Source organism: Cyrtonyx montezumae, unplaced genomic scaffold (genome assembly GCF_038088225.1).
Source record: "Cyrtonyx montezumae isolate F1298 unplaced genomic scaffold, pur_monq_1.0 scaffold_4, whole genome shotgun sequence".
Taxonomy (NCBI): Eukaryota; Metazoa; Chordata; class Aves; order Galliformes; family Odontophoridae; genus Cyrtonyx; species Cyrtonyx montezumae.
The window spans coordinates 7,511,612-7,799,969 of record NW_027072045.1 but is presented as its reverse complement, the minus strand read 5'-3'; the positions used below and the strand labels follow the sequence as shown (position 1 = coordinate 7,799,969).

The window sequence follows — 288,358 nt, the reverse complement described above, 5'->3', positions numbered from 1 at the left end:
GCTCAACATGAGCCGGCAGTGTGCCCAGGTGGCTAAGAAGGCCAACAGCATCCTGGCCTGTATTAGAAATAGTGTAGCCAGCAGGAGCAGGGAGGTGATCATCCCCCTGTACTCAGCTCTGGTACGGCCGCACCTCGAGTACTGTGTTCAGTTTTGGGCCCCTCACTACAAGAAGGACATTGAGGCCCTGGAGCGTGTTCAGAGAAGGGCAACAAAACTGGTGAGGGGCCTGGAGCACAAGTCTTATGAGGAGCGGCTGAGGGAGCTGGGATTGTTTAGTCTGGAAAAGAGGAGGCTCAGAGGAGACCTTATTGCACTCTACCACTTCCTGAAGGGGGGTTGTGGTGAGGAGGGGGTAGGCCTCTTCTCCCTGATAAGTAATGACAGGACGAGAGGGAATGGCCACAAGTTGCGCCAGGGAAGATTTAGATTAGACCTCAGGAAGCATTTCTTTTCTGAAAGAGTGGTCAGGCACTGGAATGGCCTGCCTAGGGAGGTGGTTGAGGCACCATCCCTAGCGCTGTTCAAGAAGCGTTTAGATGAGGTGCTAAAGGACTTAATTTAGTAGTTGGGTAGAGATAGTGATAGGAGGATGGTTGGACTAGATGATCTTATAGGTCCTTTCCAACCTTATGAACTTATGAACTTATGAACTTATGAGGTTGTAGTGAGGTGGGGGTTGGCCTCTTCTCCTTGATAATTAGTAACAGGATGAGAGGGAATGGCTTCAAGTTGCGCCAGGGAGGTTCAGGTTGGATATTAGGAAAAACTTCTCAGAAAGAGCAGTGAGGCACTGGTACAGGCTGCCCAGGGAGGTGGTAGAGTCACTGTCCCTGGAGGTGTTCAAGAAACCTCAAGACATGGCACATATGGGCCTTAAGGACATGGTTTAGTGGTATGGTCTGATGGGTTGATGGTAGGACAAGGTGATCTTAGTTGTCTTTTCCAACCTAAATGGTTCTAAGATTCTAAGGTGGTTTCATAGACTAGACCTTCTCCATCCTGGTTCTAGGCATTTCTACAGGAAAACAAGGAAGTGAATGCTTCAGTTGCAAAAACTCAGCATTCCACCTAACCCAGAAGCCACTGCTCCAGCTGGGCCTCTATGGGCTCCCTGAAGCCAGGCAGAAGCCCAAAGTCCTCGAATTACAGCCAGATACAACTACCAGCTGGAAAAAAGAGTACATGCCAAGAATATAGAGAAGTGTAGAAGCTGCTAAAGAAGGGGAAAAAAAGGATCAAAAAGGAAAAAAGTTCTCTTTCTGAATAAAACAAGCAAGAGGTTTCATTTGAACAATGCCAGCTCATTCTGCGTGCTGCAAACGTATCTCCTGACTTCCTGAGAGTCCTGCATGTGGCCTAGAACAAATTCCCTGCATCCAATCCAATCAAGTTCCAAACAGGTCAGGCTGAAATCTGCTTAAAATTTCCCTTTTCTCATTTCCTCTGACTCTATAAGAGTCTGTTCTCATAATTCCAGTCCCTCCTGCCCAACCCGTGCACGCTTTGCTCAAATTAATGCGAACATCGGGGGAGGTAGTGAGAGAAGAGATTTTCCTTCAGTATTCTTCCATCTCCTTTCTAGCCAAGTGAAACACTAATGATAATCCCTTACATTTCATTTATAAAACAAGTTTCCATGGCTATGGAAAGCTGAAGTTGCTGTTGTTGTTGCTGCTTTTCATTTGATTTTCATATGGTCTTCAATCTCTCCCTGCTGACTTGACACCCCAAAATGAATGCGTAATTTGATTTGAGTCAGGCTAGTCATGGATAAAAACTTCCTCCTAGTGATAAGATTTCTTTGCATTTATGTTCCTAACGTCTATTTGCCAATTTTTTATTCAGCGCCCTGTTCTATGGCAACTACTGTTAGTTTACTGCCTATTATCACTCCTAAACTTCTTTTATCTCTCTTGGCTTCTTCTTTCCATTAAATATTACTAGCACTGGAATATTCTTCTTTCAGATCTTGCATTTCTTCTACTTGAATCTAATTGTGATGTGGTTTTAATATTTGGCTTGACAGGAACACAATTTCCTCAGTTCGCAAGATGAAATTGGCTTTGTTTTATTGATAACTCAGTTCTTTTCTACTATCAAATAATTGTTACGCTTCCTCATTTGGTACAACTGCTCAACCACTTTGCATTGGCAATGACTAACAGTGAGAAAATATTGGTAATAAATTGGTAAGTAGTGGTAAAAAGATTCCCTTTGCCAATCAGTTCTTAAAAAAAAAACATTGTTTTTTAAATTTGAATCTAAACTTCACATTAATTAAGATGTGCTAAAGACAAAATTCATATATGTAATGGTTTAATTATTTTATTTTATTTTTTAAATGTGCTGTTTCTTAATGTAAGTTTTTCTGGCCTTTGTATTTTTGGTCAAAAACTTAAGTTTTCAGGAGACAGAAGAAAGATCTTTTGGTTAGAAACACTTCTCTGTACACAAGTGCATAGCTATACCCATACACACATGTATTTATTCTGGGAACAGTTTTCTGAGCATATGTTCCAGTGCAGTAGGACAAATTACACTCCAGTTCTGCCCAGGCAAGGAGGTCTGCACACAGTATGTTTTTCCAGAGGCTGTGCCAATTAGCATGCAGGATTCCTCTGCCTTTCTCCTACCTCTGTTTGTTTTTTATCAAGTTGAACAACAATGGTATTCAGCTGCTGTTTTGCACGTCAAATAATCTTTGCACAACTGACTGCAGGTCAGATGTTTCCCTTTGCCATCATTTCAATGTTACGTGCTAAGTGTGCATTCTGCTCTCTGAAATACTTCCCATGCACCCTGGGTGGAGGAGACAAGTTTCGCTGCCTCTGGAGCCCATGTTTAGGATGTTATCTCTTTACAAACTGCCTTTGTTTTGTGGGTTGGATTCGGGTAGACTTGCTATGGCCACTGGCTGCTGTTCAGGCAGCAGATGTCCATATGTTGGGATGCAACATCTGTAAGCAACCACCCCAGGCCTGATCCCTATCCTGAAGACATGAGTTTTGTACAGTTTCACAAGCAGTGGAAAGGAAGTCACAGATCTAGGAATTCTGGGTGGAGGGCAATACAGCAACATGTTTGGTGTGTGTCTGCCCCTTTCTGGGGGAGGTTCAGGTTTGATATTAGGAATTTTTTTTCCTCAGAAACTGTGGTGAGGCACTGGCACAGGCTGCCCAGGCAGGTGGTGGAGTCACTGTTCCAGGAGGTGTTCAAGAAACCTCAAGACATACTTATGGACCTTAGGGATATGGTTTAGTGGTATGGTGGTGATGGGTTGATGGTAGGACAAAGTGATCTTAGTCATCTTTTCCAACCTAAACAGTTCTACAGTCCTATGTGTGTGTGTGTGTCCAAATCTGTAGAGACAGATTGCAAGGAAAGGCTGAGTGATACAACAAATGAAAATGGGCATTCTCAGGTAGGAAACCATTCCTCAGTGGCTTCACTGCTTACAGCAGCTCCAGATCTGGCTGAGGAAAACATGAAGCCAGGCATTGCTAACTCTGGTTCTGGTGGAGGGTCATTGAGCCACAGTGATGATGCCACTCATGCCAGGACTCTGCTTGTCCTCAGGCAGAGGAGGAAACTCATGTGAGAACAGCAAAGTTCTGTGAAAAATGTCAAGGGCAGTGGAAACCTCTTAATTCCTGTGTTAGTGTGAGTAATCAGCTGTGCTTTCCGCTCGCTCCCCATGCAGCTCCATTTATATTATTTAGTTTTCATATGACTGCATTTAAATTCTAGTGCAGAAGAGAGGAATATGAGCACTTTCATTTGTTCAGCATATTTATAAAAGGCACGGGAATGAACATGTGGCATCCAATGAACACCTGGCAGTCAAAGCAAGGAGAGCCAGCTGTTACCTTTGCAATCAGAATTACAAATTCACACCATCCATCCTCTTCCTACCATGAAAGCGGTGAAATTAGCTCTGGGTATATATGCTTGAGGAGAATCAGTCAAAGACAGCGCTGGTGCTGCCTGCTAAAAAAGGAAACTTTCCTCTCCTTTTCCTGTAAGAAGTGGTTGTTTTTAGACCAGCTGTGTCTGAACTCCCGGTTGCCACAGAATTCTGTCTGTGCTGGATGAGTCTTTTCTGTAGGGCATGCGACTTTTGACAACTTTGCAACTTCCAAGTTGAACCCACTTAGTTCCTGACTTCCCTCCAGCTGATTTGTGCAGTACCCTTCTTGCTCAAGTTCATAGGTCTCTCTTCTTCTCCTCTGGCTTGTTTAGCTGCTGAGTTATTGAAGACCATGGGTAATAAAGGATGCCTGTGTTGCTTTCCCTTTGCACAAGCAGTACTTGAAGGCATCGGCCAGGAATCCTATATGTTAAAAAAAAACCAGGGAAGCAAAAGATCAAAGGCATTTTGAACATACATATTGTACCTAAATGAAAACAAAGAGTCAGAGACACCATTTGAGAATGTGTGAGTCAATAAAGTTTTATAAAAGAAGCTCATAAAGCTGCCTTGGAAGTTTTACCATTGCAGATAGCTGGGTGAGTGCAACTCAGTGGTGCCAGAGGAGGACTTTGAGTAGTGTTCCTTTTATCTCCCATGCCAGGATCCTTTATTCAAAACATATGGATGAGGGTAAGGTTTGTGCCGAGTGACTACAGCCCAAATTAAAATTAAAAATAAAAAAATAATGCTCATGTGCACGCATGCGTATGAACCCAAATAGACGTGAAGAAATTAAGACGTACTGACAGATGGTGCTTCACTTGCAGTAAACCTGATTTCAAGAAGGAGAGGACAGAGGGACTGGCTTCTCCAGTGGCAGTCGATGGACACAAGCACTCGAGCAGCTCACAGCTGCTCTGCTGTCCCTGCCACGAGATTTGCAGAGCCATTGGACTGAGGGTCAGGGGTCATGACCTAGTGATTTACCGAAGGATGATCACCTCACACAAATTATCAGTGTAAAGGAGTCCTGACAGCTTCAATATGACAAGCAATAAGAGCAATTGTCTGTGACATGTGAGGCTGGGGACAGCACTGCTCTGTGCTGTAGGGCTGGTGGCAGTGGCAGTGTCTCCCTGGCCAGGATCACCCCGTGGCTGGGGACAAACCAGACCCAGGGCACGCAGGACAAGCGCAAACCAGAGCATTAGAACGTGTTACAAGGGATGGATTATTTTATTTCTTCCTTCTCTCTGCCATTGTACTGAGGCTTTGTGCAAGGGAATATTGAGGAATGGTGGACTGAACTGTGATGGAATGTGCTGGGAAATTCAGAGCTAGGAAAGTCATGGAGCCTTTGGTGTCTGTGTGCTTTGATCTAACGGGCGAGGCAGCTTCTGCAAGTCATCTGAGTCATCTTTGGGGGCCATTGTCAAAACCTTTATTATTTTATTTTATTTCTCATTTACTGTGAATGTGGGAGACACCGCAGTGTAGAACAGGTGCACAGCAGGAGCATCACAGCCACTTCCCCGGATGTTGTATTCACACCGGGTGTACTTCCCCCAAACTGTTGCAGTGTTTATTCGAGTTCATTTGTTCTGCTTTTGGGAAAGAGAGACTCAAAATACCAGTATTAATTTCTTACCACATAACTTCAGGACATTAATTTCACAGCCACTGAATTGACCCCAGTGTATGAGCTAGCAGAGATGAAAACTCAGGATTTTTTCATCTGTCTTTACCATAATAACCTTTTTAATATATTTTCTGTATACATATAAAAGGCAGAGAGGGGTGATGCTTTAAAATATATATGTCTAACCTTGGGTTTAAACCAAACAAAACAGTATTTAAAGAAACACTGAATAAATTATTTATTACCCTGGTCAATGGTTGCAGAAGTACGGTTTATATAAACACATTACAATCCCAGCCATTCTAAGTACTGGGTTTAGAAAAAAAACAAACCCCTTAATACAATTTTAATAAACCTAAAAAATAAAAATAAAAATAAAAGTCATGCTCTTGTTTCAAACTGAATAGTTTGCTGTTTCTGAATAATAATCATTCAAGTCCTAAATTGAACCACAAGAGTTTCGTGCACAGTTGAAGCATAGTTGCTGGAAAACCCTTAAGAAATAAACGTTTGATTCAGGATCTGAGTCAGTGAAACAAGAAGTGATGGTTTAGTGGAACTGGTGCTAAATAATGGAAAATGAGGACAACCAATCTAGAAATAAGAGGTGTGACGTTAGGAGGATTAATTAATAAATTAATAGCTGTGTGTGTGGATGGAGTGCAAACGAGCCAACAGCAGATCATCCTTCCCTGAAATGAATGTGATGGGCAGAGCTCTGAACGGAAGCTGAGTTCCTTGTGCCTTAGCAATGACAGTGTGTAACTGGATGGATGGACATATGGATGGATGGATTAAGAGACAGATACATACTGGGGGCATTCAGGCACATACACATGCATGCACACACATATTTCTATAAAGCAGGTTCTTCAAGTGCATCTTTTATTGCTCTCCAAGGGTCGGGCTGTAATACTTCAGCATTTAATCTTATTTTTGCTTCGAAAAAAATCTTACTGTGTTTTACTGGGTGAGTCACAGTATATGAAATTGTACTGGATTCGGCTATGCTACATCAAGAATAGTTAAAGATCACTCTTCCACACAACATTTTTATTGCTAGAGATAGTAATGGCTTGCTCTAAAAAAATTAAACAACTCTTTTTGTCAAAAAAGTGCTAATTTCTCTCCATCAAGGCTTTCTATGGAAAATGTTTCTGTTTTTGCATTTTTAATTAAATAGTTCCATTTAATTGTTGGAACATAAGTTTCAAAACAAAAAAAAATCTATTTTTTCAGTTCAAAACAAGATTGTTTGAAATGTATGTTAATTAGCATACAAAAATAACAATCTGAGTACTAAAATGAAACGCCTCGAAATGATCAAAACATAAACAGGTTTTCACAGCCCTGAAGTGATATCTTTTGTGTGTGTGTGTGTGTTTTGGTTGGTTGGTTGTGATTTTTTTTTTTTAAGAAGTTTTCAGTCTTTTCATTTGTCAAAATGAGCAATTTTTTTTTTTTTTTTTATGTACAGAAGAGATTAAGAGAATGATATTTTGCCCAGTTTGAGAGTACTGCTCAGAATGAGTATCAGAGTCTGGCCAGAATAAATGAATAAATACATTAAAAATAATAGATCAAAGCAATCAGTTGTGAGCAAGAAAGCACTTCCAATTTAAGGGTCAGCTGCTTTGACACAGATACACAAATATTCATAGGCATATTAAAATAACACTGGCAAGATATATAGATCCACATACATACCCACCCACCCTAATCACTTTATTTGGTTTTGTATCTGGCTTCATCTTTTCCATGCCCATGTGCTGCACAAATTTCATGTTGAAACTTTATAGGAAAAACAATCACCACAAAAAAACCTGGATTAATTATTAACTCTGAATCAGGAGTCATAAGCACTCATCAACGTAATAGAAGATACAACTTAGCCATTTCCTTTCTCTTTTCAGTTTTTCAAAAGGGGCAAGGGAGCATGAAGAATAAAGCCAGGCATCCTTATTTGGTTGAAATAATAGCCAGTATACCAGAACTTCAGACAAATCCTTCTTGCTTTCTTTCAGTGGCCTTAACCATTTTGATCTCATTTCATCATTGAATGGACCCCTTAACAGAGAGTGACCCCATATTTTAGGACTGAAAACATACACCTTGTTAGTGTGAGTTTATTTTTTTGTTGTTTGAAAAGTGGGCAAATGTAGTCAAAGCTCTCACAAAACATCACAAGAAGCTCTTTATTCTTTCATGGCACATTGAACATGTAAAGTAATCATTGTTTACAATACAGAGGCAGATAGCAAAGACGTGTTTGTTGTCTCATGCTGTATCTAATTATGCATTAGATTTTGATTTTGGTTGCTTTGCCTTTCCGTGTTATTTTAATTTTGAATGATGATCACTGAAGGGAAAGAAAAAAAAAAAAAAAAAAAGGAAGAGAGGGGGATGTGTCAGTGAGGCAGAATTCCCTGCGTGGAGCTGGGCTGGACCTGAGTGCTGTGCTAGTTGCTGTGCACCTCATTACTGACAGCAAATTGGAGTAGTCAGGAATGGCTGTGAGAGCAATGAAGGGGCTGCTGGGGCTGCTTGGGGAGGGAGATTAAAAGGCTGGAAAATGGATGGAGTGGGCAAGTGAGGAGGCAGCCCCCTCTTGTGCACCTTGAGGGGGGTCCTTTACCACAAGCCTGAAGGATTCACAATGGAGGTTTCTGAGCAGAAGTATGATCTGAGGAGCTTCTGCTTTTGGCCACAAGACATCAGTGAGCCTGGAATGGCCTCCACAGTGAAGCTACAGAAGGTCCTTCACTTGGGATGTTGAAACAGGGCTGGGCTGAGCACAGTATTTCCACTGGGAGCAGTCCTGTAATGTACAGAGTGCCATTTCCACTCCTACTTTTCGTTTTTCTCTCCCTTCTTATCAACTCATTGCTGCACATTCAGAACGTTCACATAATTTGAAGCTTGTGAATGCTCTAATCCTGACACCTTTCATCTGCTCTGAAGGGGCTTCACCCCTGGCCAAACAGGTCTCAGCCTCCCAGCCCTACCAGTTCTGCTCTCCATGCTAAGATGAGGATCACAGCAGCAGAGGAAACTGCTGAAATCCATCATGATGAAATTGGTGCTAACTCACCCTCTGCTTTCTCATCTTGTCCAGGCAATATTTAACTCTAGAAATGATGAAATTTGAAGATGGGTTCCCATCTTCATCTCTCACACTGACTTTTTGACCCATAGGAAACTTGGAAGCACGACACTCACCATTCTGCCAAGGATATTACCAGACACAGTCAACAGCAACCATAATGTGTTTAATACTGCAGTGACATGTGTACATTTGGGATACACTCTGAGACTGGAACTGGGATCTGCTGGGCAAGAAAAGGGTAAAAACAGATCCCTTGAATGAAAACGTTTCCTGAAAAGAGTTGGAATGTTACAGAAGTTTTTTCTCTAAAAAATTTTCCTCATTTTTCAGCCATCTTTAGTGAGCATATTAAATGAAGAAGATTAGCATAAGAAATCCTACTCAATGCAAAACTTGTAAATATTGAACAAAAACTGACAATTAACCAGGAAAGAAAAGGCAAAATATAACTACAGAGAAAAAAAACAGTTAAAAATTAATTAAAATTACCCCTAAAATAAGGACATTCACTGATGTAAAACCCAAATATTTTGAGACAGTGGAGAGATCAGACATCTGTGTACAGACATTAATAAGTAGAAGGAAAAATAAATGAGAGTCGTGTTTGAGTACACCAAGGGCCTTGATTTGAAAAACGTCAGAGGAAAGAAAGACACACACAGATACCAGCAGACGGTGGATCAGGCCCCAAGCTCTAAGTGAACAATAAGGAATATTACAAATCACTCCTGGGATCAAGTTGCATTCACGTCATCTAATTATGGATAAAACTACTTAACATCTAATTAATTTAAATACCTGGAGCCATATCATTACATCAGTTTTTAAGCGGATGTCCCTACTGATATCAAAGAAGAGTTCACACAGTATGGCCCGTGTAGCTGAACCTTAAGAGATGACAGACAGAGAGAAGGAGAGAAAATAACAAAATATTCCTCTTCCTTCCACTTCCTTTTTCAAGTTCCTTCTTGTCTGTTATTAGTTTGACTGTTGGCATATTTTGTCAGTTGATCCCTGAGTGTGAATTCCGTGCTACCAGGGATGATGCTGAACCGTGGGCATCAAGTTCAATTTTGTGCTCCCATACCAAAAGGAGGTCTTAAGTTACAGGGGAGGATATTACATTTCCCTTTCAAGCTGTCAGATGCTGTCAGAAAGATTACAGATTTTAACATTAGTTCCATTCTGTTTGTTTTTTTTCTTAATTCCGACTAGAAAAATGAGAGAGAACACGAATACTGACATAAGATGTCAGAACAATTTCCAGTTTTCTTGACAAAAAAGAGGATGCTTTCTGAAAAAATAAATTTTAATCACTTTTTAAATATTTTAAAATATTTTATTTCTTTTTTTTCCTTCAAAAAACCTGAAATTTAACACAACAAAAATAATACTGATTTTTGTTGATTTTTAGTTGGAATATTTCAAAGAACTGGGATTTTGATTTTTGCTATTTTGCTTTTCTTGGTGGCTACAAGGAAGAATGGATCTATCTACTATCACAATAATGATTACAGTTTTCCCCTCATCTCCTAAATTTGTACTAGTTTCAGTTTTGTGCACCCAGAAAAGAATTACCTGGGAGAAAGTTATGAAAGCATCTAGATAAGGAAAATTAAAGAATGGCAAAATGTGTCTTTTTGAAAGTTTAGATTCCTCTTCCTAACAAAACTTTAAAAGATGAGAGAAACTTCAACCGATTTTGGAGGAGTTATATTATTTTTGGATTTTTTGTCCAACTTCTGCTAGTAATGACATGATAGGGCAGGTGATCTGCCAATCTCATACGCTGGATTTCAGAGGGGCTTTCTGCAGTTCTACCAGTGGAGAAGTTCTTATTTATTGTAACAGTGATACTGCCTGCTGTACTTGAGCCACCATTTCAAAACTCTGAGATGGTTGCTCTTTCCTTTGCCTTTAAAAATACTCATGAATACACATGAGATTGCAACCCTGAGTTCCATGGCTGAGTTTAATGACTGTTCAAAGACATAAAATGAAACCCAGGTTGGAGCACCTGCTAATCAAACCTTAAAATCAACATGAACACGTATATTTGATTCCACTCAAGCTAGAATCAGACACTGAAATGTGCTGTGAAAGGCTCAGACTCCTATAAAAGATGGAATTTGGTCTTTGTTAGGAAATACAAAAAAACTTTTTTGTTATTTAGTTCTACACTTTAGGAGGACAAAACGAAGAAAGTTCAGTTAGGTGTACTGCACCTATTCTTGAAGAATCTCAACCTGAGTTCTTCAGCAGGTTATGATACTTCATGCTGAAACATCCTTTCTCTCCAAATTGGAATTTATTCCAGGGCCTTCATTAAAGTTTGAGGATTCATTTCTTATCGTATAATAATAGAGGTGTCACTAACAAAGTAGTCAATGTAGAAGATGGTGACAGAAAGGCCACACTGCAAGAAGATGACATTTCTTTTGGTTCTCCAGACCTCTGCTTTGCAAGTAAAATTTCCACAGTAACTCAGATGCTACACTCTTTTTCTTTTTCTATATAAACTATGTTTCTCTATTATTATGATAAAACTCACTGCCTCTACCAGGTAGTTAGCAGGAAAAAGCCTCCTGTTGCTATTTCAGAAGAGCTTCAGGCTCCCAAACTGCTCTGCTTCATCATTGTGAGACTTTTGCTTTCCACAGAGGGCAAAACAAGGGACCAGAAGCAAAGTCACTGCAAGGATGAACCAGAACTTCTGGGCTGCAATGAAGTGTCAAGTGACTTCATCACCCCAAGCTGAAGCATTTCTGAACTTCTGAAATATTTCTAGAGCTGTTTTGGGAACATTAATCGCAAAACTAGTTTTTGCTTTTGTAATACCATCACTAATTTTGAACTAAGGAACAAAGTGGCAATTAGTGGTTTAGTGCTTTTATGCTGGGGCTAAGATGCACAGCATGCGTTAGGAGTTTGAAGAAGTGCTGAGCACCTGCAGAAAGCATAGTTTATGGATATCACCAGAGACACTTCTAAATGTGTTAGGAAAAATAGATGAATGACGATATTACATTGGGAAGAGAAAATACCCAAGGGCAGAAACTTCCATCAGGAAGCCGAATTGTCCTCTGGGACATGGATGCCTACCAAAAAAGTGAAATTATTTGTTAATAATCCTATCCTTTTTTTAGTTCAGATCTTATTTTTGATTCTAAAATAATCTCTCCTCCCCCCCCTTCATTTTTCATTTTCATATTTCTCGAAGGTTGCAAGAACCAAGTCCCAAATATTTTGCAGTGTGAGATCCACAGTTTATAAATAGCAACTGTGAGCATGTGCACAAGGAAGCATCAGAAAGTTGTGTAAATCAGACCAAATCCTTGGAAGCTGATGGAGTCTTTCCATTGACTTCATCAGCATTGGATTGGGACCTAACGTAGGAGGTTTTTGCTTTTATGGGACATTGAGGGCTTACTTTGGAACGTGTCAGTGAGAGGTAGGATGGAATCAATTTGAACAGAAAGAAAACCGATGTACCACCAGAAGCAGCTCCACAGAGAAAATGAAGTGTTTAAAGAAATGGGCAGAAGGATGAGGCCACGTTTTCTATTTAGAAGGGGCAGAGACCACAGGAGAGGAAGAGGTTGCTGAAGTAAATACTTGGACAACAGAGAAAAAGTCTTAAGTGTTGATACAGATAATGCGAGATTCACAGAGAAGAAAAAAGAGCAGACAGAACATTAAGTGAAAAACTCAGGAAACAGAACAAAGGAAGAAAGGCGGACGTTCAAAGGTCACCTAGGAAAGTTTCTGAGTTGTCTGTATACAAATGCAAGGAGTGTAACAAAGGAAACAGAGAGACTGAGAGGTAACTCAGATAGGATTCAACTGATCACTTCTTCCATGAACTTTTCTAAGCATTTATAGTGTGACACTTAAGCACATGAGTAGCTGCAGATGCATAAAAAAGTATCAGGTGTTCTAAAATTATACATGAGTTCACAACATCTGCTGAGTGTCCCTTCACTGCAGCGATAGCAGGGGTGGAAAAAGACCCCCTAGAACCTGAAACTGGAAAAAACTGCAGGACCTTATTATTCATAGAATTGTTTGAACTGGAAGGGACCATAAGAGATCATCTAGTCCAACTCCCCTGCAATGAACAGGGACAGATCAGGTGCTCGGAGCCTGGTCCAGCCTGACCTTGAGGGTCTCCAAATTGGAGATGTGCTTAGGAGAAATTTCTTTCTGAGTCATTTATCACCCCCAAATAGCCCCACATCTTTCATAGAAACACTTCCTTCTACCCCTCTGTACAGTAATGAGTTTTGAAATAGTAGTGCAAGTGGAGAGAACGAAGTCCAGACATTAGGAACTTTCCATCAAAGTTCTCACTACTCTTTCCTTTCTAGATGTCATTAATGATAAAATCGAGGTAATTAGGCACAGCTGGGCTGGTGGTGGTGGGTGTGGCTCCTGTATATAAAGAGAGACAAGCCCTCAGCAGGGAGGTTTGAAGGCCTTTGGGAAAAGTCATCTCTCGGCTCCACTTGAATAAGATGGCAGCCAGCAATGAGCCTTGAAAGACAGGTACTGGAGTGCTGTGTGCCAGAGTGCCCTTTGCCAGCTATAGTTATGCAGCTTCCCTGTCTAGAAAAAGAGCTTTATCACAGGAAACTTATGGCTTACTCTTCCTCCATGGAGCAGCAAAACCTGAGCCCAGGTATTTCTCTGAATTTTATTTTATTCCTTTGTTTCTTTCTGCACAGACTCTTCTCTCAGCACAAGTACTGCATTAGGTTGAACTTTCACAAAAATACAGATGTGGACTCGATTACTTTGCCCTGAGGTGGGCTTTGTGTTGCAGAATGGAGCTTGTGGGCTGGTGAGGAGCTGAGAATTTTCTGTATTCAAACTGCTGTTCAGTGGTGCATCTCTAACAGCTGCTGACCTCCTCTATTCCCATCAGCAGGGGTCTCAGCCATCCTCAGAGTTTGACTTTAAGTATTTTCCTATCCAAGCCTGAGGAGTTTACTGAACAAATCTTAAATGAGCCAGTACAGTGCCATTTAGGATAATCTCTAACTCTCTGTGTATTGATAGGTGCTTAAATACCAGTGTTCTATGCCTTCCCGTTTCTAAGGAGAACTGTTTATCATGTGGGCATTTTGAGCAGGGTATCTCTGTCTTTTTTGAGATAAGCTGCATTTTGAGCTCATAGCAGTACAGTGGTTGTGTGGCACACCCCCTAACTAGCAGGATTGTCTTAGTTACATTGCTTTTCATGGTTTCTCTGCTGCCTCTTTCTTTCCTGGAAGACATTAGTATAAAATCCTAGAAAACTATGCCCTAATGCAAATAGGTTGCATCGTGTACTTAAGTGCTCATTTCCTAAGTTCATTTCTAGAACTGTGGAATTTTAGAGGGGAAAGTTGATGTGTGGAAGTAGGACAGATAACTTTGTACCTGGAATAAAAACCTGGGAGCGTTGTCCACTTAACTTCAGATACTGATATGCCTGGTTCTTGTGAAGACTGGATTCCCAATAGAAATATTGTTTGGGTCAAGAGATGCCTCATCTTAAGTAATACTTGTTATTGAAGGAACTGTTCAGGAGCTGTACTTGCCTAACCAGGCTATTTCAATTTGAAGCATAATAATATGTTGTGGATATGGTCATTGTCTCTTCTCAGCCCTACTCATGCATCTTGGTTGAAGTCTCATCATACTGAGCCCCTGTTCTCAGCAGCACAGCTGAGCACAGGAGTTGGTGAAACACTGCCAATGGGCTTCAGCAAGTGAGTGCATTAATTCAGGGGTGGTGTATTCCCTTTGTTTCAATACAGTGTGTCTGCCTTTGCTTAAAGGGGGAAGAATTTGTGCTGGAGGCATCCTTTGATTGACATACAAACCAAAATCTTATTGTTTCACCTGGGAGTTTCAGAACTGCTTACAGATGACTTCTCTTTAGTTACCTTTCCTGTTAATGGGAGCAGATGTAGGTTAATATACAGGACTTTGAAAATGTTAGGGAGGGGGAAAAAAAAAACCCAGCATCCAGTTCTGAAATATTTGAAATTTTTTTGCCACTTTCTGCAAAACTGAAGGTACAGTGACCAAAGTATTGCTTTAAGATATTATATTTTACTCTTTTAATAATATGGTGTATTAACCTCCTGGAAAGATGCACACCATTAAGACACTGTTAACTGTATCTGAAAAAGACACAGTTCAGGTAAAGAATAAACACCCCTTACTACAACAATGGAGATATGGGGCTCTGCATGGCTCTGAGCTTCTTGTTGCAACTTCCTGTCTTCCTGCAGTTAGTAGGATAGTAAGGATGAACTGCCTGTGGTATGCTGCAGGTATCCATCTTTCCTGCTGGAAACTCAGCCCATGCTTTTGCATCTGTGTTAAAGACCTGTAGCCTTGGTACCTAAATGTCAGCATGGCAAAAGCAGCACCAAGTTCCTGAAGCACTGGGAGCTCTTAGTACTGCAAATTTTAATCCAAATTCTTCCTTCCTAGATAGAGTGAAGGAAACTTCCTGCTGAAGAATGAATTTTAGCTCTTCCCAAGCTGCTTTACCTTTTTAAATCTCAGGAAGAGAAAGGACCCAGTCTGCTTCAGATAACTGCCTCCCTTTCCCAGCAGGAGTTAAATATTTACAGCAAAGCTTTGCTTTTTTTGCTTTGTCCAAGATGGTGTATATGCTCCTTAACTTAGTCATTGTTAATTTTGGAGCAAAATTTGTTGCTGACCTGCAGACTGCTCATTCTGAGTAAGGTAGTCACCTCTAATTTGAAAAAGCCTCCTCTGCAGCTAATGCTTTTCATCCTGACTATCTGTAGTTCATGAAAAGTAATTGGGGTCCAAGCAACTGATTATTTTTTGTTTTGGTCCTGAACCCTGCTGGACCTTCATAAAATGGACTGTACTTTCAACATTTCTCAGGGCATCCAGAACTTGGGGTAGCTTTCATACTACATGACAATTTTGGAATATGCAAATATAGAATGATTCTCCTAATTCTGAAACATAATGTCTTTTAAATCAGGAAGTGAGAAATGATGCTGACGTGAATGTGAGTGTGTGAGCTCTCTCCACTAACATAATTAAGAGTTCTTGGTAAATGTGCTGCACATGGTAGTTCAGTGTTCAAAACATAGATTTAAAAGGCCCTATCTCCTTTCTGTACAATATCTTTTTTGAGAGCAACAATGAATGTATTTGGGGATAGAGGTTTGGCAGTGGTCCACATTGATCTGTGGAAAATCATGCCTTGATTTTTTTTTTTTCCTAACGGGTCCTGGAAGCAGAAAAAGTAAAATCTTTTAAATGAGTCAAATACAAGAGAAGCAAGACTCAGCCAGCGGCCCACCCCAAGGAAAAGAAAAACATCAGAATAACTGAGATGAGGTGATTCTGACTCCTTGATGTTGGGATATTAACTATAGGTAGACTCTACTAGCGTATGAGGTATTTGAAACAACACCAAAGCTGTTCAAATTTATGATGATTCAGACACATCAATACACTCTGATTATATTCACCAACTGCTGAAACCCACCAGCCATCATCTAATGTGTCCCATGCCTTGCCTGCAAAAAGCTGCAGCACAAAGAAGGGAAGCTGCTAATATTTTAATGAGTCCAGCTGAACATACATTGCATTCAAGTGAGAGAGGGGAGCTGGAATGATCCATTTGATTCAGGTTCTTTTTCCCCCCCCTACGGTGTATTTTTTCTTAAAAAGGAATCTTTCTAAAAGAGGAATGAGGAAGTAAAGGTTTATACACATTTAAAAAACAGGGTATTGCCCAGTACTGGAGAGGGTGCTGTTTTGTGCTTTAAATCCTATCAGCTTCTTGCTCCTGACAGGATAGTGTCCTGCAACTGAAGCCAGTTGTGAGCACATAACTTCCTTTCCTTAAGCAATCTATTCCTACTGAGTTGGAATGAATGCTGTTTCTGTTTTCCTTGATGTGTGCTTGGCAGGTGATGCTCTCAAGTGCTCCCAGAAAGCTGCTTTGTTGTCCTAGTGCTGCAGCTCTTCTGGCCTGCTTCCCTTGGCCATTGGCATTCCTAAACCCAACAACAGCAAGGGAAAAAGAACCCTCCTGGAGGGAGCACAGTTTCTCCCAGTGAGGGAGATAAGCTGCAGGGGAAGATAGGGCAGCACATCTGTCTCAACCCACAAAAGAAGCAAGTAGGGGGAGGAAAGGACAGTTTTAGCAGTGCCAGTATCTTACATTGTGGCATCTTGCTTTGAACCAATTTGATGCACTTTCCGTGAGGTTCTGTAGTGCTTTTTTTCTAGTGATACTTCAAATCCAAGGGAAAATGAAATAAGCTCCATAATAGTTTTCTTCCTAATAGAGGGGAAAAGAAATTAAGAATAACACAAGAAATTGCAGGGAGCGCAGGAATGCGATGGGGTTTTTACTGCTGTTTCTGGCAGCCACTTTTCCTTCTGCCACAGCATATAGCACCAAGCTTCATGATAGCTCCACACTGGCAGTGACAGAACTTCCCAGAATGGCTCAACCTCAAGGTCCTTCGTTGCTGCTTGAGCATCCACATACCTGTGTTGCTGTCACAGAGCGCTGTAGCTCCTTTTCACCCTGCACAAGTGCAGGAACGTTTCTCAGCCCATCACCATTCTTTGTATAAAATCCTCTTATAAACCTGGAAATTGATCTTTTCGTCCACATACACGAGTTTGGTAGGGTACAAAATTTCTGTGAAAGTTCATTTGCTTTTGGTTTTTGCTATTGTGTTTGTTTCAAAAATCCCATTGTCATCATTTTCCCATTCTGTTTCCATTCAAACAAAGAGCAGCTTTACATGAGGAAAGAAAAGGTCAGAGGTTATTTAGAGCATGCCAAAGAAAATAAAAGAGTAGCACATATACAAATGTTTTCATCATTCTGGCCTGATTTTGCAATCTGGGACTCTGCTCAGCTTTCACTAACATCACATCTTAGGGCATGTGTCCCACTTGCAATTGCTTCCAATATAAGATGAGGGCAGGGTGTCTCCCTGAGACACTCGATCCTTTACAGATGCTTTGTAGGACCACAATAACCGCAACAAGTCCATATCCAAGCTGCAGATCAGAACAGACTTCTTACCAACTTCAACAGGAACTGTGTGAATAATACAAGGAGTGGTTAAATCTGCAGGATGTGGCAGCACGTTGCTGCTAAGCCTCTTGCTGGGGCAGAGCCCTGTACTGGGGATCTGCTGGTGCATCTTAACCCCAGTGAACTGGCAGAGATTCCCAAGTGCTCAGCACCATGTTTTAGTATGAATCACAATGCTTCAGCTAAACCCAAGAACTATGCTTTCAAGCACTGTTAATTTTCACAAGCAGTACAGCTGAAAGTATTTAAACAATAACTACATACAAGGTCATATATGTTCAATATCCTCTTTGGCAGTGACTGAATGGCATATGTCTGTGTTTAGGGACTGAAAAAGGCCCTTGGAAAGATTTGGATAGGTTTCTTTATTTAGAAGAAGGGAAGAGTTGTTCTCCATGAAGCTGGAGTTGTTGAATTCTCTTTTCTGGCTAAAGTGTTTTGTTTGCTTTTTTTTTTTTCTTCCTCATTTCTTGAGGTATGATTGCCTGTAGAGGTGCAGGATCGTGGCAGGATGCTGGGAAACACTTGCTCTTTTCCCTAAACCTGGAGACATTCTCAGTTCATAAGCTGACCCAGAAAGACCCTCTTTTGGAAGTTGTCATAATAGCATACCTGAACCCCAGGGCTCAGTAAATTCCTTTAAAATGCTTCTTATTAGATACCATGGTATTAAACGCAAGATCCAGAACAAAGAATTCTTGCATATGGCCTAAGAAATTATATTCTTGAAAGCTGTACAAAGTCCTACATCTGTATTAAATTCCTCCTAAGGCTTAACATCCAGTCCTCGTGAAATCCAATCTAAAAGAGTTCATATGTCCTGTGAGTGGCTACCGTACATAATCACTCATGGTGAATTGCTCACCGTGCAAATGTATGTAAATGCATTCCCTCCAGTTAATCCAGGGCCACAGATATGGCTGAGAGTGTGCTTCACTGAAAAAAAAAAAAAAAGAGTAGGAAGGAAAGGTAGTTATCTTGCTTAGATTAACTGCACATGCCAGGCATAGTTTGTTTTTTGGATTAATATTGTTTTGTGGCACAGAAATAAGTGGGTTGTGGAGCATCTGTGATCTTTATTTTTTTTCCAAGGTCCCATCATTTCTGCTACTTTCATTTGCTGGTATTTTTAGTGTGGTGAGGAATTATTTGGTAAGATATTCAACATTTCTAGTGGGATTTCTTGATAATGGACAGATTCTTTCTCTTCATAATGATAGCTGAGCTTCTTGAGAGCAAAGAGACACTTTGTTCTTTGTTCTCAAGGAGACAAACTGTTATTTCCTTCCCTGAAGAAGCTTCTAATATGATGGGTGAAATTTCAGGAATAATTAGACCAAATGGTGATGTAAATCCCACTAGAAATAATGCATCCGTTCTTTCATTTTATGCCTATTGCTCTAGTTTCTTCCTGATTCAAGTCCATGTGAGGAAAGCTGTGGGTATTCCCTTTATAAGAACTACAATAAATTTCTTCATTGAATATTTACTAGTCTTGAGTTGCTCCTTTTTATTTTTTTTTTTGGCCCACCATTACACAATTAAAAATATGAAGGTAATATAGCTGTTCCAAGGGTTGGTATTGCTTAATTTCAGGGGAGAGGGGCTGACAGTTGAAAGGTTAATATATTCCACTGATTGGGCCCCTGGGTTCGTTTTCTGGAGGGGAAAACAACAACAACAAGAACACACCAATCTCTTTCAGTCTTGATTAAGAAACCTATGTAATGAAAAGGGGAAAAGCATTTCTGACTTGGCATAGGCAAGAGAGCACATGTGGGATCTTGTTCCTCTCTTCACTGCCCCATTTTCCTCTCTCCCCTGTACTGGGGACAGTGGGAATTCCAGTGGGGGTGAGTGTGCAGTCTGTGCTTTGATGTGCCCTGCTTCCTGCTGAGGGACAAAATCTTGTTGGGTTTTCTTGTCACAGCTCCCAGGGTGTTAGGAGAGAGGGCTCCTGAGTTGTAGACATGGTATGGTTTGTTGCCGTAGAGGTGACATGGATGCAGAATAGTGACTAATGACACAAATCCCATCTCTTCTGGCCTGAGGAGAGCAGCCCCACAGGTGGCAACTCATAGCCTTGTGCTCTGCACCCCTGCCACGCGTTGCTCATGTGTGCTTGGGCTACATCCCCCACGGGGACTGGCTCCTTCATGGAGAGGGACTTGGATGAGTAGTTCAGTCTCAAGTTAGCCAAATTTGAGTCAACAAGCAGGAGGATCCCTCCTTCCCACCAGCAGCTCCAAGGCTTGTCTGGCCTCAGGCCTCAGATCTGCAAAGCAGAGATCAGCACGCTTCGGGAAACGAGAAATTAAACTACAAGAAAACATCGTCAGCATTTTTCCTAAAGTTGTACCGTTGAACCAACCCAACCCCCAGATCTCTTCCCAGCTATATTTCCCTTTTGTGCTCCTGCTTGCTGCTTGTTCCCCACTATGATCTTGACAGACAATCGACAAGCGAGGGGCTGTTTTCTGAAGGTTTGCTGGGAAATACCCTCTTCATGCAATTAGATACATTCATGCTAACACAGCTTTACGATTCACACGCTCGCTGAAAAGGCTGATAGCTCTGCAGCATGTTAGGAGACAGCAGCACTTCGCACCATCCTGGTATACGCATGCTAATGATTAGCAGAGAAAAGAGAGAGCGGTAATATAAATTACTCGCGTGGGTTATTTCTCGCTGCCGTTAGCGAGTGAAGTTTCTCGAGCTGAAATGTTTTTTGTCAGAGTGCACTAAGTCTTTCCCATTAGATGAGCTAGCACGCAAGTGATATTGCTGAATGTAATTTCAATTGCTAGATTTTAGTGTCTGCATCAGAAGATTTTAATCCATTATTAGAAGAATTTTGTAAAACTTCCACAGTGCTGATGTCTCTGACTGATATTTTTATTATTATGAAATCCCTGGAACTCAACATTTATAACGAGGCAGTAAAAATATAAAATAGAAATCAAATTGTTTTCTCGGGCTGGAAAATATGTTGGAGGAAAGGCTAACAAAATGAAACAAAAGTGACTCAGTCCTCAAGTATCGAAAAGAATTGTAAGAATGTTGATTCCTTTATTGTCTTTTTTTTTCTTCACCCCCTGTAAAAATTGCTTCCCCTCCAACCCTTTAACGAGATGCTTTTAGCAGCGCTTGCCTGTCCCAAACTGCCATCTGAGAGGAGCGTTAGGAGCAGTGTGGTTTTGTTCTGAGGAGCTGTGCTCGGGATGAAGGCTCTGTGCTCGCAGCACAGCGGGGCCGGAGTGCCGCGTTCCTCTGCAGGCACCGTCCGCTGCTGCCCATGGCTCAGCACTGCGGGGCTCACCATGGCTCAAGGGAAAGGGGAAAACTTCTGTCCCTTCCCATAATAAAGAATTTGTGCTTCTTTATTTTAACAAAATTAAGCTGCTTAGAAATCAAGGGGGAAAAAAACAACAACACTAAACAACCCTATTACGGAGAGCAAAAATGATGAGTGAAATATAATGCTAAGCAAGAAAATAAGAGAATAGACATTTCTATACATTTGGTTGAAAATCATGCTCAGAATTCATGCAGGTATTTAGAAGAAAAATACCTTTCTGAGTCCTGGTCTGGCTGCACTAGATTTGTGGAAATAAAATGCCTTTGTTTTCTGCAGCCCGAGCTTCAGAACAGGATTGCAGCGACAAGGAGAGATTCCCTACTCTGCTTATCTCCTTTCCCTTCCATGTGATGGCCTGCTAAAAATAAATACATACAATTCAACATAACTGTGATCCTGGAAAAAACTGGTTGTAACTCGCAGATAATGATGGCTTTGGTAATTAATGGAGAACCAGGAGGAAGCTGTGGTAAATTTTGGTAATGAGACGCATTCAAGGAAACCAGATGCCTGGATGCGCAGTGTAATTGAAGGGAGTGGTGTGTTGGTTTTTATTTATATATATATTTTTAACAGTTGTTGGTGTTAATTTTAGGAACTGAAAAATGCAGCGCATTGGGTGAGGAGGGCAGAGCTGCTTGCTTCCAGCGGGCGCAGCCATCTCTGCTCCCAGTGATCAGAACGTAGGATTAAACTCTGCTTTAGAACGAAGCCAAAGGTATCCCCCCTTCTGCAGAGATCCACTTATGGTCTCAGCGTAGCAGTTTTCTCACACAGCTGTAGGAAAGCTTGGTTTGTGAATACCGGGAAACCATTCTTCTTACAAATAATTTGATTTCTTTCTTTGTTAAAAAAAAAAAAGAAAAAGAAAAAGAAAGACACACTCTGCTTTCAGGATTTTGAAATGAATGCACAGCGAAAATATCACTTTCATTCATATTTTTAAATGCAGCCTAAATGATGTCTGAGAGAATAGTTAAGCTTGAACTACCGGTTGCCGAATGGTAATTATATTGCTTAGTTTTAAGCCACGCGATAGAATTCTACTGCCTGACACTTGTTATCATCAGGGGATGGTACTCTAAAACACACAAAAGCATCTTTAAGAGCAAGGCAAAAACCTGTTTGTCCTGGGAATGTGAACTTCCCCTGTCTCCCTTTCCAACTAAAGACACTGCGCTCTGGGTAGCGCTGCCAGCTCATTACAGACAATGAACTCTGTATTTAGCTCTGTGTTGTACAATACACTCACATAAACATTTTGCTCAGTTGACACAAGCCTAATTTCTTTTTTCTTTTATGTATTTGTCCTTAAATCTATCACTTCCCTTGCAGGGAACTCTGGTAGGAGAGGAGCTTCACCAGCAGCACGCTTTCTGCACAGCCAGCAATTAGGTAAGGCGATGTTACCTGAGAACGGTGAACGTTTGCTTAAAATAAAATGAAAATCCCCAGTAATCGGAAAGGCTGGCATGCTAACAGTGCTTGAAATAGTTGATAATTTGAGACGTGGATGTTCATAATTCTGCCCTTCCCTCCTGGTTACGGAGCTGTTGTTTACGGAGTGCCAAGGGCATTTCTGTCTCATTATCAAATACATAAATAGAAGAATATGCATTTAGTGTGGGATGTGTGTTACTGTCAGGCTGCCCACCCCCCCCTCCCGTGCACACTTGTGATATTTCTTGATGTTTTCTCCTCCCTTCTGCTGCATGATATTTCCAAGAAACTCTGTGAAAAAGCCTAAAACAAATAACATCTCCAGCCAAGGGGTGCGATTCCTCAAGCAAATGCAATTCACGTTAAGCTTTAGGAGAAACATCCACACTTTAAGACCTTTCTCTTTTTTGTTTCATTCCTGGCAAACCGTTATTATGTAAGATTATAATTAACTTTAAAAACTACATGTAATACTTTCCCTTTTTATTTCTATACCTTCTGTGTATGCTCATGCTGAGGGTACCCCCATGCTTAGCTGCGTGTTTGTAGGAACTCAGCCCTGAGTGCTCAATGTTAAGGCAGTGGAGATGTGAGTCTGCTCCTTCTCTCGAAGTGCCACCAGTGTGGCACTGACAATGCCACCTCCACGTCTCCACTGGGAGCACAGAACCGTCCCCTGGCCAAAATCTGCCCCCTGGTCAGGGAAAATTGTGCTGAACAGCGTTTCTCTGCGGGAAGATTGTTGGGATCAGGCCCTAAATTTATAATTCTCATGGTATCTCATAGAACAAATAATGCAGAATGTGGAAAGATAATTACACTATATATATATAGTGTGTGTGTGTGTATGTATGTATGTGTGTATATATATATATACACTTTTTAAGTTTAGGAAGTTAATGGTCTCTGTTTTCTTTTAAACTGCTTTTATGAATATGGAATGCTGTAAACTGAATACCAAGTGAAAGTCTGGTTTTCTTTTTTGTTGGGGAATAAGCCTTTCTTTTTTTAAATCACCGTGGCTATTTTAGATTTAGGAAGTTAAAAACTAATGACAGATTGTTCTCTTTCTGGTGGGTCGCCTGTGTAATTGGCTCACGGTGGGCAGCAAACGGAGCCAGAAGTGTTTTCCATTATTACTCTGAATATGCACTGTCCCTTATCTGTGAAAGAAAAGGTGAGGATGCTGCAACATGGTACTCTGTGGGGAAAAAACCAGAACGAGCTTTGTAAATACAGGCAGACATGGAAGGAACGCAGCAGTGTGAAAGCAGCCCGTGGAAATTTCTGATTCCTATGTTTCAAGTGATATTTAGTTCAGATACAACTGAAAAAACAGGCGAACAAAGATGACAATGTGTGGGAATTCGTGCGTCTTCAGCTCGGGCCGATGAAACGTGTTTGTTTAGGTTTCGAGTGTGCATAAAGCAGACCACGGCTCTGTTTGTATTTCTTGCTGCCGTCTTCTTAAATATTTTGCCTCCTTTCCCCTTAATTTTAGCTTGATCTATTAATATATGTGTAGTAAGAAAAAAAAGAAAAAGAAAAAAATATAAAAAAGGCGTTTTCACACTGTTAAACTTGTTAGCCCAGACCTCAGGAACCGCAAACAAACACGAAGTGCGGGGCTTCATCCAGGCGGACCCCGTGCTCTCCCCGGCGCTGCCGCTGCCTGGTGCTGCACTGCCACCTTCCGTCGCTCCGCACCGCTCCGCGCGCACCTGCACCGCCGCCCGCCCGCTCCGCGCATCTCCGCGCAGCGCAGAAGGGCTCCGGAGGGGGGGAGGTGATGGTGATTGCGTCGGGAAGGGGATGCCGCGGGGTTATTTCATTGGGAAGGCAGTGTTGCTCCTCGCCAGGTGCCGGCTGCTGGGTGGAAGCCAGATCTCGTCGTTGTTAATAAGGGGGAATGAAGAGCTGTGAGGTTTGTAGTGAACGTGGGGCTTTTTGGGTGCTCGTCCTTGGAGATGTTTGGGGTCGGGCTGCACCAGGCTCCGAGCTCCCTGATGGAGCTGTTGATGTCCCTGTTCACGGCAGAGTGGTTGGATTGCATGACCTTCAAGGCACCCTTCCAACTCAAACCATTCTATGAGTCTGAAAATTCTGCCAACCATGGGCACAAGTGGGAGACCCCATCTACCAGCAGATCCCGAGCTGCCTCACAGCATGGGGCAAACTGGGGAGTGGATCTAAATTTCTCCTCTTGACATTGTTTCTGTAATTCAGCATCCGTGTGACAGCCCCTTTATATAAACCGTTCGTTAGCAAAACCTCTGTGTCAGGTGCACCCTGTTGTTAATTTTATTTTTCTTAAAGTGTTTTTTATGTGCAGGGTTTTTAGAAGGTTTGGCCTGAAGCTATTTATTCCCCTTAGATTGCAACACAGAAATTTTGATCAGCGCTGTCTGTAATCTATAAGAATTAACTGATATTGGGTCGTTCCTTTTCTCTAAATCCAAACTCCAGACTGAAGCAACAACATCTGGCACAATGGGAACTGTCACAGCGTGACTGCGGCTGCAGCTGGTGAGAGCCCCTTGCCATTTTGCTCATCGACCCCCCACGTCAGCTCGCTGCTTTCAGGAGGGCGAGCAAAGAGGGATAGCAAGGGATGGGAAGTTCTGCACAGGAGGTGGATGATATTTCTTTCATCTTTACCAAAGGGGAAGGAAAAAGCCTCAGGAGGGCATTCCGGGGAGGAAGGAATTCCTTTTTCTTCCACCCAGCAGGAGGATGCCTCCAGCCTTCACCGTGATGTTCCCTAGGCCTCAGTGACAGGATTTAAAGGCCCTCACAGCTCCTCTGTGCCATCTCTGCCTGCAGGCCCCTGCGGGATGGGGATGCTCACCTCCAGTCTGGATGGGCTCAATTTCAGGGCAGGGCAAAAGAAGCTCAATGGTCCAGTGCCCACACACAGTGTGCCATCAGTGGTCTGCCTCCCTCTGTCCCCCTTTTTTTGTTGTGTTCCTCATGCAGCTCACTTCCAGCATCCTACATGTGTAGGATGGAAAGGATAACAGAGGGAGTGCTGTGGGGACAATGGGGTGAGCCACCCCTCCATGCAGCACATATCCCATCCGTAACAGGTGTCAGTGGGGCTGGGGCTCCCACACAAGGCATCTCTCTGCAGTTTGGAAAAACATAACTGCAAGTACTAATCTCACATGAAAGAGCTCATGCCTGGGCAGGCATTTCCCCCAGCACCAGAAAAACCTTAAAAATAACCCCAGCCACCGAGGGATGGCTCCTTTGCCTGTTAGATGTCTACAACCTTGCTTTGGCTACTACTGTTGGGAACTTTAGGATTTTTTTAACACCCAATTAAATTAGTGTAATTGGGATAGAGTTGCAATTTCTTTGCCTCCAGCTGTGAGTCATAATCTGTTTAGCACCTGAGTGTTATTTTACTTTATTTTTAGTACCAAGCCTATAGTTTGGAAAAGGGGGAAGCAAACCAGTCTGTCAGTCAGGATTTTTTGAAGGTGTAGATTACTTATTGTTAATTTAAAAGAGGCGTTTAAATGACTGTTCACAGGTGGTTTTAATGCTGTTATTAACTTTTTTTTTGGATGGTGTAAAGGATACATTTGGAAACAAAAGAAAAAAATGCCAGTGACCTCAAGCTACAGTCCATACCAATAGTACATTACCATGGCTACATTGTGAGGAAAGCTGTAAAATAAGAGAGGGGAAAGGAGCTTTATTATAAAACAAACCAAGCAAACAAAAAAGAATAATAACAAAGAAGAAGGGAAAAAATGATCAAAACTTAGGACTGTTTGGGCTACCAGTTCAGCCTAAAGTACACTTTGAAATGATGAATCAGCTGGAGAGAAAAACATATTCCAGATGTTCTGTGTTTGTCTCCAGTATTTACTTCATCGTGTTTTATCCAGAGGGGTTATTCCGTGGAAATAAGTGATATATCAAGTGTGATCGGTGAGGAAAAAATATTGATTGTAGAGAGTTTAAAAGGGAAGCTAGCATTGGGCAAACAGCTCAGAACGAAACACAGACCCAAACTTTGTCTGCAGTGCAGACCCTGGGTTATAACTCAAGTCAACCTTCCACCAGTCTCAGAAAAATCCCTCTGAGCTGTGGATGATGAAAACTGTGGACACAGATAAATGCAATGAATGAGCAAAGTGTGTCCTTGTTACTGCTGGGCTTTGGTGGGGATAGCCTGGGCTGAACCTCAGGGGCACTGATTTCTCCCACTGGTACAGTAAGGCCAGCGGTGCCAGTGTGTCTTAGTGACACAGCCATAGACACATACGTGTTCACAGCTGGGTGCTGGCTGCTTTCGGGCATTGCTGTCTGTCACTTCTGGCCATCCCTGTCCCTCTTCTGCACTTCTTTTTTGGGTCCCTACCTCACAGTTTGTGATCAGAGAGATTTGTGCCAGACCCTCTGCCTCAATCCCAGCCTAAAGGGCGTCACTGCAATGATAAAAGATGTACAGCCATCAGAGGTTCCCTAAATCATTACAGTTACCAAAAGCTGGAATATGAGTCTAACAGTGTCCCCGCTGGCCATGCTCCTCTCAATGGTCTGTCCTAAGCAAATAACAAAATTCACTCCTTTTAAGGCAGAATAAGTACCTCTAAAGGGACATTTAATTTGCAAAGCAAGACTGGATATCTGAAAAAGGAAACCCACCTCATCTTATCCATCTATCTGCGCTCTCTGTGTTGATGTTTTCTTTAAAAACAAAATAGCCAACAGCTAATTGCAAGTAAGTTTAGACTTGAGATATTTTTGTGACATTCAGAAGGTGGGGAACAAAAACCCTGTCACCAAATTGATGTCTCTAAAATATCTGCCAAAACAGCTCCTTAAAAAGATATTTGCACCTTTATTTAGTTCCTTCTTGTGAAGAATGTTTACTGCCGTCCGTAGATGTGGTTATGTCATGTTTCCACTGTGTTTTCATTCAGTGCTGCTCTGTATTTGTGGTTTTCTCATTTGTGACAGTCTAGTAACTGGAGCCATTTGTACCTGAGCAAATAATATCAAATCTGAATACTTTATAAATATTTACAATATTTGGTGTGTCTCCCACTCACATCAAATGCAAAGTATAAAAAGCAAAAACAAACAGAAACAAACAGAACCTGTGTTACGTTATAATAAATATTTACTGTATGTACTATTGACTAAAGAGTCCCATACAGCTATTTAGGAGGCATTGTTTCAGTCAGGCTGTTCCGTATTAAAACACTCTACATGAAGTTGCTCGAGAATAAAAATGTGCATGTTACAGAGTGATTGATGCCTATGACTTATTTAACTTTTTGGCATTGGGAGGTTGTTTTTTTCAGCATGCGTGGGCAGTGAATTAGGTGGGGGCTGGGGACTTGCTGGCACTGCTGCAGAAGTCATTGGACAGTGGTTCTGGTGCAAGACACGGAGGAGAGGTGACCCTTTGGACCCTCTACTTTTCAACTACAAATCCTGTTTGCAACCAGTTGCCATTCCCTTAGCAGGGCAGCAGCGTGTTTCCCTACCTAAAGAAGGGAGGAAAATATGGAAAGCTGAAGGTGGCAGAGGAGCGCTGCAGAGCAGGATGCCCTCTGACCCATTGGGTTTCTCACTGGGCTTTGAGGAGCAGCCTGGACACTGTGCTCCCAGCAGGCACACAGGGTCTCCCCACAGCATCACCAGGTCCCCATGGACAGGGAGCTACCAAGGACCTCTTGAATCCTCAGTGGAGCCTCCCTCCCCTTTCTGTCTGCTTCTACTGCCTCCACTGTCCATTACCCCCTCTTGTTGCTCTCCCTTGCAGGAGCTTTTGTCGTTTCTTCCAACCTAGTATCGTTTTTTCTAGGTTACTTGTCCCCGTGTTCCTCTAGCCTTTCACTTATTTATTCCTACAAGTTTTTTATTTATTCCTGCAATATCCCCTTTTCACCCAAACTGATGCATTACAGATCACTTTAAGCTTGTGATGTCTGCTCCTTTCCATCACACACAAGCTGAGCTGTATTCTCAGCCCCACATCTGCAGAGGCTTACTTAAATAGGTTTATTGAACATGATGGCACCATTTCAACCCATAGTCTGCCCTGATTCAGCTCCAAGGCCCAGTGTTCTTTCACTGGTAAGGATCTGATTCTGCACAGAGGCTGTAAGCAGAAGTGCACAAGCCTCTCCTAAGATGACACAAGTTGTCAGCATTGAGAGTTTTTCCCCCATTGTCCATCATGGTGGGTACGTGGGCATGTCTGCATCTTATAGAAATGACCTTAGAAGTTCTGTTATTTGCTTAAGTTATGTTGCATTTAATCACAGACACAGCTTTCTAAGGAGGATCTTCCAATCTGCCAGATCTGCTCCTTTGCCCATCACCTCAAACCCTTCATGCTGAATGAAATCCCAATTCACAGAATCAATCATAGAATCATTTGAGTTGGAAGGGACCTTTAAAGGCCATCTGTTTCAACTTCCCAGCAATGATCAGGGACACCTACAGTTCGATCAGGTGTCCAGAGCCCTGTCCATCCTGACCCTGAGTGACCCCAAGGACAGGGAATTCACCACCTCTATGGGCAAACCTGCTCCAGTGCGTCACCACCCTTAGTGGAAAAAAACCTTTTTTTTTAATATCCAATCTAAATTTCCCCTCTTTTATTTCGAAACAATTTTCCCTTGTCCTGTCACAACAGTCCCTGCTAAAGAGATCTGTCTCTTTCTTATAGTCCCCATTTAGATACTGATGCAGTTCTTCCAGCACAGGCTGTTTACCAGGTACCCTGTGTGGGACTGCATTAAAATCCGTGCTTGAGTGAAAGAGAAGCAGTTTAGAAAAATAAATAGATTTGGTCCGAGCAAAGCCTTGTAAAAACATTAAGATTTGGCTTGCCCTGTTTGTAAAATATACGGCAGATCCCCTGCCTGAGAACAACTTAAATCGACAATATAGAAGTTAAAAAGCTCATTTCAATTGGAAATTCCAGCTAAATTGTTCCCAGTTAGCACCAGAAAGGAATGCTTTAGACTAAGGCAAAACAGATGCAGACTGTTAGGTTCCCATTGTGCAGAAGGCTTCCCTTGCTGGGAGGTAGGTAGCTCGGCACAAAGCCCCCTCCACTTGTGAACAGAGATAGGGCTGTGCACACCAACACTGCAGTGCCTTCCTGGGACTTTTCCAAAGCAACCATGGCAGGGAAGGAAAAAAACAACCTCCCAAGCGCCAGCATCCAGGAGCAGATGAACTCAGCATGCCTCAGAGGCTGGAAAATCTCTCCCTGTAACGACTGGCTCGTTGCTTAGCCAGGCACAGGATTCAGTGGCCACTTTGAGAAATGCGTGCCTGAGCACCTGCACTCAGAAAACCAACGCTGGGCCCCTCCAGGTTGCACTTCTGGCAGCAGAATGAGGCCTCCGAGCATGCCCCTGGCCAGTTCTGCCCTCCAACCTGCAACTGTAGGACCTCCATGTTAGCCCTTCTCCCCATCCCCAAATTGCCAGGTCTTTTTGCTGAGCATGGGGTGCTGGAGGAAGCAGTTGTTCCACTCGCTTTCGTTTGAATTGAAGGTAGATCTGCAGTAAAAGACAGGGAATAAGGGAAAAAGAAATTAAAGACCCTTCGTGGTGCCCCTTTCTCCCCTAATATTTGTCACATTCCCAGGCAGGGGAGTTGCCTGCCCGTGGCATCGCTCCAGATTAACTACTAATGAATTAATTCCTTGTGTGCATGCTCATATATGCCAGAAAAAGAGTGTGTTGTTCCAGCTCTCTCACCCCTAGATCTTGTAGTTCTGGAGTGAGGGGTTTTAGAGTCAGCACTATGAGAATTAACACTAATTGTAGCATGAGGCAAAATGTGTTTAATCTGGATTAAGCTGTGCAACACATGAGGCATAATGCAGCTTGCCTTATACCAACTCCCCGTGTGGATGCTGTCATTCCCAGGTGGGATATAGCCAAGAGAAGTAGCAGCTGTTATACCCCCCACCTTCTTCAGATCATTTCCCACCTCAGGTGGAAATAATTACTGAGCTTCTTGTTAGCAGCTTTAGTTGGCTACCACACTACATCACTGTGTTTACTCTGAGTATGAGATTGGCCTCTGCTCTGCTGCTCTCAATAGTCCTACACTCAGGATATCAAGGTAGGAAATGCTGCCTGTTTAATACAATGGATTTGGTAGAGGGGGGAGAAAAGGAGATGCTAGTGAGCATAGTGACCTAGCTGCTCTTAGCAAGATGATTGTAGTGTCCATGCAGGAGGAAACATGAAAGCAACAAAAGTATACAAGTGTATGCTAGTTAATAGTTGATTTCATTCTGTGTTTGTTTGATTGCTTGTTTGTTTTTAAATATTATCCAAAGTGTGTGGTGGTTTGTAGGGGTCTAAATGCTTCTGGAGGTCTCTGTATGAAGTAGGGTGACCGTGGTGACTAGGGAGGTGTTGCCTTTGTTATTGTAAAATAAAGTAGTTCTTAAGCTAAGGAGGTTACCTGTATGACTGCACCAGTCTGATCTCTGTGAAGGGATTGTGTGTGGACTGCAGGTGTGCAGTGGCTCTGGCCCTTATGCTTGGGCCCTCTTAGTAGGGAATGGAATCCATACCTGATATATTTGTATTGCATCTGTAGGGAACAGTGCAAACAACATAGACAGTATAAATTCTAAACAGCACGTGGTACGTTTAGGTGTATTTTGGGTGTGCAATGTTAGAAGAGTCTTATGAGGATGCAGCTGAGGGAGCTCAGCTTGTTTAGTTTGAGGAAGAGGGGACTCAGGGGAGACCTTAACATTCTGTGTAACTGCCTGAAAGGACCTTGTGGTGAGATAGGGGTCAGACTCTTCTCCTAGGTAACAGTGATAGGATGAGAAGTAATGGGCTCAAGTTGTACTAGGGGAGGTTCAGCTTGGGTTTTAGGAGAAGCTTATTCTCTAAAAGAGTGGTGAGGTACTAGAACAGGGCTCCAAGGGAGGTGGTGAAGAAATGTATAGGTATGGCACTAAGGGACATGGCTTACTGAGCACAGTGGTGATGGTAGGACTACGTGATCTTAGCAGTCTTTTCCAACCTAGGTGATTCTATAAGGGCATTCTATAAAATCTTAAAGCCCTACCAAAAAGAAAATGTCTATTGTTTGAGATGTGTTGAGCTATCTCCTGCTCCTTCTCCCTACTGTTTTTGCAAATGAAGTGATTTCAAAAGCTAAAAATATGTGTTAATCTTGTTAGATGGACTGCTTTCTATCTTGTGACACAAGAACTGACTGACCCCACGAGCTAGTAGAACGCATTCACAATAGCAGCGAGTGACTGACCACAAAAGCTATCCAGCACAGCTTGGGTTAGGTCACAGCTGGTGAGCAAGGAGTGTTGCCTAGCCTGCAGAGCTTCATGCAAGTGGAACCTGCGTTTGTAAAGTGAGACCAGAAATCCTCAGGAACAGAAAGAATATTTTGAATATTTAAAATCTTTGCTACTACTTCCAGATACTCTTGTCATCCTCCTCTTGCTGACTGTGGTCATTGCACGCTTTCAATCTGTCACTTTGAAATGCATTAGGTAGGAAAAGTCAGTTGGAATGAGCCCCGTGGAGTTATTTGAGCTGCAGAAAAGACAAGTAAGAGAGCATTTATTTGCTTTATAAGCAGGAAATTAATCACGCATGCGTGGGGAGGTGGTAAATTCTTTTAGCCCTGTCTTTGTGTAATGCTGTTGCAGAGGCTGTGTTTAAAGTATGTGTGAGTTCTATGCTACTGATACAAATGAGAAATGCCAGAAAAATCCCATACCTAGGAACCTTGTTTGGTAAACTTTCTCATAATGCATTCTCAATGGCAGATATGAATGCACTCTTTTGAAGGCGTATGTTTTAAAAGACGCCTTTAAATGGGTAGTAAAACTGCTGAAAATCTCTTGTTTTAAATGACAGTTTTCAAAGACTTGGGGTTCCATAAGATCCAAAGCCTTTTTGGTGCCTGAAGTTAATAGAAACAAATAAAGTTGGGTCACCCTCTCCTTTCCTTCCCCGTTCTTCAATTCTTCTGTTTTCTGTAAAGGAATGTGTCAAAATACAGAATATACTGAGTAATATACAAAGGGCATCACCAGAGCAGGATGATCGTTGCTCTTTGCTGTTTCTGTTGAGAGAATTGGGAATTTCTTCCATCCAGGGCATGGTTTCAGAGGAAAAGCAGGTTTCAGAGGTTCTGCAAGTATTTTCTCTTCTTTGGGGGATGTGCCCTTTTTCTCAGATCGTTCTCAGAGCTGTTTGTTGATTAAGCCATTAATCTAATCCATCTTTAACTAACAGTTGTGTAACTGCCAAATCTTAAGCGATTAACTTGTGTTGTGGAGCTCTGACATGGAAATACATACCATCCTGTTCCGTGGTTGGCTGGAAGATGGAGGATATTTCTCCCCAGCAACACACTGCGGAGTCCCACCACTTCAAGAGTACCTTGTTTTAGGGACACTGTGTAGGAGCTGTGCTCAGTTTTTCACCGCTCTATGCTGAAAGACATGAAAAACTAGATCAGGGATGTTGTCCTGTGGGCAGCATCTGGCTCTTCCTGAGGGAATCAGGCTGCTATAAACGTTTGCACACTCATTTCCATTGCCAGCTCAGAGCAGAGAGTAACCAAAATGAACAGCTACGCTTCAGATGTCTCTCTTACTGCTTAACAGCTCTTTTCTCTCTCTCTCTGCTGTTTCTACAGAACTGTATTTCCCAGCCCTTTTTCCCTTGAGACGCCCAGCTGAGCTCCCCCTATAAGTGCTTAAATCCCCTGCTGTCAAGCCTGAGCCCTGCTGATTATGTGGGTCGGAGAGAGCCTGCAAAAACTCAGTGCTCTGAGAGTCTTGTTCCCTTTCCACCTTCCTTTCCCTCCTTCTCATTTCCCACTGCATCTTGCCCATTTTGTCTCCATTTAACCCAGATGCCTCCCATGAGGGGCACTGCCATTGCATTTCAGGGTGTGCAGGGGGAACTTGTTGCACCAACTGGTTGCAGACCCGTTTAGCACAAAGTTGTCTTGCCTCACCTTCCTCCCATCTGCTTTCTTGCATTCTCTTCTCTCCCATCCTCTCTTCTTTCTTTTTTTCCCTCCTTAGGTGGCTCCTGGCTGCTGGAGCCATGTGTGCTCGTGAAGCCCTGTGCACAGCTGTGGCCCTGACATACTTTTGCACAGCATCTGACAGCATGCAAGAGGTTAGCTTACAGTGGCACGTACAGTATGTGGCCCAGATGTTCCTGCCATCCCCCCAGCTTTCTCATGCAATTTGTTCCATTGCTGGTAAAGGTTATGGTCTTGAGATAGGAGCGAAGTGAAGTAATGGATGGGAGGTGAAACAAAGGCTAGCTCTGACTCTTCTGAGTTCTTCTTACATGTTTCTGTTTGGGAACAGGGGGTGTTTGAGTGGTTGACATTGCAGAGATGGGAGCATCCCTGTTAACACAATGGAGCATGTTCTGCAGCAGTAAGGGGAGGGAAGGGAGGGCTAACAACAATTTTGAAAGCGGCATGTCTCTAGAACAGAAACCATCCCTATGAATACCAAAGCAATAATGTAGGAAAGAGTTTTTCAATAAAATCCTTGTAAGGTTTCACAGGAGCAAAAAATAATGCATTTTCCTGTAAACTTACTCTAAAAAAAACCAAACAAACACAATTCTGTCTTGGCAGAAATTTCCGATACATATTCTTCCTAAAGCAAGTACTCTGCATGGAAGAAAAAGGTCAGTTCAAACTGATTGATCAAATGATCTAATCAAACAGGTTATTAGCAACTGAACCAGGTCTTGCTCGGGAAAGTATTATGCAAGCTTAGCAATAGGTGTTGTTAACAGTGCTAGCTTTAATACACACGAATAGCATTCAGCATGTATTTCCAGGAAGATTTTGAGGCTGATCAAATATACCTTCCTCAGTAATCTCCCTTCCAAGTCATGTGCTATTGCTGTGCAATCCATAGAAATCTCATCATGCCTTGCTGTATTCAGAAGTCAGTGCTAACAGTGTGAGCCACGTTTATCCCAAGGATGCCACGATGTACGCAAGGAAGCTGGGTGTGCTGTACAGTGTCAGACACGTTTCATGGGGTCCATTTTTCAAAACACCACAGGCAGAAAGAGGGAGCATTATCTGTTAAATATTCCAGGGAGGGCATTTATGGATTTCTCAAGGGGGTTCAGAAAGCGCTGATCTGAAAAGATAATCACATTCTATTGTGGGGTTTGCATTGCTTGTTTTGCATGGCTTAAAAGAGGGTGTAAGAAAATGGACTCTGTGTCAGAACCTGAGATATTAGGCAATGACAAGAAACAGCATGAGTTTTGCAGGAAAAAAAAATCTTCCCTCAATTAGGTATTCGTCAAGATATAGTTCGCAAGCCAAACTCAGTTTACTTCTGAGAGTCATGCCAAGAGGTTTCTACCTTTTGATCTTCTGGATGATGCCACTGTATCCAGAACATATTACGTGGAGTAGAAAAGCTTGCTTCAAAATCAGTGGGTTTCAGGCATGTGCGAAAGTTCTGACAAACCTCCTCAGGAGGTTATTTTCATTTGTAGCTTCATTTGGAATACCTAAAAGAAAGAAAGTTGATGTTTCTTGGCTCAGTGTTGGATGCTGCCATGCATCAGTTCAGGGGAGACAACACAAGGTTTCCCCTTGTCCTGTCCTATGTGCTCATGTAAAAGTCAGTCTCTTTCCCAATTATGAGCTTCCTTTAAATGTATGAAGGTTGCTACCAGGTCTACCCTGTGCCTTTTCTTCTCTAGGCTTCAGTCCCCCTTTGGAGGAGAGGCATTCTCTGATCATCTTCATGGCCCTCCTCTGCATTTTTCTTATGCTGCTGAATGGCTGTTGAATGTACAACCAATTAGGAAGGTATTTGGGGTGATGTCTACTGGTGTGCGCTACCAGTTAGTAATCAGGATTGGGTCCCTTTGGTATCACATTGACTTCTTCTCTCAAGAACCTCCTTCTGCTACTTAACTACTTGTGAAGTCTTGCCTGGTTTTACTTGAGCTTATGATGAACGAACAGGTATATAAGTTTTGGAAAGATTAGTGAAGGGTACCTGCAAATGGCAAGACTTCATACTAAGCAGATAGCCAAAGAGATGCTAGTGATAGAAAATATATGAGCAAAAGAACTGAGTAGAAATCAGGACTGGGGTGAGGGAAAGTGGATCTCTTTTTCTTAAGTGTCTTCACAGTTCTGTTTCCTTGCATATGAAATGGAAAGTAATGATATGTCATTATTAGGCTGACTGCTTGGAGACCATGAATAAAATACAGTGATGGGTCCATTACAGGGGAGGTTATAAACATTAGCAGTAGGTTTTGCAAAGGCATCTGAGGATAATTAGGCACACAGACTTCAATGGGATTTGGGCAGCTGTCAAGCTTTCCATACTCAAGGAAAGAATTGTTTTCCTTAGAAGATGGAGAAAAATGAAACAGCCCTCAATTTGTAGCAGTAATTAAATAAATCAGTTGAGGGATAATAATAAACCATACATAGACAGAAACTATGAGACTGAAAAGTCCAAGAAGGAACATAATATGTTAGAAAGGCACATAAGCAATTGCATTGCTTCAGTGATCTTAATATTTAAGTACACTTTTAGTCGTTATTAATTGGTTAATTGATGGTTAAACTTGAATCGCTGGAGGAGGACTCCTGGGCAGAGGAAGAACATGGATTTAGTTCCTGGGTGAGCATTGCAACTATTGGTTGCTGTGAATTGGACTCAATGGCATGCATGCACACACTGAGCTTTACTTACTCTGAATGAACCTGAATCGTTTTTTCCCCCAAATGCTTTTGTGGTTTTACCGAATCAAATATTCAGTTCTCTGAGAACTTCAAGTGGGGTGGAAATGGTCCAGGTACCGCAGCCTGGATCTGACTGAAAAATAATCCTTTGGATACCACCAAATTTTCTTCAGCCAAGATGAGGGATGTGAGAGAAGTGTTTGGTAGCAGAGGAACTGCTGCTGTCCCAGCAGCTTTCCCATGGAGCTGGAGTGACACCTACACTTTCACACTTGGAGCTGGAGGTCACCTTTGCAGGGACAACACAACCAAGAGGAGTACTTAAAGGGAAATCCAGCCCTTGTGAGTGTGTGGGTTGGACAAACCTGCAGGATCCCTTCTAGCTTCAGGACAAGCAGTTTGGAGCTCTGTGAGAACATCCAAATTTCACGTGACTTCCCTGTACTGTGAATCCCACATGCTATTTTTTTTGTGAAGCTTGCACTTTGCTGATTTAAACCTGCCCACCTGCTGGTGCTCTGAACCTCTTTCTGTAAAGAGGAATGAAAGGTACCATTTCACTTAAGTCTGCTTCCATGAAGGCAAAATAGGAATTGTTTCATCTTCAGCATTTCATTAAGTCTCATAAGAATTACATAAAACTCCCTCTTGCTGACTTTCCGAGGAGAAATCCTTTGCCCTTGTGTATTTGTACTTGCGGTGGATGCAGTCCTAAAAAATGAGCTTGGATTTATTATTCATTATGTTTATAATGGCATAGATGTGTGAAGAACTGAGCAATGGGGAGCAGCAAATCAGCCAAAACTCTTCTTATTCCTGCTCTTTCTCTCTATATAGCATTTTCTGCCTCATTGGGGAATTTAAGCTGTTACAGAATCTCTGCCCAAGAACTGGCAGACCAGAGAAGCAAGCAGCAAAGTTAGGTTGTGAGATGACTACTTAGGTTGTTACCTTCTTTGAGAGAAATACTGGAATAAGAGGTTTTAAAATTTAATTTACATTTGACTATTATATAAAGAGTAGATTATACCAGAATCTTAAACTTATTTTGGCTTCTGGATTTCTGTAGCCAAAAAAAATTTCCACAAAAGTCTTCTCATTTTTCCTCAGAACACAAAGGCATCAGACATGAAGTACAGCTTTCTTGTTTTTGTTTTTTACAGTTTTATGGTAAAATCCTCTGTTTTCAGCATGCTGATTATAATTTGCTCAGGATTTTTGCTATTCCTTCTGAGTAGTAAGAGAGCACTACGCTGAGACCAACACTTCATTTTTAAAAACAGAACCCAGATATGTTTAAACCCTTCCTCCTCCCTGGGAGCCAAGAACATGCCTGACTGTGGAGCAGGAGATATTTTATTTCAGCAATTCGTAAATGGAGAAACACCCAATTGATTCAGTAGCAGAAGTGTGAAATCATTTACACGGAGGACAGCCAACTGAGGCCATAATTCCATGCTCCTGGAGTGTCCATGCCTGAAAACAAACCCAGTTTGTCATTTATAATAATTTTCTACCCTCTCAGTAGACAAACAATGCATTTGTCAAAATCTTATGCTGATGCTTTCAGATTTAGTTCATTAGCTCTCATTGCGTCGGTGGGGATGGATCACTTCGAACAAACACCAAACAACCTCCTTATTTTATATTAATTGTGTGTCAGCAGTAGCAGGGAGAACGTGACTTTTCCTCTCATGTCATTATTTAGTTTGAAGGCATATCCTCAATTCCAGGGATAAGAGGTAAATGGTCTCTCCCAACCACTCTTGTGGGTGTACACTGGGATCCAGTAGGTTTGTGTGTTTTTAAAGTCAATTCCTGCCTCCATTTCTAAATATTCCTCCTTGGCTAATTGCTAGAAAAGCTAAAGATCCAAACTTCATGGACTAGACACAACCAATGCACTCGCTCCAGGTGGAAAAGTGTCCTGAATTGCTTGACCAATCTCTTCCCCTCATGAATGATTTTCTGTTGACTTGGAACTTGTCAACACTTGGGAGTTTAATGTTGAGTTTAGCTGTAAAATTCTAGTGTAGACACAATTCCATCAGTCCCACTGTGTTCCCAGAAACACACTGTTAGCTTTGGAAACTAGGAGGACAAAATCCGTACCAGCCTGCTCTGTGCTGACCCAAACAGGAGTGTGTTTCAGCCTCAGGAGTGATGTGTTGTTTGCACACTCTGAAAGGCTTAAAATGAAGATGTGAGTGGGGAAGGAGGTGTGATATTTACCCACAAAAAAAGAAAGCAGAATGCATTTTCCAGAGCCTTTTTAATTTCTTCAGCTTCTGACAAGCTTTTAACTCTTTCTGAATTGTGTTCATCCTTTTCCCAGGATACTTCTCTTGGGTTAGTTCGGAGCTGTCCTAATAAACTGGCATGTTGAGTCCCACAGACCCCTCTCCCATAACAGCTAGAGTTGGGAGCAGAGGCGGTGTTTGTGAGTTGCCACTATCATCCAGAAGAGGGCTGTGGACAGAACATCCTCCTCCCAGAGGGCACAGTATTACAGAAAATAATTTTGTACGACTGGCGTGCAGACAAAAGTTATTTCACCTTTCTAAGCCTTGAAAAATAAATAAATAAAAAGGACTCTAGTGATAGATAGCTTGAGGTCTCTGAGCCTAACATGTTTAACAAGGTCTATTAAAAAAATCACTTAGCATATCAACTACCATATTTCTAATGCATGCACCGCTGAAGGCAATATTAGCTTGTGTGACATGTTGCTGTAACGTGGTACTATTTGAGGATGTAACATCTCTGCACACTCCATGGGGAGGTGCACAATTGTCAGGCAGAGATCTGTTTGACAGCCTCAGATCTAACTGAACAAAGCCTCTGGTCAGCGTGTGCCACAGCCCTCCCTCTCCATACACAAATGGAGAAGGCTGAAAAACATTGAGGCATATTGCCCTGTTTTTGGCTTTTTAGGGTGGTTATAACTATTTGGAGTAGCTACAAAGGGCGATTTGGTTGGCCAGCCTCCTGCCAAAGATTGCCTTGCCTCTTCTAGACAGGTGGATCCCATCCCTTTCCAACAGATTATGGTCTTCATAGAAAGTTCGATTTGTCATAAAAATACAAGATCTTCATGTCAACACCAGCCACGTAGCCAGGAGTTGATGTGCATTATACATCTATCTTTGGTTTCTGTCTTTCCTCCAACTGGCAAAAGAGCAGATAAATTGGGCTCCACTGTTCTTCATTTGCACACTCAAGGCTTCATAGTATTCTTTGATTCTTCCCATGTTTCAGCTTCCAGTGTCATTCATGCCCACATGAAAGAGTGATAGTGGATCTGTGCTCTTGACAAGCTTCAGCACCCTTTCAGCAACGTCCTGGATCTTGGCTCCCGGGAGACAGCAGACTTCTCAAGACTCCCTGTCAGGCTGGCAAAGGAAAGCTGTGGTGCCTTTTAACAGGGAGTTACCTACTACTGACACGCAGTGTTTAGTTTCACTATGTCCGCTACAGGGTGCTGGTATGGCCACTTCTTGCAGATTTTGGTCATGGGGGTCTGTAGCCACAAAAGTTTCATATTTGTTTTCAGTAGCAAAGCCAGAGGGTGGAGGCTGAAGTGGAGCCCTGCTTTTGTGCATCACCAAGGATCAAGGTTCCTCCTTGGTGTTGTCTGCTGCTGAAATTTAATTAAAGAACCTATTTATCCATCTCTCAGCACCTTTAATACTACAGAGCTTTTCAACTGCTTCCTGCAACTCAGTCACTTGTTGAAGGTCATCGTCCTGCACATAACTTTATCAGTAGGAGAAAGTTCAAGGTGCTGGGTGCAACTGGCCTCCTGAGCCAAGATCTCCTTTCTTATTGGTGTGTCTGTGTGAGAGAAAGAGGGAAGCCTGGTATTCTCATAGCTTTCCCTATTTATAATGCTGGTAGCAAGAAGTTTCAGAGGCTGACAAAAAGGGATTTCTCAGCTTCCTTTTTCTTATTTGTTTCCTGAACCCTTCTCTTAAAGGGACCAGGATTTCAAAAGTTATTTGAAACTTTCAGTCCTTCCACCTCTCAAAGCAAACATCGTTGGGATCTTTGCTTGGCATCCAGGTAGAACACAACAAAAAGGACATGCCAATGGTGAGAACTACAGCTAGAATCTGCAATACAGGAACAGGCATCCTGGAAAAATGGATCCAACTTTGCAGTTCTCATGTAAGCCAAGATTCAACTGACTGTCACTGATCTTCTTGCTACAGTTTTTGGCTTTAGAAGAAATTCTGCTTTGGAAAAGACATCACTGTCAGTCCTTGAAAGTAAAGGAAATCTCATGGATCCTGTTTTACAGTTTGTGTTTAACATTGTCACATTAAGTGTGAGAAAAATCTCTCCAATTGCCTAGTCGGTATACACATAGGATCCTCTCACTACAGTCCTGGAAGATTTATGATTAGACAAAAGAGACATTTTCTTGGTGGAAATGAGCTAAGGCAATAAACAAATATAAAAGCTTTTATTAGAGAAGGATACATCTAGCAGGAAGTCTGGGAAATACTGATTTAATCTCTGTTCTAGGCAGCTCTTGCCAAATTCATGGTTGGAGTGAAATTCATGCTGTTTTAATTTGCTATTAAAAAAAATGCACGTTCAGTAACAGGAGCAGGGCAATTATTCCATCTAGCCAAAAGCCAGGTTCATTCAGAGTTCTTGGTTTGTCCACATCAAATAGTCAAAAATATCATAAACTCATCAGAAAGTGTAGCTGAGGACACACATCTCTTCAAACTGCCTCCTCCCCCCCCCCTTTTTTTTTTCCTTGAATCCAGGCTTTTCTTACAATATTTGATCTGCATCCTACTTCTGTGTTAGCAAGATGGTAGAGAAGTGATTTGCTTGGGTTGTAGCAGTGTTCCTGATCTCCACAGAGATGTTCCAAATATTTTACGCAGTATTACAAGTGTCCAAAACTTGTGTGCTGAGCATCCTATAGCACTTTTATGATAGGAGCAGAAGGCGATGAGGTGCTCAGGTGCTGAGAACTACAGACTCTAGGCCCTAGAACAACGTTATTTATTTACCATGGTGCTACAATTTTATCTTTACTGCTTGAAATCTTCAAATCTCCCACCCCCTCAAAAAAAAAAAAAAGAAATTATGAACTGCTCAAAATAAAACTCATTTAGAACAGATGGTAAAAGTTGCTACTTCTGATCTCGTTGATTAGAAATTACTAGTAACTAAAATGAAGGAGTAACCTTGAGTTTTCTCGCTACTTAAAATTTGCACCTGGCTTTAACCTGCAATCATCTAACTATGAGTGCTGTTCTCCCATGCTGTACATCTCCCTGGCCCAGCAATCTCAAGCAAGAGCAGTGAGGAAGGGGAGTTCTTAAAATAAAGTTCATTACAATTTTTGTCACCTTAAAAGATACTGAGATCAGCAGGGGCGTGAGGTGGCTGGTTGTTTTGTTTTGTTTTCTTTTCTTTTTTTCTTTTTTGTCTTAAAACCAATCTCTTCATTCTACAGTTATCCAAACAACAGCCCATTATGCACTGAGTGCTCAATGGTCCTTATGAGAGATAGACAAAAGGCTGATCTTTTCTAAGGCTTGTAAGAATTTATCTTCACTGTCATCCTTAAATTTACTCTTCTATTGGAATTTCCTTCTTGTTTGACAACTGCTTTTTCCTTCCATCTATCACAATTTAGGGTGACTAATCAGGTTAGTCACAAATCCTTCAGAAATACACCCTCCAGGGCACTTTTTATTTTAGCTTGGGGAGGAAAGCATTTCAATTTATAACATAACAGAACACTCTATGCCATAGCCACGAGAGTTTCTGTATAGTTCAGATTTGCATATGCAAATTATCCAACCATCAGTTTAATTCTCCCTTTTTGCAGAATGATGAGATTTAAGGAAAGGAGAATGATTTAAGGTCTGGAGGAGGAGAAAGCAATTCAGGAGATATCTCTCTCTGATACTACAGCATCATTGCATGACCTGCAAGGACTACCAGGTAGATGTAATGCACTAGACATTAACAGCCACTGACTAATTATTCTATGAAGTGGACAAAAGAAGACAATGTGTTTTTTTTAACGTACAGTCATTTCAGAGCTGCTGTTCAGTGAAAGGAAGCAGTGAAACTTCAGCGAAGCATGTTCGTTTCACTTCTGAGTTATTACAAATTTAGAGGACCTAGCTCCTGTGTCTGGGAATCTGGGGATGACAGAATTATAGCAGATCAGCCAGATATAACCCTGTGACCCAGTTCCTGACAAATGTTTGTCTAATCCAGGGATTTCCAACCAACAGACTTGGGTGATTCTGTGGAATGAGTTTGGAGGGCAAACCTAAACTGCAGTAGTCTTATTAGCATTAGGCTAAACCAGGTGTATGTGGAGCCCTGCTAGGAGCAATGCTAGTTCACAGACTGGAGAAGACTGAAACTTAGCTGTGCAACCTGTACTTAAAGGCTGCCAATCATGTAATATTTTACAGACTTTCAAGATAATGCATTTCTGTTCTTTGCTGATTTAACAGCTAAAATACTTCTAATGTCTAACCTTCTCTTGAAGCTCGTTATTTCTTATCCTGCCCTTGGTGGCAGTGAGGAATAGCATGTGCAAAGAGAAAAGGAACATCTTTTACATATACGAAGAGTGAGCGCCAAGAAATTGTTCTACAAATACATTTATCAGAAGATGAAAGGAGAAAGGTAGCACCAGATGATACCAAAGAGGTGAAGTGTTTAAAGCCTTTTTTTTTTTTTTTGTATCAGTGTTCATTTAAAAGATCAGTTGAGAGCAGGAGGCTAAAAGGATGGAAGTTGAATTGAAAAAAGGATGGGAGTTCAGCACAGAATAAGGGAATAAGCAGTTAGAAAATTAGATAAGCTTCATGTTTTATAATTGGCTCAACCTGATGAACTTCATCCTAGGGTATTTTGATAGTGGACTGGAATGATTTCAGATACCTGCAGTTATCTTTGAGAAGGCAGGTAAGATACCAGGAAACTGGAAAAGGGCAAATGTGGTACCTCTCTTTGTGAAGGAGAAGGGAAAATAGAGGATCATGGGAGTTATATGCCCTAGCTCCAGGAAATATTGGGAAATTTAGTTGTTTGGAAACACCAAGGGAAAGGAGAGGAATAGCAGCCTGTCTTGGTATGTCGAGAAAAATTATGCTATCTTATTTCCTTTAACACGGGAGTGGTGTGGCAAGGAAAAATACGATTTCAGTTAGTATTTGACTGTGTCTGAGGGGAGGCCTTAAAATGAATCAAGGATGGTTCAGGATAAGTTGATAATAAAGTACTTTAGCAGTGAGACTCGTGAAGCAGTAAGCTACGTTGCTTTAGGAGCATGAGGGCTGTGCACTGGCGGTGATCTTTATGAACAGGTAAAATAAATACCTATTAGGAGTGCTTTAGATACTGCAGAGATTGTCTCAAGGAAAACAAATGGATTGGATCAACCTCCAAAGATTCCACCTTAGCCATTTTTTAGTGTGGTTCTTTGTCTCTTTCTCTCTCCTTTTCTCTAGACTGAATGAGCCTCATTCTTTGTCTCTCTCTTAAATGCTGTACAATTGCTTCCTTCATTCTTGCAGTGTGATATTAAGAATTACCAAGTAGAGGCTTTAAAAATGCCAGCATGGCCTAGAATGAAGGGAAGGGGTACGGGCTCTTCTGTACAGCCGGATCTGCCAACAAGACATCCAACTCCTCTGGAGAGGAAAACCTACCAGAATTTAATAGAAGATGTTTTTTTTGCTTGTTTCCTTGTTAGTTGATATAAAGCCGTTCCAGCCTTTCTTGCTTACTGGCTGAAGATTAGATGTTTGAATACTCCAGCTTTTTTGGAGATTCAGGAAAGATGGAGACTCCCAAAAATTTCATACTTTTAAGATAATGTCAGTGATCCTATCTGCCCCAGTTGCCTGTTTGTTTTTGTTTTTTTTTTTTTTCAGCCTGAAGCAAAAGGAGTCCAAGCAATAGCAAATTTTTTAAAAAAGATAAAGACTGCATGAATTACTGTATTATTCTCATGGTACAATAATGGAGAAAGGTCCCCATGTTGGGCGGGGGAACGCATGTCACTGTTTCAGTACTTAAGAATCAGAAGTGATTCACTGCATAGAGCAAAATAGCAGCTGTGTTCAGATCTCAGCCTTTCACTGGACAGAAAGAATAGTTTTCACTCATAAAAATGGGTATGTGTCTTTATTCTGTCATGGGATAATGATGCACCTTGGGCCTGATCCAAAGTTCTCTGAAATCCAGAGAAAGACTCATGCTGGCCTCTGAGTACCCTTAACCAAAGAGAATTTTTCAGGGCTTCCTTTTTCTCTTCACCCTGAAACCCCACACCACATCTTGCCTGCCTGGTCAATAACAACTACCAACAAACAACATCTGCAAAAGTGGCAAAAAAGGGTTCAAACCTCCACATGGTGTAGATGGCCAAGGTTCAGCCCTAAGTATATCAGTCCTTGTAACAGGAGCAGAGCCTTCAGCACAGGGCAAGGTGACCTGTGGTGGGTTCCAATGCCCTTTGGAGTTTGCTGGTCTGTGGTTTAGTGAGTTGGTGTGGTCCTACAAGGAGCCAGATGGGAGTAAATTCATCTTCAGACTTCACCTGTAGTCTGTTCACCACGGATTAACCAAACCACCCCAACTTCCTTGAGCACCTGTAATCACAGCATTAAAAACCTGTAGTATTTGTTACTGTAGAATTGTCAGTGGCAGACGAAGGGTTTGTAGCAACTTGCTTGTGATGTTTAGGAATTGCACTTTATACTGCAAGAAAGAAAAGATTCCCCTCAGATTTTCTTCACCACCACCATCCCTCCCTTCCCCACCAAAAAAAAAAAAAAAGAAAAAAGAAAGCAAACTATAGCAAACTGCTTGCCTAACAGAAGGAAAGAAAATGCTGCTTAGATCATTTACAGAAAAGAGATCAGTTCATTCTTTTATATTAAGGTGAAAAGAAAATCCCGTTCCACCAAAACTCTTTGAAGGTTTGTAGAAGCACTTCTGCTTCAGTCCAAGATGATCTATCTTGAAGACGACGGCATCCACAAAGCTTCAGAGCAGTACATTACAGTATACCCAGCATACCCTCAGCTTTTTGGTTTTCTTAGTTTTTGGTTTTTTTTTTAACTATCCTTTTGCAGAAAGAGAAAAGGAAAAAAAATCAAGAAACTTAAACGGCAGTTCTCCCTCCCTTGGCTTGACAGAGCTCCATCTCACCAGATAAAGGGCATTCATGGAAGGAGTCTGCACTTGTCTTTTGCTGGAAGCGTTTGAAAAAGCACTGGGGCTCTGGCAGAGCAGGGTGCCTCTTCTGAATAGGACCTTAAAGACAATTGATACTCTTAGCATCTTCCCCATGCAATAGTAGTTTATAGAGGCAGGGAAACAGGAAAGATCTGGATCTGAATGGGAGCATTAAATACTATCCTTTTCTTTTAGCTTAAAATCAAGTTTGATGGCATCCGGGTGGCTGCTTCTGGTCTTCTTTGTTGTCTCGAGTCTGGGATTCAGACCCATACTCAAACGTTAGGTAAAGTTAGAAAATTTGATCTGGAGGTGACCTGAAACAAATGCCAAGGAGAGCGACTGAAATGTAGTAACAGGTTTGCCCCAGGGATTTTACAGGAGATATGCACCTCATGCATTTCTTTCGTAGCATACTGAAATATGAAGGTTCCTAAAGAGGTTCAGCATCTACGTGCTTGTCTTCCTATTGTTAATGATGTGTGTGAGCAATGCTGGGCACAGCACCCAGCAGTGTCCTGGCTGGCTGCCATACATGCAGCCATCCCACGGCTTCCTGCAAGGACCCAGGTTCTATGAGTCAGGCCTCATGGAGTTGCTAAAGGGGGGGGGGAGTGCTTGCTGCTCAGCAGCTGCTCACTAGTCCGTGCTGAGAACCCATCTGGGTGCTAGCCTCAGTGTGTCTGCAGCACACAAAGCATGTGCAAATGCTTTCTTTGCTGGAGCTAAAAGAGAGCAGACTGATGCTGGAACAAAGGTGTTCAGGTGAAACCAGCCACAGATAGTTGACTTTGCTCCTTTCCTATCTTATTGCTCTAAATGTTCTACTTGAAATGGGAAAGTTGCCCAATTTCACAGTGGTCACTCCAACTCTTTCCATGGTTATTACCATTTGAATGGATAATTCACACAATATTGTGGAACAAACGCCATATTAGGGTGTCACACTGAAGGGTTACAAAAAAGAGGTGTTGCTTCCTCAAATTTGCAAGAGATATCAATTGTCTTCAAATTTGCCACTCTCTTCCACAGTCATGTGTCTGTGGAAATGCCTGCAGGGGAAGGTGGGAAGCAGGTACAACATGGGTTTATTTTCTGCCCTCAAGACATTGCCAGTATATTTTCTCTGAGGACTTTCAGACTTCACAGGAACATTTTCATACTGTGAGAATAGACCTTGCTTCCTCTTCACTTTATGACAGAGATGGCCCTTTATTTGGCTGGAGCTAAACTTTTTATTACTCAAAATTATTGGATGGAGATCCTGGAGATGTCGGAGGAATGAAAATGTAGGCTCTTGCTACCAGACCATTTTTTTTATTTTTATTTTTTGTGCTTCTTATAGGCCTGAGCAAAGCAAGTTAGTAATCCTAGGTTAATTTGATTTTAGGAATCTGCTGATTCAGTCTTGCGCATCCTTGGGTCCACACATCAAACCTTTCTAATCTTTTGTATACGAATATGGGTATCAGTATGGGTACAAACACAAATATGTGTGTCTATATACAAACACTTTCTTTCAGGAGTGTACATGGAAAGGTTGGCTGCCACTCACCCAGGTTTGGATCCAGTTCTCAATCTGAAATCCAAATGTAACTGCATCTTAAGTATTTAATGCCACTGAGAGACTTTTGCAATGTTTTGACAAAATCATATGAAAAATCAGTGAGCAGGACTTTCTTAAGATATGTATATGTATATATACACACATGTTTTTTAATTGAGAGGTTAAAGATTTTTCTTCTAACAAATAGAGAATACCTCATCTTTCTGAGGCAATTGAGAGGAATCCAAGAGCGGCTGCCTGGAGTGCCCAGCTCTGCTCTGCACTAAGGCTGAAATGGGAGATGAGGAGAAAGGCAGAAAAGGCTGGCGAGTTCAGTTGCTGGCGAGGAGAAAGGCAGAAAAGACTGGGAGCTCCGTTGTACTAGGCTCTCCTTTTGTCCCACAGCCCAGATCTCCCATCAAGAACTACTTCTTCCCTTCTTGAATAAAGTTGCAACATCCACTTTCGTCCATCTCATCTGTTATAAACCAATATCTTCACCACAGCTTGCTGTGGCAGGAAAGTCAGAAAACAAAAGCTGGGCCTCTGCTGAGCATTTTTACCATGGATATCCAGTGTGTGCATTTATGTGTGAGAATGGGAGCTGCATGTGCACAGAGCAGACAGACAGAGCAGCTTTTGGCTGGAACCATGAGGTTGTGAAATGCTCAGTGCCTTGACCTGTAACACACGACTGTAAGTTCCTCAGCTCTTGTTATGTTTTCCAGGGGTCACGGTCTTTAACAGTTTATTTAGTGGAGGAGGAGGAAAGAAGCCCTTTGTATTGTTGAGCAGAGCATGCTAGCTTCCCTTGGCCTGGCAGCTGGTGCTGACACAGGGCTGTTCCTCAGGTGTTACTTTGATGGATGGTGCCCCAATGGCCAACGAGCAGCAGGGGTGGTGGCAGCCTCCACTTACCCGCCTTTGGTTGAAGAAGAACCTGTGGAGATTGCCCGAGTGGGATCTAGCACTGCCTTCACAGCGTTTTCATTGCATTTCAGATGGAGGCTGAGCTTTTCTCCTGCCTAATTGCCGATGGCAACAGCCTGCTGAAGTGAACTTTTGCTGTGATGCAGAGCACGCACAACGGAATGCTTGCGGTGACAGGCCTGCATTAGAACCAAATCCAGCAACAGATTAAGTGAGTCTGGAGTCCTAGGGCTAAAGACCTTTGCTATCTCCAGAGGGGGGGAGGAGCAGATGCTATTTTATTGTGCTGTAAACTGTCTTTGCGCAGGAAAGCAACCTGACACTGTGATCTCAGCGAATCATGGCTGCCTGCTTCAGCCGGGGCATTCCTACATCCACGGTTATTTTGTCACTCGGGTACACCATGGTCTGAGATAGCTGCTTTGAATCACGCTCCTAGAGGCACCATGAGCTCTGTTTTGCCTGGTGGCAGTTCTGAACTCAGTGTTCCTAGTGTTGGTAAAAATAGCACTGGGATGCTGCGGGTGTCCCTGACAAGGGCCGGGTGCTCCCAGGCTAGTCAGGCTCCATCTGGGACAGAGAACAGCCCACACCTTGGTTTTATTCTGTAGCACTGAAGTTAAGAGCATAAAAAGAGAGTTCAAATGAGTAGGAGTGAAGATCTCATGCCTTTCCACGAGTCCTTCTTGTTACCCCAAGAAATGTTTCTTCCACTAACAGTTTTGCAGTTTCAAGGTACTACAGCAGAACCCAAAGTGATGGCTGACAGCACTTAGTTTTTTAGGTTTTTTAGTTTTTAGGTTTGTGACACTTGGACTAGGAAATACATTGTGTGAGTCTGAATTCCTTTTGGATGTGAGGAAGCAGGGGTATATATTGAGCATAACAAGATGCGACTCCCAACCACCTTGTGTGCGAATCTGAATTAGTGCGCATCCCAGATTTGCTTTGAGGTCCTGATCCAAGGTTCACTGAAGAGCAGTTATTCAGCATACTGCTATAATTCTGAGACATAAAGATCTGTATCATGTATTTTTTACTAGTTCTGCCACGTTAACTGGTTGGCCAGAGAGCTAAGGACAAGCATGCTGCCTGTCAGGCTCTGACACCACACTTGCTCAGAGCATTTGCCAAACTGGTTAAAATAGAGAGAAAAAAACAACAGCAGCAACAAAAAAGGAACACAAAAATATACTATTTTCTCTGGGTGCTGCTATATTATGGACAATGAGGTGGCACAACATGTGCTCAATAAAGATGGAGGTAGATGAAATCTATGAGATCTTCCCAAGCAGTGAAATACCGATATGCTGAAGGTCTCGTGTGTTTAAATTTTCTCATAGCAGTTTGAAGTTAACAAAGATTCTGGTGCAAACATATAAAAACTTTCTCCGTTCCCATCTCTCTCTTTCTGTGTCTTTAACTACATGTCTTTCCACCTTTTTAATTTTAAAATGCATGTGGGTTAAGCCTAGAATTTCCTGTGGCTAAGAGGAATGGGGTCTGATTGATTGTAATAAGGGACAGTCTAAATGAAGTGCTTGGACTTGCCCTGGGCGCTTCTATCTGCAGGTGCTGGGAGCCCTTGCCAATGCGAATGACTTTTTGGAACACAAGTGATTATTTACTGCTGAACCAAGCCAAAGGCTATGCTTTCCCTTGCAGCTCACAGCCCTCAGCCTCCAACAGGAAATGTATTTAGTTTTCAAATCCCTCTCCGACCAAAAAAGAAATTCCAGCAAAAATAGCAATAAACATTGACAGAGTCTCCTCTTCTGTAGGAAAAACATGAGCTTGAGTTTAAAATGAAATATCCTGTGACTAATCTATCCTAAGAGTGGGACAGGGTCAGGCTGTGGTGTGTGGGAGTCAGCAAGAGGACCTGGGAGAAGGCTGCCCCACCAGATTTGCCACCTACTTCCCTGTAGAAACTCAATATATCACCAACGTGATGTTTTCAAACAACGATTGCAAAAGGGTTCACTGTTTGATCCTCCTCGGTTTGTCATTGATTTTCCCCCATCAAAATAGTTTGTGCAACGAATCCCAGCTGTATCGCTGGCACTTTGCTCGCCAGCAAATACAATCCAAATGTTAATTCTTTGGAGCTGAGAGCTGCGTGCCAAGAAATGAATAATCTGCGCAAGGCTAAACAAACAGTTTATTGACGGGATGGGGTGGGGTGCAGGTGGGGGATGGCTGGGCTGAGGAGCAGGCAGACCAGACCAGACCAGGCAGACATCAAAGCTGCTTCTGTCAGAGAGCTTGGTCACATGTGATTTGTTTTCTCTCTGACGCAGTTACGTGTTAAATAACTAATACTAATACTTCCAGGCAGCAGTGCGAGAGCTTTCCAGCAGGCAGGAGAAGCAGATATTAGTGCCCTGCTCATCCCAACTCACCCTCTCTGTCTTTATGAATGTTGAGTGCAGAGGTCGCAGCCACTAGGCCCTGTGATGTCTTTGTCTCCATTTGGCAAATGGGGGATATGGACTGTATTGGAAATCTGTAGTGTTGTTTTTCTGTCAGCAGGAGTGTGGCAGGGCTACCAATAGATGTAAATTCCCTTTTTCAAACTTTGCACCTTGTGCTTTTCTCTTCCCAGTTATCCAGGAGTTCAAGGACAGAAGCAGGGTTAGAGCCAAAACCCCCAACTATGGTGCAGTGATACAAGGCCCTTATGAATATACTGTAGAAATTTACTTTACAAAATCTGGGCCAAAGCCAGGGCAGGGCCCCACAAATACTGCCCAGCCATGTCTCATCCCCCATCCAACCCGTTATACCGTAACAACACACAGCATGGTCTTTCTTTTTGTAAGAGACTGGGCTGCACTTGAAATCCAAACCCAGTAAAATGCACATGCACACACTTGAATCTTAACTTTAAAAATAAAACATAAAGTGAAGAGGTTCCCTGGCCAGCAGCCCACCCCTCAGGCCCTGGCCCCATGCTGTCAGGAAGAGGTGAAGGCCTAAGGCACAGAGGCACAAGAAATAAAAAGCAGGAAAAGTCATCAGTGACGGGCTGTGATGGTCAGTTACAGAGTCACATGCATGAGTAGTTTATTCTATCCAGGGTTAATCTAACTCAGGTACTGATGTAGGCATTCAGATGGCAGATAACCCATGCTGTCATTAACCTGTCAGCGTTACAGCAGGAAGATTATATCTTCACAAGAATATATTGATCCAGAAAGGGACATGGTAGACATGACCAAGCTTTTTCTGTGCTGTCTTTTACCACCTGCTTTTCCTCTGATCAGAGATGCTTAATGTATATGGTCAGTGCAACAAAAGCCGTGATTTGCTCTGGGCTGCTTAGATATTTCTCTTTGTCCTCTTTCCCCATTATCTTGGGTGCAATCTAAATGTCTGGTTGCTTACACGGGGGGGGGGAGGGGGGGCCCTTCCTTTTCATGCTGATGGAGAAAAGAGGGCAAAATAGCTGTCTACTGTAACCGGTTTCAGAGAGGCTTATGATTGCTGTGTTTGCTCAGAGCAGCTCTGAGGCAGGCAGCTCTGAATTCGATTGCAACGTGGGACGTATCCGGAGCTAAGAAGTCCTACTCTACAGCTTGCTTACCAGCTCAAACATTGCACTGTACTAAAATAGCTCCTCAGATTTTAGATCAGAATGGTTTTTTTCCAAATATTAAGAGCTTGGGAAGAGTTTACTAATTTGTGCTGGCTGGAGATGTATTGCAGCACCTGTTTTCCTCCGTGGCCCACCAAGGAACAACAGCTTCCAGCCTTTGTTTTGGGACAGGATGAAAAAAGGTGTGCAGGGCACAAGGAGAGGGCATGAATGATAGCCATAAATGTGCTGTTGTTTGAGTCCTCTGAAACAGTAAAATCAGAACCATTGCACTGGCAAATCAACCTAGGGAAAACACCAGAACCATGGCACCGTTTGTTTCTACTGCTTTCAAGTGACCAGCTGAAGATAGGATCATATAAGCAACCTGGTCTAGAGGGAGGTGTCCTGCCTATAGCAGGGGGGGTTGTTGAAACTAGATGATCTGAAAGGTCCCTTCCAATCCAAACCATTCTATAATGGTCCATGTCGAGTATAGTTGACAGGCAAGTAAGGACTATAAGTTTAACTGTAGGAATGAGCCACCTCTAACAACAGGACATCTTGCTTGTTACTAATTGGCAAAAAATAAAGGTACCGGTACTGGAGATCCTCACCAGTGGCTCTGCACATTGTTGCCATCCAGACCTTGCACCAGCAAAAATGGGGAGGAACTGGTAGGGCTCCTTTTTCTGTGCTCACCCCAAGGCACAGCCTGAGGCACAAGCAGCATTACAATACTTTCCTTTTCCTTATTTGGTTGAGTGCCTGGTCAGCACAACATTGTGCTTCTGGGCTTTGACAGCAGCTACCTGGTGAAACATGAGAAGCCAAAAGTCTCCTGTGAACTGTCAAATTTTGTGTGCAAATGTAGACATTGGTTAGACAAATCCTTGCTCTAAGCTTCTTGAGTGAAATTGTTTTCAATGCTGCAGTAGGAACTGGCAGCTCTTAATTATGAGGCAGGTAGTAGTTGAATGAGCACGTGTGGCTGGTCCTAAGTCCTCCTGCCTCAGACTGGGATTCTCTACTGTTCGTTGGCACTGTTGGAGGTGTGGTGGCTGTTCATAGGGCATTATGCACATGTGCACGAGCATGCGTGCTCCATTCAAGCACTCATAAGAAGCGCCATTGTTTTATTTGCTCCAACAACACTGGCGTGCTGCATGAATGACAAAGTGACTCTTCATCTCCCCTTGAAGTCAATCACATATTAGGAGTCAGTGTTAAAAACAGAGCAAAAAGCTGGCAAACTTGTGCATCTCCATGTGGCAGCTGTGCAACAAACTTCTTCCTCAGCTAAATCAGCCCTTTGCAGAGAGGCAATAGTGTCTTAGCAGGGACTGTTCAATCATGGCTACTCCTCATACACTGGTCACACAATAATATACCACCACCAAAAAAAAAAAAAGAGAGAGGAAGAGAAACGAGTGTTCTTAACAAAAGCAGAATAATATGCTAAGGCAAGGCTCTCTGTGATGTGCTGTTTGAAAGCACGCGGGCATTGAGTTGTCGTTACCAGCCTCCATCATTTGAGGGCACCCTAGTCTTTGATGTTGGCTGCAATTAGCTGTGGGAGTAGTGTAGCAGCCATTTCTCATGATGGCAAGTCGGTCTTTCATTGAAATGCTCTCTTTCCTCCAACCCTTCAGGTCAATGCTGCTGGGACTTGCTTCTTTACTGATGGCAGGAGCACATGCTGGGCTCGCAGATCACCAGTCTTATTGGTGTGTTGGGGATCGGAAGTGAATTGCCTGAAGGAGAGATGCACCGGTATGCCAATGCTTCTATTGATTAATGCTAATTATCATTTAATTTAACCTCCAATTATTTTTAATCAATTGTCACATTCTCCCTGAGTATTACTGCAAGGATGATGTCTGGTAAGGAGAATAATTGTCTTGAGCTTCTCCTTGCTTCCCAGATGGCTATTTTCCATCTTTTTCCTTTAATATAGATGGGTGAGTAATTTAGCTGCTGCTGCTGCCTCAGAATTGTCTGTAAGCATAGTTTGTGTGTATTGCTTGGTCCAAAACCTCTTATAGCAGAATATGAGTTCTTGGTCTGTACAATGCTTCACAGCCATTTGATCCTAAAAATTCAAGCAGTGTCTTCTCTTTAATCAGGCATGAGGTGGGATCACATGAACCCAGCTCCTATGTTGCTGTCAATCGTAATTCTGGGGATCAAATTTTGCATGAATTTTCCATTACTATTTCTTAGAAGAATGGTCCTGTTAGTGTTTCTGTCATCCAGAGTATTTCCCTTCAAAAAGGCAAAGCAGAGAGAAGTTATACCTGTCCAACTGGGTAGATCATCTCCAGGCATTGAGTCTAGGCTCTAGCAATCCGTGAGCACCAACTCAACTAGTTCTCCTAAGGGACTAACTCCTCTGTTAAAGGCATCAGTCCCGTTAACACTGTCCTGTGTGGTCTCTCCATTACAGTTGGAGAGACTGGTTTTGGCTTAATATCTCTACGACAGCCTGGCCTTTTAATGTCAAATTTGAATGGATGGGCACAGAATATATTCAGAGATTCTTGTCCAATTCTAATTATAGCTCTGCCTATCCAAGTGAACTGTAAAAAAGTATCAATTAATTAATCACCCTGCTGATATTGTGTACATCACCGATGAAACATCAGGCAGCGTTCCCTGAAGGTCAATAAATTAGGGCAGTTATCCAAAATTACCTTCTGAGATCTCTCTGAAAGCTAAGGGAAAAGTGAGCTGAGCACAGTCCCATCTATTCTTGCCAAGGATCAAAAGCATCTCAACAATACCTCAGGGCATCAAAGACAGCTGATAGATCTAACAATAACATCTTGGAGCCCTGATATTCATCTGTAACCTGGACTGCCCGCGCAGTGCAGTGTCTGTGCTGTACTCTGTCTGTACCCAGACCGACACAGGTCAAGAAAGGCTGAGACTGTCAAGTACTCAGGGAATTTGCTTCCCTTCACAACTTTCTCATTAACCGTGCCCACACTTGGAGAACAGAAATGATGCAGCCAGGTTACCAGCATCTAGTAATAGTTTGTTTGGGGCCCCTGCCTGCACTTTCCAAGATATCCTGCATTTGCCATCTGTCTCAGTATGTATGGTCTCTTTCCCCAGTCCCTTGCCAAGTCAATGTGGTGCTGATCAAAGCCCTGGTGGATAACATGGGTTCAGTTCTGCTGGTGGGTAGGTCGCATCCCATCTTTCAACCACCACTGCAACTTGAAGGGAGGCAGAGGAGGTGTGGAAATAACTGAGCTCCAGCTCCTCTCTTCCAGCTGCTGGGCTCGGCTGGGTGCCTGATCTCAGAGGTCACCTCTCCCATCCCTGCAGCAGGTAGAAAGAACCTCCCTGGTGCAGGACTGAGAACATCCCATGTGACAAGAATCAGGAGGATGTGAGTGCCTCATAGAAGTATATAGGACTGTGTCCTGACTTATTTATTTCTTCAGTCTTATTTCACGAAGCAGAAGATCAACTTATGTGAACCACTAGGCTCTTCTTCCTACCTTACCCAACCCGTTCTATCTCCAGTGGTTTAAAAGGGCTCAAGTGTGCCAAAAAGATAATTATGACTTAGTTCAATGTTATTTCATTATAACCACTTAAGTTACAGGAGAACTTTCATGAAAAACAAAACTATGGTAAAGCAAATCCATTGCTCTATAGAAACGAAAGCTGACCCCACACTCGCTTTTGTGCATGAACTGGATAACAAACCCATTGTGAGATTAAAATGAGAAAGGGGGAAAGCCAAAGCTTGTTTTGTTCATATAAACATGGGACTTTCGAATTACTTTTCACAGAGCTTTGACCGGGCAACAGAAGAAATGTGAGCTATCTCACAATGTTCCCTTGGCATAACATGGTGCTTTCAGTCTCATTATTATTGCATTATACGTAGCACATCTGTTACTGGTCAGGAGCCAAACTATTTAATTCTATTAGATACATCTATACAGCTAAGTGATAATCTACACCAGGTTTATGGAACAAGCACTTAATTCTTGGCAGGGAGCAGCTCAAGACTTGATACAAGAGCAACAGAATATGTGCAGTGTAGTTGTAGATCAGTGTCAGAAACTGGCCAGAAATCATTTCTGCATTCTTTGGCATGCAGGCATTCCAGTGTGGGAAACTATTCATTCAATTTATTGTTCTAACATCTGTAAGTTATTGGGTGGGGGAAGGGGAGAGGGAGAGGAAGAAAATGCTCAGAGGGAAAAACGTTTACCTAACAAAATACTAACTCTTTCAGGGGGTTTCATGTCAGCACTCTGTAAATAATAGGAGCTTTTTAATGCACATGTGGTAGTATTTACTTTGTGGAGAGGTACACAGAGTCCTGTCTTGTTCAGAAAGTTTTCTGCTCTGATGCTGCTTGGGCGTATAGTTTTAGCTATTTTGTCTTCATCCGTCTTTTGTCTTGCTGAACACAGCTGCCAAAGTCAAGGTCCCATCGTAGTGCCTCTGCTTGCAAGCCTGCTCAGTGCAGGCTGAACCTTGGGTTGCTGGGCTGGCAGGAACTGTTCCCCCTTGGAGGGGTAGAAAGCAACCCTGCCATTTGCAGTTGGCAGTTTGTATCTCAGTGCTTTTTTCAACCACTCTCTTCCAAACCCTTTCAGACTTTGGGAGATGGAAACCCTGAGCTGTATGTCCTTCCCAGAAAGGGCAAGTAAGTACAGTTTTACCCTCATTTTTAGAGAGGAGGAGGAAGGGCACCATGAGGTGATGACTTGCTTAGGGTTGTGCAGGATGTCTGCATCAGGGCTGGATCAGGGGCCAACTCTCTGAACTGTCAACAACACCTCTACTTTTATCCACCAGACCATCCTTCCTTCCTCTACACTGAAGAATTGAAACAATTCTGAAAAAAAAAAAGGTCTCCACCTGTGGAATTTTCTGACCTTCCATTGACTGAGCTTTTCTTTTCCTTTTTTTTTTTTCTTTTTTCTTTTTTTTTTCCCCACCTTGTTTTCTGACTCTCTGTGGAAGTAATTGGATATATTTCTGAAAGAAGTGATGTCAGGAGACCCGAGTGTTCCAAGAATAGTTATTTCCATATGATTCGAACAGGTTCTTACATACTGTGACACAGACATGGTTGTAATTTAAACATATCTGGTTCTTTGGACAGAAAGCCATTGGTAAGATTCTACAGCTGGAGAGGAACTCATTTACTTCCAGCCTTCAGGAGCAGTATCATCTTTAACTCCCTGTTAACTCCAGAGCTCCTTCTATCTCCAACACCAGGCATCTGAAATTGCCCTGAACTGCCTTATGCTGTCCCTGGCACATACCACTCTGAATCCAGCAAATCATCTCCTGATTTCAGAGGTTCTGCTGTGCTGTGACCAAATGGAGCTGCTGTTCGGGGCACTGCAGGGAGCAGAGTGATAAAGTCAGTCACCATTACCATACGTGGTCATCACCAGTGGCCCCTGACCTCTGAGGAAAAAATCCCCAGTCCTTGCACCTGAATTTACAAGCTGTACTCAGGAGAATAAAAAAAGGGCTATAAATGGAGGAAGATTCTGTGCTGAAACACTAGACCATATTTAGGCTCTGAGCTCTGTGCAACAAGTGCTGCCTTTCTTCCTCCTGTGGGGTTGTACATTATCTAATGCTGCAGGGTCCTGGTTCATGGCAGAGGATGGCTACAGTGCAGAAATAATATCATCATATACAATTAATAACATAATGAGGTAGTGTAGTAATAAAACCTTGGAGAGAGGCCAAGTTGAAGGCTCTCCAAAGGCTGTGCTGTCCACTGTTAGTCATGACCCTGAATTGTAAGTGGTCTTCTAACACCACTGAAATGGAGAATCCTTCTTCATGAGAACCCACAGCATTTCTGACAGTCCAAAGCAATGCCAGGCCTTGTCACTGGTGCTTTCAGGGGCTGTTTGAAAACAGGGAGGCCTCGTGATTCAGCATGACACTCGCATTTCCCAAGTCAGAGGTGCCCAAAGCAAAGCCAGCGATGAGCTCAGCTTTATTAGGTTTCAGCCTTGACCTCTTCCTCCAGCTGCAGGCCTTGGGCAGAGCCAGTCAGGAGGAGCTGGCCACTTCTGACGAGCAATTTGGATGGGATTTGTCAACACATAGACTTGGAGAACTTAATATCCCAGTGGTTGTGTTTCTTTTCTTTAGATAACTCACACCCCATGTGGCCTAGGGTCACCCGTGGGGGACTCACAGAAGGAAGGAGTGCCAGTGGCTGCACCTCCAACCTCCAGCAGTGTTTTTTCAAGCAGAACAGGTGCATTGTTTGCTGCACTATGGGGAAGAATTTATGAAGATCTCAGGTATTTTTGTAGTAATAGAGAAGGAAAAAAAATCCTAAAATTGTACGAAAAGAAAAACAGTATTATTATTTGTTTTTCCTTGGCTTAAGGATTAGGATAATGCTTTCTCTGATAGCAAAATTCACGATCCAAATGTTAAAGGCAATTTTGAGCTTCAACCACTAATTTTTTTTACATTTATTTATTTATTTATTTATTTTGTAGTGTCATTTCTCTCCTTCCTGCCTCAGTTCACTTATCTTCAGCTATACCAATGAAATAGATTGGCATTGGGCTGCAAAGTGGGCTATTGAAGCTAATAACTTTAAAACCTTTCAAAATGTAATTTGGAGAGGTTTGGTTTGAGTCCACATCATTTCGGCAAGCCTGTGGAGAGCGTGGCAGCTCAAACATTATGTGTTAAAGTGAGGTGATTTCTGCAGGTAAGGCAGTAAAAGGGGTTAAGCAGGGGAAATCTTAAATTTATTATAAGCATCAACCTCCTAGAGTGACCCTTGCTCTTCTTGAAGTCTGCAATTCACCAGTTTGAAACTGCTGATAAGGTAATGCTAATTCCTGATGCTGAGTTTCAAACAAAAGGCTTTCATCCATCCTCTGTGCAATCTTCCTTTTGCATGTTATTTGCTCACACAATTGACAGACAGCCATTATCCTGAGAAAGCACCAGCACACAGAACATTTTTTAGTATTTTCACAACGCTATTGCAGAAAAGTGACTGGCAAGCATTTAATTTCCAGTGCTGTTCATTGGATATTTGTTCTTGCACTCTTCCCATGAGAAAGAAATTGATGTAAATGGAATACCCCAAGGAGAGAAGCTTGTTTTTACTTACGATTAAGCTTTAAAACCAAATGGAGAACCTAAGCCACAGGTTCCCATCCTCGTATTTTGCCTAACAGAGCATACCACAATCCTTGAGTCTTGGAAGGGCTTAGGCCTTGGCACCACCAGAAAAACATCTTCAGAGTAGTCAAGGTGTTTCTGTCATCCACTGCTGTCAGTTTTAATCCACTTGGACCACTTCTAGGAGAACAGCCATGTCATGTAAGGATATATCCATGAAACTGTAAAGCCCATCTGTCTACAAATACAGGATCCGGTTCCCCTGGAAAAGATCACCATGAGACTCTGGAGGGAGCAATAGGACCAAAAAAATCCAAGCTGAGTGGCCCCTGGAGTAGTGCAGATCTGTTGAAAGCTAACACTGCTTGCAAATAAATCCCTGGGCAGCAATAGTTCAGTAGTTATGGTACTGGGCAAAGTTTCAAGTGGTGGGTTAGGTTTCAAGAGACTTGGGTTTGTTTCCCGCTTTTCCATAAGATTTTGGTGCCTCAACTTCCCACAAGTGGAGTTGGGTAGGGGGTTGCAGAGCCTTCTTGAACTTGGTAAGAGTAACACAATGTAGCCCATATATATCCCACAGTTACAGATCCAGTGGCATTGCACTGACTTCTAGGGCCTACAAAATCTCTATGTGTGGTATAAAATAACAATTATATCATCCAAAATGTGACCAACTTAACTGTGATTTCAAAAGGCATGGATTTAGTACAAGAAGCTACTAGAACTGGTTAGAAAATACAGGAATATTTTCAAGGCAAAATTTAAAATGACTTTTGCATTTGTGCAATGAATTTGACTGCTTGTTCTTAGTTACTTAAGAAAATTTATCTTTATTCCCGTCAGCAGCTTTTGTTTTTACTTCCTTTATTCTTTTTCATCTTGCTGTTAGAAAAACATAAGGGAGGAAGGGGATGGAGAGAGGGAAGATATGCAAAATACTGAAAATCTTCAAAACCTTACTAATTGTTCTTTTGGGTCATAATATTTTGTTGTTTCAAAAATGAAAATGTGCACAAAATACATTTCTATCTCATGAAATGGGTTGTTCTTCACTGGAAAGCATGGCATCTGCACCTACAGCAGACAAATCATGGACTTCTGAGGGTGGCAGGTGGGGTGGCAGAGGGCTGGGCTCACGGCACGGGACATGGCTGGGAGAATGGGAAGGGATGCTCATAGATCTACAAACACTCAAATTAATTGGCTGCTGTTTACAGCTTGGGTTTATAGCTCAGCTTTTAATTAACTGTTTCCGGATTTAATCTCACAAATGTTCTGTCTTCGTCCTTGTTTAATCCAGCAGTCTAATGGCAAGCTTATATATGCAGATCAATACTGTTTACAAACATGAAAGCCCCCTGCCAGTTTTTGAACTTTAGACGTGATGGCATTGGTTATCAATAGCTGAAGCAGCCCCAGCAGGTGGCATGTCAATATGCAGCCAGTTGATATTCATGGAGAAGCCAAGATTAAAACTTTTTTTCAGTGGCAGTGGGAGGGAGCTGCCTAAATTCTTCATCGTATTCATATATGGAGTATTTACTACCTGCTCACACCCTTGCTTTGTTTTGTTTAGTTGCAGCCATCTGAATGGAGCTCTAATGAGTAGAATCAGGTTATTCAGAAACATGCGTTGTGGAGGGAAAAACCATCCTCACAGTCTGCTTTGAACCAGCTCACCTGCAGTGGGCGACACCCTCTACTAAAATATTTTATGATGTAACAAGGTAGAGCTAGCTTTTTCTCTGCACCTTGTCTACCATTGATTTAAGTTGGAATTACTGAAGGTACTGGATTGTTTTCCAATTGTTCTATTGTCTTCAGTATAAAAGAAGAGCAGTACATGGGAGAACCATTCAGAAAACACTTCCTTAAAAACAAGGTGTGAAAAGCAGAGGTATAGCTGTTATTGTTGAGCAGACAGGTGCATAGGGGCCATCAAGGAAGGACTACATAGACCCACTCCTGCAGCCTTATCTCTCCTTGGATATACTTTTCTGTCAGTCCTTGAGCAGCTGTTGCTATGGCTGTGAAGGGATAATAGGGTGTTTCCACCTGGGTTGCTCAGGTATGGAGCACATGCACAGGATCCTGATCCTCTAGAGGCAGACATATGCTCCCCACACTGCTCTAGATGTAGTCTCTGTTAAAGTCAAGGCAAATGAGATCTGGCTTGCCTCTGCCTACTCTGTGTTTGCAGAGTACTCCCACCATGAGCTGTTTTCAGGTACCAAGCTCCTGCTATCCTGGGAATGGTACAATCATAGGGAGCTGAATGCTATAAACACAGCTCTTACCAGTTGTTACAACTTCTGTAAATATATTTTTAATAATCAGAAGACAATAGTATGGGCAAGCCAGAAGCATGACACAAAGTATAAGAATAAATTGCATTTAATTACTAGGAGAATCTAATTAAGTCTGATTTTCTTAGGTCAGTGTTAGACTGGGAGTAGCTTCATTCACAGTAATAGAGTTGTAACACATGTGACCCGTGGTATAATGACAAAGACTACTCAGGGGTGGATTGTCAGGTTGATGCGCGGCATGACACTAACTTGGCTCCTTAATTTCAAAGGTGCAGACTACATCATTTCCACGCAGAGCATAAGAGCTCCAATCCTCCATTTACCTTTGTGCCTTGGCCTTATTTTTTTGACCATTTGCAGCAGTTGCTGACATTTGCTAATCCCTTTCTTCTGATATTCATTGTCAGCTATGTAGCCAGGAACAAGCCTCCTGGGACAACAACTGCAGTGTTTGCTCTGGAGTCCCATGGCCCCTCGGATCGAATGCCCTCCCAGCAGGGTGGTTTGTTCTTTGGCTTCAGAAATGATTTCCTGATGGTTTAATTTTGACTCTTTCCAAATGACTCACGGAGAGGAGAAATAGGATGCAGGGAAAGGAGACTCATGGGGACATCATAGCAACACCGGGAGAGCATCAGGCTTTGGAAAAACAAGTTCCACTCAAGTTTCGAAGCAACACACACTTGTATGGGGCTCCAAGTCTGTTCTCTCACAACTTGTGACACACCATAGCCTTCATAATGATGGCAGAATGGGAGCGGATCACTTCTGCACTATTCTCTTGGCCACAGATCCCAACCTGTAGAGTGTCATTTTTCATGGTGGCATCTTGCATGCCTTTCAGAGTCTGCTTGAAAGCGAGCATATAGGCCTTTAATTAGGTTGCATTAACACATTAAGCTATGGAGAGAAGGAAAAGAGAGAAGGAAAAATCCCTGGCACATACATCTCCGCAAAAGTTTCACAGTCTGGAAGAATCTGATCCAGAAACAAAAGCCCTTTGAATCTCTCCCCTTCCCTGCTCCCCGTGCCGGGCTCCCCCTCCCTCCTCCCACATCTCCCCCCAATCCCCTGCTGCGCAGTAACAGTGCCAACTTATCAGATACTTTTAGCTGCCAGCTTCCCAGATACTTCTCTTTGAATGTGACCTGGCAGCAGCTCACTGCAACTTTTGAACTGCTATATATGTCATATGCTAAGAAGAAGAAGAAGCAGCTGAAGTATAATGACTACTGGAATACGCGATTCAAGACAAAGTCAAAATGCTTTCAGTGGGGAGCGCGAGGCAATTTATTTTAACTCGTAAGGCAACTTTGCCATCCGACGGGAAGGGGGCGGGGAAGCAGGCAGGATAATCGCAGCGTTTCATCTTCACTTGAGGGCTGCAAGTCCACCACCAGCACCCATGCATTGCCCCTCCTGACAGCCCTGGGCTGCAGGGTGAACAGAGGGGGGTCCTGCTGGGCAGTAGGCAGGGATTGTGCACCCCTGGGATGGGAGCAGTCCCCAGACAAGGGGAGAAGGGGGAAACTGAGGTGTGGTAACTCATGCTGGGAGGTTTGCCCTTGGTAATGCAACAAGTCCACAGCAGAAATAACATTGAGGATCAACCACCTGAGTTTCCAGATTCTGGGTCAATAGGATTCCTCTGTGATGTGAAGAGATATTCCCATCAATCCACAGTACACGTGGAAACAGGCAAGAGGTGAAGCCTCACAATGCTGTAGCAGCTGGGGAAGTGTCTGCTGTAGGTAGTGATGGCCATTCAAGGATAGTTGAGGTTTTTTTTCTTTCCTTTGGAAATGAATGGGTTTTGGCATATTCCTTTAAAAATGTACCAGCAAGTTCTGGAGAGAAGCATCTGTGTTTGTTTGTTTTGTTTTAAAGTGAATTTCCACAACCCAAATCATTCAGAAGGAATAGTTTTCATTTTTGGAGCAAAATAGGTTTTCATTTAGGAAGGTAGCAATGAATCGAGAAGTTCACAATGCCAAGAGGTGGTACAAAGCAGTAAACCTTATGTAAAAAGTGTTTCTAGTGATGAGGCATTTTTCAACTTCTACATGGAAGGAAATGCTTGAATTCCCGAGGTCTTTCTTTTCCAGGACAGAGTGGATATGATTTCTACAGTCTGTGGAGCATTCTGCAGAGCGGTAAAGGTGGCTCCCGACAACTCCAGCTCTAACACATTCAGTGCCTGAGATCTCCCTGCCTGCAGCCACCGGTTGAGGCTGCTATTAAAGAAGGAGAGGGAAGGCTGAGAACAGAGGGAGGTAGTTTAAGATGTTCCCTGCAGCTCCTGCTTTGTGCTGCTGCAGGAAGCCCCTGAGCACTCCCTGTGCCTCGGTGTACCCCTCCCCAAACAGGTAAGCTGGTAATTATTTGTTATAAAGTTTATTAGTGTCCTTGGCACATTGCAGCAGAGGCAGATTAAGACCACCTTAGCCCCAAGGAGTTTGCTGGTACACTGCCACCCTTGCTGGGGCTTGGCAGGAGACTTAATACATTAATTTCACAAAGCGCTTTGAGATCAGGGGATGAAAGCTGCTATAGAAGTGCAAAATATAATGATTAATTGCCTTTTCTTGGTGGGAAGTTGCTATCATCTCTTCACTTTCTATGACTGGCAAACCGGAGGGAGTATTTAACTTTTAAAAAAAACAACATCTTTACAAAGTAACAAATTAAGATGCAAATCTGGAGGGGTTTTTTCCCTCTTCTTTTTTTTTCCCTCTCTCTTTCTCTCTCTCTCTTTTTTTTTTTTTTTTGCTAATTGGCAGAAAATTAATGACTGTGTTTCTGACTGAGCAGATGCTCCCGTCAAAAAAGGCAGATTTGGAGTTTCTCTAACCCTCCTTTTAAAAACACATCAAGAAGGAAGTAGCATGTGGCAGGTCAGAAATTAAGCGAAGGTAACTGTACAGACTGTAAAGAACACAAAGGAGGTTTTGTGTGTGTTTGTGAGTGACGGGGGTGCTTCCCCCCTTCCCATCTCTCCCTTTTGTTTTAACTTCCTCGCATTGGATTTTATAGGAATTTATTTATTTTATTTTTTGTTGTGTTTTTAGTTTGTTTCTTTTTTTTTCTTTTCTTCTTTCTTTAAAAAAAAAAAAAAGAAAAAAAGAAAAAAAGAAACCCATATTCCACTGCAGCTAATAATTAGCAGCCAGGCCTCTGGGACCTAATTAACCAATTCAATTAACAAAAAAAGCATACAAGTCACCCTGACATTTGTCAGCCATTAGGAGGGATGTCAGGCTGGCAGGTTCTACCGACACATTAATGATGATTAGCTCATTTGCAGCTCACTTTTACCCCAGGTGTCCACCTGGAGAGACTGGCACAAAACACTCTGCAGACAGAAAGAGGGGCTGGGGCTCTGCTGCAACTGCGGTGACCCTCAAAGGGAGTTTTGACCTTTCATTGAGCGTATAATCAATAAGTTTTTTGCCTCAGTTAAGAGAAGCTGCTGTCCCCTCATCTGGCTCCCACGCTCGCTAACCTTCAGAGAAGCAGGAGCCCAAAGAGCCAGGGGACGATGCTTGCCCCAGGGGCTGAAAACCCTCGTTTTCAACTCCTTCAGTGGGAGAAGCCTTTAGAAACATTTTCCTTGTCGATAGCGCTGTTTGCTTGCTTACCACAGCAGGACTCCTTCACTTGGCTAGGGCTGCTTCGTAGTTCAAGCCAAGCTCTTTGTTCTCAGAATTGATTAACTACAGTACTCTATATAATATAGGCAGATATTTATATAGACATCGCTTCCGTTCCTGCCTCTGATCTCCCTTAATTTAACTCCATTTCCCCAGCAGCTCTGATTTAATAAAAAGTGGCTGATAGTAATGGAAAGGCAACCAAGAAAAATGCCAGCCAAGAAAGCTTCCAGGATGGAGGGGTATTTGACACTTCGAGTTTTTTCTTTTTTTTCATCATCTGGAAGTAGCTTCCATTTCACACCTGGGCAGTTGGCTGCAGGTCACTAGAGTCCCCCAGGGGAGATTTGGCCATCCAAGCAGAGCCAAACTGGGTTCCCAGGGATCGCCGAGATTTGGTATGTTTGGTGGGTCTGGCCGCACTATGTGGAGCCCATAAAGGATATGCTTAGCAGTCAGCAGGTGATGCTGCAGGAGCTATGCTCTTGCCCAGACCCACCCAACCGTGCTTTTCCTGGATGCCAGAGCACACCTCCATGGGAGGTTCAGGATGGAAAAATTTCTTCTCAGAAAGAGTGGTGATGCACAGGGACAAGCTGCCCAGGGAGACAGGAGGAGTTACTGTCCCTGGAGGTGTTAAGAACTGTGAGATCTGAGGGACAGTGTGGGCATGATAGCCATGGCTTGTGGTTGGACTAGAGGATCTTAGGGGTCTTTTCCTATCTTAATGATTGGTGGCCTGCTTTTCTGGTTCACAGCTCTGTTGGCTGACCCCAGCCAATAGCAGAGCACAGAAAGGCTATCAACAAGTGGGTTTCTTCCTTGATTTGGGCATTTTGCAAGTCTTCTGCCCCCAGGGTGAACCCCTCACAGCCAGAGGCAGTGATGGCAAAATGCAAACCCCAAATACTATCCCCAAACAGAGAGGAAAGTACAGCCAGCAGCTCAGATGGAGTCAGGTGCTTGCCTTAATTTCAATTAAATATCAACTGCATATCCACTAATCACCAATGGGCTGATTCAGCTGCTGCTGGAAAACAGGACCTGTATCCATCGTCAGAGCCATACACTCCTTCCTGAAAATCAGCAGCACACAATAGTAAATACAGAGAGCTGGGACTATTCATGTATTAACAATGCAGCGGCAGCAGCCCTTTATTGTCACACACATTGTTAAACCCACAAAGAGCAACTGGTAGGTTAAATCTATTTTAGATGGGAAAGCTTGACAAAAATCCTTGCCACCAAGCATTTGATACTGATCACAGTGTCACATCAGGGAACAGCCAGCTCAAAAGAACAAGTCATTTTTATTTCTGAACTTTAGAGGCAACGGCCTCTCCTCTACACTGGCTCCCCAGGTCTTAGTCCTCTTAGTAGGAGGTGGGCTTCTTTTTTTCTCCTGTACCACTCAATGAGAGCAGATCTGGGGGGGAGAGAGGCAGGGGGAGGGAAAAGAAGGAAATATACAATGCTGTATTGAGGCAATACAGGGGATGGGAAATGTGGACACTAGCTTCTCTCTCAAGGGAAATCAAACCCAAAGCTTGGGGTAGCAGTGAAGGGAGTGGCTGTTGAGGCAGCAGGACAGCCTGGTGGCAGCAATTACAGCACTGTCCTCTCTCACCTACAACCTAGAGCATCACTCTGAAATAAATAGTGTGGAATGAACATGAAAGCCTCCATTCAGATGGGTTTGCCTGAGTTACAAATTTTCCTGTAACCTGTTTATTTTCTCTAGGAGTATTCTGTGATGGGAACAGTTATTTCCCAGTAATGCATCTCCATCAGAAATCATGCTAATTTTCATGGCCTCCCAGATACAATCCTCAAATGCTTTCAGCATCAAGTAGGACAAACCTGCTGTTAAAAAGATGGGGAAATTTTTTTATACCATTGGAGTGGTCACTCACTTAACACAGGCAGGAAGGCACTGTGGGAAGGGAGGGCATAACCTGTAGAACATATCTGTTGCCAGTAGGATCCTATTCTTGTTATTTAGTTAATGGTGGTAAGTAACTCCGTTAAAGGGCAATTCAAAGCTTCCGAAGTAGAAGACTATATTGACTTTGTAACCCATGTATTCATTTCATATAGATGGTAGTGACAGTTTTATAGAGGTGGGTTCCTTTCATGTGAAAGTGCCACTCTTAAATTTAAGAAACGGCCTTTCCCATTATTAGGGATTTCAAATCAGTGGGAGGATAAAATCTGGGGCTGTCAGCACAAGACTTACAGCCCCTGCAGTGACAGGATTGGCAGTGGATGGGAAGTTGCAGATTCTGCATTTGCTGGGGTGAAAGGATAGTGTGTTTCCCTGAACAGCCTCCTGCATGTACATAGGTGAAGAGGGGCTTGGACTAAGATCTTTGGATGTAAAATGACCCTAGAAGACTTGAGTAGAATGTCACTGAAGTACTCACTAGAGGTTATTGTGGCTGGCCTGCTGTGCAAGGAGACCCAGACTTTAAACAGTTTGCTTCAAAACTAGGGTTGCACTACAAAAGATATTGGTAGATAGCATCAATAACCAGAGCCATCTCTTTTCCTATTTGTGTCTTGTTTCTGTTTACTACACTGTGCCTGACAGGAACAAGTTGGGTCCTAGAGCAGTCCCAGTGCCAGCATGGGAGGCTGAGACAAGACTGTAGCTCATCTCAGAATCTCAGTGATCTCCCCAGTAGGGCAATCCTGTAGCATATTTCAAGACGTGCATGGAAAGAAGTTTAGTGCTTCTTTGCCACATCCCCTACTCTTCTTTTGCCCTGCTGCTTTAATGCTCTGAGGACTTCCACGAGGACATCACATTCCAAATAAGCATTGGCTATCCCAGCTCAAGTGCTGGTGGCCATAGAACTACTCCTGGGCCAAGAGAAACAAATAGCAGCAGTACCTTGTTCCTGCTGCAGGAGGTTTGTAGCTCAGTTGTGGTCCCTATGCCCAGAATTACTTTGCACTATTGCCACACTGCTGTGAACCTTATGGCTCAATTTTATGGATGAATTTTAGGCCATTGAAAGTCAGCCAGACAGCGCAGAGTTTGTTTGCTCAGCTATATCTGAAAACACTGACATCTTGTGACAGTCTGGAGTGAGATGACAACAGAAAAGCGCTGGAGAGCCTGCAGGGTTTCCATGCCTCTTTAAGGACTGGAGATGAAAAAGAGGCCTTTAGATGTTATTGCCCTTTTTCACACACCATCTGCACCTCAACTAGTGTGCAGACACTGCTGCTGCCGGTGTGAGCTGCCTGCATGGGTGCTTAAGCATATTTAAGCCCACTTTGCAGTCCATGTTTACTGTCCCTCTTCAGATGACTGTATTAAAGTTTGTGTATTGAAACAGTAAAATCCCTCTGCAAAATTTTGGAACTCTTATCTCTGCGGGATGTACGTGAGTGATGGCAAATCAGCCAGAAAGAAAATGAGGGAGAGATTTCTTGAAGACATAGCTTTAGCGGTGTGAATGTTCCTCTTCCATCCAAAGGCAAAGCCAATCTGGCTTGATTTCCCCCTTTGGCTGTGAAATGGCCAGCCAGGTATACTCACCAGGCTGAGCAGCGGGCCTGCTTTAAAATGATCTAATGAAAGTGTTATTCAGATTTTTGCTTAAATCTTTGGGAGGAAGTATCACGTTTATGGAACTTTATTGGTAATTACCGTGAGTGACCTTTTTTTAAAAAAAGAAATATCAAAATTTTCATATATTCATATGATTACCAGAAATGGCCAATTAAAGAGTCAATACAAAGCTCTCACTGTCAGCACTCAAACTGAATTTTTTTTCATAACTTATTTGAATGGTAGAAAAGCTGTAGAAATAATATGATTACAGGGCATTAATTATTCTGCTCTTAACATCTTTACAAATGTTGTTAAATAAATAGGAGTCTGTTCAGTTCAAGTGTCCCAGATTCATTTGAAGAAGGTATAATAACAAACATCAAATAAATAGGTGCAAAAAACTATGAGGAAAAAAAAAGTCTTGCTGTGAAACTTTCAAGTGAAAAAATAAAATTGTTATGCTTTATAAAGAAATAGCTGCATGCTGGTTGAGAAATCAGTCAGCATTTTCCATCTACTTTTATTAAAGAGAAACTAGACTGTTTTCAGATTCCTTTCTTTGAAAGAACCTGAGGTGTTACGAGTACTGTGCAAAGCAGAGTCCAGGTAAGGCTGATGAACTGCTTTACCCAGCCTCTGTTTCCAAAATTAAAGTTCTGTGGGCAGAAGAGGTCGTGAGGGTGTCTTGCTTTTTCCTTATTGAAGTCGTGTTTGGGCTTCACAGATTTTAAAGCCAGAAGGGACTATTATGATTCCCTTGCCTGACCTCCTGCATAACACAGACTGCAGAACCTCACCCAATAATTTTCGCATCAAACCCATAACTTCTGTTTGATCTAGAGCATATCTTTTACATCAAGACAGGATATCTTCTTAAAGACTTCAAAAGTGATGGGAAATCTACCAAGTTCCTAGATAAGATAGTTTGAATTTGTCTAACTTCAGCTTTCAATCATTGGATCTCATTATGCCTTTTTCTGCTAGATTAAAGACCTCTCTTCCATCAGAAATCTCTTCCCCGTGTAGGTACTTGAAGACTGTGAGAGGGTGATAAGAGAGGATGATATTTCTTGAATGGGTGAAGAGAATGTGTCAACTTAACAAAGATAAAAACTTATCCAATGGAATTTTTTTATTTCCCCCCCAGTTTAAAGCTGCTAAAAGGTGAGAGTGGACTTCTCTGGTGAGTAAAGGCAGTTCCCAAGAATAAGGGCTACATCATCAGGCTCTGACACACTCTTATAAGGTATATCACAGTGGATTTGAAAACGTCTGTCAATTAAATTACATTTTATTTTGCCAGGTAGAAACGTGATATAATAGGATGCCCATATGATCAGAGATTTTTTTTTTAACAGGAATTTATGGTTTTTAAACCACTCAGGAATCCTTTGTTTCATAATTTTTTATCCCTCACTTTCTAAACACAAACACAAGAACAGCTTCACCTCAGGCTATGTCTGTTTTAGAAATATTTACTACAGTCCCTGCAAAAATAACCCAGTTTTTGTGTAAGTCTACATGAAGGGCTAATTTTTGCTGTAGGCTAATTGTGAAATTACATAGACATTGCTTTAAAAAAAAAATTGCAAACAAAACCCAGCACCTCCATTCCCAAACAGACTCTTAGCTGACTTTCTAAAACAGAAAGCAGAAGAAAGAAGTATTTGCATCAAGGTCACCATCTCCTGTTTAACTTCATGGAAAGATCCTTTTTTGCCCTCTCCTTGGACTTCAGGCAAGAAACCTCAGTAATTATTTGGCCAAGGAGTTTACAGGAATGCTGCACTACATGGCTTATTGTTGATCCTAGGTGGATTCTGCCACAGAGTGTTTTTAGCCAGAATGCCCCACACTTCGTCTGAAGGAACAGAGGAGATTAATGATGATTAGTGGTAAGCTGTGTGCTCATGGGATTCAAGCTGTAAGCTCTGTCCTGCATCTCTTCTGACAGGACACACCTCTCCCTTCTACACACACTGGCTGATTTTAAATGTCCAGAAACAGTTTGGCATTGATTTTGTTGACTTTTCTTGGCTTGCCCTGTTCAGCCTCAGCCCTGTGAGGCACTGTCCTTGCTTTTCTTCTTTTTTCTTCTCATTTTCATTTCAGGTGGAACTATGTTTGCATTCAGTATTGACGAGTGCATATAGACTCTTTGCTACTTCAGTCAAAGCAATCACCTATAAATACACATGAATGTGTGGTTACACTGCTGAAAGTACAGCTGCTCAGAGGGACCAAGTGTGGCTACTTCATTAGGTAATTAAAATGTGACAGCCAAACATGGTGATGAGCATGAACAAGGGGCTCTACAGGACCAAATCCTCAAAACACGAAATGGAAATCACAAACTGACAACAAGTCCTGCTCAGATTAAATCTCTTCTTAAAAATCATTTCTTCTTAACATAGCGTTACACTCTGTTGCATTGTGTGCGTATGAGGGATCTGGAAGGAAATAGCCTGATGGTATTTTTGGCCCAGATTGGTGATGCTCGGGATGAAGTCCAAACCGGGGGTGTTTCAGCTGAACTGGCTCTATCAACACTGCGAGGTGCTCTTCCTGTGGTTTAGCCTCAGGCTCGATGGGCAGCAGAGGTCTGGCACATAGCCAGTCTCATCCAAGGAAATGATCCGAAGAAGCTGGGAGGGCTACGTGAACACGGGCAGGTCTGTTTTATTAAAGCAGGCAGTGCACACTGTTTACCTTTTGGAGCAAGCATCTGCCAGTACAAACTAATCTTTCCAGTGCTCAGCTGGGAATTAGCCCATAGAGCCCAGTTTCAAATGCTTTTCTAGATGGGGAAAAAGTGAGCACCAGCTGAGCCCCAGATTGCAAGCACAGAGAAGGAGAAGGGGCTGTTTGCTCATCCCACCTGACGTACTGCACAACCCTGCCTGCTTCATGCTGGCTGGACACATTTTACTGGGCTCCAATCACAAGAATGCTTCAGTAGCCTCTTAGCCTGATTAAATAGCACTGTCTTTGGTCATACATAGACTCTGTTAAACAAGGATGGAACTGTCATTTGGAAAATTCTTTCTTTAAGGCCAGTTATCATTCGAAGATGTAGCATCAGCTCCGCATGGATGCAGCCTTCCTCCATGTACAACAGTGGTAGTGAATGTTACTTGAAAAGAATAAAATCCTATTTGTAGATGAGGTTCTTTGCATCTAAATAGGTTTATGTGGATATGAGTTTTCCTCTCTTTCTATGAAAATTTGCCATACGCCCTCTCTCCAAATGACACCTATGGGGCTGCAGGGTACATATATAACAGTTCCTCACATTGCCACATTCTAATCTCTTCTCCACTGAAGCAATTTCTTAACAGGAAGGAAAACATTGATTTCTACTGACAAATAAAATCAGTCAATGCAGTTTGCTCCTCTGTGCTCTGCATTTTCCTGCATTATTAATATTCGTAGACCAAATCCTTCCTTCATACAATACCCACCCAAAAATCAACGTGCTCTTCTCTGCACATGATTAGTCCACACAGATTTTCAGAAACGTTTGGATGTTGGATGACCAATTATCATCTCAGCTTGTCTCACCTCTACTTGTATGACGTTTCTCTAGCTACCAGAAATCTATCTACAACCTTCCATCATTAAAAATAACAGATGACTGGTGGCAATAGGACAGACCAATATTAAAGAGCAGCCAGTGTTCAGATAACCTCTAATTCCTATTCTCATTCAAATTTACAATTAAGGCCATCTCACATTATACACGTGGTGTCTTTTAAATTAAATACTAAGTTCTTCCTTCACAGGGTGTGTCTTTGAGTATCATGTAAAATGCATTCTTCAAGGTGAGAGATGCAGACAGACAACTCAGGGAAGCTGGGAGTCTGAAAACTGGAAAATTCTATGCACCAGAAAGAAGCTTTTTTTCCTTCCCTCTAGGCCAACAGAGTCTCTCTGTGGCAACGCAATGGAAAATTGAAACAAAAATTAACCAAAATTCAAAATAATTGGTTACAATTGTCATTCATCTTGAGAATTCTATTTAAGGTTTCTGGTATTTGAAAAAAAAACATATCATTGCATTATATTCTGGACCACATGATATAGCAATGGGTATATTCTTCACTCAGTCTTTTATTTCTGATAAAATATGAAGATATGAAATGTTAGAAGCACAATCTGCCCTCACTGCAGGGAATTGGAACTAGAAGGTCCCTTCCAACCACAGCAGGTGTTTCTGCTGAGGTGGAGATGAAGATGGGTTCTTAGTTGGGTCCCACCCTCAAACAGGTGCTGCTCATCTGGGTGAGGCACAGCTCCAGAGGAGGCATGTAGGAGAGCCTGGCAGGTAGCAGAGCTGTTGGAGCCAGCCTTTAGGTTACCCTTCTCAAGGTAAGAAGTTTGGGCTCGCTGGTGTGCAGGGTTGTGATGTGTTGTATCCTTGTTGGACTTATGCTAAGCTGTGTACTGAGGTGTTGATCTTGGAACAGCAGCTGAGGAGTCTTCCTTTTCTCTTAATGCAGACAGTCCCTCTAAGTTGCTACTTGCAATCAAATGTTGGGTGTTATGCTCAAATAGCAGAATAAAGCATTTATTCCTGTATTTGTCAGGCTGATTCCTATGCAAATTTGCTGCTACTTCCAGTGAGAGGGGAAAAAAAGGTGATGAGGAGGATCGTAATCTTGCAGCTACGTAAGGGTTATCTTTCGGTCTCATTGTGACCAACTGCCAAAGCACTTTGACGCGTTGAACCCAGCACATCAAGCTACATTAGTAGTGTGTCTACTTCATGAATAAAGTGCAAGTATATGGAATTGCTGGCTGTAGGCAGGAAGATACTTTGTCAGCCTACAAGGCAGTGGAGATGGGTGATCAGCTTCCTCTGAAATAACTCAGTGCACAGGAGGTGGAGCTAGAAAGAGACATGTCTCACCTAGGAAGGTGCAGAGAGGGCTGGTTACTGAAACCTTGCACTTGGAGAAGCTGTGCTTAGCCTCCAGAGATCTCCCCAAACTCCTAGAGCTGTTGCTAATCTTGATTAACCTGTGCATGAAGTGCAGTGATACTTCATAGACAAGATAGGAGATCTCATGAATGAATTTGCATAGAAGACCCATGGTGGATATATGCAAAATAAATAAATGCAGTCTCAGTGTGCTGCTGAAGAATGCTGAGCATGTGATAAAAGCGGGTTTTAATAGATCATGACCAAACTTCCCTATGTTTCATGCCTGTGAGCAAAAATCCAGTCTGCCTTGTGCCGTGTACAAGGAGACCTGGAGAGCTGACTAAAACTGCAAGCAAAGTCTTGGAATGTCAATGTTGTTTATTTATTTTTAGCAGATTTCAGGATGTGCAATCCGAGGCACATCTGAAAAGCACAGCACCTGTGCTTTGCTGTGGTTTGGTGACCTAGTGCTGGTATCCTGGGTGGAGGTGTAAAATATTCACAAAGACAAATGCGAGCTGAAGCTGCTACAGGCTTCCTCTGCCAGCTGTGTGGGCAACAAAGAAATAAACAAAAGAAACCCACCCAACCCAAGTGAATGTCTGCAAGTGAGCACTAGCTTGGGCATGTTAACAGCCAAATTAGCAGAGTTTTGTGAACAATGTTCTCCCAATAAGGCAGGTGAATCTTATGCCTTGCTTTCAGCTGTTTCAGTGAGCTATATGCAGCTCTCTAGAGACCCATGATCTCAGAGAGCTCTTTCCAAAAATGCCGTGTTTGCTCTCTGTTACTTTCCTCACCCTGTCAAACCTCTGCTGCTCCAGTCCCCATCTGTTTCAAAGGGTCTTCTGCCATTCCTGTGTATGTTTTAGTGACTGTACATAGCCTGAATTTTTCTTCCAGTCAGCCTTGAAGCAGCCGTGTAGTGAGACTGTGTCCCCTCAACAAAGGGAGAGGGGCTGCCAAGATTTAAAAATTTACCAGAAGACGACCACAGATGGAGAAAATAAAAACAGGTCTCTGTGAGGGTAATGTTCCATTTGGGATGTGTATCCCCACAGTCAGCAGCTGGTCCCTTGTGGTGCCCAGTCAGTGCCTCTGGGGGGGTGTTAGATAGGGTTTGTACAAACATGTACTAGAAGTAGAGAAGAAAAGGTGTGGTTGTTTTCTGTCGCTGTTGTTTTGCTTGTTTCTTTTTATTTTTTTTATTTTTTGCTTGTTTCAGTATGACTCTGTCAGATAAAAGATTTGAGATGCAAAATAACCTATGAAGAGGCAGAGATCTGCTTGGAGGGCCTGCTTTTCCCAGGAGCTGCAGAATGACCACCATGGGCATAGCAATTGCTCAGGCTGGTGGTCTCAGATCTCAGCACTTACCCCTTCAGGGCAGGTTGTTTCCCTCTGGTTCTCCTGGCCTCACTCACTACCTTCAAGCATGAATCAGTGCCATGCTGAATGCTGGCCTGACCCCTGGGGCCAAGTGACCTTGCAGCGTGCTTCTGACCTGAGGAGAATTTGAACGACTGACCCAAAGGCAAAAGGCTTGGTATCCTGTTGCTAATCCCCTCATCCAGCCCAATACTCATCTCTTCCTCTCTCCCCCCCACACTTTTATTTTTTCCCCAATGTATTCTTAAAGAACATTTGCTGCACCAGATGCCAAAATATCTCAATTGCATCATGTCAACAGGTCCATCTCAGACTGATATTTTATACTAGTGAGGGCTGAGCTCAACTCTCTATTCCATTAAACAATTAAAGCCATGCACACCAAACTCAAAACAGGCTCTGCTGTAGGAGAGCTGTAAATATTGATGATTTGAGGCAAGTCTGGCTTTTATGACGTTTGATGACAACTGGTATCACTTAGAAAAATTACATCACAAAGAAAGTGCAACGAAGTAGTATGTCATCAGATGGCATTAAATGTCAGGAGAGACACATTTATCCTTTGTTTTCAATCTGAATTCAGTTATAACAATAAAAGAAATCTAGAGCCATTCTGATATTTATCAAAATGCAAAAAGTTCTGCAGTATTTTGTTTGCTAACTTTCTCGTTGCTGAGGGTGGTGGGTTGTTTATGTTCTTTGAGTCCAAGTTGTGTCTAGTAGAGCATCCTCTGAACTGAAACATCACCTTCCTCTGTACCCCACCCACCTTGCTTTGGTCTGCTCTCACCCTTGGGAGGCACTGTGGGCTGCAGCTTGTTGAAAACCATGGAGTAATCAATGGCAGTGTCAGGTCTGGAGATGATACTGAGTCAGGTATTAGCAATGAACCATGGCTTTATTGAAGATGCTGAAGGATGAAAATACTTAGTCTCCATTTTTTTTTCCCCTAAGCTAAGCAAAATTAGGACTGTCTGGACCGCACTTGTGGTTTAAACAAAATAAACTCTCCCTGAAAGTGAACCTCAAGATCCTTACGTATATCCAAGGATGTTTAAATAAATGCTATTATTAGGCAATGATAGGATTCTCAGCTATTCTGAGTGCTTTATTATCTATTGCTACATACATTTAAAAAACTAAACAAAAAAGAACACCACAGAGAAGCCTTAAAATACCTATCTTAGTCACAAGGTCCTTTTGCTCACCAAATTCTAAAAATGTTTTCTTAGCTTTGCACAAAGTAATCATGTGAAAAACCTGGCTGAGGACTTATTGAAATGTCTGTTAGCTTTCATGTCTGATAATCAAAACGAGCACATAAAAAGTTGCCTTTTTGGTGGGAATAGGTGGGATAAAGCAGAAATGGAGCTCAGCAAGCATCAGGGAGGGTAGAATGTCACCTCTTCAAGACTGCACCTCACAGCATTCACCACATCTTACTTGCGTGTCTATGGCGCTTGAAAATGAGGGAGCTCTGCAGTGGAAGAGCATTTACACTGTGTTTTATTGATTCCAGTATCAGCTGATATGCAGGCAAAAAGGGAAAATACTCAGCTTAACCATACTAGATGAATGTGTTTCTGACTGTCCTACAGCCAGCACACAAGAGATGCTGATGTGGGATGTCCACTGTACGTCTCCAAGGTAATCTGCTTCCTGAACTTCAGTATCTCATCAGTCAGAATTGAGGTTTCAGTATTAGGAGGATTGGGTAAAACCCTGCTTTTCGTTATAAGCTCGGTGAAGATTTCAGTGTTTCAGAAGTCTGCTGGAAGAGGCTGGGGGTTGTTTCAGACTCAAGGGAGTTAGAGCCAGACAAAAACTATGCAAAACAAACAAAAAAAGTACATTTCGAAAACAGTTTTTGCAGCATAAATTTTGTCTGAGATTTTATGTGAATTCTTTTTGTCTCGTTCCAGATGAGACAAAAGCGGAGGGAAATGATGTATTTTTTTTCCTGCTGAATGGCACACAGGCTCTCACTTCATGGGAGCTGCATACTCATTGCTGGGTGTTAGGTCTCAGATTTTCTGGCTGTTTTATAGTAAGCTGCAGTTGTTTTACACTAAGGAATTTCAAAGAATCATCACATGCTTTTTTTCTGGTGATTGAATTGCTTAGAATATTCCTGTTCCTAAAGTAAACTGAATTTACACACGTCTAGATGTATATATAAACAAACAAACACTAAGGCTGCAAGTCAGCTGGGGAAAAAAAAAAAGTAGCAGTTGAAGCAGGAATACATCTAAGTTATTCTGGGAGGCTACGAAAGCATCAAAAAGTAAATACAGCATACAAAAAAAAAAACCCACAAATAAAAATCAGGCATAAATAAGCACTGGAAGATATTCCATTGGTTTTTGCTCATTTGCATGTCAAGACGACAGTGCCATGCCAGCACGGAGCTGCTCCATAGCAGCACTGGTGTCTGAGCCCAGAGGAACAATGGGAGAGGTCACATCAGCGCATTTGTAGGTTCACTGATTTCTTTTCTGCATGCTCTGGAAAACAAAGCCAAAGGGGAAGGACTGGCGGTGTATCCTTACGTGGTGATTTGTTGCTGACCTCCCATGTCTTCAGCATGCACACAGTGGCTGCTTTCCCAGCCCCACATGACTTGTGCTGCTTGGTGTTGGGAAGGGAGAAACCTTTGGATTCCACCATGCGTTTTGTTGCTGTAAGGCATCGTTGTAGTTGCACGGTTAGCTCAGCACCTATCTCAGTGTGCTCTGACTGCCAACTTTTCTTTGCCTGAACGTTGAGGTCAGGATGTCTTTGGCTGAAATCAGAGCAGTCAGCTTTAATTATCACTCTGTCAACTTCTACAAAACCTTTTATCTGAGGGTTCCAGGGCCTTCTATGGCTGTTAAGGGGCAATTTTGGCTCTGTTACACAAACACAGCTTTCTTTGAGTCAGCTGTATTTGTGGCTCTGATTTGAGCCAATTAATGAAGTTCTGTACTGTGTATCAGCAAATCCTCTTTGGAGGAGGAGATTCAAGCAGATGTGGCATGGGAAGCACTCTTATAGAGACGAGTAGAGAGCTAAGGAAGGTGCTGTGTTTGCAGATGGAAGGTAAACAGGCCTGACAAGAAACTCCAGCTTCAATAGTCACTCAAGGTGAAGTACTCCTCCAAAATTCTCACCACACCTTGTCAGCTTTACACAGAGCTCCCACTCCTTTCCTTAGCACTTCCCACTGGCCTATGATCACAGCCCTGAATGTTGTGGCTCATGTTTTTAGATGGATAGTGTTCCCTACAGGCTTAACTCAGAGCTACTGCCCTCATTAGATGACTAAGTGTGTAGAAGCTGTAGCTCTAAGGCTCAGTCATCATGGAGCAAGCTCCAAGTTGCCTTAACACTCTTAAGATGACTGCTTAAACAAGACCAGCAGTTGCCATGGGATAAAGATGAATAGCTGCTCTGAACTTGCGCTCCTAGTACAGCTACAACTGATTCTATTTATTCATTTTTTAAATGCCTGGGAACCTATGCTAGGAGCCCACCATGTTGCAGTACCAAAGCAACAGCAGGAGGCTGGCAGAGAGAAATCCAAAATCTCTTAAAAATTCAGCTGCTGGGGGATACCAGGAGGATAAGGAAGAGCTGCCAATACATGCAGCATTTTTTGGCGTATCACGACGTGCCAATTTTAGCTTGTCAACTGTTGCTGGCAGAAAGTAGGGAATGGGAGTGATTTCTATTAATTGCTGTTTCCCTGCCAACGAAGATAACCAGAACTTTCTTCTACCTCACTGATGTGCAGGGTGTCTTTTCTTTCTTTTTTTTTTCCTCAATTACAAAACTTCAGATTATCTTTTTACCTAGGAACTTTTGTCAGGGAAGAAGTCTATATATTCATTCTTTTCTCCTGAGTTGAAGTTGCATCCTCTGGTTTTTTTGCTATGGTTTATACTTGCACGTACTTTCTTGGATACTGAATGCTGAGAAGTCTTTGTGTTATTTCAGCTGTTCTTAGATGGCTATAAACCTTCTCTTCTCTAGACTGCATTTTTGTTTGTTTTTGCTTTTTTACATTTATAGATACCTTCAGAGCCAGGAAGGGAATCTAAAACTCCAGACTTCCCTTCTTTTGCATTGTCCATGGAGTACCTGTGCAGAAAGCTGGAACAAAATGGGACAAAACAACCCAGCTGCAGGAAGAGGTGTTACTCACGAGACACAATTTGGGGCAAGAACTACAGCTTTTTAGAAAACCAGCTAGAGAGCAGATGTTGCTGTTTAATCTATCCTGTGTTTGGTAGTTGCCCTTTCAAGTGGTGGGCTTTACCTTCTGTGCTGTAGCTGTGACTGCCAAAGCTTGTAAGACCTGTAAGGAGAGGCAAAACCATTTGGCTTAATGTAAGGTAACTTCCTTTCTGACTGACGCTCTCTTGGTGGTGTTCCTAGACCAGCAGGACTAAAATGACATGAATCTTTTGTCATTAGCAATACCATAATCACCTTCTTCATTAAGTAAGAGGTGGCTTTGAAGGCCACATGAATTTTGCTCAGATTTTCCCCATGATTCAGTGGTTGATTTTTTTTTTCTACTTAGAGTACTTATTCGTGTATGAGCAAGCCTGAGAAAAATGAGATAATTCAAAACATAAATTCAAGACTGTTGGTGTATTCGTGGCATTTTATTTAATGTTTTTGTTAATGTAAACAATTGCATTTCCAGTATGGATGGTGAGGGTGCTGCAGTCTTCCATAAAAGCCTGCCCAACCTGTGAGGCTAAGTTAAGAGTTTTCTTCTTTCAAAGATTGGATGTGCTTAGCTCACTACTGAAAGGCTCTTTCTGAATTAAGCTCTGCAGCTCTGTTACTTAGTCTGACTTATAATACCCATTTCACCATCTGTGTTGGTGCAGAGGATGAACCTGTGTGTAACACCTATAATCTGATCCTTTATGTAATCTGTCACTGAAATCAGCAAAGAGCTTAGAACCAGACCATGGTTTATTTTAATAGTGGGAAGACAGTGTTGAGAGACTTTTTATGATGGCAAACAGTGCTATTATCTAGCTCTCTATCAATTATTCCAAACATACCCTTGTTTCTTCATGTCCCAGAGAGTGTCTTTAGTGATTCCTTTTCTTCACTTAATCACTTGAACACTGACATTTGAAGAATAACTTTCGCTAAATTGGATGGAATGGAAATACAGGGTGTTTTTTTTTTTTACTTTTAATTTTGACATTCTTCTGTCATGCCTGCTTCAAATTGTTCAAGGCAGTCTTTGAGCTTCTCTTACTCTCTGATTCACCTGCTGCTTTGCCCTCCAGTATATTGTTTAATTATTCTTACAAGAAGCCTTTGCATCTAAGTCATCACACCATGGAACATGCATGTAAGTTTTTCATGACATTCCGAGCTGGAGAGGTGCCCTGGCCAACCACCTCATACCTGTTGCAGTGCAAAAGAATGTTCTCAACACTCATGTGAGGCCTATGGTTTTGAATCAGGTCTGGGTGCCCCTTCAGGTCATTTTTCTAGGCAAACTGAATCTCTGCTCCCACTCCATTTGTCTTAGGGGAGTTAAATCTCTTTCCTAATTCTGCCATGGAACCCTGAAGGCTTTTGGCTTTCCTTGCCTTCAGGCTGCACCACCAAGACAACTAGCCAGGCTTATTCCTGTAACTCAGTCAACATTTCAGAGAAAACGACTGAGAGGAACTCTGCTAATTGTGCTTACACGTTTGCTTCTACATGATTATGTTCAGCTTGTTACTGATCTCTAGGAACTGTCAAGTCTCATTAAGTAACCATACCTTCAGTGGAAAAATTGGGTCTGACAGCTTCACGGACATAAATGCCCTCTAGTGACTGGTGATCACTGTAAAGAGCTGTATTTTGTGTAGAGCATGTGCATTCTTTGGTATGCATCTTATATGGCTGCCTTAACTACTCTAGTAAGACTTTTGGCCCCTTATGATACTGGGATGTTAGGGAGAACTTTTAATGTTTGCTTTTTGAGAGAATATTCACTATTTATTTTTTTTAGCACCATACTATGTGAAAGCTACTATATGAGTGAAACCACTCTGACACTGCTTTAAGCTCTTCCTTTTCTCATATGGAGGAGTCCATTTGTACACAGTGTGACCTAGGCCAATTGCATTTCTTTTTACCGTTGGAGTAGCTTTGTTCTCCCTAATGACTGGGAGAAGTGGGATGGGCAGGACTAGGACTGCATGGTTGCATTCCCAGCTCTCACTGTGAAATGACTTTTAAAAGTAGAGCATTTCTTCAAAAGATAAAAATTTAAAAAATACTTGAAACACTAAGTCCGTGTTTCTGCTTCTGATAGCCATGATTGAGCAATCCTGTCCCATGAGCATCCAAGACCTATTGCAAGGGTCTTGGAAAAGAAGATCAAATCATCTTCCAGGTTTTTGCAAGTGAGAGCTGGAACATACTGTGAGAGAAGTATCCATGACATGTATGTCTTTTAACCTGTTTCTTCTCCAGTTGTTCAGTGCTTTCTGCTTGCTGGATCTGATAGTTTAGACACTTTTATTGTGGTAGTTACGCACTGGCAAGCAATAACCTAGATGCCTCCAAATGACATGGCATTTGCTGAGGCAGCAATAGTGGGACTAATAAAAATATCAGAATACAAGTTTCTCCCATTTGTCTCCTTCCTGTCCCAAAGGGAAGTGCCTATGATACTTTCAGATTCTTTTTCAAAGAGTCTGTTCTCTGAGATTTATTAAAACTGGGAAATACACTTTTTATGAGGCAGAGTCTCCCAAAGTTCATGCTGAAATCTAGGCAGTTGGCACTACGCCTAGATAGAGCAAGTACTTGTGCACCTATTTTCCTGCAGAAGCTTCTCAAGAGGCAACAAAACTGTCAACCTGTGTACCCTTGTATTTCAGTGAGAAAAGCTGAAACTGGAGCTGCAAACGTAATTGGAATAGCTTGGGTTTTTGTGCATCAGATGGAAGGGCTGTGGTTTTTTATCAGTGGTTTTATCAGTTTGAGGGGAAGCTAGTTATGGAAAGCGTGTAAAAGAACAAAGTGGATATGCAGGAGTGGAAAGAAGCTGAGGGGCCAATCTGTAGTCTGTCATGGCACTGGCAGACTGTGTAAAGATCAAACTCCCTTTTTTAAAAATATCAAATATTAGTACTTAAAAATATCACATTTTTTAGGCTCATAATCAGTGATCTTAACCAAGAGGGAAAATATCTAGGGGTCTGTCACCGTAGTTTTACCTTGCTTCTTAAGGCATTTTCTGTCCATCTGTGTGGGAACTTGGCACAGAAATCTTTGCTTACTGCCCACCTGTGTTATCATTCCCATCATAACATAACCATCATATCATAACCAGTTACTTGGGAACATTTGCTGTGACTTGGTTGACTGGAACTTGCTTAGATATGCAACTGCAGAGTATGTTAGGAGCAACAACACTCTGGAGATTGGGAATTGAGGCCAGTACTTGTAACGCATAGGGAAGCATAGCCTTTGGTAATGCTTTGCAGTAAGCTGTCCTTTCCATCATCTCAGAGTCTTATGGTACAAAGAAAGAGAATTAAGGTTTCTGAAATGCTTATTCTTTCTAAAGAGCTTGTAGTGAGGAATAAAGCCATGGTGTGGGCTGTCATCTAGGCTTGCTGACTGCGACACTCCTTCCCTTGGCTAACAGGCTGCTATCAGAAAAGATATGGGACAAGGCTGGACCTGCTGTGGGATCGGCTGTTCATGTTCCACCATCCTGCTGCCTTGTCCTGAGGTGGGATCACTTGGCTCCTAGAAGTCCTCCTTGTCTCCTCGCTCATCCTTATCTCTGTGCCTAACAAGCTTTCTGGGGCTGCTGGTTCTTTGTTGCTGGCAGCCCCCGCTGAGTCCCACGTGCAGCCGCTGCTGATTTGCATGCGTGTGCATTGCTGCCAACAAGCTGCCACTCGGCCGCCTGCGCTGACCCCTCTGCGTTGGGGTTGGGTTTTGCTTCTTTTAATGCTGCTAATCCCCAAATCTTGTGTAGGACGAATACAGAGCAGCTCAAGAATTATTTTATTTTTTGCTGAGGAAGCCTTGCAAGTGTCTGCAGTTGGCATGTGAATGCTATCTGGAGAGGGGGAGGAAAGCAGCTGATATGGCTCTGTCTCACGCTGACTGAAGGTTTCACGTTAGGCTGGGCTGATTTGTTTGGGATTTTTACACATGGGTATTTGCAATATTTGCTATACAAACATCTTTGGTGTGTTTTCATGCACGTGTATGTCTCTTCTCCGTGTTGCTCTTAGAAGAATTTCTCATTGCAATTCATACGCCTGTCGCTTTTGGGTGTCACTGCCTCCTGCCATGCTAATTAAACCAAAAAAGGGGGAGGGGGCAAATAGCCATATAAATAAAAAATACCGACTTGTCATGTTTGACAAAGGCATCGATGTTAAAGCAGAAGTTTTCAGCATCATGACGGCTTCCTCGTTACCCTTAGCTAAGGGAAAATATAACTAACACTGTGGTTTTTAGTGATTAAGTGGTTAATGATTTAATGAACTAAAAAAATCTCATTTGTTGCATCCCTTGGACTCAGAAAAACCTCAAAGAGCTGATTTTCTGTGTACCTCAGTCCAATATTGCTACCTGCTGGGATATGAACACAGTCTCTAAATAAATTGCAAGTGGCCTTGGGCAAATGGAAGAGTTTTGCTTTGATCTTGCTAGAGAGAATGAAGTCAAATGTTCAATCAATCAATCAAATTCATAACTTCTAGCTACAATCGGCCTGACAACAGCCTATTATTTATTTTTAAAATCATATATTTCATTATTGCAAAACACACAGTCTCTCGTGGGGGGAAAAGACTAAATTATTGATAAGCCTTATATGTGACTGAGTTTGTTGTTTTTGACATGCTTGTCACTAACTATTGTCAGGAAGAATTTACTAAGATGTTTAGTCTGAAAAGTTGGCTGGGAATGTGTGTTGTGCCACATTTAAACTGGGTAGAGAAAACTTTAATAGCTTCTTTCTTCTTGAATTCCTAGTTGGTAAAGACAGCTGAAGGCAGACAGGGCTTTCTAGTGTGAAAACAATGCACCCGAACAAGCGCCCTTTGTTTTAATTGCTGCAAAACAGATGATTCGGGCTCTGAAATTATCCATGAGGTGAGGATATGGAACTTTAATTAATTTATATATTTTTGGAAATAGCAATTCTCGGTCTGCAAAATAGTTATTTATACAGAAGAGGGAGAACAATTAACCCCATGCCTCAAGAGTCTGTTTTCACTGGTATTTGTCAAAAGCATCTGAAGGGTGGGTGAGAGAAGAGCGTGTCAGAAATCTATAGGGAGGCTTACTTTGTGTGGCCGTACTTTTAGACAAAAGCACTTAGAGGGCTGCTGTAATAGATGGTTGTTCCAACACAGCCCAAGTGTGTGAGGAAGCTGTGCAGAAGCGTAAATACATCTCCCATGTGGCTGTGGGGACCCCACAATTGACCTGTCGCCATGTGTCCAGTAATGGATTGAGTTTTTATTGGAGAGCCATGACCTCTTCACTCCCCTATTGCTAGTTCTGTGACCCCTATGGGTCTTACACATCTGTAAATAAAATACGAGTACTCAAGACACCTCGGTCCCTGGATATGGTTGAGGGTTTGCAGCAACACCTGAGCACTGCAGGAAAGAAAGAGGTGAAATTCTGTCCCTTTTGTAGTCAACTGATATTTTTTATAATGGACGTTTTTAAGGTCAGGATTTTGTCTGTCTGGGCTTTTAGTCATTACAAGGAACTGAGGTGAATGCTGTGACCCCAGTCCAGCAAGAGATCCACCAGTTTGTCCCTTAGTGCAAGGTACAGAAAAATAGCAGCCTGTGCAGTGCAACTGAGAGACAGTGAATCTAATGTCTCCTAAACACATCCACATATCTATTTACACATAGTACGTATTTGTACACTCCTTGTCTGCGTCCAAAAATGAATCATAAGTAAAGAATTGCACATTTGAGTGATTAGCATGTGAAGCCTTGAGCCTTACAAAGATGCTTGTAATTCAGCTCTGTCAGTACATACGAGATACAGCTTTCACTGGGCCCTCTATGAACAATTAATGAAACTACAGCTGATTTATTTCTGAAAGAGAAATTATCAGCTTTTGCCTTGCAGTTTGCCTGAATGCTTAGAAAATCTCACTTGCTCCTCACTGCTGGTGCAACTTTTCAATCAGCAGGGGTATGCAGATAAGTGATAGTGCCCCTTGGCTCCAGGGAAAGGCAGGCATGGCCCCTCCAACCCTACAGCGTGAGTTCACACCCAGAACCTTTATGTCTGTTGTTCTGCTCTTAGCTGTAATGTCTTTCCATCAGGTCATCCTTTCTGAGCTTACAGCATGGATATCATCTGTCTTTTGGATCTGCTGCTTATTCTGCTCCCAGTCCTTGAGTAGAAAACTCCTCTAGAAAAACAGTCTAAAATGTGCAGCACCCACATGGCAAATGGGGCCTGTTTGGTGTATAATTCCTTCATTCTTGAGACACTGAGAAGGACTAGCTATTTAAACCTGCTCTTAGAGTATTTTAGCTCTGTATAATGGACTCTGTATTCATAACATGAAGTTTTTAGAAGTCTGGTTTAAAAACAGAACAAAACCAACAACTAAGCTTCTGGGATTAAGGTGGACTACTTCCAGTATTTGTAGGGTCTTCAGGGTTAAATTCTTTGGATTTTTCCTTCTGTTATATCTGTGGATCAGAAGTGTCTGAAACATTGACGTTGCAGGCACAGGGCTTGGTGCAGAATCATGAGGGTTCTTCTTATGATACAGTGATGCTATTACAAAATCAAAATGGTTAGAAGAAATTTGCTTTCCATCTGGACATTTCTGGCTTTCTACCTGGAAAGTCTGAATAAGACACTTTATTTCAGATTAGTACAAGACTGATTTATTTTGTGTGGTTTTTTTGGCATGTCTTGATTCAAAATAAAACATTTTGGGCAAGTGCAAGAAGGAAAAAGTGAATGTTACCGTACTCCCCAATGAACTTTAAGTTGCAATGAAATGAAACAACTTACTACTTCTGACTGCTTTTGTTCCCAAACAACTTATTCCATGAGCTACATGATGACATTTCAACACATGACATTGATTTCAACAATGGCATATATCATGGGTTGGAAGTTCCAAGGGAAGCTGAAGGAGAAGTTGAGCAAAATGATTGATTTAACCAACTTTTAGTCATTTAAATGTCAGCCATTTCACCCAGCACCCTAGGATCCCTCTGCAGGCCCTGAGAAAGGGATAGTTGCAGATGCTCCTCCCTCTACTGTTGACATGGAGCATAGGCGTCTGTATTCATGGGGCTGGAGATGACGTCTCCATTTTCAGTACTGTAGAGAGGAAACACCAGTGCCACCACAGGTAACCCAGTGCATTCTTACATCTGAGTACCAGATCAATCAGTGCATTCTCCCAGCCTTTCCAGGTCACTCCATCTGCCTTTGTCAGAAAAAAACACTAGATGTAGTTGGTTGTAGATGTGGCTGGCTTTTGGGAGCTTCCTGGGGCTTGAGTAGCAACTCTGAGCATGCACTTTTATGGTTTGTCTGCATTGTGTCAAATGCAACAGTCCTGTTTGCACCTAGGTTTGGATTCAGGCTGTGAATTCCTTTTAAGCCTTGGACTGATTCACACTTGTTGCAAAGCTTGGAAAATGAAGCCTTCCCTGAGTATTACTCCCATGGCATCATTACACCGTGTCATTATAGACTGCAATATTATTTTATTATGAAGGTTTAGTGAGATGAGCAGTTTGGGACATTTACTGTCTAATATGCAGTTCAACTTGGCTTTGAGTGTTGTTATGAGATTTATTATCATAGGGAATACACATTCTGCCTGACACTGCCATGTGTCTGTCTGAGCTGAGTACACAGACTTTGTAAGACTAAAAAGATTTATTTGTTCTTTTTAATGTCTGGAACTAGATTTTTGCATGGCAGGAATGTGTTACATAAATACACTCTAATCCTTCCAGGTATAAGAGAGGAATAAAATAATTCGCTTTATTTCTGCCATTCTCAAATGGCTAAGAAATATTTCAAAGATTTTTCCTGCCAGGTTTCCATTGGTCTATGAGTGACTATTGTCTGTTTTCAGAAGTTCACAGGTATGTCAAAACGTACAAGCAAATATCCATCTCTCCTCTTAGCACGCAGATCATCGTGGGAGGGCAGCTCGATGTTGTGTACTTTGCCAGATGCTTAGTGCTGTGATAATGAGGGCTATTAAGGAAGCAGGGATATTAGATGCTGCAATCCATGATAGTGGGGGATTGTGCTTGATGACTCAGAAAGGTCTCCTCAGTTGCTATGTTCCTGTGTTTAAGGGAGGTGGTGTTTGTTACCTGCCAAGCAGCCTCTGATTTATAATCTCAAAGCACTGCAAAGTGTCAACACCAAATTAATTTCTTTGTGTGTTGGTTGTGATCTCAGAAGGTCCCTTCTGATACTTGGTGGTTGCAAAAAGGCGGTAAATTCAGCTTTGAGCTTGTTTCGTTTCTTTGGCTCAAGTGAACATCAGAGGAAATCCTTTTCACTGAACTGTGCTATTGAGAAGAGCAACGAAGTGGCTCAGTAATGCAGCAAGAGGCAGTTAGGAGTGGTGTATGCTGCTGCTGCCTTATCCTGTGTCGATTTTGACTTCCCCTTCTTCTCATTTAGTACCCAATTTCATGACTTTGAAAGCTGGGATTTGAAGGCACCCTCTTGCGTAGGCAAGCAATTGTATGCCTTGCATACTTGCCACATTCAGGCACTTCGGACAGCATCTGGATTTAGCACCAGAGCCTTCCCAGTGGTAGACTGGCATTTTAACATACCAAAAAAGTGCTTCTTCAGCAGGCAGAAATCCTTCAAACTACTTGATGTGGTCTCCAAGTTGGAAACAGGTGTAAAGAAACCATGCACATAAAATTCAGTTTGTTCTTCTGCTTCTAGCAATATCCTTGATGGAGACTAAACCTAATTTCTTCACATTCTAAGGACTGTGCTTATCTGTACTTTGCACTTCATCAGTATAGACAATTGTTTTTTTTCCAAAACTACATTCACTGCTGCTTTTAATATTCACCCTGTAAAAGCTTGGTCCCAATAAACTAGAGGAATGGAGCCTTATTCTTCAAGAGAAATTAATTTATATGGGGGATATACGTTCAGTAGGACACTCTGAACTTCTGAAGGGACAAAAAAGCAAGAAGAATGTCAAGCAGAAGACTTTAGATTTTGCTATGCAGTATCATTGCTTAGACCTGTCCTCCTACCAGGGAGAGCAGCGGTGAATCCACCGCTGCTCCTCAACATCCTTCCTGATCCCAGCACTCAGCTTAATGTCTCTGCACCAGTATCAAATCTGTTGTCTTGGTGTGGGACATGATTTCACAGAAGCAGTGGAAAAGATTACAGCTTTCTTAGACTGGCACTTTGACATCAACTGGTGGCCAATTTCCATTGATCTTATTTTAGTCTAACTTCTTAAATCATGAGGTGCTTCTAATTCCCATTTATCCACATGGCAGAAGAAACCACATCTCGTCTTCTGGATTTAAGACATGGTTATCTAGAAATGCATGGGAGACGGTGGATTATGCTAATATGCTTATTACTCTGCTGTGGTGCTGGTAGTTGTTGGTTTGTTTTATTCTAATTTGAGCTCATTAACACTTGAGGCAACATGATTTTTCCCTGCGGATTCAAGACAAAATCATAGGGAAATAAAAGGTGTTGCCTCCTCCATTTTGTCTGAGTAGAGATGCACAAAAAAAAGAGGCTGCAAATTGTTGACCAAAACCCTTCAGATCCTCTCGCATACAGCCCTTGTTTTCTCGCTCCTAAGCTGAAAGTATCAACCAAGAGCAAATGTACAATGTTTTTGTAGTGGTTTCCATAGAAATTGGGCAGTTTTTCTGCTACACCTTAATTGCATATGTTGCAGATCGTGTCATAAGTGTCTCTGACAGAAAGGCCAAGGAACCTTAATATTTTTGTTTACAGTATGTTAAACAGATGTTTTTTTCAGGGTAGAGATAAGGCTGCATTAAATATTATTTTATAAATAGAGGCTCTCACGGCTCATCTCCTCTTGGGACTGCTCTGATTTGCTTGTTGGATGATTATAATGGGTTTTTAATTACACCTGTGAGCCAAGGTGTATATCAGAACTAAATTACAAAGCACCTTATAGTCAAGATTTTTTCCACCGTACAATGAACTGAAAAGGGCCTTTTGTCCATGAGGACAAAGAAATTATTTTTCACATTATTGAAATTACCGAAGCTTTCTGGGCAAAACCCAGCGATAACACGAGATTAAGACAGACAAACTTTATTTTATTTTTACTTTTATTTATTTAAATTGGAAGGTGTTTAGCAGAGTTTCCCTGGCAGGCTTAACTCCTTTTGAGCAGTGGACTGAGCCTCTGGTGTTTTCGAACATGCTGCCAAAGCTTAGAGCAAGCCATGGGCTTTTGTTTCTACAACATTTTTTCTTTTTTTTCTTTTTTCCCCATAACGAGGCTAAATCATGCAATTAGGGAAAAAAAAAAAAAGGCTTGGTTCTTTTATTTATTTATTTTTAAATGGAAAGGAAGGATGAGTGATTTTTTTTCATCCAAAAAGAAAAATATTGAAATAGTTCAATCTTTTCTGAGCAATCTGCAGCTGTTCTATCTTCATTTTACCATGAGAAGTCAGCCTGAATGCAAAAAAAAAAAAAAAAAAAAAAAGCACCAATAATTGGATAATAAATGGATTCTCATCAAAGTAATGGGAGTCTGATAATTCTGTATAGATATGCAATTGGGTTAACATTCCAAACAGACTTGCTTAATGCAACTCTGTCTTAAATACATAATTTCAAACGCTCGGTGGAAATAGACACAGGTTCTAAGGTTGGTTTTGGTTACAATTAGTTTTGGTATTTTCTGAGTTGACCTGAAACACTGGTTGAAACTCTTGAGACCACTTGTGAATCAGGCTTCCATCTGCAGGATACCACTGAGAAGTTTTTGAATATTTTGTTTGATGTCCCTCTTCTGCCCAGAGCTGCTGACTGCTTCCATTAGGGGGCTTGGTTACTTAAATCTCAAGTTCATAAGAGGTGGGTTTTGGCAAACTTGCAACTTCATTGCAGCAGTAACAGCTGCAGAATCCCAAGCCATCAAGATCAGCTAAGACAGACATAGAAAATGGTGTCCTCAGGATGCTCAGATGTATTTGCACCATCTACCTGCTCTGAGTGATGGGGGAAGGTTCCTATTGCTTCCTTCTTGGCTTTAGTTGTTTTCCCAGTGTCAAGGAAGATCTCTGCAGCCATCCTGGATTATTACTCTCAGGAAGTCATTTCCCTGTACCAGCGAGTCTTTTGTTATGTCTTACAAAAAGTCTTCAATTTATTGACTGTTGTAGCAAACTGGCTACAGTACATGATTACATAGGTCTGTGCTTTTCCAAAGAGCTCAAGTGTGAGTGCTCCAGTAGTGTGGTTCTGGAATGTACATTTCCATTCAAACAAGATGCTTGACTTGGTAAAGTGTAAAAAGATGTTTTATTGCCAGCATACTTGTTGCAACCTGACTAATGCTGACCCCAATTATCTCCTCCTTCCAGAGCTCACTGCTGTTTGGCCAGCAAAGAAAGCAAGAAGTCTCTTCTCCTCTTTTGTTTTGAGAATATGAGGTGTTTTTTTTTTTTCTCAAAAATTTTGGGCAATTGTGATCTGATATAGATGAAGGGAGGAGTGATAACAATCAGAGCAGCACTCTCCTGTAGAGACTGTGTTGAAAAGGCATGCAATCCAAGGAATTCACTTTAATGAGATGCAGGAAGAAAACAAAAGGTAAAAATCACAGCAGATGGATGTGTTTCTCCTGTTCCAGGGAGTTGTAACCACAGAGAGCACTTCCCGGTTGAGTGTGCAATGTTCAGTAAGTGGGGTGCATTTGTATCCCCTTTTCAGAGCATGAGCTTGCTGTCTTTATTCCCTAATGTTTTAGGGGTGAAGGGACCAATTGAGATTAGTTATACTTGAAGCAGCCTATATGCATGTTGTTCATGAACTTTTATTTTTCCTTCAGTTGAACTGGAAGAGAAAAAGCTAGATGTAGGGGTAAAAACAGGGCATAATAGTAAAATATGTCTAAGTGGAGACATGGAAGAAATAGAGATGAATATAGAAAGCTGGATAGCCAGACAGTTGGCACAGAGTGCAAAGACATTGGTACAAGGAAGTGATTCCAGGAATGATGTTATCATTTCAGCTGTTCTCTTCCAGATGTGCAGGCTGTAGCTACTGGCTTGGATGTTGGTTTTGGAGATTAATTTCCCCCAACACAAGTGTTAATGCTGATTTGGTGGCAGTGAACGGCTCCTTTCCAGTTTCATTGAGCAAAAATGAAATGTGATCTCACTGGGCTCTAATCTGACAGTGAACTGTGGTATTTTCCATCATAGTCAGTGGCTCTGGCTGAAGGTAAATTCAAAGGACTGACTCCTCTGGGGTGCCATCATGTCATTGCTGATGCTCCTTTTAGTACCAAGACAGAAGCTGGCCAAAAAAAGAGCCCTGAACTCCCCTTCCTGGGTATCCCTTTCTTGGAAGTATCAAAATACTGACTGAATCCTGCTTGATTTTTGGCAAGCTAGATCTGGCATGTTTGTAAATGTCAACTTGTTTGATGGGTCGAAGTGGGTTGTAATATTTATTATATCTAGTACTTGCATAGGGCTGTGAACACAGAGAACAGAAGGCCAGATTTGTAACAGATAAGAGTTTTCTGTATAGTATTTCTATTCTGTTAAAACAATTTAATTTTTTGTTGTTGTTGCTTGGGTGTGTCTTTTCCATTTGTTGCCAAATGCTGACAGCTGGGACTTGTCCCAGAAGTTCTCTCTGCTCTGCTAGTTTTGGCTGGTGTGGGATGACTTGGAGAGCCCCTCCTAAGAGAACAGAGAGGGGCTGCCAGTTTCTGACAGTTTTTACAGGAGAAACATCAGTGCAGTTACTGAGTAATTTCCCTGATGTTGCCGACTTGAAAAGCACCCAGGTAGCATGTCTATCACAGCTTTCTTTTAGAAATCAAATTACCTTTGATCTCCAAATCCTCCATTTATTATAATTCAAGACCAGAAAGACTGATTCATGAAAATGAAGGCACAAGCATGTTGAAACGAAGCTGGCCACATCCCTTTCTGTGGTGTTTCAGCCTCTCATTGCCACCTGCTTTAAAGGCCTCCAAATGACAAGTGAGTGTGCTTGCAGTAACCAGAGATATACCGTAGGGCTGTATCAACTGTAGTACACAGCTTTACAACAAGTAGCTCTCCAGTCGCTGTCAACCTTGACAAGCATCCTACTGAAATGCAGCTGCCTTGTTCTTGCACTGAATAGCTCGGGCAGAGTCCCTCTCTCTGGCTCAAATGAGGGAGAGGGGAAAGGACATGCTTTTGATATCATCTTGGGCTGCATTAGGGTGGGCCCGTGTCGTGCAGGTGCTCTGCACATCTTGCACGTGACTCTATTATGAAAATTAATATTGGGCTCATCCCACTCTTAGTCTAGCCAGGAAAGTGCAGAGGATTTGTGGGTTGTTTTTTATTTTTTTTGTCTTTGTCACAGTTAAGTGGGATGAGACCTCTGTCTTGCACAGGAGCTGAGATTTGATAAGCTTTTACCTACAGGTGGATAGTGCTAATAAGTATTTCTGACATTCTAAAATCCTTCCACTTAAGCGTTATTAATAAAATCTCTTTTTCCTTTAATCACCAGAGCTAGATATTTTTGAGCTTTGCAATCATTTGAAAAGAAACAAACACGAAACAAATTGCACTTGACTAATTTTGTTAAATTCTACGGGAAAGCAAATGTGAAGTCAAGTCTCCAGAGGTCAAGTCTTTGGCAAGAAGAATTTATAAGCAGAGTACGTATCTATTTGTTCTCTGATTATTTGCTCTGCTGGCAGTTGACGAAGAAAAGACGAAGCAGAAGATTTGTGCTAATTTAGAAAAATGTTTGAAAATGTTGAGCTTGCAAATCCAAATATATTAGCTAAATGTTATTGAATAATAATGAGAACAGGCACGTATTGACCGAAGGACTTTGGAACTAGGCAAAATTAATTTGTATTTATTTAACCCTGCCTTTCAATGGACCTTTGTTCATGTTTCTGCAGCTTGGATTTCCTTGCAAGAGCTGATCTCTCTTTTTATAGCACTTCTTTATTTTAGTAACCAGACTAAGTGCCTTGCTTCCCTAACAAAGCTTCAACAAGAAACGAAGTAAATATACAAAGCAAAGGCTTGCTCCTCAGAGGTGCTATTGTTTGTACAATGGCAAAGTACCAGCATCTCTGCTGAGGCCTGGGCCACCTCTTGCTGGATGTGCAGTAACCCCAAATCTTCCCAGACAAATGGCTGGAAGAAAAGAAGTCTGTAATCTGTGGCTCACATGCAGTGAGCTGAAATGGGGAGCGAGCAGGAGACCTGTCCACATCCCTGGTAGCAGTGCTCTGGGTTTCCCTGAGTCACAACCCTGTACCCTGAGCACGTTTTCCTCCTCTCCTCTTTATGGAGCTTTCCACCTGATGTTTTTTTGATTACAACGGAGAAATGTTTGATCAGATTAAAATGAAGAGAGAAGAGTCATGGAAGGAGGTGTGAGGGGGGTTTACAAGCAAAGAGTATCTACTGAAAGTAGATCAAAATCTTACCCATCTTTGGACCTCCCTTATCCAGCTCAGCATGTGAGTGTTTCCAGAGTGAGCAGGGGCTCTCTGAGTTCAAGCACTTCCACTTGCCATATCTCCCCACCTATTGAACCTGTGTCCTTCCTGTGAATTCCCCAGGAGGTTAGGATTCCCCCCTTCATTCCCAGTTTGCTAAATGCTACCATGGAGAGCCATACCGTATTCTTGGAGCGACTTCTGAAAATATTTCCCAGGCACCATGCTGGTGGGAACTAGAAATTAAGTATCATTTTTCAAAAAATGAGAAGATGGACCATTATGTTCCTCTTAAAGAGAGTGCAATGTTAAAATCTTTTAAGTTTTTCTAAGGACAAGTTAATTAAGTCGTCAGCCTGTTTGCAATGGCTGCACTATTATCTGCACATACATGCATTATCTGTGGCCGCTCAAAACTTTGGAGAGATTTGGGAAGTGTGAGAATGAAGCAGATTCTTTTTAATCTCATTTATTTCCTCTAGACATCTGGATTTAGTAAACACTCAAAGACATCTGACAGGACAAAGTTGGACCTTAGCACTAACAGGTTCACATGCACTTTAAGAGCCAGTGCTGCCTGCACTCTGCGTGCTGGCCTCAGCATTGGCTCACTATGGAGCCTTAATAGATTTTCTGCAGCTTGTGTGTCTTAAAGTAGGCCCAGCTATGACTTCTTGCCTCACGGGGTGTTGTGAATGCTTATTACTCGTTGCCAGGAGTGGACAGCATTACAGGGTGGAAGAAAAAAAAAAAAAAAAGCTAGAGGTCTTATTGAAGGCTCATTAAAATCTTGCAAATTTGGCTTGTGTAAAGTCATCCCCAGGAATTACCTGTTAAAGTCACTTTGCACCTTTCCATGTAAGAACTGCAGAGCCCAGCCTTTAAAATGTGTTTCAAACAAATCTGATCTCAATATGGTCAGGAGAATCTTACAACTGGCTCCAGAAGAAGCACGGGATGTGGTCCAAAGTGAAAGCATCAGCGCTCTGGGAGTTTGAATGAAATCTAGTAACTAATAAATGAAAAGTACTTTTGTTTATCCATGCTGGCGAGCAGCCTGCCTGTAGCAGGAGCACTAGTGCCCAAGTATGTTCTTTATCCATTTGGATTTATATGATGTGAAGATGGGAGACTGGCCAAAGTGTGAGGTGCCCCTGCCACAGAAAGCAAGGACAAAATACAAGCTGAGCTCCAGGAGCTGTTCCTGAAATCCATGCAAAACACAGCTAACTCCATGAAATCACTGCCTTCACAGTGGGGTATAACAGTTCTGTGCATATTTTCTGTATCTGTCTGCCTAGTAGATACTTCCAGGGAAGGTGCTGCTATGTTGCTGATGGCTGTGTGGTTCCTAGAGTATGGTGGATGTGTTTCAACGTGAATTGTTTGCCAGTGTTGCTCTAGCCCTGCTGTGAGACTTGTTTATAGAAGTAGTATAGATGGCTGGTGATCCCCCTTCTTTGAGAAAGGGAGACTTTCCTTTGGATTTTCCTGATTCACAGAGCTGAGGAGAATGTAAATATGTTGCTTTTAGGCTTCATAATATGCTTTAACATTAGGTAGTGGAATAAGCAAGAGCTATTAGATACAGTGTCTTCTCCTGAGCTTTACACTCAATGCAAATTGGAAAAAAATTTGGTCTACTTAAAGCATGGATGCAAAGCTGCTGGAAGGAATTTAGAGAAACCTTTCCACCGAGCTGCACCTCAAATATTGATTTAATTTTTGTGCGTGAGCATCTTTATTGCGCTCCACAGGTAAAACCTGTGTAGTTTATTTAAGTCAGGTGTATAAAAATGGATGTTACAGCATAATGCAAATGCGACATTTAAGATAATCTCTAGCTGTAACATTATGGAGGGGCTTCTTGAATCGCAGACCAAATTTTCCCACTTACCCCAAGGCCTCTTTGTCGGCCAGCTCACGTCTACTGGGAGAGCGGGAGCGGATGGGTTCATCCAGGAGGTAAATTTGACCCTCCATCTGACACCACTTCAGCCTGAGGTTGAACCATTTGAATTTTACCTGTATGCAAAGTGAGTGGGATGGAAGGTGTGGGGGAAAGAGGCTTTTAGCTAGTTAGAGCTTTACTCTGTTCTTGGTATGATGCCTCCTGATGGGAAGTAGTCTAATAAAGCTTCCATTTTCAAGTTGAGATAAAAGCATTACCTATCCAATAGATCCGCGTGTAGACACTAATGCCTCTCTGCTTTGTTTTCACATATTATACGTACAACTGGCATTAATTGTTGCATTTTTCTTATGTTTTTCCAGTATGTTTTTAATCTCTGCAGGCTGTATTGATTTTTTTCCCATGTTGCTTCTGCACTTGCCACCAGGACCTCCTTGTAGATAAGGTGTTTCAATTCAGTGTGTGATATTTCTTGGGAAAACACTCTAAACCACTTTTTTAATGCATGTGTGTGTTTTTTTTTTTTTTAGTTCTTCTCTTCCCCCCTTTTGCGATGTATTAAAAGGAAAATGCTGGAAAAGAATTCAGAGCACAAAGCAGGGACTCGCAATGCCCTTTCTCTTTCAGCAAACTCTTTTATTCTGCTGTGAGGAATGAAACGCTTCTGTTACAGCAAACACAGACTTGTGTTTTACAGCAAAAACTGCTTAAAAGGTTATACACAGACTGTATGCGGGGTTGAGCTTTGTAGCGAGCGTGTTTCTGTGTTGCTAACACTGTGAAGAAGAGACCACTTACTCTGAAGTCACAGTTTTTATGGAAGGACCTTTCTTTTTAGTGCTTCTGTCATCACCTCTTTAATTCAGAGCAGAGGGGGATTCTGCCTGGAGAGCCAAGAGTTAAGGCATGGTGTCAGGCTGTCATAGAATGGGGCTCAGGGGCGAAGGAGGTGTCCTTGGCCATTTCTCTGGTGTGATGGATGATGACAGGGAAAGGCAACGTTTGACACGGGGTGGGCAAATTCAGTGAATGCAGATAGATAAATCACAATATTTTCTGGGTTGTGGAGGCTTATTGCACATTCCTTAAAAAAGTGAGTAAATAGTGTCATCCTTCATTTGCTTGGCACACGCTGGAAGCAGAAGCGCTCCCCACCAAAGCTCTGCATTCATATCCAAAGCAGCATCTCTCATAGTGCTTTATTGCCCAACCTTATTGCCCCACGTGTTATTAGCCTGGAGTGCTCCAGCTCCAATGGGAGTGGGTGAAGGTAGAGAGGAACCTGCCACAGAGCCATCAGAGCAGGAGAAAGCACTGCAGTCTGAGCCTCCCCCTGTGTGCACAGTGCAAGAAAGTGCTGCGAGTAGGTGAGAGCAAGGCTCTGCAATCCTGGGCTCTACTGCAGGCAAGAAGGAAAAAGCAGAACCCTTCTGATCCAGCTAATTTGGATCCTGGGCAGAGTGAGCCGCTACACAGCAGAGCTCCCCATTCCCATCTGTGATGTTCCTAAATACAACAGTGATCAATTTTTAAAAGAATTTAATATTTAGAAATTCAGCCACCTTAATCAGAAGCAAGTCTCGATTCAGTTCAGGTGGACAAAAAATGTTTGGAGTTGTTGGGCTACATCCCAACCCCAGAGAGCTGAGCGCGGGACCGTCACCGCTCTGCAATGCAGGCTGCCTCCTCCAGAGTTCTGCTCAAGGTGGAACTGCTGCTGTCGCTTTTCCTTCGTGCTGATTTAACTGCTCCAACTCTCAATGAAGTGACATGGGAGCCTGACGTTTAGAATAAGGGGGGGGGTGAGGGGAAGTCAAATCTTTCTAGAGCATTTTAAATGCCCCCATCTCTCCCCTAAAGGGTGGTGCTGGTGTGGCTGCTGGCAGGCAGGGTACTGCTCCCCGTGCAGAACCTCCTGGTGGTTTGTGTATTTCCTATGTATTTTGAGATGCACTGTGGATGCAAAGCAGCTGGCTGGAAGTAATAACTGTCCACAGCTCAGGCTGAACTCACAGAGAGGTGTCCCCACTGCATCTTTCCCTCGGTATAAGCTTTCTGGAGCACAGAGCATGAGGCAGAGCGAGAGTTATTTTTTCTTTAGAAAGCATCATATAGATTTTTGTAGAAGGTTTTCCGTTTCCCCACCTTGTCAGCACACACAAACACATCAGTATTCTGGATTGAGATGTATGCAAAATCCTGAGGCTGAGTGGTTTGAGAAATGATGGCAGAGCTCCCTGTGGTCCTCCTAAGTGTGTATCTGTGGGTTATTCCATAGGGCTTTGCTCCCAGGGCCCTGGGATGCTGCAGGTGCACACTGGGTGCCAGTGTGATGCTTTTTTGATCGGGAACAATTCAGCTCTCTGTCATTCAATCAATGCCACGTTCAGGGTGAGGGTGGTGGATGTGACTTCAGCTCGAGATGTTCAGGCATGGAAATAAGGTTAAAGCCTTTTCTGTGTAGTACCAGATATGGACAGTGATCCTGCAAAACCTTGATAATACAAATTGTTCTTGCTTCTGTGGTGCTTCTCATGGAAGTAAGAATGAACTTCTATGTGGTCCCCAGACATTGCTGCCCTCTGTGCCCTGTTCTGTTCCTCTTCTGAGCACTGCAGGTAGGAATGAGGGCTGCTCCGGGGGGTTTGCGGTGCAAAGGCACTTATACCCAACAAAATGTAATAGTGCCACAGCAGTGAGATGAGAGATGATGAATTTCGTTTAGAGAGTTTAGAGAAAAATATGTATTTCCTGGGGTTTTGGTAACAAAAAAAAAAAAAAAAGCCCTTCTTGGAGAGTACTAATTGCTAGAACTATCTACAGAACGTATTTGACTATATAGTATGTTAACATTATTGGACAAATGTGAATCGAAACCCCTCTTCGTACGAATTTGATTTAACCTTTTTCCTTTCTGCAAGAAATCTATGAATCTCTTGATTTTTTTTTCCCATTGTTTCTTAATAATAAAATGAGCTAATAATATTAAGCAAACCCGAAGAAAGAAACTACACTTGTATAAAGTAAGATATCTATGTTGTTTTATGAAAGACAGTAATGAGGACGCTTCTCATTCCTGTTCTGTGATGAGGTTTTCTCCAGGAAATTTTAAAGATATCTTTTATTAAACCCACTTCACGTGTTTCAGTTGCATTTAAAAGCACTTCATGTCTTAGTAGCATTTTTCAGCTCAGAATAACCAAAGTCTTTCAGTGCCGAATGTTTTAATATTGGGGTTTCTTACATCTGGTTTATAGATTAAAAAAAAAAGTGTGAACTGATTTGCACCAAATTCCCTTGTAACAACGCAAGTTTGCTTTAAAGAGGGTTTGTGGAAGTGAGGGGGAAGAACGGAAGAATTAAAAATAATGGCAGAATTATTCTTGTAATCACTGAGTGTCGGATAAGCATAAAATGCCGCTATAACGTGAACGATAATCTGAAGGGGGAAGTAACAGCTGAAAGACAGAAAGAATTTCAATTAAAATACACTGAGCTTAACTGATGGTGTAGATAAAACACACAGATACAGCAATGATGGACGCCGTATAATGCCAGTGCAGATTCCCAGAGCACAGCAAATAGTTTAATTAAAAATGAATTTCAATACAATTATTGTTTTAGCCTGACAACCGACTACAACAGAAAGTCATATTTCATCGCGTGCTCCCGACACATGAAGCCTTGCATTGTGCCGTGTTTATGAACCCTGGTTTTGTTCCAGACCTCATAACGGACAGTTGAAACACATAGCCGTGACTCTCTCCTTGTATCCCTTCTTTGTTCTGGAATTTTATCTAAAGATATAATTAGGGGAAAGCGGTGGCATCAGCGGGAGCCTGCTTTCTGCAGGAGGCTGAGCGGCTCGCCGTTCGCTGAGGTTTCAGTGCCCTCTCGTGGCTCCCTCGACACGGGGACGCAGGGGACAGCCCCACGCGGGGTGGCTGTGGCGTTCCTCGTGGGAGCTCCTCCAGGTCACCAGAACCCTATGACAGCCCCACGTTGGTGCTGCCAACCTGAGATGTCCCGCAGGTCCCTGTGCTGCGGGGTCACAGCCAGGGGAACGGTCTTTCCATGCTTCCTCCCAGGCAGACGTGTTGCTGGTCTGTAGGGTATGGTTGTGGCTGATGGCATTTCTGGCCTGCGCCTGGCCTGTGTCCATGGGGAGGCTCACGGTAGGGTCCTGTCCCTGAGCACTCAAGGGTCTCGTGGCTGAGGGTGCTCTCTGCCTGGGGCTGCTGTCACAGCCAGGGGTTGTGGTCTGTACACCAGCCATGTCAATATTGAACCAGCATGTCATAATTTGGGCAGCTGCTAAGGGATCATCCCACAGCTGGCACTGCATACAACTTTCTTTTTGGAGGTTGAGTTCCCTCGTGCCCTCCTTGCCCTACCAACCGCTGCCGGTCATACTGCTTTGTATCCAGGCACGGATGCATGTGCCCTGATATGGAAACCCCCAGATTCTAAGCCAGTTTCTTATCTAACTGCAGTAAGGAGTCACGCTGTGACCGCGACGTTCAGATCTCTCATGATGCAGACTGGATTTAAACACAGATCTCAAGAATCACAAACCCATGTCTTCTAACTAGACTATAGTTTTAGATGATGGTAAAAGTCAAACCCACCACAATAATTACCCATCTATTTCTCATCATGTTTTCAGTAGTGCCCATCACTGTAAAACCTGGGCTATGATATTTGAAAGGTGAGTACATCATGTGGAACTCAGATCTTTGTTTCAGAGCTAGGCATCTTTTACAGTGTCAGCACTGAGCGCGAGCTGCAAGTCTTGTCTGTGCAAAGTGTCTTTCATAGCTTCCTAGCTTGTATGGTGCAGACTGGGGGTTTAAAGACAGAAGGGAGTGTGTAAACTGCAGAGCTGTGTATTGTGGTGGAGAATGGTCCCTGCTGCAGCCCTGCAAAGGGTAGGAGGGCTACGTATGACGAGTTGTGTTCAGTGGTTAGTATAGCCTTGTGCCGAGACAGAGACAGTACGTGGAGGTTCAGAAATGTGTTGCTGAGCAGGAATGGTCATTCCTTCCTCTGTTTCTCTGGTCTCAGTGAGACTATACAGACATCGATTTTTCCTTTTGAAGGGCACGGCAAAATCAAAGCCAGACCAGGTCTGAGACTCCACTGCTACTGTCCTCTGCAGGTGTGAGAATTACACTGGTGAGATGATGTTGATAAACAACTGGTTTTATCTCCTGCTGATGCTGAAATGATGTCCCTAGTGTAGGTAGGGGCTGAGGGTATGGCATGGAGCTGCAGCAAGAGAGGGTCAGGGGGGTGTCAGGTAAAGGTCCTTCATCACAGGGTAGTGGGCATGGTCCCAAGCTGCCAGAGCTCAAGGAGCATTTGCACAATGCTCTGAAACATAGAGTTTGATTTTTGGGTGATCCTATGTGCAATCAGGAATTGGACTCAGTGATCCTTATGGATCCCTTCCAACTTAAGATGTTCCACGATTCTGTGATTCTAGGTTTCTTCCAAAAGTGTTTTTGAAAAGAGGAGGTGGTTCAGAAATCAGTGTGACTGGAGAGAGGAGTCACTCCCTTGCCCCCCGTGTAAAATCCCAATGAACCAAGTGCCACGAGATGCCGAACATCCATTTCAGTAGTTCTTACCAGGTGAACTGTAGGTGGTGTGCTCAGATGTCACACAAGTGCCTCATGGTGGAAGCAGTGGGAGCACATCTTGGTGCCGTGGCTGGATGTGGAGTGCAGAACCACTGTTGCTCTGCCACTCCCAGTGCAGCTCACTATGCACAGATCGAGAAGGAGAGAGAGAGAGGTTCTTTATTTGTTGAGCTTGCAAAGAAGGCTGTTACCATGACCTTGCTTTTCTATGACTCCTATTCTAGTGAGCCATGACTTGCTGCTAACTGGCCTCTCCTTGAATGCAGCCGTCGTTTACGAAACCAGAGGTGAATGCTCAAAGATGTTTTTGGAAGCCAGTAGCAAAGGCTAGGTTAATGGTTACTCGTGTTCTGACATAGACTCTGACCCACGTGGCACTGCTATCATCTGCGCAGGATGTGCGGTGCAGAGCCCGCCTGGAGCAGCACTGTCTCCTCGCCTGGGCTCATCTCTCATTAGCAGCAGCCTCTACAGCAAGAGACACTTCTTTCAAAACTTAAAAAGTAAGCGTGAACGTTGTTCAAAAGCCTGCTTGTTAGAAGACTGGAAACAGATGGCAGCCTGAGCTGGAGAGATACAGAAGGCTTAAAATACGTATACATGAATCATATATGCCAGCCTGTACACCAGCGTGTACAGAGACTGACCTTTCTGTTTCATCACTGCAGGGTACACAAGCTGCATAATTTGCTCCATCCCACAAATACTTGTCCTCTCTCTGCATCTGTCCTGGTCAGACACTACAGTCGCATGGGGCAGCTTCCTTCCTCCTCTCTCTGTCCCTTCTCCTCCAGCCAGCACAGCAGGACAGTCATTCTTCACTATTTCTTCACAAAAAATACGGCCCTGTTTCTGTTCATTTCAGTGCAGGGATGTGTTAGATCGGTAAGACAGAGGCATGGGGCTGCCTCATGGAGAACAGCCCAAAGAGTCCCAGCACTGCTGCATCTCTTCTTTACATGCAGAGATTTACCTGTCTGGATGCTTTCCTGAAAGAGAGGAATTCTGCCGCTGGTGGAGGAAAATGAGGATGTTTCTGTGTGGAGATGAATGTGAAGGTCTCCCTGGGCATAACAGGTTTTCAAGTACTCAGTTTTGAGCTCAGATTCAATGTCATTGTATTATCAGTCTCGTCTAAGGATGTATCTGCTCCTGCCAGGAGAAAGTTGTCAAGTTTGGTCACTTTTTTTCATTTTTTAGCCAATGGTCACAAAAAACAACAACAAAAAAACCCAACACATTTTATTCTCAAAGATGAAGACCTAGATTTTGTCCTTGAGGTCAGTAATTTCCATCATAAAGCACTTGTCCTTCGTGAGTAGGAGCTAAGTGCTCAGTGTGCATCACTGAAGACTGTGTGAGGTTGTCTGGTTCTTTGCTGATATCTGGCAATTTGGGTTTTTGGATGATTCACCTGCAAGAGAACACAGGCTGGTGAACATCTTTGTGCTCCTCATTATAATTTTACATGACTTCTCTCCCTTCTTGTGCTGCTCATTCAGATGAAGGTTAGGTGATCTGGCATCTTTTTATTTGTGGATGAAACCTCATAATATGTGTACATTTGTTCCATGGTCACTGTTGAATTTAGTTTTGGCAAAATGTGTCAGAGAAGCAGCCCCAAAGACAGATGCCTTCCATTCTCCTTCCTAGAAGCAGAACCAAATCTAACCTCCGCCTGGCTTTAACTTTGGCTGGGAGAACCAAATGCATCTCTGGGCAACCACAGGGAATGGTGCATCAGTGGCTCATATCACCTCCCTTCCTCTACCCAGCTGCAACATTTGGGCAGAGGACTTGCTGACTTTGGTGCCAGATGGAAAGGTCGTTTAAAAGCCATCTTGCTAATAGCAGGAACTGTCTCTTGTTTAATTGTGAAACTTAACACCATCAGAAAATTTCTATATATCCCACTTGAGCTATTATGCAACTTCTCAGAAAGAAGCCACAGTTGTCACTGGAGAATAATAAGTCTTATAGAGTAGCTCATGCATGAAATCCTCTGTGCAACTAACATAATACAGTCAGACTTGGAAAAATCAAAAAAACAAAAAAATGTCTTAAAAAACATCTCCATGTCGTCCAATAAATGCCAAGAGGGGTGAAATAATTGCATAACGGTTTTAGACCAAATGTGGTCAGCAGTGAAAAAGCGTCAAAGGGATTTTTAACAGATGTTTTCTGGAGTCACATTGCTGTCCTCCTCCAAACAGTTGCTATGTGGGATGATCAGAAAAAGAAAGAGCGAATGTCATTGTAGAGATGTCTGTGTCTTGACCCCCATCTCGCTACATCACCCCTTCAGTCTCTAAGCAGCTTTCATCTAAAACTACAAAAAAGGAAACCACAACCGTAAAACAGGGGTGGCTTTCCTGAACACCAAGTGATATGAATTTTGCCCATAGATGTAGCAAATAAGGCAAAAAAAGCCTTGTTAATGTTTTTCCAATGAAGCCCCAGGTTCCCATCCTGGGGGAGGAAGTTTTGGTTTGTCCCACCTGAGAGGCCAAGGCCATGAGTGGACATGGGGGCTGCGTGTGGCTGTGCCACCCTTGGAGATGTTCTGGGCCCCCACACCAGATGCATGCCCCAGGCACAGTACCTTCTTCATCCCTCACGTGGCTTTGGCTGTTTAGGACCTCTGTCCTCTCATCACACTCATTCCCAGGACAGGTCACTGTATGGGACCAGCACCAGGGCTGGTTTCCATGCTAATACTCTTGCCAGCTTGCTTTTTATGGAGAGTAAGAGCAAAATTAGGATGCTGTTGAAAAACAGATGATAATTTATGCAGGTACAATATATCTCTTAATATCTTCCTTCCAACTACATTTCCTGTATGTTGCAGCTTTTATTTTAATTATTGCAATTCCAAATGACTTGCCTTTCAGTCAGCAAGACTGAAAGATCTTGAAAGACCCCAGAAGTAATTTATGAGCAATTATCTGATTTTCATTTTTAGCAAGTCTGTACCGTTCCGATTTCTGTCACCTTGGAATATTCTTCACCACAGTCTAGATAATTTAACTAATAGGAGGGACACCCATTTTAAAAGGGGCTTTTCTAATGACAGGCCCTGCTGAGCCTGCTGACACTAGTGCGGGTCGTTAGGATTATTATGGCGATTCTCAGCATTTTCATTAATCTCTTCTGCATTCTCTGGGGTTTCTGAGCTGAAACTTGCCAGGCAAGGTCTTAGCAAAGTAAGAATTTTTCTTCTCTTTCCTTAGGGTCTTTTTTTCCCATTGTGAGTGTGTGTTAAATAAGGTAAAAGTAGTTCATGAAACTACAAATGAGGAAGATAATATCAGGCTTACAGCATTTATAAAGAAACTCGATGACTGTCTGCTAAGATGGTCAAATCTCTCTTCTCCACAACCCCACCTGAAAATCTGGGACTGGCAGGGAAAGATGAGATCATTTCTCAGGATTCACTGGGGGTTGCTCTGTTGGCTTCACAGGGAGGTGATGGCCACCAGCAGGTCCCTGCAGAGAGGTCCCTTGGCCATGTCCTAGTGTGTGGCCTCTGACACACTGACTCCAGCTCAGCTACCTTCACTTAATGCTTCCCTCAGCACCAAGGGGAGGTATACAGATGTGACGTGCAGCAGGGTAGGTTTACATAGCCATGTGATGACCAACTTCCATCTCTCTTGAACAGCTAAGTGAAGGAAATTGTCCAGTTGCATTACGATGAGAGGTGCAGGAAGAGCTGGTGGAATTCAAAACCCCAAAGTCTTCATAGGTTGTGCATCTCCACGAATGCACAGCCCCACAGAGGCAGTGGGACCCAAATACCTCTTATTGCCAGGCCCGCACAGGATGCTCACAGTTCTTGTGGGCAGAATTAGTCTCAGGAGCAGACACTCTCACAAAACTGACATTGCATCATTCTGGTCACCAGTGAGAATCCCTGTTTTCACCCCCTGGGGAACTGATTTACCTACTGAGGTTGTTGGCACTCCAGAAGACAAGAAATTCCCACGGTGGAACTCCACCATAAGAGGCCTCATTTTTTGTGCAGAGTACTGGGGTGCTACCACAATCCAAATCAGAGATATCAGGTTTGTCTTTGTCACTTCTTCCCTTAGATCTTTTCCACCCTCTGGTTGCTGATAGATCCAGCTAGTCTATAAACAAATATTTATTTCAGCTACCCTTTTCCATAAGTAGTAATTGTATACTTGAAATCAGAACAACTTTTTATTATTTATTTATTCGTTCATTCATTTATTTTAAGCACTTATCTGGAAGTTAAAGGAAGAAAAGGAGAATCGTTTAGAAAGGCATAGGATGTGAACATGTACATATGTCCTTGTCCTCTGTAGTACACTGTGCAGAGCTGAGCACAAAAATGACTGCAGTTTAGGCAAACATCAGAGTTTTTAGACATTTAAACATTCAGCATTCAGGGGAAGAAAAGGGATGGCAGCTACAAGTTAGCTGGGAGGTTTTGTTTTATTTCTCTCTCCACTCCTCTTGTATGCACTTAGAGGAGATGGCTCAGAGGATTCAAACTTCCTTGCTTGCTTGTTGGGGAAAAAAAAAAGAAACAACAGCAATCATCCCTGCTTTGGGAGCCCAACTTCTGTTCCCGAGCAGGAAGTCACAGGTAGATCAGATCAGCAGGTAAAAGAAACACTTGCCTTGCCCCCACCCTGGCACATCAGAAGTGAAACCCAGGTCAAGCCTTTTCATGTGATGCTCATAGCTTCTTTCAAATAGTGAGCACCAATGTGATGAACATTTTTCATGTATTATTAATGCATTTCTTTGTACCACGTTCCAAAAAAAAGTTTTGATTTATTCCACACCTTAAACCCGATGTGACAAACTAGTGAGATGGCAGCAGGCTGTCTCTTTCTTTCTCCAAGATTTGAAAACTGAACTTAAAAGTCTGGAATTATACTCAGATGCATTCCACTCTTGTAATATTAACATTTTTTTTTTATTACCTGAACTATTTTCCCTGTCTCCCTTGACTCCCACAGCAGGGACTCTCACATTATTTCCTGCAGTGTTCCACCCCCACTTTCAGAGACCTGGATTTGAGGAGCTGCCCTACCGTTTATCAAAGCTTTTCCCTTGGTCATCAGAGAGAGTCTTGTCTGGTTTGGGCTCTATGAAATTGTCTGCTTCTACTTTTTTCCTTGCTTTTTCTTCCTTGTCTTTGTATTGAGTTATCTGTTCACAGCTGAGTAATCTCAGTAGAACTGCGGGGATGGAGATCTTGCCTCACGTCAAAGATACAGAACCTTTTTCAGCTGAGCCAGGGATGGGCATAACGGACAGGTATTATAAGAGCACACACAAAGTAGGCACAAGGTGTTCGCTGTGGCAATTCCTGTGCAATATTGTATTGATCATCTATACCTCTGACCTCTTTTTCTGCCCTCTAACCGCGCAGTTCACCTCCACCAAACTAACTACTTCCAGCCTTCTTTGCTGCTCAGTGCTTCTCAATCAGCAACCTTCTTTCTGAGAAAGCAAGATAAAACAAAAGAAAACAAAAGAAAACAACAACCACACCAATCAGATAAAGAAAGTCTTTGTTTTACTCCTTCGAGCTCACAATTTTCTCCCAAACCAGAGCTGTAAAATTAATAATAACCTTTCCTTGATAGCTAGCATGTTTAAAGTTCAGTCTATTATAAAACAGGTTAAACCACCACCACGTTTATCCCATAAACATTTAGGAATTATTTATCTGTGAAGAGGGTAAACACTCAATTTTATGTCCAAGGTAGACTATAGGATAATAGATTTTATATATGTGTTACATGCAGAAAAATCACAGATCGACTCCCAGTAAAATCAAACCAAATGTACAGATGGACTCTATTGCCAGTAGATATTTAAGTATGTAATGTTAATATGGGTGATTCACCCACAGACCAAGATGACACGGCTCTAAGGAAATGTTTTGGTTGGACTTGTTTGGGGGTTAAATTCTTTGTTCAACTGCCATGTTCATACCTTTTTTTTCTCATAGTGTAAAGCCACTATCTTGCCTGCACTTCTTAAGTTCTTCAAAAACACTTCTCTGTGCAGTCCTTTCTGTAGTGTGGTGTTCACCTATGTAGAAATTGTCAGAGGTTCCTATCTTACCCACTTTTGTGATGGCCCAATCAGGAGGAGCTCCTCACGATGGGAATGAGTCTCCTCTTCTTAGAGTTTGGAAATCACCTAGCCCATGTCAGAACCTATGCTAATGTTGCTAACACCAGTGTTACATGTGGTTATTATTTATTTCTGTTCTCCTTTCTGGATAATGGAGTTCTCTCACCTGATATTAATAGAAATATCTTTTTACAGCAGTATTATGTACATGATTACAGGTGACAGGGATGTTTTAAACTTCACAAATAAGTTCTATTAATATTTCTATTTGTTTTTCCAAACACTAAAAAAGGATCCTGCTGCACTGTTATGTTGCAGCCCTTGCTGAGTGCACACAGATGTTAGGGACCTAATCGCTGTCTGCATCTTCTCCAGCTGACAACTGTATGCTTGCATGAGATCCAGAGCATTTTTCAGAACAAAAATTTTCAATGCTGAAGTCAGCGTTTGGAAACGAACTCAAGAGTAACCTGTGACCATCTGCTAATCAAGTAGAGGAAAGGAAAGCCATATATCTACACCCCAAACCAAGAGTTGCCATCCCAGCTTAACCTACCCCTACCTGAGGGTTGTATAAGACTGTTCTCATAACAGTTATAGGACACAAAAGCTGTAAGGTATAAATGCAAATTTTGTAAACAGAAGTGGGTAGATCTGTAGAATAAATTTAACGTGATTTTCCCCCACTTCTTTTGCCTGCCAGCACCACTATGCCTGTACTGTGCAGAAAAAAGGCTTTTCACAGATTTGTGCTCTAACTGTTGAATCTATGAGTTTCCACGATGCTTCTGTAATAATAAGATTATTACTGTTTCTTTGACTTAGTATGAGGCACTAAAGCAATCAATGCATAAAACTCCTCCACCTGTAACAGCAGCAGGTTCATTAGCAGGGACTGATGTAAAGAGCGTGGTGAACATCGAGAAATATGCATCTATTTTTAGCTGGCATTCAATATTCTGTGCAAATACAGCATGGGAAAAGGGAATTGAACTTATAAACATCTCACAAACAATCAGACCTTCCTAGAATCATGTCATTCAGTTACTTTACACTTTCAGTCTAGTCCTGCACCCCAAGGTGCTGGTAAAAGCCAGGAGTAGCAACAGCCCTAAGGCAGACCCAGAGATGAGCAGGATTTTGTCTAGTTCCCATTTCCATAGTTCATTCATGAGACCTTCATGCTGGGCTCTTTCAGAAGAGTCATATTCAGCTCACCATGTCTGTGTTGTATTCTACTCTGTCCTAAATATTTGCTTTCATTCGGGTGGGAGTAGTAGAGGTGGGGACCTGAGTCTGGTGCCACCCAGATCCTCTGGGGAGAGTTTGGTGGCCACTTGAGGTCTCATTTTGGATGTAAGGTCCAAGAGGCTGACTTTAGCAATGCCATCAAACCTTATCATCACAAGGAATAGTTGCACGCAGATGGCATGGTGCTGAATGTATAGTTTTGACTACAACCCTGTGTGAACGTATTCAGGTTTTAAACTTCATTTAAACAGATTGGGAACCTCCTTGCTCATCCAAAGCAACTGAAACAGCATGTGAAAGTGACAGCTTGGTAAAATGCCATCATTAGAAATATTTCTGTAGTGTCTGCGGCTCTCAACAGGTAGGAATACTGAAGCAATGTACACAGTATTTTCAGATTAATACAAAATGTGTACAAGTGGCCTTTGTAAGTTTAGTGTGTGTTCAGGAAAGCCCAAACAAGGATCTGACCTGAATTTGGAATTAAGTGGTTCACCCAGATAAGTAAAAGCTCATTTTTTGTGACAGGAATCCATTTATTAGGTGAACCAAAAACCCCATAAGCAGTCAGTTTTAGGATTTCAAAGTGCCTTCATACAGGTTCTGGGAAACAACTTGCAGAACATGCAGGAATTTATACAGAGATGTTTAATAAATCAAAGCGACACTTACAACAATGAACATCACTCAGTTTAGGTGATTAGTTCTTTACAGTCATTAGGATTGGAGACCAGAGCGTGTGGACTAGTCTCTTTTTATAGATGATTGATGGGATGAGAGAGATCAGAAACAATATTGTAGACAACAGATGAACAGAGAATATTAAAAAAGCAGTGGGGGGAGGATTGAAGCCCTGCTGAAAGATTAAAGAATAGAAAGAAGTACAAATGAGCAAATCAATTATTGTGTGAAGATTTCTAGTATGTTGTTTAATTCATATTGGCCTGTTCTATATTTAGTTTCCTCACAGTTTCTCTTTTTATTGATGTTTCTTTTAGTTCCCTCTCTGGAATCTGATTCTAAGATGCATCATTGAATGATCCTTTGAGGGGAAATGTTACAAAATGAGACCCAATCTAGCAAACATCTTTTGACATGAGCTGTCTTTCCTTAACTAAGCAAAATTCAATGACGCCGTTTCCTAGTATGGAAATTGCTCAAAGAAGCAAGAAGTTTGGAAGTGTGGGCTCCAGAGTGTGCATCTGCTTGGAGAGAGAAGGGCGGGGCAAGGGAAGTGCTAACTTCAGATGTGCTTTTTCCCCCTGCTGAAATGGATGTGCCCTGTGGGATATGTCATTGAGTTACACGGTTTAGTGGTATGGTAGCAATGGGTTGATGTTTGGACTAGATGACTTTAGTGGTCTTTCTGGCCTTGATGATTCTATGATATTATAGCACTGAGGAGGTTGGGCAGGCTGAAGGATGGTCACAGAGTCATGAGGGGCTAAGTGGGATGTGAGAAGTTTACAAGTATGAGGATTAGTCTGGGAATGTGTCTGGGGTTCGGTGTCAGTTTGGAGGATCCTTTGTGCTTGAGGGAAGCATCATGGGGTGGGAAAAAGAACAGAAGAGGAAATAAATACACCTTTAAAAATTAGCATGCTGTAAGCACAGACCACAGACTCTAAAATAATGGGACCATGCTCCTGTGCTTACTTCAGGATGCTGTTACAGAGCTGAGCCCACACTGCAGAGGACTCAGTTCCTCTTTGGAGCATGTTTGAATAAACTTTCATGATAAAGTGTTGTGTTGTGCAGTGTCTGGCTTAGAGATGGCTATAGCACCACTGTTAGTATCTTCACTGTAAACACTGATGAAAACTGCCACCTCTACTGGAACCTCAGTGTTCAGAATTCGCAGTGAAATGTTAGGGGTCTGTCTAAATACAGTATGTAAAATGCTGCTCAAATTATCAGCTTCTTCCAAGAAAGTTATTTTTAACAGCAACAAAAAAAGATTCACTGGTACTCTGTTTGTGAGAACTAGGAGTAGTGACTTTTAGCTCTGCTCTGCAGGATACTGCAGTGCATCCAGGAGGCTCCTGTTACCATCATCATAACACCAAGGCTAGAGGACCTTTGCTGCTGCCATAAACCACAGTGATGTCTGGGTTATAACAAAGTTTTCCAAATGTTTAGTTTTGTTTAAGACCCTGAAGCAGGAAAGCCACACTGTCTTCCCAGTGGTTGAGCATCTTGCTCCCCTTGACCTGGCCTGCACATCCACCACCACTAGGACATTAAAGCATGAGAGATGGCCAGTTTGATGGCAGTGGGGAATGAAAAAGGGAACAAGCAGGTTTAGGAGGAGCTAAGCCAAACAAGTATTGGTTAAAGAGGACCTGAGAGAAGCAGGAAAATAGTGCCAGATGCAGAAACTGGAGTTGAGACTTTCAAAGGAAGGAAGGGGGAGAATTCAGTGAGTATGGGACAGGGAATCCCTTAGGACCTGTACACAGTTCCAGTGACAAATTTAAAATCTATTAGTCTTGCAGTTATTGACCTGGAGGTCACATTTAGCATTGCTATTCAAGAGACAGTTTTCTTATCCCTGACAGTCTTATAGAAACCATGATCAATTTTATTTGTGGCTGCCATTAGTACATGGAGAAAAGCACAAAGAGTGCTGTGCTGCTTCAGTGAGAGACTGTATTTATTTATTTATTTTTAAGAAAAAAAATGCTTGCTTGACTTCAGCTGTGTAAAAAATGATCTTGAATTGCATATCAGTGTCCATAGAAAAATTGCTTTTCATAAAGAAAATCCAGAGATAAAGTACAGATCTGGGATGATGGGTTGAAAAGAGAAATTGCAGTTTGGGGAAGCTGGGATTGAAAAGAACTCAACGTCACCAAACTGGCTCTGCTCATCGTGCTGGGCCAGCCAACATAGGCATGAAGCCAAGATAAACATGAGATTAGTACCAGGACTGCTGGGTATTTCATCACCTCCATGAGTTATGAGGACCAAGGTGGTAGGGCAAGGACTCAACTGTGCTGTTTCAGCGGTGCACCCTTCAGCTGGCTGCTCAGATGGCCAACTCTTTGTCATATTCAGTATCAAACATTAGTCGTTAATGTTTTACTTTTTTAGGTATGTTCTTAGTCAGAACTCTGCATATTTCAAAAGAGTAATGTAGGTGTGTGGTTCTAACTTGAATAAAATTTGTTGGCTCCATCACAACTGCATGGCAGTATTCATAGTAGCTGTGCACAGTTGTGCCTGGAATGATTTATTTCTTAATTTATCATTTAGACAATTAATTGTATAGCATACTATATATTCCACTAGAGATTTCCCAGATATTTAGGATATTTATTATTCCATGACCTCCTATTGGATAGCCCTCTTGCAAACAGATGATATCCCACTGTCACACTGGATGATACCTGACTTTTTTTTTTTTAACCCAAGTGTTATTTCGTTTATGCTTGCCTCTAAATTCATGCAACATAGCATAGTTCGTTATATTTGCCCATCTTGGGGATTGTTAAATAAATTAGTACTGCAGTGTCATCAACACTGCAGCAAGAGGAACAAAGATATGCATGATGGCTGAAGGGACACCGAGACCCATGCTAAGGCTTGTAGCACAGTGTGGATGGATGGCTTGGCACCTGGGAGAAATGGTGCCTTTCTCAGTGCTCAGACAGGAGCTGGTGAATACCTGGAGATTTGTGCACTACAGGCCTGGCTCTGTATGTCAGCGGAGCCTGTGAAGGCAGTGCAAAGGAATTATGGTAGCTCTACCTTTTCAAAGTAAAAATATCTGCTTTAGGATGGCTGAACAGAATTTGGCCCTTGGGATTCATAGCCTACGCAGGTTAAAGTGAGAGCTGTGCACATTAAATGGAGACTTTGAGGTAGGCCATCACAACTTTCCTAAAACGATGTTACCCTGCAGTCACATTTTGTTTGTTTTTAATACTCTATATATTTACTGCAGGAGCTTTGATGCATGTTTTTCAGCTTGAAAGCAAAACTGCCTTTATCCTCTGCTTTACTGTTTTAATGCTTTTAGCAGGCAGCTTCAAGAGACAAAAAATGGGCTCGCAGGGCAGCGCAGCTGACAATATCCAGAGCTCTGATAGGAAAGATTTAAAAGAACACCCAAAAGGCAGAAAGGGACAGAACTCATGGCTGGGGCAAACACACACCTTGGGCTGGGGACAGGAGTAAAGCTCCTCGGTGACACGTTGCTCTTCAAGGTCTCGTTGGTGTTTATGTGCCTTCACTTGAAAAGTTTGGCACCAAATCAGTATCAGAGAGGTTGCTGGGCACAGTGTGTGCCACTGGAGCTGAATTGCTTCCCTTCCTAATTAGCCAAGTTCTGCCGTGCTCAATCTATTTGCATAAAGCCTTTGAAGAATTACTTCTGGGTTATAGCAACGGGGACAAGGGAAGAGTTCTTGCACGTCCAACAGAACTTTCTGCTGCTTGCATTTATGCTGGTTTTTGTTTGTTTGCTTGTCTTTAAATTTTAACAATGCTTTTGATCTGAGCCCAAGAATTGAAACCATCACTGGGAATTTGCTGCTAGAGAGAATTATGAAACAAAATGCAACCGCAACACTTTAAATGTTGATTTAAGTGGTGTCTAGACCTCATGCTGGCTTTCTGCACCAAGCTGAATTTCACAAAGAGAATGCCCCTCCTCCCCTTCCCAGAGTTGATATGAAAAGTCAATTCCCACTACTCTCACTCAACTCTGGTCCTTCTGTTTAAAGAGAAATAATAGGGCTTCTGCTTTCTTACTTTTATTTGCAGTTTGAAAAAGGCCTTTGTTTAATGGAAGTGGAGGGAGCACTAAAAAAAGAAGCACAAACATGTATAAGGATTTTGAGTTATTAGTTTAATTAAAGAAAGCCACAAAATGGTAGCAGTGGAAAAGGCCAAAGTTAGAGCATTGAATTTTGCGTATTCCACAGCACCAATGCTGGGACTGAAGATTTCCTGGCCTCCTGGAGACGGGTTTATGCTCTTGTGGGAACTATGCTGGTGCCTGGTGCAGGCAACTATTTCTAATAATCACTCTTTTTATTAAAGCTGATAATTAGATGTTGTTGCTTTCCATTTACCTTGTGAATTTTCTCTAGCACAACATGTTGTTCATTGGTGCTCTTCTGCTTGACAGTGAAGGATGAAAAGAATCATCCAGAAAGGGCTTGAAATACTTTCCAAAATCAGAAATTGAATGTTGTGCATGGTGGAAGAAAAACATCCAGGGGAAATATTTTCTTGATGGAAATTCTTATTTTAGTGGGGAAATTAAAATGAACAACATAATGTAGTCAGGTTTCTTGTGCCTCTCATGTCCTTGAACATCTATAAACAGAGGGAGACCAACTTTCTACACAGGCAGTTAGTGACAGGACAAGAGGGAATGGCTTTAAAGTAAAAGAGGAGAGATTTAGGTTAGATGTTAGGAAGATACTAGACAGCACAGCCAAAAAGAAAAAAAAAAGGCACCTCTTGTGCCTGGAGCTATTCATTAATATAAGAAAAAAAATGAGCCAGCCTAAATACACCACATATAGTGAAAGAGATGTTACCACCCACACGCTTCAAGTGGGAGGCAAAGGAATACTTAAAGGATTTGTTCAAGGCAATATAGATGATTGTGCAGAAACCCACACCACATTGTACACCAACATTTCCTCCAGCACATTTCACAGTTATTTTCATCTATTTATTCTCAATTTTGAAGATCTGATTAGTTCCTCTTTACATTTTCTCTGTATTTTGTGTAAGCCACCTAAACTGCCACAGAAAAGCCTTTCCTGCCTGATGAGCTAAGCCAGCAACACCAAGATGGGTTTGGAGATGTAGGGAAAGGATCCATTCCAAGAACAAAAACAGCTGGACCCAAGCCCTTCATTGACTTTGAAGCTTTTTACAATGCACAGCAATGTGGTTTATGTTGCTACCATGCCCTGAAAGGGTTTGCCATGTCCTCATGGACAAAGAAAGCAAGATAGAATATGTGGGCTAACACCTTTTAAGAATTAAAATATGAGAAGGTCAGTGAAGTGTTAAACAGTACCCAGGATAACAAGTTAAGATTACTAGGTGCCATGTAACTATTTTTTAACATATCATGAGCTGTGCACAAGGGCATATCTAAATAAAATGCATAGGAAATAGCATCACGCAAATATGATCTACATTTTTTCTTGATCAAAGAGGCTGAGTGAAAAAAAAATAATTAAAAAGTAAAAGCCTTATGCAATGAGATTTAAAAGAAAACTTTGGAGGCTGACAAGACGCATCTGGCACAACTTCAAAGTCCATCAAAGTACATATAATCAATGTTTGTCAATAGCAGTTTTGCATCCTTTAATTTATCTTTCATGGGTATAAAGCATGATGTTATTAGGATCCAGTCCATACCTTAATTCTGTTTGAGATTTGATGAATCAGGGCTCTATTAAAATTCAGTGCAAATCAGCTTACTCAAGGACACATTACATAAAGTTGTGCATTATCTAACTCCTTTCATCTTGCTGTCTTTCCACCTAGTTAGAGAATCTGGTATCTCAAACCTGTACGTGTGGCCACCAACATACTAAATCTCAAATGTGTTTTGCTTGTAGGCACCTGCTTAATATCTGTATGTGAGGTGCAAGTGTCACACTATTTATTTTCTGTTGTATGAAAACTACTGTATGATGCTCAAGCTCCAAAATGAGTGTACAATTTATTGTAGACTATCAAGTCTTCTCAACAGAAAACCATGTTCTTTTCCTCCAGGTGATGTGAAATTTGCTCAGCTTTATAAGCACAGATAAAGTGCATTACCAAGGACTTCTGTATTTCAATTATCCTTGTCCTTCATTCTTGGGTTCCAAAATATTTGGGAGAAAAAGTGTTTTTCACATGTTCTCAGAACACGTAGCACAAACAAGATGTGATCAGTATGACTTTGTTGGCATTTCCGTAATAGAGAGTTGTGTTCTTGTGTTGTGATTCCCTCAGCCTCCACTGTTGTTGTAAATGCTTCAGTATTCACCTAGAGACTAAGGATTACTCAAGGATTTCAATTTTTTTTTAGAAAACAGATTGTGAGTTCTCGTGTCCATGGAAAAATGCCTGAGAAGATGAGTCTTGATATTTGAAACTGGAAAATACAAGAAAAACAGTTCGTTTTGTCATTAGTTTATACTATTTCCATCTTTGTTAATTACTTGTTTGGTATATTTACCAGCAGCCAGTGAGGTGGTTGTCTGGACAAGATGCACTTATCTAATCAGAGCAATCTGTTGAACATTAAACAATATTTGAAGTCAGTTATTTGCAGAGTTAGCTCACCTTCAAATAACTGTGCCTTATCTTAAAAAAACAGGTAGACAACAAGAAAAAGCAAATTTCAGCTCAAATAGAACAGCATGAGGATGGTTAATGGTGCTTTGTCCCTTCAGGTTCTCCTACTGATCCTTTTCCTAGGGAACACGTATGTGTCTGTGAGTATGTTTCTGTGTCACTTTCCTTGCTGCATGCCAGCCCTGCTGCTCACGGAGCCCTTCCTGGATAGCTGGAGAGGGTGAAGAGTTGGTAGTGGTTATCTCCTGCCTACCTGCTACAGGGATGGCACTGGGCTGAACTTTGATCTCTCCAAGAACTACCACCGAGTGGGTTTTTCTTTTGAAAGAAGGCTCCTTCAAACCCCTGCTTTCTTAATGCCAATTCCTATGTGTGGTGATTTCGTATTTACCGAAACTGATTTCAAAATTTTCAGTGTTTGCATGTTTAAATTGTTTCCTATTCCTGCAGAGTGCATAGTGAGGGGTTTCAGTAGGTGGTGGATCTTTTTGAAGAGCTGGGTGAGTTTGCAAGCAGTGATTTTCCCAGCACAATAGGCTTTTTATTACTTAGTGTATCATCGGGACTATCCATCCGCTGGCAGTACTCTTGATCCACCAGCATGTGACAGTTCTGGAGGAGTTCAGTGTCAGCCCTCAGACCTTGTGGGAACCTAGACTGATGTAAATCAACCCACAATGAGTTGGCATGTTAACCTGCACTCAGTGAGGCAGGTGTAGCTGCAGTCTTAGACAGCATGAAGTCTGGTGCACATTTTCCTAACTGGTTCTAAGCGTTAGGTTGATGCACTCGCTCTGAGAGCCCTTATCTGACTTTCTTCTATGTTGCAATGTGGAAAATGCGACACATGTTTCCCCCAGCCCTGAAAATTCATTAACACTGCTAAAATGCAAAAGCAATTCTGCTGTCACTGAAATGCAGCACAGCAGAATATTCAGCAGGCTAATTTTTAATAAAACTTATTTTTTCTTCATAATTAATATAACAGCGTTTTCTGGCTTAGCACTTGGTATGAATCCCAGGAAAGAAAAGAACAAAAAGAAAGAAAAGAAAGAAAAGAAAAGAATGGAAAAAGGAAAAAGGAAAGGAAAAAGGAAGGGGAAAAGGAAGGGAAAAGGGAAGGGAAGGGAAGGGAAAAGGGAAGGGAAGGGAAGGGAAAAGGGAAGGGAAGGGAAGGGAAGGGAAGGGAAGGGAAGGGAAGGGAAGGGAAGGGAAGGGAAGGGAAGGGAAGGGAAGGGAAGGGAAGGGAAGGGAAGGGAAGGGAAGGGAAGGGAAGGGAAGGGAAGGGAAGGGAAGGGAAGGGAAGGGAAGGGAAGGGAAGGGAAGGGAAGGGAAGGGAAGAAAAAGAGGGGAATGAATTGCTGTGATGTGACTGTTGCATGACAAACATGTTACAAGGGGGCCTTTTGCCTCAATGATTTGTTCCATAAAAGTTTGCTGAAATAGAGTGAAAAAACAACAGACTTTGCATACCGATGTAACTGTGGATTCCCCTCCCACACACCACCAATTTCCTGTTTTAATCCTTCTCGCTTCTATTAAAGTTTTAAGAGTATTTATAAGTAACACTCCTCTCTACATATTCTATTGATGTTATATAGCAGAAGCCAAACACAGATTTAGACAGTAGGTAATACTGAGTCAGTCAAAATAGGACAGAAAAGATCTGAGACATTTATGAATCCAGAGGGTTTGTAGGACTTTAAGCAACAATTTCTGTCCATTCTTTCGCATCCTAAAGAAAAACTGATTTTACCTGTATGAATCCAAAGTACTTCTATACAGGGCATGAAAACGCATCATAGATGAGAGCAAGAGCAAAAATTGCTCCTTTGTTTTAATGCATGTATGCAATTGTACAAAAGATTGCCTTTGGATGTAACTAGTCTTCCCAGTTTTTAGTTTTGTTTTGAGTGGGGTTTTATTTGTTTTGCTTTTAATTGCACCAGGTCCTCATGAATCCACACACTGGCACTGCATGGACAAGGACATTTCCTCTCAATAAGACGCTGTGGTAGAAATATTCCTGCCATAAAGTGCTGCATTTTCAAGTATTCCTCACTTTTTGCCAAAAAGAAATTCAAGGAGCTCTGCTGAGGCAGGTTATATCAACACCCAGATGCAGCCATTCATCTGAGCATCCTGCCTTATCTGGGTTTGTGCTGAAACTTTTCTGAAATACACAAAGATTTCAATGATGCACTTAAATGCCATGTCTAGAGAAATAGGCAAAAAGATGAAACTAAGCTGGATCCCACACGTTCCAAGGCAGGAGCTGCTCATGCACTGGGCTCCCAGTTAATGAAGCTCTATACATTTGTAAATCAGCAGATATTCAGATCAGGCTTTTCCCTCGTGTCAGTGTTCCCTCCAAACTCCACACCCCTGGCAGCAGAGCGAGAGAAGTGCAGGAGCTGAAGCAGCATCTGTGCTTCTTCGCTGAATATTTTGGATCTTCAAAAACTTGATGTCTGATTACTTGTGATGGAGAGGGTTTTGAAGTTCCCAGCTATGTCCAGTCCAGTAGTCAAGTGCACTTAGTGTTGGAACAGAAAATAACAAAGCATTGCATGAAGCTCAAACAATTGCATGGAAAACCTGTCAATCTGGATGATCTCTAAGGTCTGTTCCAACCTAAGACATTCTATGATTCTGTGGTTCTGTGGTTCTATGAATGCTTCCATCAGTCCCTGCCTTTTAGCTGGCTCACAGCACGTGTTACCAGCTGCACAGGTCTTTCCATGCCTCAAGTGTTTGGAATACCATATTTTAGGGTGAAAATACTCAAGTGTTTCTCTGACCCCTTCTTGTGTTAGTTTTTCTAATCACTCATGGATCCATCCCTGTCATGAATTCCCATTTCTGCTCTCCTTGCCTATCCTCCCAGGACTGTTCTGCTGCAACATTGCAGAGCAAAGCAAGAGCTATCGAACCCCTCTCCCTTTGCACCCCATGAGGTGCAATGCCCCCCAGCAGCACTGCCTCACTTTTCCTGATGCAGCAAGGTGAGAAAGCCCCAGGAGTGCCTCCAGCTAATTGCACTCCGAGAGGGACACGCGTCTCTCTGGCCCCCCAAGGCAATCAGCTTATGCCCTGCAGCATGCAGGTTGATATCCCCTGTAACTAAAGGGACTTAATGACTTTGCATAAGCTTTAAGTCGAGCAGCATAACCTGCGAGCCCAGCATCGGCTGCCAAAGCATTTGATAACACAATACACGCATCAGTGCAACAGGATGGGTTTGCACAACCTCCTTGGAATGGGTTTTGTGCCTTCCCCTAACTCTGGCATCGCAGGCTGGCCCTGTTTTCCACCACGGAACACACACACCTCTCCCACCAGTGAGTAGCTTTAGAAACAGCCAGCTGCTGGCAGGCCATCTCCCACAGTGTAAAGATTAACTTGGAAACTTTGATCTCTTGGAAGGCAGGAGCAGGCCGTGTCTATGCGGGGAAGCAAGCTGCCTCTTTCTGCACCTGTGAGAGCTGTGCTAAGTGTCTTCTGGATCCCCATGCATTTTGGATCAGGTGTGACCAGGGGATGGGTTTGCAGCTGAATAACTAGCAAGATCACAGAATCATTAAGTTTGGAAAAGTTCACTAAGACCGCCTAGTCCATCCATCCCCACCATACTCACTAACCATATCCCAAGTGCCACATGTCCCCATTTCCTGAATGCCTCCAGGGATGCTAATGTCACCACCTTCCTGGGCAGCATGTGCCAATTCCTCACCAGGTAAATAAAAGAATGATGCTGCATGTCAACTTCTCTGGAAGTCCTGCCACCAGTTAATGAGGAACATGCTGCATACTCTGGGGCAAACATCGGAGTTCAATACACAGGCAGGAGATGGCTTGCTAGCAGAGAGGTGAAGAACTTGGGGGTTTTGGTGGAATCCTTTAAGGGAATGGTTTCCCAGGCTAAAAATACAACATGCATTGCATGTGTGCTCCAGATGATAATATGCCCTGCTTTCATTATACCGCAGCCATCGCCTTGGCTGAGTAATGTAATGTCATTGCTGGAAAAGCCATTTTGCCTTGAAGTTCAAAGACTGTCACCATCCAAGATGGTTGCAGGCAAAAATCTGGCCGATTGTAAGAGCATCAGAACCGTCAATTCCCTCCTCCTTTGGCGAGGAGCCCAGACAAAGGTTCCCACTGAGAGCTGTCAGCAGGATCAAGGGGTTCCCGAGGAAAGGCAGTAGTTGTGCCTGCCCTCGTGGCTCCTCCGTGCCGGATGTCAGCCGTGGGTGGAAGCTGATCAAATAGCCATCCTTGCTCTCCAGCACAGCCCTGTGCCACTGCCTCCCCGGCTGCAAGGCTGAGACTGTGCAGAGGAAAGGGCGATGCTTGGTTTGCTGCTGTGGAGGCCACTTTGCAGCGAGTTGCAGGAGAAATGCCTCAATTTAGTGCAAATAAGCAAGCGACTCATAGCAGATGTAGGTGAATTTCTGAACTCCTGTAGGGCTTTATTATGAAATGCATATATGTGGAGAGGCAGTTTTCATCCCTCCACCGCACCAGCTCCAATAATGACACTATTTTCTCTGGAATTACTTCTGGTTTGCACATATGTAAATTCACAGCCTAACCCTGCCTTGTCGCCTTTGTGCCTCCTGCTCCTCCACCTGCTTTTGTATTTTAATTATTCATTTTGATTGTAATAAGGGGTAGCAGGACACAATCAGCAGTTCAACTGCAGAATGCTCTTGGCAGCCGTAAATAACTTCCCTTGAATTTAGGGTCAAATCTTCCCGCCTTATTCTGAAAGAATTGCCAGAGATTAACTGGACATTTTTTGTCCAGTAGCTGTAGGATTCTGACATGTGAAAGCTCCCTGTTCTGGCAATGCTGTTTGAAAACTATTTTATTAGTCTGTCTTTCTTGAGCACTTGAAATAGAAAAACAGAGAGCATCATATCTCTGCAGTGTTTAACCTTTGTACAAAGCCTAATTAGCAAAGTTTTGATGGTTCTTTGGGGAAACAAAGCTTTCAAGAAGTGTTAATCCCTATGATGATGACAACAACACAGGTCAGCTGAAAATTAAGTATTTGGAATTTCAGCCCTTGTCCCACCCTTTTTTTTTAGGCATCCTATAAATGTAATCAACTCGAAACTGTGTAGCAGTACCCACATAAAATGCCTCTCCTGATTTTTTTCTGTTTTTCGGGGTTTCTTTTTTATGGGCCTAAAGTCATAAAATTTAAAATTGTTCTCCGCAAATTCTTCCAGCTTAATTCCCCCAGTCTCTGCGGACCCGCTGCGAGCAGGATGCAGCGATTTTATTCCCTCTTGAGAAAACGCACGAAGTATCAGTGCCGGGCTGCAGAACGGAGGCTGTTCGGTGAAACAAGCCCCTCAACCTCATTTCTTCTCCCCCCCCCCCACCGCTTTTCCTCCTTTTGTTCGCATCTTGCTCCCGGCTGGGCGCTGCATCGCACCTCGTTGGAAGGACAAGATCCTCCTCTGCTGGCCATGAGCAATACGGCACGGCGGCGAGGGGCCTTGCCACTCTGCTGTGCTGCCCCCCAGGCCTTCATATGTCCCTCTCCTGCAGCCCCCTTCCTGCATATCCACCTGCATCCCCTCCTGCAATCCACCTCTCACATCCTACATCCCATTATTGCACCATTTGCATGCTACATCCCACCTCCCCCATCCCATGTCCTCCATCCCACCTCCTTCATACTGCATCCTACCTCCAACATCCCCCATCCCATGTCCTGCAGCCCCCCATGTGATGTATAGGAAAGGACAAGTTCATGCCTGCAGGAGGGAAGGAGAGGAGCTCTTTGCTGGCCTCAGCCACACAGCACCATAAAAAGCTTCATGTGTGGGAACCAAAGGTGAAAATTGGTACTGTCTGCTAGCAGAGGTGGAGATTGACTGAAGCAGTGTGATCTGGTGGATATCTCTAGGGAGTAGTCTCATTGTTAGGAGGCCAGGTCTACCTGGGGTTTTATCCCCTACAACTCTGCATCGTGTATTTAAGAGAAAAAGGGAAACAGCTCAGGGGAGCTCTGATAAAGGTTGGGTTGATCTCCTGGGAGCGTGCGTACCAAGGAACATTTGTGCTGTGGCAGCAGGTAGTGGCCTTCTTCCAAAACTAAGAATACAAATCTAGGGCTTAGCCACCCTGAAGTACCAAGGAGTGAAGGATGCTGGCGGAAACGTATCTTTTCCAGGACAGCAAGTTATTGCTAGAGGGAAACCAGGATGCCTTGCCCTTTTGCAAGCAGCTCTTTCAGGAGTGGGACAGGTCGTGGAGAAAAGTAGCATAGTAACGTACTCAGGCTTCATTCCTTTTCTTCTTACTATCTGAGCAATGATGCAGAACACACCTCATGTAGCCCAGGCTGGCACTCTGCCCTCCCATGCAGAGCAAATGGCTGCCCTGAGTGCAGGGAAGTTTTAGCAGCATCCTTGAAGACAAAAGCTTCTGCCCCCAAACCCATTAGGCAAACAGCACAAAGGAGAAGCATAGAGAGCTGAGAAGGGAAACAAGGTGCAGGTACATAGAGGCCACACCATATAGCATAGGGAGCACCATGCACTGCGAGGCAAGCAGAGAAGCCCCCACTCCCTGCCTCCAGGGGGATGTGGCCAGGCCTCAGGCAGCCTCAGGTGCACATGCCAGGGGTAGCAGCAGGTGTGAGTTGTTCTGGGTAATGTGGTAAGGCTCTTATTCACAGCCAGGGTTTAGCTGAGAATGCTGGTATAGCAGCTGCACGTCGTTTCCTATATGCCTTAAAGTCCTCATTTCAGTTAGGTAGTCCTGTCTGCAGCTGTGATTTACAGCAAAAGGGGATGTATGCTGACACCTCTGCGTGGGGGATGAATCCTGACGTGGTGTCAGTATGTTCTCTTTCTGCCTCACTTGCTCTTCAAAGGCTGAGCGCTGTTTTCCTCCTTCTCCTGCTCCCTTTTGTCATTTGCCCTTGATCACAAGCCAAAGAGGAAAGGCTGAAGTCCCATGTCAGAGGGTGAATGTATGGCATTTTCTCGTGGGATGGAAGTGCCCTGGTAGTTGGCTGCAGTGCTGTTAGATAAACACCATCGCTTAATAAGCAAAGAAGCAATTAACTTGTTTGGGATCAATGTTTCACAAGCACGCTGCAACCTTGGCTGGATGCTCAGAGAAGCTGGAGTTCCCTCTGTGGGTTGCTGGGAGCAGCGTGGCTCCATCAGAAACATTGATAATTTTGAAAGAAACTCTTAAAAGTACCACTTGGGCATCTCTGGAGTGGGCAGTGGACTTATCTGGATGTCCAGCACTGGAGCAAAGAGTCACCCACCACGGGTTGTGCCATAAGCCAAGACCCAGCTTGAATTCATTTCCAGAAGCTGACTCTGCCTTTCTTTATCCCATGCAGCCTTCCTGGTCCTTCCTGGCCGACCTGCTGAATGGTAAGTGACTTTGATCTTTTTCTGTTAAATTCTGTGTACAAGCTGAGATGTTGGAAGCCTGGTCCATTGAGACCAATGGTCAGTGTTGAGCTTTAAATTCACACACAGCTTTGCAGTGCTTAAAGCAACACTTGATATCAAATAGGAAGACCCCGGGCTTTGGACAGGCAGCGTGGCCTGCACTCCCAGGCTTTCCTCATGTTGGTACAGAAGACAACTGTTTAAATACCAAGTTAGGATTAGTGCATACTTTTTCAGCTTATTTGATCTATGTGGAGCATTATGGTTTTTGTGCTACGTTTAATGTGTAAGCCTCACTCTTCCTTCTCTTGATTTCAGTGGCATATAGACCTGAGCTAACAATTGATAGTAAAGTATTACATTTGGATCCTTTTCACACACACGCTCACTTTCACTACTCACTCAGCTACATTCCTTTTAATTCTGTAGGCATTTTGGTCCAACCTGTGAGTCCTGTGGCCCCTATATCCATACAGCACTGGGTCTTTCCACAGATTAATGTTGCTGTCCTTATAGAATGTTCGCAGCAACCACATTTCCAGATCAGTATTTAGTTTCCACATCCTTCAGCTGCAGATAATAACAGGCAGGCACTGCAAGGCCTCTATAGAGAAACAGCCCCAAAACTGTTTGAAAGGAGTCAGGGTTTGGCTATTCGTGTTCTTATTCCTTTCTTTCTGAAGTTGCAAGTGCTCCCAGCAAAAGCCCATGTGGAAGGGAGGGAAATACCAAGGGGGTCTGTGCAGAAGCAAGTGGGAGACCTACTGATATTTGAAGTACCATCGCGATTTCAGCTTCATAAAAATAGCTTTATATTATTCACAGACCCACAGACAGAAAGTATTTAGAGAGGTGGCAGGAAAACTCATCCTGCTTAAATTAGGCCAGATTTCAGTTCATCCCCAGAGGTTCAGAGAGCTTGAATAAATGCCGTGTACTTTCAGTGTTGGCAATAACCTTTAAATTTGCACATCACTCATCTTGACAACTGCAGTCCAACAAAGTTACCTTGCCATTCGGGTCACTCGATGGCATCCTAATGCATCACTTTCCCACTTGAAACATTAGTCATGACTTTATCCAGGCAAGGTTTTGAAAACAGTGTGACTGCCAGCATTGGGATATCTGTTCTCCCTATAAGAGAAAGTCCGTGTAAGCTAACGAACAAGAGGATATTGATCAGAAATCCATTACGTGATTGACGGCTCTTGGCAACGTGAAAAAGTGCAGATGAAAGCTTGAGCAGTTTAAAAGATCACCCAGACCTCAAAGCTGATTTGAAGCTTTAAAAGTCAATCTCTTGCCTATCAATTATGGGGGGATTTTTTTTTTTTGTACTACACAGAAGAAAGTTATTCTTTGAAAATTTGCATGCAGGATGTCTAATTTAATTTTGTGTAATAGTCACATTTCGGTGACAAATGTCAGATCACTGCTTTTTTTAAGCATGTTAAGGTTTTCCAGCACTTAAAAAGGATGAGCACTCTGATTTAGTAATGTGTTTAAAACAACCCATGTATCAGATTTTGCGTGTTAATTATGTGCTCAGATTAAAAAAATGTTGCTTTTGCTCTACTAAACCCACGGCTTGTTATGAATAATTAAAAAAAAATTGGAATGGGAGCACTTCTTAAGTAAGAGATGTGGAAGCCAAATAGTTATTTAGTGATATAGCAGTGATAAACAGGAAGACATCTTTGTTTGATGCACCCAAGTCGGGGGGGTTCTGTTCTTTATTCTTATGGTGCTTAATAAATGATTGATTCATTGCTAGAGATGGCACTAACACAGCAAAACAAAGCGACGGTATCGTCATTTCTGAGCACTGTCCTTACACTGAGCAGTTGGTAGATGCATCTGCAACAGCTTTGCTGTCTGTGCTTGTTTGGAGCACTTGTTTTTCCTCTGTCAATTCAGCAAAGCCGTTGCACTTCCCTTGCAGCATGCTGTGCATGTCTGCTGGGTGCTCTCGGCAGCCCCAACTCTTCCACTCATCCTTCACAACTTTAACCAGCTATGTCTTTTAGAGAAAAAAGATAGAAAAAAGGCTACCCTGTCTCTCCGAATAGCTCCTTAAAGCACCTGTGGAACAAAAGCTGACGTTCCCTGCTAAGATTTTGAAAATAAACAGGGGAAACAAAACCAGGCTCCTCCACAATATTCCCTCAAACTCGAGTCCGCCTGCAAAATCTCCCCTCAGACAAAGTGAGCTTGCAGGTTGCATTTCAGGCAAAACCTTCTTTTTGTTTTCCTTTCTTAACTACATCACATTAAATTTAATTTTGTTCACAGTAGACAATGTCCTTATCTTCCAGCGAGATCCTTCTGTTCCTCAGCACAGCACACACTTCTGCAACACTTGCACACTGTCGAGACTCAGCTCCTGTGGAAATAATGAGCTGAGTAAAAGGAGTCTTGACTTGACATAGCAATAAATGAGGTGAAACTTTTCTCTTTTTTTTGTGAGAAATGAGAGTTGGCATGTAGGAAGGGGAAAAAAAAAAAAGAAAAAAAGATGATTCTATTTTAATATGAAATATAAAACACTCATTGTACGAAAGTGGAATTTTTTTTTAATTTTTTTTTTCAGAAGCAAAGAAAGAATAAAGATAAAGGCTGCAAGGGAATGAATGAGGAGAGAAAACTAAGATAATGTAGTCGATAATCAGTTCAAGGCAGAGCATTATCCATGGGGCCATCGGTCCGGCCCTAGGGGAGAGCTTTTTAAAATCTCTGTGCATGCAGTTTAGCTGTGCTCATTACCATAGCTTGTCTTTGACATGTCAGCAGGGTTTCCACGGGTGGCAATGTGCCCACACAAATCAGCCACCCCAAACATGGACTGGTGGAGCTCCAGGTTCTCTGTCAAGCAAGCACGTGCTTTGTGGCACATGTCCCCCAGCACAGTGGGGACGATGTTCCCTCAGAGAGGCTCTGTGGGCTCGCAGGCTCACTGCCCAAAGTTGTGTATCCTCAAGGAACTGGCATTTGGAACAGCAGGACAAAGGAAGCATCTTCTTGTAGAGCTTCCTCTTCCCAGGACACTTAGAATCATAATATCATTAAGATTGGAAAAGACCTCAAAGATCACATCCTCACATCCATCTGTCTGCCAACCATCAATATTTCCCACAAAACCATGTCCCTAAGTACCACATTTCCATGTGTCTTGAACACCTCCAGGGATGGTGACTTCACCACCTCTCTGAACAGCCTGTGACAGTGTCTCACCACTCTTTCAGATATGTTTTTCCTACTATCCATCTTGAATGTCCCCTGGCACAACTTGAGGCTGTTCCTTCTCATCCAACTGTGCTAGTCCATGTCTGCATGAACCTTACCAAAGGGCTAAACATTCATGTCCACTTCAAACACCACAGCAGGTGCCCCCCAGCTGGGGACAGTCATGCACAGACGTGGCTTTGTGGCAGTTATAACCATTGCACATCTCTTCTTCCCCTACAGATGAGGCTGATGAGTACGAGTACTATGATGAATACACACAGGTGGAGGAGGAACCCTTTCAAGAGATTCTGAGCTTGCTGGAACCCAACTGGGTTGGCCTATCCCATCTCTACCATGGTATCAAGAAAGATGCTCCTGGGGATGGGTAGGAGGCAAGGAGGGGGTGAAATCCTAGCCCTGGTATGCAGCACGTGGCAGGGCTCAGCTGCCAGCCTGCCTGCAGAATGTCTGCTTCAAAGGGATGAGTGGGGAGGATTGTTTGCTGTGTTCTCTTTTGTGTTTCTCTTGTAAGGAGCCTGTGTTTTATCTCTAGGTTTCACAGGATGGATTCTGATCATGCAGAACATTTCTGATTGCTACTACAAAAAAACACAGGCTTATTTGTCTATAGACACTGTAAGATGTAATTGCTGTTTTCATGGCATATATGTTCTGTATTTGTGCTGGGTACCAAATATAGAGCAGGTTTCCGTGGTTTGTTTTTTTTTTTTCCTTTTCCGTTTCTGTTTTACTGAACTTCAGGAGAGCAGGAAAGGATGCCCTGAGCTGATGTGGGAACACAAGAGAAAAGATGGGAAGCTACCTGCAACACCCCTTCTCCTCTGGATGGCTTTTCCAAAGGAGTTATAGTGCTAGCTTACAACCAGGGCAATGCTAGATCCAGGCAACTCCACACCAATGGCATGGAGGCAGGTGCCCAGGGGCAGCTCTGGTTCTTAACAGATCTGTTTCTACTACAGAGGCAAATGTGCTCCATCACAGCTTGTAAAGGAAGCTGGGAATCCCCAGGCTCTAAGCCTTACATCTTGCAGGATGTTCCACAGCAATCCATAGCTGCTTCTGCCACTGCTGGGCCAACGTCAGCACGGCGTGTGTTACGGTGGATGCTTACCCAGCCTTCTGCACAGCCCTGTCACACGAAAAGCACACACAAGAAAAAAATGCTGGTGGGAAGCTGAAAGCAAAACTAAAAGCGCTCTGTCCCTACCCTAGAACATCTGTGCTACCCCAACCCCTGCAAGAACAACGGCCAGTGTGAGATAAGAGGAAGAAATTTCACCTGCCTCTGCCCCAGGCCATATACCGGGGTTACATGTGAGAAAGGTAAGCACTCTTTTGCTGACCAACATTCCTTGTTTTCGCAGCTGAGGCAACAGAAGCAAGAGCAGAGTTTTATAAGCACACTGTTCACTGGAGGGAGAGATTTAGCAGCCCGTTGCAATAGGTCCAGGTCAGAGTCTGTCTAAAGCAACATCAGAATCACACGCTTCAGGCGTGCAGAAAGCACACTTCTGTCTTCTGCCACCACTGGGGCAGCCTGCAGAGGAGGTCTACAAAGATGGTGAAAGGTCTGTGGGATGAGGTGAGGTTTGCTCAGCCCAGAGCAGAGGAGCTGAGGGGAGTCCTCATGGCAAGCCCACAGCTCCTCATGGGGAGTGCAGCAGCAGCACTGAGCTCTGCTCTCAGTGACAGGGCCCAGGTGGGCATGTAACAGGCTGCCCAGGGTAGGCATTTTTGGGTAGGCTCAACCTTTGTGGTCACTTCCAACTTGGGATGTTCTGTGATTCTGTGGGTCAGGAGAAACATGCCTTCCCATCACCCTGTGAGGGCACGGCTCTCACACACTCATGGATGCGAAAGTTGTTGTTTTTCTTATTTCCCGCAGTGAAGGATACATGCGTGGAGAACAACTGTGTCAGAGGAGACTGCCTTGTTACATTAACCAAACCTTACTTTCAGTGCAGCTGCAGCCATCCGTACAAGTTACCAGACTGCCAGCAAGGTGAGCACAGCCCAGCAGGCACAGACCCCGTGTTGTGGGGTGCTATGTGGGGAACAGTGGGGCTGGGCCTGTGTTAGCTGCAGGTCCCTTTTGTGGTGATGATGCTGGGTGATTCGTGCTCTGTGTACATGGTGATGGGTTGGTTGCTAATGAACACCATGCTGACAGGTATCTTGAAGTTCTTACGAGACTAAATGGGGGCTTTCCCTGATTTCCAGTGGGGATGTGAATAGCTCTAGTATGTCCATCAGAGCTGTAATGCTGTTCTCTGATTTTCGCCTTGACAGCTTCTTCACAATGCAGGCCAAACCCATGCAAAAATGGGGGAACCTGTGTACGGCACAGAATCAGATCAAAATTCACCTGCAAGTGCCCTGAACCTTACAGAGGGAGGTTTTGTGAGATCGGTAAGTCGTGGCTCCAGGGGGAGGCTAGAGGTTGAACCTCCGCTGATCACCATCACCTCGCAGTCAGCCTGACTGATGGCTGACTGAAGTTTGTAATGTAACACTGATTGCTCTATGTTTCAGGTCACCTTTGCATTATCCTCCATACAGATTAGGTTTATAACCCTGCAACCTTACCTTCGGCACACCCTTTGCCCTATCACGATAACAGCTCTGCACCCAGCTCTGCCTCATCCATCCAGTATCATTTCTTGCGTAGGCCACCAGAGGAGAGATTCTGCTTTGTTACTGAGACACCTCTTAGCTGCTAGGTCTTACCCTTTAAAGAGGCTTTGGGTACTTGAAGTCAGTGGAGCTTATGCTGGAGGGGTGCTGGAACATAGCTCATTTCTGGACTACACAGGATAAGAACTATCACTAGGTAACCCTGTGAGTCCTTCTGATCCTTCATGAAATTTATGTTAGGCAAAGAAGAGAGGGAAAAAGAGCCACTTCAGGCAAGGAACAACAGGGAAGATTCTTTCATATCAACATGGTCTTACAGAACCGGATGATTGTTATGAAGAGGACTCCTTTACTTACAGAGGAAGAGTGAACCAAACAAAGAATGGCAAGACTTGCCTGCACTGGAATTCCCACATGCTCTTGGACTTCGATATTAATGCATTTATGGAGGATGCTGAGATTTATGGCATTGGGGAGCATAACTTCTGCAGGTAACATTTTGAAGAGCCAGACGAATCAAATAGATTTTTGAATACAAATTGCTCCCATGAATTTGCTAAAATCATGGTATTAAAAGCTGGTGTCTTTCTTTGTAATACCTCTTTCTAAAATATGGAGATGTTGGAGATGCCACTGTAACTGAAGTACAGATTCCAGAAACAGGCCTCATTTCCTTTGTTTTTCTTACGGTTAAGATAGATGTGGGGGCTGTAAAATGGTAGCAGTACCACTCCATTATAATAAGTATACTCTTCATAAGATTTGATTAAGAAGATATCTTGAAGCTTGGCTGTTCTATGGAAGCATAAGTGTTCTCTCATAAGCGTTCTCAGCTCCTTTGTGCAGCTTCAAGGGGATTTCCCCACCATGTTCTCAACCATTCATTTCAGAAATCCTGATGATGACCAAAAGCCCTGGTGCTTCATCAGAAACAATGGCAAAGTGGAATGGGATTTCTGTGATGTTTCACCATGCTCCAGAACAGGTAGGGTAACGCATTAGAAGTGAGCTGGTTGGCCACGCATAGGTGGTCCAGACAAGCAGGCCACTGCCTCTTATTTAGATCCTCCTGTCTTATTTCTGCAGTACATGTTGCTATTTCTTCCAACACAGTTAGGGAGAGTCAACGGCAAAACCATGAAATGTTCAAAACCTGTGGAAAACCAGAAAGTCAAAATGGACTTAAGAGAATCTATGGTGGAACTAAGACTACAGCTGTCAAGCACCCCTGGATGGTATCTCTGCAGAGAAACTCTTCAAGAAGAGCAACACACTTCTGTGGTGGAGTGCTAATTAAATCATGCTGGGTTCTTACTGCTGCACACTGCGTTGTGTATGTGCATGTCCTATGCCTAGTGTAGATAAACATATGAAAAACAAGGTGGCCATTAAAGACAACTTGGAATTGAAATGATTTACAATCCATATTATTTCTGGGTATCAAATTGAAAAGAAAACATTCATGAAAAAAAAAAGAACATATGCATGAAAATATGCACATATTTTTTTTTTTAATGGTGCTTGCTGGAATTAAAATGAAACTTACATTCCAGTCATCTAAAATGTTCTAAAACATGGTTTAGTGGAGAGAGATTGATGGTGAGGGGGCAGTTGGAATACATGATCTTGGAGGTCTTTTCCAGTCTTGGTGATTCTATGATTCACTCATCATCACGGCTGCAATAATACACTATTTGCACACTGCTGCTGTTAAAAAATTAGGTTAAAAAATGTTCGTACAACTTTAATAACATTTTATTTCATGATTGCAGCTAATTAAGAGCACATGTATTGTCTAGTACTGCAGCTTTCTCAGCTAAGCTCTCTCATAGCTATCTTTGAAAATCTTTCCATCATGTCCAGCATCAGGAAACAGTATCTTGACTTCCAGATAGCTAAGCTGCAGGTTTTCACCACTGTTAGACAACATCTGTAATTTCTGCACCACCACAATGGATAATGTAATTTACTTTACTTTTTGCAGTCACCAAGCAGAAAATCTCCGAGTGGCCCTAGGAAAGAAAAACCTCAGGAAGAGAGAACATCAAGAGCAAATATTCGATGTGGAGAAGGTCATCATACATAACAGATACACAGAGAAGGACGGTGTCCCACACAATGATATTGGTAAAACCTTTTTATTTAATCAGTTGTCTGAAAGCACCTTCCTGGAACTCAGATCAGTATAAAATTTCCCTCTGAGAATGTGTATTGGAAATAATTAGGCCACACTGCGGCTTACACCCCTGTGGATTGTTGGAAGATGAATCATGATGGGCAGAGAAAAATAGTGTGGGGGGAGTGAAAAAAAATACAGGGATAGGTTCAGAAGGCAGTGCAAACTATGTCAGTTGCATGGAGCCTTGCATAGAGTTGTGGTACATACTGACAGTGGTGGCTAGGGATTAAAACCTGTTACAACTGCTTATTGTGGTTGTTTTTCTTGTTTCCAGCTTTGCTTAAGTTGAAGCCTGACGGTGGTCAGTGTGCCATTGAAACAAAGTATGTGAAAACAGTGTGTCTGCCAGACACCGAATTTCCTGTTGGGACTGACTGCTTCATTTCAGGATGGGGTGAGACACAGAAAGGTATGTGAGCTCTCAAAGACTTGCTGCAGTTCATTTGGCAGCTCAATGGCAAGGTGAGCTAGTACTTCTAGTGGCAATTGCTAGACACAAATGCAGGGCTAGGCACAGAGTGAAACCGAGGCACAGAATGAAAATTTAAGGACAGCAAAACCCTTCAGTGAAAATCATTCATTAGCAGAAATCTCCAACTGCTAGACACACCAAAGTTTTCAGAGTTCTGAAAAAATGCCCAACGTGTATTTTTGTTGATGTTGTTTGTGATCTGATACACCGTGTCATGGTTTCAGCTGGAGCCAGGCAATGAAGCAAGTAGTATCAAGAGAGAAGCTGTAGCACAGCTTGTGTGTTTTAAGACAGGACCAAGACAGGCTGGCACTTCCATGTGCTTTTCCAACCCATCGGGTCAAATAAAGTTTTTTCAGAAGCAGCATCTGGACCTTCAGATGCACTGAGGAAAAAAATAATAAAAATCCAAAGCTTTTCAAGTTCAACCAGCTCCCTCCAAAACCTTTCTTGCCCACAGTAAATCCTGAGGGGAGAAATTACTATGCTTTAGAAAAGATAATGGCAATTTTCTGAAAAATGCATTTTCTCACGTCCTGATTGATGTGTTGCTGTAAAGCAGCAGAAGGAAAATGTGTCACTGAGGCTGCAGTAGGTATCCTAGTGCTTTGTGAATGATACAGCCAATATGGTACATAGGGCCAAATTCTTCTTTCTGATGTAATTCTCATTGAAGTCCACAAGAGACAAGTGTGTATATTTGATCAGAAAGCACCATCAGAATTTAATAGACATTTTTTAAAAGTTCCAAATAAAAAAGTCTCTTGAAAAGGATACGGGGAATTTTTGTATTATTTTTTTTCCTACAAAGAATATCAAGTGCCCTGTGCATGTTCAAACTAGATGGGTCCTTCTTTGCACAGAGCTATTATTAGCATTTCAGGAAATCACTGCAGAATTGGAAAATTTCCTGGAACTCAAGCAGAACCGAACTTATAAACCATCTTTAGTTATCTACAGATGGTAGTGCTTTGATACTCTGGCTATCGCCTTTAGATGTCAAGTTATGTCTTTAGATTCACTATAATTAATCGTTGCCTTTAAATATTGCATGATTTTCAGTTTTCATCTGTTTCATTAGCCCATGTGTTGAAACATCTAATGGCACCAGCCTGAGAAGTGCTGAGCAGCGCTAACTGCTGTTGGAAGTAGTGGGAGCTGCAGACAACCAGCACCTTTGAAGAGCAGGATAGCACTGCTACATGCAGCTCTGAGCTAGATTCTCGATGTGTGACTTTGCTTATGTTCAGGCAACAGCTTGGTGTCCTGAGCGGAGCTTTCAGGCTCAGACTCTAACCCTTATCAATGCAGTTACTTCTTTTCTTTCCAGGCTAGACCACGAGTCCCTTCCTGCAGTTTACCCCTTCCCATCCATAATGCAAGCAAATTTGTATTTTGAAAAAAGACAGCATGTAACAGGAACGTGAGGAAGGTGACTCAGTTTTTTTGGTGTACATCCTGCAGGTGACATGTCCCAGCAGCTGTTAGATGCCAGTGTCAAGCTGATTTCGCAGAAGAAATGCAATGCACCCACAGCATATGATCAGAGATTGGATGAAAGCATGTTTTGTGCAGGAAATCTTCGGCAACCTGGAACTGATTCATGTCAGGTCTGTTGCTCTTACTGTATTTGAACACTAATTTTTTGTGTAAATAGTCAGGCTGTGCAGAGCAAAAGCTTTGGTAGGGTACTGCATATGTATCCATTTCTTCCATCAGTGTTTTATTTCAACAGCCATCGTCTTTCTTCTACATAGTTTGAGATGTATATCCCTAGAGCTAGTGTCATCACTGTCAGCCCCAGACAGATCTATGGGAGCTCAAGAATAGCCTGGGAAAGGTGGCTTCTGAGGCAGATTGTCATAATAACTTGAAAACTTGCCTTTTTTCTTCTCAATTCTATTACAACCTCTATCATGAGGAAAAATTCCTATCTGATTTTCACTATCAGAGTTTATACTTACTAGAGAAGTCAGGACTGATATTTCCTTATAGCTTGTGAAAATGTGAAGCCAGCTCATATTTGTACTGTTATAAGTAAGTCTGGTGAAGAGTTTGAACAATGCTTCCTGTGGTGAAAACGACCACTGCAAGCATACTTACAATAGAAATCATCAATGAAACTGAAAATGAGAGCAACCAGCTTAAAGTAATAATTGTTGCTATTTGAGGGGATCAGTGTGAGGAAAAACAGGCGTTTTCTTTTTTGTTAAGGGTCACATTATTATCTTGCTCAGCTCAGGTTCTGAATGCCTGGTGCTTATACGCATGGGGAATTTAATTTGACTTTATCATCAGATAGATATCACAAACTTAAACAGAAACTTATGTTTGAAGAAGTCTAGTATTGTTTGACCTGATACAAGAACTGAAAGCCTACTTGGGAATTGATCAGCAACTTTTGGTATATCTGCTAGGAGAAAAAACATCACTCCAGCTTCAAAGTCTTCTGATAAGAGAATGGAATTCTTATATTGGTCACTGTTTTGCTTCATATTTTATACTAATCTTGTGTTTTTTTTCTCATCAGGGAGACTCTGGAGGTCCTCTGACTTGTGTAGAAAATGGTTTCCATTATGTATATGGCATTGTGAGCTGGGGTGATCAGTGTGGTTTAGAAAACAAGCCAGGAGTTTATACTCAGGTGACAGCATTTCTCCGTTGGATTAAACATAAAATTCAATCTGAGTCATCATCAGAATAGTAGGAGACAGCTTTTGAACGGCAAATGGTAAGTCTGAGATATTTATTTGTTCTTAACGTTTCCCCAAACTTCTCTTTAGCCAGGAACGTTACTGAAGGCTTCTTGTGGCCCTACCTGGACATTCTTTGTCACCATCTTGAAAATAACCTTAGAGTGTTTTATTTCTAGAAGCTCAGTGACAGTTTCTCTGCTGGGGGCTTTGAAATAAACACTCGTTTTGTAGGCAAAACAGCCTGGAAACTAAAGTAAAACATCAATTCTTATCTACCCAAAGCCATTGGTTTGTTCTTCTAAAGCCAGTGCCATTTTTTTCACGTCTATAACATTAATCATTTGCCCATGTTTGCTAGACTGTAGCCACTAGAATCATCTGAGAAGGGAAGATTGGGCAGGAAAATTATTTTTAAAAGCACTTTTGTAGGGCAAATGACCCTAAATTCCACCAGTGATGAGTTCCAGATTGAAAAAATAAAAAAAATAAAATAAATCACTAGTAGAAATATCTAGTTTACTCCTGATGAGAGGAGGATTATATATTATGCTCCAGCTCTACTGTGGCATATATGTGCTTAACTTCAGTCCATACCTAGAAGAAATTAAATCCTTTTGCAAAAAAAAAAAAAAAAGTCTAAATCTGTTGGCTAACTTTTGGTTTTCACAAGTTTTGTAAGTAGGATTATATATTTTCTGTCCAATGATTCTGTAACCTTGTACAGGAAAGTGGAAAACAAGGGATTGCTGTGAAATCAGGATGTAAAAAATAGACATTTGTCAGCACAGTCAATTATTTAAAATAGTAATATCTCCTTCACCTGAATACCAGAGTTTATAACCTTCTCTAAGAAGCTTCCTAATCTATCAATAGCTGTCAGTAGTAGTTTCTAAAGAACTAATCTTCATTTTTTACTTTTGGAATATTTGGGAAAAGAAAAAAAAGGAAAAGAAAAAGAACAACTAAATAGGATCTGAATATGTCCCATTAATCAAGAATAGACGGTTCTCTTGTCCACTAAAAGACATGTCAGCAACTTTGCTTCCACTGGTTGTTGTCTTATTCATCTTTTAGGCCACCTAATTCATGGTTTCATATTGTCTAAAGTCAATGTTGTCAATGATATGGGAAAATATACATCTCAAAGGACTTAGAAGCATAGATTCATCAGATTTATTCAATAGAAATGATTCTATATACTGCTAATCATGTTCATTCATCTGTAGTACAAAGCTGAGCCTGCCAGTCATCTAGTATTATTTTCATTTACAGCTTTAAATAAATATCAACCTCTGCAATACATATAGCGATAAATCAATCACAGAAATATCCACACAACTATTACAAACATCAGTTATAAGCTGCAATGTCTAGTTTGTTCTTTAAAACAAAAAATTCTTAGATGCCATCTATTGTGCTTCCCAGAAAAATGGAAATGCTACAGGATTTGTAGGATAAGATGAAAATCTGTTTGTATTATGTCATGTTCCTGTTTACTACTTGTACAGATGCATTTTCCTTCTCTTGACTTGCAGAATTTCCGAAGCATCAGGATTGACTGTGACGTGCTGAGATTCTTCTGCTCCCAATTGGTCCTGTAAGATCAAACATAACTCCACTATGAAGATAGCTGAAAGCAGAAAGCTTAACTCTTATTCTATAAATATATTTGAAAATTAAAAATTACCTCAACTGGAAACAACTGGGCAAAGTCTGAATTACTGCTCTGTACTGAGAAAGTCTATGCCATGGAAAAGCGTGGACAGCTGACCCATTCATGTAAGTTGGGTGATACACATATCCACGGACAGGATGTGCTCAGTGCCTAATTCCAAATTTGAGCTCTAAATAACGAACAAATTAGCAAACTCCTGAGTTGCATGTGTATTGCACACCTGTAGATTTCTCTGGGACCATCTGATCATCATAGGTAGGACTTAAGAATATACTGCCTCCTGTCCCCACAGCCTACATTGCTCATCCATAGTTAAAATATATTTCCTCAGTAGCTTTACAGATGGGAATGTCAGTCATGGATATGTTCTGTTTCTCTTGCAGTGGCTTATTGTTTGACTTTTTGCCAAAGTTAAAACTTAAACAAAACAAGTATTTAAAACACAGAGATTGTCTTTTACTGTAATTTAACATTCCCTAACTGTAGGGGCTGCACAATCCCTGTATGGATTTCTGTTCTCTTACGCAGGGACATTGCAGACTGGGAGCCACCTTGTGGAGGTGAAGGACAAGGAAAACCTGGAAAAAAAACAGCTTGTAGTTTCTTGCATTTGGGGATGAACTGGAGTGGAGGAGGTTGGTGCATTTCCCCTTGCAAACCTCCCACAGTGCACATTATGGTGGCAGGAGTCTACACTGAGATTGCTAGTACAGCTGCCAGTGGAGATTACAGGGTAACAACATCTGTCTTGCTGAAATTAGGAAAAGAGAAGGGGAGCCATGGAGGGAGCCCCTTCCACCTGCACTTTTGCTCTCTGTGGGTACACCAGGACACTTAGAGATCTGACAGTATCCAAATTTAAGAGAAACAGATCCTGTAGTTTAAGTAAATCCCATCCTGTGGCACTTCTAGTCCCTACAGGAATTCCTCAGCCATGTCATAGCTGAATTCCCTTGTGAGGTTCCTTCACATCCAAGTCTACAGAAAGCCACAAAGCCTGGGGAAGGAATCATATATATTCTGTTTAAAATAACAGGGAGAACTGTAATCTCCAGGGAGCAGTAACCAGGCTGTGTGCCTACCTGCCTTTCGAGAGCACAGCTGTAGCTATTTGTGAGAAGAATGGTTTACTTACAGCTTCAGGTCCATACTGAGCAGAAGCAGCCTGCAACCCCATTTCCCGAAGGTACGCCAGCTCAGCTGCCCTTCTTGCCCTTTCCACTTTGTAAGAACCTGGGGGAGTCCAGCCAATGCCTCTAAGCCAGTTCAAGTCAGATTTGTATTTTACCTAAGAGAATGAAGCATACAATAGTGTGTATTACTATTAACCTCACGCTCGGTGTTTTTGAGAGAGAGTATTTAAAGAGGAAGACGGTCAATAGTAAACAAATATATATAAATATATTTCCAACAGACTATAGTTCTTTTAAGAATGATTTTGTTGATAAATGTGGCACATTGCCACAGACAGCTCCTAGCACAGGAAAGGATAGTGCCACTCAGTTGTACTTACATCACTCTGCAGCTTATAGGCTTGTTTTGCATGTTTCACATTTAGCTGCTCAGGATCACAAGTGTAGCGGGGCAAGGGCTGCTTGTAGTTAACATTGCTGGCAAGCTGCTGGCTTCTCTTAGCATGGAGGAACCCTGGCTGGTTAAGGTGACTCTGAAACTGTGCTCTGCTTTGGGCATATCCACTCCTGTACTGGTTGTCACTCTGAAGTTTTCCCACTCTGAGGACATGTCTGATGTGGGCATCATCATTTGCATTCAAGAATCCAATCCTCTGCCCTCGGTCTCGCAGGAAGGCTTCTCTGTATTTGTACTGCAGGAGATGCAGAGAAAAGAGTAATTTTTACATTCAGATTACCTTCAAATTCAATTATGAAACAAAATATCCTCCCCTTGCTTTCAGTAATGTTTCTTGTATTGCAAAGAGACAACAGCATTTCTTTGATAATAAAATACATCTCCTAATCTAATATGACACTACAGCCGAATGCCCTTTACATTAATTTATAAGGGAGTTGAACAAATTGGGGCCCAAAGTAGTCCTCTATCAAAAGTAACCAACATCTCAAGCATACAGCTCTTCCGTATTCAGCTTTCTTGCTGACTGAGGTCTTCTGTGTTCAAAGGCGACCCACTTTATTCTAGCCCACGCTTGACTATTCATAGCCTGGTACCTAGCTTATGTAACTACAACATAATATACTTCCTTCCCAAGAACAGCTCCTTAAAATGAAACCAAACAGCTTGGTATTGGACATTATTAAGAGTGGCTTTAGTTGGAAATGGCATTTATTCATTGGTTACCAATTTTCACACACACAAAATAAAAAAAAAAAAAAGGTTTTCTAATGTCTTATTCACCCATTTTTGCAGAGTAGGGTTGGCACGGGAATAGGGTTAGGAAGTAAGTAAGTGAAACAGAGCGATTCTTACATCACTGGCAATCTCTCTTGAAGCCTTTGCTGTCTGGAATGGAATGGCGTCAATTCTAAAATCATAGCCAGATGCTCTTGTCTGTTCCCAAGATGTTTTATACACTTTCTGTGTTGAAAAGAAAAGAACAAAACAGTCATTTCCCCCTTGCAGTTTCTTAAATGTAGTCCCATAGCTGTAATAATAAATGTTTTATCCTACTGGGCTTATTTGTTTCAAGAGTCATCAGCACCATCATCTCTAAGGTTTTGATCCAGTTCTCCAGCACTTCAAGTTATTTTCTATTTCCCATAATGATAAAATGTCTTATCTGAAAAATGCCACTAGAGTTTCCTTTTGTACATGAATGTGGTTGTTTCTGATTGGATTTAATTTTATTAGAAACTGTGATGCATCAGTCACATGAATATTGCATTGATATTACCCTTATTCGCTCTTTTGATGCATCCACTTGCTGCAGTGTCTTGGGTTTCATGGCATCATAATTTCAATACTAGTTATTTCAAGCTTTTCTAATGATTCCTGTCTCTACTTCATAGCCACATGTGGCTTCATTAACTCATCTGAAATAACAGCCAGTTCTAACATATTTAATGTGACTTTATGGATGTAAAAATACATTCACATCTTGAAGAGAAATTTCTCTAGATTTGGTTCTTCTTCCTTTGGTAGCACTCTCGCCACACCTTCCAGACTCACTACCCAGCTGTTGTACCTTAGCAGACAATTTCTGCTGTCCCTTCGTGATTTTATTGATGGCTTTCCCGAAGACTTTGAACCATCCTTTTGAAGGTTTGAAATTATATCAGAAAAACAGCATGATATCTATTTCATCTTTCAGAAAATATCATTGTGTTGCACTGATGGATTTAGTGCTAGGTGTGCTAAATTTGAAGGTAAAATAAGATGCCAGAAGTCCTGCCAGAACCAGTAGACTGGATAGAACCAATAGAAATGTTAACACGGTTTTTTTTAATAGTTCTAGGGCTGACCTCTCATTTGTGTGCAGCCACCTCTTTGCCATGTTACTTTTTTTCTATTTGTCTCATCAAAGAACATAAATAAATCCTATTTATTTCTTTAATGTATAGAGGACCTATCAGCAAATGGGAAACAAAGCTTCTTTCAAACTAAAAATCACTCTGACGTGGCAGCTAAAGATGACACATATAGTCACTAATATTAGAGATTAATGTGTGTTCTGTCTGAAGTGGAAACAAAAATCTCTTTAAACCAATTCCACTCACTGATTCATTTGCACTCACATTAATGACTGTGCCTAAGGGATCAGTTCAACACAGCGTTGCAACTTCATGAAAACAGATAATACTGTCAAGGAAGGAGAAGGTTTTTCTCTGTTCCTCACCAAATATAAGTAAAAGGGTGTATATTTGCAAGTAATTATACCTACACTTTAGAAGTGAAATGTTTAATACTAGCTTCTTGTCTGAGGAAGCAGAAAAAATTATTGAAAGAAAAAAACCAAAAACTTTTCCCAATCCCTCCCTCCCAGGCCAAGAAGCATGTTGGCAGTCAACAAGCCCTGCCTTTTTCAGTTCATGTCAGGCTCAAAAAACCCGACTTCTACACATTTGTGAAAGCTCTGCATTTCCAAGCAAATTTGTTTTCTTTAATGACTGTTAAAAAGACAATTCCTCAAAGTAAAAACCTCTGTTACTTACATCACTGATATGAAGTGCATTCTGGCGGGCGCGGATAAAATCTGGATGATCAGGAGGCAGGGTATACCTGTGCCTGGCTTCAGAGTCTCCAGCCTTGTACAGCCTCTGAGGAGACAAAAGACTCTGAATGCAACTGATACTGGAATTGAGGTCAGTTCTTTAACGCCTTGGAGCACAACAAAAGTTAAGATCATTTACAGTAAAATGAAACCTACATCGTTGCACTGGAGGTAGCTATTTTTAGCATGAATCAAATCTGGAGAGTCAACCACAGGAGTGAACTTCAAACTTTCTGGCTTCTGACGGTACTTGGTCTGGAGGGGCAAAAAAAAATGACAAATACAGACACAAGATGTTTCTGTTAGATAGTGATATATCCTGATTCTGAGTGTGCGATAACTGGGATAAATAATAAAAGTCACTCTCCTGAAGTCACAGTAATAAAAACATACGGTTCTGCTTTGGTCTTAGTTGCTCATTCAGCTAATAAACAAGGGTGACACTGTCTTATTTCTGTCATTCCAAATCATGAATTTTTTTTCTGGTTTTTGGCGCAACAATTTTACCCTGAAAATTCACATGTGAAACTTTATGAACACTACACTGTCAGCTTATAATTCTCCCTCATTAATACACAATACCAAGCAGGCTAATGCCACCTCACTGTGACTGTCAGTGCAGTATCTTTCTATATCACTTCCATAAGGACCTGCTTAGAATTTCATAATAGAATTTTCTGCATTTATTTATTGCTGCGTGTTTTGTTTATACTCTTGTGTTTCATTCGGAATGGAAAATATTCAGCAGGTGTCACACAGTGGACTCGCATCTCCTGTACTGCTTCTTGGTAACTTACACCTTGTATAAACAGGCTCCCACATCAAAAGGAAATGATAAGCTACATTCGTAAGTGTCATGTAACAAGGAGCCTTGATGGTAAACAATTCCTACAGACGTGCTATCCCATGAAAGATTTATCAGTTACCTCACTGATGAGCTCGCCAGCCTTCTTTACACTTTCTATCTGCGGAGATCTCAGAGCCATCCAACCAACTCCTTTCATGAAGTTCAGGTCTGATTTATAGCGATGCTGTTAAAAATGAAAATCGTTAGCTATCAGTTTTGCATCCACAGCTATTAAGGTATTTTAAAAGGACTCTCTGATTCATATTAACATTTTGAGGTTTTTCATTTGCCATGCACATATCAGATCGTAAAGCCAAACTGTTTGCATTTGTTCATTCCACCAGGAATTAAATAATGTATCATATGCAAGTTACAAGAGAAGGCCCCACAAGTGAATTAGTATGACTCAAAGCAGTCAGTAATAACCTGTTTGTACTGGGCGTAAAAGAAACCCTTTTGAAATAATTTTCTGAGGTGAGTTCAAGTCAGGAATACTAATTACTTTATCTGGTGCAGGCTTCCTCATTAACCCCATTTCTAAGAGGAGACTTAAGACTCTTTCTTTATTCACATTAAAGGCTTCCTCTACCTTCTTATCCAGGAAAATGAGACAGACCTAATACAAAGTAAAAGTGAGAAAAGTAGTCCCAGTCTCAATGATTCTTGCTGCTCCTATAAGTAAAAGGGACAGCAACCAGCTAACTCAAACAGGTGCTGCACGTTATTCTTACTGGAAAGTGAGGGGATCAGACAAAATCATCTTATTCATTTCTCTTTGGTGTGCATAGGCAAAGAGCCGAGTCCTGATGTCCTTATTCATCTCCTATCTTCTCCCTTATTAGGTAAGCTCTGAAGCACATGCTGTTTAGAGTCTAAGAACCCTGAACTGTTAAAATATAGCTACCTGCATCCATGCAGCCTTAAATTTGCACTAAATTTGCATCTATTTGAAAACGCTTATGGCCAATAGCTTGTCCCTGAACAAAAGTGAACATACTAAGGCAAAGTGAGCCTGGATGTTGCCCATCCTGAGATTCCATCACGTCTGTCAAAGTTTGTCTGAATTTACACTTGCACAAGCAATTTCTATGAACCCGTCTCAGGAACTGACATGCTGAGGGATTATTGATTATTATGTTCTATTTTTATTTTTTAATATCCCTCAGCTCTAGGATAAGTGACATGGACCACACTGATTTTCTGTCACTTTCATAACATAAGACCTTCTGATTTATGTACATTCTATATGCATAGAGCAATCAGATATCTTGCTGCTAGACATTGTATGCTTACAAATACTGTTTCTAAAAACACTGCCCAATGTCAGCAAACAATTTGTGCCATTCCTTTAAAGATTTGTTAGCAATAAATTCAATGTCCTGTTAACATAAAAGAAGTTTACCTCACTCTGCAGCATGTGGGCTCTTTTGGCCCATTTCATCTTCAAGTCTTCCGGGAGCGCTGTGAATTCATGGAGTCTCTTTCTATAATCTTGATCACTTGCTAAGGCCTGGGCTTTCCTTACATGGACAAGATTCACCATGTCCATGGGCAGATGGTACTGAGACCACACTCCTTGGGATCCCTTCTTATACTCCTGTTCACTCTGTAATTTGGCAGCATGCAAGCAATGCAGTAACCTGGTATCATCCAGAACACTTCTGGCCCCAATGTGCTTTCCTCTCTCCATCACAAAATTGTGTTTATACTGGTACTAAAAATAAAAAAGAGTAAAAAAGTGAAAAAGTGCCATGCTTAGACTTGCTGTTCTAAGTATCTTAGGATAAGTCACTAAACTGACTGCAAAAACAGCCAGGATCTGCAGTGCTAAGTACTTCCCTGACTCTCCCATTGCTTTTGAGTTTAAGTACCACAGCGGTTTCAATATGTAAGTTACACACAATTCAGTACATGCACTGAATATGCTCAAATCCTCAAAGCATTGGTAATATTTAAACCTCAGATGATGTACTTTTATTAACTGTCATAGTTATAATCCCATAATTAGGAACGAGAATGTAAGAACAAACAAAAGAAAGAAAAAAATATCCATACGATGAAACATCATGCACTCTGTAGCCTTCAGATTTGCAAATGCCACCCAGCTATTTTAAAGAGTAAATTCAGTCTTCCTGGATCAATAACTATGTTGAAAAGCCTAAGATGGTGGTCTGAACAGAAGAATAAGCACCAGCAACCCTTCGTTCTAATCTTAGCTGGGACTATAACTCTCCCTATGATCTTGCATTTATCCTCTCTGTGAAATAGTGATGATGATGATAATGATTATTTATACAGCATCAACAGGGTGCTTGGAACTTTAAAGAGAAGGCCTGGGCCCTGAAGAGTTCATAATGTAGTTGAAATGGGATAATAACACTTATCTACCACACAGGAGAGTTGTGGGGATTAAATTACTGTAGCTAATGTTTACAAAGTGCTTCGAAGATGAAGGGCCAAATTCAGACCTGTTGTAAGTGGATGTAATTCTATTATGGACTTGTACCCTTTAGAGCAGATCTGAAGCTGTAACAAAAAGCACTCTGCAAAATGTAGTTAAGTATACATTATAAATTACAGCTAGATATAGTTGCTTCACAAAACAAATGCACATGAAACAGATTCATATTTTATCATATCAGAGATAAAATATGCAGCTAAATACTACACAAAAGAAGGAATTCTTAAAGTTAATTTTCAGTCATTTTTTCTTCTTGCATTTCTTGTGGAGATGAAGTTAGACTTCCGGAGAAATGGGTACCACCATGTCTGAGTGTTTTGTCAGCATCAATCCTAATGAAAGTGTGTTTTTAGGGGTAAGAAGATTTGTTCATTCTCATTCAGAAATTAAGGGGACATGTGCACAGGAGCATTCACTAATTTTCACTTCCTAACTGGACAGACATCTCCTGATTTTCAGAGATCGAAAGACTGCTTTTCTGAATTCATCTCGATTCAGGAGCCCTAAGCACTTCCAAAAGTCAGTTCAAAGCAGGGTGGACAGAATTAGTGGGCACTTTATAATATGAGAAGCTAAAAGCCTGGAGAGGAACAGAATCTCTCTGATTTATCTGTCTGCCAATACTTTAATTCATCAGCTATTTCCCACTGGAAGATGTTTAACTGAGCTTGGCTCTCGATTAGCAATGATTCTTGCTTTTTTTTTTTTTTTTTAAATTCACAAAAAGAATCTCATTCATAAGTAATACATTCTGTCTCACACTTGTCTCACACGGTTATGGAGTTGCTTTAATTCGGTAAAATCTGCTTTAGACATTGTTTTACATGAAGTTAACAGGAATTAGGCAAGATGGAAGGTTGAATCATTCAACTCACATCACTGGCAATTTCTCTGGAGGCCCTCGCAGTCTGGAAAGGGAGTGCTTCCATTGTCAGCTTGTAGCCTTGAGCACGTAGATTATGCCAAGATTCCCTGTATTTCACCTAAAGTAGGAAAGGCACATGTAGATTGCTCTTCCGCTTTTAAATGCACAAAGGAATAAACAAAGGAACCCTCTTTCATTTGTTATTCTGAGTTACTCGTTCCTCATAATCAAAGGATTTTTTTTTAATTATCTTGAGAAAATCCTACTAACTCAGGCAAAGCAAGTCCTATACTTCATGTAGATTTAATTTAAAACTACATATATTTATTTCCATTAGCATATCATTATAATAAAATCAGGGAGAGCATAAATAGAACAGATCTAAGAAGTCCTTTACTTATCCTCCTTCCTTGCCATTGCACAATTTATCCTCCAACTCAAGTAAGTATAAGAAATACAAAAACTTACATCGCTGAGGTTGGCTGCATTTAGTCTTGCTCGTGTGAACTCAAGCAGACCCAGTGTTGGTGTATAGTGATGTTGAATGTCCTCTCCTGCCGCTTTATAAAGACGCTAGAGTCAAAAAAGACAGTTGCAATTAATTTTCCTTAATGTCTCTGTAATGTAACAGCAGCACTTAAGTTGTTTATGATTATGGCAACTATAATCAGCCAGCACAAAAGAAAAACACCAACCAGTTAAGAATATAACAATGTTATTTCATGTTTTCGTTTTTTTCTGGAAAGAAAAAACACAACATGTTTAAAACAATTTTCATATGCATACCATGATGCCAACTCACTGTGCTTTACATTTAGTACCTTCCCAGCAGGCCTAAAGTATAGCTAAAACCACTAATCATACCATGTACATATGTTATTTAAGAAGGCTGGCATTTCTGGCCATCATTTCAAGCTTAGACCTTTTCTTCATGTTATGACAGACAATTCTGATAATTTACCTGTGGGTTTCGTCTGTTTTTTCAAAAATTAGGGAAGCTATTATTCTGGAGCCCTCAAAAGTAGCCTATACTGTGCAAATGAGCTCCCTCAAGAACAACCCCAGGCCTTTTGAGGCTTTGTTTCATTTAAAAACACTTGATAAGAGGACCCTATCGTATGGACACTATTCAAGTGTTTTTTTAATTATTATTATTTTTTAAAGAGATTGAATTGAAAAATGATATTAAATATTTCTCTGGAAATAATAAAACATAATCTAACTAGGCAAAAGCAGAATTCAGAGATGCTTGCTTTCTTTTTGATGTGTTTCGCTTTCGGAAGAGAATTGTCTCTTTCCCACACCTCCATCCCTCACTCGTTGCATTTTGAAAAGCATATTTTCTGATTCACGTTTAGAGAGCCTACCTCATTAGCAATCATGTTGCTGAATTTTGCATGAAGGAGGCCAGGAGAGTCTGTCACCGATGTGTACTTGAAGGAATGTGGCTGCTGACGATATTTACTCTGAGTTCACACACAAAGAAAGATGAACAGAATAACTAAATTGTCTTGTCGAATATGGGACATTTTTCAGTACTAGTGCTCTTCTGCTTAAAGCTCTACTTTACTTTGCAAAGGGTAAGTAGCCAGTAACCATTAAATTAATTTACCCTTTGAAAATCTGAATTTGAGGAATTCTAGTCTCATAGGGAAAAAGAAAAGTAAGGAAGGAATAAGATGTAAAACAAACAAACAAAAAACTATTGTGCTAAGTACAGCCATGAGGTTATTTCACACCTCGGTGTCATTAACACTGGCTATCAGAATTACAGTGAGGTAACCCAATCCTGAGAAAAGGTGCTGCATGAGTGAACAGAATTTTTTTGTGGTAAAGACAAGCCTTCACCTAACCCATGGCCATATGTCAGTAGTGTGAACAGAGTAACCACAACATCACTGCAAGTAGGGATCCATTCACTAAAACCACTACAAAGAGCAGACATATTTCTTATTTTCACATCAATGGGTATTTGGGTAACAGATCAACGAAGCTATCAGTGACTAGAAGAAGATAACACAACAGAGGAGAGAAAAAATCAGTTAAAAGAGGCAGTTAAAAATGACACATGAAGGAAAAACAGACTGTTGGGCACTGCAGTCTAGTTTTGGAGAAATAGCACAAGGTACCTAATAGAAATAGTCATGGCCTTAATTTTATTCTAAAAACCCATTTATAATCTAAATGAAAATCACATAAAATAACCTCCTAGGTCTGAAAAATGGGAGAAAGGATTTGTGAAAACAGCAAAGTCTGCAAATACTTGAACTCATTCATCTGCAGTTAGGACAAAAACTGAGTGATCAAACACAAGGGGAGGGAGACTAGCTTTATCCAGTGTGTCACTTTGCCAGCCCAGTTTAATGGAAAGACATCTGGCAAAGTCTTGTACACAGTGGAGAAATCAAAAACCTCTTTTGTTACCTCACTGATGAGTTCAGAAGCTTTCTTCTTTCCTTCAATCTCTAAAGCCCCCGGAGTAATACATCCAACTCCTCGCATAAAGTTCATGTCAGACCGATATAAATTCTGAGGAAAACCAAGCACAACTAATTACAAGTTTGCGTTTGAGATGCCCTATATTTTTTCATCCAAAAATACACAATAAGTTTATTCAACTAAATCCACGAAAATTTGCCCGTGATAGGTACTGTTAAGACTTTTTAACCTACATTCATTTGTTTATGCGCATACAGCACTGGCAGATCTACGGAGGTTCTGAAGAGCACTAAATCCCATGAACACTGAATGGGTTCCTAACTTCTGTTTCTAACCTTGAAAAAGTCCTCCAAATATACAAATTTAATTTGTATATTATATAAATCACATTTACATAGTATTTATTTGCAGGTCTTATTTCAAGTCCAATCTTTGACAATAAGCATTTTTCTCATAGAAGTACACATTACTCCTCCCCAGATGCAAATCAGCTCCAATAGTTGATAAACAGTTTTCATGGTAAGCAAGACCTTAAAAAGAATATTTTAATCAACAGAGCAATCATACTCACTTGCAAGCACTCCTTGCCCAGTCATCAAAGACTGCTGTACTTTATCTCTCAGTATGTGATGGTGTGATCCCACACATTGCACAACTGCTCAAACAGACACACAACTCATCCCTGGTTGTAATCAAGGGGGAGCAGCCATTGTTTATTCCCCAGCCACCATTCAAATACATCAGCTGCCACAATTTGGAACAGAACTATCTTCGATCACACCCAACCGGGAAACATTGCTGGGATATTTTTCAGTTACCTCACTCTGTAGTTTATATGCATTCTTGGCACACTGCAATCTCAGATCATCAGTCAAAGAAGTGTACTGGTGCAGCAGCTGTCTGTATTCTTGTTCACTGACCAACGACTGGGCTTTCCTGGCATGCACCAAGTTTATCATATCTAGTGGCAGATGGAAGCGAGACTTTGTATCCTCAAAACCTTGCTTATATTTCACCTATCAAATTAAAAACAGATCACATATATAATTGCAGCACAGTAATGTGATATTATATACCACACATGTATATGTAGCATAGTAATCAGAAATCACGTTTGGATCCAAAGGGACATTATCCATATCCAGGATAAATTACTCTTGTTAAAAGTGCATTCCAGAATTAAACCATACCGTGAATTCTCGATACTTGTATTAAAAATATGTGGCCGCCTATTTTTCATCAAAATAGCACCCATCTACATTATAATTAACTAAGCTAGGATTAAAGAATTATCATTTTGTTCCTGTGAAATACGTTGAATCTATAAAATCACCAAACTGATAAAAGAATTCTTAATTTCCTGTATTTCTAGAAAGCACAACAAGGATTTGAAGCTACTGCCTGGGGATAAAATATTAGCAGTCGTGTATTTGAAACGCTACAAATCCCCACTCAAAATATTTGTTGGTGTCTACTGACTTGGTGCCCAGCTTCATTTCACAGTATTAAGTATTATTTTTTAGGGTTGATGGGATTTCCCCGTTCTTTTCACTTCTTGATTGAGGAATTTGTAGAAATCCTCTGATCTTTTTTTTTTTTTTTTTACACATGAAATTTCCTAATCAGATTATGCAAAACTGAGATGCTCAGGTAGCTCATCCAGATAATGAATATCCAGATCTCCTGATGATCAACCTGACTTAAAGTAATCTGACAGATGATTCAATTCTTTAGACATTTGTTCTACCTTTACCAGTCTAAGCATAATAGCATGATAAGAAGCTAGTCCACAGCTCATAATACCTTCCATAAGAACCTAGGCTCTGTTTGGAAATCAGTTCTGAAACATCCACATCTTCTTTTTTGTACTTACATCGCTTTGTAGTGACGATGCACGGACTGAGTGAGCAATACGAATATCACCATCCAGGCCACATGAACCAATCATCTGTCCTTTCATTTTCTCAAATGCCTCCTTATACTTGTGCTGAGACAGAAACAAGAAAAGAAATATGAAGAGGACTGAAGGGAAGCAAGCATTATTAATTGTTATGAAACCGATTGAAAAGATTTATATGTTGCAGAAGGAGAGTTAATAACAATAAATTCTGGCTATACTTCGTATGAAAACAAATCTGAATAAGTTTTTAGTGGGAGCTAGGAAGACCTTATCTGCACAAATATTTTAATGTTATATCTCACTTAGAGAAAAACTCACCCACACAATAAGCAAGGATCATTTCAAAATAGCTTGGGTGAGTTACATGCTATTACACAAGGTGACAGAAGACCTGAACATGATGCAGGTGCTCATAATCAGTCTGAGCAACTTCTGTTCATTAGCTCTCTAGAAAATTCAGAAAAGTTAGTCTCTTATGCTTGAAATAAATCTGTTATCTGTGTAAGCTTCAGAGGACACCCAAGACAAATGTTGAAGCATAGAACTTCCTGACTAAGCTCTCTTCTCTAATGTTAGTGTAGCTGATGGTGGCCTACATCTGAACAATCCCTATGGTTGCCCTACATCAGCTAGGTTGATCAGTTTTGCTTTAGCAAGCCTTTCTTTGGTCATTACCAATAACAATTCATTGTGTCTGCACCTTCAAAACTACAACAGCTAACTGGAGGGAAGCTGATTGTCTCCCAGCTGTAGGGTTCACTGGATGCACTGTTTCCATCAAGAGTCACTGAGCAGAGCAGAAACACTCTGGAGTGACTGACATCTCCTACTTCACAGTATCAGCAGCAATTTCACCTACATCGCTTATGATTTCACCCGAAGCCTTAGCTGCCTTGAAGGGAATGGCATCGAGTTTCAGCTGGTAACCACCATCTTTCATCTTTTGCCAGGACTCCTTGTAGCGAATCTAGGAAATAGGGGAGAGGAAAGAAACAGAGATGCTGATCAGAGGGATAATATTGCAGCATTATTGTTATCCTAGCAATATTACCGGGTTAGTTTCATTCTATTCTAACACAGAAAGCTACAAGCTGTGAAACTATCAATACACAACAAGAATAATTAGATTACAAATGTTCATTATAAAAATTTAGTTGTTCATTCTCCATGTTTCTAACTTAAGAGAAATTTGGAAAGAAGTTTCATTTCTCATTTTACTTTAGAGACATTTAGACCATAGAATAATCATACACAGGAGAAAGTAAGAAAAAAAAGCATGATTTCCCTTGTAGGACAAATGGCAAAGCACTATGAACTTTTCATTTTCCTTTAATGCTTTAAAGGACAGATTTATACCTCACTGATATTCATGGCATTTAATTTGGCCTGAAGGATTTCAGGAAGATCTGTTGTTAGCGTATACTGATGCTTTACACTTTCTCCATGCTCCTTGTACAACCTCTGCAAACAGAAATGAGTTTTAGCAGCAAGCATTTACACTATGTTCACCAAATAATTCTGAAAAAATACATTACAAATATATTTATGGGAAACAAAGACTACAAGAAAGTGATAACAGCATTAAATACAGGCAACTGTATCGGTCAAAAAGTATTCAAAATAACACAGGGTGTTTCATTCATCTATCAGCTAGCATATGCTAGAGAGAAACTCCTTGAAGTTATGAGCATATAAATCAACTGATACAACAACTCAGAGATCTGGATATTAATTTGATAAGACTTTCAGCATATACGAATAAGGAGAGGGAGAATAAACTGCATTTATTAAGAATAAGCAGCCATGAGTAGCCCACCAGCATTTCTGAAATATCACAGAAATCACACATCTCTCTAAACTTAATCATATTTAGCAGATGAATACACTGATGATTATCAGTGCAATTACTCCAATTTTATTTCCAGAGCTAACTGCAAGGGGTGCTATGTAGCCAATAGTGAGAGATTAAAAAAAAAAGCAAACTCAGAGGTGACTGATCCCAGCTGTGTGGGCTACTTCTATCTCTAGAGGAAGATTATAGGGTTGACTCAGGACTAGGTAACTTTTGGACATCTACAGATAGATAAGAAACGTCCCATGAGGTTAACTGGAACTTCACCTACAATGACTATCCAGAGGTCACCTCTTTCAAATTACTTTTCTTTCCTTTATTAGTTTATTTTCACATTAACACTGTAGTCCTCAGACTACCACAGATAGCTGCCCCTCCTATGGCCTTAGATGTGACCTGTATCTTAACTACCCATCTTGCCTTTCCCGGGCTGTTATTCCCACATAAGTATTTGAGACCCTCAAGGAAAGAATCAACCTGTGTGCTTCACCCTGCTGTCACTTTCTTTAGCAAATAGACACCCACTTGTAACACAGCTCCATGAGAGGAAAATTAATGAGAACTCCATGTGTGAAGAAGTAGAACAGCAGACTGATTTTGACTGCGGCTCAGTGGAACAAAATGACTTATATTTATCCTGCCTGAGATGTAAGCCTTTTGGATCTTATTAATTAAACCAAAGGCACAGACACCATAAGTATTACAATAGCATGTGTTTTACACAAAGTCTTTCATCTTCTTCACTTTAAAAATATCTATTTTCACAATAAAACATTCTCTCATGTTTGAAACTTGTCTTTTTTGAGTGACTTTTGCTTATTGTTCACTTCAGCATTATCCCAGTTAAGTCTACAATAGTTTTAAATCGCTCCACTATTAAAAATAAACATGTTTAAACACCAAACAGCCTCAATTCTTCCCTTTAACGTTTCCCCACCTGGATTTCTCTCTCAGCAGGTTGACAGCTTGAAACAATTTATTTTTTCTTCCTTGTCATGCTGTCTCACATTTTGTTTCCAAAGAATATGCAGAAATTTAAATTTGAAAAAAATTGTTTGAAAAGGAAAAGGACCTCAAATACGTTCTTCATCAATCAATCTCAAAAGGTCAACAGTCTCTAAAGGTCAAAGGTCAGCCTTATTCCTAAATTTTACTTCTGAGAAGAACTAAAACATTGGCTGAATGCCCCTTTTTACACGAAATTCCCATTCACTTTTGTGGGATTTCTGTGACTTCCTGTTTCAAGTTAGAAACACGTTGGGTTTTTTTGTTTTTTTGTGAGATGCACCACACCAGAACACAGAAGTTTTATGGTTCCCAAGGAATATCTCAGAGAAAGAAAGAGAGAGAAAGCCAGTGCTTCAATCAGGTCGTTCAAAGAGGATACCACTCTTATAATCATAATGTATATACATTATAACTTACATCCACAGCCTGGTTATAACTAATTCTAGCCTGGATCATCTCAGGAGTGTCTTTAATACTGGTAAACTTCAAAGCATATGGATGCTGACGGTACTTCTTCTGTTGAGCAGAAAAAGATCAAAGCTGTGAATTTTGTGCTGCTCTTTCATGCTATTTGAAAGAGAAAAATCATAGGTTGCTGGAGATTAGAGTGAATTTGTGAACATAATTATTATTCCTCTTTCCTCATCTTTATGTCCTAGGTACTTTCAGATTAATATTTGTTTCAATTTAACAATAACCTTTTGCCGATTAATATTACAGTATTTCTCCCAAAATATAAAGAAAACATTTCAAAATCAGATTCTGTCTACTAAAATACTCCAGGACTCAGGATTTGAAAATCTTTTTCAGGTAGCTTCAAATACAGTATGACTTATATTTTTTATTTATAGTTCCTTTAAGCAAGAAATGATATATGATTGTGATGCTTTAATAATGACAACAGCTAAACTACCATTTGAAGGATTAGGTTTTCTTCTTACTTACCTATAGCAAATCTGTGCAGCCATTAACACTGTGCCTAATTGTTGTGGTACATGATATTGATTTTGCTTGCTTGAAAGAACCCATAAAAACCTCTGAGACATCTTGTTACATGTACATAATTAAAATGAAGGCTGTTTGATGAGAAAATGATACTTCTTCCATATGGTCCAGTCAGTAAAAATCTTCCCTTCCTGCATGAGTGTCCTACACACATCATTACTCTTATCACCTCTCCAAACAGCACATACTAATTATCCTAATACCTGTGATGAATTCCCAAGTCAATAAGTACGTTCATGACTTTTGGAAACTGTTTATATCTGTGTACAAGGCTAAAGCCGTGTCAACCTCCTTTAATTTATCCCAGAAATCTATTTGAGACAACATCTTGTATCTTTGAGGACTCAAAATGACAATGTAAAACAATAAATCTTTTAAGATGTTACAAGCTTATAAGCAATATTTTGATTTCAGACAGAAATTCCTTAACAGCTAGGAACTGCTTTTTAGCAGTATTACAAGTAATTAACAGACTGCATAAAAAAAGCCATCTAAAATTCGTACTTGCAAAATATGTTGACATGGAAAACCTACCTGGTCAAATATCTATGTGGCAAATGTATCACTACTATACAGCAAAATGGTATGCTTTATACATATTCACAGATTCAGTCCCAGCTGGTACTAGCTTTTATGAAGCTATCTCACTTCAGACTAGCTGAGGATCTAATTTAGTGTGTTTAAAATAAGCATCCATCTTCAATGCAGATGATGATATAAGAAAAATAATATTAGCAATGAGGCAGATGTGAAGAATAACCATATATATCTGAGATTAATGGTTTTATTGCGATTCTCGTTGAATAAATGGATGGATGATTCCTATATCATCAGTGGTTATCTAATAAAATCACAAAGTTCAGTGTACTAGTACAGCAGATTTGGCCAATAGGACTCCCTCTGAAATAACAGAAACAGAATACCATGAACCTTTGAATCATTTCCACCACTACCTCCTTTGAAGGCCTCTTGGGACTGGCACAAAGGATTCTAGAGCTTGCCTTACCTGTAAGTGGCATTGGTTACACAGAGAAATAAGGATGAAAATACTCAGAAATATATATATAGCTACATAACAGAAATATCTATATGAATTTCAATAGCTAACGTGAATATATCTCAAAAAGGAGCAAGAAGGAACACGTATCTGTTACAAAGGAAGGTTCTCAGTCCAATGACTACATCTTTTCATCATCTCTCCTGTTTTGCTTCATTAAAAAGGTAGGCTAGTGGGCAGCAATTGAGCACTGTTTGATTGCCATTATTATTCATAATATCATTTGTCACCTACTTTGTTTTTGCAAAGGCTATATGGACTCCTACTGGTGTGTGTTTGGTATCTGGTTTCCCTCTAATTACCAGTTCTATCCCTGGTTTTGAGGGCTTTCATGTGGTATGCCTTTTTCTTTCCCCTTTGAGTGGAAATTATTTTAATTTTATACAGACATTTTGCACACATTATGCAGCAAATTCTGTTGCATGCTGTCATGAAATCTCACCTCACTAATGAGTTCTCCTGCCTTCTTAGCCTGCTCCACATTTAATGACCCAGTGGCTATCCATCCAGCTCCTTTCATCCAGTTCAAATCTGCTCTGTATCGGTTCTGACAAAGAAAAAAAAATCATGCTATTGTTGGTGTTCATACACTTAAAATGCCATTTAAATATTCAGCCATCTCAGGAACTACAGCCAAGTCAAATTAGTTCCTGCTTGTGTTTTATTCACTACTGCACAGATGCAAGGAAAGCAAAATAAATTACAGGATGAGATAGCAGTATTAAGACTTTAACACTTCAATACGATTTGCAAGGCAAATAGTAGAAGTAGCCTGTACCTTATTATTGTTTGCAATCTTTGCTCTAACTCAGCAAAAGACTTCAATTCCACTGTACATAGCACCCAGTGCGTACTGTTTAGAAGGTAATTAATGATTTGCAATGATATGAGATTGACAATTAACCTTTCCCAACCACTATCCTTTTGCTATATTGGGTGGAAAGTATTTTGTTTCTTTTTTTTGTTTGTTTTCCACATGATTTTAAGGAGTAAGTGTACAGATGTACTCCACTTCCTCGCAGAATTTCTCCTACCAACAGCTTACTAAATTCCAGAAGCTTATACAAGCTCTAGAGGTGGGTTTTTCAAAGAACTCAGAAGCACTTCAGCACCTGCACCTTAACAATATATGAAAACATTTTAAAGTTTCCTTTAAAAGTTCTCACTTTAAGGCCTCAGAATGGCAGATAGCCATATAGTAACCACATACAGTGTCAGACAATACACCTGATTGTTTCAGGCGAGTACATGGTCTCTATATGGCATCTTATCACCATTTTACTTACTTAACCTCGCTGTAAATTAGGTAAAAAATAATAATAAATGTGCATCATAAGTGAATCATAAGGTTTTATTAAATAGGTGGTGAATAATTACTGCTTTTATATTCACTAAGTTTGGAAAAATTAAGTGCACATCATGGCATTAAAAAGCACATATAAAGAAATTCAGCACTAAGTATCTGAGGGAGTGGAATGAAAGCACTGAAATACAGTAAGCTCTGGACTTACATCACTCTGCAATCCGTACGCCCACTTGGCCCATGCCACTTTCCTGTCAGTAGGCAAGACAGTATAGTGATGGAGGGCTGTCCTGTATCCTTTATCTGAAGCCAAACTCTGAGCCTTTTTGGCATGGACAAGGTTAGCCATGTCCATGGAGACGTGGAACTGATTCTTTGTGTCCTCAAATGCCTTCTTGTACTCCAGATCACTCTGCAGCTTTGACATCTGAAGAGAATGAGCCATCTTTGAATCTTCCTCCACAGCTTTTACTCCAATCAGCTTACCCTTCATCTTCTCATAACCTTCCTTATATTTAATCTGCAAAGAAAAACATAGAGTTAAATCATCTAAGTTACCAAACTGACAGCTCTACTTGTAGTGATGCAACACTGGGTCCTCAATAGAAGGAAAAGATGTCAATTTGTAAAAAAGGACTGGAATGAAATTAGCAAGTGTCCACCAAGAATGAAAACTTCCTCACTGATTATTCATCCTCAAAAATCTCTAAGAAATCTTTTCTGTTGGTTATCTTTGGGAAAACGAACATTCTTTCAGCACTGATGTTAGAGGGTTCTTTTAGATGTTTTCTGTCACTTTGTTTCATAGGAAAATTTCACTTCAAGTACTAAAATTCAACCTCTAATCAAAATAAGAATAGTAAAAGACAGTCAGCATGGGGGAAATAAATCTGAATTGCTCAGAGCAAACCTTATGAATAATTACACAGAAACACTCAACCAGAGAACTCCTCCGTTGATTCATGCTAAGGAGCAAGTGAGAGTGGCTCAGGGCACTGAAACAGATCTGACACAACCTCAACACCTTGGTAGCAACCTGGACTGTCAGCTGTCTTAAGACTAAAGAACCTTGATGGAGTCCATACTCACATCACTTGCCAGATCCCTCTTTGCCTTAGCTGTCAAGAACGACAGAGCATCCAGACGAAGAACAAATCCTTTTTCCTTCTGCCTCTCCCAGCTACTCCTGTACAGTTTCTAAAGAGATTAAAATAACACAGTGTCCTTATTACTGTCAATATATTCTATTTGTTTTCTAGTCACAGTGAAATCTCTCAAGTAATTTAACATCACCATACACTCATGACCATGCATTTGAGAATCAGATCTTAGAATCATCACTTGATATCTTCCCTTACACACTGTGAATACTGCAACCCCGCTATCTTGCTGGCTTCAGTGAAACTCTCAGTATGCCTCTATCTGTGTGAAGGTAAGCATATGTAAAATGCACGGCTTCAAACTCTAACAGTGTCTTCAGAGCAGTGGATGTGACAAGTATTTAATTAAGAACTAATTGACCGTAAGGTTTTTACATTTAAAGCAGCTGGACCTTCTCTAGAAAGAGTCAAACTTCCACCCACGGAACTAACATTTCAACTGCAGCTGTTCACAGGGCTTAGAGAATCCAATCCACCATCTCACACAGTACCTCACTGATATTGGCAGCATTTGCTTTGGCCAGTAAGAAGACAGGGTCATCTTTGGTGATGGTGTACTGATGAAGAAACTGTTCTTTTCCTGACCTGTAGGCAACCTGCCTCAGAAAGCAAAGTGTGATCAACAAACAATAGTCCATGCTTAATTTTGAAGAAACACTGGATCAAACACCTTAAATATTCAAGAATTTGTTTCAGTCTATTTATTTGGTGAGTTAGACTTCAGCATCATGGCTTCTTTTTTGTGTAAGTCTGAATTCTGAAAGCTAACCCATAGAGCCAGGACAAAGCAATTACTCCTAGTTAAAATCCAAGGAAGTGGTGAAATAGCATGCGCATCAGGATGCTTTAGTTCTCTTTCCAAAATGTAGTTATTTAACTGGTCATAAATCTGATATTAATTCATAATCCATATTAAATGTCTGCCAGAGTGCCAATATTTTCACAATATTAAATGGTAACTACTGTTCAGTAGTAGATAAATAAATAATAGTAGCTTAATAAAAATAGTGAATTCTAGGCATGAAATGAAGAACACTAACCGATTCAGTCTGCAGAGAAAACATGTGACCAAAATATAATTGCAGACAATATTTCAGCAAGGACTACCAGTCTAACTTTAAATTAAAAAAAAAAAACACAAAAAAAAAATCCAAGGACCTTTTATGATCCATGACACCAAACAGATGCTAATACAGTATTACATAGTCTGACATGGCCAACAGTGGAGAGAAATACAGAACCTAGGATGAGTGTATCTTAGTCCTTGTGCAGACATCTGCTTTTCTTTGAAACTCAGAGGATCAGACTGAATACTGAGAGTACTGTCTTCCCCCGCTTGCTTCCTCCCTTCTACTTCGTCATGGATAACCTATTTTTGTGCAGATTATATTAATGTCCCAGGAAAATTTAGACAACCTCCTATGAATATGTTTCAGTCACCTTTGAATCCCAATTGCACCACCCACAAGATGGTTGCAGAGGCTTTCTAAAGGAGGATTTCCCTTTCTTTCTCTGGCTATTGACATCATCTGTGGGAAGCCTGGCTTGCATATTTCTATTCCCATTGATCTGTTGTTGTCATTGTTCTAGTTCAGAGAATTCAGTGGGAGAACTCATGAAATCAACAAAAACTCTTAGAAATAAGCCTCAAGAATTTCTTGAGCTTTTATATACTGTAAAGTTTCACGATGACGTGTTGTGCCTCCCCTTTCCCAACTCTCAGTATACATGTTTCTCAAGGATTATCAAGAGAAAAACATTTGTAAAGAGAAGGACTCACATCACTTTGCAATTCCTGGCTTTTCTTGGCATGTTTGATGTGAGAACTGTCAGCCACACTGGTGAATTTCAGAGCATCAGCCTTCTGTCGATACTTTTTCTAGATCAAATTAAAGCAAATTATACAAGCACATGACTGATAGAGTATCTAAAATGTATTTACATGAACAAATTCTCATGCAGACTATTATTTCTAATTTGATAAAGAAGATTTGCGTTACTTTTATTCCATTTTGTTTTATTTTACATCTGGAACACACTAAAGTGATCGTAAAAGTTCCATTGACATCAGCAGCCTTTTGACAAGGTCTGTTTTGTATCCCTATCTCTGCCCAAGCATTATGCATTGCTCACTTCAGAGCAAGCTGAGCACCTCTATCCAGGAGACAGTACAAGGAAATTCAGAACACCATATCAAGGCAACAGAATGACAAGCAAACACTTATTGCATACTTTAGTCAAATTCTTATTCTAACAGTTCCACAATAAGGTGGGGCACTCCACCTAGGAGACATTCAAATGCTTTTTTTTTTTCATTATATGGCATTACAGGGAAGAAATCATTCTGTTTGAACTGATGGATGAACGGATCAGTTTATGCTGTGACTCTTCTAGAGGAACACAAAACAGAAGTTATAAAAGCATGCAGCACTTCAAAGGGGTGCTCATTGCTTTGTTTTAGGAACCTGGAAGGGAGGGAGGCAGATTAAAACCAGCATGTTTTGTCACATATCAGGGACATTTTGCAAAGAAATGACAAAATGACAGGCTCTGTAGGGCAATAGAGATCTCTAAAATAATATTCATTAGTATACCCAGTTGAAGTGACTGTCAGCCATCTCTTGGCCTTACATAGCCCTGGAAAGGCAGATCATTATGGATTAAGTAATTGTGGAAGTGATTATTAAAACAGCACACCGCAGTAGAAGATATAAGTCTATCTCTAGCAGGACACTGGATCTGAGAGTTGCTGCTCTTCTTTTGTTTCTAAGAAATACTTTTTTCCCCTTGCAGTAGCAGTGAGAGATTGTCAGAGACCCAGGGTATCAGGGTATGATCTCCAGTAACTAGCTGGCTTCTGTTCCTTCCTCCAGCACTAAGAGGCATTTTATTCTTCTTGTCAAACTTCCCCTAATTTTTTCATTCTTCTATCTTCTCGTTTTCCTAGCAATAGTGAAATAACTCAACCATAGCTAAGCAGCTGGGGAAATGTACTTCCAAAAGGCTAATGGCAGTGTGAAACCACGAATTAATCAAGGGAAAGCAATGAAATGTAGTACTGTTGAAACTGTCAGTAAAGTCACAGCTCTTGTTTGCTGAAGAACAAGGAAATCACCAAGTATGGCTGTCAAGTATCTAACTTTTCAGTATTGTTCCTTAAAAAGTCTATGCATTTATTGTAATAGACTCCATAGGAAAATCTGATTCCTTTCCATGTGGCTCTTTTAATTCATGTACCTACTGTGTAGAGATGAAGGCACAATTACAGGGACTTCTGCCTCAGCCTTGAAGGAAATCAGCAATAGCATCACGAGAAAACATTTTTTTACATTGAATCCAGGATCACCTAAACCATAGGATATCTAAACTGTCTTCTTTCGGAACAGGTATCCCTTACCTCATTTCACAGTTTAATAAGCATGTATAAGGCTTTGAATAAGCAACAGACAGAAAGCTGAGCACTTTGCTTACCTCACTGACCAAATCTCCTGCCTTTTTGGCTTGCTGTATATTAAGACTTCCTTCTGTGATACATCCAACTCCTTTCATCCACATCAGGTCTGCCCTATATTGAAGCTATTGAGGAAAAAGGATATTTATTGACATGAGGAGCAGAAGTACAAAGTTTGAGCGTAAACATGAACACACTTGCCAGTTTCAAAGATATCTTGAAGACATTTAAGAAGTTCTAACGTAACTCAAATTGTGCCTACGTGAAATAAGAAATAGCATCAAATTCTGAAAAAAGTTTTATATACATCCATACTGCATTAATAATTATGCTGAGCTTATTCCATCTTACATCACTCTGGAGCCCATAGGCCTTCTTGGCCCATTTTGTCTTCATGTCTTCTGGAACCACTGTGTATTCATGGAGTCTCTTTCTATAATCCAGATCACTAGCAAGTGCTTGCGCCTTCTTAGCATGCCTCAGGTTTACCATATCCATAGGCAGATGGAAATGGGTCTTACTCTCCTCAAAATCTTTTTTGTAGGCAATCTAGAAAAAGGAGGAACAAAAATAACTTGTTTGTACCAGTGCATTGCAAATCCAAACCTATCTTAAATCTCTAGCGTTGTTTGCGCCCTTATGAAGATTAGGCAAAGCAAATAATTAAACAAAAAGTAAAACCAAGTCCCACGTGAGATCCACAAAACAGCAGAATTAATATTGCAGACCATTATAGTACATCCTCATTTACAATATACTTCAATCTGCATGAAAGTTCTCTGTCAAAGCATTGAGGTTTTAATAGGACAACACCACCAACCCAAAACCACCTACAAGAACAAAAGTACTGTGCAATCTTTATATATTAACAGTCTGAAGCAAGAAATGAGTCACATACCGTGTCTGAAAGACTCATAATTATTAAAAACATCTTCCGAGTAAGAGAAATAAATAATTTACCTCACTACTCATCTTGGCCACCTGCAGAGAGTGCAAAAGTCTTGAATCTTTTGTTTCAATTGCTTTTCCTTTTGTTTTTTCATATTCTTCCTTATATTTAATCTGTAAAAAACCAAACCAAAACAAACAAACAAAAAAACGCTTTAAGTCAAAGCACATTTTTCATTTACACCAGAGATAAGCAATAATTTTTTCACTGTCAATTTGGGTGGTCAAAATTTGGAAAGGCTTATTCCAATTTGCATTTTGTCACTTAGTGTTTATCAGAAATTCCCAGATGTGCAGGACAGGTCTTATTTATATTACGTTTAACATCGTTCTTCAAGGCTTACTCCTCTGAGATGCCTTAGCTACTCAGAAGACAAAGTCTGTAAGAAAAATCATGTTCTGGTTTAAGAACCAGATAAGAAATCAATCATGGAAAAGTCAAGCAAGACTTGATTTTCTTAATGAGGTGGGAAGGCAGCTGAATGAGCATAACACTCTTCTTTTCTCAATAGATTTTTGAATCATCTTCAGTGCTGAACACTTTCTAGCTGCAGGCAAATTTTCTTCCTTTTCCTTTCCACAGGTGAAGAACTGTGGAAAGGAAAAGAAATTCATTTTAAAATAGCTAGTTTGGATATTTTATGTCAAAGAAGCAGACTGAAGAAATATACACTGGATGATAACAGCAGTTTTGAAGATATAAACAATTCAAAAGACTGACTTTTACTGTAGGAGCATTGACCCACTGTCCTTTTACAAACTTTGCTTCCTTCTGTACATTTATATTTAAAAATAATTTCTAGAGAAAGACATTTCACAGAAGAGTCTAAGGAAATTTCCAGCTGTTCGTGTGCTTTTGAGAAAGGTGAATGTATGACAGCCAAATTCAGGGCTTGAAAACCCAGGCGAAGAGAGTTAAGTTTTATTTCCCTGTGCAACAGCAACTTATGTAAAGAATAATTCTTAGGTAATTAAATATAACCTACATCACTGGCAAGATCCCTTGAAGCTTTGGCAGCAAGCAAAGGCAGAGAATCAAGCTTCATTTCAAATCCCTGGCCCTTGCTCTTCTCCCAGCCTTCTTTGTACTTAACCTGAGAAAGGAAAGACAGAAACATGTCAGTAGCACACAAACACTGTATCTTAATTGAGCATGAGAATGACTAAGAGCAAAACAAAACTATAAATCTGCTCTGTCCATAAACTAGAACACTCAAGTCACAGTTCATTATAATTTTGAGCTAATTAATTGGTTAGGATTGAGTCAATAGCTTTACGCTTGGAGTTTGTAGTCATCTTGAATTCCCAAAGATGCTCCAATAGCTCTAGGTTTTAAAGTCCCATGGAGGAGGGAAACGTTTCCAAAAGCATCCGTGCTTTTGTATAAATATGCAAATACTGTGGATTACTAGGAGCTGATCTCTAGGGAGGAACAGCTGGTGTTTAGAATCAGACATCATGCTGCACATTTCAGCATATTTCTTCCCCCATCGTACCTCCCTAACTAGATCTAGCAACGTTTCGTGCACTGAATGTCTGTTTGTAGCTGCAGTTCTTTAAGTGAGCTGCTAGAGGGCATCCTTCAGTTTTATATCTTTCAAAAGTTGGCGCTCATGCGCTCCAAGGCCTGATAATTAGCTGAACTCCTTAAACTAAGGCTTTCCTTTAAGTCCTTGCTTTTAATACCCATGTCACTAAGAAGATCACTGCATACTGTGTTGAATGATGAACAGCAGCAACAGTGGGCTTGACTCAAGTTCACTGTGATTCACTGCATAGACTTTGAATGATTAGAACTGCATAGATGTTCATTCTTCATACAAACAGCAGCACAGAAGCAGCTCATTTTGTGAACACTGACTTATTAAACAAATTGAAGGCATTTGAAAGGATCTTGGGAAAAAAAAAAAGTCTGGTAGCATCACTGCACTTGAGATTGCATCCCTATCTCTTCTTGTTCCTAAACCCCATGCTGTTTATTGAAGTCAGCTTATAAACATAAATGCCATCATCTTTACATTCATTTCTCTCTTTTGATGACATTGCAAATACAAATATTTCCACACAACTTGACTTACCTCGCTATATAATTCAGCATTGGCTTTTGCTTTGACCAACTGAGGTATGTCCTGAGGCAGAGTGTAATTTGTTTTTGTCTTCTCATATTGGGCTCGGTACTTCAACTGCCAAAAATGTAAAGAAATCAAGACCAAACAAAGAAGTTATTTTTTATCTCTAAACAATAGGCCTGTTACATGATTGACTGCTGCAAAATTTTGGCCTTCTGCTGTCTTAAGTTATATTTGACATAAGAACATCACCAGTGTTACTGTAACTATAACTTTTACCTAGGTACTAGGGATTTGAATAATTACTCCATAAATAGAGTAACTATTGATTATCTGTACATAAAAAATATCAGATTTTAAAATCATGCATTAATAAACATACAGAAGATAAATTCCTAACAAAGTGAACTAATAAAACTTAAAAATGGAAGACTGGCGTGATTGCTACATTTCTGTAAGTAATTTCATTCATCTTGTATTCTTCTTTTGGTTATAAATCTGATGAATGCGCATCAACAATAAGAACATTTAAGAGATTTAAAGGCCATAAAATAAAATTATGAGATACTTCTAATAAACAAAGATGGGCAGTGTTGACAGAACTTACATCACTGAGCTGCTGAGCATTTATTTTGGCTTGAGCAATTTGTGGAGTGCTGGCAACAGAGCTGTACTTCATCTTGTCTATGCTTTGCCTGTAGTTTACCTAAGTTAAAATTAAATAAATTAAAGAGAGAATATTTAGTAAAGAGGTAACTTTCAGAATGCAAAATGAGAGACTGAATAGACAGTTTTGATCGTTAATTTTCTAGATAAATCTTAACTTAAATCATAATAAGCTGAGACGGGGAAAAATACCAGGATCTCTTGGGTGAGATTTGCAGTTAATGCTCTGAAAATTTCCTCATTTGAGGTCCCAGTTTTTATTTCACTTTCAAAATGAACTTAATTTATAATCCCTTTCTCTTAAAAAAAATATAATTCATAAACACAGTTGGTCCCCTAAAGCAATCATATAAAACTGGTATGTCTAACCATCACTCAGATCAGACTATCCTAAAAGACAGTTATAATGTTCCTTTTTATGAAGAGGTCTGTCCAATAAACGCTGTACAGAGCAAATGAACTTCCTCATGCATTATGTTTAATTATTAGTTTAAAACTCAGTAATCACAGAAGTTCCCTACGTAATGGGAGTTTTGTGTGAAGGATGAGAGAAGAAAACCACATATTTACAAAAAAAAAAAAATTACTGTGAATCGTGGTACTGAAGTCCACAAAATTCCTATGAAACATATTTAAACCCCAAATTATACAATATTACACATCATAGAGAATCTTTCTTTTAAATCTGTTGTTGCCAAAGGTTTTACACTGCAGAACACAAATATCTTTCACCGCTGGCCACGATCAATATTCACTGTTGTTAATCACCACTTTGCAAACATTGCCAATCACATAAACCTAGTTTCACAGAATACTTATTTCCAGTTAAGCAGATTATAATTCTTTTCTATTTCAGGAATCCTTACCTAAACTTTCTTTCTGATGCAATGATAATATTTAGGAAATAAATAACTTCCAAAGTGATCAAAGTACAACAAAATCAAGCATTTGACTTGCTTCCCTTAGAGACAACAAGAATTTTACTTCCACAGAAATTGATCTTCTTTTTCTTTTTACTGAAAATATGTACTCATTCCTGCTTGTGATTTTTTTAAAGGAGAAAGGTGACAGTCCACCAAACCTGAACTTAAGTTCAAAAGGTAGAAATTAGATTTGCGGGCTCTAAACATTTCAGCGCTTCCTGTTCTTGTACAGTTCAGTCAGAATCTGGATTTGGAACACATAAATCAATTGGCCACAGAGCCTGTTGCACTAGTCACGATCATCACTTAGTACCTTGAAATATTCTCAGTTTATCTGCTTACTGATAACTAATATGCTTACTTTGAAGTCTTTGAAAATACAACTCTCACACACTGAGATGTCAAACAATGAAGTCTATCTTTTCAAAGTTTTTTCAATGAAAAAAACTGAAATTATTGTTCAAGAGGCAACAACACTTCTTATAGTTGAAGCTTCTAAAATTATTCCTTAAAAACGCTTCAGGTTGTCCAGATAAGCTGTGGACGCCCCATCCTAGGAGGCATTAAAGGCCAGGCTGGACAGAGCCCTAACCTCTGATTTGAAGGATGGCCACCATGCCCACAGCAGGGGAGTTAGAAGCAGATCTTTTAGGTTCCTTCCAAACCAAGCTATTCTACTATTCTACGAAAAACATCACTGTGGGGCAGAACTGACTAATTTTGCCCCACTGTGCTCAATTGAAGCCAATGACAGGAGGTGGCACCACTATCCCTCTGAGCCCTCTTAACTCCTTGCACTTTTTGCTTTAACCTTTTTTTATCACCAGTTGTCTGCTCCCATGATTAAATCATCATTTGATACAGCAGTCTATCACTATCTCTCCTACGGAGAGATGATGAGCCATGCAAGCAATGGAAGAAAGCCATAAAATTATTTACATCTTTCAAAGGGACCAACTTCCTTGTTGTCTGATATGAAGGAGTGAGAGTAGCTGGGTAATTGTAGTCAACACCGTCATGTTTGTAATCAGATCTATAGGCTATCTGAAACACAGAGAGAACAAAAAAAAATCATTCTTTTTTTTAGGCTGTCATTTGTTTGAATAATTATCAGTCAAGAGGAAAGGAGAAACAATAATATTAATATTAAATGCAGGAAACAAAGTAATTTCAATGTCGTGAGTGACAAAGAAAATGAAATTATTTGCATAGTTTAGCCACTAATTGATTCTTTTTCAGCTTCTCAATTAATCCTATGCCAACAGTGGGAGCATTAACTTAACTTCCACCTATGACACATCTCTTTTATCTTTCTGCTTAGTTCTCAAGCTTCTTACAGATTTGTAAATAATGTACTTGAAGGAATGGTATGTAACGAAATAGCTTCTTGACTAACCCAGTAAATTAAATTGGAATCCAGAAATCTTCATTAAAGGCTGCTTTTTCCACCAAAGGTCTGACCCTGGGGGAGGGTAGCAAGAAACCTTCAGCATCCTACTGATGTCAAAGAAAACTGAAGGAGCTCAGTATGTTGCCAGATCACTGAATTAGCTTATTTCAGTCTCTCCCACACAGTGCAGTATAAAAGGGTCTCCAGAATTTTTCTCTCTTCTCAACATATCTATCATTCAAATCTTCAGTACAATATAATCTAAGTTCTATTACCAGTTTAATTCTGGAAAAAATAAAATAAAGCCATGACTATAGAAGTATAATTTAAAAAAGACTTACATTGCTTGCCAGGTTGCCAACTTTCATGGCATGTAACATTCGCTTGTCCATACCAATACCCATGTAATGACCTTTCATTTGGTTCTGGTAGGTTTCTTTGTACTTGATCTGTATAAATAAATAAATAAATGTAAAAATACTCTGTAAAACTGTATTTAGGTTTTCCTTGTGTTTCTATGTGTTACAGAAGTGAAAAAAAAAATTGCTACAGGTGTGGTATGTCAGTGTTGTACTACTACAGATACCCATAAGTTCACAAACCACCTCAGCACTTCTAGAAACAAGGCCTACAGTACTCAGTGAGTGTCCTATTGTAAAAGATGTTCTCTGTACATTCTTCCAACCACCTGGATGCCACATACAGAGAACAGCTCCACATTCTACTGCTGTAAGTTATTTCATCAGAAATAAATACTAGAATAGTATTTATTTATTTATATATATATATATTTATATATATATTTATAAATATATATATGTATTTTTATACAAATATAAATAAATATATATATGTGTGTGTGTGTGTGTGTGTGTGTGTGTGGTATTTATTTATTTATATAAGTTGCAAGGAAGCATTATTTCTACAGTATTTGTACAAATGAATCATCTACCCAAAGTAGATTGTTTTGGTGCAGCTTACACCAAGCCCAGTGAGCACCCAGAGTTCCCACCAACCAGAGAAAATAAGATAAATTATCTACCCTACCATCAGCAGTTACCAGGGTAAGCTTTAAACAGACCATACAAGGCACTGAAAACTTACATCACTGGTGTATTTAGAGATCTTGCTGGCATTCTTGAATTGCGGAGTATCACAGTAGTTAATGCTGGAGCCTCTGTTGTTTCCAAGATCCTTCTTATACTCCACCTTGGTGACAAGAATACAAAAGGAAAAACGTTATGGTAAAATGTTAAATTGCTCAATCAAGTTCCCTCACACACTGTTGATTAGCCAAGACCACTCTTCAAACATTGATACATCTCTTTTATCAGATATTATGAAAGTTATCATGAAGATGAATCCTCACTTCTCATTTTATAGGCAAAAGAAAAATGTAACCAATCTAATCCACTTACACCTCAGGACTGAACAGGAGAAAGTTTACTAGCATAATATTCAGAGTACTTTTAAAGAAAAATGGTTTAAGTAATTAAGTTCTATTGCTCTGAAGCAGGGATATTCGGGGGGATATTATGAGGACTAAAGGGCTGGAGTAACAGAAATGGCACTAAATTCAGCAATGTGGAGCTTGATTTATGTAGAGACTAGCCACAAAAACCTGTATTCACTGCCTGGAAGGGCTGAGAAAAGAAAACTGTTCATATGGAGGCTGATCATACAAAGATGGCAAGATGCTAAAATAATTCAGCCATGAAGAAGGTAAGTGCAGTCCAAAGTGGGAGCAAAAAGAGTTTCTTTCAGCAGGTACTAGGAACTGTGCATGCTGTGTACCAGGTCCCAGCAAGAGCTCATCAGGAACTTATGCATTCTGACAGTCATTCCTGTTTAAGGAATATGCACTCAGCCTGTAACAGCTTTCAGACTGTGAAAGAAGAATTGGGTTTGCCTAGTCAGGGATAACAGAGGCAGAGAGAAAATGATAGATGTGCGAACATTCAGAAATGTAATCGTGCAAGGAAAAGAACTTTATATACCAAAGGGCAATGTTGGCACAAAACACACTAGTAATAAAACGGACAGGAATAAATGCAGGCTAGAAATTAGAAGAAGAGGATTACACAACTCTATGCAAAAACAGCAGAAGCCAGAAATTGTCAGCCCAGGAGGCCCCTTCCAGTCCTCCTTCCAGGGGTTTTTCATTATTGAAGGTTTTATTCTTTGACACCTCAAGAGCATAAGTTTTTGAACTGCCATGGGGAACCTCTAGGAACTCAAACTTATTAACAGCTTTATAGCTGATATGATAATATAAATAAATTAACAATTCATAATCTACTGAGAATTCCCAAGCAATCTCCCTTTGCTAAGCAGAACACATTATGAGGATGTCATTCTTTTACATCATGTAAGAAAACAGAAACCTGCATTAACAGTATGGCACTAATTCTTGGCTCTGTTCATGTTGTTTTTTACTTATAGCTAGAACATTCTTTAAACATTTAATATATACTCCCAAATCATCCAAAACCACGTGTGCTTATAACTTCACAGCACTTTAAGAGCACTGTTCATTTTTCTTAGATTTCTGTTCTCCGCATAACCAGAATTAGAAGTGCTCTGCTGGTATAACTCACCATACTTCCATATAAATTATTGGAAGGGCCAGATAACAGTACTTAGAGATCTGTTCTTGCACCTTCCTCTCCAGTTACTGTGCTACACAAGGATAATTTCTGTTACATAAGGAACAATAAAAACAAGATTTTTTTAAATCTGTAGTCCTTACCCATCAGATGGAAAAGTTTGCATGAGCTGCTCCATACCATTCTGCAGATCACTTACCTCACTAACAAGCTTGTTAGCACTTTGGGCTTGTTTAAGGACCAGGTTGTCTTCAGCTGCTAGAGAATGAAAGTGAGCTGCGCCTTTCATCTTGGAAAGATCTTTCTTGTATTTTATCTGAAAAGTAAGAAAAATTATAAAACAGATGCCTACCTTTTCACTACTGCTTTTTGTACTGGCTGTGTGAGTTGCAATGTGACTTTTCCCATTCTCACTTTCATAAGAAAATAGAATTTAGAAAATTGAAACATTGCAAATTGTCACTTCCTGAAATAAACCAGACATAAAATCACAGCCAAAACAATTCCTGCAAAGCCACTTCAATAGAAAGCAGTTTTTAACCTATTTTTTTTTACATAGATTTAACAGAACTGGTTGTTGTTCATAGCTTAAACAGATAACTAGCAGACTCATGACCAGAGACTGCTTGAAGTTTCTGTGCTTTTCTATTTAATTGTCAGTACTTACATTGTAGAATTCTCCTCTGAGAATTACATACAGACACTTATCAAGCTTTCTGTGATGCTTTTCCTTCTGTGGAAACTAGCTTTATGAGAAAGTCTTATCTTTCTGCACTTTTAACGTTATTAAAACAATTACATTTCTCTACCAAATTAACACTGACATCACAGAGATAAGGTATCTCTCATTTTAATTAAGGCATTTGGTTGAGGACTTAAACTGGGCTAGGATGGGTAAAGATGGATAATATTTGTGTTGGCCTTTGCCAGACTTTGCCCAGCAAAACTCAGTTAGGAATTGTCTTGAGCCTGCTTTGGAAGGGGAGCTGGACTTGATGTCTCTGGAGGTCCCTCCTAAACCCCTACAATTCTGTGATTCTGTGAATATATTCCAGTGTTTCCTGCTTACAAAGACATGCTTGTGTTCTTCATCTCATAGCAATGCTTTTAAAAGCAGATTCATAACGTACAAAATAGCAAATTATTTGAAATGTGCTGAAGTGTAAAGTTAATATTTCTTTTAATTTCCAAGCCTGCTCACCATTTCACAGGCTTTAAAGACATTAAAGTTGCATGGTAAGTACTCTAGTGAGGTAACATTACTGTTATAAATCATCACTTCAGACATTAGAATTCAACTCAGAGAAACATCTAAGTTTGAAGACCTTCAAGATCATCAACATTAATAAGAAAACTGCTGACCATTCACATTTTGAAAAAAAAAAACAACCCATGTAACTGCCACCTTTAGCTGGAGTGGTTAATGATCCCCTGTTTAAACATGAAATATTTGAGTTTGTCATAGGGGATTTGGTCACAAGAGGTCTCAGGTTTTTTTTATATGGCCTCTGTAAGCTCAAGTAACAGAATGTCACCAGTCCTTTCACTCTTGTTTATTGCTAGTGTGTGGTCCAGGACAGTACAAGCTCAAAGACTCAAGCAACTGATGACTTCCCAAAAGACAGACTGAGCCCATCAGCTCAGATAGTCTCAGAGGGGGCAGGTGTCCTTACAGCAGAGTCCATCACTCACAGGAACCCTTCACAGCAGCCATAAGGTTGTGACCTCATTTTCTCACTGCTAGAAACAGTCTCCTCAAGCAGGACTAAAGCCCTTTAATCAATGGGTGCCATTCAGGAGTCACACATCACCATCTTTTTTGCCAGTTCTTCAGCTTATTGCCCAAAACTAAGTATCAACAGCTTAGAAATGAGCTAAGCTCAATGTGTGACAGTGTCACACTCCATATGACTTGTTTTGCGCTGGAGGCACGATACATCAAAATATCAAACCAGTTCAGCTCATTCATCCTCCGTTTATTCACTACTGGGAATATACCACAGTAGTCCAAAGGATGATTAAGGCAGTTGAAGGTTTCATTAATAATACAGGTGCAGATTTGCCAGGAGGGTTAGCCTAACAGTAGGGATCCCCATTAGTTGCTGCTTCCACCTCTTCCCTCACACAAGCTGGAACTATGTCCCCTTTTATTAATAGATATTATTAATCCCATGAGCTATCCAGTTCCCAGCAAAACAATGAAACCTCATCCTTGTTTACTTCTGAGATGTAATTTTAGCATTTTACCTCTAGAGCACTGCTCTAACAAACTGATGTTTTTAATTGTTTATGAATTGCATTGATCTGGGTTCCATACTTACATCACTTGCCAGTTCATTTGCCTTCTTGGCATTTTGATAAGCTGGAGTGATCATAGCAGGAAAGCTTCCTTTCCCTCTGTGTTCTTCATACTCATTCATATAATCCTGAGGAAAAATCGGTGTTTATTCATCATATATAAGTATAGTGGTGCCATGGATGACTTCACAAAACCCCACAGTCCTTGCTAGCAGTAAAGTTCATTATTTTGTTATTATTTTTTAACAAAAGAGAATGTAAGATGACTGTTTTTAAGACTGAAATCACCCACCAAATTAACTGTGCCTGCAAGAGAAATTTAGGTGGCAATTAGTTGTGTTCAACACAGAATTCATGTGTATAATTATACCCTTTTAATTCTACCCTAATTCTTACAGAAGTGATATCTTGTCTTTGTTAATATATGTTTGCCTGAAAAAAAAAAAAAAGGAAAAATATCTAACGATTTGAGCAGCCAGGAAATTTTCTCAAGCTTTCCAAGTTTAGCATGGAGACCTGAGAGAAGCCTCCTGACCTCACCATAGCCCTTCCTCACATCACAACTAACCAAAACATAATACTTCTCTACAAACATAAATACCTAGATATTACAGTGGTAAACTGTTTTGAAAACAAACACAAAATTCAGTTTGCTTGATTTAAAAAAAAAGAAAAAAATGTTCTGGAATTATCCTGTTCAAGATTATTTTTAAGTTTTACCATTTGAAAGGCTTTTTGATGACTTAATAATAAAATATTGAAACTTTCTTAGCCTGGTATTACATAATGACCACCTCAAAGCCTTCCAGAGGGAGAAAGGGAAGAATGTAGTAAGCATAAATGCAAGTAAGGTGTAGTGTTGTGTGCCTTCTCTGTTATATTTTGTGGTGCTTTGCAGCAAAGAGCCAATGTAAGCAAAAAAAAATCTGTGGCTTGTCAGGAATATCATGGAGAATACAGCATAGGTAGAAATTACTATAAATACTTTGGGGGTCTCGTGATTTCTCAATGCAAAACAATTCATTGTAGGTAATTCTGTGCAATATCAATATTACAGGATATGATAGGTCATATCATAAGTTTGTGAACAATATAATATAGTTACTGCAACCAGATTACTTTATAAACAGGCATGGAAAATAAAAAATATCCTTGACCCATCAGCTGAGTTATTCTTTTAAAATGATGTTCATGAGTCTGAATTCTTTAGACTGAATTGTCATTTTTTCTTTTTTGCAACTTCTTCAAGTACATTTTATGTTATTTCTAATGTCATTCCTATTCCAAAACATAATTTTAAAGTAAAAATGATTAATTTTCATCATTTGAATAATTTCTTAAAAAATAATAAAATAGCGTACGGTAAAATTCTTTAAACTGCCTGGTGTCCGTATGTGCACACACATATCTGCACACGTGTAGCATGTATAATGTAGGCTCATGATCTTGACTGTTAAAGTTCCAATACCTTCACTCATGTTAAGTCATACTTAATTCAGTGAAATCCATTAATTCCAATGGCTCACTTTTATTTGGATAAAAATATCAGAATCCAGCCTATTAAGATTAAAACTCAAATTAAATTTGAAGTCTGTGACTGAAGTTTCAAAGATACTTTCAAAGAAAAAGACATAAATTAATTCAAATGATAGAAGCATTCCAATCCTTGAAGATGCAATTAGCACTTTTTCAAACTCATTTTATTTGTTTATTCTTACTAAAACTTGTAGTAGCTCAAAAGATAGAAACTTATTGAAGGCTCCCTTCAAAACTCACATTATTCAAGGATGGATTGCTTTTCACACATCACAAAGATGTAAGGTTGGACAGAAGCAGTGAACAAATGTAAAATTACCAAACGTCTTAAGACAATATACTTCCTATTCCTTCCAAAGAATATGGGTCTGATAAGGAGTTAGAATTAGAAACCTAAAATAACTATATAGTATTTTTTGTGCAAAAACCCACTATTCAATTCCTTTCAAATTCCATTCAGCTGTATTTAGTTCTATTTAATTCTACTATTTCCCTGGAAGAGGCAAACCTTAATTAAAGTAGAACTTTGGATGCGAATAGCAAGAAGAAGAATTGGAAGACCACAAAAATAACTGTATTACATTTAAAAAGAAATGAAACCAAGGCAAATGTTATAGACTATAACAGAACTAAAGCTCGTTTGGTTCCATACGTGTAGAACTTCACGTTATCAGCCTTAGAAATCCAATTTTGTAAAGTTCACACACATAAACACATTTCAGTGATATAGAAAAATACCGTAACAGAAATGTCCAGTGCATACATGTACACTGATAAGATTTGCAACAGTAGGACTTATCCTCCCATAACTCAAATGACTCTACATAAGGATCTGTAATGATAGTGATTTCTTGGATACCGCATACCTGACCATATTGATCTGTGTTTTCTCTTGCAAATGAAACATCTGTACCAGATGTATGGCTGGCTTTTCCCTTGATTTCTTTTTCATATATTTGATGATACTTTACCTAAAAGGATTATAAAAAAAAAAACAAAACATCTGGTTGAGTTTAACCTTGTCCACAAATATTATAAAATAAAAACCAATCAGTACACACGTTGATAATTTCTATTGCCACCAATCTTCAGAAGTCAAATATGCCACTTAAAGATACAAAAATAAAAATAGTGGTGTAGATACTAACACACAATGAATGTGGGCCTTGCCATTTTAACCTATACCAGGAGTTCAGTGTATTCAATACCCCCCGCTTCTCAGAGGCTAATCCCTGATGTTCAAGTTAAAAAAAAACAAACATAACTAACTGTAATGTAAATTTATGGTTACTTCAGAGCACTCCCTCCTACTTAATTTACAACATGGTCACCTGCATGCCATAATAAAGTGGCATGGTTCTAAATGATGGTGATCTCCCAATGATAATGGGAATTTTAGGCAATCAACCTTCAGCAGTAATGCAAATCTTTGTCTAAATTTGAAGTAAAAATAATGCCTTTAACCTGCTGCTGCCCTTTAATCAGCATTTCACTTTGCTGACAAAGGGTCTTTTTCAAATCAAAGGCAAACAAAGGCATTTTAATGTTTTAGAATAAGTTGCTTTTGCCTTCAAAATTACAGATCTCTTCTTATACTCTTGATGACTCTTAATATTATGTTTTAAATTCACCTCCAATGAGAAAGCACAATATGTTATCCAACAAATAAAGCTTCACTTTCACTATCCAGTGACAAAACACAATTAACTGTGCATTCAAATACTGATACATTCAATACTGATACTGAAGTCCTTTTACAATGCTTTTTAAGGATTACAGGGGTGTTGTGGTTTTGTTCTGTTTGTAAAGGAAAAGGAAACCAATAAAGATCAGCACATTAAGAAACACACACACAAAAGATGATAAGGAAAGTAAAATTAGTAGAATAGAAAGCAATTGTTTATACATGTATTGCTATATCAAATGTATGCATATACATGTGCATGTGTGTGTATATATAAATATATCAAATTGGTATTCAAAAAGCTTGTTTCTTTGGCTCATGTAAACCTCACCCTGCAATGGTGCACAAGAGACAATGAGCATTTCTTATATGCTCCTATATCTTGATGTGCATTCCTTAAAAAGAAAACAATTTTGTTTATGAAGAGCTCTGCTACTGTAAATCTCCAGTGCTCATGAAATTTCTTCCAGTAAGTATTTTAATCCAAATTTTGTATGAGAATTTATTCTTTTTATTTCCAAATTTATTTTATTTCCAAAAAGAGACTTAGCTTCGGGCACTCACATCACTGGCTAATTCATTTGCTCTCTTGGCAGTTTCATAAGCTGGAGTGATCATAGCAGGAAAGCTGCCTTTCCCTTTCTGTTCTTCAAAGTCTTCAGTGTATTTCAACTGTAAAAGCAAACAAACAAAACAGAACAAACAACAGCAATAAACAAGCAAAACAAAAGACTGATCAGAGAAATGTATCTTGGTTACACACAGGTCTTAAAGTTACAAAGTCCGGCATTCAATGGCTGTCAGCTGCCAAACCATCCAGATCTACCTCCTGCATGTACGCTTCACAGTGCAGTAACACTCCTGCAGGACCTTTGTATCTCAATCATTGTGTAGAATGGATCTCGGTCTTTTAAAAATGAAATGTTAATGAGTCACATTCAGAGTCGAGAACGAACCAACCTATATATCTTTGTCCACTTACATCACTCACAAGCTGTCCTCCAGCCTTTGCATGAAGTATATCTGGAGTGTCTACAACAGAGGTGAACTTTGAAACTCTCTCTTCATGTCCCCGCCTGTATTCCACCTGGGTGAAGGATACATACATAGAATACATATTATAATAACTAGCAGATATATTTTTTTCTCTCAGAAAGTATCAGCAGAAAGTGAGCAGCAATAGTAAAGAGGTTCCCCACAGCAGAGTCAAGTGTTTGGCATACTGAAGTGTCCAATTTCTTATAGTGAAGACTGAAAGGAGACAGAAGGGGCCTCAGATACTGAAAGTTTTAAACAATACTGAAGTCATATGAGCCTTACTTTTGATTAAAGTATTAGAAGAGCACACATTAACAGCTTAAAATACTGAGATCATACTACAGTAACAATACAGACAACACAGAAAAAAATGCAAAACTTTCAAATCATTTGTACAGGATTTATTTTTACTTGATCATTTTCAATTGAATCGTTATTTTTAAGAAGAGGCAATTTTGTGTGGATATATGATCTCATTTAGCTTGTAAATGAATTAGGTTTAATATTACAAGTATTTAATTTCATATAATAAAAAGAGCAGAAAAGATCAGAAGATGAGAAAAAAAAAAGATTAATAAAGCCACCAAATAAAATAAAAGTAATGAAATAAACTCTTTACAGTGCTTGTGATTTTATTCAGGTTGTAATAAATTACAGAAAAATTACTCTATCTTCCAGGAAATGTCTGTATTGTCATCTATCCTATATGATTTTTTTTCCAAAGCAAGAAGTTTGATAATTGTGTTTCTTGCATCACGTTAGAGTTTCATTTTGTAGGATTATGTTCATCATAGAGTATATCATCTAATGGCCTAAACCCAGGATTCTCCAACTTCAGGAAGTCTAATGCATGATTAAAATAGCTAACACTTACATTACTGCTTAGTTGAGTAGCTCTCTTAGCCACCTGATAACCTGGAGTGATCATAGCAGGAAAGCTGCCTTTGCCTCGACGCACCTCATATTCTTCTGTATACTGGAACTGGAAAATTAACATTTTGGGGTTTTTTGTTCCAAAGAATCACACTGTAGTTTAATAACAAAACACACACACACAAAAGAAATAAAACCAACCGACATTCCACCTTCGTTTCTATCATTTATGGTTCATTTTCTGTCTTAGTCAGTCACTAACCCATTCTAAGGGTAGAGACAGTCATAATTCAGAATTTATTTTCTCCTACAAAGGAAAGACATTCAATGAAAGCTCTACTCCTTGGAAAATAAGACGTGCTTTCCATTCTAAGTTCTGCTTACTGAGAAAAAAAAAAAGTACTAAGTACTAAATAAAGATACAATCAAGTTCAGGTCAGATATGTTTGGTCAATAGCAGAAATGCATCTCTGTTATAAAACTAAAGAAATGTGTGATTTCCAGGACAGGCAATAACACTGTTATGTGACCTGACCAATTACTCACAAGGCTAAACACTTACTGATGGAAGTAGAATCATAGAATAGCTTGAGTTAGAATCATCAAGTCCAACTCCTGGCTCCATACAGAGCAACCCATAATTCAAACCCTATGTCTGAAAGCATTGTCCAAACACTTCTTGAACTCTGTCAGACCTGGGGCCAAGGGAGCCTATTTCAGTCCTTTTCCACCCTCCTGGTGAAGAACATTTTCCTAATATCTAATCCAAACTTCCCCGGATGCAGCAGTGGGTATGTCAGTATTCCTTTGGATAGCATCTTATTGAAGGTTTAAGCCTGATGCACTTTTCAGCCATGAAAATGAATCTATTTCAACATGTCAGTGCACTTACATCATTCAGAGTCTTCTGTGCCTGAGTTATCCTGACCATTTGAGGATCTGGTATGTTTCCTGAGTACCATGACGTTCCTCCCTCGTAGGCAGCATAGTAAGCGTTCTACAGAACAAAAATTAAATCATTACTTATTTGTATCCTTGTTTTAAAAAGCAAGCAGATGGTCTGACAGGAAGAAACGGAAACACATAATGCTAAGTAAAATTTACCCTCTGATGACATACAGCACAAGGCCTCCACATACCTTCAGAATGCCAAACATCAAGCTGTCAGGGCATGGGATCCTGGATTAAGACCCAAGTAATTCCCCTGGGAACCAGACCACTTGTTGCAAAGCTTAGCAGTGGAAAGCTGTGAGTAAACCTCTAACACTCAGAAAAGCAAAACTTTGTCCTCCTGCAGGCTTAAGGCTTGAAGACTTGAGGTTATTTCTTACCTGGCTGGCCAGGTGTTGGGCTTGGTATGCAGCTTCAATGTCTCTGGACCTCACATCCCACTGAAAGGCAGATTTGAATTGCTCACTCTCTTCTCGATATTTTACCTACAAAAAAAATTTAACTTGGTATTAGTAGCGCGTTCATACAGACTAAACATCACTCTCAGGAGAAGAAGAAGGGAGACAATAAAAGGCAAAACAGTCTTAGTCCAGAGTGGTATGGGATCTGCAGGAGCTGAAGCAGTCAAAAAGTAATACAAATCAAAGCAATAAAAAGAGTTGTGTTCCCACAACAAGATTTCATTTAGTTCTAAGGCCAAACCTCTGTTTTGTAAACTACACAACAAGCTCCTACCTAACACTGCTTCTGTTATGAAGCTGCACATCTGTAAAGGAGCATGACACTGGACCTCAAATTTGACATGAAGCTCTAAAAGAATACATTGGTCTTTATATAATACTTTTGAGGAAAAATATATATAGATGAGGACTATAATTCTGAAGAACTTTTAAGCACAACATACCAATGCAGTATTAGATGAAATAACTATTCCCTGGTGAACTGTGTAAATGCAAGTGGATACTATATTTAGTCCTGGGCCATTGTTTTCCCCTTGTTACTTTTATCATGACAACATACCAGAAATCCAACTGAAACCACACCTCTACTACATAACATACTGTACATACCCCAAAAAAATAAATAAGAGCCACTGTACTGAAGAGTTCAAGAACTAAGCATACTTGACAGAAGAAAAGCTCTACGTGTGCACAGTTATCTTCATTTTATAAATTAAGTACAGAGGCACACAGGGATTAATGATTTGTCTGCAACACAGAATTTCTGTGTAGAGAGAAGCCGAATTTTTATCTCTGTATTCACTTACGTGAGAAGAGTATGTTAGAAATGAAGAAATATGTTTTCTGCTTAAGAAGTCTAAAAGTAAGAAAAAAAAAGCAGTAGCGATTGAAACAAGTTAGTATTACTTTGTACATTTACCAATGAAACAGTGTTCCTACGTGCAAAATTTCCACAGAAGTGCTCCCTTTAAGTAAGTACTGCAGAATCAGCTTCTTTACTACCCTTAGCAATTTTCTCTCTGGAGCAGAACCTCATTACATGATTGAAAAGGACAGAAGGTGCTTGAGGTGTTTAAAAAAAAAAAGCGAGGAAAAATGATCTTTGAGCTATAATTTGTCTGGTGCATATATTCATATGCACTGGAAGTATCTGTGTCATATCATGCCTAAAACCAGAAATAGAACCTGCAGTAATCCCAGACTAATTCCTGACCAGATCTGTCAGTCGTGGCTTCAAGTAAGTGTGACAGTCACTGCTGAAAAAGTTACTGCCTCTGAAGATGCCAAATCTGATGCATAACAGGAATACGCAGGAATGATACAGGAAAGATAAAGCATCCCAGAGAAGAAATTAAATGTGCTCCCACTTTGTATGGCTAACACAAAAAAAACAGAGTGATGTAGTACGCTATATGTATAAATAAAAGAAGTTTAAAATCATATTTAAACACACTGGTTTTCTTACTAAATATAGTTCTGCAAAGAGTACTATTTTAGAGTTCTGAACGAAATGATGTAGAACTGAGATTGCAAACAATTGCGGGTTGGTTTCGTGTGTCTCATTTTATACAAGTTCACAGGCGTGTAAATTTGAAACAAATACACCTGGAGGAAAACAATGCAAGGCAGAGAAGAGAGGTGATCGGAAACAAAGAAGACTTCGAGCACCTCTAGAGGTTCAGCGGTGCACAGCAGCCTTCTGCTGCAGCTGCACTGAAACGGGCATGGAAAAGTGCCATCCTAAATCCACCCAAAATACTTTCAGCGAAAGCTCACCTGGAGTCCCCTGTGCTTTGTGTTTCCTCGCAGAAGTGAAATATCAGCTCAGCTTTTTCAGAAATACAGGACGAGGTATTTATGTGAACTTTTGCCCAGCTCTTACTGAGATAGATTTGTTTGTTTGTTGCATGGCATTCGGTATCGGTTTCAGATGAGATCATAAAACAAGTAGGTCACTCTTGTTTCAAACAGCTGTGTAAACCCCCTGTCTTAGTTACTAAGTTTGCACGCTCTGGGCAGTATCTCCTGCAGCTCATGCAAACAATGCCTCCATATGGATTGCCAGACGTGGTATGTAAGAATCTGCTATCCCTTTTTCTTTTTGAAAGTACTGTTTGGTTTCTTATGAATGAAACAGCTTTAAAAATTATGATTCAAACCCGGGCTGAATATTTTCCTGCTCTTAAAGAGTACAGAAGGTTAAATACAGAATTCATAGAATGGCCTGGGTTGAAAAGGACCCCAAAGATCTTCTAGTTTCAATCCTCCTGCCATGGGCAGAATCACCAGCCACTAGACCAGGCTGTGTGGAGCCACATCCAGCCTTGCCTTGGAACACACATACATACTTATATTTTTATACATATATATTTAAAACAAGACCTAAATACAATATCAAAATATTAATCAGAGCCAAACACATTTGGCCCTCAAACTTCTTACCTCACTTACCACTTCCGATAGTTTTTTAGCATTTAAATTTATTGGTGTCTCAAATATGCTTGTGAAGGCATTGTTTTTTGGGTTGTGCCTAAGAAAAGAAGCATAAAAGGATTTTAGGAATGCACCAGACAGCCCACAAGAAAGGTTCTCTTTGAGCACTTGAAAACAATATCAGCCTCCACCCCCCTGTACATAACTTTTCCCCCACTCAAACACAGATCTCAGATTACATTCAAGTTATTATTGTATGGAGTAGGTGCCTAGAGCAAAATTAATTTTAATGATCATCATATCAATGCTGTGTTTCTAATAACAAAAGAGAATAATAGAATAAAAAACAACTGTCATCTCTCCTTTTTCTGCTGACAAATTTGACAGGAACTGATCATTATAAAATAAAAACTTCCGAGAACAAACCAACTCCAAAATCTGCATTTTATACATTTTCTTGATGATTAACTCAACCTTGTTAACTCTTAACTGATTTGGAAAGCTCTGAATTTTATGGTTGGGTTTATTTTCTTCCCAAAATGCTGAAGTGGAACCTAATTTGGTATCTTTTAACATGCTGGAGAAATGAGGAAGCTTTATCTTTAACAAGAGTTTCCCACCATTGTTGAGCCACTTCAATGCAAAGATATGCACTCAGGCTCTAATAATTCATTATTACACATTACACAGGAACAGACAGAGTCTAAATGTCGATCTCCTATTGCATTAGGATTGCTTGACAATTCTTAAAAATAAAATAAAAAAAACAAAGGAAACAAACTTACACTTGGCAGTAAGGCTTTTTCTCATGGCTAACAAAGTTGTTTACTGTTAACATCATCTTGCACACTTCACAGTGAAAACAGGCTTTATGCCATGTCTGGAAGAAACACAAAAGAGAAACCAAGCAATCATTACTTGTATTTCATTATTAGTCTTTTGAGTCCTGTATTTCAGAATTGACTCGTTCCACCCATTTTGTGAACCTGAAGAATTCTTCTTCAAATATATGCCTATTATTAACTCATTTCAGATCTGATCCCAGTTACGAGTTAAGAACTTCTGGAACCAAGAGATCTGCACGTTGTTAAAAGTGCCAATCTATACATTTATTGTAGTCCAAAATAATAAAGAAAGAGAACTGACCTGATCTATACAGTTAATCTTCTCAGCAGGGTAAACCCCATAGCCACATCTAGCACACGGCTGCACATTCATCTTGAAATCCACAGAGTGAAAAATATATAGGTTTATACAAAAGGTTCAAAGAGTATGAAAGTGACTTTTTGGCCTGTGCAAAGCACGCTCTAGACACTCCAGTCAGGGCCCTTTGCCGTGGTCAATGGCTCCCATTAAAGCTCTGAATTGAAGTCTGTTGCTCCGTTTCCTGACCTTCTGTTTCAAAGTCAGCTGCAGGCTGGCTTTTAAAGCTGCCAGTTAGTAAGAGCAGTTATTTTGGCAACTGTGTCAGTGCGTAAGGGAGGGTAGCAATATCTTTCTCTAAATAGAAGAATGAACTCACGGAATCAAATCATGTCCATGTGAACATTAGAATCTGATCATTTCATATTTCAGTTTTGTTCTAAAGCCTGTTGTCGTAAGCCCAGGGGGAAGATGAAAGCCTACATAGCAGCAATTCATCAGTCACCACTCACCCTGATACAAAGCAAATGACTTTATGTAGGGTTACTCTGCAGCACTGTATTAGGAGGCACCACCAGGGAAGCATGCCAGCAATGGCTTTGGAGCATCCTGGACCTTTGTTACACCTGGAAGACGTACATTCATTCTTCTTCTCCATCACCATCTTGTCAACCATCGCTCTAGATGTAGGACACAGAGCAACACAGACCTCTTACAAAGAGCTTTAAATGCAGTGGGTGCAAATCCAAACATCTATCCCCCGTGGATAAAAACATCAGAAAGTAATGATTTACTTATGGAATGAAAAAGGCAGCTATTTAAGAGCGCCCACAAAGCACAGGCTGGCACAGATCTGAGTATAAAAATTGCTGATAACACTATTTAGGAGTCACTGTGCCAAATTATTATGGTTGTCAAGCCCACTCTGAATTTAAAAAGTTACTATATTTTACTAGCTACAAGTGATCAGGATTTGAGATTTCCAACTCTGCAAATCACAACAGCTCCACTTGCAGGGCTCTATGGCCCTGGGACATAAAATCCTTCTCAGTCATCCATGCATTTGTTGCAGTTCCTCTATCTGCAACAGTTCTGGGATATTGCCAAGCATTTTCCTTCTACAAAAATCTCAAACAACAACAAACAAACAAACAAAAAACAAATCAAAATCATTTATATCCAGAGTCTCTGGGTATGCTTAGAGAGCCTCGTATTCAAGAGATGGGGATACACTGTTCTGCTTAGCTTATGACTGAATGCTGACAATGTACTGGCATGAGGTGTTGTCAACAACTGGCATGCTGAAAATAGACACTTATCTGATGAGCAATAGGTATGGCACAAACACTTAAGGTGGTTCAAAAGAGGTGATTAATATGAACATACAGACACTTCTATTTTCTCTTACAAAATACAGTTACAGAAAAAAACTTGTACTACAATTGCTGCTGTGTTCCCTCATGCTATTCCTTTGGGAACTTGGAGCAATTTGATGTTGACTAGGTTTTATCACCATAATACACATCATGCTCACACCTGTGAACCTAAATAAATGTGGTGGTCTCCAGTTTCCTTTTTCATGAAGCTTTTTGTGTTGTTTGAAACTGCCATTATGTTTACAAGTGACTGTTATTAGGGTCATGGGGGCCAGGCTGTTTCTTCTTTATTTAGCACTGGGCATGCTATCAGCTGCTGCCTCTTGGTGTCTATCTACTCCAAGAGTCAATATATCATTTACTTTCTAGGTAGCCCTTGTTTTTTTGGTCCTATATGAAACCACACAAGAAACGAAGTACGTCCTCCTCTCCCAGATCATTCCTGAAACCAGCACAGAGAGGTGCTGGAAACAGCCCATCCCCAAACCAAAAAGACTTCATCCAGGATCCATTTTAACGCCGAAGATCTGGACAGGACTCCAGGTTGCACTGTGCACCACATATTCCTTTCAAGCCAAGAGGTTTGTCACAGCTAGGTATCACAAATAGAACTTACTTCATTTCAAGAGAGAGAGAGCATGCTCATTTCTGTTCACAAGATTACCAACTTGGCTGAAAGTCAGCCAATGTTTTCCAAGTTCTCCTTCTTCTCCAAGGTCACAGCATATCCAAAAAGACAAGTAGGGTAAGTAACAATGCCTTGTGCAGCAACATCCTTCCCAGAAACCTCTTTTCCAAGCTGTGCCATTTGCCTTCATATCCATTGTGCTCCAGTTCTGCCGGAGTCTACTGAAGGCTTTCCCTCAAAACTGAGCACCTTTAAACTGTCCTGTTGTACGGTCTGTGCTTCACCACTCTAGATTAAAACTGGAGTTGCTATCAGAAAAGAGAGTTTATTGAAAAAAAAAAAAAAAGGCAACCAAGCATTGTACAGTGTCATTACAAAGTACATGCTCCATTTTGATCATGCAAGGAATTAAATCACAAAACCAGTGCAAGTTTGTTATCTTGACAAATCTTAGCAAGACATTTTTTCTTCAGTTAAAAGCTTATTGTGGCTTTTTTCCTCCCTTAGTAGGGCCCCATAAAGGCTTTTTGATATCAGTGAAAATCTTAAAAGGCTTTACTTAACAGTAGAACCTTAATCAATGTGGTTTAAAAGTACTGCAGTTACACACAAAGTACAAGGAGACAGTACCTTGAAAGTGCAAATTAGTAGGAAGAATCATTGTTACCTCTCCAAGCACCTTTTATTCATTGAATTAACTGCATAGAAAATTTACAGCGTGCCTGCATCAAGAATCTGAATCTAAAAGCACACTTTAGTCACACAAAATAACCTCTTAACAGACATTCAAGTCAGGGCCGCCTTCTCTGTCATTCCTGAATAGCAGCTGTGCCCTTCCAGCAGCTTGAATAGCAAGAAGCCAGGCACTACAAATCTTGGCAACCACATCCTCCCCGTTTGAAAAAATACAGATTAAAAAAAGTTGCTCTTTCACAGCACACAAAATGGGGGTACCATCCACTGCTAAAAGCTACCTGTAGTAATTCACACACGTGTCCAACTCTGAGCCATGTAGCTGATTGGATACCTGGGCTCACAGCATTTTGTCTCATACAGCCTGTCTGCGTTAATCGAATTCAGTATAGTGGCAAACACTACTTCCAAAAAAAATCATAAGAAAGCTGGAAAATATTTATCATGAAGAAAAACAGTTATGGGACCGCTTTTCAAATATGTACAGTGCCTTTTACATTTCTGCTGTTTCAAAAACCAACAAACAACTGTTGACATCTCTTGACTTACATTTGTGCTTACATTTTCCCTTTGTTGGCCGCGTCTGGAACACTTAAGAGAGGAGAGATTTTGCAAATGTTGTCAAAGAGCAAGAGAGAGTGAGAGTGGGGAATGAGAGAAATGAAAAAAAAGGATCAGAAGGACAAGAAGAGAAGAGAAAGAAATGTTGAGGATGTAACACAACTTAAATTGAAAGCTTGGAGAAAAACGCAAAGCATGAACAACACAGCCCGTGCAGACAATGTCCACTGTCCAAATATTCCCATTTATCACACATTATAACCTAAAAATACCTCAAGTTTAAAGCCAGTAAAATGGGACGTACGCAGGAGATCACCCCTGCCTAATTCCAGAGAAATACACCCGAAACGCACACACCAAGTTGTCTGAAATGCATTATTCTGCTGAGTTTCACAAAACTGTTGTGTTCCAAATCATATCACACACTCCATTCATTTCCCACAGTGTATCACAACCGTCCACCCTCTCTTTCAAAATACATAAAATCCTAACGACTGTGACTTAGAAGGGAACGTCTTGAGAGGCGTTGGAGTTCTTGCACCTAGAAGTATCCTCACCTGTGCCTCTCGGGTCACAGCAAAGCCCCATCCTTGTTTTCACAGAACATAGCACAGTAATTATTCCAGACAGGTACTATTTCGTTGCCTCAAGCCTTCTGGTTCAAACCTGCCACCTACCTTTCAATTTCCCAAGGGCACGCTCCATTGTCTTCCTGCAGCTGCTTACATGGCGGTTAAACATTTCTTTTCTACAATGCAAATATCCAGCCAAAGGCTTCATTGTTAATGTTTTTGGAGAGTGAGTGAGTCTCCAGGGATAAGAAGAGGAATGCTGATGCATCACATTGCTGGCTCTTCCTCCTGCCCAGTAATGCATATGGCCAGCTATGCAATAGTATACATGACAAAAATCTTTCCTTCCTGACCCTTCTCAAGGTAGCAATCACTCTATGCCCTGAAGCAAGATATTTCCTCCTACTTATGTATTTTCTAATTTCTCCCTTACTCATCACTGAAAACCAGAAAGATTTTCTGAAATATCTAGCACTGTATTCTTCACTGAAATCGTTAAATTGCCATGTAATTAAGAAAGGTTTTGCAGCACACTGAGGAAACAAGCTGATTGAATTGTAGATGTCCCTGTTCATTGAAGGAAAGTTGGACTGGATAATCTTTAAAGGTTCCTTCCAACTCAAACAATTCTATAAAGCACAATACTATTTTTTCAATAGCTTTATGATGATCTGTAGAATGGTTATATCTCTAGATATGTAAATTTGGCCATGAGGACCAGATGACAATAGGCAAACATTTTCGCTGAAATACAGGAAGCCACAGATGGCATCCTGTGTCCGGATTTCCAAACTAACACACACACACACACACACACACAACACCAGGAAAGAGTATTTGGTTGTTCAGGAGTCACTGACAGTCATTGCTGGTTTTGTTATAGTCCTAATCAAAGGGCTGGAGCATCTCTCTTAGGAAGAAAGGTTGAGGGTGTTGAGTTTGCTTAGCTAGGAGAAGAGAAGGCTCAGGAGAGACCTCACAGTGTCCTTCCAGTACTTGAAGGGAGCTTACAAGCAGGAGAGGAACCAACTTTTTACACAGTCTGGAAGTGATAGGACAAAGTGGAAAGGCTTTAAATTAAAAGAGGGGAAAATCAGGTCAGATGTTAGGCAGAAATTCCTTACTCAGGAGGTGGCAGTGAGGCCCTGACACAGGCTGCCCAGAGAAGCTGTGCATGCCTCATCCCTGGAGGCATTCAAGGTCAGACTGGATGGAGCCCTGTGCAGCTTGGCCGGTGCGTGGTAACCCTGCCCACGGCAGTGGGTTTGGAGCAAAATCTTCTTTAAGGTCCCATCCAAACTAAGCCATTCAATGATTCTCTCCCATCTCTCCTCTCCACACGTTTACTTGGAGATCCACACATTTCTTGTTCCTCTGTTGTCCTTAACTATCTATTACAGATTTGGAAATGGCGCTGGCTTCTCAAAAAGCAGCAGCCAACAGACGGCATGAGAGGAGCCATGGGACTCCGTTAGAGCTTAATTTTCAGCAGCAAGCTTTGGCTCTGTTTCCAACCAGGAGCCACAGGCGTAGTCCCACGGAGCAGAGATGGTCCCAGCAGCAGCACACAGACGACTGGAGAGAGCCATGTGCAGCTCTGACGCTGCTCGCTCTCATCCAAGCGGTGACCTGTCGAGAAGCAAAAGGCTGTTTGTTACGAAGCCTGTGTTTTGTGCCAATTATGAGGCAGTTACACTGAAAAACGTCGCTTTGATGTGAAACTCTTCAGGTAGCGAATGTTAAACACCGCGCACCGCTGGGTAGGTGTATGATTTTGCAGGATCGGAGCCCGCATCCAGGAGTAATTAGCCAGACCGTGCCAATCTCCAGCCCGTGCACTGAACTGCTGGGCCCGACGCAACGGCTACGCAGTGGGGTATCATAATTAGCAGAGATGCAACACAGTGAATAATTGGAAAGATAAGGAAATGCCACTGAAGTTTATATCAGGGAAAAAAAAATTCCTTAGATCTAGACAATCTCGTGTCACCGTGAACCTTCAGACTCCTCTTTTGAAGGGGTGTGACGGAGCGCTGCTGTTGAAAAGCAGCAATTTTCTCTTCGCTGGGATGAAGCTGTGTGTATGGGGGTGAGGGGAGGATGCTGAACCCCTTCCTGGGGAGCGGATCAGGAGCAGCCCCACCACCCTCAGCCCCGGGACAGCCGGTATCACCGGGCGGCCCCACCGGGACGGGGCAGACCCCGCCCCGCACAGTTCCCTGCCTTCAGGCACCACCCTCCGCTTTCGCTTTTCCTTTCGCTTCCGTCTTTCCGGATCCGAGCGCCAAGGCAAGCCCGCCGTCCCTCGGGTCCCTCCGGCTTGGCTCCCCTCCGCCCCGCTCCCGCCCCGTACCCCGCACTGCGGAGGGATGGAAGCGGTCCGGCTTCGGTTGGCTCGCGGAGGGCAGCAGCATGCACGGGATGTTGTTTGCAATCGGTGGTGCTGATTTGCTCCACCTGTACGGGAGTGTTTCGCTGGGACTTCTCTGCTTGTGGCCTGCACGCTTTCCTCTCCTCTTGTGTTGCAACTGTAAAGCTTGATCTGCTGAGATTAGGGTAGCCTAGTAGCTTTTCCTGGGCAAATTCCACGCCCAGAGTTGGACGGACGGCTCAGGATATCGCACTAAAAGTGCGAGCCCTGTTTCCTTTCCCACCGCTCTTCTGACCCTGAGCTGACACAGCACACCGCGTATGCCATCAACACCACCTGTCCGTAGTGCCCTGCTGGCTGAGTGATCTAAACAAAGGTACCGAGCCGTCAGCTCAGTGCCAGAAGCAGAGGAGAAAGACCTATTTTTTAATCAGAAAAGAAGTGATAAGACTCGCTCAGCCATGTGTTACCCCTTCTGAGATGAGTGAATGTTCCAAACTTAATACTGCAGTAACACGGGAAAAAAAAAAAAAGTCTGAAATACAGCAATTTGTGAGAGGCTGCTTTATGTCAAGAAAGGTGTCTTCATTTCCAAGAAGCACTTGTTGTTTTTTTTCCTAACAACTGTACACTGTTGATATAGACAAAACAGACATTAAAAATTAAGATTCCATCTATGGAAGATGATACTGAGTTTCTTTTAAGCCTATTTGCATGTATCTGAATGGAGGTTATAGAGAGGTGGGGGTTGGCCCCTTCTCACACCTAACTAAGGATAGGATGAGAGGTAATGGTCCTAAATTGCACCAGGGGAGGTTCAGGTTGGATATTTGAGAAAATTCTTCTTGGAAGGAGTGGTAATGTGATGAGACTGGCTGCCCAGGGAAGAAGTAATGTCACTGTTCCTGGAGATGGTGAAGAAATGTGGAGATGTGGCACTGAGGGACATGGTGGAGATGGGCTGATGATCACTTGGTTATCTTAGGGGTCATTTCCAACCTTAATTACTACGATTCTGTGATATAGAAGAGCTTTCTGTACAGGATGAGACTGCAGTTTTAAATATTTTGATGTTGGTTGACTCTGTGTTCTTCCCAACACACTTCTTTCCAGACCATGAAGAATTTTCTGGCAATTACTTGTAACATCAGTGCCAGAAATCTAGACACTCTTAGTTTGTTAAGGACCGTATGACATAGCAAACTAGCAGTCTCACATGTCCACTTAATGGTTTTATTTTTGAAGCTCTGAAATAACAGTGTTCATTGAGAGATGCTTACATTCTTGTACTTTTATTTGTAGATGTCAGGAGATCAGTCTGCTGATCGTTCTTCTGAAGAGAGAAGTAATGAAGATCGAGATGATATAGTTGATGCAAGACCAGACAGAAGTAGCAGACTCTCAATTTTTGCAAAGTAAGTTACTACTTCTATTTCTGTTTTCATTTTTGTTTTTGTCAGTTATTAATACCGCTTTTCTAGTGGGATTGCAGTGTTTAGTTTGCCATGCCCTGAGTGTCAAAGAGGGTCTGATAGGTGCTGTATGCAGTATAAGGTCTGACATATTTAATCTGTACCCTAAAGCTGAACAGCCCTCACATTGCTCTGATTTACAGAGACCTAGGAAATCTCCCATCAGCTTACTTGGTAGTCAAGAGACCACTAAGTTCATTTAACATCAGTTGTAGCCCCTCGTCTTAAACATTGCCCTTTCGTGGAGCTGGGAATTAAATATGCCATTAATTATCTATTTTACTGCATTCAGCTCAGCTAATCTCCTACATCGTTTGAATCCCCTGCTGACTATTTAAGTTAGTTTAAAGCCTGGATGTGCCATCTAGACTGTAGCACAAAGAAGCCTCACTGAGTCTAGAGATGTAACCCATTACAGAATAAATTAAAAGCCTTTCATTTTAGCCTAGTAGTCTTACTGAAGCATAATTTTACTTTCATTAAATGCACAGGCAGCAAGAACTATGTGCTCCTTGTCTGTACTCCTGAGAATACTAGATAAATGTGACTGAAATTGCAAAAGACAAAAATTGAACGCAAAATTCACAAATGCTGTTGAATATCAGAAAATACTAATTCATGTTGTGAACTTCTTGTCTGTTATTACAGGTGCTTATTACAGAGGGTTTTGTTGTTCTTTGACATATTTGCAGTCAAGAGAATGATATAATTCAGAGAAAATACATGTAGAAAGCAATTTTATTTTTGTAGCTTATTATATGAACGTTAAGGGGTGTAAGATGTCTTCTTTAGAAGAAGTGATATGCTAATATTGTTACTCGGTTATACAACTCAAAGTTAATCATTCCTAAAGGAAAAGCAAGAGTCAGCATTTCTATCACTTTTTTATAAGAAAATTTTCAAGTAATTTGTCTATTCATCAGTTTGAGACATTCATCTTGGGAAATCCTTGAAGATAGAATTTGAAACATCTTTCTCTAAAAGTAAAAAAGAACTCAGATAAAATAAATACAGAAAAGAAAAAGAATAAATATGAAAAGTACTTGAGACGTTTCAATATAGATTTTGTAGGAAAAAAAATTAAGCCTGAGAAATCTATCAGTGCTTCTTGGCAAAAGTGTTGTTAGCCTGAAGAGGGATGAGCTGTTCGACAGAGAAGGTCTTAAAAATCCAAGTGTGCTGATAAGGTCTTCATCTTATAGAAACTCTCTGGCCTGCAGGAATGTAGAAAAGGAATGTGAGAGGATAAAGGAAGATGGGTTATGATTGAAAACAGTGGCTGTCATGATGTAGAAAGTGAACAGAGAATGATTGTTCATTGAGCCTCACAAAAAGTATAAGGGACATGCAATGGAAAGTTTATGGAGTAAGATTAAAACAATCACAGATATGTTTTTCCCGTTGCACAGTATGCAGTTGTAAAATGTAAGTTACAAGATATCCATACGTTGATACTCCAGATGAGTTCAGAAGAATCTAGATCAATAGTGGAAGAAAAATCCAGTGGGAATATTAAAGTTAAAATCTTTGATACAAGATGTTCCTTAATCAGATTTCTGTGAGAATATATTCTGGACCAAATTTCTTTATCTCGTTCTGTTAAAACTCATTAGTAGTCAGTACCAGATACTGGGTTTGGTTTGCTTTTAGTTGGAATCTGAATGTCTCTGTGGCTTAATGCCAAGGTTCCATTTTGGCAATGTAAACTTAATACCTGTGAATAAGTGTCTAGAAAGCTTTAGATTGACTACCATTTTATTTGCTATACTAACCCAATCTTTACCATCTGTGCAGTATTTTCAAGGAAAATCAGGATTCAGTTTCATTTCTATTAAAAAATATATTAAAAGTTCTTTAACTATATAAGCTTAAAATAGATAAGCTCAGTAGGAAAACAAGTAATTTCTACTGATAGATAAGCATGTGAATTTGAATGGGAAAGGGAACAGAACAGTGAGAAACTAAAATCAGAGCCACTGCTACTAAAGACCAACTACTTCCAGTACCTTCAGTGCTCCAGTTCACTGTTCTCTGTCTCTGAATAGAGATAGTGAGAGCAGTGAACAGAAATAAGTGAGAATCTTCAATACAGCACATTTCTCTAAGACCACGACCATGCTTTACCAAGAAGACAACAGAACTCAGAACAAGCCACAGGTTGGACAGACTCTCTGGTGTGCACCACAGTTTGGGGGAATTCTCTTCCGCATATTTCCTTTTCTTGGAAAAAGTGCTCTAATTTTTATAATACTGTTGGTGGGGAAAAAGTGTTTGAGATGTTAGACGGTTGTTGGTATTTGTAGCCACTAGATGGCAGAAGGGTTTCACTTTTGTTTACTGCAAAACTGGCAGCAGGGGACAAAACTTAGGAAGACTGGCAGTTAACCAAAAAAAGTTGTGTTTCAGAAGGCAAAAACAGTAAGATGCACTATGGCAAGCTTGAGCAAAACAGAATTTTAAAAGGCAAAGTAAATATTGAGCTGGGAATTTGAGACATGTATTTATGTTCTTTGTGTGATAATTAGAAATTAGTAGAACTTTTCCCACATAAACTTTTCTGTGCCATATGTATTTGTTAACATTTTGGGGGCCTTAAAAATAGTCTCTCTTCTCCAAAGGATGATTTAGTATCTTTATTTGGAGTCTTCTACTGGAGAGCTCTGTTAGCAAGACTGAGAAACATAGCGGCCAAAATTACTTTAGCATCCAGGTAACATAATTTAGTGTGGAGCAGAATTCAGTTTCCATTGTGTTAAATAGAACTAGAATTTCTCTTGCTCCTAACGAGTTTTGTTTTTGTTTGTTTATTTATTTGTTTAAAGCTGCATCTGCAAATTCCCAAGGTTTGGTAGACTAACACTCACATGTTTAACTTTACGAGTAACAGCCAGTGAATCACATGAAGTTATCCTCTGGGCTGTAACTGAACTCTTGGTACAGTCACACGTTTCCTTTATGTCTCTAAGCAAATCACTGAGTGTATTATTTAATGCTGCAAATGAGTGATAAGCTTTCGTTTTTCTGTCGTCTTTAGTGTTCTGCTTTTCCCAAGCTAAATACCAGGATACGTGTCCTCCAAAGTAATGAACATCTAATTTCAGAAGTAATGGGTTCTGGCAACTTTAGTCTGCTAATGCTAATTCCTACAAATACAGTAACAGAGGTTTTAACAGATGTGCTACAACAGAAGTGTTCCTTGTTACTTGCTCATAAACAAGAGGCTTGTTTTTAGTTTTGTTACGGTCATTTCTGTTAGACCCAAATCTCAGTTTCTAGAGAACACCACAGTGCATTAAGCAGTTAAAATGGTGCACAGTGCTACTTTCCCTTGGACACTTACTGAATGTACCATGTAGGAAATGCCCAATACCTTGAAACAGCACCAGAAGTATAAAAAGTCACTAATTCAGTTAGCATTTGCTTCCAGTCTCCTTGGAGACTTCCTCATGTGAAGCACAGCAGACACTGGATTGTTCTTGAACTGTATCTGCAGCAATTACAACAGTGAGTCAAGTTGCCTAATTCCTTTTTATTGTATAATTTCCTTCATTACAATGAACTCTGTGCTGTCAGCACTCAAAATTTAGAGGAAAGCTGTGATATCTTTTAATATTTAACCTTTTAAAGGAACCACAACAAATGAAGCTGTATTTTTTAATAAACCAAAACCGTGTAAGAGTAAACGTGTGGGAAATAGTTGTATGGAGTACAAAAGAGGCTTTGTAAACTAGCCATGTTGATTTGCATTATTTTCTCAGAAGTGTTCACTGCATAAATATTGTAGCATGATGGTTGGATCTGGTTCTGAAAGGAGGAGGGGAGATATATTATTAAAAAGTAAAGCTTGATGTACCACCTCCATCTCAAGATCTGCTCTATTTTCCTACACACTTATGTAGTAGGATCAGTGATAGAATCTGTGTGTTTTCTGCTTGTCAGCAAAGGTAGATGAGGCCTGCATGACCTCTGTTTGCAGGGTGAGAGCTGTGAGGGTTTGAATAGCCCCATGGAAAAGTCCAGTGTGACCCACTGCTGACGCATGTGAATCTTTGGGCCTGAGCACAGGGCATCCTGTTTCATGCTCCAATGTAGCCCCGAGCATGGTGGGCTCCTAGCACTAGCAAAGAGGATTAGACTTGCTCTTGAGCACAAAGCTGAAGCTATTTTCAGATGCAGTGTGGAGTGCCATTTGATGATGAGCCAAGGTACTGTGGAAAGTTATTTACCTCCTTCCTTCTTTGCCACCTGTTTGGGAATCTCATGAATGAGCACCCTAAAGGAGCTTACTTGCTAATTATAATTCTTCTGGAATTTTGCCATTGGTAATCCTAGCAGAATGTTCTCCTAGATATATTATTTGGGGATTTTGCTTTATTTTGAGTCATATTCCAAGCAGCTAGTATAGAAACATACATATTTGCTAATTGTTCATAGTACCTATGACAGATAAAAGAGGCTTTTTTTTTTTTTTACTGCCTATGTGCATTATTTAGGATTTAATCATGCAAGATTTGAGTTTCAAGAAACCCACAGAAGGTGTATGTGCTCAGATTTTCCAGAAATGAGCAGAAAGCCTTTCCACAAGCAACATTATTTTTGGTAAAACTTTACCTTTTGAATGATATTTGAATATTATATGGCATAGACCATACAGGTTACATATAGGAGGTTAATTAGGAAGCTGAATTACGAACAGATGGTTGAGAATCTAGAATTTACTCAGTTTTGGTCAACTGCAGGTGTTACACCACAGAATTGCAGGCTGTAAATCATCCACACAGTATTAGGTGTCCAAAGATAAGGATGCTGGTACCGGATTCTTTTCTTCTTTTTTCCTATCTTCTTTCAACTGTTGAGAAATGTGAGTGGTTTTAGATGTAATAAACTATGTTGAAACATTTTCATGAAGTGCAATTGGCTTAGCAGCAGTGTGTTCCTCCTTGATTATTTATAACTAATGAATAAAATTTCAGCCATGACTTAGGTTTGGTTATGTTGAGGCCATCGCTAACACAACATTAGAAAGATGGTGGGATAGTTGGCACTAAGGAACATGATTCAGTTTTGAGACTCAGAAGGTCAGGCTGATGGTTGGATTTGATGAACTTGAAGGACTTTTCCAACATAGGTAATTCTATGACTCTATGATATATTCAGATATATATTAGACATCTAAGAATATCTGTAACGTACAAAGGATGCCAAAAGTTCTAGCCTGAAGCTTCTTTCAAACAGCTCAACTCCTTTTCTTACACAGTGAGTTTCCAGTTATCCTGAACTGGATTTCTCTGTTTTCCAAGTTCCTAGAAAGATTTCCCCTTCTACTAATTGGAGAAGAGCCTGAAACTAAAATGGCTCCAAAAACTACTGGGATAGTTCAGGTTTTGAAAATGTCTATGAGGGATCTAAAATGTGTTTTATTTCATTTCTCTAAGTTTGAAAGATAATTTCCTTGTTCTATGTAAGAATATATGGAATATAATATTAGGAGCTGGGAGGAACTTTCTGTAAGCAAAGAATTCGTAAGTAAATCCAACAGAGTGAACATTTACACTAAATAAACTCTGTCTGGCAGATCCCTTAAAGTGAGGCCAGGGATTGAAATATTGCAGTGTTGCAATCTTTTATTTAGGCACATAAGATCTTTGGAAAAACGTTTTAAACCTAAGAGATGCTCAGCAGATTAAACAGAAGCTGCAGGTTTGTAGAAACTTCTGAATGAGGTTTTCTGGTTTTTTTTGCAAGAGATCAAACGAAAAATGTGCTCGCACACAGGTGAGTCAGCGACTGCAGTGAGCACACTGGTCACAGGTTGATTTTGCTTGCCTCTGCAACTGTGAAGCTTTGTGGTAGGTGAGGCCCTGCTGTGGTTGAAGCTAATCGATTTTAGATGGTGGTTTACAGGATGTGAAACACATACACAGTCTTTTCCTATAGTTCAGAGGAGCAGCTGCAACCACATAAACCATGCTAGATTGGCTGTTAAGGTCCCAGGGGTGTTTGGGACTATAATATACGTGGAGTCTGCAAAGATGAGTATTTTGCAGTTGACGTGAACCTGTTAATGCCTACACATACCTATTTACTCCATTCAGGGAAGCTAATGTTCAGTAACCAAAGATAAGAGATTTGCTTCTGGGATGAAACTGCTGTAGATACCTCTACAGTCTGGAGTAAGAATGCATTTGTTCCGCAGTGTTTTCCACCAGGGAGATGGCAGCATGCTGTCTCACCTACTCTGGCCCTAAAGACTGTACAAATTCGTGGTTGCTAAGTGTAGAACCACAGAATCTGAGAATGGTTTTGATTGGAAGGACCTTTAAGATCATCTATTTCCAACCCCACTGTTAGAGGCAGACACACCTCCCACTAGACCAGGTTGCTCAGCCTGACCTTGAATGCTTCCAGGGTGGGGGGGCAACCACAACCTTGCTGGGCAACCTGTTACAGTGTCTCACCATTCTCACAGTAAATAGTTTCTTCCTAATATCTAGTTTAAACCTGCCCTCTTCCAGTTTAAAACCATTTCCCTCTTGTGCTGTCACTATAGTTAGCATACATCTTAATAAACGTGTTCTGCTTCTGTTCAGCTGTTGGAGGTGATAAAACATGTTACAAAAAACTTAAATGCCAGAGTTTCAATTTAAAGAATTAAAACATTTTGTGAATTTTCTGCAAAATCTGTGGCAGTAATGCTACGTAATCTGTAGTAGGAACCAAAGTAACATTTTTGATGTGACTGCAGGTATTCCAGCCTTGCCCTCAGCAAACAACTTGTTAATGAAAGCTTAAGTTTTTCCCAGCCCTGTTAGTATCTCCCTAAGTCCAAGGAAATAATTTCATTGTTGACTTAACTCCTTTCTTTCAAGGAAAGAAATATTGCTTCAACAATATTTTCCTTTCAATATGAATCCTAAGATTTGTGTGTTTACATTAAGAGGGAGGATGGGGGGCATGTTTTTTTTTCTAAGAAACAAGAGATATTCTCTCTGTTAATTCCTCATATCAGATTCATTCAAAAAATTATCCACTCCTCTGGTGATTTTTAATTATCTTTTTTCAGTCAGCTGACAGTCCTGCTCAAAAGACATCCTCAAGTGGTCATGAACTAGTCACCAATTTCAAATGAAGATAGAAGCTAAATATTTACTATGGTTCTGGATCTTGAGAACAGTTACAAGCAGGCTTTCTTTTACTGTCTGACTAGTCCTATTGCTTTTAATCTGAGTACACATGACAGACATTTTCTGTCATTCTACCACTTCTTAAAAATGACTTTTCTGGCTTAGGAACTTTAGCAGAGTGTATATGAAGAAGAAATCTGATCAGACTTCATATATCATGGATAAATATGAGCGTTAGATTCCAGTATCATCTATTTGATCTATTTCACCGTAATTTAAAATTTCTTTAAAGCAGAAAACAAGGCCATTAGAGGGAACAGGAGTCTAGGACTCCTTTTATGTTTTTAAATGTTACTTTTTTTTTGTATTGTGTTGTTTAGGTTTGCTGTCATTTTTGAAATTGCTATGTAGGTTTTGATGTCTTCTGTGTAATCTCCTTGCTACAGTAAGCAACATAGGTAAAATAACATACAGATGCTTTTAGGTGAACTTGTATTTTTATGGTGCTATGTGTCTGAAAAATAAATGGAAATCACATATGCCACCCTAGTATATTCAGGAGAAAAAGTCTGAGAGCCTACAATGTGTCACAGGCAGACTGGAAACAGAATGGAGCTCTCTCAAAAGCCAGTGTCACTGGCAGTGGCTCCTATTGGTATTTAAAGTGGGTTTAACTTTGTATTCCAGCACGTAGCCTTGTTAGCACGTGACCCAGAATCACAAAATCAGGCACAGTGCAGTACAGTTTCAGTATTTGGATGAGCATTTATGGTTAATGCTTAGTCCTTATCCCTTATAATTTATGCTTTTTGGTTATTAACAGTAAAAGAATACTCATTTTATAAAAGATGCTTCAAATATTGGCACATTCATCTTGTCCAGAAATGTTGCAGTACTGCCAACCTGATGCAATATTAATGGGAAAAGTCAACAGGATAATCTATTATTTGCATGCAGCTCTAAATCTGCTTGACATTTTACCAAAACAAATCTGACAAAGAACAAAGAGTCTGCCTTAAAGAACTTAAGATCTAAAAAGCTCTAGTCAGGTTTAACAAGTATCTTGTGCTTGTTATTACCAATAGATTTCAAGAGAAAAATAAATTCAAAGAAGGGAGTGTGTACAGTAATTAGAGGTGTACTAAGTAGGGTGAAATTAGACTGGATAAAACTATTAAAGCTGGATAGAAGTATTAAAGCTGCATAAAAGTATTTAAGCTGACAGTTTGGAGAGAAGGCTGTTTAGGAACAAGACATATCCACACATGTTCATCAGAAAGCAACAGACATGAATAGAACACCGATTATTAAGACACAGTAAAAACAGAGAATTAAATATTGAACTTGGACTTGTCTCATTTATGCATTCTGTTTCTTGGTCACTTCTTCAGAATGTAAAAATGATGAGGGGCCATCTGAGTGGTTAGCAGTAGAATAAAGAGCACTGCAGTTTTCCGATATCTTCTGTCCCACAACATAAAGTGCATGAAGGTTCTGCTGGTTGTTGATGGGTTACCTGAGAAGATTGGTTCTGTGGACTTTGTCAGTCTACCACTGCCATAATCTTCTTGCCTGGACTCGAAGGCTGACAGACTGATAGAAACAAGAATCAAGCTCTTCTCCAATGCCAATGGGACTCCAGAAGCAGTGCTGAGATGTTGTGTTCTGTAGAAGACAGCATGTTGTATAAAACAAGTTTTCTTTTTTATAGAAACCTGTTAAGAACATATTAAAAAAATGATACAGAACTGCACATCATCTTAAAGAAACATGCCAGAATAAAATAAAATAAAGTAAAAGCTATCAAAATATTCTGAGATATTTCTAATCAAGTAAAACTTAAATTTACTGATCATCATAAAACAAATCAGAGTTCTCTCTTTCTCTTTTTGGTTAGAAATGAATTTAATTGGTGTAACCTTTCCATTCTCCTGTGAAGGCCAACTTCCTTAGTTTGAAAAGTACCATAAATGCAGATTTTTAAATCTACTTACATCTTTCAGTATAGCAACAAAAGTCTCCAATTTTCTCGGAAGTGAGAGAGAATACAGTTGTTTTCAAAGCCTCTGTAATATCATTTTTAGAAACAATATTTAATTAACACGACTATTTCCTCCTAGAAAAGAAGAAACTGATAAAAACAAACAAACAAACAAACATCACTGCAAACAAACAGAGACCTCCTCCTGTACTGTGAGAAGGAAGTGATTATCTCAAAATTTTATTCTTCTAATCCTCTGCCTGTGTGCCTATTTAAGTGACTATTCTCTACTGAAGAGACTTGTTTCTTCCTTGAGTGCTGCTAGGTGTCACTGAATTGCTTTATTTTAAGGCAGAAAAAAACCTGTTGTCTGTCAGTTTCTTTTTTAATTACTTTTAATTTTCAGGTTAGGTAAATGGATTGGTGTAATAGTTTCTGCCCTGGAGATTGCCTTTTTTTTGTGTGTGTGTGTGTGTTTTCCTTTAATCTCCTCTCTCCTGAGACTTTTTTCTGTCATGCTGCTACTGTTCCAAGGGCAGTCCCTATATTACAGCAGATGGGCATTTTAAAAGATTTTTTATGTTTGCTGTCTTCTACACCTCACACAGAGATCAACATTACCAGACTTCACAGCTAACATTAACTATGAAATGGAATGGAAGCTGAAGACCTCCATGGAAATACTGTGCTAAGCTTGTTATCAGAAGTTAAGAGATGATGAGAGACTGTAAGCTCTTGTTCTGTTAAAGGGTTCTTAGCACACTGCTGTGTCGTAATTCTACATGGTGGCAAAGATAGTGCAGAGTGATGCTAGAAGGAAGGAAGCCAAAGTAGAAGAAATCACGGCTGCTCAGAGATACTGTTTTCAGTTCAAAATTGTAAAGATTTCATTTTCTTGAAAACAATCTTTAGGTATGCTTAATAGTTAACAGGGGTGCTTTTATCCTTAAATTCTGATACCATTACATACTGAAATCATGATTTACCCAAAGCGTAACACAAAAAAAAAAAGTCTGTTGTGATAAATATCAGTTCTTTACACAGTCAGGATCAGAGTTCCTACCAGTGCAAAGTAATATATATCCACTGACACTAACAGGATTTTAGCCAGTCATAATGATGAGAAATTTGGCCTTCACTATTTGGAAGTTCAGTAACACAATGATAAATGCTACGGGAAACTTTTGTTTTGTATTTGAAATCTGAGGAGAAGTTGATAACAATGTTTTTCCCAGGTCTGACAGTGATTGAGTGTAGACTTGATGAAGTCACTTTCCCAGACATGCCATTGTCAAGCCTAAGCCCTAGATTTAGAAACACCATAAGAATAAGTAGGAAAATGTGCCAGAGCAGAGTTTTGATTTTTCCAAAGTATCAACTGCAAGGGGAGAACATGAAATACGTGAGAGCACTGATAGAAGAATATTTCTGTCTAAGGGAAAGATCAGAGTGACCACTAGTGGAGTGAGGAATTAAGGTATGGATGCCTATCAGAGGAGCAGAAAAATAAAACTGAGAGTAGACAGTTGACAACAGTTTATAAAAGCACATAATTAACCCGTGGAAATGCTTTCAGAAAATACTGTGATTAGAAAGCTCAGAGAACAACAGTGGTAAACATTTATATTCATGCGTCCAGTTCAAAGCTTAGAAAATCAAAATTTGTCAAGAAAGCTTTATGCTTTCAGTCATAAGACAGCCTGTCACTGACAAGGAATTTCCCTTTAGGACTGATTAGTACATATTTATTATGTTATTAGTCATTATTACAAACTATGATTTTACTTGTTTAAACTGAAGAGTGGAACCTTAAGCTATCAGCTTAGGCCACTCAGGCAATTCCCAAATTGCTCCATTTTGGCACAGCAAACAGAATCTTAAAAAAAAAAAAATTCTCCCTGGATTGCAGTCTGAGATGCATGTACAGCACAACCTTTGCTTTCTTATTCATTCAATTTGGACCGATACCAAAAGATTTCTGGAAGTGTTTTGTTGTCTGCCAGGAAAGGAATGATAGGCGTAACCGCACAAGATATGCTGTGATTGCTTATTATCTGATTATCCTGTTAAGCTTGGAAGGAATCATTAGAACAAAACCATAGTATCCTTTGTAAAGGAATGGGGAAAATAAACCAGGGATTAATGTGGACTGTTAATACTGGCAAAGCTTGTCTGTGATCTTTGACAATGAACAGCATAGAGCTTCTAAGATGCTTTTGGGAATACCAGCAGTAGCTGTATCTCTTAAAGTCCTGAGAACTTCTGCATGAATGAGTACGAACTATTGAACTCGGAAGTTAAGTGGTTTCAGAGGAGAAGTTGTGTGGCTGCTTTACTGTGCCACTTAACCCCAGCTGCTATTTTGAGCCAAGTTCTTTATTGGGTAATGTGACTGCATGACTTCTTGTCTCAGATTAGATCATTTCCAGCATTTTGGAGTGGACAGTGTAAATATGATATTGCATCACGTGGGTAAGTCCATCCTAAGTGTTCAAAAATGTTCATAGATTGAACATCAATAGACATTTGTGTAGAATAACCTTGAAAATATCTCAGTATGTGTAGCAGACACTGCTATTCATACAGCATATTCAGGAAGTCAGAGAAGCCAGATAAATTTGTAGAAACTTGAAACTAGCATGGACTGAGGAAATTAGTCTCTTCATTGACCTGAGTGCTTATTTCTTGTTTTGAATTTTCTTTTTCTCTTTTCCTTTTTTCCAAAGAGTTGTCTTGTGGTGTTGGACTAGGGGGAATTTTAGGCTAAATAAGAATCCATGATCTCTTTGAAACCCAAATGTATTAACATCATGCAGCTGTGGATAATTCTTTAAAATGGTTAAAATCTTGTCTTGAGGCAAAGCATATTTAATTATTGCTCTCAGAGCCCTCAAGAAGCAGTTTGTAGGGAGAATACCAATATTTGTGATTTGCCAGAAGAAAAAACCTGTACTTCCAAGTACAGTTCTCAAGTAGGTACAGTTCAAAATCTCGTTTCATGGTCTCCAGAAGTCTAACAGGGGAGATGATGTTAGGATGATGGGTAAAGAGTAAAGAGAAAGCCTGCTAGATGCAACTATTTAATTTGGTCCTTTATAGCAGAGCATGAAGACACTCAAAGGTAAGAAGAAACTGTTTTGAAATCCAATAGCTGTGGCATTTGAACATGATTAATTACCTAGAGATGCTTTATTATGGTTTCCAGTTAGTCTTTTCCTTTAGTAACACAAAAATAGGACACTTGGAGACTCCAGAGACAATAATTGTTAAGTAAGGAAGATAAGAAAGTACATTTCCTAAACAACATTTAATCAATTCACAGCAATATCATCTCTGAGGTCTATTAGTGAAGCAAATAGCTTGGTAATTTTCTAGAAAGATGTCAAAGTGAGAATAGTGAAAGTACTTAATTGATATTATGGGACAAATCTAATTTTGTTAAAAACAAATGACATAGTACAGTTAGTTGTGCTGAGAAAATAGGTTATGTTTTCCTCTCAGACTTCAGCAGTAAGTACTTCTGGAAGCAAGATGCTGATACCTTCTCCCCTTTCCCGAATATTGTTTCTAAGTGTGTCTGCTCTAAAGCTTACTCGTATACCTGAGGTTTCATCAGAACCTTTGAAAGCTTTCACTGGCATTAATTCTGCTCATGGAGATCATCTCAACATCAGAAGTCACTTGGCTGGACAAAAAGTCCTCCTCTAGAAGCAAGCATTTATGAGTTCCTCATGCTTGTACTTCAGGTGTGCATGCTGGTTGTCATAGATTCATTCTATATTATTTCATTTAGAATAAATTGGTGAGTAGACTCCATGCTGTCTCTCAGAATCATTTTCTAATTCAGTCTAAGACTCCATCACATAGCAGAAAGATCAATGCACAGTAATATTAGTGGAGTAAATTTATAGGATTTTGATTATTTGTTTATAATGAAGTTTAGATACTGATGTGATCACACTGAAATCAAATTAGTTTTTAGCGTAACTTCAAACTATTGACTGACAGACCACACTAACAAATGAGCTGTTTATATATCTATCCTTTAGCAATTGAAAATACCTACTGATCTTAACATTTTCAGAGAATTTAGGGATGATTCAATAGACAAATCCCACCATACCACCTAGTAAATTATGTATCTTCTTGTCATGCTTGAAACAGTTATTAAGGAAGATCTGTCTGAGTTTCCATGAATCACTTATAGTAAAATTAAAATAGTACTTACATCCAGAAACACTGTTTACAAAAGACTGCTCCCAGCCTGATATTTGGTCAAGGTCTGCATGTATTGCAGTTGACTGCAGCCCACTCAAGGGTGATTTTACAGCCATCAGAATCTAAATACTGCAAGGAAATCATGAGACTTAAGCAATGAATTAATATCTCTACATCTCTGTATGAAATATGAAGGAAGAGAAATATAAGAGAAATAAAAACATCAGGGAGTGCTGCCACAATGGCATGAGTTAAGATAAATAAAGCACATTGCGTGTGACTGGTCATTAACGCTATTTTAATTTGACTCACACAGGAAAAAGAAGAATGGAGAAGAAGAACAGCCAAAGTCCTCTCTCAGTAACCAGTACCGAATTGTTACACCCACATTCCAGTATAATATGAACTACAAGAAAGTTGGCAAATGTGTAATTATAAACAACAAAAATTTTGAAGACAAAACAGGTAATGTTCTTTGTCCTGCTTGACAAGGGAGGTCTGACCACGTGACCTCCAGTGGTCCTTTGACATTATTCCAACCTCAGCCATTCTTTGATCCTGTGATTCCTTCGATGACACTTATTACAGATTCTAGAATTTTTATACTTTCATTGATCAGTAAACCTGTTATTTTTAGGACATGGCATTTTAATGACTCATTTGATTTGATAAGTAGTTGTTCATACTGCTTGTTCCCATTCTTTAATACTTATATTAGAATAGCTCTTTGCAGCTCCTTTGCAGTAGGTGATTCAAAAAAGACGTCACCTTGTTCTGCCAAATCCCAACTAAACCTTTGTCCTAGAATTTATGGCTGTATTGTTGAAGTTTGAACTTTGGTATCTGCAGCCCATGTTATAACTTTTCAGTCTCTGAGCTGAACATAATAGCTATAGCTGTGCTCTGTTCACATTCTGGTATCAGCTGCACTTTCTAGATTGTGTACAGTTTTGAAGCAGACATATCTGTGATACAGCCAACTTCGTAGGCTTTTTTTTTCTCTGTACAAGCAGGGCATACAAATTAAATGAAGTACTTACTCCAAAGAATTTACATCAATTTATTTTATGTGGGTATCATGGGGAATCTTTCTGAACAATTATTCCTTGAAGAGCTTTGTGCGTATGTTACTCTGCATAACCAAAAGGAGATAGAAATCTCCATAGAGGTCCCATGTTGCAAGATGCTGGAGATAAACCAGCATTTTTTCAGAATAAAATACATGTTCACATTGGACCTTGCATTATTTTGTGTTAAAATGAAATTCACAGTTTGTTCTGAATGCCAAGTATATTGTTAGAGGATTGCTTTAAATTCATGTCATCATGACATTGTAAATAAATGAAGAACCCAAAAGTTGCCTTTGAACATATAAATTATCTTAAATAGTGTAACATGCGATCAACTGTACTATTTCTTTCCTGGTAGGAATGGGTACACGTAATGGCACTGATAAAGATGCTGGAGATCTCTCTAAGAGTTTCAGAAGCTTAGGTTTTGATGTTCACACATACAATGACCGAAGTTGTGATGATATGAAAAAACTACTGAAACAAGGTAAAAATTTAGAATCATAGAATAATTTATTGTGCAAAGGACCTCTGGAGATCACCTACATAATGCTCTGCACAGATCAGGTCAGATTAGACTAGAGTGCTTAGGCCCCTCGAAATGGAATTTTCCCTGGAAAAAGATTCAATTTCTGAACAGATTAGCCTTAATTCCCCAACTCTTTCTCCTCCAGTGTCAATTCAGATATGCATAGTTTTGTTGTCATAGTAGATGACAAATCTAACAAAATAATGGCACGTAGTTAAGAATTCAGCGTGTTGAATCCAGTGGGCTGAACACAACGTTCATTTATTCAAGGCACTCATCACATTAATAAGTGGGTTGGTGTCACCTTTATCCACTCCTTTATGTGACTTCCAGTAGAGGCCCACTGTACATTTCGTCTCAGAGAAATGAGTTCGATAAAAATAATTTTCCATTTAAAATGTTGTCTCAGTTTGGCTAACAAGTATTTGATTTGTAGCTGCTGAAGAGAATCACAGTGATGCTGCTTGTTTTGCCTGTATCCTTCTAAGCCATGGGGAAGAAGGCCTCATTTATGGCACTGATGGACCCATGGCTATCAAACATCTGACTGCACTCTTCAGAGGAGACAAATGTAAAAGCCTTATAGGAAAACCCAAATTGTTTTTCATTCAGGTAAATATAATGTCCTTCTGCTGGAGTGGGGAAAATGCATTATGTCACTTGGTTGGTTGTGAAAGGCTCTGAAAATTATCTTTGGTTATCTCTTTGGATAAAGGCTATGATTCCAAATTGCATTCTGCTAAATGCTTCATTCTCCCTGAGTAGCCTCACTTTCTGCTCTCTTGCTTCTTATACATACAAAGTACTGATAAAAACTACATCTGTTAAAAATGTAAAAAATAAAAAAATGTATAAAACATTTCATCTCTACTTACTGGTCAATTTCTCTTCATCTTCACTTCTCTTCCAGGCATGCCGAGGCTCTGAGTTTGATGAAGGTATACAAACTGACTCTGGACCTGCAAATGACACTCTGGAAACAGATGCCAATCCTAGATACAAAATCCCAGTAGAAGCAGATTTTCTGTTTGCATATTCCACAGTGCCAGGTAAAAATTAAAAAATAAAAATAAGAGTAGTAGAAGGAGGAAGCCCAAAAATTTATGGCTTACATTAACTTGCACTATTTGTAAATCAGATGTGCATTTTTACATTTAAATTACACTTTCAAGGTATATGTATATAAATATAGAAGTAGGCATTACAGATGGCAGATGAAGGTGATTCTGGCCTTTGACAGGCTAGTTTAGCAACTGTGTTGAATTCGAATGCAAGAAGAGGATGGGCTATATGAACCTTTGCAAAAAAATGCTCTGTGAAAAAACAGACAACAGTACCTTAATATGCTGAGGGTTGGAGAGGTAATACACATTATTTTCTATGCCAGTGTGGCAGGATTTGTGACATGAGTAGTAAGAACTGAAGTTTTTGTGTGCAGTTACTGCTTATCCAGAATCTTACACACAAACTGGTGTATTTCTTTCTGATGCTCCATTCTTCAGCACAAAGTCATGAGGAAAAAAAGAGGGAAAAAAATGTGCTTTTTTTATCTCTTTCCTGTAAGGTTATTATTCCTGGAGGAATCCTGGAAGAGGCTCTTGGTTTGTGCAGTCTCTGTGCTCTGTGCTAAATGAACATGGAAAACAACTTGAGATCATGCAGATCCTCACACGGGTCAACTATGTGGTTGCCACGAATTTTGAATCACAGTCCGATGATCCACGCTTCAGTGAGAAGAAGCAGATTCCTTGCGTAGTCTCTATGCTCACTAAGGAACTTTACTTCTGAAAACATATTTTAATGCAGCCAGTCATGTGAGATCGGGATAAATTTTTGGGTGAAGATCTGATTATAAATTACAGGAACACAATTGTTAATAACAGAAATGTAATGACACTAGTTTTACATATTGTATAAGCAGGAGTATCTGATGAATGGACAACATGCAATATTTTAAAGAAGACCTAAATGCTGTGGATCAATCCTATAGCTATTTTCTAATTTGTATTAGAGTTATAGAATCATAGACTCCATGATTCTATTGCAAGTTATTTTGATTTCTCCTAGTATAGCTGTCTTGATTTACGGGTGTTGAAAATGTTCTGAGAGTCAGTTATACTTGACCCATAAAGGTTTACTCCAAAAAATAGACTGTAAAACCTGTAAAAATCATATCAATGAAAGTCCATCTTTTCTTTCACTATAATCTCATGGAACTGTAACTTGGAAATTTCCAAAGACCATCATATAATGGATATGTCCAGAGATGAAACTGACTTTGTAGCTATTTAAAAGGGTGCTTCTTAGTCTAATAATTTTTTTTTTTCATTTTAGAACATCATTAATGAAGAGTAATGGTTGCACTGTGCTTAATCTGGAAGTCAATTTAGTTATCGTTCTAGCATAAGGTTAATTTTATTTGCAGATGATTCAGCTGAATGGTATGGAAATGCATCAAATAGAAAGATTTCCATTTTGTTTTTACTAGAAGTGGGCAAACTAATTAGGTGATACCTTAATAAAAAAAACATTATGAAGATTTTTGCCTTGCAAATGACAATTAACTGAGAGAACAGCCTGACACAGTAGTAGTGCAGTTTCTCTGCTTGCAGGAATAAGAACATCTGCATATTGATTCATAAGTTTTGAACCCACAAGAAGGTAATGTCTACATTTTGTTTACAATTACAATTTAATGTTGGAACAATAGAATTATGTATTCCAGTAACAAATGCACGTTTAGATTTAACTTCTACCTGTGAGGAATTTCGCCAAGACCAGAAATACTTACTTGAATCAGAAACCAGAAGTGCCTTTTTAGTTAATATATTGTCGTGATTTTGTATTTTGGAGTTATGTCAATGAAACTTATATTTCTACTTTTTATATTCTTTTTAATTAATGATAGCTAGCTCAAAAAAGTAATTGTAATGATTTGATTAGGCTGATAAATGACAGGTTATTTGCCCCTTTCCTAGTTAATGTACTATTTTTTTTACATCTAAGAAAACAGGTGCCTGCCTGCCGAGTTATCTCTTTATTAAGTATATTTTCTTACAGGAAATGTAGCATAGCAAGGCATACATTTTTCATAAATCAAATTTACAATTGTTTGAATTAAATAAATTATTGTTTTGTGGAAGTCTTGAGCATGGTGTCAATAAAGACCTGTTTTTTTTAATTTCCTATGAACAACTGCCTGTTCATCATTTGATCTGGTGAAGCAAAAACCAACCAAAATTGATCCCAAAACTTTTCTCAGCCATGAATGCAGTTGTCTTTTGCATCTTTATCAAGATGAGGTTTCCCATGTCAGTTGGAAGTATAAGCTGGCATTTGATGACTCGGGTTAAGTAGGTCAGATCCTTTCATAGAGTACACTAGAATTATTGAAAAGATTTTAATGGAAATCTCCTGATTATCCAGCCCTTAATCTTGCCCAGCACATAAAGTGCTTGTATGCATTACATGGTACAGTGGTCTAGCAGTTCATATGAAAATGTTCTTCTTATTACTTCTTGCAAACATCTCTATCTGAAACTGTTTTCTAGCACTGGATAAATGCCAGAAATGTTTCACCAGGAAATGTATTCATTCAACATTTTCAGTACTGAGCTCTTACATTTCCCTACAATTCATTAGTAGGTATTTACTAAGCTAATTCTGCTAACAAAGTTACCTTGCCATCAAAACCACTCTCTCATTCAGATATGTTGTAGCTCTGAAGCCACAAAACCCTGGGAACAATAAGGGAGCAAATAGGGGGTTCAGAAACAGAACACTTGAGGTTTATGAACTAATGCCAAGAGATGTAACAGCATAACAGGTAAGGAGCATGCTTCTTCTTGTGCAGTCATGTATTCATAAAGGTGGTTTGAGAACAATCTTTAATTATTTAAAAATCTATTGCAAATCTATCTTTGCTTAGAAGCACTGCAAAAATGTAGACATTACCAGCTTCTGTCAAGCAAAGCAAAAGGCCATCGGTGTCATTCAAAATTGCTTGTAATTAAGATGTGTCATTAAATACCTTTGTCCTGTTGCCAGGGTTCATGTAAATCTCACTGCTCTGTAGTTGCTTCACAAATAGGCTCTGGTTCAGCTTGTGGCTGGTGAGGTTCCCTGTGTCTGGTGACAAGGAGTAAAAGCAATTAGCATTGGTTAGTTTACCCTAGTAGTAGAAGAAGCTTCTTACCCCATCTGACGTGATGTATGTCTTAAGTTAAATAAAGTGTGGACAGAGTGGGTCTTTACCAGATCTTGTGCATTTACTCTTATGGACACTAAATACGGATAGCTTGGGAACTGCCAACTAACAGGTGAAGCAGTAGCTGTCTCTCTAAGAAGAAAGGCAAAACAGTAATGTTATCTGAAGCTCTTCAGCTCTCTAATGTGTCAAACAAATAGGTATTATCGGTTCTTAAGATATCTCTCCTTGACCAAAGGTTTCCTGGTAAAAACATGATAACATAGAATAAAGAAGCAAAGCAATTCTAGAAACTGATTTACAGAGAAGGGAAGAAATAAAGGCTGAATCTTAAGCAACCTTTAGGCTTGTCCAGTATGTGAAGCATACAAAGATCAGGCATAAAATACATGAAGACAATGCCAGAGAGAAAGCAACCTGGAAAGATAACTTTGAGTAGTACTCAAAGAGAGAAGAACATAATTCCCTTGTGCAGGGGCTTGTGGCTCTGCTAGATGGAGCATTACTTTAGATCACATCAAAGAAGCATTAATATTATTTAGCTTGCTCAAACACATTCAGAGTAAGGAATCCTGACCCTGTTACTTGAGCAATGCCAGATAACTGAATTGTGACTTATAAGCTGCAGGGCATTTTATTTTATTTCCCATTCATATTTAAAACTCTTTTCTGTCTAAAAGCACTTCTTTTACTAGCAGGAATAGCTGAACAGTTGAAAATCATTGTCATTAATGATATACCAGATGTCTCTGGAGAGAATGCAGAAAGCCACCTATAACCAGGACAGACATTGACCCTGCAATGAAGGTACAGTTATGACATAGGTAGGGTAAGAAAGCCCGTTCCACCTTGTGGTTTTTGTTGTTGTTGTTTAGTAATCTAAACATTTTATGGCACTACATGATCTTTTTATGGCTCTTAATATTACTTTCTCTCCCAGTTATGAGTGGATATGATCTCTCAGGCACAGCTCTAGGGAAAAAAAAAAAAAAGGGGGGGGGGAAGCTAATTAGAAACCAGTTAAAAAAAAAAAAAAAAGTATCTCCAGGCTTTTTTCTGCCTGGGAGATGCTCATGGCTGCCTCAAACAGGAATATGTTTTAATTGTTTGTAAGTGAATATTAATCTGGGTTTCCCCATTCAGAACAGTCTTTAACTTGACTCTCCAGGCAGAAACTGGAATTTCCTCATGGGTCATATTTCAGGGTGTTTGTGTTTAGACATCAGCTATAAGTGAGCAGTCAGCAGTCACAGTGCAGGGTGAGGACACCTCGCCTTTTGCCATAGAAAACAATCCAGGAAACCTGGAAATGTTTAATGGTGTATTTCTCTAAGACCTTCTACAGTGTACAGAAGTTTGCCTGTAAGTATTAACACAGTTTGTTCTCCTTATCTTGATACTATATTTTTGAAGGTTTATAATTGCATATCTTACTCATTTGCGCACTTCATTTGCATTTTGTATATAGTGCCTTGCTGCATTTCCAAAAGGCTGAAATCAATCAAATCTCTGTGTCTGGCATACAAAAATTTGGGGTATAACCACAGATTTGGCACTGTTTGTTCTGAATTAAACACAACATGTTTAGAAGGTTGCTTTTATTGAAGTGAAAAAATGATTAAACAACACTTGAAACTTTTTTTTTTTTCCAAAATGCAGTGAGGCAGCAGTGATGAAAAGCTTGCTGTAATCTCACGGGTTCTTGTCTTTCAACCTGAAAATCTTAACTTTTACCAAAACCTAGATGAGACTTTTATCCTGTTACAAGCTCTTGGAAAGCTGTTTGGAGAAGTGTATCACTTGCAGTCATAGTGGTTTTATCAGTCATGCTGGGAGGAATATTACTTTCACTGCAACCCCAAATGTGTCCCTCCACTACTCACATTAAACATTTGACTTTATTTACAAAACTGAAAACATCTGCACATAATTTTTTTGTTTGTTTGTTTTTGTTTTTTGGGTTTTTTTGGTATGCAATAGACAAAAAACCTAGGCAGTAAATTTTCTAACAGTCTGCCTCAGCTTTTGTACAGCCAAGATCTCCAAAGGAGGCAAAATGGTACTGATTTCCCTACAAAAAGCATAAACGCTCTATAGAGTTTTCCAGCAATGGTCATTCTATTACAGCGGGGTGTTGCCTGGAAGCCCAATGCTCCTAGGGTACAGCTGGGGTGGCTACTGCAAAGGAAGGAGCAAAATGCATTTCTGTGGGCAGGTCTCTTCACATCCTGAGCAAATCATCCCTCTGAATTATGTAAGTTAATGAAATTTGTAATGCATTTTACAGCTACGATTTAAGAATAAATGTAACGCCATAGCATATAATAGATAATTTTGTAATTGATTATTTTATTATGGAGAGCAATATATTTAAATGAATAATACTCTTTATTGTATCTGTAGTTCCTTAGGGAATTTCTCTATGTTTAATTCCATGTAGTTTAACCGTCACTATGAAAACAAACATTGCTGAGATATTTGTTCTTTTCTCAGGCAATGGTGCATGCAGTGAAATGTTGCTCAGCAGGAATGAGTGAAAGGAAGTAGCTTCAAGGTTTTATCTGTCCCATCTCAGTAAAAAAGAACAAGGATGGCTTCTAGAAAAAATTCTGAAGGTACAAAATTTCATTTACTAAGATTTGTTAGTGGTAAGGATTGAATCAGGTTGCAAAACATTATTTTCAAAATTTGATACTACTCTCTTTTGCCTCTGGCTGCCAAGGATTTTATTTTAAATAGTGAGGACAGTGTACTGTGATAATTTTACTCCTCTGCTCGCTTCCTTAAAGAATCTGTCCTAAATGCAGCATTTCCCATTACAATAGAATCTTTCTTGTACCTGACACACAGATTGGACTGACATTTCTAAAAACACTAAAATCCTTAAAAATTAACTGGGAACTGGAAGATATGTCAGTAGCTCTAAGACACTAACAATGAAGTCTTACCTCCACTGAAGTCAGTATTAAATGGGATCTCAGAACCAAGTGTTTCTCTCCACGAAGTTGGGTGTTGATGTATTGCCACCTTTCCCAGAACTTGCACTAGGCTGTTGGAGGTTGGCTGCCCTTTCTTCAGTCATTGGATTCTTTAAAAGAATTAATTTCTCATATCAGGCTTACGGCTTAAAAAAAAATTGAATGAGACCACCACTCCTTTCACTGGGTGTTAGTAAGACAGAGATTTTGATCAGAAACCCACCAGTGGTTAGGAAACATGAATGTTACGCTACAGCTGTGGATAGAATATGTAGGGTCACAAACAAATACATTCACGCATTTTTAACCCTAAGCTTTTAGCCTGTATTTCCCTGTCAGACTTCATCCAGTTTCTGCATCATGATCTGCAGTTTAAGTTATCATTTAAGGTATTTGCAGCCTGTCCATACTGAATGTCATCTACAGATTTCACTGGGGTAAATTTCATTTACTGCCTTCCAGCTCGCTAATGAGAGAGTTAAGACCAGACCCCAGAAGTTAAATAAGAACTTTAGATAAGTCAGAGCTTCATGATATCTTATGGGCCACCTCCTTCAACGTAGTACACTATCTCTACCATTTGCTGACAGCTTTGGACACTTGTCAGCAGTAACAGTGACACTATGGAAGCAGGGCCCAGCCCTGCATTTTATAGCTTTGATTTGTGTTTCTCTTCTCTAATTGGATGTGCTTTATGGTCATTTAAGCTCAGAAACCAAGTGCTCAGCAACAATTTTCAGTTCAAGGAGGTTCTTTTAAGAGATTAATTGACAACAAATGGAGTAACAGTGCCATTCATTTCCCTTTGATTAGTAGAAGCTCAAAACTCATTTTGCTCTGAGGGTGGAGTTTTCAAGCACGGATTCTTCATCAAGTCACCACCTCTTCATCTTTTCAACTCGAAGGTACATGAACACAGATCAGTCATATTCCAGCAGTCTCTCACGAGAGATGAGATATTTCTGCTACCATGAGTTTTAACGAGAGACAAATGACTTTCTCTTCGGCAGAATTCCTGGAAAAGGCGTTATTTCATCCTGTCCAAATCCAACAAGGGTGATTACATCCTGAAGTACCTAAAAGGAATGAGCATGAAAGGCTCCATTGCTGTTGATCAGTATGTAACTCAAATACATCATTTTTTTATTTTAAATCTTCTTTCACCTGTTTGAATTCACTACTAGTTGCTCAGACACTTGATTTAGGTTCTTGAGCAAATCCCATTGAAGACAAGGAAAGAGTTCCTTGGGCTCTTGTAGGCCTTAGGTACAACTTATAGTGTATCATGTGTGAAGGAGTAAAAATCCTAAATGCTTTGATGGAATTTATGTGAGCAATTGTGGTGATGCACCTGCAAAGCAGATACGTTGGCTCTATGACCACAAAGGCTGTATTCCTACAGGAGAAGGTATTTTCTTGGAAAATACTGCTTTTCACACTCACACAAAAGTGAGGATAGTCTATGCAACTTGTAGCTGAGCAGACACACAAACTTTCTCACCTTGCAGATGGCAGGGTGCCTCTCACTCTGCCAAAAAGATGCTCTGCTTGCCTCATTTGGGTTGGTCCTTGATTCCTCTAAGCACAGTGTCCATTGTAGGCAGCAGCGAGTCTGTCAGGGGCTTTAGGCTACCACCTTATCTTGTTGCCTATGGTATAAGCCACATAGAAAGGACTTCACCCTGACAAAGAAACAAAGAAATTCTACAGATTAGGCTTGGAGTTTGACTCCGAGGCTCCTAGAGTTGTAAAGAGTTTGCTGGAATCACATTGGTGTTGTGCTTCTTCCATTAAAAGGATTTACATTATAACATATCTGGAACATTTCCAGCTTGCTCAGAAGCACACAGTCACATCATTATCATCATTACTGTTGCTCCTTGAAAGTAGTGTATGTTAAGTACACAGCTTGTCTATTCCAGATCCATTTGATTAAAACACTTAATATATGATTGGTTTCAAATCAAATATTTTGTTCTGGAGTGAATCCCATGGATTTTTATTTTGTTTCTATCATTTTGTCTCAAAATTCTGTGCTAGACCAACAGCCGCACTGTTCAGAAATCAGGTTCTAAAATCTGGATGTGAGTCTTTGTAAAATTAGATTTTATTTCTTTGTTTGCATGCCAGATGTTCTGTATTATTGCATTTATTAAGAAATTTCCCTGTGGAAAAATATTCACCTTTTTTTCCACATAGATATTGCCATGCTATGCTAAGCTTAGAACAAAACACACCTATATATACATGTAAATATAATGTGGCTATATTTGCATGCATTTATACTTGACTAGGAATGTTTCATGTGCTTGTCTTATCAGGATCCTCAGCGTAGAAACTGGTGTAAGCAATTCTGAAATAATGGTAATGGTGAGGAAGATGTTTGGATGCTTTCCTGAAGAGGTGATGTCCATCACTACTGAAAACAGATGTTACTACCTCATTGGGAAGAATAGGTAAGCTGAGAGAGACAAGCTGATACCGCGGGCATGATCCTGCTCCCCTGCACCTCTGAGCAGCAGTTCCCACCTCTTCCTGTGTCTCAGCAACCCATGCCAAAGTGGCTCAAGCTGGATGATCCACAGAAAAGTTGCTCACTTCTATGCTACTTTTCCCATGCCTGGGTTAATTTCCTACTGTTACAGACAGCTGAACCAGCTGGGAGAGAATGCTGATCTCAAGAGGAGTCGCTCAGGGCCTACCACCCTTGCTCTCTGCTCACCACAACCCAGCCTGCAGCAGGGCAGGAATTGCTGCAGCCCAGGTGGTCAGCTCAGTGAGGCAGGACATTTGGCCCAGCACTTCTCCACCGCAGCTTCCCACTTCTCTTCACTTTCCCAGCTACAAGCATGACGGGGTTTTTCTGCCCTAAGGCAGAGGAGCACCTGATATGTGAAACGGTGATAAGCACATAAGCAAAACACATACCTGTGTGCCACTTGAGCATTCCACTTCACGCCTTCACCCACAGCACTGCTCTCACAGCCAGGCTCTGTAGGAAGTGTTGCAGAATTAATCCAATGAAACCCACTCAAGGCACATTAACAGAGATTTAGCATGCTTTCACAAGTTTCCCACCCTGCTTGCATTCCTAAGCCCCATCTTTAGGGTAAGACTCAGCAGAGCAACACTACACACAGAGAATGAAGCAGAAAGCACCTTGCACTTCCCCTACAGAAACCTTTCCATGCCTCCTGGGCCTGGGCTGCACATCTCTGAGGACAGATTTTTTCAATCCACCTCCAGAAGGAAGGTGCAGAATTTCCCTGTTGAGTTCAAAAAGCATTATTTTAGGATCGTGAGAGGAAGTAGGTGAGCAAATGGGTTTTCCCTGTGTTTTACCTGGGAGTAGGAGTTGATTTCTATTGTTCTAACCCACAGGCTGGAAATAGAGGACTGGGTCACTGCCATATCTTCCATCAGGGAGGCCAAAAGAGGTGGATGCTGCCCTCAGGTGACATATTGCTATACCTGATTTTAGAAAGAAACAAATTTGTTATCTCATTAGAATTCTATGCAAAAGCAAGAAAATCTCTGATTTTAGCCTTGTCAGCTGTCCCTTGCTCTGGTTAATCAGAAATTAATTTTCCATATAAGTCCTGTACTCTGGGCTCTTACGCACTAAGCAGACATTGCACAGTCTGTGTATGGATTGTTCTTATGCTGAAAGCGTCTCTTTGAAAAGCAACACACGTGGAAATTAGGAAGTGATTGACGTAGAGCTACAACGAATTGCACCTTTGATGCATCAGGATGAAAACTGGTGTGTAATTCTTACTGTGTACTTTCTGGATATATTTACATGCTGTTTAACAAAGTGATACACATCTAGTCTGTCAGTGCTGTGAACCAGCTGGAGATCCTGCCAACTCAAGCTCCAGCCCTTCAGGCCTGTCTTACGTTTCTGTCATCTTTTTCCTAGAACCAAGATCTTGCAAATTCAGAAGTCAAAGGCCGGTCCTTCTCTATGCCATTGTTCTCAAATTCTATAGATACTACCAATTCCCTGGGAAGACAAAGCTACCTGAAGGTAAATGGATTACCCATCCTTAACAATAAGTTTACTGCCAGGAGTTACTGTGAAATCTGATTTATGTAGTTGCTTGTTTCAAACAAAAGTTCTTCAGAGCTCATGCAGTGGGTGCCTAGGTGGTATGGTCTGACTGGAAAAAGTTGGCTGGCATAAAATAGCTGCAGATTAGCTCTGACATGCCTTGGCAAAGACATGTGATGGTTGCTTCAACAGTTGCTAGCCACATTCTTCCTGTTCTGTGCTCGTGCTGTTCTTTTTCTCTCTGAGCTCTAAAGTCTAGTGGGTGCTGTCCACTGCAGCCCACACTTCTTGATGTCTGAGTCTTTCAGATAATCTCCCTCAACACTTAAATAGAAAGTCTTAGTTCTTTGGTGTCAAAATGAATAACTGCCAAGGAGGTGTTGGTTTCTGTTGTCTCAAAGTCATGTGCAAATAGCTCTGATGGAGGAAGCTGAATGCAGGTAAAGAATCACCAGTGTATCTTTAGGAGTCAACATTTTTTCTTCTGTATATAGGACGATGGTTCCTCAGAAGATAAGAACAGGCCAAATTCAGATCCTGGCCCTCATCAGGCTCAGAGTGACTCACCACAAGGAGTTTTTCCAAGCCTGGTGAGCACAACAAATAAAACTGTTCTTGACTTGCTTAGTCTGGACAAGCAACTACTGGCTCTCACGTGACCTGACTATCTGTAGCTATAGATTATTCACCTACTTTCCCAACATGCTGACCTGGTCGTTATTATAAGGGTTTCTTATATGTAGCTTATCAGTAGTCTCATTTAGCACTGAAAATAACCTGAGAACTTGCTTGAAATACCCTTTGTTTCTTGGAGGCAGATCCTCAGAGTTTTCATGCAGTGATTGCAACCTGAGGCAGCTCTCTCAAGTTTGATAGAAGACAACTCAAACTGCACTGCCTTTCTGTCATATTTCTCAGCTGTGCCACACTCCTCTAAATGGCTTCCTTCTGTAGCCTCTGCAAGTAGTAGTTGAATCAGAGTAACAGAGCTACAAAATGAAACCAGACTGAAGTACACCTTAAAGCTGACGCTGTATCCTTATAAATATGACTTTCAGTAATTTAGCTTCCATATCTGGCAGGAATTATTTAAAAAGATACAACAACGAGTGCTACCATTTATTATTGGCAAAGTGTTCTGAGCTATGTTCTCTGAACTAAAATCTGCAGCATTTTCAGAGGGTTGTCGGCCACACTCTATCCCAGGTTACTTTACAGCAGCTGACAGAACTGGCAGCACAACCACACCAATATGCAGTTAGGCCATTGTGAATAAAGCTATCCTTATTGGCAGTTTATGCACTGGACTATGAACTGGAGGAGCTGAGATACAGGGAAAAAAATCCATTCTGCTATCACAGGACAGCTAACAGGACAGCAAGTCACACGCTGCAATCACCATCTATTTGTACAGGCTGGCAGCAAGCATGATATAATACAGTTTGATTTAGTGGACTGAAGTTAAAATAACTGAAATTACACTGTAATGCCATGGGTTCTCACAATAGTTCAGCTGAGGCACTGTAATTTGTGAAAGTGCAATCACTCATGAGTCTGAGCTCTGAAATGCACTGTGTTGGCCCTTAGTTTGACTTGAGCTACTGCTACTTGAGCTACTGCTACTCTTGGATGCATACCAAGGCTCTCTTTCTGCTTCTTTCCTACACATGTCATTTCTGTCTTATTCAATAATCCTTTATACTCACACTGACTCAGAGAACATGTATTGTATGTAGCTGGTCAGAGTAGGACAGGCTGACAAGGAACGTTCAATGATAAGGAATTTGGATTTTCCTGTTCTGTTTGGCCTGAAGCAGAGGGAGTAGCAGGAAGCCTATACTGTTTCAGCATGTGTTAGAATAAATAACTTTGCCATACAGCTAACAAGGAGCAAAACTGTTTCTGCATTTGATAAAAATATTACACTTGACTCATAAGTTTAACATCCGCTAACGTCTCTGGATCTATTCTCTGCTCAGTGATGTCCAGACAGCTGACTTCCAGATCAAGCCTTTGTGTTTACTTCCTGTTACAAGTATGACTCTTCATTTCTAGTGTCTGATTAGTTTTGCTTTTTATTGGCAGTTCTGTCATCCAGGTCATGATCTTGAAAACTGGTCAGAAGCCATTGTTCATGCAAACAGGCTTCCTGGTATCAGCTAAGTTTAGTCACGCAGGCAGGGATCTAACTACCCAGGAAAGCCTTGAGAATCTAGTTCCCTTTCAACTCATGTTTTAAAACTACCAAACCACATCTGACTCAGCAACTGAGTACTACCTATTTTCACATGCAGCTTTTAAAATCCAAAATTTGCAGGTACCCAGACATACTAGTCAAGAGCCTGGCTCCAAAACATGCTGGACATGATTTTTTGGAAGAGAAATTCAGGGCAGCATGTAACTTTTAGCCCTTTTCCCTGAGGAGCCCAAAACTAATAACTACTCAGCTGATTTCCAAGCATCAATCGTATTTTTTGCTACAGTAAATTTCCTCCATAACCCACTTTCAACACACTGTGGTTCAACACAGACAAAGAACTCATTTAGCAGTACAACTGAGAATAACTTTACACTGAAGTTAGCTAAACAGAAGAACATAGATGTCATCCAACTTGTTTAGGATAACGCATTTTCCATTGTCCCCATAGTCTGTGATGATGACATGGACAGACAGCATATAAACACTTGCCAAAAGTGGCCACTGTCATCAATCAAAAGCTCAGTTTGGGAAGCTGATGAGTACTGTCTACTCTGAGATTTCTTTGGAGCTGGAGGATCTCAATTCTTATCATCACCTCCTCTTTTCCCCAAGCATTAGCATGTTTGATCTACCCAAAGCCCCCAAAACATCACTAGAAAACTTGTCCATGACTTTAGATCATGACCACAGAGCCAGTCTTTCTTCCCAAAGGAGTTTTGTTATACACATCTTGAAGGACCATTCATTGATTTGTTCTGCCTGCTGCAGCGTGGGCTGCTTTTTATGTCATTTACACCAACAAAGAACAAAAACACAATCATCTTTAATTTCTATTCAATGTCAGTTTCTTCTCTTTACATCTAAGAGACGAATTAGTTTAATTTACTTTACCTTGAGAACAGTAATATATTCTGTGGCATATTTAGCAATTATTAAAATGATCACCTTGGAAACTAAGATGTAAGTAGAAAGATTAAAACTGGCTGTATCACAAATGTGGAAGGGAGAATTGCATTGGGAGGCAGCAAAATACTAACTACTGTACTCTTCGCTACAAGGACACATAAAAATGAGTAATTTGTATTTAGAAAGGTAAAGTTTGTGGATGGATTAATTGCTCCTTGACTTACCGAATAGCCACAGACTTAATACTTCAAGTATTTATGAACCTGAAAGAATATTGTTCAGGACTTAAAGGATTCAGTATCAGATCTTCAGCCCCCTGGGCTACGTTCTAGAAATGAGAGTTAACAGACTTTTCATCAGTCAGGAAAATCCCAAATGCATTCTTTACTTGATAATATTTAAAGAGTGCTTGAAAGTGACAAATATTTCCCAGTCCAGTTTCCCATAGATATTTTTCCAGCGTAAGTACTATAACACAAATAAAAACTCCTTTGCACACAAGCACATAAAAACATGCAGAATCATACACATAGTATCCAGCCCACTTGACTTCTAAACAGAAGAACAGTTTTTGAATGTGTAGTCAACTGCAACTGCCTAGTTACCACAAATTCATCTAGGAGAAATACTAATAGTAGTGCTTAATTTTGTGCATGTGCACAAAGATACAAGAGCAGAACTAACTAACCTGTTCCTAACAGAAACTGAGCAGACTCTTTTTATCTTCCTACATTTCCTATGAGAATTCATTAATAAATGGAAAAATACATGCTAAACAACCCATACAATTGAACCTATTCAAATAAAAGTATTCTTTTAACAGAAAAATAATCTGAGGAAGACTGAGGAAAATCTGTCATCAGATTCAAACGAAGACCTCAAAATGGAAGAAGAACCTTATTACCAAACTCCCAGCAGTCTTTTAGCAAAGGTAATTTATAAGTTGTGAGTTCTGTTTTGTTAACAGCTCCAAGGAGACAAACACATGTAATGACCCAAAGAGGAATTGGTATGAGGAACCACTAATACCTTGCCAAAGAATTACGTAGATAAAGCAGTAGGTAATAAAACTTCAATATGTACAAGAAAAAAAATGCTAAATTCAAAGGGTCTTCCTGCTAAAAAGTGGCATTTTGACAAAACATACTGCTGATTTTGTTGAAATTCATCAGATTGACTGTTGTAAATGACTTCTGTCAATTGTATCAGTGTTTATTTTAGTAAAAAATTAAAACTGCACTAACTGTACATTATTTTTAGTGTTATTTTAAATCACATTATTTTAAAATGTAATCGTGTCGAAGTATCAGTAAGCAGCATAAAACCAAGCAGTAATTTTTAAATGCCAGGAAACATTTTAATGTGCACATTTCAGTGTGAAACAGAGAGCAGCAAGAATCACACCAGTAATCTTAAATAAATACTAGCACTGAATTTGGGAGGCTCATTTCTCAGGGTTTCCCATACAGTCAGTGGTCATGAGAAGGTCATTAAGCCAGGCAGGCTTCTGCAGGAATCACATCCTCTCTCCAAAGTCTTGAAGAGCATTAACAACCTAATTTTATCACATGAACTAAGTGCTTCAAATGAAATAAATTAATACATATACATTATCTTTCTGAAAGACTTTCCTAAATTAAAATTACCAAATTCTAAGTGGTCATACATGAGAATACAGCTGGTTATGATCCAGCCTAAAAGATAATACAATTATACCAGACAGCATGAGCTTCTAAGTTTCAACCACATTTCTAGCTCACAGTTTCTGGGAAGTTAGTTATTTGAGAGAAACAAGCCATACTAGCTAATAGTCTTAAACAGCATAAGCACTGAACAAAACAAGGAAACTGAGATTGTTTTTTCTCTAGACCAAACAAGAATACTTCTTAACATTGTTATGTGTTTCTAACAGAGCAATAGTGAAATATCAGAGATTGATCCAACTGCTGAGCCTGATACCCCTGTGCAAGAGAAGCCATGGCAAAGGAAGCCAGTAAAGGAGAATGCATATGTGTCAATGAAGTCACTGTAAGTAACAAAGAATCACAGAATCAGCAAGGTTGTAAAAGACCTCCAAGATCATCCAGTCCAACTGTCCATCTACCACCAATATTTACTAAACCATATCCCAGTACAACACCTAAACATTTCTTGAACACCTCCAGGGATGGTGACTCAACCACCTCCACAGGCACCCATTTGTAGCACCTGACCATTCTTTTGGAAAATCAAAATGTTTGACTTTTCATTAAATATCTCCATTAAAGCTTTGCAAATTACAAGTGGTATAGCTAAAGCTGTTACTTATAGTAATTATATTGCACTACCTAAAGGCTGCATCTTGTTTGAATGAGTTTCTCCTTCTGTCTTGGTTCAGAAGGTTCAAGACTGACTTGTGGAAATAAACTCATCACAGTGAAATTGAAGCTCACATTTCAACTCATGCATTTAGACAGGCTCTGAAAAGAGGCACAGCAGGTTTTGTTGACTGATATTTTATCTAGGCCTTGAGGAGAAAACAGCACACCACTGTGCTCAGATACCTCAGCCACATTCCAGCAACAATTCAGACACGTTTTCTGCAAAGCAGTCTGCATTAGGTAGTTAAAAATGGCTTCAAACTTGTGGCATTAGCTTCTAGTGTTTCCAGTAAGAGGCAATGTTAGCCCTAAGGTCAACTCCTTCCTACCATTTCCCCAAAGTATAGATCTGATGCTGTGTACTTGGAGGGTGTAGTATGTGGTATGTCAGAAACAAAGACCTGATCATTGTCTCAGTTGTGCTATCACCAGGAAACTTCACAACTGGTAAAAATACAGCACAGCAAGCTGAAAAAATGAGTGCCTACATCATAACTGCATGCCAGTGATGAGACAATGGGCTTGTCCATAGCTGCTGGCTATGTCCTGCCACCTACAGACAGTCAAGTCTTATCTCACATAAAGGGAATGCAGGCCCAAGAGGCAGTTTACAATAAATCTGTTCATCTGCATTTTTAGGAGTCTTTGAGGAAGAGTTCACTGTACAATTGTAACAAGCCTATCCCATTGGAGTCCACATGCTACTAACTCAAACTTTGTTTGAGGTGAAGGAGGGAGTTGTCTCCAGGCATTATAAGGCTTATCATATAACATAAAAGGTATTCAAGTATATCTGAGTCACAGTGTCCGCCAGAGGACAGCGTCACATCCCTACAAAAGGTGGTAAAGCCAAGGGCAACCATCTGTACTTGTTTATTTGTAAAAGTATCTTGTTAGCTGGAATGTTTTGGGGCTTAATAAATAGCCTTTAAATACTGAAAAGGTTTATTTTAGGATTTATGGCCCGCTTTTAGAAGGACAGTTTATTTTACTTAACCGTAATTTTGCCCACTGGATATTATACAAGAACTTGTTATTCTTTTCTTCACTGACAGCTATTTGATCCGGCAGGAGTGCCTGGAATGGCTAAACTAGTTCATTTTTTGTCACCATTCTTTTTCACTAGGCTAACACGTAGACATGACAGGCTCCCTTCTCCTCCCAAAAGCCTGGAAAACAGTGCAAGTCCAGGCAACTTGAAAGCAAACAGTGACCTAAAAGCCTCAGAAAGCACCACACAGCAGCCTTTCCTCAAAAGAAGGCAAAACTCATCACCACTTTCAGTGGTTCAGTTGTCTATACTGCTCAGGTAAGACCAACAAGAAATGGGGAAGGCAAAGAAGACATATGTCCTTGGGTTTCAGTTAAGGTACTGGTAGAGGGTGCCTGATCTCTGATGTTTTCTCTCACAGTCAAGTTACAGATAACACACAACTGCAAGAGCTGGATATTTTGGTACCCCTGGCAGATATTAACAGTTACCTAAAACTTACTGAAGCAGCAGGACAAATATGGTAAGTCCTGGATATTGTGTGATGGTGACTGCCAAGTGTGAATGAGTGACACAATCAGTGCAGGAGTAGAAGTGTACACATCCATATGCAGAGTTTTGCAGCATAAAAGTCCAGTCAGGATAGCAATAGATCTCTGATCATCACAATTGTATCATAAATAAAACGTAGAATTTTTTATTTCAGCCTCTCAAAATGCCTTGGGAAATGTATTTTTGTCAAACGTGCAGCTCATGCATGGACCTGCACCAAGTCTAGCCCCCTGTTTTCAGAATGGAATCCCCAGCCCCACTGCTGACATTGCTAGCATCAATCTCACTTGCTAACAACATCAAGAAGTCACTCAGCCATGTGCCATTTCTAGAGGGCAATGTCGTAAATGCAGTCCTGTTTTCTGTGAACAGTAACTGTATATCCATATGATTCCTTTGTTGTCTGTCCTCCAAATACACTAGTGTCTCACAGTGGACTGGTCCTTGCCGACTAGGATGTTTATTTAACCATGGAGACCGTATAGTGGCTGTGAATGGTCTGCACCCACAGAACATGGAGGAGGCTTCCTTGTTCATCAGCAGGTCCACGCAAAAGGAGGTATGCTTGGCTAACCTCAAAGGGACAGTCAAATGAATTACACCAAATGAGAAAGCATGATGTTTTTTGCCTTCCAAATGGCTTTCTTCAAATCAGTCCATTCTGTTTGGACTGTGGTATGAATAATCTCCATACCAAGTAGTCCCTCAGCATCACTCAGTGTAGCACTTCTCAGTCCTGTGCTACTTAGGGAATGCAAGATCTGCACTATTGTGTTTGAGGTCTTGGTCTGAAAGAGTCTGCACAACCCAAAATTTAAATTAAATTTAGTTGGTATTTTTTGGCTATGGATTATGAATTGAAAACTTTGGGAAATGAATGATCACCACCGATGCATGTTCAGTTTCTCACAGTAGTTTGGGGTATTGAGAGCAGAGACCAAGATTCCCACTTTCAGTTGCTTATCAAGCACTACACAAACTCATTACCTGATATTACTTAACCACTTTTTTTTGTTTGGAAAAATGTGGGAGATCTCTAAGTGATAACCTTAACGCCACAATAATCTGCTGCTGCTGATGTACCCTGCTAAGATTTTGAAAATAAACAGGGGAAACAAAACCAGGCTCCTCCATGATATTCCCTCAAACTTGAGCTCAACTGCAAAATCTCCCCTCAAACAAAGCGAGCTTGCAGGTTGCATTTCAATACAGAAACTCTTTGATCCATACACAAATATCTTTATATTTTGCTGAGAAACTTGAGATCTTTAAATGTTGTTACCATCTGAAGTAAAGAAATCCAGTTTCAACAAGAAAAAAAACCATTCATCTGTCTAACCAGGATGTTTTTTACTTAGCTTACTTTACATACTACACAAGTCAGACAGTAGCATAAATATCTGTCATCAGTAACAATCTACACAGCAGCGTCTCCTACCTTTTCTTTTTAGGTGAAACTTACTGTATGTAGGATTCCACATTCAGATACCTTCCATGTTAAAGGCTGCTCATGTTCCTGAAAAAAAAATATCAACATCATAGTAAGTGCTAAAGGGAGAAGAATGGGGTATGTGGTGCATAGATGTATTCTGTACCTTCCAGAACTGCCAGACAGACTTTGTTGTTAATGACAATTAACAGAAAATGTCAATTTCATTTTATACCTTAATATCTTGTTTTGATGCCACAAATGGTAGTGTTTTTCCTGTATGTATCTATTTCTGATACATGAGCAAGGCTGAAGGTCAAATCATTTACATAACCTTTGCACTTTATATACCCCGCAATTCAGTGGGAAGTACAGTTTCATGCCTCTGCTCACCTTCTGACACTGAGTTACATTGACTTAACCCTAACTCTTGGACCAGCCAGGAGTGTGGGAACAACCTATGTTTGGAACATCTTACTCCTTGATTCCTCTCAGCTTCAGAAAAGGCAAACTGAGAATTTGAGAACTGAGAAAGAGAGAAACTTTCTGAGAAGAGAAACTGAGAAACTGTCATGGAAGACTAGTAAAGTGGTGCATAGTGATTCAGGGGAGCCTCCTCTGGTGTTACATTACAACCACAGAAATTCATAGATACAGAGCATATCCTATATGGATATGTGCACATCAGCATGTATATACATGTGTATTTACAAACAAAAATATATACAATTAATGTACGACAGTATGGTAACAAACTAACCATTTTTGAGTACCAAAATAACCATTGGGTTTAGCAAGCCCAGTTTTGCTGTCATTAACATACTTAATTAAGCTTTTATCAAGGTGGATTTGGCCAAAAGAAGACATTTGTCTGGCTTCCAGCTGAATTACTCCAAATCAATGAACTATACTTACTAAAATCAGTTCTGCTGCCACTTAACTCCACTACCAAATTTGACACAGGTGACTTCGATACTTGCATTAAAATCCAGCCTGAAATTAAAAAAAACCTTTATAAAATTATATTCAGCTTGAGATGAAAACAGCATCAGTAACTCAAAAGAAACAAAAATACCTGTATAACCAGTTCAGACTCTGTTCCTATCCAAAATGTTCATTTTCACACTGAACATTTCTCTCTATCTCTGCATTTGAGATCGGTGTGATATGTCTGTTACTCGTGATAGCAAAGGATCATGTTTTACTATGTGTTTCAGCATTGCTCAAAGGACTGTTTGTATTGAATTCTGCATTAAAACAGAAGGAAATTCCAGTTCTGTATCAAAAGAGACTGAGAATGGAAGAAAAGTAATTCTTTCAGAGACTTCCTCCAAAATTGCTAGTGATACCTTTGTTCTGGGCTGTTTTCCTGAACTCAACAACTCTGTTTCTTGCTAAGGAGTCTCTTTGGGGTGGGATGGCCAGGACATCACCATACTGGGCTGCTTCCAGCTGCATAACCATCTGCCTGCTAGGACAAACCTCTAGGCCAGAAAATCACAAATCATGTAAGGTCACAATTATCCACTGATGATTCTCACTTAACCTTTCCTGCCTGAGGTTTGCAGAAACTCTTTTTCTGAACAATAGAAAACTTGAATCCCTCCTGCCTTGTTCCAAAATTTGCATCTCTATATGATTAGGATTTTTCTTGCCCTTTTTGCAGTGGGCAAGGGGAATGCTTTATTTGCCACCGTGCATTTTCTTTAACATTTTTGGGAAACATTTCCCAAAACCTTTCACATCGACCAACAAAACAAATACCTCCTTTTCCAGTCATGAGCAAACAAAGAGGTGAGAGAGCCTTAAAGCAACTTCCTGAGACTTTATGTGAATCATTTCCAAGAAGAGATGAACAAAGAGGAGCTCCAAACCACATGTGGTGGTGAGAAGAAACAACCCACCAACCTGGAACTTGAATACGACATTGCTGCTTTGAGTGACACACACAGCACCTCTCAGCCACAGGAGAACGTTACTTTTGGATAAAAATGGGCTTTGAGTAGAGATATCATGCACAAAAGGATTCCAGAATATTCCAGAAAACCAGAGACTTAGTTCTGTACTTCTATAAGCAGTTACTGAAGTGTTACAGCAATTTATTATTATGTCAATTTGCACAACACTGAATGCAAACGAACATTTACACAACGTCTGAATCACAACACTTGCTGGACACATAACACGGAAGTTACATGGGTACAGTAAATTCTGGTAGGATGTATGAAGCTGAAGCTGCCTGTGCATGTGTAACTAATAAATGTGTTACCACTTCACAGCATGTACTTTATTCCCTAGCTACCTCACTCTCTCCCAGTAAGGTCCCTCCTCATCCACCACGGGCAATCCATAACTTCCCAGTAACTTCTGGATAGGTCAAACATGTTAAAAAAAACAAAACAAAAACACCCTAATCTTCAAAAACAAGAACAACTTTCTGTAACATTTTTCCCCTTTCTTCAAACAATCAAATTCTGGTAAACTGCCTCTAGAAGCAATAGCAAAGAAATATCTACATGCACAGCATTGCCCAGCACTCATATTTAATTCCAGAAGACCTGAAAAGATTGTCTATAAGCCCACGCCACTAACACAGAGATACTAATCGTTTAGGCTCACCTGTAGCATATTATAGGTGCTGTGTAAGCACTTAAGGAAGCAGATATTGTTGTAACTTCTTGTTGCAGTATGATCTGTGCTGTCTGAAACGGCCTCAGCTGCTGGCCTGTGGAGGGTTCCTGGCACAGATGTTTAAATGGTCACGAGCTGAAATTCAGTAAACCCCACAGGCTAGCACATCTCTGTAAAGGACAGTCAGATGGCTGCAAATCCTAAGACTTCTCTTTGCACCAGTGGGCACAAAGTTATGAGCATGGAAAAAAAGCTGCAACACCTGCAAGCTTGAATCACTCTGTGCCTTCAAACTGAGTGTGTAAGAGACAAAAACCTATAAATAGCCTACAGCACAGACTCCATGATCAACTAATGGTTAACGTGCTCCTCACCAGTTGTACTTTATTCCTGTGCCTTTAGGCTGTCTCCCTGACTGTTAGTTCATGGCACATTCCCATGCTGCACTCACTTATTACTGGCTGCTAATTTCCTCCTGAATTCCCAAATATGAATCATGCTCTTTCTACATTTCTGGTACCTTCCCCAATAGAAAAGTGGCATGTGTCCAGGAAAAAAGTGAGACTTGGAGTAGAGAGAAATTAACAGTAAGTCCCCAAAGTAATATAATCTAATGAAGTTAAAAATAAAATTACACTCATTATATAGAAAGCACAAAATAGACCACACAGCCCCCCTGGAGGGCAACATGACTGAGAACCAGGGTCAGGGTCATAGATCAATCAGAGAGCACAGGAGCAGCAGTAGAATGAGTCCAGCCAGGAAGAGGTTCTGTTCTACCTGCCTGAGTCCATCCCAACCTGAGATACAGACAAGCTCTGCTCAGTACAGTGCCCAGCCACAGCATGTAGGACTGATTCTGAGTTCCCACAGGGAGGTGTTGGGGTGCTCATTTGATTCCAATGGAGAAGACAACCCTAGTGCCCAACAGGAATGCGAGACAGCACAATCATGGGTGAACAAGAGCTGATGCTCCCACAGGGAGCTCAATCCTGCTGTGTGTTGCTCACAGACAGTTGCAGCAAGCAAACAGAAATCCTCAGTCATACAACTTTGGCCAGTACAACATGCCCCATTAAGGGGTATGCTAATATTTACAAGGATACTTCCTCCCTGGTGCTCCTTTGGTCATTAGAAGGAGAGCACAAATTGAATCCTCAGCAGAAAGCTTTAACCACAGGGCCACCTACCTTCGGGTTTGGGAAGCTGACAGTGTAATCCGAGTTGTGCTGAGCGCTGCTTTGGTTTGCTTCCCAGGGACGGTCAGCCCTTCCCAGTACGTGCTTTCCACAGGCAGCCCCTTCTCTACTGCAGGCTGGCCAACAGGCTGCAAGGAAATTGGAGCAACTCAGGCCATTCCTAGAAATGCCACTGGAATTTCAAATGCTCCCTTTGGTCCCTTATCACTTACTAATTTATTGCATCGTTAAAAGAAAATGAGAGGGCAGCCAAGGTTGATGTGAATCTTTCATTCAGCAAAAGCACCTAAAGAGAAATTGCATCTCTGTGCCTGACAGCAGTGAGGATGCTCAGCAGCAGTTTTCTTGGCAGTGTCTCACCCTCCCCGCTCCAAAATGGCAGCCAGACCAGCTCTTCTTCAGGCACAGGCTCCCACAGCAGGGGTCCTTCCCCAAAAAGCTCAGCATATCTTCCACCAAAGCCAAACATCTGCATTGGTGCAGAGCTGACATCTGCAGGGCTCCCCAGGCTCTCCCTGGTTTGGTTCATTCCCAGATAAAATGGGGTTGAGAATATCTTCCCTCGTGTGTGCTCTAGCTAACCAAATCCACCTGAAAATCCAAAGCAGACAGATGAGCACAAAGGATGCTGCTTTCTCTTCCCACTTAAAAACATTCTGACCTTTGTCCACATAGCAGAAGTTCCTCTGAAAAGTGAAATTCCCACTTGCTCCAGAAGAGAAAAACAAATCAATCTAAGCTTCCATCTCCTGTAATCCCTGAAGAAAAATGAGAACAGAAAAAAAAAAAAAAAAGAGCTTGGAAGAGTTAGAACATATGCCTTGTGTGCTAGATTATGAGTAGCGTGCCATGAAACTTGTGTTTGGAAAAGCCCCTCGCACATTCACATTTCTCAGACATGCCTCTTTCCACCTGGAAATATTGGTCTGGCAAACTGCAACAATCTTGTACAGTTGCCCAGGATTTCTGGGCTCTTGAACTTCCCAAATCCATGCAGTGCTCTGTGACACACCCATCCCAGCGTGCCTGTGCTGCTGCAGTTGTCTCTGTTGACTTATGTCCTTCCAAGTGCTGCTCCGACAACACCAGCAGCAGCCGTAAAGGTGGTACATCTTTGGTGGTTTTACCAAAGAGGAACTCGTTTTCAAGTTCTGTGTCCTTAGCAGCCTCAGCTGAACAGTGGCACGTTCCACACGAGGACACGTTTTGCCAAAATAACCCCATTTACATGCTAAATGCCCTTGAACTTCCTCCTGCCCTCTGATTTGTCTCTTTCCAGTTTCATTCCATGTCCAAAGCCCATGTCATTCTTCACAGATGTCAGCTTGCTTCCAAACAAATGTTCTTGTGCTCCTTTTTCTAGGAACAAAGGTGAACGCTGATAGAGTAACATTTCTGAGAAATCCCCAGTAAGGGAAGGGTAGATGGAGAGAAAGCACAGACAAAGGAAAGAAAACTGAGTCACGAAGAGTCGCTAAAAGCACTGAGATGGTAGCAAAAATAGAGTCAGAGATGGAAAAAGGGGAGTCCTCTGCTGTAAATACATTTTTGTTCTATTTGGTGATTGAAAAATGTATCAGCTCACGGTTGTTCCTTAGCTTCAGATGGCAGCACCTGTTCTTCAAGAGTGGCTAAAGCACTGGAAAAACTCAGAGTAAAACTGCATCCAGTCTCTGGCAGCATGATGAAACATCACTAAATTCAACAGCTCTGTGCTCCTGGCACCATGAGCGTTTCCATCCATTTGTACTTGTCTTGCTCAAGTCCTGCTGATGCAGGAAGGCACAAGGCTACAAAGAGCACAGGGAGATTTTGGCATTGCAGCAGGATTAAGGAACACAACATACCCCTGCAGAACAGAGTCAGTAAGCAACTGTTTTGTCCAGGGACTACTGAGCAACAAGTTGTTTGGTGCTGCTACAAGCTTTAGTGCTACTTATACAGCCTAAGTGTGCAAAGGGCTGCTCCTGCCCAGCACAGCCCCCCTGCAGGGTGTAGATCCTAGCCAGCCCTGGGCCACTTCAGTGCATCTCTGCTTCGTACCCATGGCCAGTAATCAGTGTCCTCCCACACTGTGTTCCTGCATCTCTGGGTGGTTGTGGTCTCTGGTCTTCTGACACAGAATGCACTTGATCCCAGGCCTGTTGCACAGTACTGCAACCTCCAAGAAGAGTAAAGGAAATAGGAGATTGAGGGGTACCTGAGAGCACAACCTGAGCCTTCCTCTCAGTGAGCAGCCATCCTGCCTGTCTGGCTCCTGAGTACCTTCTCTTCCTGATGCTCCTTCCTAAAGGACAGCCTGGGCTGCAGCCAAATCTCAGCAGACAGCAGTGTTTTCTGTCCCCAGTGGGCATCAGAATCAGGCTACTTGTTAAAGATCCTGGGAGCAAACTGGAAAGCATAAAAGCAGGAAATGAGAGCTGTAACATCTGCTGGCTTCCATTGAAAAGCCATTTGTCACTCAGTTCCATTCCTGTGAAATCCCCGAAAGTTCCCTAACTGATTTAAGCATCACCCTTCATTGGATGGTGCAGTGTGAAATGCTCTCAAATATTCACCTGCTCTGGCAAGCCCCACCACTACTGTATTTACTACAGATGCACCTCAAAGCCCTTCATTGCTTTTCCTGTTCTCTCTTCTCAGTCACTGAGCCTCTGGAGTGGACTCTAGCAGCATGCTAGCATCTCTAGTTGACACCAGTACTCTTTAAGTGATTAAAATGGAGAGATTGAGCATCTGGTGCCTAAGACCATGGGTTCTCAGAGGGCTCCCACCCCAAGAGTGCTGCCAAAGTCCTGCAGATTCCATTCCTTCAGAGTATGGGAGCTCACAGAAGGTTCCTGCACTTGCTGTCACAGGGCAGAAACCCAGAAACAGAAGCCTCTGTCCAGCTTCAGAGGCAGCAATAGCCCTGTGTCCCTCACCACAAGCCAGGGCCCCATTTCAGTCCCACGAGGCATGAGCCTCAGCCATGCCTTGAGGATCAGCCCCGCAGCCCGATGGTTCTCTCTGCTGGCAGGAATTACCTATCCCAGGGGAGATGATGAAGAAGCTGCAGTAAAACCATGGAGGAGAGCAGTGGGCTCCCAGGAGGGGGGAGCAGGAGCTCATCAGCAGCCCTTCTCACTGAGCTCAGCCCCAGCATCACCTTTGTTTACATGCGTGTCCTTGTGTCACCTTTTCCTCACATGCAATATTTGTACCTTTTTTTTTTTTTTACCTAAAACAGTGCATTCTCTCTCTGATCCACAACAGTCAATACAGCATACAGAAGGAAGGTGAATAGAGTTGCATTCAAATGCCAATTAGAAAAACTTAAAGCAAATTGTTTTAAAACTCCTTATGTGAGCACTTGCTGGGAACTGGCACAAACAAGACACTATCTGCTCTGAGATACCACAGCACATGTAAATGTGACTGAGTGGAAAAGCCTCTTCCCTGCCAAAGTATTTGTTGGAGATTCGATAATGAGGGGCCACCGTATGACAGCGGGTGAAGGTTCAGATGAAGAAGTGGGAATGGGAGGCACATGTGGGTTGCAGGGCTCTGCCTGCTGGGGTTAGCACAAGGTTCTCCAGGCTTCCACCAGCTCCACACAGCAGTTCTACCCTAACAGCACCCAAGGGCTCTGCATGAAGGAAAGGACAGGCTTGCTGTGGCTGTTTTCATTGATTACAACCAGTTTCAGCGTCATTGCCTGACTCAGCATGTTCAGCAAGTTGCTTTCCCCCTCTTCCCTCTCTCCTCCTGTTGCCCTGTTCAAACAGCACTGCTTTTAGCTCATTTATCTGCCTATTGGGGAGATACGTAATCAGAGCACAGAGTCCTGACAGAAAATACAAAGTGATTCTTTAGAGTGGTTGGCTTTGAAAACCGTTCTGGGCCCTAATTGGGCACACTACTGATGCCCTTTTTGCTTGCTTTGCTTTCTGCTTCGAGTCTGTCAGCAATGGACAAACTGGAAGTGCATCTAGGGTGCTCACAAGCCCATTTTGCTTTAGTAAGACCTGTAACTTCTGTTGACATGTGCCACCCATTGGATGTGGAGGTGAACACAACCTGACTCATCCACCCACTGCACAGGGTACCCAGGTCCTCATCCATTGACTTTAAAAAACAGCATCTTCAGTTGGAGCCAACAATTTTAACTAAAAGAACAGGCTTTTTTGCCTGTGTATTTACAATTCTGATGCTGCTAAAAGATTGAAAATATTCACTTTGCCATTAGGAAAAGCAGAGTCACTTCCTAAGTCCTAATTAATTACACCAACTCTGAAATGAGGTTTAGCACATCTGCGCCCCTCAGAGGACTTAACCAGTGTGATCAGAGAGCCTTCCCTAAGGAACCATCACAGAAAGGAAAGAGAAAATATCCTGCTACACATCTTCCCACAAACCTCTTAATTAAATGGTTTTCCACATCTGCCTATATGCCCCTTGTGGCAATCTAAGAAATCTGATCTCATTATTAATCATCTTATTTATTTATTTTGTTCTCAGTATTATAAAAGAAAACAACCAAGACCTTTCATCCCAAGTTGGGATTCTGAATTATTTTCCCCCATATGAAGGCTGAATATATGATAGTCCTAATAAGAAGGTGGATGACAAATCTACCCACAAAAATAGGTGAAGGTATGTAGAAGTACAAACACAAACCAGAAAGGAGGGATAAGAGCAAGCGTGGGGCTGACGCATGAATACCTACAGCAAAGCAGGCAACTGAAACCAGACCCCAGAAGAGACAGACAAAAAAGGAATTCAGTACAAATGCCATTCCTCTTCTGCTTGTGCTTTGTGAGCCTATCAGCATCTGCTCCAAATCAGGACAGTATTAACTGTAACAGCCCAGTGATGCCAACACCAGCATCTTCCAATCCACATTATTTTTGTGGTTAGATGCAGAAACTAAAGTTTACTTTTGAAAAAAAATAAAACCAACCCTTTACTCTCTTTAACAGCATAGACACTGAGACCAGAAAGCAGAGCCCCATGGGGGAACAGGTGTCTCACACCTACGAGCTGCAGTGAAAGCCAGTTTATTTAGGTTCTGTTACTATCTGCATAAAGGCTAACTCATTGCGTTGCAAACCCGTAACAGCATCAGCATGTTCACAGCCCACGCACTTACTCATTCTCTGTAGGGATGTTCATTCTTGAAACTGCAGCTACAAAAGCAAGAGGATGTCAGAGACGTGATTGGAGTTTTAACATCAGCATGCCCCTCATACTTTGTGCAAAATTAGGTAGGAAAAAGACACAGGAGCCGAAAACCATGCATAATGCCGTAACAGTTGCACTGTCAGAAGCACGTGCTTGCTTAACAATCCCCAGATTTGCCCTAACTTGTACAAGGCAGTAAATGAGGCTCAGTAGATAGAAGTGCTTCAACAGATAATTTTTAACACATCTACTCCAACAAGGAGTGGAATCCCAGGAATGGAAACGCCAAATCCAGGGCAGGGAATGGTTCTTGTGATAATGAAAACTAGCATAATATATAATGTAAAATAAAAACTTCAGATGCTTTTAATTGCCTAGGTTAAACAGAACCATTCAACAATGTCACATTTCAGTGAACATACTGGAAGAATTGTGAAACAGTGCAAGTTTTTATACTAACACTGACCATTAAATCAATGCCTTTTTTTGTCAGGGAAACGTTTAAAATTTCAGATTAGCTATTCTAGGGAGTTGTAGGATGGCTTTTTACGCATGATCCAACATTTTGGAATGATTTCTATTAAAATGCTTAAAATAACACAAGTGCCTGCATGCAGCCACATACTTCAGTACCATAAACGTCAAGCAGATAAAGAAACAGCACCACCGAGGGAGAAACTGCAAAGTGAAACTTACCTTTCTATTGCTGATTTACTTCCAGAATTCAAGGGTCAAACCTGTACAAACAACCCTGTGAACACAGATGTGTTGTACTACATGGAGAAGAAGCACTTGTGTTCTTTGACTCTGGGTTGAGAATTTGCACTACAGGCCTGATCTCACCAAAGGAAAATATATGAGGCGTTCACTGGAAGTATTATAGAGAAGTTTCTCAGATGAGCAACTATCACACTGAAAATAAATGCACTTCGATTTTAGAAAAAACTCACATGCTTCATGTTGGTTCTTTATTTAAAAAAAAGAAATCTTGACCATAATATAGTTAGCAAAGCCTTCTATAAAATTCATTCTTGCAAGCATGTATACAGCAGAAGCTACACCAATCCTCTCTCATCAAGTAAACTTTGTTAAGGTTATAATTAAAGCTAAATCTGGCTTATGAAAAAAAGAGCTCCTCTGAAGCTTGAGCCAGTTAGCACACTGCATAAGCATTAATGCTGTTCCATTTATTACAATAACTTACTTTCCAAAAAGATTAACCTGGAGGTGGCTTCTCCCCCAGCACCACACATTAAGAATAGGGAAAAAAAAGAATAAAGATATCCTGAAATAGGCATTTGCAAACAAGTGATAGGAAAATATATTAGTAGGTACATCAGAAAACAAGGTACCCTCCCACCAGTCCATTTTTTTTCCCCAGGAGAATGACAGTGGAATCCATCCTGAAGAGTTCTGTGTAAAAAGGAGTCACAATTTCACAGGAACTAAGCATTTCCCATTCAGCTTGTCTTCTCTGAAATACACATTTTTCCTTACTTAATGTCCACTGCCTTCAATCATCCAGTCTCTAAAATGCTTTTCCATCAAGCTTCTGGCTCTCCAGTCACCAACATTTACAGTTGGGATAATTTTCTGTGGCTTCAACCATTGAACAAAACGTTTCATTTCCAGGTAACTGCTGTGTTCACTGTAAGGAATCCCTGAAATGAAACAGAGAGATGTGTTACTTCACCTAACTTCTTGTCAAAAATACTCTTGCAAGCTTTCCAGCTCAGAAAAATTTGGTTTTGTTTTTTTTATTCAAACTGGAGGTCTAAAGTCTAAAGCTAGGTTCAAAAGAAAATCCAGATTTTATTTCTGGAAAAGTTACTTTGCATTAAGTTACCAAATCAGTCATCAGTGAAAAATGAACAGCATCTAACATTTGATTAAGTTAATACTAAAAACACTAAGAGATTCAATTCCAACCACTGATAAGAACTGAGAGGGAGAAGAACAGCCAGAGTCCCTCCAGCATGAGAGGGAAGCATGGAATGAAACCCTGGGTCAGGAACTGCACTGCCATCAGCCCCAGTAGGGCCAAAAATTAATCCTTGGGAGTTACTCCAAATAACATGGAAAAACCTTTATTTGCAAGAAGGGGACAGGAGCAGAAAGTATGAAAAAAATCTTCATTTACAGTGTTCACAACTACTTTCTCCTGGAGAGGTCCATCTGTTCAGTTTCTCAGTGAGTTATCTGAGAAAGCATTGGTTACAATAAACAGTAGGAGTTCCCAGAACAAAAATACAAAGACCATTCACACAACTAAATGCAATGAATCTTTACCACGCTTATACCATAAATGGTGATCTTTCCTCTTGTCTGAGGTCTGATATCCACCAGGGAAAGGCACGAATCAGAGTAGGTCCACCCAGTAGGTTTGAAAGCCAGAACTTGATCAAAATTCTCAGAAAACTTATTCAAATGATCTTGCAACCCCTGTTGAATAAATAGGACATATGCTGAATGCCATTAAACGGCTCATTAGTTGAAAGACTGGAGATTTTATGATAAGAGATATCAAATAAAATTTTGTAGCTTTTTTCTTTTAAATATCATCTGCCTTCAAATCAGTAATCATGAATACTTACATTTGCAGAGCACCTCATACCTTAGGATCTCAACTGTTTCATCTGAATAAGCACATATTAATAGCTATGCATTACAAATCAGAACACATAAGGCATCATCACATTTTTTGATCCTGCCCCCAAGCAATTCGTTTTCTTCTCTCAGCTGGAGGTCAGCACTCTTGCAGCTGAGTAGTGATAAAAAAGGCAAAAGCCTGCTTCAGTGCAAAATCATCCAGTTAATTTAAAGTACCACTGACATTTCAGTATCTGCTTGTAGCCAGGAGCACTAAGTAAATTAGGGCTAAGTTAGCCTTGATGCTCTTTAAGCTAGGATCAGGAAAAGGATGAGAAGGAAGAATAAGGAATGTGCAGTCCTATTAATGGATGAAGCACGGTGAGTATTATTTCAAGCCAAAAAGCAGAAAATCAATTTTCTTGTGTGGAAAAACTTAAAGGTGCATTCTTTGCTTGAAAGCCCTATGCAATTTTAGAGCTCAAAATCATAAAGGGAAGAGAGATACGAGATTGAGAGGCTGCAGCCAAACACCAATCACTAACTTAACCTGCCAGACACTGGAAAGTTAATAAACAGAGAAGTGGCACAGTAAGCCTGAAGAAAAGCAGGAAAATGAATCCAAATTTAAGTGACTAAGTGACCTCCATTTTTCTCTTTCCTTCAGATTATTTTTAAACTAGAGCCTGCTGCTTTGCCTTAATGTTATTCTGTATTTTGTGGACCATTTTAAAACACCTCTTCACCCAAGAAATTAGTCACCTTTCCAAACTAAGAAATTCCCACGAAAAGTCTCAACACTAAAATTCTACTGCCTCAAATCTCTTGACTGAATGTGCATTTAAATTCATCTGTGGTGAAACAACATCTGAAACAAACTCCTTTACTTGCTTTGGCTACAAAAAATACAAAAGTTTATCACGTGGAAAACTTAAGCATTTGTGCATGCTTAACACACCCTTCAATTAACTTGCTGTGTGCGTCTGCTTATGCATAAACTTCCACTGAGTTTTAAATATCCACATCCTCAAGTAACCATATCCTTATTCTTCAGCAGGAGAAATAACGTTTCTGCAGGTAAAAATAAAACCGCAAATCCTTGAAAATTGAACAGAGACGAACAGAAGAGAATCCTATTCCCTTTTTATGTCAAACACCAAACTGGAATTTAGCAATGTTCATGGGCTGAAGCACATCTTAATGCAGAGTTGCATGCAGAAAACCCTTCTGGTCTTTTTCTACATCACATAAAGAGACAAGTTGAAAGCAGGAACTCAATGTCAAAATATATTAATTGCTAATAGACCCTGCAGTCATTACAGAAATCTACTTCAAAAAGCCCACACAGAGTAAGCCTTTGAACAAATCTCATCTTATCTTTGCACAAGCTTTGTATTGAAGTGAAATTATGCTTTCTGTGCATCATGTTTGGAGACATTATTAATGTTTAATTGCATTTCATTTTCAATCTAATGCTGTATGTCAAAACTTTACCAAGTAAATATGATCTGTCAAGAGGGTAATAAGCACCAAACACTGTTTGGGAAGAGCCAGCAGTTAAGATTAGCCAGAAGGTTAAAGAGTATACTCCTAGAACTTACCTTAAAATTAATTTGCATCATGGGAAGAACGTGAACCAAAGTACCATCCCAGTTCATACTGATGAGGGAATTAACAGCTGCTGACTCCAAGCACTGCAGTGTTTTGTATTTATCACGGGACATGCTTGCTTTGGAGCCCAGAACTTCAGCAATTGCTTTAGGATTAATTGGAAAAACAAACAAACAAAACCAAACAAAAAATATTAACTGAGAGTTACTTTGTGACTTCTTTGGAGCTATTCCTAGCTATTACAATGAATCATTTTTACTATTGGGGAAAAAACAACAAAAACAATCTGCATTCAACAAGATAATTTTAGAATATGAAACTGAGAAGAAAAACCTGCAATGGCTGTGAAATTTATATATTTATATATATATATATACATACACACATACATATATATATATACACACACATATATATATACATACACATATGTATGACACAGCCAAAATCAACTACTCTAGCTCCGTGTTTTAGTACCAGAATTACATATCACAACTGGAAAGGAAAGGAGAAGAAAAGCACAGTGACAAGATCAAAACTGTATTTCTTTGGTAAAAATCTTACTGGCATGAATTGGTAATCACTTCAAACAAGCTAGAAACACACATGGTTTTGGAATATACACATAAAACAAGGTAGAGAAACTTAATATCAGTGCAGAAGTTTTGTATTATGACTTCAAACATACCACGCACAAACGGAGCACAGCTGCCTTTAACCAATCACTTTGGTTTCTAATGCTGTGCCTGAGTGAAGCATAGCATACAACATTCTCATTCGGACAGAAAGGTTGTGTTTTGGTTTGGGGAATGCTGTGTAAAGACTGATTTCTTTAAAACTGATAAATATACATATTTTAGAAAATACGTGAAGTTTGAAGGAAAAACTTATCAAAATAGAAGTTGAAGAATAATTACATCCTTCTGGTACCTTGATAAAATGAGATCACTAAAACAAAAATACACCACTTACATTTTAAAATATCTCTGGCACTTGTCTCACCACAAACAATTGGATACTAAATGAATGAAACTGTTCAATGAATATTCTGCATACTTGGGAGGGAGGTGCGTGCTTGTTTACAAACACGGCAGAAAAATATTTCTTCCCAAATGTTTCAACTTACTGACTGGAAAAATAAAGAACTAGCAGTAGGATTATTAAATCTGTTCAGTTAATGCAATTTCTGACCATCAAGAACAAGCAACCCTTTTGCATCCTTCAGGAAAAATGTCATTTAACATGTTCTTAGACATTTATTTAATCAGTTGATCCATTAGGGTTTTTTTTGTTTGTTTTTTTACATACCTAAAAACACTTTTTCTTTTCCAATGGAATAGGTGCCACAGACAACTAGAGTACGAGGGTTTAAAGTCACCATCTCAAAGGCCGTATTGACAGCAAACTGGATAACCTCTTGTTGAGATGGAAAGGTATATTCAGGACTACAGTACCTGGGGCATGGAAACAAGATAGACCAGATAGAAGAGAGCTGAATTTACAAAGGACCTCCAAACTGCATATAAGCAATAGAAAATGAAGAAGATGCTACTCTTGAATAAGATTTCAACTTGCTTGAAAATCCATTTATTAGAAATTACGGAGGTGCTCACATGAAACTGAATAAAACTTATTCTATGCATGCCTTCTCCCTTTGTTCGTTTGGTTGCCTGACATGAACACTCAATTCTGTAGTTTTTCCCTCTGTAAATACCAAGTGCTCTTCCAAGCTTGATATTTGTAGCATATTCTAATTACATCCTTATGTCTATCTTTGTCATGGACACAAAACCATAACATAAAGCATTATTCATTCACAGAAACATATGGAACAGAAATAAAGAACTGCAGCTGGACATTAGTCATCACAGAAAAACATGAGTCTTAGAAAGGTCTAATGAAAACCTGGAAATCTGACATATCCATTTGGCATTCTATCACTCTTTCAGTTCCCTCCCCCTACTTTTTCATAGCAGGGCTGAACACTCAAAGAAACAATATTCCATAATCCTCTGGTTTTAGAGCTGAAAAACTTAATGTACAAATTTTAACATCAAAAACTTAACATCAGTTACAAATAATAAGGCCATTTCAACAAATACTTATGCATAATTTCCAATATCCACTTTTATTCTCTCATGTTAACAGCACAACAGTTGAACAGGACAGATATTTACGGACTTTGGGTTTCACATAACACCAAATGAGTGTCAGAACAGTAATGTTATCTCTACTTACATGTGTTTGGTTCATAAAGTCTTACTAACTGCAAAGAAAGTCATACTGAAAAGAAAAATTAACACAACTTACGTGGTATCAAGGTAAAGGGTGTGGATTTTTTGACCAATCAAAGCAGGGTAACGCTCCATAGAAGGATCTGCCCTGAAGTCTCCTGTGTGCAGAATAGCAGTTCCACTAGGCAGGTAAAAAAGGATCATTGTTGCACCTGGACAACTGGAAAGAAAATAAAGAAAACACTCACACATAGATCATGTTTTCATACAGATGTGGTGCTGTAGGACACTGCCCTCCAGTAACAAGAAGGTGTGCAGAACAGCACTGTAAATCACACCTACTGCACTACCTAGTGTAGCTAGAAATCCTTACAGCCATAGACAAGGTAGACTTGAATTCTCAGCTGAGATAGACAGAAGAAAAAACAACAACAGTAAAATAATCAAAGCATTAACTTTCTTTTTGGGTTGCTCTTTTTTTGTTGGGTACAACAAAGATGCTGCCTCAGTTGCAATCTCTGAGGTTCTATTAAACTTGAGTTAAAGGAAACGGCATATGACGAAAGAAGCAGCATTCTTATCTGTAATTAACATTTCATTATTGCAGATGCATCTTAATTCCCCCAGAAATTAATGAAGCATATGCTTTTAAACTCTATTTGCAGGTTTTAAATATCACCCAGCATCCAGAAATCACTGCTTGAAAGTACAAGTCTTGTGTGGGCCACAATAATTCCACTGCACCTTCTGCAGCTCCTCACCAAAGCTGTCCAAAGGGCAAGTGCTCAGACAGGAAAATCAGAGACCATTGTGGACATGAGTCACATGTAAAGGGTAAATGAAACCTCAGAAAAGGAAGAAACTGTCATGAACCTGAGCTAAAATGACAAAACTGGTGAACTCCCCAAGAAAAGGGAAAAAACAAGGAAATCAAACAGGAAGAATGAGAAGTGACCAAATTACATAAGAAACGAGGCTTCCTTCATTCCCAGAAAGGGTTCGCAATGGACTTCATGGAATCTTATCTCTCCAACAAATCCTAAGATAAGTAATATTCAAACAGGCTGTGACACAGTGCTGTGTTTCAATATATACTTGAAGGAAAGGACTTCTCTTCAAGCCCATAGCCAAATAAGGTACCAAGAGACAAAACAGCAAGAGCATAAGGCTGGAAGTCAGTAGCTACTGAGCCCTAAATCCAGCATTACCACACACTGTCAGCGCTCACCCTTCTACCACTGAATCCAGTGCAAGTTACTTGTTGTGGTGCTTGTGGGTTTTGGTTTTGTTTCTGACTGGTTGGGTTTTGTCTCTCTCAGGAACCAAAGTACCATATTTTTCTTCAGCTGAAGCTTTCGCTATCTTGACTTGTAGCTACAGAAACTCAACAGATTTGATGACTAGTTCTAAAATGTTTCCAACCAGGCACAAAAAAGCCCAGAAGTACTCAGACCTTAGAAAATCATCCAAATTCTCAACAAGTATAAACATTAAGGAGATGTGTGGTTAACACTGAAGTACTCACTAGAAACAAACAAAATAAAACTAAGGTTTTATTACCAAAAAGCCTAAGATTTGCTTTAAAAAAGAACTCGCCTATTCTAGAAGCTAACCCCTGCAATAAGTTTAGGCTTCTACACTCCTAAGTCACTCGTGAAGTGAAAAATCTATCAATAAGTCAACTCAGGTACCTGAAGTATTTCTGCTCTTCTTTTCAGACCCATGGAAACCCTTCCCCCCCCAAAAAAAAACCGGGATCTGTTCAGCCACTTATCTTTAATATTCTATACATACAAACACTGCACAGCAAATGCAATGACACATACTGATTGGCATCCAGCAACATCACTTTGATCCCATTCACTATACATTCTGTGTCCATTGGCAGCACATGGATGTACTGCTCCTTGACTCGAAGTTTGCTCTTCACCAGATTGCCAGTTATCTGTAACAAGAAAAGGAATTAATACTGACCAGGAACATAATCTTAAAAGTCTTTCTTTATTTTAGAAACAAAGGCTCTTAAAACCAAACTGGCTTAGAGAGAAACTACGAGAACATGAGGAGGACAACAAGAAGCAACAAACAATGAGTATTTATTACAGATTGCATAGTCAAGAAGTTGGAAATGCTTTCTTTAAACAACTGTACAAGTTTCAACAACTGTACAAGTTTCCAGGTCAAGGGCCCTGACTCTCATCATAGGGTACTGTAGTCAACCCAGCAGCTGCTGGAAAAACATGGAACACATGCATTTCAGGAGACTTCTAGAGTAGCTCCTGGAGAAATTTTTGATGCAGATTCTCAATGGACTTATTAGGGAAGGTGCCCTACGATGTTAGGAGCAGAGATTCAGTTGGATATAACATAGCCAGTAACAGTCTTGGCTGTTCAGAGGCCTGAAGAACAGAACACAAAGGATCAGGCTAAAACAACAGCATTTTCTTAACTTGGAGAAGGTTTAAGGGGAACTTAATTTCAAACTTCCCTCACTTGATGAAATTAACAGAGACCACAGAGCCATATTATTCTCATGACACATGCAAAAAAACAAGAAGCTGAAGTCACAGGTTGCAAAAAGACATTTCAATTGCATATAAGGAAAAAAAAAAGAGTGGGTTAAGCACTGCAACAAGTTGCATGGAGACAGTGGAATCTGTCCTCTTGTATTTTCAAAATTTGACTGACATAGGTTCTGAACAATCTGATCTAACTTTGAAGTTAGCCCAGTACTGAGCAGGAAATTGAACTATATGAACTCTAGAGATGCATTTAAACCTAAATTAATTCCTGGCAACTAAACAAGTAAGTTTAGCTGATCTTTAACAAACAAATAGGGATAAGATTTCTTCCCAGATTCCCCTATACATATTACCCACTGTTCAGAATTGCCCCAACAATGGAATCTCTGGCTCTATATTTATTTTCATCAGTGAATATAGTAGCACTGATTTGATAATATCTAGTTACCTTGAAAAACCTTACCTTATTACAGTATAGTGGAAATACGAAGTTTTTTGTCAAACCACAATAGTGATCGGAGTGAAAATGAGTGAGAAAATAGGCTGTGCAACCTTCTATTTCTCCATACTGGAAAGCATCAACTGTAAAGCCAGTTCCTAAAGCAAAAAGACAAGAGAAACCAGTCAGTAAACATACGTAATTCAGAACAAGTGAACAAACTTCTAATGAGATTTTTCTTATATTCATCGCCTTAATTTGGAAGGAAGAAAATTAAAAAAGGGAATACAGTTCTGCTGTATAAAGTGTCAGAGACCATTTAATGATGGGTGAAGTTTGCAAATGAATCAACAGTTACCAAAAAAGAAATAACAGAGAGATTTTTTCACATTAAAACAAAGTTTTAATGAAGTGTCAAGATGCAAATACATTCACAGGCCTGCCACGCTACGCAAATGGCAACTGGTTAACCAGATTTATATTTAATTGGTACTTTTGAAAGTTCACATGTTTAAAATCTTAGCAAAAAATAAAACAGATACCAACAGCTTAACTAAATTTGTGATCAACCTGCAAAATCTCAATTACTCTATGTTTAATATTCCCCTTTAAACCTGCCAAGTTACCAAGTAAGCAAGCTCGGATCTCCAAATATGCCTACAGAGATGAAACTTGAATGATTTGCTATTCCATGTGAGATGAGTGGGTGCTGCTTGCACAAAAATATTGCTTAAAGACATCAGCATGGAAGACAGTCCTCCTTTAAAAATATTTTATGTTTTTAATGCGGATGTAATGACAAATGGTACTTTTACATTGGGTCATACTTCTGTAAAACCATCAAACACCAATTCTTTTAGTGACACTCAAATATTTTTCATTTTATGTTGTATTATCTCCCAGCACTTTCAGCAGAACTAGAAATAGCTCTACTCACTTGAGGCTAGAATTTGTAATTCCATTAAAAAAAAACAAAAGAAAACACAACACAGTTGTCTGCTAAGATTAAAAAAAAAAAACAACTTAAGTGGGGATCAACACATAGTATTACCAGCACAGAAAATGTATTTCAGGTAAAGTAATAAAACTCAAAATGAAAAATACTATAGATGACAGCAAAACAACTTTAAAATTCCATTGCAGACACAGAACTCTGCTCAACAACTTTAACACAGATGGGAAATGCTCTCAGTTCACGGAACCCATGAGTAGTGTAACTTCATGAAGACTTATAGGTCCATCTTCAAGAGGCAGCTTGGCTCTTATAATCACTAATATACTTCTAATTGGCTTCCTCAAATATTTATATAAGATTAAATCCTTTGGTGGTAAATAGAATTGTGAAGCTTTTAAAGGTGCTGATGTATCACCCTGTATTTAGCACAACTGTGTGAGGGGACTGAGAAATGCCTGCTTCCGGAGCTACACTCTCCTGCTTCACTTTCACGTTTCTGCTTACAAAGTTGTAGCATTTAAGAACTTCAAATACGAAATCAAAAAATGCATTTATTTTTTTAAGCAAGGAAATAAGTGCAACTGACCAATGTATTTTCTAGGGCAAAAAGAATGTAAAAGATTATATTCAGAAATTAAAAGTGAACATTAACAACAGGTAAATTCAAAAACACTTAGAAAGTAAATCAACTCATGTTTCTTATTCTGTCAAGAATAAGAAAAAGCCTGTCCTAGTGATTGCTACCCTGAGATAACCATTGCACTGTGCTTTATTGAGAAGGCCCCTGCAGACTGCTGTCTTACAGTCAGATTCTTCTGGGGATCCACACCTAAACATTTTACTGACTTAAATGGAGGAAGACATTAAAAACTGCAGTCTGAATTAATACGGAGAACAAAGAATAATGAAGCCTAAAATTAGGGGAAAAAATGCAATACTCAAGCTCAAACTAGTTAACCACTACACAAAGCAATAGTTATCTCTCACATGGTATTTTCTTGTAGAAAGGGCACTGCTTTTTCCTTGTTCCTTCACCTGTAGTAGATGATTCTTTAAATCTTTTTCTCCACTTTCGTTGGCCACCAGAAGTTACATTTGCTAAGTCTCCATCTTTATCTGAACTTTCTTTAATTGCTTCTACATCCTCCACAGATCCTTCAGCTTTCCTTTTTTGTTGCCTGGGCCTCTTTCCACTGGGAGATACTGAACTTGGCGTCTGCTTTCCCTCACTCAAACGCGCCTCTCCTTTGCTTTCCTCTTTGACTTTAGGTTTTAACCCAAAGAAAACACCAATGTCCATTTGTTTGAGCTCTTTGGCAGGACTGGATTTGGCATTCATACTTGCTAAGGAACGAGATGATGCTGTTTTAGAGATGGGGCTGGGAAAGCACACACGAGCTGCATCGAGGTTTTCTTCTTTCTTCACCACTGGCTGCAAACTCTCCTGGAAAGCTCCTTTTTCAATTGTATCTGCAGTCATTTTATCTGTACCAGTTAAAACAGTACTTAGGCCTCTCAAAACCTTATTTTTTTGAGACAGAGGAGATCCAGCACCTTCTGTGAATAGCTCTGATTGCGTAGGAGTAAGACTTGAATACACAGAATTCAAAGCACAAGTACCACTATCCTGTGACTTTTTATTACCTGTATGAATAGCAGGTGAAATCAATCCTGGCTGATGAAACTCCTCATTACAATTAAGAGGAAAAGAGGAATCTGCTGATACTGCCCCTTGCTGATTATCTACACGTGGTGAATTACAGCACTTGCTGTCCATATGACTCTGAGAAACAGTTTTTCCACTATGATACAGGCAGCTTGATGTATTTATTTCCTCAGAGTACTGCTTTTTAAATACAAAAACTTCAGAATTAGATTCCTCACCTTCAAAGTTCTGGACATTGAGTAATTTATTTTGTAATGTTTTTAATCCCTTCTCCTCCTCAGCTTCACCTTCACTTTCCTCACAAGTACTGAGTGGAGAATAAGAAATTTCACAGTCACTGAAATCAGCTTTTGACTGCAGTAGGCTTAGCTGACTTTCACCTTCTTGACTACAAAGATCTTCTCCTGAAACACTTTCTTGTGAAGATATAAAGTCATAAAATTCAAATTTACAACTATTATCTGCGGTCTGTGTGAGCTGAAATATTTGTTGAGGCTTTTGAACATCTGCAAAAGAGGAAGTACTTTCACTGGTTATATTTTGAGACTTCCTTTGTTCTGAATTCTGTATCATTGATGTACACTCATTATTTGGGACATAAAAGTTCTCAGATGGTTTCTCAGTCTGTGAAATTCCTTCTGCGTGACTTGGAAAACAGCTGGACTTTGCAGCAGTACAACATGTCATCTTCCTCTCCAAAGAGTTTGCTGCAGAGTTCACAAGATATTCTCCTGCTCTGCTTGCTGCAAGTAGAAAATGACTGTAGCGCTTGTAGTGGGATGGAATGGTAGATGTGCACAGTAAACCATCAGGACACTCTGTGGAAACAGTTCAGCCAAGAAATAACATTAATATCTTCATAAACGTAGTTTGCATAATTATTACATCAAATAAAAATCTTATGTGGCATACAATTTTAAAGCTTTTCTTACAATTGCAGCTAATGATACAGTAGCTACAAATGCAGCTTACAAGTACAGAGGAACTTTCAGGCTGCCACATCTCCCGCCCCAAGCTGGCACGAAATGAAAGGTCTTAGGTTTTCCAACCTGATAAAAGCACAGCACTGAGCCTGCACTAATTCACCCTTCTAGCAAGATGAATATGTTATCATGTTTCAGTACCGTGCCTACTACCGTGTTACGTGGCTTCCAGTTTAGAATTGTCTCATGTCCAAGCAATGGGCTCAGATCAGTACTGCCTGAAAAGGCCAAGACACGTCTCAAAACAAACCAAATCCAGGTTCTGAATCAGCCTGAAATTCTATTTAAAATTGTCTGCTAGGCAGCATGTTAAATTTTAAAAAGTAGTCAGGTATTTTCATATGTGTAAAAAGTACTCAGGGTTCAGATGCCAACAAAAGATCTGTGGCTGTTCCCTGATCATTTTTTGTTGACAGATCGCTAGCCTAACTTGTGAGAATTTTAAAACAGATGCAAATTAGGATCTTTTTCCCCCCATTAATTATAGGAGGAAGAGATAGAAATGAGGTGTTAACGTATCTGCCTTAAGTTAGTACCACCATCAAAATCAGGATTAAGGCCTCAATTTTCACTGTTCTGAAGAAGAAACTACAACAGCCTTTACTTCATTTTGCCTGACAGACTCTGTACTATTTGTTTTCCAAAACCAAAGTGGGCTATCTTGTGATACAGGAATGTTCATGTACAATTCTGCATAACAGCTCTAAAGCATACTGGACCACTGGCTAAGACTTCCCCTAAGTTAGACTACGGACCCATTTCTGATTACAGCAGTGCATAGGTAACAAAACAAATTGCACAGCATATGAGTTAAATGTATTTCTAAGGAAAAAGCTGCAAACCCTTAACTGAAGGATGATTCCCATTATTTAAAAAATGGCAAATATGTACCTTTGATTTCCTCCTTAAGCCAGTAGGAACTTGTTAAGTAACCATAAATTTTACATTAATGCTCCACATTTTTTGAGATTTTCATAGCAGATTTCCACATTCTTCACAAAGAACTGAAAACTCTACACAAAAATGTTTGAACAACATATGAAAAGCAGAGCTCACAACAGCATTATCTGTTTAACATTTTTCTGAAGACCTTTTTCTTACCCTACTCCTACCTTTTTCAATGGATCCTTGGGTATCCAAACATTCAGCAACGTGCCAGCGAGGTGTCTGCACCACCAGCAAGGAGAAGGGCATCTGACAGCTCGGGCAATATCCATCATGAGCCAGCTTTGTGCTTGGCGAGCCCTGTTCTGTCAGGCTGCTCACACTTTCCTGAGCTTGCACTCTGCTGTCATCTTTACATGGATCCAAGTCCTCGCTTGGCCTCAATCTCTGCTTGCTTTTCTGAGGAGTGCCATTTTTTTCCACGGATGTCTTTTTGTTTCCATTTCCCCTTCTTTTTGGCCTGCATTTGCCTTTGTTTACTGTCTGCAGGGGCGCAGAGGTACTGTCTGAGTTACTCTGTGACTTTTGCTTCCTTATCGATTTGTATTCCCAAATGTCCTCTTCCAATAAAGCATCTTCAGACATGGTAACATACGAAATACTGCCCTTGCACTTAAGCAGCAGTTCATATATCTAACTTTCCTACTGATAATACATTTTGTGCTCCAGTAGTGAACAGGAGATGAAAGAAAAGCACTCAAACCCCATTCTACAAAAGCATTGCTAGGCCCCAAATCAAACAGCAGACCCTGATGGGACAGGAGCATGGTGGATCCTATCCTGAAAACAATTTAACAAGCGCCTCCTTGCGTACCTACAACCGCTGTTAAACAAAAGCAAAACCTGTCAGACACAGCAGGAATGACTGAGAGAGCCATTTCCTTCAGCTTCCTTCTCAAATCGCCATTGCGGCGTGGGGTGGTGAAGCCCCACACTCTTAATCACCCCAAAAAAAGATTTAGATTTAAAAGAAAATGTGACTTCAGCTCCGAGAACGCTGCCACACAAATCGAAGACCGACCGCGGCAACACCGCGCTCCGCTCCCGCCACCGAGCAACCGCTTCTCCTCAGGCGCGCCCGGCTCTCACAGCCCACGCAGCAAAGTGTTGCTGTCCGCAGTTTCGTCACCACCTCTGTCATCACATCCTCCCCTCCCCTCTAAAAAAAAACTAATAATCCCTCCATCTTTTTAATTATATTTTGGTTCTGATGCGTTCCAAGAGTAATGTACTTTCCGCTTGGGAATTAAAAAAAAAAAAAAAAGAAAGAGCGGGGAAAAGAATGTGGTGCTGAATCTGCGGAGCAGGAATCACCGCTAGGGCTTAGCGAAAAGTTTCCCTCACGAATGTGCTTCTGCGAATAGCAAAACCAGAGTCAAAACGTGAAACGAATTAAAAAATCCCCTCCCTTTTAGAAAGACGAATCTCCTTATGTTTGCTTTTAGCGTTTTCATTGCTTGCTTTGCTTCGTTTTAATTACAGCTTTTCTCTTCCGCGACGAATGTGCGGCGGCGAAGCGGCAGGCCAGTAAACAGCTGCGGGCTCGGCCGGGAGGTGCCATGGCGGCGGAGGGCCTGGCCGGGCTCCTGCCCGCACAGACACAGCTGGAATATGCGCTGCTCGACGCCGACACCCCTCAGGAGAAGGAGAACTTGGTCTACCAGTACCTGAAGAAGATGGACAGCCGGGAGCGGGACCTGACGGTGCCCGAGCTCGGCGGAGGTGGGTAAAGGTGCCCGAGCGCGCCGCGGAACTGTCGCCCCGTCGGCTGCTGCTTTAAAAAGCGCTTTTCCTGGGCAGCGGGCTCGTGGAAGCACGGGAGCAAAGGACAAGAGAAAAGAACTTATTTCCGAGGGCCTTTCTTGCTAATTCTTCTGAAAAACGCGTTCCTTAAAGCCTCGTTCTTAAACTTCGTTAACTTTTGGGGTTTTTTGGTTTCGTTTTTAATAGAGGCTTTCATGTTTCTGCAGGAGGCTTCTTCCAGAGTTCAGGCCTTTCTCAGCCCTCTCTCATCATGACTTCTATATGCTTACCGATTTTCGTATTGCTGATAATATGTCCTGTGTTGGAGGCATCATCCTGGTTCAGCGATGTGCCTCTTTCCCCTTCCCATACTAAACATACTCCTGTGACTCCTCTGCAAAGCATTCATCTTGCAGTTTCCACTCAGGGTCCTTATGGCCTTAGCAATGCTTTCTAGGACTCTGAGAGATGAGGGATTGCAAGGCAGAGTCTCAAAAAATAAAATACAGGATTGACATTGCACACATAGCATAGGAGTGAATTCTGACTTTTAACCACTGTGAATGCTTTCACTGTCTGGATTTGGCATCCTGAATTGAATTTTAACTGCTGTCGTTAGTACTGTTCCACTTCCCATACATTATTCTCCAGAAGTCAGATCAAGTAAGTAGCCAACAGTTTTTAATTCCGGTATGCTTTAAGGGAAGTTAATCCAATCCTAGTGAAAAGGGGAGTGACGCCATTAAAGTAATCTACTCTTCCTTTAAAAAGCAAAATATAAAGCATTACCCTTGTACTGCAGACATGCATTAACTGAAATTACTGTCTCCAAATCTGAATGTGTGTAGATTCACGTTGTATATATATTCACATATAAACAACAGTATATACTCTGCCTGTGTGTAGAGAGAAGCCAAGTTTTCTTACAGAGAGGCAGGAAAATCTGCTGACTTGATTAGCAATAACATCTGGAGCACTGAGATCCTAGTTTGCTGAAACTGATGGAGTGAAGGTTTTGACTGTGTTCAGATTATTCTTAATACATTAAAAAAATCATCCTTCAAGAATTGACTTAAAGTGTATCACATCTGTTCCCCCCCCCTTTTTTTCCCCTCCATAAATATCGATGGTAGCAATGGCTAACAATCTAGAACATTTACATCTAAATTTTACATCTAAATATGAGTTTCTCAGGTTATTAGAGTAATATCAGTTACCAGTGAGAAAGCATTGCCTCAACACTTCAAATCGATTAAAAAAGATGTACAAGTGTACCACCACCTCTGCCTCAAAGGGTTTTTTCTTGCCAGGTGACAAGATTTTATTCCTGTCATTTCATACTGCTGAAAAATCAAGGTGAAAACTGAAAAGCCAAAAATACTGCAGTCATGTCTAAAAGCAGTTCTTTACAAAAATGTTGCAAAATGACAGTTCTATGAAAGTTTTTTTTTGCTTGCATTTGAGTCCTTTAATAGTTAGTAACACATGTGATGTTGTTAGACACCAATGTCATCCTTTCCCTCCCTTCCTCTTACTGGCTCTGTCCCCTTTGCAGATCTACAATGGTTAAACACCGAAGATCCTATTTCTCTTCACAAAGACCTTTGTGGAAAAGTTGTGGTGTTGGATTTCTTTACTTACTGCTGCATCAATTGTTTGCACCTGCTGCCTGATCTCCATGAATTAGAGCACCAGTACTCTGATAAAGGTAAAAGAGCTTTGGCTTGCACAGAATAGAATTTCCTGGCAGTGTTGCAGGTGGAGTAGCTGAGTCACTCTGGTTACTAAACAGCTGGCATCATTTCAGCGATGCCTAAAAATGTCTTCTAATCTTTTAAGTAGCCTGAAAAAGGTTACTGGCTACACTCATATCACATTTTTAGGTGGTGTTAAATACAGTGTCTTTCGTGTCTATAATTAAAGAAATAGGATATGTGCTTAAAGCACAACTCTGATATCCTCATAGGGCTACTTGCAAAATGCAAGGATGTAAACTACAGGCTCAGAGTTGCTGTGTGTACATATGTACACTTAACTCTGAGCAGGATGTTGTACAGATGATAGGAAAAAACAGACTACAATCAGCCTTTCTAATTGAAATAAAGAACAAATTGGTTTAGGAATTTTTCCCCACATCCTACTTTCAATTAGTAGCATTTAAGTCCGAAAGAGGAGATTAAGCTCTTCAAATCCCTAAGTTTACATCTGAAATAAAGCCCATCTCTCTCTGACTGAATGAAAATTCAGGGTAATTACTATTTAGAATTTAATCTCTTGTCATTCTGATGACTTGTCAGAGAGAAGAGGTGTTCTTACACAGGAACATATCAACTACTAAGTTAACTCATCTATTTTAGGAGACCAGTTGAGTGAAGAACATTGTTACTTTCAGTACTTAAAATATTTTAAGGAATAATATAAATGTTGCAAAAAAAAATACTATATTTTGGATTCTACATGTGCTTTTCTAATTTTATTCACGTGCTCCCTGTTTTCATTAGAAAACAAGATGACTGTCTGAAATTAAAAGTTCGTTAATTTAGCTCACTCATATATTGTAGGTTTAAATAGTGCCTTACAAAAGACTGAAATAGAATAATTTACCTGCCTGAAAAAATTAACTGCTTGCTTCAGAGAAATTCAAGAACTGGTATAATACTCTAGCTATGAGGAGCTCCATTAAGGAAAAATGTTCATGTTATTTTTGTGAAAGATGCAGTTTTAAGTGGAAAGCAATGAACAAATTATGAAGGGATTGGTCTGGATGTCAGGCATGCTGGGAAGGTCTTCTCTAAGACTTCAGAAGATGACATTGGCCATTTAGTTGATAACATCTTATAATAAACATTTTGAAATGTAGTGTTGTTGTACTGATATAGCAGTCAAATCTTTTGTTTTTAAACCAAGCTGTTAAATCTGTTGGTAACAAAAAGTATTGTATTTCCTTGAGGAAAGTACTCAGCTGGTAGATGACAAACACCTTTTAGATTTGAGCTTTACAGGAACCAGAGTTCAGAAAAAAATCCATGGGATGGAAATGAAAAAGAAATGAGAACAAGTGCATAGGAGACAAGTAAGTTACCAGTTACTAAGAGATGAGAAAAGCTGTCTCGAGAAACTTGAGAAAAGTGAAGGCTGGAAGAAAAAGACTGAAGTAGAAAGAATGTTGGGCATGCCAATGATACTTTAAGAACAGTAAGATAGGAATGTTTTTTAGCATTCATCCTGATGCCAGAGTTTCATTCCATTTTAATCTGCAGCCTTCTTTAGCTAATGGAAGTCCCTTTGGGGTATGGAGGCAGATTCACTTGGGTTGGTTTCTCCATCTCATTCCTCATAATTGCAAAAAGAAAAAAACTTTGTATTATTTCCATACACATTTCATCTACATTTTCACAGAACTACAGTAGTGGCAGTGTCCTGATCCAGCAGACAGTATAATTCAGAAAGAACAAATATTTTACTCCAACAAATTATTATGTGGGTCTTTAATCTAGTGGTTAGAATAGCTAAAGGAGTATTGCCTCCATATTGCCACATAATTAAGAACAAACCTTAATATTGGTATAATTTGCAGCAACATTTGTGTGCATATTTTTAATGTTTAATTACTCTTAGTCCATGTGGTTTAAGTTCTATCTTGTTGGAAAAATTTAGACATTCCAGTAATACAATCATCAGACTTGAGGCATCTAAACACAAGAATCTGGGGGGGAGGTGTTAGGGTGATCCTAAGCCATAAAAAGTATCTTTGTACACTTGCACACAGTTCTATTGTCTGGAACTTGAGATCTGTCTCAAAGTAAAGACTGCTTTCCATAGGATTAAATGTCACCTAGCATCTTTATCTGATCTGTTCTTGTTGCTATCTTCAGTGAAGCTATTTCTGTTTTTCAAGTGGCATTCAGAAAGTTATTTTAAACCCCAGTGCATATCCAGTTCATGTTATCAGAAGTCCAGAAATTACTTCTATAAGAGGGAGAATATTTTTAATATTCAGAAATAGCTTGGCTTAACTCCAGTGCTATGCTCTGCTGTAATCCTTCAAATAGTGTTTTAAATGGTGTGCATTTTCTTGAAGGGTATAGCATCTGTCAGTTTCCACAGGAGCTTTCATCATGAGGGAACATTATAATGTGTTTGTGCTGTATAGGTATCAAATATCATTACTATTGGAAGGACAGCTATATTTTTGATGATCAGACAGATGCACTGCTGCTGATCCTATTGTAGTGAAAATGTTTACATTGCTGTTCAGTTTCAGTTCATGATACTAGAATGAGTTGTCTCACACTGCAACATGCAATGCCTACCTGATCAGCAATGACAATGCAATTTTTCTGCTTTGCTTAATTCTGTGAACTTGTTTTATTCAGCTCACATGCAGAGTTTTACCCTTCCTTGTTTTCATACAGAAATTTTACTATTTCCCTAGATGCTGTTCTTCCCCATTAATATGGTTTCATAACTGAAAAGAGCCAAAATAGAAAAAATTAAGTCCCAGTTTCTTTGTAAACAAATAAAAAGCAAGTCATTAAATCGGTTTCTTTGTTTTGTTTTTAGAAGGAGGCAAAGTCCTCTGAGCCCAATAATCCAGCTCTTTTAAGTAATGAATTAATAGCCTTTCTTCCATTTCTACCACAAAACCATGAGAACAGCTTACTTGAAATAAAAATTGAATGTGATTTGTGCTGCCAAAACAATAACAGCTTTGGCAGCCCTCCTTTTTTGAGATAATTCCTCAAGTGCTAGCAATGCAGTGTGCATTGCTGCAAAAAATGTCTTTCCTGGAGCAGGTGTCACTAGAATGCTTATTCCCCTTTCGGAGGGGACTATTTATTCTCTGACCTTGTACACTGATATTTTTTGCTGCACTGTTTGCACTAACAGTTATTCAATAATCTGTATTATATATTGGCTTACTCTTTAAAAGATCAAAAAACCCCACCCAAACAAACAAAACCAAACAACAATGCAGGCACTAAAAGCATTCACACCAGGAATGCTTTCCTGAAGTATAATTTGGATTTTTGCATGATAGAATAGAATAAGATAAACATATATTCCACAACATAAGCACTTGTAAAGGCTGAGAAGAAAGCACTTTAGGTTTAGAGATAAACCATTGGTATGGCAGCATAGATAGGAGTACATTGTAAAGCTTTAAGGGAATGTAATGGTTTAATATCTGTTGAGTCGTAGAGACCTTTACAGAGCCTGAGGAGAAAGAGGTTTGACATTTTTGCAAAAAAAACATTTAAGTATCTACTGAGCAACAGTGGAAGAGAGGTTTGTAGGTGTGCTTTAGGTAGTCTGAGGAAGAGTAACCTAAAAGGAAGAGGCTGCTGTGCTGAATTCAAACCAACTCAGTGTGGATAACTGTTCTAGCAGCAGGGCCTTGAAGATCTGAAGTCCTATTGGAATGAGCAGCAGAGAAGTAAAACAAACACCTGGAAGAAAACAGTCCAAGATATAACTCAAATGAGTTTGTGTAACAGGAAGTATTCTTGTGCCAGCAAAATTAAGGACTGAAGTTCAGAAGAAAAAAACTTCAATTTTAGACTATGATAGTCAAATTCAGCACTGCCATAATGTGGGACTATAGGCTGTTTCTTTAATAGAAGTGATCTTGCTTGCTTAAATCTAAGGGCCTGTCCATCAGAAGTTGGACTTAGAGCAGCAGATACAGTGGGAGAGCTCTCTGTGAGAAAGTGAGAAATAAGTTTGTCAACAATACAATTGAAAACAGATTTTTTCAGATTAGATTTGTGGTAAACCGATGAAAGTTTCATTCTGTTGTAACAAATGGTTATTTTCAAATAAGGATAAAAATAGTCTTAAGTAACTGCTGCTACAAATAACTGAACAGCTCATGCTCAGAAGCCTTGCTGAAAATTTGCTACAAAAACATTCAGATTTATCTTTCCCAGATTAGTGACCTCTACCATATTCAAGTAAACACTAAATAAAGGAACTTAGTTCCTCAGGGATTCACACTGCACATCTGCTTTTATCCGTTAAATCTATAAATTGCGTTCTCCTTATATAAACTTAATAGCTGTTTAACCAAACTTGTTTTGTCTACAGTATAGAACACAATATTTTTCATGCAGTATTTCAAGGAGCACAAATTAATCCAAGATTTAACTTAAGTGTACTTTAAGAACCTCATGAAGCTCATTAGGACTCTGCACTAGTTGTATTTCAAAGTTTAAGCATCAAAAGAACTGGATTTGCATTGGGTAATGTCTTCACTCATCCCAGACACCTGTAGAATCTCCAAGTCTTTTTTGTTATATTACTTCTATTGCTATTGGAAGGAAGGAAGCAGTACAGATACTTGAACGCAAATTATAAGAGTTTTTATAGATACTAAACATTTGCATAGATACTGACAAGTACCTCCACTTTTTTCCAGTCAAAATACTTTGTAGATTAGTAAAATTAATCAAGAACATCAACCATATCCTTACTCCCCTTTCCCTTTTAATCTCTCTACTTGACCTACCATAAGACTAGATAAAACTATTAAACTTTTTATTGGATAAAGTAGAATAATTCCAGTTACCTGTGGTTATAAAAAGCTGGGAATATCCAAAAACACAGGTGGTTTTCAGGTAGATAGCAGAGTACAACATGAGGCACAATAACAGAACAGTTAGTTTCCAGGCCACAGCAAGTGAGGACACTCTCAAACACAGCAGCAGGCACAAAAAGAAAGGAAAAAGGCTGCTTACTTTCAGAAGGCCTCAGGTGCACAGTGATCTCCAGCAGGATTCCCTTGTCTCTACTGCATACCCTTAAATGAGGTCCTGGCTCCACCCCTTCCAATCACTCAGAGGCATTACATGCACCTGAGCTCCCCTGGGTTGACCCTGCCTTCCTACCAGGTGCTCAGTCACTGCTTCAAGCCATGATTTACCATTTTCACTACATAGGGTTAACATCTGAAGATTTTAGATCAACAGAGTGGGATTAAAATTATTGTAGTGCAGCTTTCTACAACCTCATGGTTGTTACTGTCATTATCTTTCTGGCTTTAGTAACAAAAGATCTTCAGTGTCTCATTTTTTTATGATGGCTGTGAGCAACAGATTCTAGAAATGGAATGTTCTGAAATTTAATCAGATGTCATGGTTCAGGCAGTCTCATTTATTTTACTCACATCTCTGAATTGTAAAATAAAAATAACCCCAAACCCAAATAATCCCAGATTTGACAAGTTACTTTGACTATAGCAGCATGTTGTTTATGGCTGAGTATTCGTTAAGCAAAAAATGAAACAAAATATGTTGCTGATGTCATGTATGTTGCTCATTTAATTTCTTACAGGTTAGGCTAGTAAAACATAGTTTAAAGCACTGACAAAGGATCCAGAGTTGTTTGTTAGGATATTTGAGGGGTTTTGTTCCCAGGAAGTACTGAAAAGTGATTTTGCTGAAGCAGTGCTCTTCATTCTTTTTCTGTTAAGTAGGTGGGAGGGAGGTGGAAAATTTGGAACTTCTGATGAAATTGTTTACATGAGGTGGAAGTATATTTATTTTTTGTCATGCAGATGAATTCTTAGCTGTAGATTTTCTGTTTGAGTTTCATTGAAGTGAGAAAATAAACAAGCAGTCAAGTTGTATGCTTTTTGATCAATTTGATGGCTGATACTGTCTATCCTGTATATACAACCTGATTTATATTACTTTGTGCTTATCCAGCACCTTCATAGAATCACAGAATGGCTTGAGTTGGAGGGGACCCCAGGGATCATCCAGTTCCAACCCCTCTGTCACCAACCTCCAGATCTGGTACTGGACCAAGTTACCCGGGGTCCATCCAGCCTGGTCTTGAGCACCTCCAGGGACAGAGCATCCACAGCCTCTGTGGGCAGTCTGTTCCAGCACCTCACCACTCTCTGTAAAGAACTTCCCCCTGACATCCAATCTAAACCTTCCCTCCTTGAGCTTAAAGCCGTTCTCCCTTGTCCTATCACTGTTTGCCCTTGTAAAAAGTTGTAATCCCCTTTTAAATACTGGAAGGCTGCAATGAGGTCTCCTCACAGCCTTCTCCAGGCTGGACAAGCCCAGCACCCTCAGCCTGTCATCACAGGAGAGATGCTCCAGCCCTCGGATAGACCCTCTCCAACAGCTTCAAATCTTTCCTGTTTTGGAGGCCCCAGACCTGGATGCAGTACTCCAGATGGGGGATCATGAGGGCAGAGTAGAGGGACAGTCACCTCCCTGACTCTGCTGGCCTCCCCTCTTCTGATGGAACCCAGGCTACCATAGAATCATAGAATGGCCTGGGTTGAAAATGACCTCACAGATTGAGTTTCAACCCCTGTGCCATGGGCAGGGTCTCCCAATCACTAGACCAGGCTGCCCAGAGCCACACTCAGCCTTGCCTTGAATGTCTTCAGGGATAGAGCATCTGTCTCTGGGCAGCCTGTTCCAGTGCATCACCGCCCTTTGAGTGAAAAACTTCCTCCTAATATCCAACCGAAATCTCCTGTCTTCATTTAAAACCATTCCCCCTTGTCCTATCACTATCAACCAGTGTAAACATTCATTCTCCTCCTGTTTATACGCTCCCTTCAAGTATTGGAAGGCCACAATGAGGTTTCCCTGGAGCCTTCTTTTCTCCAAGCTAAACAAGCCCAGTTCCTTCAACCTTTCCTCTTAGGAGAAGTGCTCCGGCCCTCTGATCATTTTAGTGACCCTCCTCTGGACCCAATCCAAGAGCTCTGGGTCTTTCTTGTGCTGGGGGCCCCAGACCTGGATGCAGTACTCCAGATGGAGCCTCACAAGAGCTGAGTAGAGATTGATGATCACCTATCTCTCCCTCCTGGCCACCCCTTTTTTATAGCAGCCCGGGGTATAGTTGGCACTCAGGGCTACAGGCATGCACTGCTGACTCATGTCCAGCTTCTTGTCCACCAGGAATACCATTGGCCTTCCAAGCTGCAGTAGAAAAGTATTCTTTTCTGTGAACACTCTGGTTGTGTTGAGGAATCAGAAGTCAAAGAGTTATGGTGTATACTTGAGAAAACAAAGTATCAGTTGAACTGCTACAGCGTTTCTGCCTTAATACTCAGATGTTCAGGAATTAAGAACTATTTATGACATATCATGCTTTTATTTGTTCAACCCTCTTCATTCCAAAATGCACTTAATTACACTGGACTATAGCTGCTTCATTTTTACTTTTGTAATTGACATACAAATATATTTAAATGGAATAATTCACTTTTCCTTTCAGATGGTCTTGTTATTATTGGTGTCCATTCAGCGAAGTTTCCAAACGAAAAAGTTCTGGATAACATTAAGAGCGCAGTTTTGAGGTATGATATTGTCCACCCTGTAGTAAATGATGCAGATGCAACGTTGTGGCGTGAGCTAGAGGTGTCCTGCTGGCCAACTCTGGTCATTCTTGGACCTCGTGGAAACATGCTGTTCTCACTTGTTGGAGAAGGGCACAAAGAGAAGTTGTTTTTATTTACTTCAGTAACACTAAAATTCTACAAGGACAAAGGACAAATTAAAGACAACAGTATTGGAATAAAGCTGTACAAAGACTCCCTCCCACCTTCCCCCCTGCTGTTTCCTGGCAAAGTGACAGTGGATAAATCAGGAGAAAGGCTGGTGATAGCAGACACTGGACATCACAGGATTTTGGTTACTCAGAAAAATGGTCAAATTCTACATGCTATTGGAGGTAAGGTTGTATGAATTTTGCTATGGATATTTTAGTTTAGAGGTGGACTGTATTCTGTGGTGCTACTGGGACCTGGTAATTCAAAAGCATTGCCAGAATTTTGTTTCTCAGAAAATCACTTCTGCTGGATGTGGGAGGGTTATAGCATAGTACTGTCAATGGGAAACTCATGCATCTAGTTGATCTGTCTCTAATTCTTTTTCTTTGTTTCATTAACCAAGTTCTGTATTTTTATGTGACAGCCAATATGAATTACAAAAAATACAGTTTTTCTTTCTTCCAAAAGAGCTTCATATGCATTTAAATTTAAGTGATGTATATCCACATCTAGCAGCAAGATAGGGAAAAGAGATAAGAATGCTTTCCTTTCCAAGGGGAAATGTCTGTTATGTCTGAATTGTATTCTGACAGTCGTAAAAGATTGTGTATTTTAGTGACTCAGTTAGATGATTCTGTGGGCAGAAAATAATGTAATGAAGTTGATAATACAATAGTAACTGTGGGCATGCACAAAGGTTGAAATTGCTATATTTGGGTCATGTTACGCATGTAAATTGTGTATCTAAATGTCTTCTGCTGACACATAGTGCTGAAGCAATTTAAATGTTACTCTGTCTAAAATACCATGCTTACACTGATACTGTTTTCTTGAGGTCACATTTCTCTCTATTTCTTCATTGTGCTGTGCAGAAGGCTGTCACTCCACCACTCTCACTGTTCTTCCATGTAATTAGTTGCATGTCATCTTCGTGCTGACTTTTTATTAGTAATGAGTAAGTGGTGCTAATCAAATACTACTTTCATTGTATTTCCGATGAAATTGAAACCGTTGAAATGGAATTGAGTTTGGAGTCTAAAATCATTGCTGCTGACTTGCTTTGATGTAATTAGGAGTAAAAGAAAAAAAGATTTAGAGTGTTGTCTTCCACAATTAGTATTGTCTCTTAACAAAATGGAACAGGAGAGATGTAGACCCCTACTAAGACTTTTCTCTCAAAGATAATCTTAAAGTTGCAGAGAACTTGTGGAGAATGAGTTCAAAACTTAGTATTTGGCTATAGCAATTAAACATCACAGTGACTAAGATGAGGCAACACAAAATGTAGGTAAGGTAAACTCTACAAGGCATTGTGAAAGCATCTTTTAGAAAATGTGATTCTCTTACAGGTTTAAATAGGCTGTTTATTTGGGGGTTTCTTTTTGTAAAATGAATTTTGACTTTGCATCGATTCATTTATAGGTCCAAATAGTGGACGAAGAGATGGAAGATTTTCAGAAGCAGCTTTCAACTCACCACAAGGAGTTGCTATAAAAAATAATGTTATTTACGTGGCTGATACAGAAAATCATCTAATTAGAAAGGTAATTTTTCCATAAGCGAATTTAATCTCTTGTGCCTAGCCCTGCTTACTTAAAAATTTATACCAAGTGACCTCTACAAATGCTGTCAACATCAAGGAAGGAATTTGGCCTGATATCTTCCTAAAAATGCTTTTGTATGGTGTTTTTTTAAAGGGCAGCATGTATCTTTTGTTCTTCCTTTCAAATGAAGTTATGTGCTGCTTCTAGTGACTCTTACTTTCCTGTTACAAGAAATATCTATTCTTAGTGTTGGAAGCAGAAATTGTTTTTGTTTCACTTCCAGTTGTGGCAGATTCTTATCTGAAGGTATTGTATTCTTATGGTTTGGTGGATATCTAAGTGTTAGTGTCTATAAAGTAGAGGTACCTGCTTTAATCCACAGCAGGTTTTCTTCTGTTAAATACTTGCAAGTTTTTAGCACATAGGAATGTTGCTATTAACATTTAATTGGAATTGCTGAAGCAGTATTGTATTACTTTGTTATTAAAAGAGAGTTATTAGAAGCCACTTAGAGTGTAAACAAAGGAAAGATAAATAGATTTAGGTTGCAGAAATAAAAATATTTTTTTCCTCCACGACATGAAATGAATTGCAAAAATAATTTGCTTCGTGTAGATTATTTTATCTAATGACAAGAAATAATTTTACAGTATCTGAGATTTCATAGCATATTCCTTTAGCAGTTTAAAATATCCATGTCCATTGTCCATCTGAAATACCTCTAGAAAATTTTAATGCTTTCTTCTAAAACTGGTGTCCAAATGAGTGTTAGTTTTTGGTGCATCTGGAAGTGAATTGCTGTCAGTTGTTTTTCCTGCTGCCTTACCCTCCTACCACAAGCAGAAAGCATTATGGTAATATTAACAATTTTCCTTCATAGGTCTGAAGGAAATAGCTGAAATTTATTAGGGTTTGAGATTCTGCAAAGGTACTTAGTTTTTTACATAGCTATCTCAGATTATCTGTATTACCTCTCTACTGACTATGGTTGCTGTTGTATATGTAGTGTATATAATTTTCCTTCTTACAGATTGACCTGGAATTAGAGATCGTGAGCACTGTAGCAGGCATTGGGATACAAGGTGTTGACAAAGAAGGTGGAGCAAAAGGAGAGGAGCAGCCCATCAGCTCTCCATGGGATGTGGCCTTTGGAAATTCAGGTGCAGTTTCAGTTGAGCTTTTAACAAAATCTCACATTCGTGAGTGTTTGCTGTATGTTTTCCTGTTATGGTAGTAACCTGAAACATGAAAGAGTAAGATGTACTTTACAGTCTGGTCTAAAAACTGGTGGCTTCATTTGCACAAGTACTGCTATTGTCAGCTGAGACTTTTTCTGATGTGAATCCTGAAAAGCTATGAACTGTTAACTGACATGAGGAACAACTCTTTTGAAGAAAGTTGCATCAAAAAGCTTGGTCAAAATACAGAAGGAAATGGTGATTGTCTTTGGTAGGCCAGTGCTGCATGCCAGGATGACTGAAGAAGCAGCTGCATTTTACGGGAAGTGGGCATTGTCTGAAGTTCCTTTCCTTGACCGTACAGACATCTTGCCACATGTAAATATTTGAGTTTAGGAAATAAATTTTATCTTGTGACTTCTACTTATTCCTGTTTAGATGACATGAAATTGTTAGACTGTTAGATCATGGTAGATTCAAACAGATAGAGGAAGAACACCTCAGGAAACACCTTCCAAGCATCAGGGGATAATGATGAAGTCTTTGCAAGGTAGTATGCAAAAATCATCTTCTGAGGATTTAAGTGGTTTTCTTTCCTGATCATCTGAACACACTCCTGAGCCTGACATCACTTAAGTGCCATGCTTTAAAATGTTATTAACTGGGAGTTAGTGTTCTCCTTTCTTATATTTCCATTTCAGTATGATTTAGTGCTTGCAAATGCAAGTTTCTTAATGAGAGAGAAATGATCTCCTTAGGCATAAAACCTCTGCATCATGGAGGAAAAACCACATTTAGTTTAAGGGTAGTTAATGAATGCTGATTGTACAGTATTCTTAGGGTACAAGTACACTGTGATGATATACAGTGTACTGCCAACAGCTTTATTACTAAAGTAAGCCATAGGCATCAATTTTACATTTAACACTGTCAGTGACCCTTACAAATTAAGGGTCCTACAGAATCTTACTTAAGAAAAGCTGAAAGAGGATCTCACCAGGTTTGGATTGCTGTTAATAATTTTTTTGTGATCCTATAGACAGTTTTGTCTGGATGGTACAGTTTTCATTTTATCTTGAACGCAGAACCCTATTGCCATGGGATTTTGTTGCAGAGCTGTTTAGGTCAGAAGTGGGAGAGAATACTAACTCAAAAAGTACTGCTCCAGTGCATCCGAAACTTAATCCTGTCAACAGAACTGTTCAAAATATACATTAATTACACTTTGCCATTTTCATGATGCTTTTTTTCCTGCATCTACCAGTAGCTGAGTAGCTGTTGATACTTTTATTTTTGAGAGCCCTGATTGTTAAATGAAATGTTAAATGATATGATTGTTATCAACATGAACACAGTAATCACTGAATTAGTCACCTGTAAAGGATTAGTCATCTGCACTGTTTAACATTGCTGAATTTTTATCTGCGTTTATATCAAAATTAGATTTTCTAAATGCACTGTTTTCAGACCAGTGTAGGATTTTTTTTATATTCAGTCACATTCTACCAGTCAGTTGGCTGCTGAGATCTCTAAAAAAAGATAATAAAACTTGAAGAGGAGAATTAAAGAATAAATTGAAGAGGAGATGAAGTTGATTTAATCTTCTTTGAGAGCATAATAGGATAGATAGGTAAAACGGACTGCTTTTAGGGTTTTTTAAGAGTTTTGATACGGTTTTGTGTAAGGTGAGGTAGGGAAAATGTAAAGATTGTAACATCTACATAAATCTCTTCAGCAAACTGTAACTAGAGGGAGTTGTGGAAACATGAGGTTATACTGAGTAGAACGTTAATCAACTGAGTCGTGATCAACTGCTTTGGAGTCGGCACAGCCGGAGCTGCAGTGGCTGATTGAGGTACAGGGTGGGTTTTCGGGAGGTTCCAGTCTCTCGGGAACCGAGTGAGAGCAGCTAGTCCCAACGGCTGTTCTCGCGAGAGGTTAACGAAGCGTTAACGAGGCGCAGGTGTTAATGAGGTAGGTGTTAACGAGGCATAGGCGTTGCCAGGGTTTCAGCGCCCTCACCCACACTCCTCAGCTGATTAGGGCTGAAGGGGTATATCCCTGAAGGGCTCAGGGAGGGCCGCGAAGTATCACATTACAATTCATATCTATATATATATTATTATAAACCATTATTTATTTATTTACTCTCAATTTTTTTTTTTCGCTTCTTTGTTTTTATTTTTTTTTCTGTCATGGTCTCTACAAGACAGAGGGCTTGCCTTAAGAAGGCTGTGGCGACCCAGACAGAAGGTCTGCCTAGAAGTGTGGCTACACAGGTCTCTGGTTGCAAGGAGTGTCAGAGCCTGCTACTACTAGATGAGGGTGCTAAGCAGTTCTCCTGTGCAAGGTGTGAGCAGGTGGAAGATCTGCTTAACATGGTGGTTGAATTGAAGGAGGAGGTTGAGAGACTGAGGGCCATCAGGGACTGTGAGAGGGAGATTGACTGGTGGAGTAACTCCCTAGAGTGCCAGAGAGAAAGGTACCAGGGAGATCCCCCACAGTTTCTGGTGGACTCCCTGACCTGTCCCCGTAGGGCAGAAGGGGGATATCTGAGGGATGGGGAGGGCTGGCAGAGAGTCCCTACTCGGTGCCGTGGGCGATCTCCCCCTCTGCCTCCCCAGTGCCCCCAGATACCCCTAAGCAATAGGTTTGCAGCTTTGGAAGTTGAAGAGGTGATAAGGGGTGAAGTGCAGGAAGATTCCCGCAGGAGGTCACCAATGGCAAGGCAGTCACCTCCGTGCATTGAGACTGCTGCTACTAAGAAAGAAAGGAAGGCGATCGTAGTGGGTGGCTCCCTTCTAAAGGGAACTGAGGGCCCCATTTGCAGACCAGACCCAAACCGCAGGGAAGTGTGCTGTCTCCCTGGGGCTCGAATCAGGGACATTACTAGAAGACTCCCGGACTTGATTCGCCCCACCGACTACTACCCATTACTAGTAGTTCAGGCAGACTGCAATGAAATATCTCAGAGAAGTCTGCGAACTATGAAAAGAGATTTCAGGGGATTAGGGCGATTAGTTCAAGGGGTGGGAGCACAAGTGGTGTTTGCTTCCATACCTTCTGGGGCGGTGAAGGACACAGAATGGGCTAGGAAAACACAAGTGATGAATAACTGGCTGAGAGGTTGGTGTAGAGATAGACACTTTGGGTTTTTTGACCATGGGACAGTTTACTCGGCTCCTGGCCTGTTATCTGTTGATGGGACACACCTATCCCGAAGGGGGAAACGAATCCTAGCACAGGAGCTAGCTGGACTCATTGAGAGAGCTTTAAACTAGCTGTGACGGGGGAAGGGGATAAAACAGGGCTCTCCAGTAAAGCGCCTAAGGAGGCTGTGCTGGAAAAAGGGGTGAGGCAGATATCTCAGCTGAAGTGCATCTATACCAATGCACGCAGCATGGGCAATAAACAAGAAGAGCTTGAAGCCATTGTGAGGCAGGCTAACTATGACCTTGTAGCTATTACAGAAACATGGTGGGACCTCTCCCATGACTGGAATACTGGGATTGATGGCTACAAGCTCTTCAGAAGGGATAGACAGGGAAGAAAGGGTGGTGGCATAGCTCTCTATATCAAAGAGTGTTTTGATGTTGAAGAACTAGTGGTTGCAAATGACAAAGTAGAGTGTCTATGGATTAGGATCAGGGGGATAGTCCTTAGGAGTGACATCGTGGTGGGGGTCTGTTACAGACCACCTAGTCAGGATGAAGAAATAGATGAGATGTTCTATAAACAACTCGTAGACGTTGCACGATGGCCAGCACTCGTTCTCATGGGGGACTTCAACTTCCCTGATATATGCTGGAAATACAATACTGCGCAGAGGAAGCAGTCCTTGAGATTTCTAGAATGTGTGGATGATTGCTTCCTGACTCAGCTGGTGCAAGAGCCTACCAGGGGAGATGCCTTGCTTGACCTACTTTTCACTAACAGGGAAGGACTAGTAGGGGATGTGAAGGTTGGAGATTGTCTTGGCCAGAGTGACCATGAAATGGTGGAGTTTGCTATTCTGGGTGCCGTCAAGAGGGTGACTAGCAAAACTATTACCTTGGACTTCCAGAGGGCAGACTTTGACCTGTTCAGGACACTTGTTGCAAGGGTCCCTTGGGACTTGCTCCTGAAGGGTAAAGGGGTCCAGGAAGCCTGGATGCTCTTCAAGATGGAAATCTTAAAGGCACAGGAGCAGGCAGTCCCGGAGTCCTGTAAGTCAAGCCGGAGGAGCAAAAGACCAGTGTGGATGAACCGGGATCTTTTGTTGAGACTCCGAGAGAAAAGGAGAGTCTATGTCCTCTGGAAGATGGGTCAGGCTACTTGGGGTGACTACAGAGAACTGGCCAAGATCTGCAGGCAGAAAATTAGAAATGCTAAAGCCCAGCTTGAAATTAGGCTGGCTACTGCTGTAAAGGAGAACAGGAAACCCTTTTACAAATATATTAACAGCAGGAGAAAAACTAAGGAAAATTTCCCTCCTTTACTCAACGAGGCAGGCAATATAACCACAGATGATAAGGAAAAGGCTGAGGTTCTCAATGCCTTCTTCACATCTGTCTTTAATAAACAGGACAGTTATCCAAATGGTACTTGCCCTGACCTGGAAGTCTGGGACGGGGTGCATAATGCACCCCCTGTGATTCAAGCAGAGACGGTCAGAGATCTTCTCCTCCATCTGAACTCCCATAAGTCCATGGGGCCAGATGGGATCCACCCAAGGGTGCTGAGGGAGCTAGCAGAGGTGATTGCCGAGCCACTTTCTGCCATCTATCAGCATTCCTGGTTATCTGGAGAGGTCCCACAAGATTGGAGACTTGCCGATGTGACTCCCATCTTCAAGAAAGGCCGTAAGGAAGACCCGGGGAACTACAGGCCTGTCAGCCTGACCTCGGTATCAGGGAAAGTTATGGAACAGATGTTATTGAGGGAGATCACACGACACGTGCATGGCAATAAAGGGATCAGACCCAGCCAGCACGGGTTCACCAGGGGCAGGTCGTGCTTGTCCAACCTCATCTCCTTCTATGACTGGGTGACCAGACAGGTAGATGAGGGAAAGGCTGTTGATGTAGTCTACCTGGACTTCAGCAAGGCCTTTGACACGGTCTCCCACAGTATTCTCCTAAGGAAACTGGCAGCCCGTGGTGTGGACAGGTTCACTCTTCTCTGGGTGGAGAACTGGCTGGAGGGCCGTGCCCAGAGGGTAGTGGTTAATGGAGTTAAGTCCAGCTGGCGTCCTGTTACGAGTGGTGTCCCCCAAGGGTCAGTTTTGGGGCCCATCTTGTTTAATATCTTTATTGATGACCTAGACGAGGGAATTGAGTGTACCCTCAGTAAGTTTGCAGATGACACAAAGCTGGGAGGATGTGTCAAACTGCCTGAGGGTAGGGAGGCCCTTCAGAGGGATTTGGATAGGCTGAACAGCTGGGCTGAGTAAAATAGGATGAGGTTCAATAAGACCAAGTGCCGGGTCCTGCACTTTGGCCACAATAACCCCATGCAATGCTATAGGCTTGGGGCAGAATGGCTTGAAGAATGTAGAGAGGAAAAGGACCTGGGGGTGTTGGTTGATGCTCGGCTCAACATGAGCCGGCAGTGTGCCCAGGTGGCTAAGAAGGCCAACAGCATCCTGGCCTGTATTAGAAATAGTGTAGCCAGCAGGAGCAGGGAGGTGATCATCCCCCTGTACTCAGCTCTGGTACGGCCGCACCTCGAGTACTGTGTTCAGTTTTGGGCCCCTCACTACAAGAAGGACATTGAGGCCCTGGAGCGTGTTCAGAGAAGGGCAACAAAACTGGTGAGGGGCCTGGAGCACAAGTCTTATGAGGAGCGGCTGAGGGAGCTGGGATTGTTTAGTCTGGAGAAGAGGAGGCTAAGAGGAGACCTTATTGCACTCTACCACTTCCTGAAGGGGGGTTGTGGTGAGGAGGGGGTAGGCCTCTTCTCCCTGATAAGTAATGACAGGACGAGAGGGAATGGCCACAAGTTGCGCCAGGGAAGATTTAGATTAGACCTCAGGAAGCATTTCTTTTCTGAAAGAGTGGTCAGGCACTGGAATGGCCTGCCTAGGGAGGTGGTTGAGGCACCATCCCTAGCGCTGTTCAAGAAGCGTTTAGATGAGGTGCTAAAGGACTTAATTTAGTAGTTGGGTAGAGATAGTGATAGGAGGATGGTTGGACTAGATGATCTTATAGGTCCTTTCCAACCTTATGAACTTATGTTAACAGAAACGTGTCCCTTAGCCCAGTGTCATCCAGGTGCAGAAGGCAGACAGTATGTTAATGGAAGCACAATTTGAAGATGGCTTTGATACAGCAAATCTGCCTTGGAATGCTTTGTTATTATTTAGTAGGACAAAACACCACGTACTGCCATATGAAAGGAATGATCAAATTATAGATAACCACAGTATGAGAGCAGTCTTGTTTTCCAGGTCCTCCAGTGGGCAGACCAAAACTTGCCATGAAAAAATAGGTAGAGTTGGTACAGTCCTCTACCTAACAGGACTGTGGAGTTGTCACTGAAGCCTCTTTAAGTCAGTGTTACAGAGGATTTGCTCTCTGTTCTCCTTGGAGTGTGTGGTTGTCATTTACATGAACAGCCCTCATAAAGTGGTATAAAACAAAAGTGAGGACTCCTTTGCACCATCCCAGGCTGCAGTACTCCCGCTCTGCTTGCTCTAAGGTTGCTTCCTCCTATGATCCTTGGGTTGAACATGTCCTGCAGACAGCTGCCTCAGATCCTTTCCCTCCTGCTTCTGCAAGAGTCTCTTAAAACAGCCCTATATGTCAGAGCAGCAGCCTCAGGCTGCTCTTCTCCATGCAACCTTATCGAAAGGTATTTCTGATACCTTATATTATGGTGTCACGTTCATTTAATTGGATTTGTGAAATGAAGTTCAAAACGTGTAGTTGGTGTTGAACTCTGTGCAGTGATCTGTGTGTTTTAGGTTTTAGGGAGTCTTTCCAGGGGGTTTAGCTTACTTGACTAAAATGAAATTTGTCAAAATTTCATCGCAGCAGTGATGAGCAGCTTGTAGAAGTGCTTGCTTATTCTTGGTGCGTGTGCAGTGTTTTTGGGAGTGCCACAGAAATTTGAAGATAACAATGTTTTCCTGGGACCAAAATTGCAAATAAGTCACCATTCCCAAGGAAACTGGAAGAATCAGAGGAGTTTTGAACAAGTGAATGGGTGACACTCGCTGGAACACTGTCTTAAGATGAAGCACAGAAACAGCCAGATTGTGCACAAGGAGGCAGAACTGTTTGTTGTTGTTCTTGCACATTTGCCTTATGGCATAGATACAGTCATGAGCTGCAGTGAGGTTTTTTGTTTGGGTTTCTTTTTTTCCTTACGTTTGTTAACACTAAAAAAGCTCATTAGGTAGGGTTTGTCAGTGTTGTACTGTTAATGCAAGGTGCCTGAACCTGGTAGGATATACTCTTAAGGTCCATTAAGATGGGATAGGATGCATTTGTTATTTGGTAAACCCATATGAAACAATCAGTTTCCTAAATGACTTCTGTTTGCATCTGCAAAGTGGTGCCCATTTCTCTACTGTAACTGCAAGCTGTGGGAGTTTATGCATGTTTGAAAAACTTAGGGTTCATTATTCCAAATTTTATCATTTTAATTCTGACTTTCACCAGAACTGGAATGGCTTATGGGAAATAGATTCATGCTTCTGTATTTTCCATAGATCTGTGTAATTTAAACTGTACAAGAAGCACTTTTTTCAGAATGCAGATTTATGGATATTGCAGTTTTTAAATGCTTCTGTGAGTTTCCTTCCAATGCCCAAAGCCATGCTAATCAAAACATCAGAGGAGGAGAAAAAAAAGATGAAAGCTGTATTAAACAGCTTGTTCTGACCTTTTTCAGTGTCAGAGGGAAAGGATACATCTTGAGAGATTAATTTTTTCCCTGTATCAATTGTATCTCTTCAAAGATTAATCCTCCTACATAAGGTTTAGAGTAAGTATTGATCAATTAAAAGACTGCATTGTTTGCTTCATCGTTTTTAATGTATTATTTGTTGTGAACTTAAGTTCAGTTTATGATCTAAACAAAAGGTGCCATGCACAGAACCAAGAAAAGCCCTCAGTTAATCCTCCAGGGCTGTGTTCAGAAGTCATTATCACTTTGTGGCAGTAGGCACAAGGGTGTGAAGTAAATACAAAGCTTAGTTGTAACATTTCAGTTGTCTCATGGATTCCAGATGACATGAAGCCCACTGAAGTCCTCAAATCTGTTGCTGACATCTGTTGTGACAATAGAGGAAATGGTTTCAGTGAATTACATTTTTTTGTGTTAATTCGCCTCCAAGTATACTTCAGAGTCAGACTTCTTAATTCCATGTGCAGTTCAGTACTGAGGTATCTGATCATTTCTGGAAATCTGTGTTCATAAGGATAAAGTTCTCATTTAATCAGACAAGAGAAACCGAAGACCTGAAAAGGTATGATACCATCTTTATGAAAACTGGATGTATCCCCATTGGTAGACAGTTTTATGTGATTAGAATTTGCTTTGTATTTATTCTAAAGGTAAAAATACATAGAAGTTAATGAAGGCACAGATAAGTTCATCTTCACAGCACATGCTACTGTTGTACTTTCTACCATCCTGATAATAGTTCCATGAGATAACAAGCTTCTGTTTCTCATTTTTATACAGATGCTGAAACTTGAGGCAAGGAGGTTAAATGAGTGAAATACCTCTTAACAGAAAGCTGATAAAAATGTCTCTCTAAGGGAGGGGAGTTAAGACGAACATTGTGCTGAGATTCAGATAGACAGTATTCTTCCTTAACATCTTTAATTGAGGCTACTGAGCTTCTGTTTTGGTTGAATGAACTCCATGAATTAAATTCTGTTGTCAAAAGCGGTGCTGAAATTTGCATTGACATTAATATATGTAGGAAATACACAATGCAGGGGAAGGGCCAGCAGCTTAAAAATACAATATTAAATTACTGTGTGCTTTTTCAGCTTTCTCTGTTGTCCTCTTCTATTTTTATTCATTCAGTGTTGAAAGCAAGTGATGCTTAAATGCACAGTTGATCTGAGTGTGAAATGTTCTTGATAGCTGCATTCTTGCCGGGAGGAACAGGACAAGGACCTGTGCTTGGTGACATAACTGTGTGTTTCACATTCCAAAGTCCAGTCTGAAGTTGCATGATTGAATCCTATTTATAGATCCTCCCAAGCAGCGTTGACCATACTTTCAGTGAACTTACTGGGAACTTTTAAGGCAATGTAGGTTTTACATAGATAATATTTAAGTGAAAGTACTGAACCTTATAATAGTGGTAGAGTCTTTATAACCCTTACAAGGCAAAAGTATGTGCAGTTTTTTTCTTGTTTTTCCACTAGGTGATTATTTAGTACAACTACATTCCCAAGGAAATACTCTTTTTTTTTTTTTCTGAATTACTCCTAGCAATCCTCCCCTAATTTTACAAACAAAAATAAAATAAAGCAATAATCACTTCAGCTATAAGTGATTACTACTATGTAGTGAACTGTGTCTGAACTATACCTTGGAAGCATGCTTTTTCTGTATATCAATTTTCCTTTCCCTTCTAGTTTGGTCTCATTCTGGCATTGAGGCTTTAGCCTTCATTGTCTTGTGAAAGGAGTTTTCCTTGATTGTAGAGGAAAATTATAGGGTTCCTTCATGAGATCATTAGGCTTTAATGAGGAATCGTCTTTCTTGACAACTCAAAATGTGAATTGCTCTAAATGTATGTTGCATATATGATATGACTGCATGACGAATCAGTGTAGACTTAGTCGAAATGCATAAGGCCTTCTCATCTCTTCAGGCATTTCCAATGCAAAGTACAAGCTCAGAGATACCATCTTCTGCTCCATAAACATGAATGGCACAGAAAGTCACGTTAGTAACATCGTTGACGTGAGACAGCTTTGTCTGTCTTCTCAAACTAAATCAATCTGTAAATAGTCATTAAGTGTTTAAAGAGTTTATGGTATTGCTGAATAGTAATACCAGTAGACTTTAATATTTTACATATTCGCTGTAGATTTAGGTCAAGAAAAAAGATATTGACGTAAATATAAACCTGTCTTTGATAGGAACATAACATGAGAGTGGTGACTTTATTTCCAGCAGGAATCCTATACTATTTAGTTTGACGGACTCATTTTCTATAAAGAATTCCCTAAATCTTGACAAAATGGATGATGATGATTATCTGTAGCAGAAAAAACATTTGGATTAGCAGTTGCCATCTTAACAGATGTCAAACTCAGTAACATCTTGAATTCCATGTCTTTCCAGTGCCCTCCACATAAAGTACGATATCTGTACCTGCAGTGATGGTTTCTTGCACAGTTTCTTTATTCCACAGTGTGTAAATCTTGTTTGTGAATTAGAAAAACATGAAAACTGCTCATCAGATTCCTGAGCACTTCTAGGTATTGGATACTGTTTCTGATATTAAGTTCCAGATGAAGATCTGCTGAAAATAAAAATACCTGAGAAATCTCACAGTGACTGTGCTGAGAGCATCGTTGGGTCTGGATGAGTGGCTTCTGAGCTCACCTGATTTGATGCTGAAAGCACTTTCCAGTATGGGGAGTTTGTAGAGAGGGAGTGCAGTACTGACCTAGGCTCAAGTGTATGTGGTTGTTCTCCCTAAACAAGAGTGAATAAAACATGGTACTAGTCTTATCCTATTTGTAGTTACATTATTGTATCCCATCAGTACATAATCTAAATCAGTACTTTGGTGTTAAAAAAATACCATCAGATCATAGCTGTTACTTTTAGTTCTCTTTTATCTCTCAGAGTTCAACACCCCCTTGCTATTCATGTCCATGGATTTCCCTTGATTAGAGGTTAGGAGTAGCTTACTAAGGAGGAAAATCCTGAATGCATTTTGTTTCATAAAGAATGATGCTGGTTGCGTGACGCAGAAGTATGTGATAGAGAACTGGATAGCACAGGTAAAGAAGAAACTCATTTTTACTCCTCCAGAAAGGATGATGTGTATGTGTAACAGTCCAGTTTAGAGTGCTAAAGCGTTTGTTTTTGCAATTTGCTGTCTCTGTCTCACTGAAGAAAGAACCGTGATTCTCTAGGCATTATGTTAGTCAGATTTGGATTGAGTTTGCTAAACTTCCACTGACTCAAGTGAGGACAGGATTTATATTCATGTGCATACTTATGCAGCTTATGTGTCTATAAGAGGAGGGGCTATTGATCGGCCCTTTTTGCCTCTAGTGGTTTTGCACAAGATGAGGATACCAGCAATCTTCTTTGTTACTGTCACATTTTTTAAAGATAAAGTCATAGACACAAATAATATATTCAAACTTCCATCTATTTAGAAAATGTCAAGTGTTGCTGGGTGGGAGATGTGGCTTTGATTTCCAGACTTAATTCCCAGGCTGGAAGTAAGCACGAGGTCCCTGGACGGGCAACTGGAAGTGTGCAGTAGGCCTGGGAATGGAATCTCTTCAAGTAGATGTTGCCTGCTAGAAAAGATGGTCCGTTGAGTGTGTTCAGATCAGTGTCTTAAAAAGGTCAGCAGTATTCCTATTTAAACTAATTTCCTAACTATTTAAAATTGAGTGTGTGTATGAACAGGATTAGGAGTCCTTAAAACACAGATATATAGCAAGGCAGACTCAGGAACTTAAAAAGCACTGAAATATTACATACCACATCACAGAAATGCATTCAGAGCTCTAGTTTATTATTAGTGAATCTTTATAACATAAGTATATCACTTTAGTAAGCCATACTCTGCTTTGATACAGGCAGCACTAAAGATAAGAAAGTACATACCCTAATAAGGACAAACTACACTGGATTTTTAAAGCAGCTCCAAGATAGTTTGGAATGTGGTGCTTAATTGAATAAATGTAAAAGAGTTGCTTTGTTCTTTTATGTTGTTTTATAATAAATTCTTTAAAAATAAATTCTTTCCAGTCAAGGATGATAAGGAGTTATGGTAATGTTAGCATTATCATCACTTCAGCAAGCAAGTTCTCCCTGGTTCCCTGATCCCACGAGAACAATACAAGGATGACAGTGGTGGTGTGTCCCCAAACTGCTTTAGCCTTAAATAAGAGTCTGAGGCTTTTTTGATTGATTTAATTTCAGTACAGATAGCATTAAACTCTGTACTGTCAGACCACTGTGTGATTAAAAAAAAAGTTCTCTGTGCGGCCATTGGCATTGGTTTTGCTTTTCTGTTTTTGTGTAATTTTTTTTTTTCTATTAAAACTCTGACATATTTTCCACAACTCAGTGTGCTTCTACTGTTTCTGTGCTTTATCCATTCCATTTGTTTTAACTACTGTCCAGAAGAAAATATTTGTTACAGCGATTGCGGAGTTCTTATTTACTTTTCCTCTCTTGATCTCCAGATGAAGAAGGAATCCTATCTGTATCGATCGTGCATTTTCTGTAAAATTTGAAATTAATATTTATCCTTTTTCCCTGTATCTCATGTTTGATAAGCCTTTTGATGTGCAGAATTAGCGTGAGACACTTTATTTATGTTTCAGCCTTATAGCTGTCACAGGGGAGCAGCAGTGGGTGGAATTACAGAAACTGGGTATTATGGAATAGAATTTTCACGGAATCACAGAACTGTAGGGGTTGGAAGGGACCTCCAGAGATCACCTAGTCCAACCCCCCTGCCAAAGCAGCTCCCTAGCTCAGGTTGCACAGGTAGGCATCCAGGCAGCCCTTGAACATCTCCACAGAAGTTGACGAGAGAATGAGAAGAGAGACCACCTCTCTGTGCAGCCTGTGCCAGTGCTCGGTCACCTTCACTGTGAAGAATTTCCTGAAGTGCTCAGCTCTAATCTCACTCCTTCTCTTAATTGTTGGGTGAAGTGAATATTAAATAATAAACAAAGCCATTTTCTACACCCCTCAGAATGAACTGTGCAGCACAGCAAGATGAAAAGCTCCCTTGCAGAGTCAGCCATTGATTTTAACATTGTTCTTTCCTTGATCCTCAAAACTACAGCACCTGAAAAATGCAAACTGTGCCGCAGAGATACAAGATCCTGGAAGTTGATTATGTACTGTATGTAGGAAGTATTGAAATGTCATAGTCATTTTCTCAATTAAATCTGTTAGAAACATGCTGGAACCAGAAAGGATTCTGTGCTTGGGGGGGTTTTGTTAGGTGTGTGGGGAAGGGCACTGGTATTACCAGTGCTTTGGTAATGTCTGTGATGATTCATAAAATATTTGTTTTCCAACTCGTTTTGCAAACCTTCCATCTCAAAAAAAAAGCATTCAGGTACTTTGGAAGCCTGAGTTTTATTCTTGGAACTCCGCTTTGCATTAAAAAAATGGAGCTGTGTGGAAGTGCAGGAGAGGGTCAGCAGAGTTCCTTTGATCACCATCTTGGAAATTTGTATCTTCATCCAAGAAACAGGAAAGGCTGAACCCAAACTGCATTATAGTCATACCAGCACTACTCCTCAGAGGGCTCACAATGAGGAAATTGATGCTGGAGATGGGATGCTGTTTTTTTCTGCTTGGAGTTTGCAGTGCAAAGACAGATTTGGGACTGAAGGGGCAGCAGCAGAATATCAGTTGGGGCAATAGTGGCAATTTTATTTTAGAAAGATCGCTTTGGACTAACTTCACAGATCTACGATGTTGGCAAGCATTTTATGTACAATTGCTTTTATTTTGAAACTTTCAAATGAGAGGGAGCCAGGGCTGGTCCCAGGGGTTGTTTGCAGGAATAGCTGTGAGATGTGCGTTGCTTTATTCACATGTGTTGCAAATATCTGTGAGCCATTGAGAAGTACTTTTCTGTTGACAAGCTAGTAGTTAATTTTAAACCTGTTTCATCCATTTAGAAAACCTTTTTCATGTTGTGTCAGACTAAATCAAAGAGTGGCATTCAATGTGTATGAACCAGTACAGTGTCAGAAAGATAACTGTCCCCATTTTAATGCAGTAGACTTTTCTATTCCTTAGCCTTTTCAGAAAACACTAAGAGAAGTAACTTTTCTACGGGCTTTTCACAACTACAGGGGTATTTATGTGTTATTTCTTATGTAATGTGATATATTTTGAGCCATAGAGCACTTGAATATTCTTCTTTTCCTTTTTCTGTCACTTTATTTGTGATATATTAATGTTACAGATTTGGACTGGTGAATATTACCAGTGGAAAAAATTAGATGCTCAATATATACTTGATCAGAATGCCACTGTTGTGTCACTCTGCATCTTTTGTGTGCAATAAAGTGTGTGTGTGCACAGGGAGTACAGCCTGGTGACTGGACAGCATCAGTTTGCATTATGATGAAAACACTGTGTACCCTATCTTCACTGTCATTAGTGCTCCACTGGTTTCAGTGTCATAATTAAGTGCAGTACAGTGAGAATAGCCAAATTTTCAGGATAAATGACCAGGAATTAACATGAGCATTTGATCTGAAAGGTACTGTCCTTGTTATCCCTCTCAAGGCCTGTAAACAATTTTGAATAGCTCTTTGTAGTGTCCAATTTTGTCACTACCTTAGTTTAAAACAAAACAAAGAAAACCCACCCTCAAAACCGTGCTCAGGAAAAACACATACATGTTTGTTAACATGCAGTCCCAAAATGTGGACCCAATAGCAGAATTTCCATAGAGCAAATCCCATTTGAAGTATTGTCTTTACCAGACAGAGATATTAAAAAGATAATTCTGTATCTTTGGGAAGAGAATGTAAGAACAAAGCAGATTTCTTAGTGAATGAGAGACATTGTCTTGCTCTCTTGCTCTGTGGCTTGTTTGCTTGTTTTTTGTTTTTCCCTGTGGAAAACAGCGAGCTGGAGTAGTGGGGATTTGTGTGTTGGCTTATTTGTTTTATGACATATTTACAGAGGGTGGTTTTTGTTTTTTGGTTCTTTTTCATCTGTTCTTACAGAGCTATACTTTTTTAAAGTTTCAGGGACCCAGGAAGATGACGTTTTATGGATAGCAATGGCAGGCATTCATCAGGTGTGGGCACTGATGTTGGAAGGTGGAAAACTTCCAAAAGGAAGGTAAGCAGTTCCAGTAAGAGACATGTGAACCTGCTGTTTGTCTGGATGACTAGCCTTCAAACCCCATAGAGACAGATAAACCAATTAAATTAATTTACCTCCACCTGTACTTAGTTTAAAGGTTGCTATTTCTGTTCAGACTTAAAAGGCTTGTGTCCTTCAAAGTCTGTATGCTTTTACCCACATCTGTTAGAGGAAATGAAATATGCCACCTATGCTAAAAAGCTGTATGACTTGGTGAGGTTTCGTTGTACAACTGAGTGTTGGACAACTGTACTTCACAGTGCAATGACAGAGCACTGGCACAGCTGCACAGAGGGGTGGTGGAGTCTCCTCTGGAGATATTCAAGACCCGTCTGAATGCCTAGCTTTGCAACCAGGGCTGGGAGCTGCTTCGGCAGGGGGTTGGACTAGGTGATCTCTGGAGGGCCCTTCCAACCCCTACAGTTCTATGATTCTGTTACTTCTCATTCCATTTGGATTATCCAGTGGTGGACGATAAGCCAAGTCGAATTAAAAGATAGCATAAAGCCTTAGAGTAATTCCGTGTGCTGTAACAGTGTCGTTGTTTTTATAACTCGCAAGTTCTCTTCCTGTATTTTCTGTTTATATTTAACGTCTGAAGTATGTCAGACTTGTTCTTGAAGATAAGTACTGTTTTTCTTTAGTGATTTAAAGAAAGGAGTCTGTCTTCGATTTGCTGGGAGTGGAAATGAAGAGAACAGAAACAATGCATACCCTCATAAGGCTGGCTTTGCACAACCTTCTGGGCTCTCTCTGGCTTCCGAAGAGCCGTGGAACTGCCTTTTTGTAGCAGACAGTGAGAGCAGCACTGTGCGAATGATCTCTCTGAAAGATGGAGCTGTGAAGCACCTTGTAGGAGGAGAGAGAGATCCATTGGTAATCACTTCAAACTTCCCCACACTGCCCTACTAATATTCCTCAAGCCTGACCTGGAGGAACCACTTTTGGGGTGAGAGGGTAAATTAGTTTCTGTGGCCATCAGTTTCTTAACTTCACTGCTTGGAATGCAAATGTGTGCCAGTTGTGGTGCTCAGGTTATAATGCAGACTGTTGCTCCTCAGATACAAAATAACCTGACTTGTTGATAAGACAGCTGAACAGAAACTGCATTGCGTGGTTGCTAAAGCCAGCTGGATTCATACTGATAACTTAAATGTGATAATTTCCATTTCCATCATTAGCATCCTTGTTTCTTAGTTTTCAGTTTCCTTTTTTGGAAGTTGTCTTGACTTTTTTTTTTTGTCAGTAAATTTCCATTTAATTCCAGCCATTTAAATTAATGCCAGCACTGAACAATCAAATAATTTCATTTGTTAATGTACTTCTTCAGAATTTGTTTGCCTTTGGTGATGTGGATGGAGCAGGCATAAATGCCAAGCTGCAGCATCCCCTAGGAATAACGTGGGACAAGAAAAGAAAAGTACTGTATGTGGCAGATTCCTATAATCATAAGGTAAACTTGTAGTAGCTTGATATATACAGACTTCACAATTTTTATTACTGTAAGATTATTTTCAGAATGTATGAAGATTGTGCTTGGCCGAGCTGAAGAAACAAATGATAAGAGTTCTTTTGTGGGTTCTTTTTCCTTCCTTCCTTCCTTTATGGGTCCTTCTCTTTACCCATTGTTTTGTTGCCATATGCTGCTGTGTTGATATGATGGCCCCTTGGGGAAGGTCAATTTTGTGCCAAGTTATATCTCTCTAAAGATGCTGAACTGTGGCAAAACAACTAGGAATGCTTATTCAGGAACACTGCAGGTTTGATAAAACTGGGAGGGCAAGAGGACTGGCTCTTTCCTCAGAAAAGTCACCCATGCTTTGAATTACTCCTTGGAATTCAGAGATGAGACGTTTTATCTGATATGTAAGTTTTCATGTCCTTAGTTACTAGCTGTACACTGATTAAATGCACTAAAGGCAGGTAATTTTTTTTTACTTGAAGACTAAGGTAGGTTTCAATAAACACTTATTAATATTTCAGGGGCATTTTGTTTAAAGCATTACAACAGATCAACTTTTTTGCTGTTACTTTAAGAAAAATTATTAACTCATCAATTTTCAGAAAAACATAATTAAAAATTAGCCTCCCAGTTTTGTCATCGTACTATTTTGCAAATGTTTTCAGAATGGCAACAAATACTGAAAAAAAAACATATTCAGCATATGTTCACACCAAAGGGATGTGTGCCTTTAAGTAGAGAGAACTGAATGAAGTCTGGGAGGAAAGAAGGGAGGTGTCTTTTGGTGACATACGATAACCTATCTTCTAGGACACACACTTGTTAGCAAGGAGAATCAAGTTTAGCACTGGCTTCTGAAAATGTGGGGTAGAACATAATGCACAACTTCTAAATTCTGGTGATTTTTTTTTTCAGAAAGTGTTGTGGTTTTTTTTTGTTTTGGTCTTTTTTAAATCTTAGATTAAGGTTGTAGATCCCAAAATGAAGAACTGTGCTACCCTGGCAGGCACGGGAGAAGCGAGCAATATTATTGGCTCCAGCTTCACGCAGTCGACCTTCAATGAACCAGGAGGTTTGTGTGTCGAAGAGAACGGCCGTTTGATGTATGTGGCAGACACAAATAATCATCAGATTAAAGTGCTGGATTTGGAAACAAAAATTCTATCCATGGCAAGTAATATTTATTGAACAGGCTGACAGTGGTGTTTCTTGGTGCAAATTACTCTTGCAGACTTTGGCGAATGGTGTGAAAAATCATACAGCTGATAAACTTCTGGGTAACTGTATTCACATTACGTTTTGTGATGTTCTGACAAACACATCATCTGTGGGCATAACTTGTTGGAAGTCCTAGCCCTTGAAAGGCAGCTTTTGCACAAAAAAAAGTGATTATCCTCTATTAAGTAATAATACTGAAATATGAGCTATTAAATAGCGTAGCCCAGTTTTTCAGTATGAAGAGAATAGCAATAGCAATTTCCTTGATAATGAGTGGAAATTTGAAATCAATTAGCAGGTCCTGTAATTAAGTCATGACGTTTGTGGAGGTCATTGACTGAAGTTGTGACACACAGTCTATGCCAAAGATGAGATGTCAATCTGAGGTGTCATTTTTGCCATATTTCTGCTATTCTATCTTTACTACTGCATAAACTGTTGTACAACAGAGTACATTTCAGCCTTTGTACTTGGTGTATTTCTCTGTAGCTTATTTTGCAATAGCTTACTTTCTCCCCACAGTTTGTAATAGGTCTTGAATTTGTTGACACTATTGTCTCTACTTCTGCATCTGTGTTTCTGATCTGTAAATATACCAAAAATGTGTGCAATATTGAGAATATGAAGTACAGAAACACTAGCTTGAGACAGTTACCTGTAGAGAAAAGTTAACAATAGTTTCTGTAATATTACAGCTCCTATGGGGAGAGCAGAGGTGTTGTCATCACTCTCCTGTAGTTCCAAAACTTAAAGTTTGTAGATCCAAATTCTTCCAAATTTGGCAAAAATGTGTACAGTGATGCCTTGATTTTACTGTTATGGTGCTCAACCTCTAAACTTAGTTAAATCACGAGGTATTAGTTTGTGCTCTGCAGACACTTGGGGCTTTCAGGTTGCCAAATGAAATCCACTTCCAAATGCAGCAGCACTCAGTGTGCTTGTAAACATGAAAGCAGAACTGATTGGTGCTGCTGTCCATCTTATAATGGCTCCACGTTTTAGTGTTGTCGTAAATGGATGATGTAATTGTCCTGCTGTTTCCTAGTGACTTCCTTGCATTTCACAGCATGCAAGCTTCATGTGTGTTTACATGTTCATACCGTGCAACATCTTGGTGCATTTTCTTGGAAATTGCTGTTTACTTTGCTGTGTAATCTGCGTAATTAGATTCTTGGATTTAATTACCAGCAGATACAGTTTAGCACCCAATGAGGAAAAAGTATCTTCAAATTTTTCTCCAAATAAGACTATAATGGAAATGTTAAAATGTTAATGAAAGTAGTGGTTATTGTAAAACAGTTATGGATTTTATGATTTTAATAGTAAATATCTTTCTAGGGGTCAGTCAGTTTCATCCTTTTAATTTAAGAAGTCACTTTGTCCTTCCTTTTCTCTGCCTGTTCTTGCAGTATTATTGCACTCTATCAGTAAGTTTCAGTACAGTAGCTGTGTTTCCATGCGTCAGCTGTGAAAGTGAGCTTGTGTTTTGAAAGCTGTATTTGCTATACCAGTACAAAGGAAAATTAATACTTTGATTTCTACTGATAGTTGCCTATCCTGAGTCCAGAAACCTGCGATGTCACAGATGATACTGCTGTGCAAAAGGACCAAACAGCCAACCTTCCAAAACTGCCTAAATCTTCACCAAACGTTCAGCTTCCTTCACTGAGTGCAGCTCCTGGTCAGATAATTCATTTTCTGTTGAAGTTGACTCTCCCTCCAGATTCAAAATTGAATGAAGAAGCACCTAATGTTTGGTTTATCACAGCAGAAGGTAAAGTGCTTTCATAGTTTCATTGGTTGGATGGAAGTAGATAAGATGAGAAGTTTATTTTGTCTTTACATGCATGTAATATAAGAGATCTCAGACTGATGAACCGAAACGTCCCTCCCAGTTGCTATATTACTTACTCTGTGATCTACTGAATGCCATTTAGTGTTGCTACATTTGAAAACTGAAGTGGGTAGAATTAACCAAAACCAGACAATCAAAATAAATAAAGCATTTGGTACTCCAGAAGACTGCATGCAGCTTTTTGCTTGAATTAATGCATGCTGTGTTCATTTTTGTGAAACTTCCTTGAAACAAACTGCCAGTGAGGGTGTGCAGAGGTTCTGTTCATAAAACAGTTGAGGTTTTCCCTTCTCGGATGCTTGTCCTCTTCACTCTGTCTCCATGAATGGCTTATTCCAGTCTCATTACCTGCCTCTGGGTTTCTTGGAAGCTGAATCATATTCCAGAGTGGAACTCCATTTTTCCCTTTTGTCTCTTCAAAACATTGAGGTACATTTGTACCTGACCACTTTGAACTTACTTTGTTGTTAATTGGTGTTTGTTTATCTGTGCTTGAGTATTTCCATAATAAGGCACACCTTATAGCAGAATTAAATTACAGTATGTCAGGGAAGCAGAAATGATTGGTGTTTATTGGAGGTGCTTTTGCTCCTCTTCTGTGTGACTTTGGACACTCTGTAACTTCACATCATGATTACTGTGAAATGGGAGTCCTGAGTGTAAATTAATCCCTCTCAATAAGTAATTTAAAAGAACACATGGAACACGTTCATATTGCATGTGACTGAAATGGTTTAATTGTACTCCTCCTTGCAGTCCTTGCTCTGGACACTGCTTTGTCCATAGTCGTGATTGGTAGACCAGATGTGTGAGCGTGTTCCCTGAAATTCTCTTCAGTACAAAAATAGTAAGGTTATCTGAAAAACCTTCTTGCAAAGGGTGACCATTAGTGAGTGTTTGGAGACAATGTTTTCCAGTGTTGCAGCTGCTCTCAGGAGGGAATGTCTATCAGTGCCCTTGGAAGTACCATTGCAAAGTAAAAACTCTTATATGGAAATACCATATGAGGGACCATTTACACAGTAACCCACGTTTTTCACACGTCCTGTGTGTGTTAACACAATTTGGCCTGGCTAACAGCTTACTCAGGAGTGGCTCATTGGCTTTAAGTCTGATGTTCTCCTTCCTGAGACACTGCTACATTCTAAAGTTGTGCTGAGTTTTAGTGATTGTACTCAGCCTGAATTTGCATGCCATATTGGCTTTTACAATGATAAATACATGTTCATAGTCATTACAGACTGTAGGTGCAATTAAAGTGATCTGAAACTAAACATCTCATTTTCTGACTCACATGTTTTTTTGGCCGGCTTTCAAAGTGTCTTAACTCTCCATCTGATAGCTTAATTAAATTGATTGTTTTTAAAAGCATTCAACAAATATAGTACAGGAACCACAATTTGTTTCTATGCCTCATGATTTTAGGTAGTTTCTCACCACAGTCTGTGCCTTTAGAGCACCAACAGAATATTTCCAGGATGGTCCGTACACTTTTTGGCCTGCGAAATCTCTAAATATTGTTGAGGTGGGGATCTATGTCAGAGTTTCAAGGATTAGTAAAACTGGAGAAAGTTGAGTAACTTAAACTTGACAATTCTTTTCATGCTCATAACTCCTAGAGCCAACTTTTGTGTTTTCTGAAAAATACCAGAAAGAGCACTTCATCCATCTCACTTCAGTGTACCGTGCAGAGAACGGTGCAGTGACTGTTTGTTGTACAGTTGGTCACAACTCTTAAATAAATGTGAAACTCCAGTTATGTTGTAACTGTCTGAACATGGGTAAATTTCAGCATAGCACTTTGTAAAGCCAGCATTTCTGTTTGGAAATGTCATAAAGTACCTGCAGTTCTCTGCATTTATGGCAGTTCCCTTACCTGGAGTATCAGACCTCTGATGAAAACATAAACAGCCCACTAATTCAGAGAGTTTTGCTTATGTATCTCAGAAAAAAAAATACATATCATCTGAAGAGTGTATAGGACAAGTTTCAGATAACTGTATTTAACAAAGGTGTGCTGTGTATGTACCCACAGGTGAGAAGGAAAGCTGTGGATCTTTCTGTCTTTAAATGATCGCTAAAGGAAGACTGTTGATATATAGGTAAAATTAGTGTTTTCTGTAAGTTTTAGGTGTGGTAAATGTAATGATTGAACTTGTTGCTCTTTTTCAGATGGTAATTCGTGGCTGCTTCAAGGACAGAATCTGTCTGGAGAGATTAAGGATGTTTCCTGTCAAACTGTCATTCCCTTTCAGCTGCCAAGAGTCTGTCTATCAGCTGAGGCTGTCCTAGCTATCAAAGCGTGCCTCTACTATTGCAGTAAAGATAGCAGTGCCTGCATGATGAAAGGAGTCTCATTCAATCAGCCTTTACAGATAGGAACTACAACTCAAGGCAGTTTGACTCAAGTCGAGCTAACACATTCATTTGTAACTAACTAGTGCTTGGTAAAATGACGTAGAGTTTCTTGGTTTAACAGGAAAATTCATAATCACAACCTCACTTCTTTTCATTACAGTAGCAGCAATGATATTGTGATGCTCTGGACTTTGTTGCCAGTTGTGACAATGTCAGACATGCACCATTCTAATAAATGAGCAACAAGTCCTTTTGAAGAAGTTAATATTGCTTTGTGATGTTACTGTAAGAAGTTCTTTAAATTTTACATTGGATTGCTTTGGACTAACAGTTACAGATTCCTTTGGTGCCCTTCAATCTTAACAGAATGTCAAAACAGTTTCTTTCTTGAGGCTGCAAAGGAAGCACCTGGATTGGTTTTATGAACAGCATCTATGGCACACACGTTTTGAAAATACATCTTAAATTAAGTGTAGCTCTAATATTATTTAAGCTGAGTGCTTTGCTTAACTCAATTTGACTGCCTTATATGAAGGGCACAGCTTCATGGGAATATTCCTGTGAAGGAAGTGTTCAAGTTCCTCCAAAAAAATCACACTGATTTCTAACAAAGAATGTGCCTCTCTGATGTATATGTATATTTGTAATGAAAAAAAAATGATAAAACCATGCTGGAATCTTTCTAATATGTACTGACTTACATTTTGTGGTAAGTGGTAGAAAATGTTTGATTATCTAAACTGCAAAAATTAAATGTCAGCCATTTCAAGCAGATGAATCACTTTCTCGCTTTTACAGTTTCAATGTACAACATCTCCTGAAGACTTCTTTCTTGCAAACTTGAAATGCTCAGAGGAATGGTACCCTCTTGAAGTTTGATTCAGAGTTTTTTGAAGCCACTGTTTGTCCACTCACTCATTTGTTAACCATGGCCTCTGAATGAGAGCTGTATGTGTGATAATAGCATGTCTGGAGGTTCTGACCTTCTTCTATAAAACTGATGATTTCATCTTTGAGTGAAAGGCTTTGAAACCACCTCCCACCACTTTGCCTTTGGTGTTGAAATGTTTTGCAAGTAAAAGTTGATCAGTTTGCCATAGTGAGTACCAGGAATACAGGAGGATGTGTCTTACCAACTTGGAAGGATTTCCACAGTGCTTAACTGGCAGCTGGTTTAGGGACAGTGCAGTGATTATGAGGATCATTTCTAAGAAGATGAATTTGTTTTTAAGGGGGAAGATAGTATTTTTGCACATAGTGTGAAGTATGGTAGTGGAAGAATTTTTAGATGGTCTTTTCTAAGGTAATCGTCATGGTTCCTGAGACCTGCCAGTTATTTCCCAGTATGACTTGTTGCTGATCTTTCTGAAAAGTTGACTGACGTGTTGGTTGTGAACTTAAAGGGTTTTCATTTTATGGGGACCATAATGGATTGGTGTGTTTTTTCCCTCTGTTGAAGTGTCAGCCTGTCTGTGAGTTCTCTAGTACCAGAAATGGTGATCATCTCACCACCTGTCAGCAAGGCAAGGACCAGACTACAACTTCTCTCGTGTTTCTTTTGTTTGTTTGCTGTTTTAAAGCCATTTTTTCCAATCCAGTGCTTCAGTTCCTTTGGGTAGGCCTCACAATCTCATATGCTGTTCAGAAGAAGGACAGAGCTTTGCTGCTTTGTTCACGGTTTGCAAATGCTGTTGGAAGGATGAAGCTAAAGAGATTGATTGGAGCGTTAATCATTTCTTACATTTTATTACAGCTCCTTCAGATTTTTTTGTGTGTGTTTATTTAGCTTTGGATGGTAGCCAGGAAACCTTAGCTCAGCTTGCAGCTAGCTCACAGTTTTTCTGCTACTTACCAAAGAAAAAAACAAATGTTGGTTTCAGAAGTTCAGAATAACAAATCAAACTCTTGAAGTTACCTTGAGTGTATAAGTCAGCAGATAGAGCAATATAATATAATTCTAGTTGGAAATTATAAGAAGAAATCTGTTTCTGTTGGACAAGATCATAAAATTCTGCCCTCTGTTCTGGTACTCAGGAAAAAAAGAAACAACAGATCTAATCTAAGTCACATTTTTTAATTAAAAATTGCTATAGGGAAAGGCCATGTCTTCCTAACTTGAAGTTCAGTGTGTAATGTTGAAATACAGTACTGTAGATATATTTTCTATCTAAATATGCATCTGTCGATGTGTGTTCAAGGGTCATACATTTGTTTGCAAGATTCAACTTTTAGTTACTATATGCAGGCACATTCAGAACCACTGTAAACTGATTGGGAAGGAGTGGTAGTAGATAGTAGGAAAACCATTGCATAAGCATCCAGCTAGCATCCACTCTCAGACTTTAAAGGACCTTTAAATAGTTATTCATAGCCAAATTTTAAGTAATTGCATTACAAGAAAAACTGTACAAATGTGTATTTGATTATTTTATTTCTCCTTTAAGGCAGTTGAGTGAATCCTATATAAACAAGGAGTGTATCCAGCACAAACTAGGGACATACCAAATTCATACCGTTGTTCAGACATTCCCTGTTGCTGCAGTGTAATGGATTTGCTGAGAGAGGCAGAAGGTGTGAGACCATCTCAAAAATACATTTGTCTTGTTATGTACAAATACGATAAAGGGCCTGGAGCAGCTCCTCTGTGAGGAAAGGCTGAGTGACGTGGCTCTGCTCAGCCTTGAGAAAAGACTCAGAGGTGATCTGACTCACGTCTGTAAATAAGTGTAGGAGTTGAAGAGATGTGGCCAGCCTCTTTTCAGTGGTCCTGTGGAGACAGGACAAGGGGAAACAGCCATAAACTTGAGCATAGGAAGTTTTGCACCAAAGTGTGAAGGAACTTCTTCACAGTGCAGTGACGGAGCACTGGCACAGGCTGCCCAGAGAGGCTGTGGATTCTCCTTCTCTGGAGATATTCCAGACCCTCCTGGACACCTACCTGTGCAGCCTGCTGTAGGGGACATGCTTTGCGGGGGCATTGGACTCAATGATCTCTAGAGTTCCCTTCCAACCCCTACAATTCTGTGATTCCATGATTTACAAAGAAAAGATGAATGCCCCAAAATGCTTTCCCCACCTGCATCCTGTGAATCCTAAATCCCTTTAGAGTAAAAGGAAGAGCTTCTTACTCTGTTCGTGGCTTTCACATGGGGACACTGCTACAATAGTTCTCCTTTGTTGTCTGAGGAGCAGCTGATTATCAGCATGCTCCAGCTCTCCCTGATATAGTTACTGGGGTTTTTCTGATCCTCACTCACTCTGTGTGTTCACCACGACTGGCATCCATCACATTAAGCCTGGCACTATTTTGTTTGTCCACGAAATAGTGTACACATTCACTAACTCCCTCCTTATGTTTCAGTCATAGCATCATTTGAACACTATAATTAGAATAATGTGCTTTTTAAGAGCTTATGTTGTTTACTTCTATTCTCCAAAAGGGATACTATTTCCATTGCTTTCTCCAGGGTTTACAAGGTGCTCTTACACTAAAGCAACAAGTGCTACGAATGTGAGCAGACAGGCAAACAGAATAGCTTGTACAAGCTACAGATATTTCAGTTACCAGAAAGCGTCTTCAAAATACTATTTAGAAAAATAAGATATTTTATTTCTGTCTCTAAATCCTGAAAAATCAGATGGCTGCTATCTCTTTGTGTGGCAATTTGGCTTCCAGTATGTCCTGATACAAAGATTTTAAATCACCAGTCGTTTGGTGTGGCTCAGCACTTCCAGGTTTTGAGCTTACAGTGACAGTATGAAATGCAAAGCCTTTTCACATCGTGTTTTCTCACTGACTGTAATAGGTTTTGCATCAGACCTTAATACAGTCATAAATGACTGTGGCAAATCTGTAAAGGTCATGCTTGCACTCTACAATAGAAGTAAGTTCTGAGGCTTTTGCCATTTTTAGTTCTGGTGTTTGCTTTCCTAGAACAGTTTTTGTTTGTGAATGAATATATGGAGATGCTTTTGTTAGAGTAAGATAATCTTCATTTTACTGGGAGAAAGATAATGTAATTTCAGAAGAGAGTAATGTTTTACAGCTTTTCAGTTTGAATTCAGTAACATCTTTCTGTAGTTTGTTCCCCTCTATTGAAGGAAGAGAAGGAATGCTGGTTGTAAGTCTGTTTTGATGGGCATGCATTTTGTGCATACATTTTAAGTTGATTCTTTTTCTATTAGGTTCTCTCACGCCTTTTTGGGTCTCTCTACTGGATACACATCTTCAGAGTTCACATTTTGCCTCACGCCTCCCACTTGTAGGGCATTGTGCTTGTGTAATGCTGTGGTAATGTGATACAGAGCAAGTTCAGATCAGATGAGTAATACATGAGAGAGTGGTTTACAGCGTCATGTAAATGCCTTGTGTGCTTAGCCTGAGGAAAGGTGCATATGTATAATTCTTAATCCACTTGCTTTATTCCAATGAACAAATCTTGTCATTCAAACAGCATGATCATCAAGAAAAATTTGTTCTTAATCTCTTGCTTACAGGAGGGAGATGACCAGAACGAAGGGACAGGGGCATGTCTTTCTTCTCCATCACTACTTATTTTAGGAAAGAGCATTACACTCTTGACCACAGTTTCAAATTATCTTGAATTTTTGATTCTTGACAAGGTTTCCTACATACACAAGAGCCTTAAATGTTTGACTTGGTAGTTATTAATCATGTATCTAGTTTTAAATGGCTTACACTGTAGCAGAAAACAGCAGAGATTTAGGTCCATTCCTATGGTCTGTCATTTCTGAAAATTGCTGCTGCTTTTTACCTCAGAGACACATTGCAGCCAAACTTACACAGACGTGCACTCAGAAATTGTGTGTTGCAAATCGAAAGTAAGTGTTCTTCTTTGTATAATTTATGAGAGATGCTGTAACAGTTAGTGTGTGTTTATGTGTCCTTCAGGCTGCGATTATTCCGAGTGAGAAAAATGGAGCACACATAGCAGCTTATCACCCACCCTTCTTCACAGTAACTGTGCACTCCCATCTACTGGATTGGTCATAAAATCTGTTCAGACAACTGATTCATATTGGCAAAAATGTCATAGTCTGAATTAATGACAGTGATTTACATTGGAAAAGGTTTGTCACAGAATGTATGAGCTCCTGTCCCGAGCTGGGAAGGGGTCAGAGTGGTAAAAGTGAGATACAGGCAGTCACTGCAGAAGTGAGACCTGGCTATTATTTTAATGAGACTGCCACGTTTGTCTTTGCATAGTACAGCAGATCATGAATTTAGGAATAATATTTCTAGTATTTATACTCCGTTGTATTCATATGACAAAGTTTGACTGCTCTCATCCATCAGAACCAGCTATTCCTGTGTTTTGCAGGTGTTGCACTAAGATCACTTACTCTTGTTAAGGATTAGGATTCATTCTTAGTAAATATTCAGTACAGCCATGTGTGACTTGGGTCTCTGGGTTTACTTTATTTTCTTTCTCCCAATATTATGGGAGGTATTATGTTTTTGGGCTTGTCTTTTCCTGCAGTAGTTTCCCTAGGATTGAAATATGGCCGATATTTATGCAATAGATAATTCCCTCTACCATCCCACTGTCCCTCCCCTATTTCTTGATTAGTGAACTGCTTTGTTGGTCCATTGCTTTCAAGCACACCAGAGAATTGTTTTGCCCAGCTGCAGTACTTAGGGTTGAGCAAAAGAACCAGAAGAATTTTTCAGGTCCCTCGTTTTGAAACGCTGACAGTTTTGAGCTGAAGAAATGATGCTTGTTGAAGTGAGTTCCTAAGTCTGCCTTTACTCAGTGCTGTGTACTCAGCATGCCTCAGGAGAGCAATGTTCCATAGTGTATATTTCTCCTTCTGACTAAATATTGAGAAACTCAACCCATCTCACAGAATGGTTTGGGTTGGAAGGGGACCTCTAAGCTCACCTAGTTCCCACCCCCTGCTGTAGGCAGGGACACCTCCCTCTAGCCCAGGTTGCTCACATCCCCATCCATCCTGGCCTTGAATGCTTCCATGGATGGGGCATGCACAGCCTCACTGAGCAACCTGTTCTGGTGTCATCTCTGCCAGGCTTAATAGTACAGAATATAAGTATTCCTAATTTAGATTTGAATTTTGAACAACAAGGTCTTGCTTTTTAAGCTTTTGATGAACTGGAAAGACATGTTTTAAAGCCATCCATTCAAGAAAGGTTGTTAGGAGAAGGTTCTTCACCAGATAGTGGTCATGCTTGGAACGTTCTGCCCAGGGCAGTGGGCACAGCCCCAAGCTGCCAGAGCTCAAGGAATGTTGGGTCTGTGCTCTCAGGGTTTGGATTTTGGGTGGTCCTACGTGGAGCCAGGGTGATCCTCGGGAGTCCCTTCCAATTTGTGATTTTATATTTTGAGCATTTACCTTCACATGTATCCAATCTCACTTTCCAAGCGGATTTAGTGCATTTAAATCTCTCTCTTGTATGTCATAAAGTGGCTGAAAAGCTGCAACAGCATGAAACTGGGGCTCCCTGAGGATAGCAGCATCTTCTGGGACAGCAGTTCAGCCCAGTGTGTCAGAAATCCTGTTTCCATTGCAACAAGACGACTGAAGGAAAACATCAGTGCCTTGAATAAAAATACTTGAAAGTGCGTCTTCATAGAACTGCTGGAGCATTGAATGCAAACAGGTATTTATTTGACCTTCCAGATCTGTGAGTTTGGGTTTTGGTTTTTGGTGGTTTGTTTTTTAACTGCTAATTCTGAAGCTGTAAAGATTGGTTTCCCTTCCCCATTCTGTGTTTGAGT

The 288,358-nt window shown here is 40.5% G+C and overlaps 6 protein-coding genes and 1 long non-coding RNA gene across 13 annotated transcripts; 4 read left to right on the top strand and 3 right to left on the bottom strand.

Annotated features, from left to right (window-relative positions):
• Positions 1-115,606: 115,606 nt before the first annotated feature.
• On the top strand, positions 115,607-135,930 carry HABP2 (hyaluronan binding protein 2). Its single transcript, XM_065746619.1, has 14 exons — positions 115,607-115,708; positions 122,947-122,980; positions 126,467-126,598; positions 127,463-127,570; positions 128,133-128,249; positions 128,537-128,656; positions 129,201-129,372; positions 129,772-129,866; positions 129,995-130,214; positions 130,866-131,008; positions 131,335-131,469; positions 132,997-133,142; positions 134,063-134,263; positions 135,764-135,930. The coding sequence occupies exons 1-13, from the start codon at positions 115,634-115,636 to the stop codon at positions 134,234-134,236; spliced, it is 1,671 nt and encodes a 556-aa protein (XP_065602691.1). The 5' UTR covers positions 115,607-115,633; the 3' UTR covers positions 134,237-134,263; positions 135,764-135,930.
• Positions 135,598-180,697, bottom strand: NRAP (nebulin related anchoring protein). Of its 2 annotated transcripts, XM_065746617.1 has the most exons (42): positions 180,460-180,697; positions 180,099-180,193; positions 179,323-179,410; positions 176,800-176,904; positions 176,361-176,465; positions 175,470-175,577; positions 174,540-174,644; positions 174,122-174,229; positions 172,740-172,844; positions 170,361-170,465; positions 168,239-168,355; positions 166,538-166,642; positions 165,775-165,882; positions 164,983-165,087; positions 163,062-163,160; positions 162,464-162,568; positions 161,372-161,479; positions 160,398-160,499; positions 159,789-159,986; positions 159,458-159,562; positions 157,767-157,865; positions 156,478-156,582; positions 155,916-156,023; positions 155,035-155,346; positions 153,966-154,070; positions 151,879-151,977; positions 149,958-150,062; positions 149,461-149,568; positions 148,575-148,688; positions 147,520-147,717; positions 146,687-146,791; positions 145,630-145,728; positions 144,731-144,835; positions 144,273-144,380; positions 142,339-142,650; positions 141,016-141,120; positions 140,246-140,344; positions 140,031-140,135; positions 138,349-138,456; positions 137,417-137,728; positions 137,039-137,191; positions 135,598-135,823 (listed from the first exon to the last, which is right to left on the bottom strand). In XM_065746617.1, exons 1-42 carry the CDS (start codon positions 180,529-180,531, stop codon positions 135,725-135,727), a joined length of 5,211 nt encoding a protein of 1,736 aa, XP_065602689.1. In that variant the 5' UTR covers positions 180,532-180,697; the 3' UTR covers positions 135,598-135,724. The 2 variants fall into 2 exon arrangements, with proteins under 2 accessions (XP_065602689.1, XP_065602690.1); XM_065746618.1 differs by lacking the exon at positions 156,478-156,582.
• Positions 180,698-187,930: 7,233 nt separating this feature from the next.
• Positions 187,931-206,237, top strand: CASP7 (caspase 7). Its single transcript, XM_065746054.1, has 6 exons — positions 187,931-188,072; positions 201,769-201,917; positions 202,881-203,009; positions 203,488-203,663; positions 203,962-204,100; positions 204,616-206,237. Exons 1-6 carry the CDS (start codon positions 187,960-187,962, stop codon positions 204,837-204,839), a joined length of 930 nt encoding a protein of 309 aa, XP_065602126.1. The 5' UTR covers positions 187,931-187,959; the 3' UTR covers positions 204,840-206,237.
• LOC136054701 (uncharacterized) lies at positions 196,775-203,995 on the bottom strand. Its single transcript, XR_010622765.1, has 3 exons — positions 203,927-203,995; positions 201,463-201,581; positions 196,775-196,918 (listed from the first exon to the last, which is right to left on the bottom strand). It is a non-coding gene; the product is annotated as an uncharacterized LOC136054701 (long non-coding RNA).
• A 2,143-nt stretch (positions 206,238-208,380) lies between the features above and the next one.
• Positions 208,381-224,215, top strand: PLEKHS1 (pleckstrin homology domain containing S1). 6 transcript variants are annotated; one of them, XM_065746192.1, is made up of 15 exons: positions 209,412-209,512; positions 209,752-209,873; positions 211,050-211,141; positions 211,247-211,353; positions 212,558-212,692; positions 213,618-213,690; positions 214,159-214,266; positions 214,785-214,880; positions 218,220-218,327; positions 219,309-219,424; positions 220,883-221,065; positions 221,169-221,270; positions 221,723-221,858; positions 222,751-222,866; positions 223,946-224,215. In XM_065746192.1, exons 2-14 carry the CDS (start codon positions 209,849-209,851, stop codon positions 222,817-222,819), a joined length of 1,350 nt encoding a protein of 449 aa, XP_065602264.1. In that variant the 5' UTR covers positions 209,412-209,512; positions 209,752-209,848; the 3' UTR covers positions 222,820-222,866; positions 223,946-224,215. The 6 variants fall into 6 exon arrangements, with proteins under 6 accessions (XP_065602265.1, XP_065602264.1, XP_065602266.1 ...); XM_065746193.1 differs by lacking the exons at positions 209,412-209,512; positions 223,946-224,215 and adding an exon at positions 208,381-208,620 and having other exon boundaries at positions 222,751-223,228; XM_065746194.1 differs by lacking the exon at positions 223,946-224,215 and having other exon boundaries at positions 211,053-211,141; positions 222,751-223,228.
• Positions 224,216-232,700: 8,485 nt separating this feature from the next.
• On the bottom strand, positions 232,701-246,620 carry DCLRE1A (DNA cross-link repair 1A). Its single transcript, XM_065746965.1, is given in 9 exon segments — positions 232,701-233,382; positions 234,022-234,163; positions 235,912-236,066; positions 237,230-237,375; positions 238,232-238,375; positions 239,982-240,100; positions 241,141-241,274; positions 243,059-244,555; positions 245,833-246,620. Coding segments are annotated over 9 exon segments (2,919 nt in total). The 5' UTR covers positions 246,251-246,620; the 3' UTR covers positions 232,701-233,218.
• A 268-nt stretch (positions 246,621-246,888) lies between these two features.
• NHLRC2 (NHL repeat containing 2) lies at positions 246,889-282,464 on the top strand. The gene is made up of 11 exons (XM_065746031.1): positions 246,889-247,387; positions 248,964-249,116; positions 256,655-257,110; positions 258,351-258,472; positions 259,503-259,632; positions 274,584-274,683; positions 275,352-275,583; positions 276,038-276,160; positions 277,130-277,339; positions 278,936-279,161; positions 281,415-282,464. Exons 1-11 carry the CDS (start codon positions 247,225-247,227, stop codon positions 281,681-281,683), a joined length of 2,184 nt encoding a protein of 727 aa, XP_065602103.1. The 5' UTR covers positions 246,889-247,224; the 3' UTR covers positions 281,684-282,464.
• The last annotated feature ends 5,894 nt before the right edge of the window (positions 282,465-288,358 follow it).

Excerpts from the sequence above, each read along its gene's own strand:
- HABP2 (XM_065746619.1), top strand. The coding sequence starts at position 115,634 with ATGAGGATGGTTAATGGTGCTTTGTCCCTTCAGGTTCTCCTACTGATC. Across the intron at positions 129,373-129,771 it reads GGGGAGCATAACTTCTGCAG|AAATCCTGATGATGACCAAA; the intron begins GTAACATTTTGA and ends CATTCATTTCAG. Across the intron at positions 131,009-131,334 it reads TGTCCCACACAATGATATTG|CTTTGCTTAAGTTGAAGCCT; the intron begins GTAAAACCTTTT and ends TCTTGTTTCCAG.
- NRAP (XM_065746617.1), bottom strand. The coding sequence starts at position 180,531 with ATGAATGTGCAGCCGTGTGCTAGATGTGGCTATGGGGTTTACCCTGCT. Across the intron at positions 168,356-170,360 it reads CAAATGAACTGGCAAGTGAT|ATAAAATACAAGAAAGATCT; the intron begins GTAAGTATGGAA and ends CTTACTTTTCAG. Across the intron at positions 157,866-159,457 it reads CAGGAGATTTGGTCAGTGAG|AAAAAGTATCGACAGAAGGC; the intron begins GTAAGCAAAGTG and ends AATTTGATCTAG.
- CASP7 (XM_065746054.1), top strand. The coding sequence starts at position 187,960 with ATGTCAGGAGATCAGTCTGCTGATCGTTCTTCTGAAGAGAGAAGTAAT. Across the intron at positions 188,073-201,768 it reads AGACTCTCAATTTTTGCAAA|GAAAAAGAAGAATGGAGAAG; the intron begins GTAAGTTACTAC and ends TGACTCACACAG. Across the intron at positions 204,101-204,615 it reads TGCATATTCCACAGTGCCAG|GTTATTATTCCTGGAGGAAT; the intron begins GTAAAAATTAAA and ends CTTTCCTGTAAG.
- PLEKHS1 (XM_065746192.1), top strand. The coding sequence starts at position 209,849 with ATGGCTTCTAGAAAAAATTCTGAAG. Across the intron at positions 211,354-212,557 it reads GGCTCCATTGCTGTTGATCA|GATCCTCAGCGTAGAAACTG; the intron begins GTATGTAACTCA and ends TTGTCTTATCAG. Across the intron at positions 218,328-219,308 it reads CCAGCAGTCTTTTAGCAAAG|AGCAATAGTGAAATATCAGA; the intron begins GTAATTTATAAG and ends TGTTTCTAACAG.
- NHLRC2 (XM_065746031.1), top strand. The coding sequence starts at position 247,225 with ATGGCGGCGGAGGGCCTGGCCGGGCTCCTGCCCGCACAGACACAGCTG. Across the intron at positions 249,117-256,654 it reads GCACCAGTACTCTGATAAAG|ATGGTCTTGTTATTATTGGT; the intron begins GTAAAAGAGCTT and ends TTTTCCTTTCAG. Across the intron at positions 276,161-277,129 it reads CAGATTCCTATAATCATAAG|ATTAAGGTTGTAGATCCCAA; the intron begins GTAAACTTGTAG and ends TTTAAATCTTAG.